Below are 213,670 nucleotides of genomic sequence, written 5' to 3'. Positions count from 1 at the left end.
CTGTAATCTCAACTATTTGGGAGGCTGAGGCAGGAGAATCGCTTGAACCTGGGAGGCGGAGGTTGCAGTGAGCTTAGATCGTGCATTGCACTCCAGCCTGGGCGACAAGAGCAAAACTCCATCTCAAAAAAAAAAAAAAAAAAAAAAAAAATTCTGAGACTGAAGAATCGATGGCCTTAGCAAGAGGAAGCATAAGGACTCTGATGGCAGCAGCAGCATATGTGGAGAAATGATAATGAAAGTTGCTCAGCAGTTTGAGGATTTCATGCTAAATGGTTTTATAGTAGTTTTATACCTTCAAGTATCAGAAAGAGGGGCATTTCAGGGTAGAAACTCTTCCATCTCACCATAGCCTCTGAGGAAGACAGGGAGATGGGAGAAATGGCCTCGCAGTATCTCCTCACAAGCCTCTCACTGTCTCATGTTCTGGGAGCATCATGAGGCAGTTTACCAAGACTTAGATCAACTGAGGTTAAGTCCTTTCTATGCGGTCTGTATGGATACATGCAAAGTCATTAGGACACCTCACAGAGCAGTTTCCCTACTACTGCACTTCCTGACCTTTTTTTAAAACATTAATTTATTTTTTTCTTTGAGGTGGAGTCTTGCTGTGTCACCCAGGCTGGAACGTAGTGACACGATCTCAGCTCACTGCAACCTCCACCTCCCAGGTGCAAGTGATTCTCCTGCCTTAGCCTCCGGAGTAGCTGAGATTACAGGCATGCGCCACCACACCATGCTAATTTTTGTATTTTTAGTGGAGGGGGGGGTTTCACCATGTCGGCCAGGCTGGTTTTGAACTCCTGACCTCAGGCCAACCTCAGCCTCCCTAAGTGCTGGGATTATAGATATGAGCCACCGTGCCCAGCGTGACCTTTTTTTTTTTGAGATGGAATGTCACTCTGTTGCCCAGGCTGGAGTGCAGTGGCATGATCTCGGGTCACTGCAAGCTCTGCCTCCCAGGTTCACGCCATTCTTCTGCCTCAACCTCCCAAGTAGCTGGGACTACAGGCGCCCGCCACCACGCCCAGCTAATTTTTTTGTATTTTTAGTAGAGATGGGGTTTCACCATGTTAGCCAGGATGGTCTCGATTTCCTGACCTTGTGATCCGCCTGCCTCAGCCTGTCAAAGTGCTGGGATTACAGGCGTGAGCCTCCACGCCCGGCTGTGACCTTTTTTTTACAGCCAGTTAAGAACTCTTTTCAAAATACAGTCCACCCCATCAGATGCTTTAATTAAACAATTTTTTTTTTTGGAGACAGGGTCTTGCTCTATTGCCCAGGCTGGAGTGCAGTGGTGCAATCTGGGCCCTCCGCAACCTCTGCCTCCCAAGTTCAAGTGCCAAGATTCTTGTGCCTCAGCCTCCCAAGTGTCTGGGATTACAGGCACACACCACCACTACTGGCTACTTTTTGTATTTTTGGTAGAGACGGGTTTTCACTGTGTTAGCCAGGCTGGTCTTAAACTCCTGCCCTCAAATGATCCACCTGCCCCAGCCTCCCAAAGTGCTGGGATCATAGGCATGAGCCACCCCGCCCAGCCTTATACAATTTTCTTAAATTTGTTCTAGGCAACATAGATCCAACAGTTAAATTTAGAGCAATCGCTAATTGAGAATTCTCAGATGAAGATTCCCTGCTGGTCAAGCTGAAGGTGGCTATAGCAGTCCGTAGACAACAGCTGAGAGATCAATGGTCCCTCCCTGGCTTTTGTCTTCCCCAGCGGCCAAGGTTGCTGCTGTCCTGCCACAGCCATGCTTGGCATGAGCAGTACCCCTGACAATTATGTCATCCTTTACCAGTCCTCCCCATGTCTCGCTCACACCATATGCCCAGATTTGTTCCCAGGTGGCTCAGCAGTTTCTTCCTAACATAACTGGAGCCACCCTAAAATATCTCCCACCGCCTGACATGTGGGCCACACTAGGAACACTTTTTTTTTTTTTTTTTTTTTTTTTTTTTTTTTTTGAGACGGAGTCTGGCTTCCTCTCCCAGGCTGGAGTGCAGTGGCGCAATCTCGGCTCACTGCAAGCTCCGCCTCCCGGGTTCACGCCATTCTCCTGCCTCAGCCTCCCGAGTAGCTGGGACTACAGGCGCCCACCACTGCGCCCGGCTAATTTTTTCTATTTTTAGTAGAGACAGGGTTTCACCATGGTCTCGATCTCCTGACCTTGTGATCCGCCCGCCTCGGCCTCCCAAAGTGCTGGGATTACAGGCGTGAGCCACCGCGCCCGGCCTAGGAACACTTTAGAGCTGTCATCTTATATTCATGATTCTTATCATCATTATCTATAACTTCCCAAAATCCAGAAAACTTAGCTGGACAGCAAAATAAACTATGTTAGAGTCTCCCATTTCCTGGCTCTTCTTTGCTGCTCACAAATTCCAGTGGCCCAGTTTCCCACGGGAGAGCTGGAAGATCAGAGGATCGAGGAGGTTTAATTACATAGCTGATTTGCCAAGACTGGCCAGGTCCGGTGGCCTAACTATGAGTCCCTGCATTCCCTTTGTTACTCAACTATGTAGTTAGCAGTTCAGGCACATGTGGTACGTTCCCTTGGCCTCATGTCCTAGAATTGCTAGAGCTAATTTGTGGGCCCAGTCTTGACTTGTAGATGGATTGCCATGCCCTGTGCAATGGTGTATCCAGGTGGCTATGATCCTTACCTAGGAAGCTCAGGTCAAATCAGCTCATTGATTCCATTGATGTTTATTCTCAAAGGACTTTTTTCCACAGGCATCACATGGGTCATGAATGGAAGACATGGGTCTTGTGTAATTTGTTGCCATAATGTTTGTCTCCACAAAGCTTGAGACTTGATCATCCAGTTTTTCTGCAACCAGCCACCAGACTATAATGTCCACTCATTGGTTAATGTCATCAGTCAATGAAAATAAAACAAGGTACATTTTGGAAGCCTCTTTTAGAGCAAGCACCATAACTCACAACTCTGCCCAGTGAGCAAGAGTTCCTTTTTCTGTGTATAGTTTTTTGGTTTTTTTTTGTTTGTTTGTTTGTTTTTTTATTGAGACGGAGTCTTGCTCTGTCGCCCGGGCTGGAGTGCAGTGGCCGGATCTCAGCTCACTGCAAGCTCCGCCTCCCGGGTTTACGCCATTCTCCTGCCTCAGCCTCCCGAGTAGCGGGGACTACAGGCGCCCGCCACCTCGCCCGGCTAGTTTTTTGTGTTTTTAGTAGAGACGGGGTTTCACTGTGTTAGCCAGGATGGTCTCGATCTCCTGACCTCGTGATCCGCCCGTCTCGGCCTCCCAAAGTGCTGGGATTACAGGCTTGAGCCACCGCGCCCGGCCTTCTGTGTATAGTTTTAAGTAGTTTTCTTTGAAGCTGCACAGCTGTAGTAGCCAAGTGCACCTCTGTATTTAGGACCCCAAGACCGCTCCCAGGTTTGATTATCCACTGAAAGGACTGACAATACTCGGCATACAGGCATACTCACAACTAAGATTTATTACAATGAAACGATACAAAACACAGTCTGCAAAGGGAAAAGGCATGTGGCAAAGTATGGGGAATAACGTCTGCAAGATTCCAAGAGTCTTCTCCAGTGGAGTCGCATAGGACAAGCATAAGTCTCCCATTAACAATTTGCAGCCTTTTACTATGGGCCCTCTCACTCTAGGTTCTCACTGAACTCACCAAGGCAGTTCAGTCCTTGGTTTCAGAGGCACTACCTGGGACAGTCAATCCCAAACAGTTTGATTTACCTATGACATAAGCTTCATGAGTATGGACAGCATCTGTAGGCATTCTGCAGGAAAGGGCGGGTGGCAGGTTACTCACCCCCTCCTAGGCAGTGTGGTCAGGTTGAGCATAGGCTCAATAGTTAGTTTGAATTCAAAGCATTCACAGCAGCTTGAAAAGGCAGCACAATGGAGTTTTCGTTCAGGAAGCGGGAAGGCTTTGTTCTGAAAAACAAAGATCATTAACACCCTTCACCAGCCCATCTCCCCAGGTGCCCGGATTTTGTTTTTTCCCCCATTGTTACAAAATGAGTTGCGTTCCATTCAACGATCAAGACATTTAAAAAATCATCTCCCACTCTTTTCTTTTTTTTCTTTTTTGAGACAGAGTTTCACTCTTGTTGTCCAGGCTGCAGTGCAGTGGCACCATCTCGGCCCACCGCAACCTCCGCCTCCTGGGTTCAAGCGATTCTCCTGCCTCAGCCTTCCCAAGTAGCTGGAATTACAGCCATGTGCCACCAAACCCAGCTAATTCTGTTTTTTTAGTAGAAATGGGGTTGCTCCGTGTTGGTCAGGCTGGTCTCAAACTCCTGACCTCAGGTGATCCGCCCACCTCAGTCTCCCAAAGTGCTGGGATTACAGACATAAGCCACAAGGTGATCCACTCTCCTCGGCCACCCAAAGTGCTGGGATTACAGGCATAAACCACTGCGCCCGGCCATTAAAATCATCTCCTACTCTTATCCAGACTTTTAATCTGAAAGGGTTGTATTCAACAGCCACAAAAGCATTTTCACAGAAAAACATTTTAATATAGTTTAACCAGAAAGACACATCATGTTCAGAATTATTCAGGAAAAAAATTCTTAAATTTTTAAACATTTAAAAAATAGGGGCCAGGCACAGTGGCTCATGCCTGTAATCCCAGCACTTGGGGAGGCTGAGGCAGGCAGATCACCTGAGGTCAGGGGTTCGAGACCAGCCAACATGGAGAAACCCCATCTCTACTAAAAATACAAAATTAGCTGGGCGTGGTGGCACATGCCTGTAATCCCAGCTACTCGGGAGGCTGAGGCAGGAGAATCACTTGAACTCAGGAGGCGGAGGTTGTGGTGAGCCGAGATTGCGCCATTGTACTCCAGCCTAGGCAACAAGTGCAAAACTCTGTCTCAAAAAAAAAAAAAAAATGGGTTTACATAACTTTCCACTTCTTTTTCATCCTGATCACTTATCCAGGTAGCAGCCTTGAAGTGATCAATCTCTTTCTCAGGACAGCTGCATTTAATCACTAAATTAAAGTGCCTTAGTAAGTTGTGTGTGTCAGAGGCATTTGAACCAGACCAACTCCATCTTGAATAGGGGCTGGTAAAATAAGGCTGAGACCTGCTGGGCTGCATTCTCAGAGAGTTAACGCATTCTAAGTCACAGGATAACATAGGAGGTCAGCACAAGATATAGGTCATAAAGACCTTGCTGATAAAACAGGCTGCAGCAAAGACGCCGGCTAAAACCCACCAAAACCAAGATGGCAATGAATGTGACCTCTGGTCGTCCTCACTGCTACACTCTCACCAGCGCCATGACAGTTTACAAATGCCATGGCAACATCAGGAAGTTACCCTATATGGTCTAAAAAGGGGAAGCATAACCCACTCCTTGTTTAGCATATCATGAAGAAACAACCATAAAAATGGCAACCAGCAGCCTTTGGGGCTGTTCTGTCTATGGAGTAGCCATTCTTTTATTCCTTTACTTTCTTAATAAACTTGCTTTCACTTTATGGACTCGCCCTCAATTCTTTCTTGCGTGAGATCCAACAACCCTCTCTTGGGGTCTGGATTGGGACCGCTTTCCTGTAACATGTATACCAGGGGAACGGAAGTAGAGACAAGGTATCAGTTCACTGTTGCAAACTGCATCTAATACCAAAAGCCAAATGCAAGAAGCCTGCAGCAGTAAGATGGCCCTGAGACAGGGTCCAGAGTCTGATCTCTCAGTACTGGGTGGAAGGGTCACACTTGCCGAGATGTGCCCTCCCACAGTGTGCAGCTTTAGCAGGAATCATTACTTAGAAATGCAAACAGTCTCTGTAACAGAAACAGAGCCAATGAGCAGATCAATTTCAGATGGTCCCATCAGAAACAAGCCGTTTTCTGTAGGCAATGATGACCCAGCTGGTCCAGCCAGCATCCATGATGTTTTCCCAACTTTGTCTTTCGAGTCTTAAATCTGCAACTGTCCCAGAGCCTGAGTTTTGTTTTTTAAGCAGAGCAACTTTGTCAAATTTGGTTTGTCTTAGCTAACTAACAGGCAAGCCAGCCCAGAAAACTGGTCAGTTACAAACTGGTCAGTTACAAACTTTCTCTGAAAATAAAACAAAACTGGATGAGGTCTCTATCTTCTTTTATGTCCTTGGGGAGCTTGACCTTGTAACCACGTGGTGGTACTTTCTTCTTTTTTTTTTTTTTTTTTGGAGACAAAGTCTTACTCTGTCACCCAGGCTAGAGTGCAATGGTGGGATCTCAGCTTATTGCGATCTCCTCCTCCCAGTTTCAATCTGTTCTCCTGCCTCAGCCTCCCCAGTAGCTGGGACTACAGGCGTGTGCCACCACGTCCAGCTAATTTTTGTATTTTCAGTAGAGACAGGGTTTCACAATGTTGGCCATACTGGTCTCGAACTCCTGACCTCAAATGATCCGCTCATCTCGGCCTCCCAAAGTGCTGCAATTTCAGGCGTGAGCCATCATGCCCGGCCACCACGTGGTAGTACTTTCTTTTGATCTCTGCCATTTTACAATAGTGGGCCGGGTTCAATCCTGGCTTAGGAAATGAGTACTTTCTGATTGATATCTGTGTGACCTTTACCATTTGTTGATTCTCTTCCCCTGTATGAACAATGTCTGGCTTCCCTTCTTAACCTTCTTAAATTTTACTTTCTGGCTGGGTACGGTGGCTCACGCCTGTAATCCCAGTACTTTGGGAGGCTGGTCTCCAACTCCTGACCTCAGATGATCCACCCACGTTGGCCTCCCAAAGTGCTGGGATTACAGGCATGAGCCACAACTCCCGGCCTCATTCTTTTTTTTTCTTTTTTTGAGACGGAATCTTGCTCTGTCGCCCAGGCTGGAGTGCAAGGGCATGATCTCGGCTTACTGCAAGCTCCACCTCCCAAGTTCACGCCATTCTCCTGCCTCAGCCTCCCGAGTAGCTGGGACTACAGGTGACCGCCACCACGCCTGGCTAATTTTTTGTATTTTTAGTAGAGACAGGGTTTCACCATGTTAACCAGGATGGTCTCAATCTCCTGACCTCATGATCCGCCCACCTTGACCTCCCAAGTGCTGGGATTACAGAAGTGAGCCACCACGCCCGGCCCCGGCCTCATTCTTTCATCTATTTGATTTTAGGTGGTTTGGTTTATGGCGACCCTGGGTGAGGAGCATACTCCAAACTGTTGGTATTATCCTCCTGATAGTAATAATAATAGTCTCCCTGGTGCACTGTATTCTCCCAAAGGTTTTAGATGTTTACATGCAGCCATCTCTAGAATGTCAAATGGTCTCTGTTCAACTAGAATGACAAGAAGTGAAAGAAATGTGCGACCATGAGGACACCGTAACCTATAAATGACATACTGAGACTGGAAACCCAAAACGATGGTAACGGAAAGTGGTTCTAAGGCCCTAAGTTTTGGTCACGCTGTCACCTAAGTGAGAACCTGACCAAAAAGGGGTAATTTTTTTAAACAAAATTATGGCAGGCCATTGTTTTGGACTGAGCTTATGCACTAGGCCCCAACAGACCAAACCAAACAAAAATGGAGTTGCTCGTGTTAAATGTGACATAATCAAATTAAGACTTTAAGGAAACACATAGATCCTAGAACAGACCAGGTTTTGTTTTTCTCCTATAAACAGGATGTTCCAGTGTAAGGAGGTACCCTCTACTGAGTCCTTGTTCCCACCTTGCAAAGCCCACAGTGTTCTGTTTCCCAGTGAGTTTCAATACCAAATAAGTACATTTATGATGGTGATAGTGACATCAATGACTCAAGTTTTGGTCAATCTCTAAAAATTGAGAAAATGACCAAAAGGGGGTAATTGTTAAAGCAAACTAAAGATGGCCTGAGAAGGACTCTGTGCTTCTGTATTTGAGTCCTTGTGGTCAAACTGCAACCTAACTAAACAGGTAGACAAGATTGAAAACTAGCCTTGGCCTATCCCAGCAACCACACTTCAACCACTCATACACTGCGGAGTGTTCAAATTGTGTTCAAATAAGACAAACGCGGAGCTGTAACCAATCCACTTAAGGACCTCACCTCTGATTTCTGTAGTCACTTCTCTTTTTTGTCTGTAAATTTGTTCTGACCATGAGGCATCCATGGAGTCTCTCTGAATATCTGCTGTGATTCTGGGGACTACCCAATTCGTGAATCATTCATTGCTCAATTAAATTATTATTACTTTTTTTTTTTTTTGAGACGGAGTCTTGCTCTGTCGCCCAGGCTGGAGTGCAGGGATGTGATCTCGGCTCACCACACCCGACCTTCCCTTTTATTTATTTATTTATTGATACGAAGTTTTGCTCTTGTTGCCCAGGTTAGAGTGCAATTTCAGCTCACTGCAACCTCCACCTCCCGGGTTCAAGCAATTCTCCTGCCTCAGCCTCCCAAGTAGCTGGGATTACGTGCCTGGCTAATTTTTGTATTTTTAGTAGAGATGGGGTTTCTCCATGGTGGCCAGGCTGGTCTCGAACTCCTGACCTCAGGTGATCCACCCACCTCGGGCCTTCCAAAGTTCTGAGATTATAGGCATGAACCACCATGCTCGGCCCTGTACTACCATCTGATATGTATAAAGGACAGTTGTGAGCCACTGCCCTGGCTGCAAATTGATATACTTCTAAATAATAGTCTAATTTTGAATATATTGAAGTACATTATGCTTTTTACAAATACAAAGAATCGGACCAGGAGCAGTGGCTCACACCTATAATCCCAGCACTTTGGGAGGCCAAGGCAGGAGGACCACCTGAGGTCAGGAGTTTGAGACCAGCCTGGCCAACATGGCGAAATCCCGTCTCTACTAAAAATACAAAATTAGCCAGGTGTGGTGGTGCATGCCTGTAATCCCAGCTACTTAGGAGGCTGAGGCAGGAGAATTGCTTGAACCTGGGAGGCAGAGGTTGCAGTGAGTCCAGATTGAGCCACTGCACTCCAGCCTGGGAGACAGAACAAGACTCCATCTCAAAAAAGAAACCCAAAAACCCATAGATGGATAAAAAGATTAAGGCAATTCTTTTAGTAGTGCAAACATGATTGTCAGTGATGAATGGCACCTTGGGAGGTAACCTCGGAGGAGGAGGAGGTATTGATGGGACCACCTGCCCAAGAGTAGAGGAAAGCAGTGCGGAGGGTGACCATGGTAACCAAAGAGAAGCGGAGGAAGGTGAAGGTGTTTCCAAGACAGGAGAGCACTGTGGTCTTGAAGCATTCCCTGATGAAAGTGGTTGAGGAGATAGCTCCGAGCTGGTGGCAGCCAGATGTGTTATCACTGACTTAGCTGGCCAGAAGGACAGGGAAAGAGAACTTGCTGACAGTGGGATTGATTGAGTGAGCAGTCTCAGGGGGGCACAAAACTATTAGAGATTCTTGATTACATTGAGTCAGCCAAGAAAACCTTCAAAACATTTACACTTCAGACAAATAGAGAATCTCGGAAGTCTCTCTGAACCTATTCTGGTTTGAGGGGCTGACCAGTTTTAAAAACAGAATCTGGGCCAGGCGTGGTGGTTCACACCTGTAGTCCCAGCACTTTGGGAGGCCGAGGTGGGCGAATTGCCTGAGGAGTTCGAGACCAGTCTGGCCAACATGGTGAAACCCCATCTCTACTAAATATACAAAAAAAATAGCTGGGTGTGGTGGCGTGCGCCTGCTACTTGGGAGGCTGAAGCAGGGGAAGTGCTTGAACCAGAGAGGTGGAGGTTGCAGTGAGCCGGGATCGTGCCACTGCACTCCAGCCTGGGCAACAGATTGAGACTCTGTCTCAAGGAAAAAAAAAAAACAAAAACCATCTCTACTAAAAATATTTTTAAAATTAGCCAGATGTGGTGACAGGTGCCTGTAATCCCAGCTACTTGGGAGGTTGAGGCAGGAGAATTGCCTGATCTGGGAAGACAGAGATTGTAGTGAGCCAAGATGATGCCATTGCAGCCTGGGCAAAAAGAACAAAACTCGTCTCAAAAAATAAATATAAAAAAGAGAGAATCTGTGACATATGACAGAGAAGATGGATAATTAGTCAACAAAAGAAACATTATACAAGGCAATTACCACTATCCAGAAAAATATCATAAAGGTTGATAGGCAAATCTCTGATACTAGAGCAGAAACAGAGAAAGTCACACATACACTAGATGCACTCCAGCAAGAGCCCAGTGTATTCACCCTCAGTTGCTACAAGTCAAGGTCGTCCCTTCTGCACCACCTCCAAACACACTGCTCTATCCCTCCAACATGCTACCTGGTGGAACGTAGTCACAACAGCCTTGGCCTCGATCTTCCTGAAGGATAAGTGGATCACATTAGATTTTTTAAAACAAAGAGGCAGAGGGAGATTTGACTCCAAAAGAGGAAGTAGGAGATGTGATGAAGTAAGCAAAAGATTGAAACAATGTGAGGAAGGTGTCATGACCCAAGAAATGAGGAGAGCCTCCAGAAACTGGAAAAGGCAAGGAAATTGATCCTCCCCCACAGCCTCTGGAGGGAGTGCAGTCCTGCCAACACCTTGATTTCAGCCCAGTGAAACTCATTTTGGACTTCTTTCAGAACTGCAAGACAATACATTTATGTCATTTTAAGTCACTAAATTTGTAACAGTGGCAATAAGAAAGTAATACACCCAGTGACCAGACGCTGTGGCTCACGCCTATAATCCCAGCACTTTGGGAGGCCAAGGTGGGCAGATCACGAGGTCAAGAGATCGAGACCATCCTGTTCAACATCGTGAAACCCCATCTCTACTAAGAATACAAAAATTAACTGGGAGTGGTAGCACATGCCTGTAGTCCCAGCTGCTCAGGAGACTGAAGCAAGAGAATCGCTTGAACCTGGGAGGTGGAGGTTGCAGTGAGCCAAGATCACACCATTGCACTCCAGCCTGGGCGACAGAGCAAGACTCCATCTCAAAAAAAAAAGTAATACATCCAGTTTACTTCTTTCTTGGATATACCATTTCCATTAAAAAATGATGCTTGCTGAACATTACCTCCTTTGTTGATGTTTTCATTTTTGATCCATCCAAAAAAGGACATGTCAGAATATAACAATACCTGCTGATGCTTTGTTAGCTTCTAAGTGTCCAAAAGCACTCACTAACAAGCCAACAATTGCTGCTTAAATGGAGTATACCAGGCTGCAGTGTCAGGCAAATGCTGTGCCCAAAACCCCATATGGTACTTACTGCCTATTGCCACAGGCTCCAGTCAGCATAACTGTCAGTTGCAGATGAAAAGGCTCATTAAAACTGTTTCAAATGAGAGGTCAGTCTCAACAGCCTGCTGGATAGTCTCCTTAAGCACTCCTCTTTCTTCTAGCTCCTTCATCAGTATAGTGATATTATCCCCTCTCCTCCCTTCCTTCTGGCATCCTGTACTGTTTTATTAGCATGAAGGTAAGCTCTTCATACTAATATTCATCCCACAATCACTGTTTTGATTATGGCATTTCCCCACTGGGAACATTCCTTACAATCAAAAGAAGTGTTATACATACTTAACACTTCTGTTCTTACAATATATTCAGCAGTATCAGTTACAACCATTTGGGTATGTGAACTGTTCACCAAATAAAACATAATACAGTAAGTTTCAAGGGCCACGATGGTATGGCCTCTTCTACTACAGACAAAAATATTAATTTTGGCAGGAGTTGGAAATCTGGCGGGTCATGGTAGCTTCATCAGAAACATGCAGTCCTTTCCTTTGTAAGAGGTGTCAGTTCTTAGACTGCTGGAGGGCTTCAGTGTAGTAAATCTATCCACCTAGTCCCCATTCTTTTTTTTTTTTTTTGAGACGGAGTCTCGCTCTGTTGCCCAGGCTCTCTTCAGGGAGTGCAAGGCAGTGCAGAAGACATCGGCAGTGGGGTTGACTGGAGCAGAGTGGACATTTCTTTCCTTAACGGAACAGAGGTCAGGGTAAGAGAGAGAAAGAGATCAGGGGGTGTGACAGGAGCAGTTCCATACCAGTAAGCACAGTGTTGGACTTACTTTTAGATTTAAGTTGCCTTCTGCTCAGCATCTACAAACTTTTTTTTTCTTCTTTTTTTTTTTTTTTTTTGAGGAGTTTTGCTCTTGTTGCTCAGGCTGGAGTCCACTGGCGCGATCTTGGCTCACTGCAAGCTCCGCCTCCCGGGTTCACGCCATTCTCCTGCCTCGGCCTCCCGAGTAACTGGGATTACAGGCGCCCACCACCACACCCGGCTAATATTTTGTATTTTTAGTAGAGACGGGGTTTCTCCATGTTGGGCAGGCTGGTCTCGAAATCCTGATCTCAGGTAATCCACCCACCTCGGCCTCCCAAAGTGTACGGCACCCAGCCAAGCATCTACAACCTTTTACAACTAAGACACCATCAGGCAGCTGCTTCAATCCTACCACTGTAAATCCCTTGTTTTTTGAGTTTTGTTGTTTTTGTTTTTGTTTTATTTTTGTTTTTGAGACAGTGTATAACTCTGTCATATATCGCTCTGTTGCCCAGGCTGGAGTGCAGTGGTGCGATCTCAACTCACTGCAACCTCAACCTCCTGGGCTCAAGCGATCCTCCCACCTCAGCCTCCGAAGTAGCTAAGACCACAGGTGTGTGCCACTACACCCAGCTAATTTTTTAAAAAAATTTTTGCAGGCCGGGTGCAGTGGCTCATGCCTGTAATTCCAGCATTTTGGAATGTGGAGGCAGGCAGATCATCTGAGGTCGAGAGTTTGAGACCAGCCTGACCAACATGGAGAAACCCCATCTCTACTAAAAATACAAAATTAGCTGGGCACGGTGGTGCATGTCTGTAATCCCAGCTACTCTGGAGGCTGAGGCAGAAGAATCACTTCAACCTGGGAGACGGAGGTTGCAGTGAGCCGAGATCGCACCATTGCACTCTAGCCTGGGAAACAAGAGCGAAACTCCACCTCAAAAAAAAAAAAAAAAAAAAAATTGTAGAGATAGTGTTTTGCCATGTTGCCCAGGCTTGTGTCAAACTCCCGGGCTCAAGTGATCTGCCCACCTCAGCCTCCCAAAGTGCAAGGAATACAGGCGTGAGCCACCAACCCCAGCCTCTAAATCTCCAAATATTCGCTGACAGGTAGTATGTACTATCAGATCCTGGGAAATCTTTTCATTTCATCTAACCCAGCCCACACAGTCTAGTAACAACTAGGACACTGGGAAGAAACTTAATCCTCCCAATTCACTGCTTAGACAAGAGCATGCACTACAAGATCCCAGGGAGTCTTATCATGGCCCTTAATCTGGCCCGCATCTCTCTTTCTTCCAAAAAGTCTTCGTGACCTTACCAGGCTCAGGCTGGGTGCCAAATTTGTCAAGGCGACCAGAATATCTAGGCTCTTGGGGAACCAGCATGGAGCAGTTCCTCTATAACTACAAAAACAAATTCTAATTTGTAATTGGATTTAAACATTGCTTTTAGGCCAGGCACAGAGGCTCATGCCTATAATTCCAGATCTTTGGGAGGTCAAGACAATAGGATTGCTTGAGCCCAGGAGCTCAAGACCAACCAGGGCAGCATAGTGAGACCCAATGTCTACAAAAATTAAAAAATGGACCGGGCACAGTGGCTCACTCCTGTAATCCCAGCATTTTGGCAGGCCAAGGTGGGCAGATCACCAGGTCAGGAGTTTGAGACCAGCCTGGCCAACATAGTGAAGCTCAGTCTCTACTAAAAATACAAAAACGTAGCCAGGTGTGATGGCAGGCACCTGTAATCCCAACTACTCAGGCGGCTGAGGCAGGAGAATTGCTTGAACCTGGGAGGCGGAGGTTGCAGTGAGCCGAGACCATGCCACTGAGCTACAGCCTGGGCAAAAGAGAGAGACTCTGTCTCAGGAAAGAAAGAAAAAAAAGAGGGCCAGGCATGGTGGCTCATACCTGTAATCGCAGCACTTTGGGGGGCCGAGGTGGGCAGGTAGCTTGAGGCCAGGAGTTCGAGACCAGCCTGCCCAACATGGCAAAACCCTGTCTCTACTAAAAATACAAAAATTAGGTTGGTGGCGCATGCCTGTGGTCCCGGTTACTTGGGAGGCAGAGGCACAAGAATCGCTTGAACCTGAGAGGTGAAGGTTGCAGAGAGCCCAGATTGCGCCACTGCCCTCTGTCCTGGGCGGGAGAGAGAGAGAGAGACTCTGTCTCAAAAAAAAAAAAAAAAAAGAAAGAAAAAAAAATTATTAATTTAAAATTAAGGAAAAAAAAAAAAAAGCCAGGCATGGCAGCATGCACTGGTAATCCCAGCTACTTGGAAGACTGGAGTGGGAGAATCACCTGAGCCTGGGATGTTGAGGGTGCAGTGAGCTGTGATTGCACTGCTGCCCTCCAGCCTGGGCAACAGAGACCTTGATTCTAAAAAAATAAAAATAAAGAAATTAACATTGTTTTTAAGTGTGACAGAACCACCAAGTATGCAGAAAGTGCCCTGGATTATGTTCAGAGCAGCACTCACCTGCAGCTGCTTCTTCAGTCCTCTTCCAGGGCAGCCCATAGTGCTTCATCAAACATCCTTTAGCCTCTTCCACATGAATGCAGAACACTCCAACTATTCAATAACCTTCAGGTCACAGACCATCATGTCAGCTGTCTGTGGAGTGAAGGGATTGTATTTGTCCTTGGTTAAGTTTCTCAGTAGTGCAGGGTTATACTTCTGAGATCGATTTCGGTTCCAAGAAACAATGAATCTTCAAAATGGTGAATTATCTCAGGTACCCACTTTTCACATTTTCAGATGAGGACAGACCACTAGAAGATAAACTATAAGGCCAGGGGCAGTGGCTCACGTCTGTAATCCCAGCACTTTGGGAGGCTGAGGTGGGCAGATCACCTGAGGTTGGCAGTTCGAGACCAGCCTGACCAACATGGAGAAACCTGGTCTCCACTAAAAATAGAAAATAATCTGGGCGTGGTGGAGCATGCCTATAATCCCAGCTACTTGGAAGGCTGAGGCAGGAGAATTGCTTGAACCCAGGAGGCAGAGGTTGCCGTGAGCCAAGGTTGCAGTGAGCCAAGATCCCACCATTGCACTCCAGCCTGGGCAAAAAGAGCAAAACTCCATTTCAAAAAAAAAAAAAAGATAAACTATAAATATTAATACATCTGGCTGGGCATGGTGGCTCATGCCTATAATTCCAACACTTCGGGAGGCCGAGGCAGGCAGATCGCCTGAGGTCAGGAGTTCGAGAACAGCCTGGCCAGCATGGTAAAACCCCATCTCTACTAAAAATGCAAACATTAGCTGGGCGTGGTGGCAGGCAGCTGTAGTCCCAGCTACTAGGGAGGCTGAGGCAGGAGAATGGCGTAAACCCGGGAGGCGGAGCTTGCAGTGAGCTGAGATCAGGCCACTGCACTCCAGCCTGGGCGACAGAGTGAGACTCCGTCTCAAAAAAAAAAAAAAAAAAAAGAGGGGGTCCCTGCCCTGTCTCACAGGGAGGAGCTTCTTTTTCGCCATTTTCTTTCTCTCTCTCTCCTTTTTTTAAAATAGGGTGGATCTCCCTATGTTGCCTAGGCTGGTCTTGGGTTCCTGGCCTTTAGCCACCCTCCCTCATCAGCCTTCCAAAGTGCTGGGATTACAGGCGTCAGACGTCCCTCCTTCCGTCCCCTCCCCACAACTTCCCTCTCCTTTCGTTTCCCTTTCTTTCTCTCTCTCTCTCTTTCTTTTTTTTTTTTTTTCTTTTGTGAGATGGAGTTTCACTCTTGTTGCCAAGGCTGGAGTGCAATGGCGCAGTCTCGGCTCACAGCAACCTCCGTCTCCCGGATTGAAGCGATTCTCCTGCCTCAGCCTCCCTAGTAGCTGTGATTACAGGCATGTGCCACTACGCCCAGCTACCTTTGTATTTTTAGTGGAGACGGGGTTTCTCTCCATGTTGGTCAGTTTGTTCTTGAACTCCCGACCTCAGGTGATCTGCCTGCCTCAGCATCCCAAAGTGCTAGGATTACAGGCATGAACCACTGCACCCAGCCTTATTCGCTATTTTCCATGCATGAGAGGTATGTAGAAACATGATGGAAACTGCACCAGCGCAGCTTTTGCTCCACCTCTACATACGACTTGACCTAATAAAAGCACTGTTTTCACCTTTGTTCAGGGAGGCACTGCTTTAAGAATTACCCCCAGTGTTTTCCTTACTTGTTGCAAGTAGTAAGATCCCCTTGTCAAATCCTTGGTTGTGGTCACTGTACTGTCACCGACCAAGAAGGCAAACTCATCCACTGGGTGAGGAATAGTCCTGCAAGAAAGTCTTGGCAGGAGGGACAAAGGTCAGCCAGAGGCTCACTCCACCATACCTACAGTCTCAACAAGAATAGGGAACACAAGAGGAAACTGCCTTACTAGCCCTTGCTTTCCCTATCTGCCGCGTCCGGAATCTGGTGTGGAAGACTTGTGCAGAAACTGCTGAGACCCTTCCCTATTCCCCCTCGCAGTCCACCTTACCCCAGTGGCAACTTTCTGGCCGGGCAGGTCAAGAGCCTGGCTAAAAAGGTGAGAGGCAATACAGGCAATGAGAGTGTAAACTGCCAGATTACTACTGTCAGTTACGAAAAAAAAGTGGTCCTCTGGAAGCGACGTTCTCTGTGCGTCACATAACACGCTGCAGGAAAGGTACACTAGGGCGTATCACATGACCGTCAACCGCTGGGGCTAGCAGGCGCCTAGAACCCAGCGGTCGTCCATGGCCAGGAAGGTTCCAGTAACCTTCCTCTCCCTAATGCCATCCTTCGCGCCTCACCTAAGCAAGCGCCACTTTCTCGCAGCTTCCTGCCCCCTAAAGCCTGGGAAGTCTTGGCCTTCCCAAGGTGGGGAAACCGAGGAACGGACGTGAAGGGTGTTGTGGGACGTGCGGCCGTGGAGCTGGATTGCACCAAGTCCCAGCACGCATCTGGGCTCCGGGAGTCAGAGACGGCGCCCAGCAGTGGGCGACATCTGAGCTCAGGGCTCCGCGGGTCCGGTGGCCTCTTGTTTCGCCTTCTTGCTCTTGGGCCATCTTCCCTAAGTGGGAAGACCTGGGTTTTGCTAATCGGTTACTCGAGACCTTGGAGCAACCGCCGCGTTTGTTTGCAAAACGCGCCTCATTTTGTGGCACCTGCCCTGCGCAGCCTTTAGATGGGGACACCTGGACGAGGCTCCGATGGGCAATGGGGGCTGGAAGTTTGTCAGGAGCACGGACACAGGTCGCCCTTCGGCCTGAATTTGGCGTAACTAGGACTGTGGGTACCTCCTGGCCCCAGACTGTTTATCAAAGCAAGTTTGCTGCAAGCTGTTGTAGATGAGCTTTAACCTCCTCTGGTCGGAGGTGCTCTGAAGACCTTCGGTTTTTTATTTCATTTCATTTTATTTCATTTCATTTTTTGAAACAGAATTTCGCTGTCGCCCAGGTTGGAGTGCAGTGGCGCCATCTCGGCTCACTGCAACTGCAGCCTCATGGGTTCAAGTGATTCTCATGCCTCAGCCTCCTGAGAAGCTGGGATTACAGGCATGTGCCATCACGCCCACCTAATTTTTGCATTTTTTGGTAGGAACGGGGTTTCCCCATGTCCAGGCTGGTCTCAAACTCCTGGCCTCCTGTGATCCACCCGCCTCCGCCCCCCAAAGTGTTGGGATTACAGGCGTGAGCCACTGTGTGAAGGGGTGTCCTGCCCCTCCACACCTGTGGGCGTTTCTCATTAGGCGGAAGGAGAGACTTGAGAAAAGAAATGAGAGACAGAGACAAAGTATAGAGAAAGAAAATGTGGGCCCAGGAGACCGGTGCTCAGCTTACAGAGGACCCAGGCTGGCACCGGTCTCTGAGTTCCCTTAGTATTTATTGATAATTATCTTTACCATCTTAAAGATAAGGGAGTGGCAGGACAATAGGATCATTTTAGGGAGAAAATTAGCAGTAAGACATATGGACAAAGATCTCTGTGACATGAATAAGTTCAAAGGAAAATGTTGTGCCTTGATACGCATATGCAAACATCTCCATAAACCTCTCAGCAGCATTGCTCCAGCCAGTCCGGCCAGCAAGTCCCACCTTATGCCGTAAGGCAGTTTTCTCCTATCTCAGTAAACAGAGCATACAATCGGGTCTCACACCGAGATATTCCATTGCCCAGGGACGGGCAGGATTTTTAACCAGCAAGCTGCCTTCAGACACTTGTTTAACAAAGACACATCCTGCACAGCCCAAAATCCATTAAACCTTGAGTCACCACAGCACATGTCTCTTGCAAGGACAAGGTTGGGGGTAGGGTCACAGATTAACAGCATCTCAAATACAGAACCAAATGGAGTCTCTTATGTCTGCTTCTTTCTATATAGACACAGTAACAGGCTGATCTCTCTTTCTTTTCCCCACAACCACGCCCAGTCTGGAAACTTTTTTGGTTTTTTTTTTGAGACGGAGTCTCACTCTGTCACCCAGACTGGAGTGCACTGGCGCTCCAGCGGGTGCGATCGTGGCCCATTGCAACCTCCGCCTCCTGGATTCAAGCATTTCCCCTGTCTCAGCCTCCTGAGTAGCTGGGACTACAGGTGACTGCCACCATACCCGGCTAATTTTTGTATTTTTAATAGAGACGGTGCTTCACCTTGTTGGTCAGGCTGGTCTCGAACTCCTGACCTCAGGTGACCCACCCACCTTGGCAAGCGCACCTGGCCTTCAAAACACTTTTTTTTTTTTTTTTGAGGCAGAGTCTTGCTCTGTTGCCCAGGCTGAAGTGCAGTGGCAAGATCTCCACTCACTGCAAGCTCCGCCTCCCGGGTTCACGCCATTCTCCTGCCTCAGTCTCCCGAGTAGCTGGGACTACAGGCGTCCTTCACCACGCCCAGCTAATTTTTTTGTATTTTTAGTAGAGGCGGGGTTTCACCATGTTAGCCAGGATGGTCTTGATCTCCTGACCTCGTGATTTGCCCGCCTCAGCCTCCCAAAGTGCTGGGATTACAGGCGTGAGCCACTGTGCCCGGCCCCTATTTTTTAAATGTTTAAAAATTTAAGATTTTTTCCTGAATAATTCTGAACATGATGTGTCTTTCTGGTTAAACTGCATTAAAATGTTTTTCTATGAAAATGCTTTTGTGCCTGTTGCATATAACCGTTTCAGATGAAAAGTCTGGATAAGAGTAGGAGATGATTTCAACGGCTGGGCGACATGTTTACTTTGTTGGAAGGACACGTGGGAATATAATGAAGCCAAAAATATGGGGATATTGCAAGTTAAAAATATGGTTTGCCCTCTATTCTTTCAATATCCACAAAACTTCTGAAACACTCCCTACATGTGTCCTTGAGTGTATTACTAATAAAGTATACAATATAACACTTCAATTTAAAGTGGTATAGAATTGCCAACATTTATACAGAACTTAGTATTTGTCAAGCACTGTTCTAAGTGCTCCACAGGTTTTAGCACCTATTACCCTCAGTGAAGTTATTACCCAGTGAATAGTCCCATATTACAGATAAACTACCTCACCATAAGACTGAGTAATTTGCTCAAAGTCACACAGAGCCAGGATCAGCTTCTCTATTTTTTTTCTTTGTTGTTGTTTGTTTGTTTTCAAATAGGTGGGGTGACTATTGAAAGAAATCAGGCACATTCCTCAGCCCCGGGCTCAACACAAACAGGCCCAGTACAAACACATCCCACCATATATCTCTCAACTTCCTGAGCCCAGTACAAACACCACCTGGAAAATCCCCGATAAGGACACAGCCGTTTGTAGTTTTACTGAAAGCGCGGGAACCAATAGAAAAACTACTAAATGTATAACTTAAAATGTAAACCAAGTGTAATGCTGTAACCAAAAGAATTCCCTTGTTCCTCTGTAACTTTACGTATCCTATTTACATCGGGTTATAAAAAGCAAGCACTCGCATTGTTCGAGGCCCTCTTGTATGCGGTGGAATGGAGGGACCAAGTTCGAACTTGCAGTAAAAGATCCTTGCCGCTTGGCTTTGACTCTGGACTCTGGTGGTCTTCTTTGGGGACAAACAGTCTGGGCATTACACCTGGGGCTCGTCCGGGGTTCCCCAAGCCCACCAGACCCCTGGTCAACGGATCTACCAGGATCGATCTGCTGATAGGTGAGCCGACTCATCTCTGTTTGTCTGTCTGTGTCTGTTCTGAACCTGTATGTGTGACTCGTGAGGTCTGAAACTGAAGCTGACGCAGTCCTGGCGGATGCGCTATAGGACAGCCAGCGGAGACCGGTGGGAGACGTCCCCTGGCTCTCGTCTGATCTAGATTTTTATCTGAACTGATTCTGACCCGGGCTTCCGGAGCACGCTTGCGGCTAGACATTATTAATACGCCAGATTTCCTTCACAGGAATTCTAACCCATATTCTTTTACAGGAAGAGACTACAAATTATTACAGGATGGGTAATACCCAGAGCACTCCCCTATCTCTCCTTACAAGTAATTTCAAGGATGTTAGAGCAAGGGGCCATGATCTTAGTATGGAAATCAGGAGGGGAAAGCTAATTACCCTGTGCCACTCTGAATGGCCTGCCTTTGATGTGGGGTGGCCACCTGAAGGGACGTTCCGACTTCCTGTCATCACTAGAGTAAAGACCAAGATTTTCCTACCTGGGCGTGCGGGCCACTTGGATCAAATCCCATATATCCTCATATGGCAGGACCTAGTTGAGAACCCGCCTCCTTGGCTGTCCCCTTTCCAATTAGCCTCTGAACCCTGTAAGGCACTGGTTGATCGACCACTAAAATCCAAGCAACCAACTGCCCCCCCCAATCCTGTTCTACCTGACAGCGGGGACCCACTGTTCACAGAAACCCCTCCGTACCCCTCTGGGCCCCAGGCCCCAGCCCCCCGGGCTGAGCCGCGGGAAGGAGCAGGCGGACGGGAGGCGGCTGGCGCACCCGGACCCGCTGAAAGTGAAAGTAACTTTGAAGGGCCGGCGGGGCAGAGGCGAGGGTGCACTTTGCGGGCTAGCCCCCCCCAGCCGCCTGACTCCACAGTGGCTCTACCCCTTCGGGAAATAGGACCCCCAGATGACACAGGAATCCCCAGGCTCCAGTACTGGCCATTCTCCACCAGTGATCTGTATAACTGGAAGACTCAGAGTGCTCGGTTTTCAGACAACCCCAAAGATTTAATGGCTTTACTGGATAGTGTCATGTTCACCCACCAGCCCACTTGGGATGATTGTCAGCAGCTCCTCCAAATCTTGTTCACAACGGAGGAGCGAGAGAGAATACAGGTAGAAGCTAGAAAGCTGGTCCCGGGGGACGACGGTCAACCGACTGCCAACCCCGACCTCATAAATGCGACTTTTCCTCTGACCAGGCTGGCGTGGGACTACAACATGGCAGAAGGTAGGGGACGGCTACGCCTTTATCACCAGACTCTAATGGCGGGTCTCCGGGCAGCTGCTCGCAAGCCCACTAATTTGGCTAAAGTATACTCTGTTCTGCAGGGAAAGACAGAAAGCCCAGCTACCTACTTAGAAAGATTAATGGAAGCTTTTAGACAGTATACCCCCATAGACCCAGAGGTTCCAGAAAGTCAGGTAGCTGTCGTAATGTCTTTTGTAAAAGACATTAAAAGGAAACTCCAGGCTGGGCACGGTGGCTCACTCCTGTAATCCCAGGCCGAGGCGGGTGGATCACGAGGTCAGGAGATTGAGACCATCCTGGCTAACGCGGTGAAACCCCATCTCTACTAAAAATACAAAAAACTAGCCGGGCGAGGTGGCGGGCGCCTGTAGTCCCAGCTACTCGGGAGGCTGAGGCAGGAGAATGGCGTGAACCCGGGAGGTGGAGCTTGCAGTGAGCCGAAATCGCGCCAGTGCACTCCAGCCTGGGCGACAAAGCGAGACTTCCTCTCAAAAAAAAAAAAAAAAAAAAAAAAAGAAACTCCAGAAATTAGAAGACTTAGAGGGAAAACAGATTCAGGACCTCCTTCAGATAGCCCAGCGGGTTTACAATAACAGAGATACTCCAGAGGAAAAGCAATTTAAAGCCACTGAAAAAATTACCAAGGTCCTGGCAGCAGTAGTACAGAAAGAGCATCTACAGCCAGAGAACACCCAACCTAGGCGGTCCCCCAGACATGATAATCTGAGCAAAGACCAATGTGCATACTGTAAGGAAGCTGGCCACTGGGTAAGAGACTGTCCCAAAAAGAAACAACGAGGACAGGGACCCCCTAGGTCTACACCTGTACTAGTCACTCAAGACAAAGACTAGGGAAGATGGGGTTCGGACCCCCTCCCCGAACCTAGGGTAACTTTGCAAGTGGAGGGGTCCCCAGTTCAGTTCTTGGTCGATACGGGAGCACAGCGCTCAGTCCTAGTTAAAACTAATGGAAAATTATCCTCCAAGTCCTCGTGGGTACAAGGGGCCACAGGAATTAAGAAATACCCCTGGACAACACAAAGAACAGTAAACCTCGGAGCCAGGAATGTAACCCATTCTTTCCTGGTCATCCCTGAGAGCCCCTGTCTCCTATTAGGTAGAGACCTGCTAACTAAAATGGGAGCACAGATCCATTTCCTCCCTGAGGGGCCCGTCGTGACCAACTCCCAAAATCAGCCCGTGTCCGTCCTGACTATAACCCTAGAAGATGAGTACCAGCTCCACCAGGAGCAAGCGGCCCCTGACCAGGACATAGCAACCTGGCTCCAGCAATATCCAGGAGCTTGGGCGGAAACGGGGGGCTTAGGACTAGCAAAACACCGCCCTGCCTTGTTTGTTGAACTTAAGCCTGGGACAGACCCCGTGCGGGTACGCCAATACCCGATGCCCCTAGAGGCCAAAGAAGGGATTGCACCGCATATTCGCCGGCTCCTCGACCAAGGGGTCCTTTGCCCATGTCACTTGCCCTGCAATACTCCATTGTTGCCGGTACGAAAACCTAATAGCGGAGAATTCTGACCTGTACAAGACTTGAGAGAAGTCAATAAGAGGGTTATGGACATACATCCAACTGTGCCTAACCCGTATACCCTCCTGAGTACCCTAAACCCTAAACATCAATGGTACACTGTTTTAGATTTAAAAGATGCTTTCTTCAGTTTGCCTTTAGCCCCTCAGAGTCAAAAGCTCTTCGCCTTCGAGTGGACTGATCCTGGAAGGGGCATAAGTGGCCAACTGACATGGACCAGACTGCCGCAGGGATTCAAAAACTCTCCTACCCTGTTCAATGAGGCCCTCCATGAAGACCTGAGTGAGTACCGACGCAAACACCCTGAAATAACCTTACTACAGTACGTTGATGACCTCCTGATTGCTGCTGAGACCCAAGAAGCTTGTATTCAAGGGACCAAGGGTCTCTTACAAGCTCTAGGGAATCTAGGCTACCGAGCCTCGGCAAAGAAAGCTCAAATTTGTAAATCAGAAGTAACATATCTGGGGTACCTGCTAAAAGGAGGGCAGTGCTGGTTAACAGACGCCCGAAAGCAGACTGTTCTGCAGATCCCCAGGCCACAATCCACTCGACAAGTAAGGGAATTCCTGGGGTTGGCAGGATTTTGTAGACTATGGATACCTGGGTTCGCAGAACTGGCTAAACCCTTGTATCAGGCAACACGGGGGCAGCAGCCATTTAATTGGACAGAAGAAGCCAAGTCGGCTTTCCAACAGATTAAAACCGCCCTACTCTCTGCGCCTGCACTGGGACTACCTGATGTCACCAAGCCCTTCCACTTATACGTGGATGAGAGCAAGGGTGTCGTCAAGGCGGTAATAACTCAGAACTTAGGCCCCTGGCGGAGGCCGGTTGCCTACCTGTCAAAGAAATTAGACCCAGTGGCTGCCGGGTGGCCCCCTTGTCTCCGAATGATTGCAGCCACGGCCCTGATGGTACAAGATGCTGACAAACTTGTCATGGGTCAAGAATTACAGGTCGTTACCCCACATGCCATCGAGGGTGTACTCAAACAGCCACCTAATCGATGGATAAGTAACGCCCGGCTCACCCACTACCAAGGACTACTACTAAATCCCCTCAGGATAACTTTCCTGCCCCTAACAACCTTAAACCCTGCCTCGCTGCTGCCCAACCCGGACCTGGACACCCCGCTCCATGATTGCACCGAGATACTAGCTCAGGTGCACGGAGTTCGAGAGGACCTGCAGGACTGCCCACTTCCTGACGCTGACCTAGTCTGGTTCACTGATGGGAGCAGCTTTGTACACCAAGGCCAGAGGTACGCTGGAGCGGCAGTGACTTCAGAGACTGAGGTAATCTGGGCGGAACCCCTGCCCCCGGGGACATCGGCCCAGAAGGCCGAACTGATAGCGCTCACCCAAGCTCTTACCTTAGGGGCAGGGAAGAAACTGACAGTATACACAGACAGCCGATATGCTTTTGCTACGGCGCACATACATGGGGCCATTTACAGGGAGTGAGGGTTATTAACGGCTGAAGGAAAATAAATAAAAAACAAACAAGAGATCCTAGCCCTGTTAACAGCCCTATGGAGACCAGAAAAATTGGCTATTGTACATTGCCCAGGGCATCAGAAACCAACCACTCCAATTGCTCAAGGCAACTTTCTGGCAGACCAAACTGCAAGGAGTATGGCAAAGGCTCCCAGCCAACTCCTTGCACTCCAGCTCCCTGATCTGGGCCCCCGGGACTTGCCATATCTCCCAGATTATTCAGAACAAGATCTCCAGTGGATTGACAAACTTCCCCTGAAACAGATCCAGAATGGGTGGTGGACTGATACTAATGACCAAACCATCCTACCAGAAAAATTAGGACAACAAGTGTTAGAACACATCCACCAAACCACCCACCTGGGTGCCCGGCGGATGATAGACCTGATCAGACGCTCCAAGCTCAAAATCAGACATATAGCCGAGACGGCCAGCAGCATCGTGACAAGTTGCAAAGTCTGCCAGCTTAACAACGCCTACCCCCAATCCCAGGCTGCAACGGGAACAAGGCTCAGGGGAACCAGGCCCGGTATCTACTGGGAAGTAGATTTTACTGAGATAAAGCCAGGAAAATACGGGTATCGGTACTTACTTGTCTTTGTAGATACTTTTTCAGGGTGGACTGAAACATTCCCAACCAAAAGGGAAACTGCTCAGGTTGTAGCAAAGAAAATTCTGGAAGATATCCTCCCCAGGTATGGCTTCCCCGTCCAGATAGGGTCAGATAATGGGCCGGCCTTTGTCACTAAGGTAAGTCAGGATTTGGCTTCCATCCTTGGGGCAAATTGGAAACTACATTGCGCTTACAGGCCCCAGAGTTCAGGACAGGTAGAGAGGTTGAATCGGACCTTAAAGGAGACCTTAACTAAATTGACTATGGAGACTGGCGCTAATTGGGTGGTCCTTCTCCCCTACGCTCTGTTCCAGGCCCGTAATAACCCTTACAGACTGGGCCTTACCCCTTACGAAATCATGTATGGCAGACCCCTACCCCTGGTTCCCAGCCTAAAAGATGATCTGCTCAAGTCTGAAACAGAAAATGCCTCTGAACTCTTATTTTCCCTACAAGCCTTGCAGAAAATTCATCAAGAAATCTGGCCCAAGCTGAAGGAACTATATGAGACCGGTCCCCCGCCGACACCCCATCCATACCAGCCAGGAGACTGGATCCTGGTTAAGCGACACCGACAAGAGACCCTAGAACTCAGGTGGAAGGGACCACTCCAGGTACTCCTAACCACACCCACCGCCCTGAAGGTAGAAGGCATCGCGTCGTGGATCCACTACACCCACGTCAAGCCAGTGGACCCAACCTCCGACCTTCTGGGACCAATCATGGCGGTGGCTGAAGCACCGGCCACGTGGACTGTGGACAGAGCTAAGAACAACCCCTTAAAACTCACCCTGTGCCGGCAGCATAGTTCACTGTAACCATGCAGTTAGGTAGTTTAACCATAACGTTAGCCGCCCTAGTGGCCACTGGGGAAAACACAAAACCAGCTCCTAATCCCTTTGTCTGGAGATTCTGGCTTTATGAAAACCAAACCCACCCTGGGCAACCTCATAAGCCCGGGAAATTATTGGCCAGTGCTGATTGCCCCTCCTCAGGGTGCAATAGCCCAATTTTACTAAATTTTACTGGTTTTCAAATAGCCAAAGCAATGGCACCAATAATATGCTTTGAGTATGATCAGACTAAATACAATTGTAAACACTATTGGTGGCACCAAAATGCCGGCTGCCCTTATAACTATTGTAACGTCCATAAATCCCATTATTGGGGAAAAGAAGAACAGTTAGATCCTAGGTGGCCCTTCCATCGTAGATGGGACGAAGACTTTTCATATACATGGATAGTCAGAGACCCCTGGAACTCCCGCTGGACCACGCCTCAACATGGGGCTGTATATTACTCCTCTTCCTCCACATGGCCTAGTAGTCACCTCTATCTGTAGCGAAGTCTAGTGCAGGTACGGCCCCTGGTCCGTGGGAATATCCAACGACAAGAAAACAGACTAACACAAGATTTACGTCCTTTCTCCTGGTTAAAATTATTACAAGAAGGATTAGAACTTGCTAACCTTACAGGACTTCACAGCTTGTCTGGCTGCTTTCTGTGTGCCACTCTAGGGCGTCCACCGCTAACCGCTGTCCATCTGCCATGGGGATCCTCTACCTCTGCCCAAGCTAACAACCTCCGAAACCTCTCATATGCCCCTATCCCTAACGTGCCACTATACCTAAACCCCAGTCAGGAGAAGTTTCCCTACTGTTTCTCAGGAACTAATGCCAGCAACATCACTGCAATGCCCCCTAGTACCACCCTAAGGGCTCCACCGGGCATATTCTTCTGGTGTAATGGAACATTATCTAAGAACCTGTCTGGTCCCTCTGTTACCAACCTACTGTGTCTTCCTGTCACATTAGTTCCCCGGTTGACTCTACTAACTGCCGGTGAGTTCCTGGGGTACACCGGTAACTGGACTAGCACTGCTATTCACCCAGTCCCTAGACCGAGACCTGCACGAGCCATATTTCTCCCCCTCATTGCGGGAATCTCCCTCACCTCATCCCTCATTGCGGCCGGACTGGCGGGGGGAGCCCTAGGTCACACCCTCATAGAAAGCAACAAGTTGTACCAACAATTTGCCGTTGCTATGGAGGAGTTGGCTGAGTCCCTTGCCTCCCTTCAGCGACAGCTCACGTCCCTAGCTCAGGTAACCTTGCAGAACCGGAGAGCCCTAGACCTACTACTCACTGCTGAAAAAGGTGGTACATGTATGTTTCTAAAGGAAGACTGCTGTTTCTACATAAATGAATCAGGGCTTGTAGAGAACCGGGTCCAACAGTTACGCAAGTTAAGCACAGAAGCAAAAACATGGCAGTTTGCTTCAGCTGCAGACCAATGGTGGAATTCCTCTGTGTTTTCCCTGTTAGCCCCCTTCCTTGGACCCCTGCTAAGTCTACTATTGCTGTTTACCGTAGGACCTTGTGTTGTTAACAGAATTTTACAGTTTGTCAGAGAAAGGTTTGACACCATACAGCTCATGGTCCTCAGAGCCCAATACCAACCTGTAAACGCTGAAACAGAATCAGACTTATAAGACCCAAGATTGGCTCTAGAGGTACCTGAGAAAAGGGGGAAATGAAAGAAATCAGGCACATTCCTCAGCCCTGGGCTCAACACAAACAGGCCCGGTACAAACACATCCCACCATATATCTCTCAACTTCCTGAGCCCAGTACAAACACCACCTGGAAAATCCCCGATAAGGACACAGCCGTTTGTAGTTTTACTGAAAGCGCGGGAACCAATAGAAAAACTACTAAATGTATAACTTAAAATGTAAACCAATTGTAATGCTGTAACCAAAAGAATTCCCTTGTTCCTCTGTAACTTTACGTATCCTATTTACATCGGGTTATAAAAAGCAAGCACTCGCGTTGTTCGAGGCCCTCTTGTATGCGGTGGAATGGAGGGACCAAGTTCGAACTTGCAGTAAAAGATCCTTGCCACTTGGCTTTGACTCTGGACTCTGGTGGTCTTCTTTGGGGAACAAACGGTCTGGGCATTACACTATGTTGCCCAAGCTGGTCTCCAGCTCCTAGGCTCAGATCCTTTGGCCTCAGCCTCCCTGGAGTAGCTGGGGACTAGAGGCACACGCTACCACACTGGGCAAGATCTGCTTTTTTAAGTAGTCTTCTGTATTCTTAGTGCAAAGGAGAACTGGACTGGAAGTCTGGAGGCCTGTACTTCAGACCTAGCTCTACTATTTACCCAGTTGTTTGACTTATTGATTGATTGATTGATTGATTGATTGAGACAGAGTTTTGCTCTTATTGCCCAGGCTGGAGTGCAACGATGCGACCTCGGCTCACTGCAACCTCCACCTCCCAGGTTCAAGTGATTCTTCTGCCTCAGCCTCCTGAGTAGCTGGGATTACAGGCATGCACCACCACACCCTGCTAATTTTTGGTAGTTTTAGTAGAAACGAGGTTTCACCGTGTTGGCCAGGCTGGTCTCGAACTCCTGACTTCAGGTGATCCACCTGCCTCAGCCTCCCAAAGTGCTGGGATTACAGGCGTGAACCACCGAGCTCAGCCTGGATTGACTCTTGAATAACATGGGTTTGAATTGCATGGGTCCACTTATACACTGCATTTTTTCAACCAAATGCAGATTGAACATACAGTATTCACGGGATGTGAAACCGTGTATGGGGAGGGCCCACTTTTCCTATACTCTTATTCCTCAGGGCCTGCTGTGGGACTTGGGTATGCTTGGATTTTGCTATACTTGGGGGTCCTGTAGTGGTTATAAGACCAATAACTAATCCTCTGTGTATACTGAGAGACAACTGTACTGTAGAGCTGTGCCTCAAGTTTCTTCACCTGAAAAATAAGGATTCTACATCAGTGTTGTTGACTTCTCAAGAGTTATGAACATCAATACAATGAGTTTTAAAAGTAGAAGCATTTGGCTGGGTGTGGTGGCTCACGCCAGTAATCCTAGCACTTTGGGAGGCTGAGGTGGGTGGATTACCTGAGGTTGGGAGTTCAAGAGCAGCCTGGCCAACGTGGTAAAACCCTGTCTTTACCAAAAATACAAAAAATTAACCAGGTGCAGTGGCGCACACCTGTAATCCCAGCTACTTGGGAAGCTGAGGAAAGAGAATTGCTTGAACCTGGGAGGTGCAGGTTGTGGTAAGCCTAGATTGTGCCACTGCATTCCAGCCTGGGCTACAGAGTAAGACTTCATCTCAAAAAACAAAAAACAAAACAAAAACAACAAAAAAAAGTAGAAGCATTTTTAAAACAGTAAAACACTGTATGAAACAGATGTTATATTGCAATTGTTTTACAGTCTTGGCTATTGAAGTGGGCCAATTAGGCAATTCACTAAGTTATGACCCAGATGACTATATTTATGTCCCTGAAGTATAATTATCTTTAAATTTGAATTGTAATTAACATTTTTTTTTTTGCCAGATGAAATAATTCATTCGGTTCTGATAATAAACCACATTTGCACAATAGCTGTATCCTTTTAAAGTCAATTATGTAGATGATTACCTTAGAAATCACCTCAGAAACACTAATTACTAGTAAAAAATGAGTTTCTCAATTGTTTATAATACTAATAATATAGCAAATTATAGAGTGAAATTTTGATGTTTATATATAGACATAGAATGACAGTAATCACTGATTATTATTTTTTTTTTGAGATGGAGTCTTGCTCTGTCACCAGGCTGGAGTACAGTGGCACGATCTTGGCTCACTGCAACCTCTGCCTCTCAGGTTCAAGCAATTTTCCTGCCTCAGTCTCCCAAGTAGCTGCGACTATAGGCATGCGCCACCACACCCAGCTAATTTTTGTATTTTTAGTAGAGACGGGGGTTTCACCATGTTGGCCAGGATGGTCTTGATCTCCTGACTTCGTGATTCACCCACTTCAGCCTCCCAAAGTGCTGGGATTGCAGGTGTGAGCCACCACGCCTGGCCTAATCATTGATTTTTAAAAATGATTCTATATTGACAATAATTTCGCATTTTTATGAGCCAATAAATCCTTATTGTTTATGACTGTTTATATTTAGTTATATTACTTGCATCAGACGAGTACTAGTAGTTATACTGAACTATGCTATGGCCACAGCCTTTTCTCCTGCTTAGCTTGGAATTCTAAATACCAACCCCAGCTGACATGGAATAGGGCTCTGTATCTGGTGGATGCTCATTAACAGTTGTTAGCCAACTCTGAAAGGTGTCTTCTTAGCATGCAAATACTTGTAAAAATTTTACAGAAGGGTGACAAATTTTAACAGTCTACCTTCAGTTGATTTCTTTTTTTTTTTTAGATGGAGACTTGCTCTGTTGCCCAGGCTGGAGTGCAGTGGCTCACTGCAACCTCTGCCTCGCAGATTCAAGTGATTCTCCTGCCTCAGCCTCCCAAGTAGCTGGGATTACAGGTGCCTGCCACCATGCCCAGCTAATTTTTTGTGTTTTTAGCAGAGACGGGGTGTCACCCAGTTGGCCAGGTTGGTCTTGAACCCCTGACCTCAAGTGCTCCACCTGCCTCGGCCTCCCAAAGTGCTGGGATTACAGGTGTGAGCCACTGTGCCCAGCCTAGTTGATATATTTTAATCTCCCTTGATTCTCTGGAGAAGAAATGACCTGTATATTTTCTCTTTTGCTTTCGTTTTGGAGGCTGGCTGTTGTGTTTCTGAACATGCTCTGTACTTCTTGTGGTCTCCTAATGAATTTTAAGTGAGTATTACCATGATAGTTTACATTAATTTGGGCTGACTCACTATCTGTGTGTGCCTGTTTGCTTCATATTTTATCATCAGCAAAAAACTGGTGCAGCCGGGCGCGGTGACTCACGCCTGTAATCCCAGCACTTTGGGAGGCCGAGGCGGGCGGATCACAAGGTCAGGAGATCCAGACCACGGTGAAACCCCGTCTCTACTAAAAATACAAAAAATTAGCTGGGCGCGGTGGCGGGCGCCTGTAGTCCCAGCTACTCAGGAGGCTGAGGCAGGAGAATGGCGTGAACCTGGGAGGTGGAGCTTGCAGTGAGCCGAGATCGCGCCACTGCACTCCAGCCTGGGCGACAGAGCGAGACTCCGTCTCAAACAAACAAACAAACAAACAATTGGTGCAAATGCATGGTTGGGGCACACGATATAAAACACCAGTCTCTAACTTGTATTATGGCTTTAATTTTCTCTCTGTTCTTGCTTTATGATCAAAAGCAGAGTGCATTTTCTGCCTGCTTTTTATTGGAATGTTGGGGAGTGATTAAAGAACTAAGACATATTTTGAAAAAATGTGCCTTTGATGTGAAGTGATACTTATCATGAATTAGTCAATATTGTACATTTATACAATTAAACAACCTATGGATTTAACTTATAAATGCCTTCAAGAATCACTGTTGCAATTCAACACATCATTATATATATAACATATAATTATAATTATATAATATATAATATACAATATATAATTATTATGTATTTTATATTATATAATAAATAATATATATCACTACCTATTATTATATATTATATATTATATAATATATATATAGTGTGTGTGTGTGAGACAGGGTCTGGACAGGTCTGCCCAGGCTGGAGTGCAGTGTCACCATCTCGGCTTACTGCAGCTTCAACTTCCCAGGTTCAAGCAGTCTTCCCACTTCAGCTTCCCAAGTATCTGGGACTACAGGCATGCATCACCAGGCCTGGCTAATTTTTGTATTTTTAGTAGAGACAGGGTTTTTGCCATGTTGCCCAGGCTTGTCTCAAACTCCTGAGCTCAAGCGATCCACCTGCCTCGGCCTCCCAATGTGCTAGGATTACAGGTGTGAGCCACGGCGCCTGGCCTGAAATGTGTACACTTTTTAATTTAAGTGTAGCAGGACGAGCGGCAGACAAAACCTCTCAGACACGGAGTTGTAGGAGGAAGGGCTTTATTCAGCTGGGAGCATCGGCAAGCTACTGCCTTAAAATCCGAGCTCCCTGAGTGCACAATTTCTGTCCCTTTTAAGGGCTCACAACACTAAAGATTTCATATGAAAAGGTCGTGATTGATTTGAGCAAGCAGGGGGTATGTGACAGGGGCTGCATGTACTGGTGGTCAGAGAGAAACAGAACAATGTTCTTTTTTTTTTTTTTTTTTTTGAGACGGAGTTTCACTCTTGTTGCCCAGGGTGAAGTGCAATGGCATGATCTCGGCTCACCGAAACCTCTGCCTCCCAGGTTCAAGCGATTCTCTTGCCTCAGCCTCCCTAGTAGCTGGGATTATAGGCATGTGCCACCACGCCTGGCCAATTTTGTATTTTTAGTAAAGACAGGGTTTCTCTATGTTGGTCAGGCTGGTTTTGAACTCCTGACCTCAGGTGATCCGCCCGCCTTGGCCTCCCAAAGTGCTGAGATTACAGGCGTGAGCCACCGCCCCTGGCCCACAATGTTCTTTTATACGACGCGGGGAATCTAAGGATAACATCGGTTTTTAAGTTATGAGTTGATTTTTAACTACTAGGTTTAGGCCAGGCAGGTCCAGGTCCGGTTTGGGGCCTGGCGCCGGGCTGCCTGTCTTTGGTTTCACTTCCTTGTTTTGTTTTGTTTTTTTTTAAAACAGGTACTGAGTATAAAACAATATGAGAGGGTCTCTCTCTTGCCTCATAAGAATGAAAGAAGACTGGCTGCACCGCCCACTCCAGAGCGTTGCGAGGATGGGGATCAAACACTCAGCGGGCCGGGCAGGCTGTCAGTGTCCGCAGGCCGCTCAACACGACGCGGGCATATCGCAGCGAACAGGAGGGGAGATGTCGCGGTCCCAGCAGTCTGTCTCCGCCGCTCTTGGCTGCCTGGTCCCGGCCCCGGTACAGGGGGAGGACGATTACTTGGGGCTTGGATCCGGACTAGGAGGGCAAGGTAGAAGAGCAAAGCGGACCAGTACTGACGGTGCGATTTGCGACTGTTCTACCTAAAGGACAGCAGATGCTCGCGCTCGTGCACGCGCAGAAAGAGTTGGCTGCCACGCTCCCTGCTGCGCCCCAGGACCTCACGTGACACCGAGGGCCTCATGTGACCTCGCAGCAGCCAGCGAAGCGGGGTAGTCAGCATCTCCGCAACTAACGTGGGTCAGCTGGCCGTCGGGACCAGGTTCTTTCCCGGGGCTCAGCGCAGTCGCTGAGCTAACGCCACAGTCGGGAAGTTGCCTGTTTCGTCAGAGCAGGGGGGATACTTGGGCAGGAAAGACGAACTGAGGCCCAAGCATCCGCGGGACTCCTTTACAGCGGGACCTGCCGGTGTCCACGCACCCCACTTAGTAATAGGTTTCCACGCCAGTCTGGGACCTTCCGGAGCGGTGACCTCAGAGGCGCGTCCATGGAGGGGCCCATGAAGGTGTTGCCAGCCTCTGGGCTGTCCTTAAGGATTTTTTTTTTTTTTTTTTTTTTTTTTTTTGAGACGGAGTCTCGCTTTGTTGTCCAGGCTGGAGTGCAGTGGCGCGATCTCGTCTCACTGCAACTCCCTCCTCCTGGGTTCAAGCGATGCTCCTACCTCAGCCTCTCGAGTAGCTGGGACTCCACGAGCGCGCTACCACGCCCAGCTACTTTGAGGGGAACACTTCAACAATGACCATGTCGTAAGCTTCCAGGAGCGCAAGTTCCGTGTGCTGGAGGCACCCGTGTGGAGTGTGTTCTGCTCCCGCAGGTGTGAGCCTTCAGATGGGGAACGTGCGCTGGAAATTTCTGAGAAATGCTTGAACCAGGCCGGCTCTGGGCTGAAATTGAAAAAAATTAGAAGTGCAGGTGCATCCTGGTTCTTCTCAGTGTATCGGAGTCGGGTTGTTGCAACCTTCGTTTTTGCACTTCAACGTTAGCTCTTCAGGGTATTAAATTTAGGGCTTTTGTGCTGTCAGAGGCAGATGACCAAACTTATCAAACATTTCGCAGAGGTGAAATGAATTTTCTTAACTGGCTAAAGTGTCTCAACTGCCAGGCCCTTGCGGGCCTTTGTTCCGTAACGTTCTTAGCTAAGAAAGAATACACGATCAATGAATTTGGGCAGAGTAATTGCTAAGTTTCCTCTTTCAAATTATACTTTGGTGTAAAGACTCAATTTCAATGCTACAAAACTCTAATTTCAGCTTATTTGAAACATTCTACGAGCTCTACACGCAGATGTTTTCTTGGTTTTGAGGGACACGGTGAGGATAAAGGGAATATGATATTCATGGTGGTAATGGCAAAAATGTTTACTCCACACACAAGACGAATTTTTCCTATACTAGAAGACAATTGAGTATATTCCTAATAAGGTGTACAATATCGAGCTTCCAAGTCTACTTAGGAGACAAGGTGATGAGAGATTATGATAAGAACAACAAGTCATAAACATAATGGTGACTGAATTATCTATAATCACCAAAGACTCAATGACTCATCTCCCATGCTATCTCGAAGACATTTCACCCAGTTTTTTCCTCCATTGGTTCAAAATAAGATCACTGTCTTCTCCCTGATATGCTTTTTTTTTTCTTTTTTTTTTAATTTAGATGGGGTCTCACTCTGTCACCCAGGCTGGAGTGCAGTGACCTGATCTTGGCTCACTGCAGCCTCCACCTCCCACCTCATCCTCCTGAGTAGATGGGACTACAGGCACAGGCCATCACGCCTGGGTATAACATGCTTTTTAAATTTGACTTCTAGGACACCCATTCTCTTGGTTTTCCCCTACTTCTATGTCTGTTCCTTCTCAGTGTTTTTTTTTGGTTTGTTTTTGTTTTTTTTTTGCTAATTCTCTCTTCTCATCACCTTTTCATTTGGAGTGTCTCCAAGTGTAATTCATGGTCCTCTTCTGTATCTAACCCTCACTTTCTTGGTGATCTTGCTGATCTTACCATGTCTCATGGGTTTAAATTTTATCTCCTATGCACCTCTGGTTATACATTTATCAAATGCCATACTTTTACATCCAACTACCTTCTTTTTTTTTTTTTGAGACGGAGTCTTGCTCTGTCACCCAATCTGGAGTGGAGTGGCGTGATCTCAGCTCACTGCAAGCTCCACCTCCCGGGTTCACACCATTCTCCTGCCTCAGCCTCCCGAGTAGCTGGGACTACAGGTGCCCGCCACCATGCCCAGCTAGTTTTTTGTATTTGTAGTAGAGACGAGGTTTCACCGTGTTAGCCAGGATGGTCTCGATATCCTGACCTTGTGATCCGTTCACCTCCACCTCCCAAAGTGCTGGGATTACAGGTGTGAGCCACCATGCCTAGCCCCAACTGCCTTCTTGACATCTCCTCACAGATGTCCAATAAATATCTGAAAATTGATGTGTCAATACTGAACTCATGATCTTCCTCTCTATACGTGCTCCACTATGGCCTTTCCCATTGTAAATGACAGCAATTCCATCCTTTTAGTTGTTTATGCCAAAGCCTGCTTTCTTCCACTCCACCAGTCATCAGGACGTCATGTTGGCTCTACCTTCAAAACATGTCCCAAATCTGACCTTTTCTCAACTGCCTCCACAGTGAACACCTTAGTTAGCTGTATTATCATTGCAGGAGCCCCCTAACAGGTGTCTCTGCCTCTACCCTACTACCCTCCCCGCCCTAGCCCCCTAGTCTCAACACAGCAGCCAGAGTGTTTTAAAAGCTAAGTCAGATCACATCACTCTTCTGCAGAAAACACTCTCATGGCTTCTGGTTTCATTCAGAGTAAAATCCAAAATCCTTAGAATAGCCTTCAAGGCCTGAAATGACCTGAATTCTGTTAGTCATGGTTCTAGCAGGAAACAGCTGGCATGTTCAAATTAGGATAGTTTAAGGAGAATTTTAAAAAGGGGTTATTATAAAAGGTGTGAGCAGAGGAAAGGGAATGATTGTGCAGCAACCTTGGGTCTAGTAACAGCAGGGCTTTTACAGCATCCCTACGCTGGAAGGGGCAAGGAACGGAGTGGTACCAGATCCCCCAAACAGAGAGGACTAAAGCGATAGCCACCTGTCAGGAGTTGAACCCTTCAGTTGCGGGATAGGGATGCAGCCAGCCAGTGGGCACCTTGCTTAGAGGGAGCAAGAGCAATGAATACCCAGATGCCACTCTCCTCACTCGCTCTCTTTTGTGGGTGCCCTGTTAGGAGATCCAACAGAAAGCCAGATGGCAAGGGTGTAGTCCCTAGAGGGCACCTCCCTGGACTCACAGCAGGATGGAAGAAGGTGAAGGGTGGTCTGGATACCGAGCACCCTCTCTAAGCTCAGCCTGGCCCTCCCATTCACTCCCTCAAACCACACTGGCCTTGTTATCCTGTAAGATTCCCATGCTTCTCTCTTAGGGCCTGTTTTAGGTACCCCCTCTGCCTGGAATATTCTTTCTCACATATTTTTTGGGCCAATGTCCTCATCTCCCTTGGCCTTTGCTCAACTCTCATTATCCTCTCAAATAGGACATCTTGGCTGGGCATGGTGGTTCATGCCTGTAATCCTAGCACTTTGGGAGGCCGAGGCAGGTGGATCACCTGAGATCAAGAGTTTGAGACCAGCCTAGCCAACATGGTGAAACCCCGTCTCTACTAAAAATACAAAAATTAGCCAGGCGTGGTGGCGTGTGCCTGTAATCCCAGCTACTCAGGAGGCTACTCCTAGCTACTCAGGAGACTGAGGCAGGAGAATCCCTGGAACCCAGGAGGTGGAGGCTGCATTGAGACGAGATTGTACCACCACACTCCAGTCTGGGTGACAGAGCGAGACTCCATCTCAAAAAAAAAAAAAAACAAAAAGGACACCTTGATCACCCATTCAGCACTGCCACCCACCACCCAGCACTCCTGACCCTGCTACACTGATGTACTTTTTCTTTCATCCGTAGCACTTAACTTCCTGCATACTCTAACCTTCACTTATTTATTGTGCACTGTTTATTTCCTCCATCCCTCCACTAAGATTGAGCTCTGCAAGTGAAAGGATCTTTGTCAGCTTAGTTGATTGATGTATTCTAAGTGCCTAGATCACATAATGTTTGTTGAATGAATTAACAGTCCTTTAGTACTTACCGGGCGTGGTGGCGGACGCCTGTAGTCCCAGCTACTCAGGAGGCTGAGGCAGGAGAATGGCATGAACCTGGGAGGCGGAGCTTGCAGTGAGCCGAGATCCTGCCACTGCACTCCAGCCTGGGCGACAGAGCGAGGCTCCATCTCAAAAAAAAAAAAAAAAAAAGAGGTTCACCATGGCAATGCAAAAAAAATTTTTTTTTTCTTCTTGAGACGGAGTCTCGCTCTGTGTCGCCCGGGGTGGAGTGCAGTGGCAGGATCTCGGCTCACTACAAGCTCCATCTCCCCGGTTCATGCCATTCTCCTGCCTCAGCCTCCCGAGTACCTGGGATTACAGGTGCCCACCACCACACCTGGCTAATTTTTTTTTTTTTTTTTTTTTTTTTTTTTGGTATTTTTAGTAGAGACCGGGTTTCACCGCCTTGGCCAGGTTGGTCTCAAACTCCCAGCCTCAGGCGATCCACCTGCCTCAGCCTCCCAAAGTGCTGGGATTACAGGCGTGTGCCACTGTGCCCAGCCAACAATGCAAATTGATAGCTTATCTTTACAGGTGCAGTCACCCCAGCCCACCAGACACAAATGTATACCTGATTGTTCCCCTACCCCATTTTGTCCGTATTGTCTTATGTAAAATGCAGATTCCTCACATTTTTTCCCAGCCTCTTTTGTTTATGTAAAAACTGTGTGCTTCTCAATATCCTGCCCTTTCCCCTTTAAATTTGGAACCCTCAAAATCATCTTCGGAGAAAGCACAGACCAGTCTCCTGGGCGCTTTCTTCACTTTGGCAAATAAATCTCCTAAAATGATTGAGACTTGTCTCATCATTTTCCTCCATTGATATCTGGTAATCAGGAAGGGATCCTAGATGGAAGTGGCCCAGCCTGCAGTAGTTCGCCTCTCGGTGCTTGGTGTTGGCTTGGGCACCTTATAGCCCAAAGTGACAAGACAATTTGCCAAAGTCCAGGACCTCTTTCCTCCAGGAATCTCTGATCTTCCAGCATTTTTCAGCTGGGGGTCTGAGGTTTGTTTGCTGTTTAAAAAAAAAAAAAGACCTCCCTTTTTGTGGGAGTTTTTCCACTCGCTTCCACCAAGGAAGGCAAGTTCATCTGCTTCTGCATCAGTGGAGAGCGGTCTCCAGCTTGGGCTCCATCACTAGGTAAGAAACTGGTTTGGGATTCTGTCTTCCTGCAAATTCTCTTAAATGACTAAAATTAGCATGAACAACCAGCTGGTGTTAGCTTCTGCTTACACTTAGAGCGCTCAGAAATAGTATAATTTGTGTCATCATTGTTAGTTGTGCTTAACTGTTTTGTTGTTTGTTTCTGTCTTGGTCAAATCAGAAGGGGAATCCTAAATTACTGGGAACAAGGCCTCTGAAGTGGGAGGAAAACAGCCAACAAGAGGGAAAAAAGTAAGAGAAAAGGAAAGATTTTTAATTTTAACTATTAAAGGGGCTTTATTTACATAACAAGGCCACCTTTTTGCCAGCCGAGACCAAACTGAAAGAGCAATGGCTATGTTTCTGAAATAACAACGTTTTGTCCTAGCTGAAATATGGTAACAAGATTTTAAAAAGACCGGGCGCGATGACTCACACTTGTAATCCCAGCACTTTGGGAGGCCGAGGCAAGTGGATCATGAGGTCAGGAGTTCAAGACCAGCCTGACTAACATGGTGAGACCCTGTCACTACTAAAAATACAAAAATTAGCCAGCCGTGGTGGTGCACACCTGTAGTCCCAGCTACTTGGGAGGCTGAAGCAGGAGAATTGCTTGAACCCAGGAGGCAGAGGTTGCAGTGAGCCGAGATTGCACCACTGCACTCCAGCCTGGGTGACAAAGAAAGACTCCGTTTCAGAAATAAATAAATGAAATAAAAATAGCTAGGCATGGTGGCATGCCTGTAGTCCCAGCCACTCAGGAGGCTGAGGAAGGATTCTCTGAGCCCAGGAGTTCAAGGCCGCAGTGAAGTATGATTGTGCCACTGCACTCCAGTCTGGGAGACAGAGTGAAATCCTGTCTCTAAGAAAAAAAAGAAAGGCCTGAAAACTTTTTTTTTTTTTTTTTTTTGAGACAGAGTTTCATTCTGTCACCCAGACTGGAATGCAGTGGTGCGATTTCGGCTTACTGAAACTTCCAGCTCCCGGGTTCAAGTGATTCTCATGCCTTACCCTCCCAAGTAGCTGGAATTACAGATGTGTGTCACTATGCCCAGCTAATTTTTGTATTTTTAGTAGAGACGCAGTTTCACCATGTTGCCCAGGCTGGTCTTGAACTCCTGACCTCAAGTGATTCACCCGCTTTGGCCTCCCAAAGTGCTAGGATTACAGGAATGAGCCACTGTGCTCAGTCAATAATTAAAAAATTTAAAAAGAACACACACACAGACACATACACACACACTAAAAAGAGCCTGGAATGCTACAAATGTATTATAGTTTATTGAAGTAAAATTATATTTATGACATCATGAACAATTGTCTTATGACTCAGTGACAAGGCTTGAAATTTAAAAAAGCAAAAAAGGGAACAATTGACTGTTTGCCAGTCCATTAAAATACATACTGCTGGCCGGGCATGGTGGCTCATGCCTGTAATCCGAGCACTGTTAAACCAATTATCTCTTTTTTTGATACATTAATAAATCAAATTTATTCATTCCAGCTACTTGGGAGGCTGAGGCATGAGAATTATTAATGAATGGGATTTATTAATGAATAAATGTGATTTATTAATGAATCACATTCTCTAAAATATTCCAAATCAGAAAATGTTGTGTTAAATACTTGTCAGGTTTCACAAGGTGATTAAACATACAATTGTGGGGTCCCACTCAGAATACCGGAGTTAGTATAAAGATTATTTTAAGCTGAAGACATTTGAGATGGAACAGATGCAGAAAGAAGCTTCCTTGGGACTTCCCTTATTTGATTAAAAGTAGAAACTTCTGAGAAATGAGGACTGACGTAAATTTCCTGTTTGGGGTGGCTTCTACTCCCAGGGGAGAGACCAAGAGTAAACCTACCATAAATCCCCTCTCTGGCCGAGTTTTATGACCCTGAAAAAGACCACTCACAGCTATATAAGAAAGTTTGTGATAATGTTTGCATGTCTTCCATTTGTTCTTCTAAAAATACATTTGTCTTTTTTAGAGAAACCTATTTGTCCTTCCTATAGAAGTCCTTTTTTTGCCTAGGCGCATCGGCTCACGCATGTAATCTCAGCACTTTGGAAGGCTGAGGCAGGCAGATCACCTGAGGTCAGGCGTTCAAGACCAGCCTGGCCAACATGGTGAAACCCCGTCTCTACTAAAAATACAAAAATTAACTAGGCATGGTGGCGGGCACCTGTAGTCCCAGCTATTTGGGAGGCTGAGGCAGGAGAATTGCTTGAACTTGGGAGGCAGAGGTTGCAGTGAGCTGAGATTGCGCCACTGTACTCCAGCCTGGGCAACATAGTGAGACCCTGTCTCAAAAAAAAAGAAGTCCAGGCCGGGCACGGTGGCTCATGCCTGTAATCCCAGCACTTTGGGAAGCTGAGGCGAGAGGATCACAAGGTCAAGAGATTGAGACCATCCTGGCCAACATGCTGAAACCCATCTCTACTAAAAATATAAAAATTTGCTGAGCGTGGTGGTGTGCACCTGTAATCCCAGCTACTTAGGGGGCTGAGGCAGGAAAACTGCTTGAACCTGGGAGGCAGAGGTTGCAGGGAGACGAGATGGTACCACTGCACTCCATCCTGGTGACAGAGTGAGACTCCGTATCATAAAAAAAAAATTAGCAGGCCGTGGTGGTGCATGCCTGTAGTCCCAGCTACTTGGGGGGCTGAGGTGAGAGGATCACTTGAGCCCTGGCAGTCGAGGCTGCAGTGAGCCGAGATCACACTACTGCACTCCAGCCTAGATGCCAGAACAAGAGCCTGTTTAAAAAAAAAAAAGATTAAAAATAATTTAAAAAGAGAGAGAGAGGGTTCCCACTCTCTTGCCCAGGCTGGTCTCAAGTGGTCCTCCTGCCCCAGCCTCCCAAAGTGCTAGGATTACAGGCGTGAGCCACCATGCTGGGCTGTGAGACTCCTGTTTTTACAGAAAATTAAAAATTACCCAGCATGGTGGCATGTACCTATAGTCCCAGCTATTTGGGAGGCTGAGGTGGGAGGATTGGCCAGGCCCAGGAGGTCAAGGTTGCGGGGAGCTGAGATTGCACAAGTGCACTCCACCCTGGGCAACAAAGCAAGACCCTTCCCAAAAAATAAAATAAAAATAAAAATGAAAAATCAATTGGAGTCAGACAAGGTGGCACATGCTTGAAATCCCAACACTTTAGGTGGCTGAGGCAGGAGGATCCTTTGAGCCTGGGAATTTGAGACCAGCCTGGGCAGCATAGTGAGACCCTGTCTCTATAAAAATAAATTTAAAAAGTTAGCTGGCCACGATGGTGCAGGCCTATGGCCTCAGCTACTCGGTAGGCTGAGGTGAGATGATTGCTTGAGCCCAGGAGATCTAGGCCGTGGTGAGCCATGACTGTACCACTGCAAAATCAGACCTGGGTGACAAAGTGAGATTCTATCTCAAATAAAATAATTGCTGGCTGGGTGCAGTAGCTCACGCCTGTAATCCCAGCACTTTGGGAGGCTGAGGCAGGTGAATCACCTGAAGTCAGGAGTTCGAGAACAGCCTGGCCAACATGGTGAAACCCCATCTCTACTAAAAATACAAACTTAGCCAGGCCTGGTGGCGTGTGCCTATACTCCCAGCTACTTGGGAGGCTGAGGCAGGAGAATAGCTTGAACCCGGGAGGCGGAGGTTGCAGTGAGCTGAGATTGTGCCACTGCACTACAACCTGGGCAACAGAGTGAGGCTCTGTCTCAAAAACAAATAAATAAATAAAATGAAATAAAATAAAATAATAGTAACTGCTATCATGTCTGTTGATCCAAAGTTCTATTTTGGCAGTATTATATGTCTTGTGATTAAAACAAAGTGAAAACCATAATTATTTTCTAAGTTGTGCTTCTTTGGGTAGTCAAAAGTTCTTGAAATCTGGTGCGTTACAATAAGATAAATAAAAACAGTTCTTGGGATAGAAAACCTCAGGATTAGTGTGTCAGGACATATTTTCAGAAACGAACACTAGATGTCAGCTTTCAGGCAAGCTTTTCTGAGTCACTGACCCATTTTTCCCTCCTGACAAAACCCAAGCCAAGTCTTTTCTGAACGTAGAAACTTTCCTCCCCAGGGAACCCCACTTCCCCAGGGCTCTCCCACTGATACCCCTGTTAGGAGAACAGTTGAGCTATTAAAGTTAGCAGGAACTAAACTAGAAAGTGAAGCACCATGGAGGTTTCCGGGGAGACATTAACTAAAAAACAGAGAAACAAACAAGAAATCTAACCTGCAATTCCCTCCCTCTCCCTCTACTTTACTATCCTTTAAAAGAATAAACACAGGGTGGGTGCATCGGCTCATGCCTGTAATCCCAGCAATTTGGGAGGCTGAGGCTGGAGGATCACTTGAAGCCAGGAGTTCAAGACCAGCCTGGGCAACATGGAGAGACCCCATCTCTACAAAACATAGAAAAATTAGGCAGGTGTGGTGTTGTGTGCCTGTAATCCCAGCTACTCGGGAGGCTAAAGCACGAGAATTGCTTGATCCCAGGAGGCAGAGGTTGCAGTGAGCCAAGATCATGCCACTGCACTCCAGCCTGGGTGACAGAGCAAGACCCTGTCTCAAAAATAATAATAATAATAATTTTAAAAATACACGCCTGTAATCTCAGCACTTTGGAATGCCAAGGCGGGCAGATCATGAGGTCAAGAGGCTGAGACCATCCTGGCCAACATGGTGAAACCCTGTCTCTACTAAAAAAAAAAAATTACCTGGGCGTGGTGGTGGGCGCCTGTAATCCCAGCTACTCCGAAGGCTGAGGCAGGAGAATCGCTTGTACCTGGGAGGTGGAGGTTGCAGTGAGACGAGATAGCGCCGCTGCACTCCAGCCTGGCAACAGAGCAAGACTCTATCTCAATAATCATCATCATCATCATCATCATCATCATCATCATCATCATCATCATGATAGGCCATAGCTGGGCATGGTGGCTCAAGCCTGTAATCCCAGCACTTTGGGAAGCCAAGGCGGGTGGATCGCCTGAGGTCAGGAGTTCGAGACCAGCCTGACCAATATGGTGAAATATGGTGAAACTTTACTAAAAATACAAAAAATTAGCTGGGTGTGGTGGCAGGTGCCTGTAGTCCCAGCTATTCAGGAGGCTGAGACAGAAGAATTGCTTGAACCTGGGAGGAGGAGGTTGCAGTGAGTGAAGATCACATGACATTACACTCCAGGCTGGGCAACAGAGCGAGGGTCTGTCTCAAAAAACAAAAAAAAAAGCCTAGGTACAGTGGCTCACGCGTATAACCCCAACACTTTGGGAAGGCAAAGGTGGGTGGATCACCTGCGGTCAGCAGTTCGAGACCAGCCTGACCAACATGGCAAAACCCCATCTCTACTAAAAATATAAAATTAGCCAGGCATGGTGGTGCATGCCTGTAATACCAGCTACTTGGAAGGCTAGGCAGAAGAATTGCTTGAACCCAGGAGATGGAGGTTGCAGTGAACCAAGATCATGTCATTGCACTCCAGACTGGGCAACAAGAGCAAAACTCCATCTCAATCAATAAATAAATATTCGAAACAAAAATAATTTCATCTTTGTAATGAAGAGGGTGGAGCATGGGAAGAAGGAAATCTTCCTGAACCAATTCCAAAGACCTCATGTCGTGTGTGCATGGTAACAGCAAGTTTTTTCAGCATTTGCTCTTTTTTGTTAAAAAAACAAAACAAGGCCGGGTGCGGTGGCTCAAGCCTGTAATCCCAGCACTTTGGGAGGCCGAGACGGGCAGATCACAAGGTCAGGAGATCAAGACCATCCTGCCTAACACGGTGAAACCCCGTCTCTACTAAAAAGTACAAAAAAAATTAGCCAGGCGAGGTGGCGGGCACCTGTAGTCCCAGCTACTCGGGAGGCTGAGGCAGGAGAATGGCGTAAACCCGGGAGGCGGAGCTTGCAGTAAGCCGAGATCCGACCACTGCACTCCAGCCTGGGTGACAGAGCGAGACTCCCTCTCAAAAAAAACAAAAACAAAAACAAAAACAAAACAAAACAAAACAAAAACTCTACTCTCTGCCGATTTATGCCTTCAATAACTATTTATGAAGTATTTACAGGGTACAACTTAGTACATGTGTCAGTCTGTGGCAGATGGTGGAAGGCTAGAAAACACATTTGGACAAGGTCAATCCTCTACACTTCAGACCACTGCAGTCTCATGGAGGAAATAAGACAGTTACATAAAATGTCATAGTGTAAAGTACAGTTTCTGGCATGCACATTTTTTTGGTGGCACAGCACAAATTAAGTATTTATTTTATTTTTTATCTTTTTTTAGTTTTTTGAGACGGATTTTTGCTGTGTCACCCAGCCTGGAGTGCAGTGGCGCAATCTCAGTTCACTGCAACCTCCACCTCCTGGATTCAACTGATTCTCATGCCTCAGCCACCCGAGTAGCTGGGATTACAGGCACCACCACCACACCTGGCTAATGTTTTTTGTATTTTTATTAGAGATGGCGTTTCACCATGTTGGTCAGGCTGGTCTCGAACTCCTGACCTCAGGTAATCCACCCGCCTCAGCCTCTCAAAGTGTTGGGGTTACAGGCGTGAACCACTGTGCCCAGACAGAAATTAAGTCTTACTAAGAGGCCGGGCGCAGTGGCTCACACCTGCAATCCCAGCACTTTGGGAGGTCAAGATGGGTGGATTGCGTGAAGTCAGGAGTTTGAGACCAGCCTGGCCAACATGGTGAAACCCCCTCTCTAATAAAAATGCAAAAAAATTAGCCAGGCATGGTGGCAGGCGCCTGTAATTCCAGCTACTCTGGAGGCAAAAGCAGGAGAATTGCTTGAACCTGGAAGGTGGAGGTTGCAGTGAGCCTAGATCACACCACTGCACTCCAGCCTGGGCGACAGAGCAAGACTCTACCTCAGGAAAAAAAGAGAAAAAAAAAAGAGGCATTTTACTATTTTATGTTGGGTAAGCATGGAAAAGGAGGCAAACTAATTTATTTGAGTGTATAGAGAAGAAAAAGCAAGTTTTCCTTACCCATCATAAGGCTCATGGCTGAGACTCCTATAACAAAATACAGATTAACAAGAGAAAAGCATATACATTTATGTAATATAAATTTTACATGATGGGGAGTTTTCCTAAGGAAATAAAGACCCAAAGAAAAGTCTGTGTACTTTTATGCATAGGGTTGAGAAAGTGGATAGTTGTGCAGAAGTATGATTGAACAAACTGGGTATGATCTCACGGTAATAAATTGGGGACATGAGATTAGCAAGACCTGTTTGTTCAGATTCTTCTTGGTAGCCCTGTATGACATTCTTTCCACCCTGATACAGGGCAGGACACCTGTCACATGAGGGTTTTCAAGGGAGATAAGAGGATGACCTTCCTAGGCTTTATGGCCTGCTTCAGAGAAGGATGAGGGAGATGTGACAGTGGCCTTCCAGTGTATGCTGTTTTCTCAACTTCCAAGGTGCTATGCTTGGGGGTTGAGTTTCCTATGCCATATCAGTGCTTACAGTACGACAAGCAGCATGATGAGTGCTTTACAAAGCCTGCACTACGTATCAGGTAGTTTTTACTCATTTGTAAGATGAGCAATCTTCATATCTTCATTTTAGAAAGACTGACCAAAGGCCCATAGTCATACAGACAGATGGTAGAATCTGGAATTAAAACTAGTTTCCTATGCTACCATGGAGTGAAGCAAAAAAAGGAACTAAAACTAGGTCTAGGCTCGTAGGCTGGGTGTAGTGGCCCACGCCTGTAATCACAGCACTTTGAGAGGCCTAGGCGGGCAGATCACCTGAGGTCAGGAGTTCAAGACCAGCCTGGCCAAGATGGTGAAACCCCACTTCTACTAAAAATACAAAAATTAGCCAGGTATGGTTGTGTGCACCTGTAACCTCAGCTACTCGGGTGGCTGCGGCGCGAGAATCACTTAAACCTGGGAGATAGAGGTTTCAGTGAGCTGAGATCGGGTCACTGTATTCCAGCCTGGGCAGCAGAGTAAGACTCTGTCTCGCAGCCAGGTGCGGTGGCTCAAGCCTGTAATCCCAGCACTTTGGGAGGCCGAGACGGGCGGATCACGAGGTCAGGAGATCAAGACCATCCTGGCTAACGCGGTGAAACCCCGTCTCTACTAAAAAATACAAAAATCTAGCCGGGCGAGGTGGCGGGCGCCTGTAGTCCCAGTTACTCGGGAGTCTTGAGGCAGGAGAATGGCGTGAACCCGGGAGGCGGAGCTTGCAGTGAGCTGAGATCCGGCCACTGCACTCCAGCCTGGGCGACAGAGCGAGACTCCGCCTCAAAAAAAAAAAAAAAAAAAAAAAGACTCTGTCTCAAAAGCAAAGAACAGAAAAGAAAAAAAGAAGAGAAAAGAAACTAGGTCTAATGCTTCCTAAGACATATTAATGTTCTTTGTTTTTATTTTTTGAAGAGTTTATTTTTTTTCTTTTTTTATATATATATTTTTTGAGACGGAGTTTTGCTCTTGTTGCCAAGGCTGGAGTGCAATGGCACGATCTCAGCTGAGCCTCTCAAGTAGCTGGGATTACAGGTGCCCGCCATCATGTCCGTCTAATTTTTGTATTTTTAGTAGAGACAGGGTTTCATCATGTTGGCCAGGCTGGTCTTGCACTCCTGATCTCAGGCAGTCCACCTGCCTTGGCCTTCCAAAATGCCGGTATTACAGACGTGAGCCACTGCTCCCGGACATGACCCTTATGAAAAAATAAACTCTTGTCCGGGCACAGTAGCTCATGCCTGTAATCCCAGCACTTTGAGGAAAAAAAAAAAAAAAAAGTCTTAAGTGTTTGTTTTAGGACACAGGTCACAGGTATTTGTGTGTGTGTGTGTGTGTGTGTGTGTGTGTGTGTGTTTTGAGAGAAGGAGTCTCGGCCCAGTGCAGTGGCTAATGCCTGTAATCCCAGCACTTTGGGAGGCTGAGGCGGGCGGATCACGAGGTTAGGAGTTTGAGACCATCCTGGTCAACATGGTGAAATCCTGTCTCTACTAAAAATACAAAAATTAGCCGGGCATGGTGGCACGTGCCTGTAATCCCAGCTACTTAGGAGGCTGAGGCAGGAGAATCGCTTGCACCAGGCAGTCGGAGGTTGCAGTGAGCTGAGATCGTGCCACTGCACTCCAGCCTGGCAACAGAGTGAGACTCCGTCACAAAAAACAAAACAAAACAAAAAAAACAGAGAGAGAGGAGTCTTGCTGTGTTGCTCAGGCTGGAATTCAGTGGCTCGATCTCAGCTCACTGCAACCTCTGCTTCCCGGGTTCAAGAGATTCTCCCACCTCAACTTCCTGAGTAGCCGTGACTACAGGTGTGCACCACCATGCCTGGTTCATTTTTATATTTTTAGTACAGACAGGGTTTTGGCACGTTGGTCAGGCTGGTCTCAAACTCCTGACCTTGTGATCCACCTGCCTTGGCTTCCCAAAGTGCTAGGATTACAGGCATGAGCCACCGCACCCTGCAGTGACACAGACTTTATTCAATACTATCTTGATAGATCTAGGGATGACTGCAATGGGATTTTGCAATGGAGAGACAGAGACCGGCTCCCCCTTGTAATCCCAGCACTTTGGGAGGCAGAGGTGGGTGGATCACCTGAGATTGGGAGTTCAGGCCAGCCTGGCCAACATGGTAAACCCCGTCTCTACTAAAAATACAAAAATTAGCCAGGCACAGAGGCTCACGCCTGTAATCCCAGCACTTTGGGAGGCCGAGGCAGGTGGATCACCTGAGGTCAGGAGTTCAAGACCAGCGTGACCAACATGGTATAACCCTCTCTCTACCAAAAAATACAAAAATTGGCAAGGCATGGTGGCGGGTGTTTGTAATCCCAGCTACTTGGGAGGCTGAGGTAGGAGAATCACTTGAACCTGGGAGGCAGAAGTTTCACTGAGCCAAGATCACGCCATTGCACTCTAGCCTGGGTGAAAGAGCAAGACTCTCTCTGAAAAGAAAAAAAAAATAGCCGGGTGTGGTGGCAGGCCACTGTAATCACATTTACTTGGGAGGCTGAGGCAGGAGAATCACTTAAACCTGGTAGGTGGAGGTTGCAGTGAGCTGAGACCATGACATTGCACTCAACATTGCACTCTAGCCTGGGCAATAAGAGCGAAACTCCATCTCAAAAAAAAAAGAAAGAAGTCTTGGCTGGGCATGGTGGCTCATGCCTGTAATCCCAGTATTTTGGGAGGCTGAGTTTGGGGGATCACCTGAGGTCAGGAGTTTGCCTGAAATAATTAAGTTCCGCTTCAAATTCCCTTGTTCCTTGTAACTGCTAGTGTCCTTTCACTGCTAAAAACAATAAGTTCTTTTTCTGTAAACAACCCTTCATGCCTTTGCCAAGCCCAAACATGCCTTCCCAGCTAATTGGTAACAGACAGTCTCTCCCTCCCCTCCTCTCTTCACAAATTATGCTTTTACCCTATTTGGAAAAATTTAAGTCTTAGCTAATCGGGTTAACTTGGATTGTGGGTTCCAACTCCAGCCAATGGGGAGAGGACACAGAAACTGGAGCTGCGTTAGGGATAAAAATCCTTCTCTCCTTTGTTTGGTGTGCTCTTGCAATCATGACAGACGCAGGCAGCAGCCTTCTGCAGAAGTAAGTTTGCCTTGCTGAGAAACTTTCTAAGTGCTGATTTTCTTTGTGGCATCAAGCACTTGTTCCTAACAAGTTAGAGACCAGCCTGGCCAACATGGTGAAACCCCGTCTCTACTAAAAATACAAAAATTAGCTGGGCGTGGTGGCGGGGGCCTGTATTCCCAACTTCTTGGGAGGCTGAAGCAGGAGAATAACTTGAACCTGGGAGGCAGATGTTGCAGTGAGCCGAGATGGTGCCATTGCACTCCAGGCTGGGTGACAACAGCAAAACTCTGCCTCAAAAAAAAGAAGTAAGTCTTGGTGGGGCACAGTGGCTTGCGTCTGTAATCCTAGCGCTTTGGGAGGCCAAGGTGGGAGGATCAATTGAAGTCAGGAGTTTGAGACCAGCCTGGCCAACATGGCGAAACCCAGCTCTACAAAAAACACAAAAATTAGCCAGGCATGGTGGCGTGTATCTTTAATCCCAGCTACTTGGGAGGCTGAGGCACGAGAATCGCTTGAACCCGGGAAGTGGAGGTTGCAGAGAGCTGCACACCAGCCAGGATGATAGAGACGCCATCTCAAAAAGAAGAAGAAGAAGAAGAAAAACCTATGGCATTTATTTATCTAACGTGAAATATAACACACACACCAAAACTCCATAGAACAATATGAACCATAATAATTATAAAATATCACCCTCATAAACACTATTTATGTATATACCAGTTTTGTGAGCAGCCCCAAAATGCGCCCCCTCCTCCCAGGATCACACTCCATTTCTCTCCTCTAGAGGGAGGTAAACGCCACCCTGACTTTCTCACAAATTACTTTCTTGCTTCACTACACCCATTTTTTTCGGCATCTTCACTTTAATGTGCATACCTAAACAATGTGGTTTTGGTTTGACTGTTTTTTTGTTTGTTTGTTTTTTGTTTTTAATAACAAAAGACAGGGGTTTGCCATGTTGACCAGGCTGGTCCCACTCAGCCTCCCAAAGTCCTGTGATTACAGACATGAGCCAGTGAGCCTGGCCTGTTTTGTCTGTTTTTGAAGTTTACATATTTAGAGTTATACTCTATGTATTTTCTTTATGTATTGCTCTTTCCCTGAACATCGTGATATTTATGCACGCTGTATTCAGCTGTAATTTGTTACTTTCTATTGATATTCTATTACATGAATGCAGCACACTTTATCTCTTATGTTCATGGATAATGGGTTTCTGTTTGGGGCTATCAAGAATGTTCTTGTCCACCTATCCTGGGGCACAGGTGCTTCTCAAATATTAGTGTGTATATGTATCACATAGGGATCTTGTTGAGATACAGATTCTAATTCAGATGGTCTGCTGCTGGGCCCATGGAATTCTTTCCTTTGCCCAATTCTCTCTGTTGCCCAGGAATGCCTGCCTTCCTTCCCTCTCTGTTGCCCAGGCTGCAGTGCAGTGGCTCACTGCCAACTTCCACCTCCCAGGTGCGTGCCTGCCTGCCTGCCTGCCCGCCTGCCTGCCTACCTGCCTTCCCTCCCTCTCTGTTGCCCAGGCTGCAGTGCAGTGGCTCACTGCCAACCTCCACCTCCCAGGTGCAAGCAGTTCTCCTTACTCAGTCTCCAGAGTAGCTAGGATTATAGAAGCCCACCACCTCACCCGGCCAGATTTTTTGTTTGTTTGTTTGTTCTTAGATGGAGTTTTGCTCTTGTTGCCCAGGCTGGAGTGCAGTGGCACAATCTCAGCTCACTGCAACCTCTGCCTCCCGGATTCAAGTGATTCTCCTGTCTCAGCCTCCCGAGTAACTGGGACTACAGGCGCCCGCCACCATGTTTGGCTAATTTTCATATTTTTAGTAGAGATGGGGTTTCGTCATGTTGGCCAGGCTGGTCTCGAACTCCTGACCTCACGTGATCCACTTGCCTCAGTCTCCCAAAGTTCTGGGATTACAGGCATGAGCCACTGTGCCTGGTCAAGATTCTTAATATTTGTTATCCACAGGGGTAATCTTAATTTGTATTTTTTGGGGTATTTATGAGATTGCAAGGCTTTTTATATATTAGCCATTTGGAGTCTCCCTCCCCCCACCCCTTTTTTTGAGTCTTGCTCTGTCACCTAGGCTGGAGTACAGTGGTGCTGATCATGGCTCACTGCAGTCTTGGCCTCCCAGGCTCAAGCGATCCTCCCACTTTAGCCTGTAGGCAGAACTACAGGCGTGTGCCACACTGCGCCTAATTTTTATTTATTTATTTAGAGTCAGAGTCTTGCTCTTGTCACCCAGGCTGGAGTGTAATGGCACGACCTTGGCTCACTGAAACCTCTGTCTCTCAGGTTCAGGTGATTCTCTTGTCTCAGCTTCCCAAGTAACTGGGATTACAGGTGCCTGCTACCATACCCGGCTAATTTTCTACTAAAATAGAGATGGGGTTTTCCCATGTTGGCCAGGCTGGTCTCGAACTCCTGACCTCAGGTGATCCACATGCCTTGGCCTCCCAAAGTGCTGGGATTACAGGCATGAGCCACCATACCTGGCCTTGAATTTCCTCTTTTTGGAAAATGTTTGAGGTCTTCCTCCTTCCCACCTCAGTTTTCTTTGAAAAACTGTTGTGCCTTTTACCATTGTGGCAGAGGAAAAACCTTTCCTTTACTGTCTTAGGTTAGGGCCTGTGAATTAAACTGACAAAAGACAGATTCATAGAAGATTAAAAGTCTATTCATATGCATAGAAGATATAATAAGACAAATCGCTAGCTTACCAAATGTTGAAAGCTGGAGTGTAAATGCCTAATTCAGAAGGTGAGAGAGAGGAGAGAAAATTTACTGAGATGAACAAATAGGTTTCTCTAGGCAGTACAAATTGTAGCAGGACGAGCTGCAGACAAAACCCCTCAGACACTTGAGTTAAAGAAGGAAGGGCTTTATTCGGCCCGAAGCTCGGCAAGACTCACATCTCAAAAACCAAGCTCCCCAAGTAAGCAATTCCTGTCCCTTTTAAGAGCTTACAACTCTAACGGGGTCCGTGTGAGAGGATCCTGATTGATCGAGCAAGCAGGGGGTATGTGACTGGGGGCTGCATGCACCAGTAATTAGAACGGAACAGAACAGGACAGGGATTTTCACAGTGCTTTTCCATACAATGACTGTAATCTATAGATAACATAACCAATTACATCAGAAGTCCATCTTTAACTACCAGGCCCAGGGTGTGGCGCCGGGCAGTCTGCCTGTGCATTTCATTTCTGCCTTTTAGTTTTTACTTCTTTCTTTGGAGGCAGAAATTGGGCATAAGACAATATAAGGGGTGGTCTCCTCCCTTAAAATGAGTTTTCTGGAGAACCAATGGTTAATAAGAAAGTTTGTGATGTATGGTGGCACAATTTGAGCTCACTGCAACCTCTGATGCTCTGGCTAAAGTGATCCTCTCACCTAAGCTTCCCCAGTAGCCGGGACTACAGGCATGTGCCACCATGCCCAGCTAATTTTTTGTATTTTTTTGTACTGATGGTGTAACCACCCAAGGGGTTCACCTTGCCCACTGCCTAGACAGAGCCGATTTCTCAAGACGGGAATTGGAATAGAAAAGGAGTAATACACACAGTGAGAGCCAGCTGTGCTGGAGACCGGAGTTTTATTATTACTCAAATCAGTTTCCTTGAGCATTAGGGGAGCAGAGTTTTTAAGGATAACTTGGTGGGTGAAGGGAAGCCAGTGAGACAGGAGTGTCACTGGTCGACGGTGAAATCATAGGGAGTTGAAGCTGTCTCCTTGTGCTGAGTCAGTTCCTGGGTGGGAGTCCCAAGATCAGATGAGCCAGTTAATAGATCTGGGGGTGCCAGCTGATCCATCAAGTGCAGGGTCTGCAAAATATCTCAAGCACTGATCTTAGAAGCAGATTAGGGAGGGTCAGAATCTTGTAGCCTCCAGGTGCAAGACTCCTAAACAGTAATTTCTAATCTTGTGACTAACGTTAGTCCCACAGAGGCAATCTAGTCCTCAGGCAAGAAGAAATCTGCTTTGGGAAAGGGCTATCATCATCTTTGTTTTAAACTAAAAACTAAGTTTCCCCCAAAGTTAGTTCAGCCTAAACCCAGGAATGAATAAGGACACCTTGGAGGTTGGAAGCGAGATTAAGTTAGAGTCGGTTAAGTTAGATCTCTTTCACTGTCTCAGTCATAATTTTGCAAATGGGGTTTTGCCATGTTGCCTAGGGTGGGCAAGTGGTCCTTTTATCTTCCTCATGGCCATGAAACTCCCCTGGAGATGGGATTTACGGTAGGTTTGGTCTGTCTTTTGGGAACAAACCCACCTCAATTTTCAGAAGTTTCTGCTTTTAGTCAGATAAGGGAAGCTACGAGAAGACCTCTTTCTGCATCAGTTTATTGTCAAATGTCTTCAGTTTAAAGTAATCTTCATGGCTGGGCACGGTGGCTCACATCTGTAATCCTAGCACTTTGGAAGGCTGAGGCAGGTGGATCACCTGCAGTCAGGAGTTCGAGAACAGCCTGGCCAACATGGCAAAACCCCATCTCTACTGAAAATACAAAAATTAGCCAGGTGTGGTGGCAGGTGCCTGTAATCCCAGCTACTCAGGAGACTGAGACAGGAGAATCGCTTGAACCTGGGAGACTGAGATTGCAGTGGGCCAAGATCGCGCCACTGCACTCCAGCCTGGGTGATGGAGCAAGACTCTGCCTCAAAGAAAAAACAAAAAAAAAACCTTCACAGCAACTTTGGGTTCTGAGTAGGTCCCTATACCATCATGAAAATTTCCCAGGTGAAATTAAGAGAATGGTGATGACTTTTAACCAGCAAGCTGCCTTCAGGCACTTGTTTAACAAAGACACATCCTGCACAGCCGAAAATCCATTAAACCTTGAGTCACCGCAGCACATGTCTCTTGCAAGGACAAGGTTGGGGGTAGGGTCACAGATTAACAGCATCTCAAATACAGAACAAAATGGAGTCCCTTATGTCTACTTCTTTCTATATAGACACAGTAACAGGCTGATCTTTCTTTCTTTTCCCCACAATGCCTGGCTAATTTTTTTGTATTTTTAGTAGAGATGGGGTTTCACCATGTTGGCCAGGCTGGTTTCAAACTCCTGAGCTCAAGCGATCCACCTGCTTTGGCCTCTCTAAGTGCTGGGATTACAGGCGTAAGCCACCTTGCCCGGCCTGCAAATCCTTTTAATAGGAGGCAGAATTAATATTTAAAACTAATCGATAGGCTGGGCACAGTGGCTCATGCCTGTAATACCAGTACTTTGGGAGGCCAAGGCAGGTGGATCGCCTGAAATCAGGAGTTCGAGACCAGCCTGGCTAACATGGTGAAACCCCCCACTCTACTAAAAATACCAAAAAATTAGCCAGGCATAGTAGTGGGCACCTGTAATCCCAGCTACTCTGGAGGCTAAAGCAGGAGAATTGCTTGAACGTGGGAGGTGGAGGTTGCAGTGAGCCTAGATCACGCCATTGCACTCCAACCTGGGCGACAGAGCAAGACCCCATCTCAAAAAATCAAAACAAGCACAAAAACCTAATGTATAAAACAAATGCATAGGTGGGCACCCTTGTAGCCTCAGCTACTCTGGAGACGGAAGCAAGACTTGGCCAGGCTCGTCTTGAACTCCAAACCTCAGACAATCCGCACACCTCGGCCTCTCAGAGTGCTGGGATTACAGGCGTGAGCCACCCAGCCCGGCATCAAAGTCTTATCTGTATTGTTAACATAGGAATTTCGCTGTTGCACATCTGAAACGGAGACAACTTTGCTTTGAAATAGTTGTGCAGCTAATAAAAACATTCTTGCGGCTGGGTGTGGTAGCTCATGCTTGTAATACCAGCACTTTGGGAGGCGGGCAGACCACCTGAGGTCAGAAGTTCAAGACCAGCCTGGCCAACATGGAGAAACCCCGGCTCTACTAAAAACACAAAAAATGAACCTGGAAAGCAGAGGCTGCGGTGAGCCGAGATCACATTCCTGCACTGCAGCCTGGGTGACAGAGCAAGACTCTGTCTCAAAAGAAAAGAAAAATTATTGCTCTTGTTAGGGATACGTTTGGATTGTTGAAAATGACAGGGTAGCGAAGGGAAAAGTATGTGCTAATAAAATGGCAAGCCTAATTACCAGGGTAAATATTTTAAAGATTTTGAAGCATGTGTTTGAACAGCGCAGCTGGAGAAAATTATGTCAAATGTCTTGAGGACATGGAATGCCAAACACAAGGATCTAAAAATGGTAGTAGTGCTTTAATCCCACTGCCTTGGGACAGTGACAGAAATCAGGGACAAGAAGAAACACATTTCGGCCGGGCGCGGTGGCTCAAGCCTGTAATCCCAGCACTTTGGGAGGCCGAGATGGGCGGATCACGAGGTCAGGAGATCGAGACCATCCTGGCTAACACGGTGAAACCCCGTCTCTACTAAAAACACGAAGTGGCGGGCGCCTGTAGTCCCCGCTACTCGGGAGGCTGAGGCAGGAGAATGGCGTAAACCCGGGAGGCGGAGCTTGCAGTGAGCTGAGATCCGGCCACTGCACTCCAGCCCGGGCGACAGAGCAAGACTCCGTCTCAAAAAAAAAAAAAAAAAAAAAAAAAAAGATGGCCGGGCGCGGTGGCTCAAGCCTGTAATCCCAGCACTTTGGGCGGCCGAGACGGGCGGATCACGAGGTCAGGAGATCGAGACCATCCTGGCGAACACGGTGAAACCCCGTCTCTACTAAAAATACAAAAAACTAGCCGGGCGAGGTGGCGGGCGCCTGTAGTCCCAGCTACTCCGGAGGCTGAGGCAGGAGAATGGCGTAAACCCGGGAGGCGGAGCTTGCAGTGAGCTGAGATCCGGCCACTGCACTCCAGCCTGGGCGACAGAGACAGACTCTGTCTCAAAAAAACAAAAACAAAACGAAACAAAAAAAAACACATTTCTTGAATTGGGCAGCTGAAAACCTAAACAAATCACTATCAAGTCCGTTTATTTGTGTGTGTACATTTATTTATTTGTATTATTATTTGAGACGGAGTTTCGCTCTTCTTGCCCAGGCTGGAGTGCAATGGCTCAGTCTCGACTCACTGTAACCTCCGTCTCCCGGGTTCAAGCGATTCTCTTGCCTCAGCCTCCAGAATAGCTGAGATTACAGGCATGAACCACCACGCCCAACTAATCTTGTATTTTTAGTAGAGGTGGGGTTTCTCCATGTTGGTCAGGCTGGTCTCGAACTCCCGACCTCAGGTGATCCGCCCACCTTGGCCTCAGGAAGTGTTCGGATTACAGGTGTGAGCCACTACGCCCGGTATTATTATTTTTTAACGAGACGGGGGTCTCACTATGTTGCCCAGGTTGGTCACGAACTCCTGGGCTCAAGCAATCCTCCTGCCTCGGCCTCCCAAAGTGCCATTTGTATTTTATATACTCTTAAAGACCATGGGGCAGATACAGCACAGATGGAAAGTCAGCTTTGAGTTAAGCCTGTTGGAGATGTAGCAATACCACGCAGAAACACAGAAAGATGGGGGGTAGGGCTGGGTGCAGGGGCTCACTCCTGTAATCCCAGCATTTTGGAAGGCCAAGGCGGGCGGATCACTTGAGACCAGTAGTTGAGTTGAGACCAGCCTGGGCAACAAGGCGAAACCCCGTCTCTACCAAAAATATAAAATTAGCCAGGCACGCACCTGTAGTCCCAGCTACTCAGGAGGCTGAAGTGAGACCATCGCTTGAGCCCGGGAGGTGGAGGTTACGGTGGGCCGAGATCGCGCCACTGCACTCCAGCCTGGGTGACAGAGTGAGCCCCTGTCTCACGAAGGGAAGGGGAAGGGAAAGGGAAAGGAAGAAAGAAATGGAAGCGGTGTAGGACCGAAGGAATCTGGGACGGAAGCTCACCCCCTGGAAGGCCTAGGGAGACAAGCGCCGGCGACGTGTCTCCACCACGCGTCACCTGCATGCGCGGTCCACACTCCAGCGCCGGCTCTCGCGAGAGCCGCGAGCAAGAAAGGCCACCCTTTGCCTGCGGCACCCTTCCTCCCGCTGTCAGGGTGATGGTCGCGATAGTTGCACCAGCAGAGGAGCGCGAAAACCTCTTGTGCTGCCTCCCAGTGACCGCCAGTTCCCGGACCACGTTCTCCCTAGGAGCCCAAGAAGGGCGAACAACCAGGCGCGCTTGGCCGGTCTCGGGAGGAACAAGTGGCGGAAGTGGGATTTGGGAGACAATCCTGGAGTCGGTGTGCTACGCATGCGCCAATGGAAGCGGCCTGGCGGGTGGAGGCAGTGACCGCGCGCAGGCACCAGCGTCCCAGAGGCCTATCGTCTCGCGCGCAGAGCCGCGCGGTACGCGGCGTCACAGCACATCCCAGCTAGGGTCCAGTCACGTGACCCGCTCGTGGCGGTCCACGTGGGGCGTTGTAGTAGCATTTAGTGAGTCAAGCGAACCTAGCGGGCTGCCGCCCTAGATCAGTTTCTCCGTCAGATTCCATTTCCTCCCGCGGCACCTGAACCGGCGCGGCCATCTGCGTCTTCTCGCTCCCTGGGGATGGGGCCCGTAGCCCCCTTCTTCACAGAAGGGAAAGATACTTGAGCAGGTGGAAGAAACAGGTGCCTGGGACGCTGTCCCGACCCCCACACGATGCACTGAGACCTGAGCTTACCCTCGCGTGTCCCATCGTGCCGTGATTCTGTCGCGGCCCTATGGGGACTCTGCGTGTTTTGCGGTTTTCCTTAGTCCTGTGGCCCGAGACCTTTGCAGTCTCCCTGCCGCAATGGAGACGTCCTAGGAGGGTCTTCTGTTTCCCTGTTTAGGGAAATGGAAAACCTACATAGTTTAGTAACGAATTGTAAGAGTAGTCCAAAGTCTTCCCACAAAGACGACTCCAAGCCACCATGGCTACCATAGCAAATTGAACGATATATAAGAGGAAAACATAATTCCAGTCTTAAATAGTTCTAGAATAAAAGAGGGAAGGAAGACGAAAGCGGGAAACACTTTTTAACTTTTTAATGGCCTAGCACAACCCTGATAGGAAAACCTGACAAGAACAGCGAACGGAAGGAAAAGTGTATGCAAATTTTGCTCATGAGTGTAGACGGAAAAATCTGTAAGCAAAATATTAGCAAAATCTAGTATTATGTGAAAGGAATAATACCATACCCAAGTTAAGTGGTGTTTTGTTTTTTGTTTTTTTGAGATGGAGTCTTGCTCTCTCTTGAGGCTGGAGTGCAATGGCGCGATCTCGGCTCACTGAAACCCCCACCTCCTGGGTTCAAGTGATTCTCCTGCCTCAGCCTCCCGAGTAGCTGGGATTACAGGTGTGCATCACCACGCCCGGCTAATGTTTTTGTATTTTTAGTAGAGATGGTGGAGGGGTTTCACCATATTGGTCAGGCTGGTCTGGAACTCCTGACCTCAAGTGATCCAACCCCCTGGGCGTCCCAAAGTGGTGGGATTACAGGCGTGAGCCACCTCGTCCGACCAAATTAGGTTGTTTTAACATTAGAAGACAAATTACTGTAATTCAGGATATTAATTAATGGAGAAAATATCATCTTAGTAAATGTAGAATAAATTATTAAATTTAACACTTATTCATGATAAACACTCACGGAAAACCAGGACTTGAAGAGAAATTAATCTTATAGAGGGTATCTGCAAAACACCATACACCAAACATCCTACTTAATGGTAAAGGATTGAAAGGTTTATCTTTAAGAACTTGGGGCCGGGCGCGGTGGCTCAAGCCTGTAATCCCAGCACTTTGGGAGGCCGAGGCGGGTGGATCACGAGGTCAGGAGATGGAGACCATCCCTAGCTAACATGGTGAAACCCTGTCTCTACTAAAAATGCAAAAAACTAGCCGGGCGTGGTGGTGGGCGCCTGTAGTCCCAGCTACTCGGAGGCTGAGGCAGGAGAATGGCGTGAACCCAGGAGGCGGAGCTTGCAGTGAGCCGAGATCGCGCCACTGCACCCCAGCCTGGGCGACACAGTGAGACTCCGCCTCAAAAACAAAGAATAAAAAAAAAAAGAACTTGGGGCCTTTAACTCTACAGTTTCCCCCAGTTGTGACTTTGCTGATTCCATATACATAGACCATTTCAACATGTTTCTCTGTCCTGTTTCCTGCTAATTGGTATGGTTGGATTATTTTATTCCTTGGAACATAGTAATCATAATTATTTTGTAATCTGTATTATGATAATTCCAGTGTCTGAATTTTTTTCAAGTTTCTTTTTTTTTTTTTTTTTTTTTTTTTTGAGACAGAATCTCACTCTGTCACTCAGGCTAGAGTGCAGTGGTGTAATCTTGGCTCACTGCAACTTCCCTCTCCAAGGTTCAAGCAATTTTTGTGCCTCAGCCTCCTGAGTAGCTGGGACTACAGGTGTGCACCATCACAGCTGGCTAATTTTTTTTTTTTTTCTTGAGACGGAGTTTTGCTCTGCTGCCCAGGCTGGAGTGCCGGAGTGCAATGGCACGAACTCGGCTGACTGCAACTTCTGCCTCCTGGGTTCAAGTGATTCTCCTACTTCTGTCTCTCAAGTAGCTGGGATTACTGGCACCTGCCACCACACCTGGTTAATTTTTGTATTTTTAGTAGCGATGAGGTTTCACCATGTTGGCCAGGCTGGTCGCGAACTCCTGACATCAGGTGATCCACCCACTTCAGCCTCCCAAAATGCTGGGATTACAGGCGTGCTGGGATTACATGCCCGGCCTTTTTCAAGTTTTTTTTTTTCTGCTGCCTGATGTTTATGTTGTGTATCATCCACGGTGTCTTTCATTTTGCCCAAGCTGGACTCAATCTCCCAGGACTCAAGAGATCCTCTTTAGCTTCTCAAGTAGCTGGGACTACAGGTGCATGCCAGAACACCCATAGTGTCTTGTTTCTTTGTGTGTTTACTTTTTGTTCTTGAAAAAGTATTTATGAGAAAAAGTACTTGTGGCTTCTTTTGGAGAAGATCTTTGTTTGTTTCTGCTAGGTGCCTTGAAGCCCTTTCAGTCTGAGACTAGCTTTCATGGGTTCGTTGGGTCAAAGCAAATGCAGGTTACAAACATGGGTGAAAGCTGCCCAGTGACCACATCTACTCAAAGATGGGATTTTATTTATTTATTTATTTGTTGAGACAAAGTCTCACTGTTTTGCCCAATCTGGAGTGCAGTGGTGCAATCTCGGCTCACTGCAACCTCCCAGGTTCAAGTAATTCTGCTGCCTCTGCCTCCTGAATAGCTGGGACTACAGGCATGCACTACCATGCCCGGCTAATTTTTGTATTTTTAGTAGAGACGGGGTTTCATTAGTTGGCCAGGCTTGTCTTGAACTCCTGACCTCATGATCCGCCTGCCTCGGCCTCCTAAAGTGCTGGGATTACAGGCGTGAGCCACCACACCCAACCAAAGATGGAATTTTAAAAATGTTCTTTGCCTCCTCCCCACTCCCATTATAGTCAATGCAAAAGCAACCTTTCCCAATGTTCTGAGATGCTGGTACACCTTCACTCTCAGGGCATAGCCTATGGAGTCCCAACTTAATATAGAAAGGGTCATCTAGTAGCATTTTTACCATGGAAAGCCCTAGACATTGGATGCTGTTTCCATGGATGCTGTTTCCATGCCCTGTGAGGCTACCAAAAACAACTAGATGTTGCCTGACTGGCAGATATCCTCAGGGCAAGAGTAGCTTTTGTGCTCTTCTGTTCCATTTGCTTCTCTGGGTTCTCACATTTTCTTAGCTTTTATCCTAATAATTTCTTACTATCAACAACTTGATGTTTTGGGAAATGTGCCTTATATTTTATTCAGTATCTTTATTTTATTTTATTTTACTTCTTTGTTTTGTTTTGAGATGGAGTCTCACTCTCTCACACAGTCTGGAGGGCAGTGGCGCAATCTCCGCTCACTGCAACCTCCGCCTCCTGGGTTCAACCGATTATGCTGCCTCAGCGTCCTGAATAGCTGGGATTATAGGTGCCCACCACCACGCCTGGCTAATTTTTGTACTGTTAGTTGACACGAGGTTTCACCGTGTTGGCCAGGCTGGTGCCGAATTCCTGACCTCAGGTGATCTGCCCGCCTCGGCCTGCCAAAGTGCTTGGATTACAGGCGCGAGCCACTGTGCGCAGCCTGTTCAGCACCTTTAGTCATTATCATTGGGCACATTGGTTGAATAAACCAGCCTATCATAACTGGAAATAGATGTTTGACATTTCATTCATTTTCTTCAGTCTGTTTATTTTATATCTGAAGATACATTACTGAAGGCTAAGTTCCTATATCTTTTTTTGGTTTTTGTTTTGTTTTTTGAGATGGAGTCTTGCTCTGTAACCCAGGCTGGGGTGCAGTGGCACGATCTCAGCTCACTGCAACCTCCGCCTCCCTGGTTCAAGCAATTTTCCTGCCTCAGCCTCCTAAGTAGCTGGAATTACAGGCACGTGCCACCACACCTGGCTGATTTTTGTATTTTTAATAGAATTGGGGTTTCACCATGTTGGTCATTGAATTTTGATAGAGAGATAGCCAAAGTCAGACTGAATTTCCTTATCTTTTTTAGTTGACACGTTCTTTTTATATGGATAGGCCATTTTTTTCAGGGTCAGACATGGAGAAGATTTACTGTAATTAGTCTCTTAGCTATTGGGTCCCTCTCCCACTAGCTAAGTAGGAAAAGAACAACCCCCAACTTCCAGGGAGAATGCAGGAAATCAGCTAATTTTTTTGTGTTCTAGTTTTCTATGTTTTAGTGTTCACATGTGCATATACACATAGACATGATTGACAATGCAATATGGGTGATTATGGACATTCATTATTTACCGTGTCCCCACTATGTGCCTTAAACTCTGCTGTGTGCTTGATTTATACCTTTGGATATAAGTTCTTGGACTTATGAAGCATATAGTCAATTAAAGAGCTAGATTTTCGAGAATAGTGAAGCAACCTATTTTTTTCTTTGTGAGAGAGGGTCTGGTTCTGTCACTTAGTCTGGAGTGCAGTGGTGCCAATCATGGCTCACTGCACCCTCGACCTCCTGGGCTCAAGTGACCCACCCGGGCCTCCCATAGTGATAGGCATGAGCCACCACACATGGCCAAGCAACTGTTATTTAATTAGAATTGTCACAAGTGCAGCCGTGACAAAGTACAGAGTGTTATAAAAGTATAAAACAGAAAGACATAACCTAATTTGGGAGATTTGGGTAGGTTTCAATGAATAAGTTACAAATTAATGAGAGAACTGAAGGAGGAACTGGCTAGGTGAAAAATTGTGAAGTGAGCCTTGTGGGCAGAGGGAATGTAATGTGCAAAGGTCCTGAGATTGAACAGAGCTCGAAAACTTACAGAAATTGAAAAAAAGGTTAGTGCTGTTGCAGCATTCTGAGCAAAGAGGAGAGTTGAATCTGGCCACATCATATAGGACTTTGTGGGCAATGTTAAAGAACTGTGACATTGGCTGGGCACGGTGGCTGATGCCTGTAATCCCAGCACTTTGGGAGGCCCGGGCGGGCGGTTCACATGAGGTCAGGAGTTCGAGACTAGCCTGACCAATATGGTGAAACCCTCTCTCTACTAAAAATACAAAAAAATTAGCGGGACGTGGTGGCTCACACCTGTAGTCCCAGCTACTCAGGAGGCTGAGACAGGAGAGTTGCTTGAACCCAGCAGGCAGAGGTGGTAGTGAGCTGAGATTGCGCCACTGCACTCCAGCCTGGGTGACAGAGCAGGACTCCCTCTCAGAAAAAAAAAAAAAAAAAGGAATTGTGACATCATCCTGATAATATAATTATTATAATTTTTTTTTAAGTAGTAAGTTTTTTAATCCACTGAAAAATACAAGAGCACAGGCCAGGTGTGGTGGCTCATGCCTATAATCCCAACACTTTGGGTGGCCGAGGCAGGTGGATCACGAGGTCAGGAGTTTGAAACCAGCCTGACCAGCATGGTGAAACCCCGTCTCTCCAAAAATACAAAAAAATTAGCCGGGCGTGGTGGCACGTGCCTGTAATTCCAGCTACTCAGGAGATTGAGGCAGGAGAATTGCTTGAACCCGGGAGGCGGAGGTTGCAGTGAGCCAAGATCGTGCCACTGCACTCTAGCCTGGGCGACAGAGCTAGACGCCCTCTCAAAAAAAAACAAAACAACAAAAAAACAAGAACACAAATCTACGTTTATTTATTGACTTTTCATTAGTTTAAAACCTTGAAGGGTCCAGCATCACTCAGATTCTGTGTCCAATAGCCTTAGCAGGAAGATTGCTTCGGAATTTGCCACGAATCAGGTCACTGTTTCCGTGGGCCCAAGTTACCTTCTCCCAGATTACTCTGGTTTTGTTTGGTTTGCCGCCAGGAGTCAATGTATTGTTCTTTGCTTTGTATACATAAGTGCATCTCTTGCCCAAACAGAATTCTGTTTCATCACGGGCATAAACATCTTCAATTTTAAGAAGAACTGTCTGCTCCCTTTGGTTCTGGAGACGCCGCTTATAGCTGGCAAAAATGACCTTGGACCACAGCTTTCCAGACATAGTTCCTTTTAGAAGTCCTGTTCCCAGCAGACCTCCACAGGAACCAAGATTTTTAAGCCAGGGGGAGATGTGCTCAAATTATGTTTTTTTCGGTGTTGTTTTTTTGAGATGGAGTTTTGCTCCTGTTGTCCAGTCCGGAGTGCAATGGTGCAGTCTCGGCTCATTGCAACCTCCTCCTCACGGGTTCAAGTGATTCTCCCGCTTCAGCCTCCCAAGTAGCTGGGATTACAGTCATGCGCCACCATGCCAAGCTAATTTTGTATTTTTAGTAGAAGTGGGGTTTCTCCATGTTGATCAGGCTGGTCTCGAACTCCTGACCTCAAGTGATCCACCCACCTCAGCCTCCCAAAGTGCTAGGATTAAAGGCATGAACCACAGTGCCCAGCCAAATTTTGGTTTTTATAATGCAGTATTACTTAGCTGAAAATGGAGGATGGACATGGGCACAAGTGGAAATGCAGACCCCAGTGAGATGACTGAGAGTCTAGCAAAAGATGAAGGCATTTGATAGTGAAGTCTAAAGAAGTGTATAGATTCACAAAGCATTTAAAACGTAGCATCAGGCCGGGCGTGGTGGCTCATGACTATAATCCTAACACTTGGGGAGGCTGAGGTAGGAAGATTACCTGAGTCCATGAGTTTGAGAATAGCCTGGGCAACATAGGGAGACCCCCGTCTCTACAAAAAAATAAAAATATTAGCCAGGTGTGGTGGTGTGTGCCTGTACTCCCAGCTACCCAGGAGGCTGAGGTGAGAGGATCACTTGAGCATGGGAGGTTGAGGCTTCAGTGAGCCATGATTGTGCCACTGCACTCCAGCCTGGGTGATGCAGTGAGACCCTATTTCAAAATAAAATAAAATAAATTAAAAGGTAGGATCCTGGGAGTATGGGGATAAATTTGATATGATGAGATGATCAAGAGAGCTGCCGTACTTTTCTGAAGGAATCTAGGTTCCTCTCACTCCTCCCAGGAAAACAAAAGATTTATATTTTCTTTCTTGAATAAGGCTTTATACTATTCGGGAAGCAGAAAGTAAACATTGAAAGTTTGGTCAACATGACACATAATCTAGGCAAACATAGTTGGAGGAAAGAGGGAAATGCCTATAAAAGGAGCTAAGTAAAAGCTGTACAGCTCTGGGGGGCTTTTTGGGGGAATCAAAGGAATTAGAGGAGTTTCTGTTGAAGATCTACTTTTTGGACTCAACCCATGGCTGTGCTCCCCTGTGTCCTCTCACCCTTCCTGGGCCTCATGGGTCACCCTGGTTTCTGAGACCTAGCCTCCCATGGTCTGACCCTCACCACTGTCACCTACATCCCCTTTGTGAACCTTGGGATTGAGGTCTATCTAGTTTCAGTCTCTGAGGCCAAACCACAGTGCCTCTTCTACCCTAATTAGATATAACTGTGTTTCCTGGTTAATAGCTATCAGTTATTGAACACCACACTGCATACCATCCGCTTTACTCTGCATGGAAGCTATCCCATATCACGTTTAATCCTTCTAACAACTTTGAGGAAGATTCATTATCATTCTGCATTTTAAGATGAGGAAATGTGGAAAAATGAAGGTCAAGGAGTTTAAATGTCTGGCCCAAGTTAATAATTCCTGTAATTGGCAGATCTGAGATTCCAATGCTGATCCACCCCACTCCACAGCCCTGACTTTACAGGGTACTGTGTCTGGTTTATCCTCTCTGCTTCACCTCAATCTTAACTCTGCCTAAGATTTGTGAGCCTGTCTGGAAACATCACTTGAATTTCTGATCATTTCATTTGCCTGGCAGTGTTGAGAAGTGGGGCCTGTAAGAAGTGATTATGTCATGAGGGCTGTACTCATGAATGGATTAATGCCATTATCTCTGGAGTGGGTTAGTTATCAAGGGGGTGGGCTTCTGATATAAAAAATTGAGTTGGGGCCAGGCGCGGTGGCTCACACCTATAATCTCAGTACTTTGGGAGGCCGAGGCAGGTGGATCACCTGAGGTCAGGAGGATGGTCAGGCTGGTCTCAGGTGATCCACCTGAGACCAGCCTGACCAATATGGTGAAACTCCCGTCTCTACTAAAAATACAAAAGTTAGCCAGGCATGGTGGCGTGTGCCTGTAGTCCCAGCTACTAGGGAGGCTGAGACAGGAGAATTGCTTGAACTCGGGAAGAAGAGGTTGCAGTGAGCCGAGATTGTGCCACTGCACTCCAGCCTAGGTGACAGAGAGATATTCTGCCTCAAAAAAAAAAACAGTTGACACCACTTCCTCTCCCTATCTCTTGCCCATCCAACAAGGCCCTCACTGGCACCTTGATATTGAACTTCCCAGCCTCCGGAACTGTGAGAAATAAATTTCTTTTTAAAATAAATTACCAGTTGGTGGCATTCTGTTATAACAATACAAAGCAGACTAAGAGAACTTGCCATTCTTGTACTGCGTCCTAATTCCTTCTAACTTTGCCATGATGGCACACAGGAAGAGCCAGAGTCCAGTCTCTGAGAAAACAATTTCTGTCAATGTAACTTTGATTGGGACATTTAGGGCAAGAGGATTAATTATTGGGCAGCTTTACTGCTTAGTTTACTTTTCTTTTTAAGACAGAGTCTCGCTCTGTCACTCAGGCTGCAGTGCAGTGGCTTGATACTGGCTCACTGCAACCTCCACCTCCCGCCACCTAATCCCGGTCCTGCTTAGTCTGCTTGATTATTCATTATTTTTCTCTTAAGTCTTTTCCTGTATGCTTGGTTTTCTTCAAGACCGTTTTGATTAAAGCCACTTTTTGTTTCACTGCTGTTTTTCTCTGAATGTGAACGCAGAAATATGTGTTAGGTTTATATATGCAGCTCTTTATTCCTGCATTATCTTGTATTGGTAAAAATCTGAAATAAACTACATGTCCATATTGAGTCTGGTTAAATAAAAGATGATAACATATAGCCCAGAGTGGTGGCTCACGCCTGTAATCCTACCACTTTGGGAGGCTGAGGTGGGCTGATCACTTGAGCTCAGGAGTTCAAGACCAACCTGGCCAACATGGTGAAATCCCATCTCTACTAAAAATACAAATATTAGCCGGGCATAATGGTGCATGCCTGTAATCCCAGCTACTCTGGAGGTTGAGGTAGAAGAATCGCTTGAACTCGGGAGGTGGAGGTGAGCCGAGATTGCGCCACTGTACTCCAGCCTGGGCGACAGAGTGGGACTCCATCTCAAAAACAAACAAACAAAAAAAATTAGCCCGGTGTGGTGGTGTGTGCCTGTAGTCTTAGCTACTCCAGAGGCTGAGGTAGGAGGATTGCTTGAGCCCTGGAGGCAGAGGTTGTGGTGAGCCAGGATTGTATCGCTGTACTCTAGCCTGGGCAACAAAGCAAGGCCCTGTTTCCAAAAAAAAAAAAAAAAAGAGAGAGAGAGAGGTTATTGGACTTTAGATTGATTGGAGCTTTGAGATTTTTGTTATTTTTTTTAGTTTTCTTTACCACTTAAAAAAAATATTACCATTGAGAGCAAGCTTATTTTAAAATTAGATTTGTTTGTTTGTTTTTGTTTTTGTCTTGAGACGGAGTTTTGCTCTCGTCACCCAGGCTGAAGTGCAATGGTGCAATCTCAGCTCACTTCAACCTCTGCATCCTGGGTTTAAGTGATGCTCCTGCCTTAGCCTCACGAGTAGCTGAGATTACAGGCATGCATCACCACGGCCGGCTAATTTTGTATTTTTAGTAGAGAGGGAGTTTCTCCATGTGGGTCAGGCTGGTCTCGAGCTCCTGACCTCAGATGATCCGCCCATCTTGGCCTCCCAAAGTGCTGAGATTACAGGCGTGAGCCACTGCACCCACCTGCCACTACTTTCATTGCCGAAAACCACAATTAATTTTGCCCTGACTACACCTAGCAGCTACTGTTTCTAACTTACATATCTAAAAGTATTGGTTCAGGTCTCAATGGTACAATTTATTCAATGACATCAATATGCAAAGGGTTTTGTGTTTCTGTAGTGCAGTGGGTTCTCAAAGGACATTGTCAAAATCTCTAAGGAGATTAACCCAAGTTTGTGGGCTGTTTCTGGGATTTCCAAAATTTAACAGGCACTGGGGTACAGAAGAAAAAGCATAAAGGTTGAAGCTGATAGACATGGGTACAAACCCTAATTCATCTCTCAGCTAGTTTCAAAACAGCAGCAAAGTTAAACTGTCTAGGCTTTATTTTCTCATCTTTAAAATGGGGAAAGAAATATTAACTCAGAGGGTTGTGGGGAGACCTGAATTAGAGTATGCCCATGGAGCAACTGGTGAATGGAAGGTGCTCAAGTCCACAGGTGTGTCCTCACTCCCTCTAGTAACAAAACAGTGCAGTAGGCCTGCCACACTTGCAGTTTACATCCTAGATCCGACCAACTGCAGATCAAAAATGTTCAGAAAAAATAAAAATAAAAAGCAAGAATACAACAATAAAAATTATACAAATAAAAAAACAGTATAACAACCATTTAAATAGCACTTACATTGTATTAAGGTATTATAAATAACCTAGAGATTTAGAGTATTTGGGACATACAAATTTGACACCATAGTATACGCACCAGAGTATATTAGGGACTTGAACATGCGCAGATTTTGGTATCCGTAGGGAAAGAGGCGGGTGTCCTGAAACCCTGGAGGCTTGTGTTAAAATGCTGTTTGCGGCTCGCCATATTGTGCGGCAGCACCGGCCGCCCGTGGCGGCTGATAGTCGATTCTCGCTCTGGCTTCCGCCAGCGGAGCCCCAGGCTGAGGCAGGAGCCTCAATGTCTCAGGCTGTGCAGACAAACGGAACTCAACCATTAAGCAAAACATGGGAACTCAGTTTATATGAGTTACAATGAACACCCCAGTGACTCTCTTACAGGGGACAGTAACAGATGGCTTAGAAATTGTGGTTTCAGCTGGGCGCGGTGGCTCACGCCTTTAGTAATCCCAGCACTTTGTGGGGCCGAGGCGAGCGGATCACGAGGTCAGGAGATCAGGACCATCCTGGCTAACACGGTGAAACCACGTCTCTACTAAATATACAAAAAATAAGCCGGGCATAGTGGCGGGCGCCTATAGTCTCAGCTACTTGGAACGCTGAGCCAGGAGAATGGCGTGAACCCATGGGGCGGAGCTTGCAGTGAGCAGAGATCACGCCACTGCACTCCCACCTGGGCAACAGAGTGAGACTCTGTCTCAAAAAAAGAAAAGAAAAGAAAAGAAAAACAGAAATTGTGGTTTCACCTCAAAGTCTACACAGTGAATTAATGTGCCCAATTTGTTTGGAAATGTTGAAGAACACCATGACTACAAAGGAGTGTTTACATCCTTTCTGTGCAGACTGCATCATCATAGCCCTTAGAAGTGGCAACAGAGAATGTCCTACCTGTCGGAAAAAACTAGTTTCCAAAAGATCACTAAGGCCAGACCCAGACTTTGATGCCCTCATCAGCAAAATTTATCCAAGTCATGATGAGTATGAAACTCATCAAGATAGAGTATTAGCCAGGATCAGCAAGCACAATAATCAGCAAGCACTCAGTCACAGCATTGAGGAAGGACTGAAGATACAGGCTATGAACAGACTGCAGCGACGCAAGAAACAACAGACTGAAAATGGTAGTGAAGCAGAAGATAATGGTGACACTTCACACTGTAGTAATGCCTCCACACATAGCAATCAGGAAGTAGGCCCTAGTAACAAATGGACCAAAACAACTGATGATTCTGGGCTTGAGCTTGATAATAACAATGCAGCAATGGAAATTGATCCAGTAATGGATGGCACTAGTGAAACTGAATTAGTATTTAGGCGTCATCCCACACTTACGGAAAAATATGACAGTGCACAGACAAGACACATAAAGACTTCTGGTAACGCCATTGTAGATCACTTATCCAAGTATCTGGCTGTGAGGTTAGCTTTTAAAGAACTTCGAAGCAGGGCTGGGCATGGTGGCTCACGCCTGTAATCCCAGCACTTTGGGAGGCTGAGGCAGGTGGATCACCTGCGGTCGGGAGTTCAAGACCAGCTTGACCAACATGGAGAAACCCTGTCTCTACTGAAAATACAAAAGTAGCTTGACGTAGTGGTGCACGCCTGTAATCCCAGCTACTTGGGAGGCTGAGGCAGGAGAATCGCTTGAACCCAGGAGACGGAGGTTGCAGTGAGCCGAGATCGCATTATTGCACTCCAGCCTGGGCAACAAGAGTGAAACTCCGTCTCAAAAAAACAAAAAAACTTCGAAGCAAAGGTGATTCAAACCAGATGAACCTTGATACAGCCAGTGAGAAGCAGTATAACATTTATATAGCAAGAGCTAGTGGCCAGTTCCCTCTATTAAATGGCTCTTTTTCTTTGGAATTGGTCAGTGAGAAATACTGGAAAGTGAACAAACCCATGAAACTTTTTACTACGCACATACAAAGGAGCACAAATGAGCTTTTGAAAACCAATTGTGAGACTGAACTTTTTTATAGCCCATTTATTTAATATTAAAGATGTACTAGCATTACTTTTATGGACAGATCTTGGATATGTTGTTCAGTTTTCTTTCTCAGCCAGACTTGTTTACGCTATTCAAATATTTTCCCCTTAAGATTTCCTTTTTGGAAGTGACTACAATTATTCAGTACTTTTTTCTTTTCCTTAAAAAAAAATATCTAAAGTTTCTTGTGGTTTTTTTCCCCACAAAGTGTGGTTCCATTTTGAGCACCCTTTGATCCAGGAATTTTTCATAGTTTCTGTATTCTTAAAGATTCAGTTGGCTGTCCTTTCTCGCTCCCCTCAAAAGATTTTTAGTCATACAGAATGTTAAATATTATGTATTCTGACTCCCCCCCCCCCCCCGCTGGAGTCTTGTATATTTATAGTTTTCTATATAAACTGTAGTATCTTCATGAAGACCCAAGGTTCAAATTTACTGTCCTGAAAAACAATTCTCATAGGATTATTCTTTTCATGGCATTTTCTTCCATAATATCTAATTTTAAAAAGAAGTTCTTTATTAACTTAGTGTCCATTGTCATGCAATGTTGTTTTTTTTTTTTCCATTCTTTTTCCCTGTAATTTTGGAATTTCTGGTCCTGGAAAGAATCAAACAAAATCTTAAGTTCCATGAGAACTTGGTTCAGTGGCAGATTTTGCTGAAGAAAGAAAAATTAAATTGGTAGTAAAATATAGTCTTCAAGTACAAAAAAAATGCTCTTTGCTGAGGGAAAACCCTGGCTTAGTTTGTTAGGGTGCAGCTAATTTTTTAATGTGACCATTAGATGGCAGCATTCAGGCGGGATTTCCTGTATCAGACCAAACAGGCTTCTCCCCTCTCCCCACTTCTACCAAAAACACAAAAACAAGCTACCCTTCTGAATGCCTCAGTTGGAACAGCAATTGAGGGATACTGTTTAGGAATGCAATTGCTAGGGGCAAAACTAAAAGAATTCTACTAGGTAGAGGAGGGGAATAATAATAAGAGTTGATATTATTTACATATACTAGGCATTCACTGTTTTAAGCCCTTTTACATATGGTAAAATAAAGAGTAGGTAAACACATTAACAAACCTCCAGTTCACAACCCCCCTCTGATATAGAGGGGAACTATAAATTTTTTGTTGTTGTACAGACAGGTCTCACTCTCACCTGGGCTGCAGTGCAGTGACATGTGATCGTAGCTCATTGCAGCCTCCAACTTTTGGGCTCAAGCAATCCTCTTGCCTCAGCCTGCTGAGTAGCTGGGACTATACCGTGCTGGCTATTTTTTATTTTATAATAAAATAATAAAGTACATAAATATATTTCATATTATTAAATATAATATTTATATTATATAAACATAACATTTATATATACATATAATGTAATATTAACATTTAACATAATTAAAATATAATATTTACATAATTATAATATAATAAGGCTGGGCATAGTGGCTTATTCCTGTAATCCCACCACTTTGGGAGGCCAAGGCGGGTGGATCACTTAAGGTCAGGAGTTCGAGACCAGCCAGGCCAACATGGTGAAACCCTGTCTCTACTAAAAATACAAAAAATAGCTGGGTGTGGTGGCAGGCACCTGTAATCCCAGCTACTCTGGAGGCTTAGGTAGGAGAATCACTTGAACCCAGGAGGTGGAGGTTGCAGTGAGCCGAGATCACGCCACAGCACTCCAACCTGGGTGACAGAGCAAGACTCCATTTCAATAATAATAATAATAATAGCCATCATGGCCGGGTGCGGTGGCTCACGCCTGTAATCCCAGCACTTTGGGAGGCCGAGGCAGGTGGATTACGAGGTCAGGAGTTCAAGACCAGCCTGGCCAACATGGTGAAATGCCATGTCTACTAAAAATACAAAAATTAGCTGGGCATGGTGGTGCGCATCTGTAATCCCAGCTACTGGGACAGCTGAGCCAGGAGAATGGCTTGAACCCAGGAGGCAGAGGTTGCAGTGACCTGCGATTGTGCCACTGCACTCCAGTCTGGGTGACAGAGCAAGCCTCCATCTCATAAATAAATAAATAAATAAATAAGTAAAATAGCTCTATCATGGTGCCAGGCACCTGTAGTCCCAGCTACTCAGGAGGCTGGGCAACCACCTTTGGGAAAAAGCTATCTAGTCACAACTGCTCTTTTTTTTTTTTTTTTTTTTTTTTTTTTAATAGAGTTTTGCCATGTTGCCCAGACTGGTCTTAAACTCCTGGGCTCAACCCATCTGCTCGCTATGGCGTCCCCAAAGTGCTGGAATTATAGGCTTGAGCCACTGTGCCCGGCCTACAAATATTATTATTTTTTTTTTTTGAGGCAGAGTTTTGCTCTTGTTGCCCAGGCTGGAGTGCAATGGCATGATCTAGGCTCACTGCAACTTCCACCTCCCAGGTTCAAGCGATTCTCCTGCCTCAGCCTCCCGAGTAGCTGGGACTACAGGTGCGTGCCACGACGCCCAGCTAATTTTTGTATTTTTAGTATAGACGGGGTTTCACCATGTTGGCCAGGCTGGTCTTGACCTCCTGACTTTAGGCGATCTTCCCGCCTCAGCCTCCCAAAGTGCTGGGATTGCAGGCATGAGTCACCGCACCCAGCATGAAAGAGTGACCTTCGGAAACTGACTGAGTCTGTGCCTCTTCTTGGGAGCTATTTCTTTCTTTTTTTTTTTTTTTTTTTTGAGATGGAGTCTTGCTATGTCGCCCAGGCTGGAATGAAATGGCGCACTGCAACCTCTGCCTCCCAGGTTCGAGCAATTCTCCCGTCTCAGCCTCCTGAGTAGCTGATATTAAGGACACCCGCCATCATGCCCAGCTAATTTTTTGTATTTTTGTAGAGATGAGGGTTTCACCATGTTGGCCAGGTTGGTCTTGAACTCATGACCTTAGGTGATCCAACCACCTCAGCCTCCCAAAGTGCTGGGATTACAGGTGTCAGCCACGGCGCCTGGCCATTGCAGTGTCTTTATATCCAATGCACTCACTTTCTAAAATCCATGGAGGATGTTCTATGTGCTATTCCAGAGGTCATTTTTGCAGAGATAATGGCATTTGAGATAAAACACCCGTGGTTTATTTGCTCTTTTCACAAGCTGGCCACTGAGTGAACTTTGGAATTGACTCTGATACCTGTTGGTGTAAAGCTCTGTCCAGGCAGTGCTGGATTACAGCAACACCAGGAAACTCCATGTGGAAGGGAAAGGCCTCTAGTGAGGTGACCCTCTTAAGTGTATTGCCCAATGCCACAAGGGGGGTCAAAGTCTGACCGTTCTGAAAACTTGTTCCTGTTCCCTTGAGCCACGGTGGGATTTCTTCCCATCTTTAATCACTGGCCATCATAAGCAGTGATTGGAATCGGGTGCATCCCTTCCTTGTCATTCGCTCTGTAGCCTTGCACGAATGGGCTGAGCTGTGGGTAGTTGCTATCTCAGAGGTCACAGGGATCTCCTGGACACACATTCCATGGAGTCTTTTCCTGTTTCCCTTCCCAGTGACCTCACCGGGTTGTCTGGTCACAGTGTTCCCACCCCATTTATGACATTTTCTCCTCTTTGGTCTCCAGGACTCTATGCTGTCCTGCCTCCTCTCTCTCAAGACTTCTTTGCTTCCTTAAGGAGCTTTGCTCTCTCTCCTCAAATATAGGTGACCCTCAAGGTTTGGTTGGATCTGTGTGGTTGAATCTTTTCCCAAATAGCCTACTTGAACACTGTATACTAACTCACTTCCCCTCACCCCACCCCTGGGGATAGCTCTGGAGCTCAGATCCCTCAACCTGACCTCTGACCTCCACCACACAGTAGCACTGGCCTGCTCTGTCCTTCCCCTTCTGTGCTCCCACCAACCCCCAAGCTCACCTTTCTAGAGCTAGTCAGCTTCCTACACCCTGGACCCACTCTCTTCATGGACAGCCCTGTTTCCATTATGGTGGCCAAAACCCTCCCATTTGTTAGACTCAAATCTCAGGAATGACCTTTGATCATTCACCTGTACGTAGTAGTAAGGGTCTTCATTGCATTTTACTAATATCAAGTAACTGTTTTTTGTTTTGCTTTTTGTTTTGTTTTGTTTTGTTTTAGACAGAGTCTCACTCTGTTGCCCAGGCTGGAGTGCAGCGGCGTGATCTCGGCTCACTGCAACCTCCACCTCCCAGGATCAAGCAATTCTCTTGTCTCAGTCTCCTGAGTAGCTGGGACTACAGACACTCGTCACTACACCGGGCTAATTTTCGTATTTTTAGTAGAGCGAGGTTTCACCATCTTGGCCAAGCTGGTCTTGAACTCCTGACCTCAGGTGATCTGCCTGCCTTGGCCTCCCAAAATGCTGGGATTACAGGCGTGAGCCACCGTGCCTGGGCAAGTAACTGGTTTTTGTTTGTTTGTTTGTTTACAAGTAGGACTTTTTGTCACTATTAAAAGTCTGAATTTTAAACAGATACTTGAATTGGTGGTTCATATCTATCAGCTCATTCAACTTTAGCACCTGTCTTGTCCTCAGGAGCTTTTCCAGAACTACTACCTTGACCATGAAGCTCCATGAATTTTCCCAATTCAAACTTAGGTTTCTTCTGCATTTTCATTTTTTTCTTTCTTTCTTTTTTTTTGGAGACGGAGTCTTGCCCTGTCACCCAGGCTGGAGTGCACTGGTGCAATCTCGGCTCACTGCAACCTCTGCCTCCCAGGTTCAGGAGATTCTCTTGCCTCAGCCTCCTGAGTAGCTGGGATTATAGGCGCGCCACCACACCCAGCTAATTTTTGTATTTTTAGTAGAGACGGGGTTTCACCATGTTGGTCAGGATGGTCTCGATCTCCTGACCTCGTGATCCGCCCGTCTCGGCCTCCCAAAGTGCTGGGATTACAGGCTTGAGCCACCACGCCCAGCTATAATATTTTCATTGTTAAATTTTTATTTGTATTTTTTAAGCTTTGCTTAACTAAGCAAGATCTTAAGAAATTTGGCTACCAACTCACAACTGTTCCTTTCAACATTTTTGTTTAAAAAATTTTTTCAGGAGTGTATTCCTCCACCATGATTCCCTCCCCCAACTAATATTAGGCTTAATTATATACATTTTAAAACTTAATTTTGGCTGGGCGTGGTGGCTCACGCCTGTAATCCCAGCATGTTAGGAGGCCGAGGTGGGCGGATCACCTGAGGTCATGAGTTCGAGACCAGCCTGGCCAACATGTTGAAAACCCCGTCTCTACTAAAAGTACGAAAAATAGCTGGGCATGGTGGCACGCGCCTGTAATCCCAGCTACAAGGGATGCTGACACAGGAGAATTGCTTGAACCCGGGAGGCAGAGGTTGCAGTGAGCCAAGATCACACCACTGCATTCCAGTCTGGGCGACAGAGCCAGACTCCATCTCAAAAAAGAAAACCCAACTTAATTTTATCTATTTTTTTTTTTTTCTGTTTTTTTGAGATGGATTCTCATCTCTGTCACCCAGGCTGGAGTGCAGTGGTGCGATCTTGGCTCACTACAACCTCCGCCTCCTGGGTTCAAGCAATTATCCTGTCTCAGCCTCCCTAGTAGCTGGGATTATAGGTGTATGCCACCACACCCGGCTATTTTTTGTATTTTTAGTAGAGACAAGGTTTCGAACTCCTGACCTCAGGTAAACTGCCTGTCTCAGCCTCCCAAAGTGCTACGATTACAGGCATGAGCCACTGTGCCTGGCTTTTTTTTTTTTTTTTTTTTTAAGAGACAGAGTCTCACTCTGTTGCTCAGGCGAGAGTGCAGAGGTACAATCATAGCTCACTGCACCCTTGAACCCCTGGGCTCAAGTGATCCCCCACCTCAGCCTCTCAAGTAGCTGAGACTACAGGTGCATGTCACCATGTCTTGCTAATTTTTTCTTTTTCTTTTCTTTTCTTTTTTTTTTTTTTTTTTGAGACGGAGTTTCACTGTTGATGCCCAGGCTGGAGTGCAAGGGCATGATCTCGGCTCACTGCAATCTCTGCCTCCCAAGTTCGAGCAATTCTCCTGCCTCAGCCTCCCGAGTAGCTGGGATTACAGGCACCCACCACCACGCCCGACTATTTTTTGTATTTTTTAGTAGAGACAGGGTTTAGCCATGTTGGTCAGGCTGGCCTTGACTTCCTGACCTCAGGCAGTCCACCCACCTTGGCCTCCCAAAGTGAGATTACAGGCATGAGCCACCGCACCAAGCCAATTTTTCCTTTTTTGTAGAGATGGGGGTCTTTCTATATTGCCCAGGCTGGTCTTCAACTCCTGGCATCCAGCAGCTGTCCTGCCTCAGAGTCTCAAAGTGCTGGGTACAGGCATGGGCCACCATGCCTGATCAATCTCTCCTTTTTAAAATGATTGAATTATTAACATTTAAATATATAACCATATTAACTTATTTTGACCTAAGAGAGTCCCAACTTTCTTTTCCTTGACCTATCTGTAAATACAAAGGCTAGAAAAGTACAACCCGAGGTCAGGTGTGGTGGCTCATGCTTGTAATCTGAGCACTTTGGGAGGCTGAGGTGGGCAGATCACCTGAGGTCGGGAGTTCAAGACCAGCCTGACTAACATGGAGAAACCCTGTCTCTACTAAAAATATAAAATTAGCTGGCGTGGTGGCGCATGCCTGTAATCCCAGCTACTCTAGAGGCTAAGGCAGGAGAATCGCTTGAACCCGGGAGGCGGAGGTTGCAGTGAGCTGAGATTGCACCACTGCACTCCAGCCTGGGCAACAAGAGCAAAACTCCGCTCCAAAAAAAAAAAAAAAAAATAGAAAAGCAGAACCTCCCCGGCATGTAGGTGTGTAAGTAGGTCTTTTTGAAAACCTGTGTAAAAGGATGCCTAAGTGCTGGCTTGTTTCTTCCTCATGGTCCAACCTCTAGGATTCGTGCTCAGGCTAGGGTTTGAGTGGCTCCTCCTGACCTAGATCTTGCAGGAGGAGTTTGCGGAGATTACACAACTTGCTCAATACCTAGGTGACTGGCATTAAATCAGCTTAGGGCTGCCCGTCAATGATGTTTAATATAAAGATATGTATCAGAGATTCGGGGGTGGCTAAAGTACCCCCTAATTCTCTTATTCTGTACCAGACATTACTCTGGATTTATAATACTCAGATCTTTTGAATGATATAATTTTTGCCATTTGATATCTTGTGAGCATTTATTACAAGATTTCAGCCCAGTAAATGACCAAAGAGGTCTGGATCTTATTGCATCATGTTGATTTACCCAAGTTAGGACACTGTGATAAAAGCAAATAAAAATAGCAGTCTCTTTAAATATTTGGGTTTGCAAAGACTAACACTCTGGTATTGTAAGAAGAAGAAGGGAAGGAAATGATGACTTATTCAAAACTCACAATGACTGTATTTTACAAATGAGAAACAGAGGCAGAATAAAGTTAAGTAATCTGTTACAACACACATTTTCAGTAAGTGGCAGAGCCCGGACTCATCCACAGGGATCTTGGTCAGGACCAAGATCCAGCTCCCATTCCCACAGCAAATCGCCATTTACTTGGGGTAGCCCCCTGGCTTGGCCAGGGCATGAATGTCTTCTGTGTGATTCTTTTTTTTTTCCCATTAAAAAACACATTGGGCCAGGTGCAGTGGCTCACACCTGTCATCCCAGCACTTTGGGAAGTCAAGGTGGGCTGACTGCTTGAGGCCAGGAGTTTGAGACCAGCCTGGGGAACATGGTGAAACTCCATCTCTACAAAAAATACAAAAATTATCTGGGCATGGTGGTGAGCACCTGTAGTCCCAGCTTCCCGGTGGGGAGGGCAGGTGCTGCTGAGGTCAGAGGATTGCTTGAGTCCGGGAAGGCAAGGTTGTGGTGAGCCAAGATCGTACCACTGCACTCCAGCTTGGGCAATGGAGCAAGACCCTGTCTCAAAACAAAACTAAAAAACCCATTACATTAAAAAAAGTTTTATTAAAACAACAACAACAACAAACTTCAAAGCTGGGAGTGGTGGCATGTGCCTGTATTCCCAGCTACTTGTAAGGCTGAAATGGGAATATCTTTTGAGCCTAGGAGTCAGAGGCTACAATAAGCTATGATCATGTCACTGTACTCCAGCCTGAGTGACGGAGGGAGACCCTATCTTTAAAACCACACAAAAAAAATTGGTTGGGCGTGGTGGCTCACACCTGTAATCCCAGCACTTTTGGAGGCCGAGGCGAGCGGATCACCTGAGGTCAGGAGTTTGAGATCAGCCTGGCCAACACAGTGACACTCTGTCTCTACTAAAATACAAAAATTAGCCAGGTGTGGTGGCTTGGGCCTGTAGTCCCAGCTACTCAGGAGGCTCAGGCAGGAAAATCTTTTGAAACTGGGAGGCAGAGGTTGCAGTGAGCTGAGATCACGCCACTGCACTCCAGCCTGGGCACCAGTATTTTTTTTTTTTTTTTTTTTTGAAACACAGTCTCGCTCTATCACCCAGGCTGGAGTGCAATGGTGCGATCTCAACTCACTGGAACCTTCGCCTCCCAGGTTCAAGTGATTCTTCTGCCTCAGCCTCCTGAGTAGTTGGGATTACAGGCGCCCACCACCATGCCTGGCTAGTTTTTGTATTTTTAGTAGAGATGGGATTTCACCATGTTGGTCAGGCTGGTCTCGAACTCTAGGCCTCAGGGGATCCACCCTCCTTGGCCTCCCAAAGTGCTGGGATCACAGGCATGAGCCACCAAGCCTGGTGCTAAAAAATTTAAATGTAAATAAAGTTTCAAGGAAAAGAGCTAGAACCAAAAAATAAAATAAAATAAAATAAAAAGTCTATTTTCTATGGGATGTATAGAAAGAGCAGTACCTATTACTTATGCAGTGAAACTTATAATTTGAATGAGACGGTTCAGAGCCAGGGGGTTGTGTTGAGCCACTGGCCAGCTGTGCATTAGAATCCTGATACACAGACACACACAAACACACAAAATAATAGCCAGGTGTGGAAGCAAATGCTCTATGCACATTGCCTGTGTGTCCTTAACAGTACATTAGTGGCCTCTGGGCTTTGAATCAGTCTTTGACTTTCTGTCCTTTCACAATCCTGTGCTGGTCAATGAGATACTTGAAGGCGGGTCCTCCTCTAGTGCATTTTCTCTACCACCTATGACCACAGTCATCTTTTCGAATCTGCCTTCCCTCTTTAATTGTAATAAATGAAGACGTATCTACTTTGTAAATTTGCTCTTCGGTAAATCCAAGGACTCTAGCTGGACCCTCACAGGGCCAGTTAAGAGCTGAGTGGATTGTCTGTTTAAAGGAAGTCATACTGAGTTGTTAATGAGGCTTGACAAGGCAGTAATTGCTTTCAAAGGAGAAACTAGTTAACACAAATGTATCTTTAATTAGCTTACAGTGGGAAGTGATATTTTTGGACCGCGCCCCTGGTATCCCTACATTCCCTTCTTCCCCACTTCACACTTAGCCAGCCAGGGAAGAAAATTAAGGTACCGGCCTTGCATCTAAATCTTTTGTAATTCTGCTTCTCTTGGGAAAGAAAGTATCACCTGGGAGCCAGTCCTGCTTGACTGTTTTATTAAGAATCTAGAATCTGTATATGTCATATCTCATCTTTAGTAAAAGAATCTGAGAGGTCACAGCATGGCATTAAACCTAGTGCTATAACATTGACATTCATGTAGAAACTTCACTTCTGGCTGGGTGCGGTGGCTCACGCCTGTAATCCCAGCACTGTAGGAGGCTGAAGCAGGCAGATCACTTGAGGTCAGGAGTTCGAGACCAGCCTGGCCAACATGGTGAAACCCCGTCTCTACTAAAAATATAAAAATAAGGCCAGGTGCGGTGGCTCACACCTGTAATCCCAGCACTTAAAGGAGGCCGAGGCTGGCGGATCACCTGAAGTTGGGAGTTCGAGACTAGCTTGACTAACATGTAGAAACCCCGTCTCTACTAAAAATACAAAATTAGCTGGGCGTGGTGGCAGATGCCTGTAATCCCAGCCACTCGGGAGGCTGAGGCAGGTTAATCACTTAAACCCCGGAGGCAGAGGTTGCAGTGAGCTGAGATTGCACCACTGCACTCCAGCCTGGGAGACAGAGCGAGACTCCACCTCAAAACATGAAAAAAAAGACGCTTCTTCACTTCTGCCTGGTATCTCACACTCATTTAGGAGCACTCTTGGAAAAATAAAAAAGGGTAATGTGACAGAAATTATAGGGCTTGGGATCTACATGCTAAATCCTGGCTTCCACCCCTCCTTCCTGGCTTTATGGTCTCAGAATCTTAGGCAAGTCACTTCACTGATCTGGAATTTATTAATGTGTTTGAAAGTACTGGGCACATAGTAGGCCCTTTGTAAATATTAGTTTTTTTCTGCCTATAACTGGGATCTGCCAGGAAATACATGCTAAACTCAGGAAGGGAGATTGGATTAAGAGTCCTTATTGAGTGCTGTAGGGGAGGAAAAGTAATTTTCTCTCAGCATTTCACTGTTCTTAGTTGGAATGAACTCCTGTAAACAAAAACCAGATGAATGAGAGAAAAACAGTAGTTCATTAACCTGAATATTTTCTGTATATAGGGGAGACATGCAGGGAAAAATGGGTAAATCTCCCAGAGTAAAAAACAATCTCAAAGAGGTGGCTTTGAATTCAGGCTTCAATACTTGAGACAAAGAAAGAAAGGTGTGGGTACAGTCCTGGGGGAGGTGACCAGGAAAATCAGCTAAAGGGTAAGGTTTGTTACACAGATTTAAGTTGATACATTCTCCATCGATTAGTTTCTAGAGGGCGCTGTGGTCCATGCCAGTATTCCCAGCTACTCTGGAGGCTGAGGTGGGAGGATCTCTTGAGGCCAGGAGTTCGAGACTGGGCTGGGCAAGATGGTGACATTTACCCCCACTACTACACAAAAGACAACATGGATCAACAGATGTTTTCTTCTAGCCATAAGACAATGACAACCTCTAATGAGGTAAAATAGTGGTACATGAAAAGTATATGTAATTTTATAAGAAACTCATGTCAGCTAACTGTATGGTAAAGTTAGGCTACCTTCTTTCTTCTAGATTCTCAGATACGTAAGAGCTCAACCTAAAGACTCTCAGGTTATTAGAATTTAAACAGTTCCAGCCAGCTGTGCAGAGGGGATTTTTGAAACTTGTGGAGAAACTATCAACTACTAGGAATTACTCCCCAAATCATGGCTGTAATGAGCTTTAGATGTGTTCATTTGACATAAGAGAGGAAATCTGTCAGAGTTCAAGCTGGAAAACAGAAATCACTCTGGGTATTTCCAGCAGAGGGTTTGAACTGGGGAATCAGGTGTTTATAACAAGGTTGAAGAACAGGAAGTCAAGGGAAGCTTCTAGGTTTACAGTGTTGCTGTGGTGCTGGACGTCAGTTAGTTGTGGCCGTCACACAAGAAAAAAACCCCCCAAAACATAAAACAACTAAACTGATATTTCAACCACAGCCCACAAGAGTGGGCCAGGACATGTATCCTGAGCCTAAACAGTTTGTTGGGAAAAACACTCTTCCCTGTACACTTTTTTTTTTTTTTTTTTCAGACGGGGTTTTGCTCTGTCGCCCAGGCTGGAATGTAGTGGCACGATCTTGGCTCACTGCGACCTCTGCCTCCTGGGTTCAAGTGATTCTTCTGCCTCAGCCTCCCAAGTAGCTGGGATTACAGGCACCTGCCACCATGCCTGTCTAATTTTTGTATTTTTAGTAGAGACAGGGTTTCACCATGTTGGCAGGCTGGTCTCAAACTCCTTACCTCAGGTGATCCACCTACCTCGGTCTCCCAAAGTGTTGGGGTTACAGGCGTGAGCCACCGCGCCCGGCCTCTTTCCTGTATTCTTTCACACAATACTTGTGATATCAGATGTGTGGGGGTTTTTACCACCACACCAGGCAATTCTATGGCAAACACCAACTGGGTGGCCACTTCAATTCTGATACTATCTAACTGGAGATAGTGTCAGATCTCACAAGTTAAGGGCTCAGTCCTACAAGCTGCCTCCACTTCAGACACCAATTACAAGTCCCACTTTCGACCTACTGGCTATAAATTGGGGGTCCCACGATCCCCTTCTAAGGTTCAATAATTTGCTAGCATAACCCATATAACTCAGGAAAACATTTTATTATATTGACTGGTTTATTGCATAGGGTATTATAAAAGATATGGATGAATAACTGGATGAAGAGGTACCTAAAGCAAGGTCCAGAAGGGTCCCAAGCACAGGATCGTCTGTCCTTGTGTACTTGGGGTGCACCACCCTCTCATCACCTCCACCTGTTCAACAGCGTGGAAGCTCATAAAATCTTGTCTTTCAGGGTGTTTGTAGAGTTTAATCTCTAGCTCCCTTCCCCTCCACTCTTTCCTGGAGGTTGGTGGGTGGGCTGAAAGTTTCGACCCTCTAATCACTTGGTCCTTCTGGTGACCAGCCCCATCTTGAGGCTATCTAAGGGCACCCATCTTAAGCCACCTTATTAGCATAAACTCAATTGTGATCAAAAGTGGCTCCTTATAAATAACAAAAGACAATCCTAGCACTCAGGAAATTCCAAGGGTTTTAGAAACTTTGTACCAGGAACCAGGTACAATATTTCTTATTATACCAGAATTCCCTTCTAAACTAGATATTTAAATAAGAACCAGAGTGTCACAGTACTCAGAATCATATCAAGGGCCAGGTACCATGGCTCATGCCTGTAATCCCAGTACTTTAGGAGGCCCAAGTAGGAAGGTCACTTGAGGCCAGGAGTTCAAGACCAGCCTGGGCAACAAAGCAAGACCCCTGTCTCTACAAAAATATAAAACAAAATAAAATAAAAACAAAACCCAAAGAAACAAAAAACAAAATTGTATGAAAAATCAACTCAAATGAGAAAGAAGAACAGATGGAAATTTTAGAACTGAAAAATATAGTCATATAAATAATTAAAAATCCAAATCTATGACTGGGTTTAACAGTAGAATGTAAAGGACAGAGGAAAGAATCGGTGAATGCATATGTAAAGCAATAGCAATTACCCAATCTGAACAAGAGAGAGAAAACAGAAAAAAATGAAGAGCTCTTCAGGGACATGTGGGACTACAACAAAAGATCTAACATTCATGCTACTGAAGTCTCAGAACAGAGGACAAAGAGGGCAAGGCTGAAAAAGTAATCAAGAAATAATGATTGAGACTGGGCGCTATAGCTCATGCCTGTAATTCCAGCACTTTGGGAGGCCCAGGTGGGCAGATTGCTTGAGCCCAGGAGTTCAAGACCAGCCTCTGTCTCTAAGAAAAAAAAAAAAAAAAGCAAAACCAAAGATGAAAACAAGTCAGGTGTGGTGGCATGTGCCTGTAGTCCTTGAAACTGGAGAGGCTGAGGTGGGAGGATTGCTTGAGCCCAGGAGTTTGAGGCTGCAGTGAGCCACAATCACACTACTGCACTTTAGCCTAGTGACGGAGCAAGACCCTGTCTCCTAATGTAAGAAAACAACAACAACAACAACAAAAGGCCAGGCACAGTGACTCACACCTATAATCTCAGCGCTTTGGGAGGCCAAGGTGGGCAGATCACCTGAGGTCAGGAGTTTGAGACTAGCCTGGCCAACATGGTGAAATTCCGTCTCTACTAAAAATACAAAAATTAGTCGGGCATGGTGGTGCATGCCTGTAATCCCAACTACTCTGGAGGCTGAGGCAGGAGACTCACTTGAACACAGGAGGCGGAGGTTGCAGTGAGCCAAGTTCATGCCACTGCACTCCAGCCTGGGAGGCAGAGTGAGACTTTGTCTCCAAAAAAGAGAGAGAGAGAAGAAATAATGGTTGAAAATGTCCGAAATTTGGCAAAAAATAAATAAATGTACAGATTTAAAAGCTCTAAATGAACATCAGACAACATAAGCCTAATGAAATCCATGCTAAGTCACATCACACTCAAACTTGGCATGAACTTCAAACTCTTGAATACCAAAGACAGGAAGAAAATCCTGAAAGAAGTGAAAGAGAACTGATATCTATAGAGGTTAAACTATTTGAGTGACAACACATTTCTCATTGAAACAATGGAGGCCAAAAGGAGGTGGCATGGCATTTTTGAAATGCTGAAAGAAAATAACTGTCAACTCAGAATTCTATATCCCACAAAAATATCCTTCAATAATGAAGGGAAATTGAATCATTCTCAGTTGGTCGCCAACTTTAAAAAAAATGTCTAAAAGAATTTCTCTAGCTGGACGAGGTGGCTCACGCTGGTAATCCCAACACTTGGGGAGGCTGAGGCGGGTGGATCACCTGAGGTTGGGAGTTTGAGACCAGCCTGACCAACATGGAGAAACCCGGTCTCTACCAAAAATAGAAAATTAGCCAGGCATGGTGGCGCATGCCTGTAATCCCAGCTACACAGGAGGCTGAGGCAGGAGAATTGCTTGAACCCGGGAGGCAGAGGTTGCAGTGAGCCAAGATCGTGCCATTACACTTCCGCCTGGGCAACAAGCGTGAAACTCTGTCTCAAAAAAAAAGAAAGAAAAGAAGTTTGTCTAGACAAAAAGCAAATGACAAAAGAAGGACTCTTGGAACATCAGAAAAGACTAAAAAACAATAGTGAAAAAAAGTATAAATACAATCAACTTTCCTTCTCTTGCATTTTCTAAATGCATCCTTAAGGGATGCATTCCAAGATCCCTAGTCAATGCCTGAAACCTTGAATAGTACTAAACTCCATATATACTATTTTTGTTTTTCTTTTTGTTACTTCTTTTTATTATACTTTAAGTTCTGGGATACATGTGCTGACCGTGCAGGTTTGTTACATAGGTATACATGTGCCATGGTGGTTTGCTGCATCCATCAACCTGTCATCTAGGGTTTTTTTTTTTTTTTGGGATGGAGTCTTGCTCTTGTTGCCCAGGCTGGAGTGCAATGGCGCAATCTCGGCTCACTGGCTCACTGCAAGCTCCGCCTCCTGGGTTCATGCCATTCTCCTGCCTCAGCCTCCCGAGTAGCCGGGACTACAGACGCCCGCCACCACGCCCAGCTTATTTTTTGTATTTTTAGTAGAGACGGGATTTCACCGTGTTAGTCAGGATGGTCTTGACCTCCTGACCTCATGATCTGCCTGCCTCGGCCTCCCAAAGGGCTGGGATTACAGACATGCCCATCATCTAGGTTTTAAGCCCTGCATGCATTAGATATTTGTCCTCATGCTATCCCTCCCCTTGCCCCCACTCCCTAACAGACCCCAGTGTGTGATATTCCCCTCCCTGTGTCCATGTGTTCTCATTGCTCAACTCCCACTCACTTATGATTGAGAACATGCAGTGTTTGGTTTTCTGTTCCTGTGTTAGTTTGCTGAGAAAGATGGTTTCCAGTTTCATCCATGTCCTTGCAAAGGACATGAACTCATTCTTTTTTATGGCTGCATAGTATTCCATGGTGTACATATTATTAAGTCAAGGACTTTCACCTTTTCATTTAAAGGAAGTGCTTTACAGCTTCTCTGTGGCATATCCAAATTGCTAGCATCACTATTCTGAAATTTTGGGCCATTATTAAGTAAAACACAACACTGCAATATCCTGATGGTCAATCTGAGAATGGGACAACTGAGAAGGCTACAAAGCGACTGAGGGTGCACAGCATAAGGAGCATGGATACACTGGACGAAGGGATGAATCACATCCCAGGCACGATGGGGCAGGACAGTGCGAGATTTTGTCATGCTCCTTGGAACAGCGCGTAGCTTAAAACTTATGAACTGTTGGCCGTGCACGGTGGCTCATGCCTGTAATCCCAGCACTTTGGGAGGCTGAGGTGGGTGGATCACCTGAGGTCAGGAGTTCAAGACCAGCCTGACCAACATGGAGAAGCCCCGTCTCTACTACAAACACAAAATTAGCTGGGCATGGTGGCACATGCCTGTAATCCCAGCTACTCAGGAGGCTGAGGCAGGAGAATTGCTTGAATCCGGGAGGTGGAGGTTGCGGTGAGCTGAGCTCACGCCACTATACTCCAGCCTGGGCAACAAAAGCAAAACTCAGTCTCAAAAAAAAAAAAAAGAAAAGAAAAGAAAAAAAACGACTTATGAACTGTTTATTTCTGGAATTTTCCATTTATGGTTTCAGAAGGTGGTTGACTGCGGGTAACTGAAACCATGAAAAGCGAACCCACAAATAAGGGGGTCTACTGCACTCTTCCTCAGGGGCAGTCTGTGTATTGCAGCACCTTCAGTTGTTACTCTGAAAGCCCTGCTGGTGCTGTAGCACGTTTTGGAAATAGGGTGTGTTCTATAATGTTCCAATTAAATATTGGTATTTTCACAGCCCTCTGTCTTGGGCTATGAACTTCACAAGCGTTTTTCCAGTGATACAGTTCCTTTCTCTTCTGCCCTGTACTCTCTCTCTGGCTGCAGAGTCGACGGTTGATTTCCTCTAAGCCCTGACCCCTGTTTATTCTGCTTTGTTTTGGTTTATTTTTCCTTCATTATGTAAAACAAGAAGGCTGGAGGAGGCTAGAGTAGGAGGCATTCCATTCCTCAGCTGGGATAAAGCTCTGGCAAAGTCCTTCCATTCGGAGAGTAGGCTTTTGCTATGAAGAAAGCTCTGGATATGCTCCTCAAACCTGTCCACACTCAGCCTTCCTTAATTTATCAAAAATATTACCATTTACGTGTTCCTACCTAATGTGTCAAAAAATTTTATTGAATATCAATCTGTTCATTTTTTTTTTTTTTTTGAGATGGACTCTTGTTCTGTCGCCCAGGTTGGAGTGCTGTGGTGCCATCTCAGTTCACTGAAGCCTCCATCTAGTAGCTTCAAGTGTTTCTCATGCCTCAGCCTCCTGAGTAGCTGGGACTACAGGCACAAACCACCATGCCCAACTAAGTTTTGTATTTTTAGTAGAGATGGGGTTTCACCATATTGGCCAGGTTGGTCTCGAACTCCTGACCTCAAGTGATCCACCCACATCGGCCTCCCAAAGTGTTGGGATTACATGCGTGAGCCTAACCTTTATTATTATGTATTTATTCTTAAGACAGGGTCTTGCTCTGTCACCCAAGTTGGAGTGCAGTGTCAAAATCACAGCTTGCCAAAGCCTCAAAATCCTGTGCTGAAGTGCTCCTCCTGCCTCAGCCTCCTGTGTCCAGCCCAGAGTGGTTTTAGATATGTAGGGTTTACCATTATCTTAGAGTCAGGTTCTAGTAATCCACCGAATGCCTGGGCATTTTTGTTTCCTTAGTAAATGGCCACAGGTATCTTTGGGGAGTTCAGGAGGAAGATTTATAGTATATACTCACAGCAGGGTAAGATCTTTTTTCAAGAGTCCTTCTTCAACATCCCCTTCATCTGGGTCTATGAACTGTTTGAAGTCAGGGAATTGGTTGAGAAGCTGAGTCTCTCAATTTTGGTGACTTATATCAAGTTTTTGTTCACCAGATCAAATTGTGTCTTTAGTAGTCTACCCATCAATTTGTGAACACCAAAGATCCCCGTGGATCATCTGACAGGTTACCCTTCTGATCCACTGCCCATTATGACAACGTTGCTCATCTTTCTCTATTGACTAGTGCTGCCACTTGGCTTCTACCACCCCAGGATTCCACCATTAACATTAGAATCAAGGAGCCCATCTCAACAGTTCCATTGTGTAACACCATCTTATACCTGTAGAGGACAGCAGCCACAGAATTTTTCAAAAACACTGGTGCTCCTCTTACCAAAGGACTTCTCAATACTCTGGTGAAGGGATTGTCCTCTGGTTTCTTCTGAGGGATACACTGAAAGGGTGGAAGAGTGTGTTATTCATGACAAATCTACTCCAACATTCCTTTCTCACCAAGACTTAGATCCTTCTCTATTATTCCAAGAAACTTCCAGTATCTTTTTTTTTTTTTTTTTTTTTTTGGAGACAAGGTCTTGCTCTGTCACTCAGGCTGGAGTGCAGTGGCACAATCATGACTCATTACAGCCTCAACCTCCCAGACTCAAGCAGTCCTCCTTCCTCAGCCTCCAGAGTAGCTAGGACCACAGGGGCGTGCCACCACATCCAGCGAAGTTACATTGTTTTTTGTAGAGACAGAGGTCTCATCATGTTGCTCAGGCTGGTCTGGAATTCCTGGGTTCAAGAGATCCACCCTCCCCAGCCTCCCAAAGTGCTGGGATTACAGGTGCAAGCCACTATGTGCCCAGACAGAAGTCGTAGTATCTTAACCTAATTTAATGAAGGCTACTGTTAAGTATGGTTTCATCAACCAACTCAGCAAACTAAAAAGCCACTCCCGGCTGATTGAGCTAACACACTGAAACCAGAATCTCTTGTACTACAAATAAATCAATAATTTCAAATTTACATTCCTTTTTGTCTGGTTTAGAATCCACTCCCACATAGAAATCCTCTGGTGATAATATATATTAGCAACATTTTGCAATTCTTTTCTTGTATAAGCTTCTCCTCTGGTGTCAAATGTTCTACTCATCTTCTAGGGGTATGCTAAGATCTGATTCTGGTTGTGGATCTGAAAGCAAAGAAGCATTGACATTCCATCGCAAGGTTAGTGCCTTTAGCCAAGTCATCACAGGATCTTCATGCAAGGCATGGCCAGTTTATGAAAGAGGGCAGGAGGAATGGGTTTACCTGTCAAAGGAGACTCAGTGGGATTTGGGGTTTCAAGACAATAGAATTCATTCCAAGTTATAAGAATGTTCCCATTCCAAGTTCAAGGATTTCTTTTCTTTCTCTTTCTTTCTCTTTCCCTCCCTCCCTCCCTCCCTCCCGCCCCCCTCTCTCTCTTTCTTTGAAACGGAGTCTTTATCTGTTGCCCAGGTTGGAGTGCAGAGTCTCAATCTGGGCTGACTGCAACCTCCACCTCCTGGGTTCAAGCAATTCTCCTGCCTCAGCCGCCTGAGTAGCTGGGATTACAGGCACCTGCCACCAAGCCCAGCTAATGTTTGTATTTTTAGTAGAGATGGGGTTTCACCACGTTGCCCAGGCTGGTCTCGAACTCCTGACCTCAAGAAATCCACTCACCTCAGCCTCCCCAAGTGTTGGGATTATATACATGAGCCACTGCACCTGGCCATTTCTTTCTCATTTAAGAGATGGAGTCTTACTGTTGCCAAAGATGGAATGCAGTGGTGTGATTATAGCTAGGACCACAGATATGTGTCACAACACCTGGCTTTTTTTTTTTTTTTTTGAGATGGATTCCCATTCTGCCACCCAGACTGGAGTGCAGTGGCGCGATCTGGGCTCACCACAACCTCCACTTCCCAGGTTCAAGTGATTCTCCTGCCTCAGCCTCCCGAGTAGCTGGGATTACAGGCACCTGCCAGCATGCCTGGCTAATTTTTGTATTTTTAGTAGAGATGAGGTTTCACCATGTTGGTCAGGCTGGTCTCAAACTCCTGACCTCAGGTGATCCACCTACCTTGGCCTCCCAAAGTGCTGGGATTACAGGCATGAACCACCATGCCCAGTCCTGGCTAATTTTTTAATTTTTTGTAGAGACAGCCAGGCTATGCTGCCCAGGCTAGTCTCAAACTCCTGGTCTCAAGCAATGCTTCTTCCTCAGCCTCCTGAAGTGCCAAGATTATAGGACTACAGGCATGTGCCATCATGCTCAGCCCCATAAACAACTTCTGTATGTATAGCTGTGTGTAAAAAGGCGATCATCAACTGCACATATATAAGTTCATTTATTCATTTCATTTTTTTTTATTCGAGACAGAGTCTCACTCTGTTGCCCAAGCCATTTTTTTTTTTTTTTTTTTTTTTTTTTTTTGACTTTTAAATAGCTGGGACTCCTGGAGCAGTACTCCCAAGACCTCATGGATACCGAGGGTTTCCAATTAATTCCAAAATTTCACATATGGTCCAATTTCATCACAGTGCCCAAGAAGTTCATCTGAATTTATGCCATGTTACCCATAGCCAGAATTCAGAGCAATTCTGGAATCAGGCAATTTGACACCTGTAAACTGTTCAAGTCTAGGGTCTGCATCAACTCTCCCCAACTTTTTTGAGATGGGGTTTTGCTGGGATCCCCAGCCTGGTCTAGAGAACTCCTGGGTTCAAGCAATCCTCCCACCTCAGCCTCCCGAGTGGCTAGGACTACAGGCATGTGCCATCACACTCAGCCCCATAAACAACTTCTATATGTATAGCTCTGTGTAAAAAGACCATTGTCAACTGCACATATATAAGTTCATTTATTCATTTCTTTTTTTTTTTTTTTTTTTTAATTTGAGACAGAGTCTCACTCTGTCGCCCAGGCTGGAGTGCAGTGGTGATCTCGGCATACTGCAACCTCCACCTCCCAGGTCTAAACGATTCTCTGTCTCAGCCTCCCAAGTAGCTGGGACTACAGATGTGTGCCACCACGCCTGGATAATTTTTGTATTTTTTGGTAGAGATGGAGTTTCACCACATTGGCCAGGCTGGTCTCAAACTCTTGACCTCAGGTGATCCACCCACCTTGGCCTCCCAAATTGCTAGGATTACAGGCGTGAGCCTCCGCGCCTGCCCGTTTATTCATTTCAAGGGCTGTGGTTCCCGAAATGTCACCAAGTTTGTTATGTTATTGTCCACCAGATTCTAACAACCTCAAATTGGGTTTCTTTATCCTCTGCTCTTTTTCTTTTCTTCTCTTTGCTTTTTTTCTTCTGATTTTTAAGTCTTCATTCTTTTAGACTTCACATAAGAATATTCTGATGAATGCCAGTTGTGGTGGCTCATGCCTGTAATCCCAGCACTTTGGGAGGCCGAGGCCGGCGGATCACGAGGTTAGGAGTTTGAGACCAGCCTGGCCAACGTGGTGAAACCCCATCTCTACTAAAAATACAAACAGTAGCTGGGCATGGTGGTGGGCGCCTGTAATCCCAGCTACTCGGGAGGCTGAGGCAAGAGAATCGTTTGAACCCGGGAGGCGGAGGTTGCAGTGAACTGAGACCACGCCATTGCACTCCAGCCTGGGCAACACAGCATGACTCTGTCTCAAAAAAAAAAAAAAAAAGTATTCTGATGAGACTTCTGAATAAGAGGTGGAAGCTGGCTCAGGACAAAATATTTGTACTAGAGCAGAACAGGCAGGGGAGGAACAAAAGTGGAGGCAGGCCAGGTGCAGTAGCTCACGCCTGTAATCCCAGCACTTTGGGAGGCTGAGGCGGTGGATCACCTGAAGGTGGGAGTTTGAGACCAGCCTGACCAACATGGAGAAACCCCGTCTCTACTAAAAATCCAAAAAAATTAGCCGGGCGTGGTGGTGCATGCCTGTAATCCCAGCTACTCGGGAGGGTGAGGCAGGAGAATTGCTTGAACCTGGGAGGCGGAGGTTGGAGTCAGCTGAGATCAGGCCATTGCACTCCAGCCTGGGCAACAAAAGCAAAACTCAAAAAAAAAAAAAAAAAAAAAAAAAAAAAATGGAAGCAAAGGAAAAAACTCCCTGAAAACTCATACAATGGCAGGGAGTGAATGTGCCTCTCAGGAATCTCTTGCCTTTTTCACCCAAACATTAAGCCCTCCTGAACCTGCTTTTGGCTTCCATTATAGCCTCTGTTTGGGTTTATTCGGAAAACGAATTGTTTTGAAAAAGCACTATATAACTGTGCTTCCTCTGGTCTCACACCATACTACAACAATCAACACAAAAGACTTCCATGATCAGGCTGGGCGTGGTGGCTCATGCCTGTAATCCCAACGCTTTTGGAGGCCAAGGCAGGTGGATCACTTGAGGTCAGGAGTTTGAGACCAGCCTGGCCAACCCCATCTCTACTAAAAAAAAAATGCAAAAATTAGTTGCGCGTGGTGGTATGTGCCTGTAGTCCCTGCTACTCCGGAGGCTGAAGCAGGAGAATCACTTGAAACTGTGAGGTGGAGGTCACAGTGAGCTGAGATCATACCACTGCACTCTAGCCTGGGCAACAGACCAAGACTGTCTCAATGGAATAAAAAAAGAAGATGATGACTTCCGTGATCCCAAAATATATGGGGATTTCTCCCCAGGAACAAGCAAGCAGTTGGTTCTGAGGCAGACACCAGCTGGGTGCCCTCCACTTCAATTCTGACACTCTATCTAGAGATAGTGGCAGATCCCAAGGGTTGAGGGCTGAGTCCCCAAGACACCAGTTGCAATTCTAGACCTCCAGAACTTCTAACAGATCAGCTTCAAGCTGGGGTTTCCATGATGCCTTCTTTGAGTTTGATTAATTTGATAGAACAGCTCACAGAACTCAGGGAAACACTTATGTCTACTGATTTTTTTATAAAGGATATTACAAATAACACAGATGAAGAGATAAGCAGGGCGAGGTAGGTATGGGAGAAGGGGCGAGGACCTTCCATGGCCTCTCTGCATGTGCCACTCTGTGTATATTCAGCTATACAGAAGCTCTCTGAAACCTGTCCTCTTGGGTTTTTGTGTGTGTGTTGTTTTTGTTTTTTTGAGACAGAGTCTCGCTCTGTCGTCTAGGCTGGAGTGCAGTGGCACGATCTTGGCTCATTGCAACCTCCACCTCCCGGGTTCAAGTGATTCTCCTGACCAGCCTCTTGAGTAGCTGGGACTACAGGCGCCCATCACCACGCCTGGCTAATTTTTGTATTTTTAGTAGAGACAGGATTTCACCATGTTGGCCAGGCTGGTTTCAAACTACCGACATCAAGTGATCCGCTCGCCTTGGCCTCCCAAAGTGCTGGGATTACAGGTGTGAGCCGGCCTTTGGTTTTTACAGAGGCTTCATTAGGAGCCATCTGTCACATTAGCATACAAAAAGGCAGGAGTCTGGAGATTCCCAGGACTTTAGGAGTTGTAGGCCAGGAAATGGGATGAATACCAGATATGTATTTCACAACATCACACACACGAATAAAAAACTCTCGGCCGGGCGCGGTGGCTCACGCCTGTAATCCCAGCACTTTGGGAGGCCGAGGCGGGCCGATCACAAGGTCAGGAGATCGAGACCATCCTGGCTAACACGGTGAAACCCCGTCTCTACTAAAAAATACAAAAAACTAGCCGGGCGTGGTGGCGGGCGCCTGTAATCCCAGCTACTTGGGAGGCTGAGGCAGGAGAATGGCGTGAACCCGGGAGGCGGAGCTTGCAGTGAGCTGAGATCCGGCCACTGCACTCCAGCCTGGGTGACAGAGCGAGACTCCGTCTCCAAAAAAAAAAAAAAAAAAACTCTCAATGCATTTCAAGCAGAGGAGAATTAAATGTCAGGAAGAGGTGCATACAAAACCACTCGAAAAACTGGAAGAGCAAAAACCGGGGAATACCAACACTATCTTCAAGTCAACCACTGAAGCTCTAGTCTAGTACACAGAAATTCCTGCTGGGGAACTGCAGGACTTTCCCATTGATGGACACAGCTTCCCAGCTACATCAAGGTGGGGTGCTGGTAAGGAAGCACATCATGTCTGCAGTGGTCTATGCATCTGTCTGCTGCAGTCAGAAAATAAGAAAACAGTTTTTTGTTTTTTGTTTTTTTTTTTTGAGACGGAGTCTCGCTCTGTCGCCCAGGTTGGAGTGAGTGGCACCATCTTGGCTCACTGCAAGCTCCGCCTCCCGGGTTCCCGCCATTCTCCTGCCTCAGCCTCCCAAGTAGCTGGGACCACAGGCGCCCGCCACCTCGCCCAGCTAGTTTTTTGTATTTTTTAGTAGAGACGGGGTTTCACCGTGTTAGCCAGGATGGTCTCGATCTCCTGACCTCGTGATCCGCCCGTCTCGGCCTCCCAAAGTGCTGGGATTACAGGCGTGAGCCACCGCGCCCGGCAAGAAAACAGTTTTTATCTTTGTTCCATTTCCCAATTCTCTCTCTCGCTCTCTTTTTTTTTTTTTCTTTTGAGGCAGAGTCTTGCTCTATCACCCAGGCTGGAGTGCAGTGGTGCGCTCTCGGCTCACTGAAACCTCTGCCTCCCAGGTTCAAGCGATTATTGTGCCTTAGCCTCCTGAGTAGCTAGGACTACAAGCACACTCACCAAACCTGGGTACATTTTTTTCATATATGTAGTAGAGATGGGGTTTCACCATCTTGGCCAAGCTGGTCTTGAAGTCCTGTCCTCAAGTGACCCACCCGCCTCAGCCTCCCAAAGTGCTGGGATTACAGGAGTGAGCCACCGCATCCAGCCCCAATTCTCATTCATATATATATATATATATATATATATTTTTTTTTTTTTTTTTTTTTGGCAGGAGGCAAATAACATCGATCACCGCGGAGCCAAAGGGATCTGGGAATTATTGTTCCCTGGCTTCCAGTCCCTCTGATACATAGAAAGAACATAGACAGGAATAAGAATAAATGCAGATTACCTCCTCCCTCCAATCCTTCCCCACAACCCCCACCATCTGGCACTGAGGAGATCTCCCAACTTTTATGAAGTCTGTAATTTCAATTCCAAATGGCTGAAAATCTTTTCAGAGACATTCAGCCCAGCCCTCCTAGCTCACCACTCGCCTCCACCTGCCACACAGACATTTTACCTACTGTTCTTTGTGGTGTATTTTCCTGCCCTCTTTTCCATCTCTACTTTCCTGCCTCTCTGAATAGTCTGTGCCTCCTGGGTACAGAGCCCAGAATCTGTTACCGGTGATTGGAGGAGGAAACTTAGCAGATAAGCAAGAACGAGAACAAGTTCTATTTTCCCCTAGTCTAAGTACAAGTAATGTTCTGATTACTCTGTCCTCTCTTCCCCATATTAGAACAACTGGAATGTTAAAAGTTCATTCTCTTGCTAGAACTGTCATGAGACAGCTGGAGATGGTACATTTACAAAAAATCCAGTTCTAGATGGCTAACTTTCAAAGTAAGATGACAGTAAAAATGTATATCTTAATATCCTTTGTACTTTTGCCAGGCACAGTGGCTCACGCCTGTAATGATGGATAACGAAGTCAGGAGATGAAGACCATCCTGCCTAACACGGTGAAATCCCGGCTCTACTAAAAATACAAAAAAAAAAAAAAAAAAAAAAAAAAATTTGGCCGGGCGTGGTGGCACGTGCCTGTAGTCCCAGCTACTCAGGAGCCTGAGGCAGGAGGATCGCTTGAACCCGGGAGGTGGAGGTTGCAGTGAGCCAAGATCACGCCACTGCACTCCAGCCTGGGCGACAGAGCGAGATTCCGTCTCAAAAACAACAACAACAAAATATCCTTTGTACTTTTACACACACACATATATGTATATACAGTATATATCAGTACACACACACACACACACACACACACACACACACACTTCTTTTTTTTTTCCTGAGTCTCGTTCTGTGGCCCAGGCTGGAGTGCAGTGGTGCGATCAGATCTCACTGCAGCCTGAAACTCCCGGACTCAAGCAATCCTCCCACCTCAGCCTCCAGAGTGGCTGGAACTTCAGGCGCACGCAACAACGCCCGACCAATTTTTGTATTTTTTATAGAGACATGGTTTCACAATGTTGCCCAAGCTGATCTCGAACTCCTGGGCTCAAGCTATCCTACCGCGTGGGTTTCCGAAATTGTCGCGATGACAGGCGTGAGCCATAGCGTTACATATGGGGGCGGGGGAAGAGAGAGAGAGAAGAAAAAGAGAAGAGAAGAGAAAACATATATAGAGAGAGGGTGTTCAAATCTACTTTCAAGTGCTTTCCATGTACATATAATCTCTTTTTGAAATCCCATCCAGCTCCGTTGAGTTGAGAAAACTGAAGCTCTGAGAGGTTGAGTAACTTGATCACGCTCCCGCAAAGATAAAAGAACCGCCATCTGCCCATATTAATTTCCCTGAGATAAAACATGACAGGGAAAGATACCTCAAAATTAAGGAAATGGAGAGCTTCGAGAATCGTCTTCCATCTCCGCGGAGTCCCCCAGGAACTTGGCCTGGAGTCTTTGGGCTGTCCCATCTGATCCTGCACCAATGCGGCTCCACACCCTGGCAGGGGGCGTACGGAGCGTCCCGGCCCCAGGCACCAGCCAGCGTCGGAGTGGGCAGGACTGGAGATGGCAGCCTCCGGTCCAGGGAAAGCGGGACTCTACGGAAGGGCTGGGAAGAGGGTAGGGAGAGGGGGCGGGGGCGGGAACTGTTCCGCCCCGTCCCCTCTGTCTACTTTCATTGGCCAAGGTTTCCTGGCCCCAACCCACCTCCCGCCTCCAGGGCGCCGCTTAAAGTGTGCGGAGCAGGTGCCTTGGGTGGAGCCACAACTTTGCGCGAGTGTCTTGGTTGAGCGCAGCGCCCATTCATTGCCCGCGAGCGTCCATCCATCTGTCCGGCCGGCGGTCCAGCGAAAGGGGCTCCAGGCCGGACGCAGCAGCCAACCGGGGGACCCAGGCCAGGAAAGGGGCCGAGAGCGCGGCTGAACCTTGCGGGCCGGGGCAGGGGACTGTGGCCGCGGCCATGCAGTCCTGTGCCAGGGCGTGGGGGCTGCGCCTGGGCCGCGGGGTCGGGGGCGGCCGCCGCCTGGCTGGGGGATCGGGGCCCTGCTGGGCGCCGCGGGGCCGGGACAGCAGCAGTGGTGGCGGGGACAGCGCCGCGGCTGGGGCCTCGCGCCTCCTGGAGCGCCTTCTGCCCAGACACGACGACTTCGCCCGGAGACACATCGGCCCTGGGGACAAAGACCAGAGAGAGATGCTGCAGACCTTGGGGCTGGCGGTAAGGACCTCCACCCGGCCCTCCGCGGCCTCCCCTCCACCCTGCCCGGGTTCTGCCTGCGCGGCCTCCCGGCTCCTGCCCTGAGCTCTGCTGCGCTCCGCGTGGTCCCCGCACCCTGGGTCCCGGGCCGTGGCATGGAAGCGAATTCGTGCCTTTGGTCCTCGTGCCTTCTCACGTCTTAACTGCTTACCTTCTCCTGCACCCAGTCTTCGTGCCTCAAAAGTGTACGTTTTTAAACCACCCCCAGGCCATGTAGCCCTGTGGATGAACCTTAACTTTGCAAGAGGAGGAAGACCCCCTGGTTAAGAGTGGGCTTACCGGTTAGCTCCGGTTGCAACTGAAATCCAACCCCCAGTGGCGGAATCTCCACCCTGCTTCATGATTTTCTTTCCTCCAAGTCATTCTGGCTTGCTCAAAGTTTTCCTTTTCTCTTTAAAAAGAACCCTAATTAGGCGATTTAAATGAGGTTCCCACAAGCCTTTGTAGTTGCAAAACACAGAGGTGACTCTTTTAACTCAGAGGCGCTTTCCTCTGCCTTGCGTTTTAATTTTAGAGCATTGATGAATTGATCGAGAAGACGGTTCCTGCCAACATCCGTTTGAAAAGACCCTTGAAAATGGAAGACCCTGTTTGTAAGTGGCCGGGAGGGCTCCCTTGGACTCGGCTTGTTCTGGCCTGTTTGCCTTTTGTGGTTTCCTGAAGATCCAGCTCTGGGGTTAGGATTGCTCAGGACTGGGAATGTATGGATTAAAATGAAACAGTGGCGGGTACCTCCGTAACCGTCAGAGGGTGGGATATTTGGTTCTTGGAGCAGACAGTTTTGTGTTAGGAGGGAGTCGATGCTGTGCGGTTCTTGATCTTTATCCTAGGGCCCCCGCAGGTTCCCCTGCGTTTTGTAGCAGATTCCCCACTTCCCAGGCACCCTGTCACCGGTCAGGGTGCTCTCATACTTTGGGTTGAGAGGTGTCATCACCTGCACAGATCTGGATAGACTCAAAGGATCTAGGAATTGCCTAAGGTTGTGCAACTGGGGAAGTGACCAGACATCTGGCCTCTCTCCCCCATGCTTCTTTAGATCGCAGTAGTTTCCAGTTGTTTTCTTATCTCACGTCCAAATTTTATTATTTACCAACTGAAAGGCAGCAGTACTTTCCGAGTCCAAATGGTTTTACTTTTCTTTCCTTTCTCTCTCTCTCTTTTTTTTTAAGGCAGAGTCTCTGTCGCCCAGGCTGGAGTGCTGTGGCTTGATCTCGGCTCACTGTAACCTCCACCTCCCAGGTTCAAGCAATTCTCCTGCCTCAGCCTCTTGACTAGCTGGGATTACCGGGGCGCACCAGCACACCAGGCTCATTTTTATATTTTTAGTAGAGACAGGGTTTCTTCATGTTGGCCAGGCTGGTCTTGAACTCCTGACCTCAGGCAATCCGTCCGCCTTGGCCACCCAAAGTGCTAGGATTATAGGCGCGAGTCACTGTGCCCAACCCCAAATGGTTTTTCTAGAAAAACACACAAGTAAGATTTACATTTGGTTAAGAAAGGTTAGTTTAGTCATAGAGTTTCTTAGAATTTTATTTTAGGTTTAAAATATTTTTAATGGTCCAAGATTGCTTTTCACAGGTATTTTTATGTGGGTATTTGACTTGCATGGGGTGGGGAGACAATCCATAAGTCAAGGACACAGGCAGAGCTCTTAAAAAAAAAATCTCATCTGGTTATCTCACTTTCAATCATGGAGATACTTATCTCTTTTTCTTCTAGAGTAAAATGAAGAGACAGCAGCTGTTTTATTTTGTTGCTGTGATAGAAAGGATATAGCCTGCAGATGGCAAGCTTTATTTGCTTTATTTTGTGTGAAGGTGGACATTTGAGGTATGGAGTCTATCTGCTTCAGGTTGGCTGCTCAGGCTATGCTGAGGGCTGCTGCCTTTGTTGGTTTCCAATCTGATAGTCATTGAAGAAAAGCTGCATGTTTTGTTGCATTGAACTAATTGGGATGTACGGATAGCTGGAAGGAAGCCTTATCTATTTCCATTTTAGAAAATCAGAATCCTGGCTGGGCATGGTGGCTCACGCCTATAATCTCAGCATTTTGGGAGGTCTAGGCAGGTGGATTGCTTGAGGCCAGCAGTTTGAGACCACCTTGGGCAACGTGGGGAGACCCCATCTCTACAAAAAATACAAAAATTAGCCAGGCGTGGTGGTGTGCACCTGTAATCCCAGCTGCTCTGGAGGCCAATGTGGGAGGAACACTTGAGCTGGGCAGTGGAGGTTGCAGTGAGCCAAAATGGCTTCACTGCACTTCAGCCTGAGTAATAGAGTGAGACCCTGTCTCAAAAAAAAAAAAAAAAAAAAAAAAAAAAAGAAAAGAAAAGAAAAAGAAAAAGAAAGAAAAGAAGAGAAAATCAGAATCCTAATTCATTTGATGTGTGAAGAGTGAAAAGTTGTGTATCTTTAAAGCAGGGTATTTTAGGTGAATATTTGAACAAGTGAATCCCTTCCTGAGATTTTCAAAGTCAGGGAACGTTTAGGTTAGCTATTTTTATAATATATATACTCTAAAATAAAATGTTCTTTTCAGAGCATTAGAGCCTGGGAAACATGGCGAAGTTGTGTATCCTTTTTTAGTTTAGTTCTTGGTTCCAGCTGAATAATTTGAACATCAAGGGATTCTGATTCTTCACTGTGGAAGCGGGCTCCTGAAAAGTAATTTGGAACTTGAGTATAAACTTTATTTTTTTATTTTTTATTTTTTGAAATGGATTCTTGTTCTGTTGCCCAGGCTGGAGTGCAGTGGCATGATCTCAACTCACTACAACCTCTGCCTCCCTGGTTCAAGCTATTCTCCTGCCTCAGCCTCCTGAGTAGCTGGGATTACAGACATGCACCACCACTCCTGGCTAATTTTTTGTATTTTTAATAGAGATGGGGTTTCTCCATATTGACCAGGCTGGCCTTGAACTCCTGACCTCAGGTGATCCACCCGCCTTGGCCTCCCAAAGTGCTGGGATTACAGGCGTGAGCCACCACGCCCATGCCATATAAACTTTAAACCTAGTAGCTTCTGTGACATTTTGGGCTCGTTCTATCTAGTTTGGGATGATTCACACAGAAAATATTGCACAATCAGAAGTCCCCCCATTCCCTGAAATGGACCAGTCCTCCAATAAAACTTGCTTCTTGGAATAGTGAGCTGGGGTGTTGGGAGAATGGAGGAGGATGCACCTGCAAAGGAGGAATTTTGACTCTGAGGTGTGAGCGTGTCATGGTGAATGAATATTCTCCAGGTAGGGAGAGCAAATCGGTGCATGTAAGTTCTGGTAGTAGCATTTCCATTTAATAGTGGAGCACCATTACTCAAACTTGGTTTCATGTGAATGCCTGTGTTCTAGTGTAGTCAGAGAGGAATTCTGGATTAAATATTTGTTTGCCGTGTACAGAGAAAGCTGTAGTGAGAGCTAGTTATAGGAGTGTTAAATGTCCTCATTGCAGAGTAAAGATTGTGAGGGTTGTAATCAGTTAGGAAATACTTGGGTTACTTATTACACATAACTCAGTAATCTCAGACATTTACGTAATGCTTACCATGTACTGGACACTCTTTAACATGCTCTCGTGTATTAATGTATATTACAATCCTATGAGGAAAATACCATTAATACTTCTGTTTTAAAAATGAAGAAACCGGCCGGGCGCGGTGGCTCAAGCCTGTAATCCCAGCACTTTGGGAGGCCGAGACGGGCAGATCACGAGGTCAGAAGATCGAGACCAGCCTGGCTAACATGGTGAAACCCCGTCTCTACTAAAAAATACAAAAAAACTAGCCAGGCGAGGTGGCGGGCGCCTGTAGTCCCAGCTACTCAGGAGGCTGAGGCAGGAGAATGGCGTAAGCCCGGGAGGCGGAGCTTGCAGTGAGCTGAGATCTGGCCACTGCACTCCAGCCTGGGCCACAGAGCCAGACTCCCTCTCAAAAAAAAAAAAAAAAAAAAAAAAAAATGAAGAAACCATATTCAGGCGATGCATGACTTGCCCAAGGTCATAACTGGTAAGTGGTAGAGGCCGAATTCAAACCCAGGCAGCCCAGCTCCACTGTCACACTCCATCCACTACTTTGCTCTCTCTTCATTTTGTCCTTTGTAAGGTCGTGGGTGTACAAAGTGGAAAACTTCTGTCCTGACTCACCTGGAATGTCCAGTTTACAGATGTGCACAAACCCAGTTGCACTAGAAGCACGCTGCCATATGCCAACTGCCTCAGCAGAATTGTAGCAGCTTCCTGGCAGCACAGATGTGGGAACACTCAGGCCTGCTGCCAGGGCGAGGGAAGGGGTCACGGAAGTGCAATACTGAAGAATGAGCAGTATTGCACTTCTAGATAAATCTGGGGGAGGCTGCTGGAGGTAGTGGGATTAACATGTATAGGACAGAATGGCCGGACAGAACCAGGGAAGGACGGGTGATTCATCAGTCATAAAGGATGCTCCCCCTCTTCTTGGACAATTCAGGAAGTGCCTTGAAAAAATACTTTGATCATGAACTGGCTGGTAAGTAAGTCATTATTCAGAGAAACAAGCAAAGCTATTCAGTTCAAAATCCTATCCTGTTCAAGTGAATCCCCCATTCCCCAACCACACACACTCAACAACAACAAAAGACTAGAAGGATATGTGTCACTGGGAACACTGGTTTCTCTGAATGGTGCCCTTATTAGTGGTTTTAGCTTTCCCTTAATTACTTTGCAGTTTTGGGATTTTCTGCAGTGTAGGTATTCATTTTATAATTAATTCAAAGTTAAAAATTACTTTATGACCAAAGCCAGTTACTTTTAGCTATGGTGTGCCTGGCTGTGTAGTCTTTTCAGTGAATTCATCTCAAGGTAACTAGACTGAACTAGACTGAACTAATCTTAGATAAACTGCAGGGATTAAAGTTTACACAAAATTGCACATTGCTTGTAGAAGAGAGAGGAGAAACTAAACCCTCCAATGTTCACATTATTCTACTAGAGCTGAGGAGATGAGTTGTCAGAATGGTGGACTTGTGCCAGCCGAATGTTCCAGAGTGATTTCTACTAAATAGTTAATGGAGGGCAGTGAGCGGAGGGAGGGAGCATTGTGTAATGCAGCTGCAGGTGTTGGCTTTGTCACCCTCATTGGGTTGTGCACTCTCCTGAGCTGACCCCAGGGGCAACTAGGCCGGGGCAACTGTTCCCCAGTCCGAGGCCACGACTTGTATTTAGCCAGATGATGCCCATTGCCAGGTCCATGCCCATTGCACAGACTCCTGCCCGCAGTCTGTGACAAGGCTTTCCTTTGGCCATTCCTGGCTCATCAGTTCCCAACTTATATGAATTATGATTTCTTTTTTAGGATGATTCCAATAAATTTCCATTAAACGACTGTGGCAGTAAAGACTAGCTAAATGACAGAAACAAAGGCTATAATGAACTTGCTGTAGCAAGGGAGTCAGACTTCCATTTTGACAGAGGAGAGGAAAGCTTTATTGTGGAAAAAAGGAAAGGCTTTAGATATGTTCTGATTGGAGATTGTTTACAAGGGAAGCTGTCTGAGGGTTAACTAGAAGTCGGGCATCTGATATGATTGGTTATGGGTACATATTTGGCTTCACCTGGTTGGTCCTATGTTGGAAGTGGGACAAAAATTAGGGAAGCTATCAGTTATTAATCAAGTTCTGGCCATTTGGGGCCAATTATTATGGAAGTTATTGTTTGGTTTCCTGGATTGTCACTAGAGATAGCAATCTGGCTTTCTCTGTAAGTCTAATTTGTAGCAGGCTGGCTTCCTGGATTGTTTATTCTAAGTAAGTGGGTTAGTTTCCTGGACAGGTGTGGGTGAAAGTTCTATTTTTAAATATGGTCTGGTATATGTAGTCCCTCACAGCAGAATCTGCTTTGCCCTTATATTTCTGTCATTATTTTTCAATAGGCAGATACTTGACTGATAACCTTGGACAGTCACCCTGTTGCCTAAATTGTTAAACGTTTACCGATTACTATTGGAAGACACTCTGAGGATATACTTTTTTTTTTTTTTGAGACAGAGTCTCGCTCTGTTGCCCAGTCTGGAGTGCAGTGGCACAGTCTTGGCTCACCACAACCTCTGTCTCCCGGGTTCAAGCGATTCTCCTGCCTCAGCCTCCCGAGTAGCTGAGACTACAGGCGCGCACCACCATGCTCAGCTAATTTTTATATTTTTAGTAGAGACAGGGTTTCACTATGTTGGTCAGGCTGGTCTAAAACTCCTGACTTCGTGATCTGCCTGCCTCGGCCTCCCAAAGTGCTGGGATTATAGGCATGAGCCACCGCGCCCAGTAAGGATATACATTTGAATAAACATAGTCACTGTCTCCAAGGAGCTTACATCTCACCTTCTTAATATAAATAGGTCAGACAGTTAAAAAGTTCCAGGTGCCATGAGAGCTGTGGGTAAAATGTCATGAGTGTTCAGACATGAAGTGAAATGGGACGGAAAGACAGAGTTAGGAGTTGGAATATATCTTCTCAATGTAAAGAAGCAAAGATGAAGCTGGGCCCAGTGGCTCACACCTGTAATCCCAGCACTTTGGGAGGGTGAGGCGGGTGGATCACCTGAGGTCAGGAGTTCAAAACCAGCCTGACCAACATGGTGAAGCCCTGTCTCTACTAAAAATACAAAAATTAGCTGGGCATAGTGGCGCATGCCTGTAATCCCAGCTACTTGGAACGCTGAGGCCGAGGCAGAAGAATCGCTTGAACCCAGGAGGTGGAGGTTGCAGTGAGCTAAGTTGCGCCATTGCACTCCAACCTGGGCGACACATGGTTATTTGAGGGATGGCAACCTGGGATTACGTAGACAGATTGTTTATGTTAGGACAGAGACAAAACAGATTCTGCTGTGAGGGACTACATATACAAATGGGCAATTACCAGACCATATTTAAAAATAGAACTTTCACCCACACCTGTCCAGGAAACTAACCTACTTACTTAGAATAAACTCTGTCTCCAAAAAAAAAAAAAAAAAACCTCAAGGAAAGGCAGTACCTTCACTGAGAAAAAGGAAGTGGAAAAATGCAATGTGCAAGACATAATTCGGCAAGCACTTGAGTATTGTTGCAGGATCGTCCTTGATGGAATCTTAAATAATTATGCTATCAATTATTTGGGGGATATTCAGATAAATGTTGAAGTATATCATGGTAAAAGTAGAGGGGTGAAAATATTTGTTTTAAAAGTGATGAGGCTAGGTGTGGTGGTTCACACCTGTAATCTCAGTACTTTGGGAGGCTAAGGTGGGTGCATTGCTTGAGCCGAGTAGTTCAAAACCAGCCTGGGCAACATCTGCTGTCGCCCAGGCAGTGGCGCAATCTCGGCTCACTGCAAGCTCCGCCTCCCGGGTTCACGTCATTCTCCTGCCTCAGCCTCCTGAGTAGCTGGGACTACAGGCGCCTGCCACCGCGCCCGGCTAATTTTTTGTATTTTTAGTAGAGACGGGGTTTCACCGTGGTCTCGATCTCCTGACCTTGTGATCCGCCCACCTCGGCCTCCCAAAGTGCTGGGATTACAGGCGTGAGCCACCGCGCCCTGCCTAAAAAAAAAAAATTTTTTTAATGTGTTGAGTCCTAAAATAAATTATGATCAGTTTTTCCTTTCTTATTAAAACTAGTATCCCAAACTAGAAATCTCAGTCTTGGCTGGGCGCAGTGGCTCATGCCTGTAATCTTAGCACTTTGGGAGGCTGAGGCGGGTGGATCACTTGAGGCCAGGAGTTCAACATCAGCCTGGGCAACATGGCAAAACCCTGTCTCTACTAAAAATACAAAAATTAACTGGCTGTGTTGGTGCATGCCTGTTGTCCCAGCTGCTCAGGAGGCTGAGGCAGGAGAATCGCTTGAACCTGGGAGGTGGAGATTGCAGGGAAGAGAAGGTTGCAGTGAGCCATGATTGCGCCCCTGCACTCCAGCCTGGGCGACAGAATAAGGCTTCATCTCAAAAAACAAAAAACAAAACAAAATTAAACCCTCAATCTTGATAAAGTAATAAAGCATCTTTTTTGTTTGTTTGTTTGTTTGAGAGAAGTCTCGCTCTTATCCCCCAGGTTTGAGTGCAATGGCTCCATCTCGGCTCACTGCAACCTCCGCCTCCTGGATTCAAGTAATTCTCCTGCCTTAGCCTCCTGAATAGCTGGGATTACAGGCACCCACCACCACGCCCAACTAATTTTTGTATTTTTAGTTGAGATGGGGTTTCAACATGTTGGTCAGGCTGGCCTTGAACTCCTGATCTCAAGTGATCTGTCCACCTCAGCCTAAAAGTGCTAGGATTACAATCATGAGCCACTGTGCCCGGCCAATTTTGGGTTTTTTAATTTTATTTTTGAGACGATGTCTCACTCTGTTGCCCAGGCTGAAGTGCAGTGGTGCGATCACAGCTCACTGCAGCCTCAACCTCCTGGGTTCAAGTGATCTCGCACCTCAGCCTCCCAAGCAGCTGGGACTACAGGTGCATGCCACCATGCCCAGCTAATTTTTGTATTTTTTCTAGAGACAGCCTTACTGTATTGCCCATGCTGGTCTCAAACTCCCAGGCTCAAAAAATGCTTCCGATTCTACCTCCCAAAATACTAGGATCATAGGCGTGAGCCACCTTGCCCGACCAACTTTATTTTTTAGAGCAGTTTTAGGTTCATAGCAAAACTGAGTGAACGTACAAAGATTTCCCATTAAACCCACTGCCCCCACACAAGCGTGGAGTCTCCCATTATCAGCATTGCCTACCAGAGCATTTGCTACAATTGAACCTATGTTAATGCACCATTATCACCCAAAGTTTTTATTTATTTATTTATTTATTTATTTATTTATTTATTTATTTTTTGAGATGGAGTCTCACTCTGTCACCCAGGCTGGAGTGCAGTGGTGCAGGCGTGATCTTGGATCACTGCAACCTCCACCTCCTGGGTTCATGTGATTCTTCTGCCTCAGCCTCCCGAGTAGCGGAGACTACAGGCAAGAACCACCAGGCCTGGCTAATTTTTGTATTTTTAGTAGAGATGGGAGTTTCACCATGTTGGCCAGGCTGGTCTTGAACTCCTGACCTCAGGTGATCCACCCACCTTGGCCTCCCAAAGTGCTGGGATTACAGGTGAGCCACTGTGCCCGGCCTCACCCAAAGTGAAGATTGTTTATGTTAGGATTCAGTCTTGGTGTTGTACATTCTAGGGGTTTAGACAACTGTAGTGTAACATCTATTCATTATTATCTTTTTTATTTTAAAACATTTTATTTTTATTTAATTTTATTTATTTTCTTTGAAACAGTATCTTACTATGTCACCCAGGCTTGACTACAGTGGCATGATCACAGCTCTGTGCAACCTCGACCTCCCTGGCTCAGGCAATCCTCTTACCTCAGCCTTCCAAGTAGCTTAGACCACAAGGAGGACCACCACACCCGGCTAATTTTTTAAATTTTTTGTAAAGATGGGGGTCTCAAGCCCAGGCTAGTCTCAAGCTCCTGGGCTTAAGTGATTCTCTCATTTTGGTCTCCCAACATGCTGGGATTATAAGTGTGAGCCACCATGCCCAGATCCTATTATTATTATATTATTATTATTATTTAGAGACAGGGTCTTGCACTGTCACCCAGACTAGAGTGCTGTGGTGTGACTATAACTCACTCTAACCTCAAAACGTATTCAGTGCTATCAAACTGAAATCAGTTATACTGTATTATAAATATAGTGCTATTCTTGAGGACTCTTATGGTACATAGGACCATTTGCCCATACATAAAGTGCCCTAGACTACTCAGCTTTTGGTTTTTGGATTGGTGTTTGCTATCACCTTTGTTATCAGTGGGTTATTAAGCTGCTATTGCCAAATCTCCTTCTACAGCTTCCTCCATCTGCTTCCATTCTGCACTTATTGAGAGTCAGTTGTAGAAGATAAGATACTGCTTTAGGCACTTGGTGTACAAAAGTCAGGAGGTAAAAGACGATAAAGATATCCCCAGCTATAGGTTATAACTTATAAGGAAATAGATGTTGAATAATTTGATGGGTCTGTGAATAGGATGGAGACTTAGTCTGAAGTTACGGCACGAGCAGAGGCATGAAAGTGTGGAAATACATGGTTGTTTGAGGGATGGTGAATAGACCATGTGGTTAGAATGTTAGATTGCAGAGGCACATGGAAAACAAAGTGTGGGACCACAATATGGAGGGCTCAGAGCCAAAAGCGGTTTTCCCCCTCTAAGTAATGGGTAGACAGGAAAAGTTACTATAGAGAGAAGTGGAAGGATTGATCCTGTGTTTTGCAGAGTGCCTCTGAGATCAGAGGCAGTGAAACCAACTGGGAGACTATTGGAGACTTTACATGTGAGATGTAAATGTGCATTAGTTCAGGTCCACCAGGAAGCAGACACCAAAATGATGTTAGATACACAAGACATTTTTATTGGGGGTAGAAGCAGGAGAGGGCAGGGGAGCCTCCAAACTAATGCAGGTCTAACTTTGGTGGAAAGGGAGAGAAGTAGAATGAAGACCGGGCAGAAAGAGTCTTACAGTACAGAACAGGTCTAAGAGAGTTTCCATCAGGCCCACATGGAGTCCTGGAGCTACAGCTGCCTGTGGGAGGAGTCTCATATCTCTAGAGAATGAATGAGTCTGCATTAGTTTTCCTGCAGAGCTTAGTCACTGGTTTGGGGCAGCCCAGGAGAAGCATGGCGGTTTTTTTGTTTTTGTTTCTGTTTTTTTGAGACAGGGTCTGGCCATGTCACCTAGGCTCAAGTGCAGTGGTACGATCTTGGTTCACTGCAACCTCTGCCTCCTAGGCTCAAGCGATCCTCCCTCCTCAGCCTCCCTAGTAACTGGAACTGTTGGCGTGAGCCACCACGCCTGGCTAAATTTTGTATTTTTTGTAGAGACAGAGTTTCACCATGTTGCCCAGGCTGGTCTTGAACTTCTGAGCTCAAGCAACCTGCCTGCCTCGGCCTCTCAAAGTGCTAGAATTAGAGGCGTGAGGAGCATGGTTTTGGGTTTGTTTTTTTCTTTTTGAGACAGAGTCTTACTCTGTTGCCCAGGCTGGAGTACAGTGGCACAATCCCAGCTCACTGCAGCCTCCACCTCCCAGGTTCAAGCAATTCTCCCGCCTCAGCCTCCCAAGGATTACACACCTAGCTCATTTTTGTATTTTTAGTAGAGATGGAATTTTGCTGTGTTGGCCAGGCTGGTCTCCAACTCCTGACCTCAGGTGATCCACCCTCCTCAGCCTCCCATGTGCTGGGATTATAGGTGTGAGCCACCGTGCCTGGCCAGGAGCATGGTTTTTGTAGAGACATGGTGGTTGATCCAGAGAGGCAGGAGGTGAGGTGTCAGTCAGTTTCTAGATAGGGTAGTGATGTTGATGTCATTCATTAACAGAGGAGGAAAGGAAGGAGAGATTTGGGTCTTGAGCAGAATTGGGTTTGAGATATTCGTGGAATATGCATTTGGAAAAGTTGAAGCAAGAGTTGGAAAGTAGAGTCTAGAGATCCAGAAAGAGAAGAGATGGAGTTGCAGATTTAGTGAGTTTTCTGAATAAATTCGTGAGAATTAGTGAAATTTCCCAGGGATGGAGTGTGGGGAAGAAAGCAGAAACCAGGATATAGGGAAATAAAACGTGCAGAAGAAGAGAGGTAGGGCAGTCTGAGATGAAGTCATCAGAGGCAGGAGGATATATTTTCAGGCAGCGAGTTGTGGACCCCTGTGTCGTATTCTGGACCTTTCTTAGGCAGAAGAGGTAAGAAAGTCTGCATAAAGACATAAGGATCCCCTGAGGTGGGAGGAGTTGAGGGGCTGCGGGTCTGACGATCTCTCTGCATGAGAGACAGGAAGCTGAGACTGAGCACTAGGGAAAAGTGAATTTCACAAGAGCTATTGTGTGCATCTGGGTGGCGAGGACCCTCGATCGGCCTGCAGGCAGGGTCTGCTGAGAGCATCTGGGTGGTGAGGACCCTCGATTGGCCTGCAGGCAGGGTCTGCTGAGATTGAATGGTGGGAATTTGTAAGGCCTGTTTGAGTGTCCTCCACCCCACCATCGGTCAGTGATCTGGAAGTAGGAACAGAGAAATGTGGTGACTGAGTTCAGCCAAGGGGAGGACTTCAAGGTCCGTTAGTCAGCTCAGTGAGGTTGAGAGAGAGGTGGGGCAGTCCCACCCACATTCTGCCTGGAAGCTCAGTGACCCGCCTCAGGAGGCTGGGAGTGAGGGCCCAGGCTGCACGAGGGCGGGTGCTAGAGAACAGGGACGTGAGCTGCTGTGGGCGAATCTGTGTTGTGACTTCCATTCTTTATGTCCTCTTCCCACCCCACTAAACAGCACTGTGCCTTGTTTTAACAAGTGTCAGTTATATGATGTACGAATAACTTTGATATCATTTTGACTCAAATTTGCTTTACTTTTTATAAGTCCAGAGTATTTATACAAAAATGCAAACTGAGAATTTTAGTAAGAATTCTCAATGCCTGTATCATCAACATGCTAACTGACTGAACAAGGAAGAAATAAAATTTTGGAAAATCTGAAATTATTGTAGACACTGCATTATTTTGTACAACTTTCTTAATAGCTGCAGGTTTCCACTGATAAATGTTTCTCTGGGGCTCATGCACTTTGAGATGTAGTTGAACCAAATGTGGGAACAATTTGTGCATTATTTATCATCATGATTCTGTAAGGGGTGAGTTCCTGGGAATATTGAGCTAGCTGTATGTGGAAGTTTAGGTGAATTTTCATTGCAACATGTTGATTCACCTGTATTTTCCGAGCATTTACTATAAAAGATTATAATTCACTTGGTGTGATTCTGGGTTGGACCGCAAATTTCTCCATATGCCTTTTTTTTGAGACGGAGTCTCGCTCTGTCACCAGGCTGGAGTGCAGTGGCACAATCTTGGCTCACTGCAGCCTCCAACTCCCTGGTTCAAGCTATTCTCCTGCCTCAGCCTCCTGAGTAGCTGGGATTACAGGCACGCGCCACCACGCCCAGCTAATTTTTGTATTTTTAGCAGAGATGGGGTTTCACCATATTGGCCAGGATGGTCTTGATCTCCTGACCTTGTGATCCACCCGCCTCAGCCTCCCAAAGTGCTGGGATTACAGGCATGAGCCACTGCGCCCGGCCCCATATGCCTTTTTTTTTTTTTTTTTTTTTTTGAGGCAGGGTCTCACTTTGTCACTCAGGTTGGAGTGCAGTGGCATGATCATGGCTCACTGCAGCCTCAACCTCCTGGGCCCAAGAGATCCTCCCACTTTAGCCTCCCAAGTAACTGGACTACAGGCATGTGCCACCACATGGACTAATTTATTTTATTTTGTAGAGATGGGGGTCTTGCTGTGTTGCCTAGACTGGTCTCAAACTCCTGGGTTCAAACCATCCTCCCCGCTTAGCCTCCCAAAGTGCTGGGATTATAGGCATGAACCACCATGCCCGGCCCATATGCCTTTGATCTATAAAAAATTATCTTTTTCTCAAGCATGATACATTGTTTGAGTTGGATTCTTAGGACATAGCCTTCCCTTCTTGTTCTTGCTCTGCAGGCCATGACAATGTACCTTTGGGGCAGCAAAGAGAGAAAACAAATCCTCTGGGACTTCCACTGATTCTCATTTCAAACTCAGCATTTGGCCTGATTACATAGGTCAGTTGGTATTCCAGATAAATTCTATGAATTGCAATGTTTCCCTGTACATTTCTTTAAAAAACATTTATAGATTAAATGAAAAGGGGCCTCCCACAGAAAGGAGTATGATCCAAGTTCAAGGAGTAAAATAACAGACATAGCATCACTTGTCCCACTCCCCGCTGTGAATGTTGTTTTGGTTTTGCTACAGCTGGTAGGGTCTTGAAGTTGTGCATCTCTCGGGTGATCAGGAATAGCTGCAGAGACTGCTCACTCCTACAGAGACAAGGAACCAAGGAGTCATCAGAAATACAGGTGGGACACGCCTCAGCTCCTTTTGCGTGGAGATGTCCTGAGGAGGGCGGTAACCCCTGAGGGTCATGAAGGACTGAAGGAGGTGTGGTATTAATTGACTGAGCAGGAAGACAGGGAAGAGCCTGGCAGGATTAGAGCAAGGAGACTCAGAGCCCCAGGTTGGGCCGGCGTGCTGCTGCCCTGACTACACCCTCACACATGGCACAGCTCTGCCGGTCTGCAAGGATTTTAGGTTCAGTTTCCTCTGTACACTGTGCAGATTGGCTTGGCTTCCTGGAATGATTCAACACATTCTGTGATTCAGCTGACTTAGGTAGTGAAACCCTCCTCTGCCCAGGGAGGAAACCTGACAAGTAATAGGGAATTGGGTCTATGGACTGGGTAAGTGGGCTTGATCCAGGTAGCTACAGGGGAGAGAAAGGAGTGCTATAAATGACTGGATGATGTTGGGGAGAGGCTCAGCATGCAGATGGAATTTGCATCCAAATTCTGAATTCCCTTCAGAAAGAAGAGAAAGTCCTGCTGTGCTGTCATTCATGGTTTGTTTATCTTGATTGACACCTAGCCCCATGCCATGGTTCCTGCTCAGATTTACAGCCAAGGATTAAGATGTTGGCAAGAACAATCTGCCCAGGCAGTCTCTGTCCTCACATTCTGGCCCCAGCTTTCCCCTTACCCTCTAGCAGAGAAAGGCCTTTCTCAAATTGGTGACATTGGGCAAATTCAAATATGAGTGTGTTGGTTTTCAGTCCTGATGACTTCCTTGGAGACCTTTTCCTAGTGTCTTGCCAAGCACATGGAGGGCGAAGAGTGAGGGAGGCTCTCACGCAGTTAGTGGCTGCTGTGTGTGAGGTGCTGCTGGCTGGGTCCCCCAGAACCATGCTTTGTGGATGGCCTGCCGAAGCCCAGGACTGATGGCGTATACACCCACATACCCATGTATTTTACAAGGAGGATTTCATTCTACATGCAACATTTTAATGTTAATTTCAAATAAACAATATAGACACATTGTTCAAAACTCAAAAGCACAAAAATATCTACAGGGAGACCAGGCGGCGTGGCTCATGCCTGTAATCCCAGCACTTTGGGAGGCTGAGACTGGAAGATTGCTTGAGGCCAGGATTTGAAACCAGCCTGGGAAACATCGCGGGACCTTGTCTCTCTTAAAAAAAAGAAAAAAAAAAAACGATATACAGTGAAAAGCAAGCCTCCCTCCCACATCTATTATCTTCTATTTATTACCAATTTCTTGTGAATCATCGCAAAGATGTTCTGCTAATATATAAACATATGCATATATAATTATTTTAAAAATATAAATGATAACATAATATTGTATGTGTATATGTATATATATAGTGTAAAACTTTAGGTATAGCAATTTTAGATTGTCAAAGAATCAAAAACCAAAACCTGAATACATTTTCCCTTACAATTGAGGCCAAAAGAAATTGTAGGGTTGTGTTTGGGGTAATGGGTTAAGGATGGGAAACAATGTGTGTATGTGTGTGTGTGTTTAGTTGTAGCAGGTATCTTGACTCATACAGATTGACTGTCCATGTTAATGACACGTTTCCAGTTCTTGTGGAAATTTACATAAATAGGATATTAAAACCTAGTCCTAGTAATGTATTGAAAATTTAACAGCTGTTGGGGGCCGAGGCGGGCAGATCACCTGAGGTCAGGAGTTCAAGACCAGCCTGTCCAATATGCTGAAACCCCATGTCCACTAAAAATACAAAAATTAGCTGGGCGTGATGGCGGGCGCCTCTAATCCCAGCTACTCAGGAGGCTGAGGCAGGAAAATCGCTTGAACTCAGGAGGCGGAGGTTGCAGTGAGCTGAGATCGTGCCATTGCATTCCAGCCTGGGCGACAGAGTAAGACTTCATCTCAAAAAGAAAAAAGAAAATTTAACAGCAAAATCATCTTATTGTTATTGGAAGGCATTTATTTGGTGCATTGGTTAGTGCAAAACTGTTGCTATTTTAGGCGCAATGACAAGGGAGTTGCTATAGCAAGGCTCTTATGTGGAATGATGTGAAGACGAAATTCTGAGAAGCAGCAGCAGTGCAAGTTCTTACCTGCAGTTCTTAGAAAGTGATACCTAGAGGCCACTGAACTCTGTTCTTGGTACATTAGGACCAGGAGATTATGCAATGCTCTGCGGCAGAAGAATAAACAAGGTCAGAAGCAGGCATTTATTCTGCAAGAAAAGAACTTACTGTGTAGGTTCCTGAAGGATTGCCTGAATTCCTTCATGGCCGAGAGCGCAAAATAATGCACAGTTGCTGGCTGCCCTGCATAGCTGTAGGCAAGCATCTGGAAGATGACGTCTTGTCTCCAAGTGTTTCTTTTTCTTTAGGCAGGGTCTCACTCTGTCACCCAAGTGGGAGTGCATTGGCGCAATCACAGCTCACTGCAGCCTTGACCGCCTGGGCTCAACCAATCCCCCTGCCTCATTCTTTGTTTTTTTTTTTGTAGAGACAAGGTCTCACTATGTTGGTCAGGCTCACACTCCTGGGCTCAAACAATCCTTCTGCCTCAGCCTCCCAATCACGCTGGGATTACAGGCGTGAGCCACTGTCCCCGGCCTTCAATCATTTCTTAATGGACACCCCCCTTTCTCATTTGGTCTCTTTCCCTGCTGGTTAGTTTCGTTTTAGTTCATGTTCAGGAATTAGGCTTGTGCACAGGAGCAAGCTGGTTTTGTCCAGTTGAAAGGAAAAGTGTGAGGAATGTGCTCTGCTGTGAGCTTTGCTCTGGTGGGAAAATCTAGTTTTCTTTTTCCCTTTTCCCATCTGCTGCCCAAGGTTTGGGTGGCACAATCATTTCTCAGAATGCTGCTTTTACTACACAGGAGGAAAAGGCTGCCACTTTGGGATTTAAGGACCCCATACAGTTTCCTCTAGAAAGGGAGCTCTTTTCCACAGCAGAAGAGGTGTGAATTGTGTGCTTAGTTAGGATTTGGGGTTTTATTTAGACATCATCATGTCCCTTAATTTGGACTTAGAGACTGGATTCTATGAAGTTCAATTTCAGGTTGGTTCAGCAGGTAGATCTCTGAACATGGACTTTTCTGTCTTCTCTCCTTTTCTCTGCATCTATTGCTGTCTTGACATCAAAGTAACTCAAACTCTGGGCTTCTAGGTACACTGGGCTGGTTCTCCTGCAGATCTGGCATTTCATGAGTGGGTCTGAGAAATGGCAACCAGTGAACAAACATTTGAAACAATTCAGACACTAACTAGGCTGTATGTTTGGGGAATTATTTTTATTATATGTGGCTGTGGAAGCCTGAGGTCTTAGATTTTATCACAGTAAGCTTACCCCTCTGTTCATCAAGTCACAGACAGTCTTGGCTTCTAGCTGGGAATTTTTCCTTGGGAAATTTTGTAGCGTTGGGCGATGGATGAGTGAATGGAAAGAAGCATGACTAGGGACCTGCCCTTAATGGCTCAAAAGTGTCCATTAACTTGTATAGGGGACAGCTCATTCTATTAACTCACTTTGTTCTCAACAGAAGGTAAAATTGGGCATAACTACCAGGCTATCATGAGAACCAATCCAGGAAAACTCATTAGTCCCAAGCTGGATAGGGACAGAGTTCACAGGTACTTGAGAAGTTTGGCTAGTCTTATAGAGACTAGAGTATATATTTATCGCCTTAGAAACTTCTTTGTCTCATGTTTGACATCTTTTATGCTTCTGGGTCTTATAGATATTTTTGTTCTTTATTTAAGCTAGTTTGCCTTTTTTTTTTTTTCCCTAGATGGAGTCTTGCTCTGTCGCCCAGGTTGGAGTGCAGTGGCACGATCTCGGCTCACTGTAACCTCCCTCTCCCGGGTTCATGCCGTTCTCCTGCCTCAGCCTCCTGAGTAGCTGGGACTACAGGCACCTGCCACCATGCCTGGCTAATTTTTAAAATATTTTTAGTAGAGGTGGGGTTTCACTGTGTTAGCCAGGATGGTCTTGATCTCCTGACCTTGTGATCCACCCGCCTCAGCCTCCCAAAGTGCTGGGATTGCAGGCATGAGCTACTGCACCTGGCCCACTAGTTTGCCTTTTAAATTTTTCAGGTGTTTGATTCAAGTGTGTAAGACATCAGTGGCTGCTCTGCAGGATGCTGATTTGTATCTGGAGACCCAGAACTCATATGGATCGGGCCAGTGGGTTCCTGGCTAGTCTAATGTGACATCTTCTCTTCCTTAACTGTTTGAGGACATGGGGCAGGGCAGGAACACTGCCTGAGTGGCAGGTGGAGACTGAAGGGAGGGAGATGGGAACTGGGCTGTACTCAGGGCTCTCTCACAAGGGGCTTGACCTTTACCTATTACCTCCTGGACAGCTCTGCAGAGAGGTATGAGGGAACGGGTTTTCTTGTGAAAGGAAAATTCAAATCTCTCTTCTACTTGAGAGTCTAGGGACTCCAGACATCACCATCCCCCGTAGTAGCTCTGATGATTTTCATATTTGAATGAAACACTTGAAATTTTTAAAAGGCCAATTAGTATAAATGAAGAACAAAACAATTAATTATAAAGACCCAGCAGCATAAAATCTTGAATCACAAGATTCAAGGTCAATCTTGAAACACAGTGGCAGGCACCATCTTAGTTCTTGTGTTCCTTCTTCTGTCAAGTGAAAAAATAAACTACCATTTTCACCTTCCACAACACTCCTATTCAATTGAGCTGCTTCTTTTTATTTTTTATCTTTTATTTCAATCCTGCTTCTTCTGTAGTCAATTGAGCTTCTTGACTGGTCTCCCGGAGCTAATTGTCAGGACTAGAGCGGTGCCCCACCCGCTTCGTGGGATGCTAGCCTCCCCCTTCCTTTGGGTGAGATCCTATCTACTTCTTCCCAGGAGGTGGCCTCTGCTGACCCGTAAAACTTTAACCCCACCTTTCCTATCAGTGGGAATGAACGTAACAGCTGGGGCTACTATCACAGGAGTGGAAAATAAAACCATAGTAAAAAGACCTCCAAAAGTCTACAAGCAAAATCTAAACACATTTGAGCACCTCTATATGGGGCGACAGTGCAGATTTTTGCTGAAGGCAGGCAGAGGGGTGGCATTTTGTGTTCTCAGAGGGAAGCGATCTGGAGTTTGGTTTAGTTCAGGATTCTTCTCAGCTTCTAGCCCCGAGCTCCAGGCCTTCTGTCACCTCCATGACTTTCCTGAATCTGAGTCCTTGAAGTGCATTTTTCAGAAAAAGTGGATCCTAACTCTTCCCCTTCCTTTGGGTGAGAGCCTATCTACTCCTTCCCAGGAGGCGGCCTCTGCTGCAGACCCATACAACTTTAACCCCACCTTTCCTATCAGTGGGAATTCACCTAACAGCTAGGGCTACTATCACAGGAGTGGAAAATAAAACCACGGTAAAAAGACCTTCCAAAAGTCTACAAGCAAAATCAAAACAACACATTTGAGCACCTCCATATGGGGCGAGAGCTAGATTTTTGCTACAGTCCCTCACTAGGGATTGTGGCTCTTGGCACAATAGCCAAATTCCTATCTCTCTAATCCTATTTTGTCTCCTGGGGCTGGGTATGAGGAAGGAGAGTCCTGCACTGGAAGAATTACGTTAGCAGTTTCACTCACTATGGGGACTGTTGGTTTAAATAACCCTTTTGGCTCCCACCAATGTCCATTTAGCTATTTCTAATTATTTCAACTACTATTATATTAGTTTTCTCCAGGTATGCAGCCAATTAAAAGTCAGCCATTGAGTTGGTTCTCTCAGCCATGCTGCTTGTGGAACAACCTGACTGCAAGGCTATACTGCTTTTCTTTCCCATGCCAGGCCATGTGAGTGAGAGAGCAATCAGTGCAAATCTTTGGGCTAGATAACTGGTGGTGCTGGTTTGGCCTGCTGGTTTGACCTCTGGCCACGTCACTCTGAGGGACTGTAGGGGAGGTTGCTGCACCCCTCTGCACAGACTTCCAACACATTCCAGTACCGTAGCAACAGCTCTCTTACGCCAGTGGATGATGTTGGTTAGTAAAGAGAATGGTACTATGGGGGTCGATTACTTCCACTAGTAGAATCTTAATGATGTGTGGGAAACCGTGTCTGGCAAAGTGCTGGAGTTCACCTGAGCCTTTTTTTTTTTTTTTTGGAGACAGTGTCTCGCTCTGTCGCCCAGGCTGGAGTGCGTTGGCGTGATCTCGGCTCACTGCAAGCTCCGGCTCCCAAGCTCAAGCAATTCTCCTGCTCCAGCCTCTGAAGTAGCTGGGATTACAGGCGCACGCCACCAGGCCCAGCTGATTTTTGTGTTTTTAGTAGAGACGGGGTTTCACCATGTTGGCCAGGCTGGTCTTGAACTCCTTGACCTCAAGTGATCCTCCTGCCTCAGCCTCCCAAAGTGCTGGGATTACAGGTGTGAACCACTGTGCCGGCCAACCCGAGCCTTTTTTAACTGGTCAGCTGGGCCCAAGAGTATTACCATGTCTCCTAAAAATGACTGATATAGTTTCTTTATTAGTTTTCTGTGGCTGCCATGTACTATAGTACCACAAACTAGGTGGCTTAAAACAACAGGAGCCTGTTCACTCCCAGTTCCGTAGTCAGAAATCAAGATGTTGGCAGGGTTGGCTCCTTTCTGGAAGCTCTGAAGGAGGATCAGTTCCCTGCCTCTCTCCCAGCTTCTGGGGGTTGCTAGCAGTCCGTGGCACTCCTCGGCCTGTGGATGCATTGCTCCAACCTCTGCTGCCATCAAATATGGCATTTTCTTGCGTGTGTGTCTGCATGTCCCAATTTTGCTCTTCTTATAAGGACACCAGTCATTGGATTAGGGCTGACCCTAATCCAGCATGATCTCATTTTAACTTGATTACATCAGTGGAGACCCTATTTTCAAGTAAGGTTGTAGTCAGAGGTACCATGGGGTTAGGATTTGAAAGTATCATTTTTGGGAGCACAGTTCAACTCGTAACACTCCTCTTACCCATCTCTCTCCTGAACTATAGTGCTGGCCTCTTACCGTATCTCCCTGGGCCAGGGTCTCCCCTCAGTGACCTTTCCACACCATCAGTAGAATTATCTTCTTCTATTGTAAAAAGAATCATATTCTCCAGCTTGATTTCCAAAGCCGAAACTCAGTTTGACAGACAGAGCCCTTCACAGGCTGTTGTCATTGGAGAGCTGGACCGGTGTGGAACAGGGACCTGTCCCCCCTGCACAGGATCATAATTGAAGCCGGACTCGCCTACAAGGCACCGCTAATTAATCTTTCCTCCTGCTGGGCGTCTGAATCATTCTGCCCCTAAGAAGATTATTTGGGAGGTGACTGGACTTCTTGCATGATTGTTCCTAGGGATGCTGTCCTTGCCTATCTTCTCAGATGTGGGTTTATTGCATTTTTACTTATTTCCTAAACTTTCAGTGGAAGAAGGCAAGATCATCTTCCATAAGGTAGTTAGATTATATTACTCATGAAACTAATACCTTCAAGACTATCCACTCTTTTCTTTCTTACTCTACTCTGGCAAAGTACCATATCTCCTGTGAATTTATTTCCTGGGAAAGCATGTGGAGTGGGGAGTGTGTGTATGGGTGTGTGTGTGTCTGTGTGTGTGTGTGTGTGTGTGTGTGTGTGTGTGTGGTAGAGGGTGAAAGTATTTTACTTGAGGATAAAGATTGATGCAAATAATATTCAGATAGAGTTCAGTAGGGTTAAAACATGTTAAGTGTCTTCTTGCCAGTTTGCTGTCTTGGATTTTGCTGTGTCTACATTTTTCTCTGATAGAGGAACAATAAAATAAATCATTTCCCAGGGTAAGTGACTGAGTCCCTAAGAAGATCTTAAAGGAGACAGACATTTGCCTAAGTAGTTAAATCCCAGTTAAATTTTAGTAACACAATCTATCTCTATGCAGAGAGGCAAATAAAGAACCATATGATGTCATTTGTATCTAAAAAGTACCCTTCAGTGGCCGGGCGCGGTGGCTCACGCCTGTAATCCCAGTACTTTGGTAGGCCGAGGTGAGTGGATCACAAGGTCAAGAGTTTGAGATCAGCCTGGCCAATATGGTGAAACCCTGTCTCTACTAAAAATACAAAAATTAGTCGAGTGTGGTGGTGTGCACCTGTAGTCCCAGCTACTCAGGAGGCTGAGGCAGAAGAATCACTTGAACCTGGGAGGCAGAGGTTGCAGTGAGCCAAGATCAAGCCACTGCACTCCAGCCTGGGTGACAGAGCAAGACTCCCTCTCAAAAAAAAAAAAAAAAAAAAAAAAAAGGGTACCCTTCGGTGTAAGAGCTGTCCATGTAGCAACTCTCAATTTAGTTCAATGGGTTAAAGTGTGAGACTGGATTAGTAATCCTTTAATTTAAAGTCGTGTGACCCCCGGCCAAGTGACTGTCTTCAATCCTCAGTGTCCCAGGCCGCATGAAAAGCATATGGTACAATTCCTGGCAGAATAATGTTCAATAAATATCAAATGCTTTTATTATTTTGTTATTATACGAATGACCTGAGAAAGGGTCCCACCTGCATCCAAGTACGTTTATACATCTTAATTACCAAAGTGCCTTCATGAGAATGCTGGTAGAAACTGCATGAGGCTGTTTTGTTTTTGTTTTTGTTTTTGTTTTTGAGATGGGGGTCTCACTCTGTCACCCAGGTTTGAGTGCAGTGGCGCCATCTTAGCTCACTACAACCTCCACCTCCCAGGCTCATGTGATCCTCCCACCTCAGCCTCCCAAGAATCCCGGACCACAGGTGCAAACCACCACGCCTGGCTAATTTTTTGCATTTTTGGTAGAGACGGGGTTTCACCGTGTTGCCCAGGCTGGACTTGAACTCCTGAGCACAAGCGATCCGCCCACCTCAGCCTCTCAAAGTTCTGGGATTACAGGTGTGAGCCACTGTCCCCAGCTTTGCATGAGGGTCTTTGATTACAACTGATATTTTCTATTTTTGGGTGATGGCCTTTTTATAAGTTGCTGTTTCAGTGACACAAAGGAGGAATGTGTAACTGAGTAGAACAGTTTTAGAGAAAATGTAGGTTATGTGTTAATTAGACTGAAGCCGTGTCTACTTCCAGAGAGTATAAGGCAGTTTAGAAGGTAAAACACAGTATTTTACTGGGAGTAAGACAGAATTTTTTTTTAGCGTATATACAGCAGAAACAGAAAGGGAACAGAAAAAGCCGGAATGAGGCAAGTGTAAAAATGGGCAATTCTAGCAAACAGAACTGAATAAGGAAGAGTCAAAACAATGACGAGGGGCCAACCTTGAGGAGAAATTGAGTGTTGTTTGGGAATTTTTTTTTTTTTGAGATATCGCATACAGTACTTAGTGTTGGTTGGATGGAAGACTCTTAACATTTTCCATATAGTTATTCTCTCATAAATATTCAAACAAAGTGAGGGTTTTAAACTGTAATTAGAGCTCCTTTCTGAGACATCTTCTCTCTGTAACGTTTCTCTTTTTCCCACAATCAGGTGAAAATGAAATCCTTGCAACTCTGCATGCCATTTCGAGCAAAAACCAGATCTGGAGATCATATATTGGCATGGGCTATTATAACTGCTCAGTGCCACAGACGATTTTGCGGAACTTACTGGAGAACTCAGGATGGTAATGTATTTCTCGGTTCAGGAACAGGACTACTATGATTTGCATAATTCTCTCCATCCTCCATCTGTCCCCTGGCAGTCTCAGAGACTCCACACTGACACCCATCCCCCAGTGCTGTCTCCAACCTCCGGGAACCTACCAGGTTTCTCCGGATTGGGAAATGTTCTTGCTCAAATGTTGAGGAAATAGAAGTTTCTTCCCACTTCTAGTCCCATAAAATCTGCTAGGATGCTAAATTGTGGATCTGGTCATCTCTTCCTCTTCTCCAACTTAATTTCTGTGCTGTATTTGAGTAAGATGTGAAACCTGCAGGTGGGTAGATTCAGGGCTTTACTCCTCCTTGGAGACCCTGGGACTTAGGCTACTTCTGAGCTGTCTCAGTGAGTCAGTGGTGGAGTCTGGGAGAGAATCTTGGTCCACTGTCTTCTGTCAGGATTCCACCTGACCACCCTGCCCAGATGGAGTCTTGCTGTGTATCCCAGTCTGGAGTACAGTGGCATGATCTTGGCTCATTGCAACCTCTGCCTCCCAGGTTCAAGCAATTCTCCTGCCTCAGCCTCCCAAGTAGCTGGGATTACAGGTGCGCGCCATATGCTGGACTAATTTTGTATTTTTAGTAGAGACGGGGTTTTACCATGTTGGTCTTGAACTCCTGACCTCAGGTGATCTGCCCACCTCGGCCTCCCAAAGTGTTGGGATTACAGGCATGAGCCACCACACCCGGCTCTTCTGTCAGGATTTTTAAGGGGGACAGATAATCGTGTTCCCTTCCCCTTCCACCCCCAAAATTTTTGATTCACAACTGACTGACAAAAAGACATAGTGTTGGAGATCATAATATCAGCTTTATTGCTAGCACTTTCTAAAGAAAGAGAACATGTGCATTTTGTAGACAGGCTCTTCTAGAAAGATAAGAGAGAGGCCTGAGCTATGCATGCTCAGTTACTTATTCCAGTCTCACCTCAACAGTTAGATAAGTCACTCTTTTTTTTTTTCTCCCTGAGACAGAGTCTCACTCTGTCACCCAGGCTGGAGTGCAGTAGCACAATCTCAGCTCACTGCAACCTCTGCCCTCCGAGTTCAAGCGATTCTCCTGCCTCAGCCTCCAGAGTAACTGGGAATATAGGCGCCAGCCACAGCGCCTGGCTAATTTTTCGCATTTTTAGTAGAGACAGGGTTTCACCATCTTGGCCAGGCTGGTCTTGAACTCCTGACCTCGTAATCCACCCGCCTCGGCCTCCAAAGTGCTGGAATTACAGGCATGAGCCACCGCACCCGGCCATCACTCCTACTTCTAGGGGTGTGTGTGTGTGTGTGTGTGTGTGTGTGTGTGTGTCCATCTGTGTCTGTCTCCTGTCCACTCTGGTCCTCACTGATGGTGGAGTGTGTGTGTGTGTGTGTGTGTGTGTGTCTGTCTATCCATGTTTGTGTCTCCTGCCCACTCCAGCCCTCACTGATAGAACAACACTGAAAGCATTTCTCCTGCATTTGAGAAAATACTTCTAGTCCACTTCCATGCTATTTCATTGTTTTCCATTGCTGTTTGCTGTATGATGTAAATAATCAAATAGGCCAGGCACGGGGGCTCATGCCTGTAATCCCAGGACTTTGGGAGCCTGAGGCAGGTGGATCACCTGAGGTCAGGAGTTTGAGACCAGCCTGACCAACATGGAGAAACCCCGTCTCTACTAAAAATACAAAATTAGTCGGGCATGGTGGCACATGCCTATAATCCCAGCTACTTGGGAGGCTGAGGCAGAAGAATCGCTTGAACCTGGGAGGCGGAGGTTGTGGTGAGCCGAGATTGCAGCATTGCACTCCAGCCTGGGGAGTTCAGGACATCTGCCTCTTCTGTTCATTGGGAAATAATGTCTAACTGTGGAGGAGGAAAGGTGGGGACTCCTAAGCCCTTCTTTCCCATCTTTTTGGATTGGTGCCATTTTAGACACCAGAAACATTGAGCTAAAATTTTATTTCAAATGAAATTTTAAGACTTAACATTTTTAGTCTTAAAAGGAAGACATCTTGTTTGAAAATATAGGTGTACACTTTTCATTTCCAGCATGGAAACAAATCAAATATAGATGAAGTGTGATGATAATTCCCAGGTGATTTTTTAAAAGTTAGTTTGTGGAAGAGATAACTTTAATTTCTAGCAGGATCATCATGATATGAGGACAGAGTAAGTTGTTGCCTCTGCAATTCAAAGGTATTCCTAGCAAGGGGCACATACTGGCTTTCAGATTAACATATGTAAAAACCAACTTTCCTAAAGGTAATTCAGGTTTCACTAATGGGAAATCATAAGTTGCATCAACAGGAGCTTTTGAAATACCCAAGTACATGCTCCCAATCAATGAGTGTTAACAATTTGATCAACACTTTGCATCTTTGTCTGCTTTTCCATCATTCCAAACATAATCCTGGTGCGTGCATGCGCTTTGTCGTAGATGCAATTATTTTTATCATTATAGGAGCCAGATGTCTCAGCACAATCATTCCTGTATTGCTGTCTCTGTACATAACTCTTAGTTTCAGTATGTTCCACTTTATTAATAAGGGGACAGGAAAATCAAAGAACTAATTTCTCTGTAGTGTATGTGAATGCGTTTGCATTCATGAAGGCTTCTTTTTCATTGTGGTATTGGTAAAAATTTGAATGGTAAACTCCAAGGTTAATTTCAAAAGAAAATGGCCTGTTTCTCTTCCCCCTTAAGAAAAGCCTCAAAAGTACACGAACGGGCTGCAGCATTCCAGCTGTCTGAATACTGGCCAGCAGCCTTTGCTCTTGGTGACTATACAGAATATTCACCATATTGCTTTCTGGCTGTGGGCGGATGTTAATTTACTGTAGGAGCAGCCAGTGTTTTGAGAAGGAGATGATGTTGTCCTATACTTTTCATTTGCTTTTCGGGTGCATTCTAAATACTGTTTCTTTCTATTCTCTGAAAGCTGATCTGAACCAGAGAGTGATACTGCGCCCCACCAGTGCTGATAGGGAGGGCTGTGCATATGTGGGTGGTAGACTTCACATTATCATCCTTCTGAATGGTTTCCATAGAGATGGAACCAACAAATTCCGGTGACGTGAGGGGAAAACAAATGGATGACGTAGCCTCGAAAGAAAACAAACATTTGGGCTCTTGAAAGACAATTTACATCAGGTCTAGAATTTATTTTACGGGGTTCACTATTCCAAATTTTCAACTACTGATAACATCAGAACATTTACATCTTCCTTGTAGCTATTTCTGTTTGGTATAATTTTGGCAGCAGGGTTAAAATGAGAGAATCTCAGGAGTGTTTGTCCTGCAACCCCCCATGACCCCCTTTCCCAATTAATTCCAAAAGAAAGTCAAAATGATAGAGAACACTGAATATTTCGGGTGAAATGTTAATGCCATGTTGAATATATCAAGCCTCCTGTTTGAGCTGAGCTAAATGCCTTCTTGGATGTGCAGATACCTTTTTATATGTTAAAATATATTTAGGAACAAACCAGTTGAGTTAGTCAGTTGGAACATAGACATTATAGATCACAGACACATTTTCTTAATCACTATGTTTTACCTAATTGATTCAAACTCTTGTAAACATGATGGCAGGCCTTTTGATAGCATTTTTCTCCTGAAATGAGGGTTATTTATCATCCCTCAGATCCGAGGCTCACTGTCCTTTAATAGATCATTGTTAAGAGCATTAATACCTGTTTTATTTCAGTAGTGCCAAAAACCTGTAGACTAATACAAGAAGTTTACAGTGAAAGGAGTGAGATTACATATTTGGCATCTTTGCAAAACAACAATTTTAAAGGTCTCTACCTTTAGCAGTGCTAAATAACATTAATCTCACCTTGGACTTATAAAAGGGTTGAGAGAGAAATATTACATAAGGGATGAAAAAGATGTAACTAATTAGAATAAATAGTTTTTAAGTGGAAATATGTAATAATATCTAAATAGAATTCTGGGGAAGTCCTTTTGGGAAAGGTCTATCAGCATATGCTTTAAACATTTTTTTGAAGATGAAAATGAAAAAAAACTCCAACTTTTCAAGAGCCAGTGGGTCACTGAAAATACTGATCTTAAGCCAGGCATGGTGGCTTGTGCCTGTGGTTCCAGCTCCTTGGGAGGCCGAGGCAGGAAGATCACATGAGTCCAGAAGTTTGAGGCTGTAGTGCCCAATCATTGCACCTGTGAACAGCCACTGCTCTCCAGCCTGGGTAGCATAGCACAAGCCTGTATACAAACAACAGAAAAGAAAATACTGATTAGGCCAAGTGCGGTGGCTCACACCTGTATCCCAGCACTTTGGGAGGCCGAGGTGGGCAGATCAGTTGAGGTCAGGTGTTTGAGACCAGCCTGGCCAACATGGCGAAACCCTCTCTCTACAAAAAATACAAAAAAATGTAGCCAGGCATAGTGGTGGGCACCTGTAATCTCAGATACTCGGGAGGCTGAAGGAGGAGAATCACTTGAACCCAGGAGGAGGAGGCTACAGTGAGTGGAGATTGCACCACTGCACTCTAGCCTGGGTGACAGTGAGACTCCGTTTCAAAAAAAAAAAAAAAGAAAAGAAAAAGGAAAAGAAAATACTGGTTAAATACTAAGTTGTTTTTTTTTAGACAGGGTCTCTGTCTGTCACCTGGACTAGCACACAGTGGTGCTCTAATAGCTCACTGTAAACTGGAACTCCTTGGCTCACATAATCCTCCCACCTCAGCCTCCTGAGTAGGTGGGACTTACAGGTTTCTCGGCAGGCTAGGTTTTTTTTTTTTTTTAAAATTTTTAATAGAGACAAGGTTTCTCTATGTTGCCCAGGTTGATCTTGAACTACTTGCCCCAAGAGATTTTCCTCCCAAAGTGCTGACAGGTGTGAGCCACCACACCTAGCCTGTATACTGAGTCTTAAAACACATAGACACATATAGACAGAAAACTAGGGATTTTAAAAGTTTTTGAGTGTTCTTACAAATTCAAAATAATTTGCAGATGCTAATTTATGGTTGCTATTATTCACTTGAATAATCTTTGGACAGTACATTAGTCTGATTTGAGCGTTAAGAAAAATCTCTCATATAGACGATGTTATTTCCACTGAGAGCCAAGAGATACTGGCTAGAGCGAGGTTTAGTTATTTGTCCCCATTCACAAGTACACTCATGCCCTGTGTAGTGATATTTTGGTCACTGACAGATTGTGTATATGACAATGGTCCCATAAAATTGTATTTCTGTATTTTTACTGTAACTTTTCTGTATTTAGAAACACAAATACTTAACCATTGTTTTACAATTGCCTATAGTATTCAGTACGGTTACGTGCTGTACATGTTGGTAGCCTGGGAGTGATAGGCTATGCCATGTAGCCTAGGTGTGTAGTAGGCTATACCTTCTAAGTACGTGTAAGTACACTCTTTGAGGTTCACACAACAATGACTAAATCACCTAATGATGGATTTCTCAGAACACGTTTCTGTTAAGCCATGCATGACTGTAGAAAATTAGTAAGATTAAGCCTTGGCACAGTGGCTCACTCCTGTTATCCCAGAAATTTGTGAAGCTGAGATGGAAGGATCACTTGAGCCCAGGAATTTGAGACTAGCCTGGACAACATAGTAATACCCTGTCTCTATTAAAAAAAAAAAAAATAGATTAAAACCCAGGGCTTTAGCTGGGTATGGTGGCTCACACCTATAATCCCAACATTTTGGGAGGTCGAGGTGGGCGTGGTCGTTGAGCCCAGGAGTTTGAGACCAGCCTGGCCAACATGGTGAAACTCCATCTCTACAAAAAAATATAAAAATTAGCTGGGCGTGGTGGTGCATACCTGTAGTCCCAGCCACTCAGGAGGCTGAGGTGCGAGGATTGCTTAAGCCCAGGAGGTGGAGGTTGCAGCGAGCCAGGATCAGGCCACTGCACTCTAGCCTGTGTGACAGAGCAAGACTCTGTCTCAAAAAACAAAACAAAAACAAAAACTCAGTGCTTCGTAATACTTAGTAGTTTTCAAGATGCAGGGATACTGTAAATCACTGTACTGTTTAAGAGAATGCAGACAGATATGCTCTTTCTGAAGAGGAACATAGCACTATGCGCTGGGAGCCTCAGAACTATTTATCAGACTGGGCGTGATAATTACGCGTGACTCACACCTGTAATCCTAGCACTTTGGGAGGCCAAGGTGGGCGGATCATCTGAGTCGGGAGTTGGAGACCAGCCTGGCCAACATGGTGAAACTCTATCTCAACTAAAAATACAAAATTTAGCTGGGTGTGGTGTCGCAAACCTGTAATCCCAGCTACTCAGGAGGCTGAGGCAAGAGAATGGCTTGAACCCAAGAGGTGGAGGTTGCACTGAACCGAGATCGCACCACTGCACTCCAGCCTGGATGACAGAGCAAGACCCCATCTAAAAAACAAAAGCCCCAAAAAACTAATTATCACATACAATTTGGAATTCCACTTCTAAGAATGTATCCTTAGGAAATAAGACAGAGATAAGGATCTTCACTATTATGCCATTTCTAATATTTGAAATCAAAAGTAGTATTCAACTGGAAGGAATGCATTAAATACATTAAGATTTACATGAAGAAATTATAACTTAAATAATTTATTTCATAAATTATTTAATACCATAGAGCAGTTAAAATTATGTTTTTGAATTGTATTTAAAGATGTTAGACATTGTTCATGGAATAATGTTAACTGAAAAAAGTTAAGATACAAAAACTTCTTTTATTTTTAGTAGAGACAGAGTCTTGCTATGTTGCCCAGGCTGGTCTTGAACTCCTGGTGCAAGTGATCCTCCCACCCTGGCTTCCCAAAATGTTATTACAGGTGTAAGCCTCCATGCCTGGCCAATACTACTTTTAGTATAAATAGTTTATGATGTAGAAAAGAGATTGGAAAAAATGCACCTGAATGTTAACTGTAGTTATGTTAAAGTTTGGAAATTGAGTGATTTTATTTCTCAATAGTTATCTGGGTTCTTTTGTTACAAAGAACATGTATAATATAATCATAAAAAAGGTAGTAAATGTGTTCCTGACACATAAGAGATGGTTAATGAATGGTAGCTGGTTTCTTTAACATTTGAAACACACAATAAAAAAAAAAATCATGTTAATCATCTCACCACCCAGAGAAAACCAGCTTACATTTTGGTTCATCTACTTGTTCTTACAAACTTATAAAAACAAGATCATTTTGTATTTTACGAATTTATTTTTTGAGACAGGGTCTCACTCCCGTCACCCAGGTGGGAGTGCAGTGGTGTGATCGCAGCTCGTGTGATGGCGGCTCATTGTAACCTCAACCTATCCTCCAGCCTCATGTGGTTTTTTTTTGTTTGTTTGTGTTTTGAGACGGACTCTTGCTCTGTCACCCAGGCTGGAGTGCAGTGGCTTGATTTTGGCTCCCTGCAACCTCCGCCTCCTGGTTTCAAGCGATTTTTCTGCCTCAGCCTCACAAGTAGCTGGGACCAGAAGCACGCACCACCATGCCCAGCTAATTTTTGTATTTTTAGTAGAGACAGGGTTTCACCATATTGGCCAGGCTGGTCTTGAACTCCTGACCTCGTGATCCGCCCGCCTCTGCCTTCCAACGTGCTGGGATTACAGGCACGAGCCACCGTACCCAGCCTTATTTTTTTGTAGGGGTGAGGTTTCATATATTGCCCCGGCTGGTCTTGAACTCCTGGGCTTGAGTGATTGCCCACCTCAGTCTCCCTAAGTGCAAGGATTACAGGTGTGAGCCATCGCACCCAGCCTCCATCTAGTTTTCTTTCTTTCTTTTTTGAAAACTTTGAAACCAACATCTTCTTATCTTTGACAGGCAGTGTGGTGGGGAGGTTGCCTTTCCAAGCAGTACAATATCAGGACTTTGAAATAATTTCCTGAGACTTGTATTGGGGTGTTGGTGTGTGGGTGTGTGTATGTGTGTGTGAGAGAGAGAAAGAGAGTATGTGTGTGACAGAGAGTGTGTGTGTGTGTGTACAACAGAATGGATTTTTGCTTGAACAGACTGGCCCAGCAACTGTAAATTAGTTTGCCAAATTCTAAGTGGGTGGTGAACTGGAATGAATGAGGCACACAATACATGGTGCAGGCAAATAGAAAGGGAAATCTGAACAGAAATGGGGTCATATAAAAGGCATAGACAAAAGGCAGGCAGTTGTGATCTCGAATCAGACAAGAGCTACACACATGGCTTGACACCGTGAAGACAGATGTGGCACTACTCCAGCCAAGTGCTTAGATTGCTTGACTAATAAAAAACTTTCATTTTACTCGGAATCATTATTTGCTGTGTAGAAATACGTACACACGCGGGTATACACACATACAAGTTAGTCTATCTGATAAACGGGAAAGACTTAGTGTATCCATAAAGACAGGCACAGGATGTACAATAGGAAGAGAGAGAACAATATTCCAAAGAATTCATCACAGCACAGAAGAGAACAGGAAAAACAAGCAGTGTCTGCTAAAAGGAAATGATAATTAGACAATATGAATATAATACTATGCACTCATTGAAAATGATGCTGTAAAAAATATTTGCTGATGCGGGAGATGTTCATGATATACTAATTTTTTTTTTTTTTGAGATGGAGAGTCTTGCTCTGTCGCCTAGGCTGGAGTGCAGTGGCGTGATCTCAGCTCACCGCAACCTCTGCGCCCCCAGGTTCAAGTGATTCTTCTGCCTCAGCCTCCCGAGTAGCTGGGACTACAGGCGTGTGCCACCATGCCCGGCTAATTTTATGTGTTTTTAGTAGAGACGGGGTTTCACCGTGTTAGCCAGGATGGTCTCAATCTCCTGACTTCGTGATCTGCCCGCCTCAGCCTTCCAAGTAAAATAGGTCAGGCGTGGTGGCTCTCACCTGTAAGGATGAAGGAACTCAATTGGCTAACTCACATATCCAAAGCCACATTCTTGGCTAATAATTGAAGGAGATAAAGTTAGAATCCATGTTTATGTTGCCTTTTAAACATTTCCATCCTGGAATTTCAATAGCCATAGAGTTAACTGCCATGGACTCTTAGTAACTGGATAATGAGTATTCTTAAGTAGACCTCTATTATATGTAGAACTTCTCCTGGTTAACATAAAACAAATATCCTAATAAATATATAAATAAAATATTTGAGTATTACATGTTAGATTCTTGGATGCTTTCCTATTGTAAACTGTGAATGAGGTCTTTTATCTAGGGGAAAGATAATAGCAAATAAAATTTGTGTTTATAATATTATAGGTAGCCTCAAGTGCAGTGGCTCATGCCTGTAATCCCAGCACATTGGCAGGCCGAGGCAGGTGGATTGCTTGAGCTCAGGAGTTTAAGACCAGCTTGGGCAACATGGTAAAACCCTGGCTCTACAAAGAATACAAAAATTAGCCGAGCTTGATGGCATGTGCTTGTTGTCCCAGCCACTTTGGAGACTTAGGCCAGAGGATCTCTTGAGCCTTGTACATTGAGGCTCAGGGAGTCGTGATCATGCTATTGCACTCCAGCCTGGGTGACAGAGTGAGACCCTGTCTCAAAGAAAGAAAACCAGAGACACAAAAATAAGTACTGCTTATCCCCAAACAAAGGGTAATATTGTTACTGTGATTTAATTCTAAGCTTCTTTACAAAGGCCAAAAAGAAGCTTACTGATGTGTTATGTAATTCTCTTTAAGATAGGCTAATTATTTTCAGGTACTGAATCCTAAAACGAAGGTATTTTGTGTGCTTCTCTAAGCAGCAGAGTCAGAGTTTGGACAAGACCTTTTGTTTCCCTTGCAGGATCACCCAGTATACTCCATACCAGCCTGAGGTGTCTCAGGGGAGGCTGGAGAGTTTACTCAACTACCAGACCATGGTGTGTGACATCACAGGCCTGGACATGGCCAATGCATCCCTGCTGGATGAGGGGACTGCAGCCGCAGAGGCGCTGCAGCTGTGTCACAGGTGAGAGGCCTCCCAAAGTGCTGGGATTCCAGGTGTGGGCCACCTCATTCGGCCTTGTTTTCTTTTTATAGTATATTGTGAATATTACTTTAGTCAGCTTTCTAGAGTATGACTTTCTAAAGAAACTGAAAAACTCAAGAGGTTCAAAAACCTAGAAGTTGGATATTTCCTCCCAGGGTCCTTCTTGGTGTCTCCACCTGGATTTTGGTTGGGGTTGGGGAAGATTAGACGGGAGGGCTGAGGTTGGCAGGTGAGGGGTGAAGATATCTGCACGTTTGGTGAGGGTACCATTTTTGGGAGGAAGGACAAGGAGCCGGTGCCAGGTCCCCCACTGGGAAGTGCTGGCATGGGGAGGCAGCCAAGCGCATGCCTGGGGGCTGCAAGGGTGGCTCCAGGGGCCAGCGGGGTTGTTTGGGGGACAGGGTGAGGTCTCTTAAGGCAAGGCAGTGAGGTTAGGGTGGCAACGTGACCTTAAACAGCTGACTTGGCACCTTGCTTTGGGAGGGCAGAGGGCGGGAGCAGGGGAGGGGGAAGCTCAATTAGAAGTGGACTTTGGATAGATGTGGCTGGGGGTAGGGGTGAGGGTGCTGCTTTGAGGGCGAGTGTGGGTTAGTCGTGAGGATCCCCCCATAACACACACACATGACGGAGCACTTGGGAGCCTCTCCGTTGTTCCAAACCTTGACAGCATAGCTGAGTGGAAAGGTGTGAGGGTCTCCGTTTGGTGGGGTTGTAAGAGGGTAGCGACAAAGGTCCTAGCACTGTGGTCGAGGGTGGATTCTCAGGCCCAGAGTAGGACTTCTATTATCTCCATGGCACTTGCATGGAAGTGCCGTAATTTATTTAATCTCTTGTCTATTACACATTTAGTTTATTTCCATCTTTTACTGTTATTAATAGTGCTTCATGTGCATCCTTATAATAAATCTTTGTCAAAACTTCTGATTATTTCCTGAAGAGCCGTTTCTAGAAGTGGAGTTACTGAATCAGGATGGACAATTCACAGTGGTTCTCCAGCTCATCCCCTTCCCTCATTTGCCTTGCCAGGACTTAGGAGCCTACCTTCCTGGTGGAATTCTCATGTAGATGGTCATCTGGTTGGGAAAGGTGCACACATTCACACTGTGTCTTAGGTCTTGTGCCCCTAGCTCTGAATGCCCATGTAAGCCTCTTTTTTGGCTTCTGCAGACTTGGAGTGGGGAATGAGCTCCATATTGTTCAGCAGGTTTAGGGGCCTCTGGTGCATTCCAACCATCGGCCTTTCTGATTCCTGAGCAGCCCTTGGGGGTGGGTTCAGGTTCTCCCTTCTGTCAGGGACACACAGCAACAAAGGGGTGCCGTCCATTTGCCTCTCTGGTTATTATTCTTAGCTTTTCACTAATTTTCATCTTCCCTCTTTTTTTTTTTTTAAAATTGCTTTTTATTTCATTTATTTATTTATTTTAATTTATTATTATTTTTTTTTTCCTGAGACGGAGTCTTGCTCTGTTGCCCAGGCTGGAGTGCAGTGGTGCGATCTCAGTTCACTGCAAGCTCTACCTTCCGGGTTCACGCCATTCTCCTGCCTCAGCCTCCCAAGTAGCTGGGATTACAGGCGCCCGCCACCACGCCCGGCTAGTTTTTTGTATTTTTTAGTAGAGACGGGGTTTCACCGTGTTAGCCAGGATGGTCTCGATCTCCTGACCTCGTGATCCGCCCACCTCTGCCTCCCAAAGTGCTGGGATTACAGGCGTGAGCCACTGCACCCAGCCTTCATTTATTTTTTTGAGGCAAGATTTGACTTTGTCACCCAGGCTGGGGTGCACAATCTCAGCTCACTGCAGCCTTAACTTCGCCAGTTCAAGTGATCCTCTTGCCTCATCCCCCCAAGTAGCTGGGACTGTAGGCCTGTGCCACCATGCCCAGCTAATTTTTGTATTTTTTGTGGAGATGGGGTTTTGCCATGTTGCCCAGGCTGGTCTTGAACTCCTGAGCTCGAGCGATCCACTTGCCTCAGCCTCCCAAAGTACAAGGATTACAGGCATGAGCCACCATGACTGGCCAATTTTATTTTTTTAATACAAAAATTGGCTGGGCATGGTGGCACATGCCTGTAGTCCCAACTATGTGGGGGCCAGTGTGCTGAGGTGGAAGGATCACTTGAGCCTGGGAGGTCGAGGTTGCAATGGGCTGTGATTGCACCACTACACTCCAGCCTGGGTGACAAAGTGAGACCCTGTTCCCCCAACGAAAAAATAAAATAAGGCCAGGCACGGTGGCTCACGCCTGTAATCCCAGCACTTTGGGAAGCCGAGACGGGCGGATCACAAGATCAGGAGATCGAGACCTTCCTGACTAACACGGTGAAACCCCATCTCTACTAAAAATACAAAAAAATTAGCCGGGTGTGGTGGTGGGCGCCTGTAGTCCCAGCTACTTGGGAAGCTGAAGCAGGAGAATGGTGTGAACCCGGGAGGCGGAGCTGCACTCCAGCCTGGGGGACAGAGCGAGACTCCACCTCAAAAAAAAAAAAATAAATAAAATGAAATAAAATAAAAATAAATAAACTATTTTATTTATTAATTTATGTATGTATGTTTTTATTTATTTAAGATGGGGTCTCACTCTGTGGCCTAGGCTGGCGTGCAGTGATGCGATCTCAGCTCACTGCAACCTCTGCCTCCCGGGTTCAAGCAATTCTCCTGCCTCAGCCCCCCGAGTAGCTGGGATTACAGGCACGCACCACCATGCCTGGCTAAGTTTTGTAGTTTTAGTAGAGCTGGGGTTTCGCTATGTTGGCCAGGCTGATCTTGAACTCCTGACCTCAGGTGATCTACCTTCCGTGGCCTCCTATAGTACTGGGATTACAGGTGTAAGCCACCACACCTGTCCATTTTACAGTTGTATCTAATCACTGTCCTTTGCTTTATTTTCTTTTTCCTCGTGGTATATTTTTAAAGTTTTGAACCATTATTAAATAATTGTTATTGAATAAACATAGAAATTGAACCATCTTAAGACTGACTTTCTAAATGGGGTTAGAATGGGAATTGGATCTATGAGCAATGCTAATCAGTAAATGCCATTAGTTATTGATGGCTCAGTGTTTTTTGTTGTTGCTGCTGTTGTTTTGAGATAGAGTTTCGCTCTTCTTGCGCAGGATGGAGTGCAGCAGTGGTGCGATCTTGGCTCACTGCAACCTCCACCTCCCTGGTTCAAGCAATTCTCCGGCCTCAGCCTCCCAAGTAGCTGGGATTACAGGCATGCACCATCACACCCGGCTAATTTTGTATTTTTAGTAGAGATGGGGTTTTATCATGTTGGCCAGGCTGGTCTCGAACTCCTGACTTCAGGTAATCTGCCCACCTCAGGCTCCCAAAGTGCTGGGACTACAGGTGTGAGCCACCGTACCTGGCCTACTCAGTATTTTTTATACTGTGCTTAGACTTACCCTCGGTACCATGTTTGCTTTGCATTCTTAGAAGATAGTCTGATTTATTTAATGTTCATATTGGAATGTGCTTTTTCTTTTCAACAGACACAACAAGAGGAGGAAGTTCTTTGTTGACCCCCGTTGCCACCCACAGACAATAGCTGTTGTCCAGACTCGAGCCAAGTAATTAATTTTATTCGTGTTTTAAACTCAGGATAATGTCATGTTCATCTCTGCTGTTTCTTTCTCTTTCTTACTTCCAAACTGATTGGAGGTGAATCTGAAACAGGCTTTTTTGCGGTTTAAATTGGGGTTCTGAGTTTTGCCTTCCCTCTTACTTTCTTCTGGGGATCTCTCTGGTAAGTAAGCTGTGTCAGAATTGAGTGGGGAAATACACAGTTGCCATTGCTTTACAGTAAGTTGTTGTGTTGTGCTTTCTTTTTGTGAAAAGAAAATAAAAATATTGTTTTGATTAGGTTTTGAAAAGTTTGAAAAAAAAATGGGACTCACATACAACTGTTAGGATTTTGTGTGCATTCCTTGCAAACGTAGTTTACAGAGGATGCACAGAGTCTCTAGGTGAGATGCGATATAGTTTAAAGTGTGGTGTCTTTCGTTCATGCTGTAATCAGGTAAAACAAACCTCGCAACGACCGCTATTTGTAGGTATTTGCCTTCTCCTTTGTAAAAGTTGAGCATTCTTTCCTCTACCCATACCACCATCCCTTCAGAGGAGGGTTTCCGACATATAATTGGCATTAGTTTCAGCAATCTAAGGAAGTTCTTCCTCCTTGTCTTTTTTTTTTTTTTTTGAGACTCTGTCGCCCAGGCTGGAGTGCAGTGGTGCGACTTCTGCTCACTGCAATCTCCACCTCCCCGGTTCATGCCATTCTCCTGCCTCAGCTTCCTGAGTAGCTGGGACTACAGGCACCTGCCACCACGCCTGGCTAATTTTTTTGTATTTTTAGTAGAGACGGGGTTTCACTGTGTTAGCTGGGATGGTCTTGATCTCCTGACCTCATGATCCACTCGCCTCAGCCTCCCAAAGTGCTGGGATTACAGGTGTGAGCCACTGCACCCGCTCCGCTCCCTTCTTGTCTTACTGATGGTTTTCTATTCACTTGAGAGTGATCCCAGGTGAAAGAGGCGATGGCTCTGTTGTTACAAATATTGGCTCATTAGCCCTAGGAAGCAATGCTCCTGGGTCTCTCTCAGGAAGAGATTGTGACAGGAAAAGGCAAAGGGGAGTCATAGGATGGAAGAGAGGAACAGAAGCAGAGCTGTCGGATGCTCTTGAGTTGCTGTGACACGGTTACCACTGAAGGGCCTGGTGTGGGATGGGATGGGGCAGGGGTGGGAGGCCACTGTGGGAGGGCACAGAAAATGAATGCTGTCTTACTGAAAAAGAAGCGTTAGTTGATTAATTTTCCCTTGTAAACCAAAAGCACAATTGTTCTTTGTTGTCTGTCTTTCCAGATACACTGGAGTCCTCACTGAGCTGAAGTTACCCTGTGAAATGGACTTCAGTGGAAAAGATGTCAGCGGAGTGTTGTTCCAGTACCCAGACACGGAGGGGAAGGTGGAAGACTTTACGGAACTCGTGGAGAGAGCTCATCAGAGTGGGGTAGGCATACCTTTCTTGTGGGGGTCCATGGAGGTGTATCCCAACTTGTATCTGTCTGTCTACCTGTCTCTCTCTCTGTCTTTTCATGTGCCTTAATTTCTTTACCATTATCACATGCGATGGTAAAACTCTCCTTCCTGCCTCCTTGCTGCAACTTTGTTCTGTTCACTGATTCCTGGCACATCATGGGCACTCAGTACATATTTAATGAATGAATGAATGAATGAATGAGCAAATGGAGTTCACAGGATGTGAACATACTCTGCCAGTCTTCCTGTAGTTAAGATAATTTGCTACTCTCCCACTACTCTCAGGGAAAGGTAGCAATCTTAATGCCTTTTCTCTTTTCTCTCATTTCCTTTCTAGAGCCTGGCCTGCTGTGCTACTGACCTTTTAGCTCTGTGCATCTTGAGGCCACCTGGAGAATTTGGGGTAGACATCGCCCTGGGCAGCTCACAGAGATTTGGAGTGCCACTGGGCTATGGGGGACCCCACGCAGCCTTTTTTGCTGTCCGAGAAAGCTTGGTGAGAATGATGCCTGGAAGGATGGTGGGGGTGACAAGGTAAAGGGGCTCATGTTTCTCTCCTTTTTTTGTGATTATGATTTCCCTGATTCCTTCTGACCACAGATGTTGATTTCTATCTGAATTCAACTGGGCCATGTTGAGTCAGTTAAGGAAATATACAACATAGATTCAGAAGAACAATTCTGTTTGGGGTATGAGCGAGTACTTCTCAAATACCGTAAATTTGTAAAGTTTTGAAAAATTTTGTGTATAATTTATAATGTATCGAAGTCATATAACGCATTTGCTTAGGTTGCATGGAAGCCTTAAAAGACTAAATATTTTAGGCATGTTTTGTGTTTAGACAGTTTTGTTCTCAAAAGCATTATGCCACACGGCTCTGTAAAGACAAATGCACTGAAAGACTACAAAGCACACACTGAGTTTGCTCTGCGTTCCTTCCTAGAGGCTTCCGCCACATGGCCATTTGAGTAATTTCCAGATTTCCAAATGTACTTTCCTGATTGCTTCTCATTGGTGAAACTTCTCAGATTAAAAACGTAGATGTTCAGAAGTAGTCTTTGTTCCTTAAAAAAAAAAAAAAGAAAAAAACGGGCCGGGTGCAGTGGCTCACACCTGTAATCCCAGCATTCTGGGAGGCCGAGTTGGGCAGATCACAAGGTCAGGAGTTTGAGACCAGCCTGGCCAATATGGTGAAACCCTGTCTCTACTAAGAACATAAAAATTAGCTGGCTGTGGTGGCAGGTGCCACTACTGGGAGTAGTGCTAGCTACTCGGGAGACTGAGCCAGGAGAATCACTTGAACCCTGGAGGTGGAGGTTGCAGTGACCCAAGATGGCGCCGCTGCACTTCAGCTTGGGCGACAGAGTGAAACTCCATCTCAAAAAAAAAAAAAGGAAGGAAAAAAAAGGAGCGGGGGACCTAGATGCATCCCAGGATTATTACTGGGGAAATTTAGAGAAAAGATTATCTTTTTGACCTTTTATAAAAGCTGGAGTTTAACGTGAGTAGCCCGAATTAGTGAATGATGTGATGATAATGTGAAGTGTGTGTTTTTTAAAATTTTATGTATTTACTTATTTATTTTGAGACCAAATCTCACTCTGTCACCCAGGCTGGAGTGCAGTGATATAAACATGGCCACTGTGTCCAACTAATTTTTAAAATTTTTTGTAAAAACAGGGTTTTACCATATTGCTCAGGGTGGTCTTAGGGCCCAAGTGATCTGCCCACCCCAGCCTCCCAAAATGCTGGGATTTACAGGTGTGAGCCACCATGCCTGGCCCCTGTATACTTTAAATCATCTTATAACACTAATGTTATGCTCTAGTTGTTACACTGTATTGTTTTTAAAAATTTGTGTGATTTTTTTTTTTTTTTTTGAGATGAAATCTCACTGTTACCCAGGTTGGAGTGCAGTGATATGATCTTGGCTCACTGCAACCTCCGCCTCCCAGGTTCAAGTGATTCCTGAGCCTTAGCCTCCTGAGTAACTGGGATTACAGGTGCCTGTCACCATGTCTGGCTAATTTTTGTATTTTTAGTAGAAATGGGGTTTCACCATGTTGGTCAGGCTGGTCTCGAACTCTGGACCTCAGGTAATCCGCCTGCCTTGGCCCCGCAAAGTACTGAGATTATAGGCGTGAGCCACCATGCCCGGCTCGTAAAATTTGTGTGAGTTTTAATTGTTGTATTATTTTTTAGTTTTTCAAATGTTTTCAGTCTGTGATTGGTTGAATCTGTGGTGCAGAATCCACAGAGAGCCAACTCTTTTCAGTTTCGTCAGCTATTTCCACTTTTCCTGTGTCTCCTGAGAAGTTCAGAGTGAAACTTAATCCTCCCAGTCACCATTATTATATTCATCTGGGAAATTCCTGCAAAATTTTCTTTCAAAATTCCTAGACTTATTGTATATATCTTGGTGTCTCGGAGTACAATCTAGAAATCAGTAATCCTGCTGGGCACAGTGGCTCATGCCTGTAATCTCAGCACTTTGGGAGGCTGAGGCGGGTAGATCACCTGAGGTCAGGAGTTTGAGACCAGCCTGGCCAACATGGTGAAACCCTGTCTCTACTAAAAATACAAAAATTAGCCGGGCGTGGTGTCGGGAGGCTGAGGTAGGAGAATTGCTTGAAACCAGAAGACGGAGGTTGCAGTGAGCCAAGATCACGCCATTGCACTCCAGCCTGGGCAAAAGAGTGAAACTGTCTCAAAAAAAAAAAAAAAAAAAAAAATCAGTAATCCTGTTTAGATGAGGAACGTTTAGAAATTGTTTCTTTATGAACTTGCACCCAAGTGCATTTGCTGAATTAACTTCAAGCTGGGAAGGAAAGAAGTAATTCTATTTATAGCAGCCCCTAGTGCTGTGATTATCTGTGCTAACTGGATGCCTCATTCTTGGTGTAGAGACACCACTGGGAAAGAAGTGTATCGTCTTGCTCTTCAAACCAGGGAGCAACACATCCGGAGAGACAAAGCTACCAGCAACATCTGTACAGCTCAGGTAAATCACATGTCTGACCTGACTACTGAATGCCTTATGATATACAGAAATGAGCTACTCATTCGTTCATTCATTCATTCATTCATTCACCACCTCCTGAGCAGTGAGCACACCAGAAACGGCAAGATCTTATTGGTGTAGAAGGCTCGTTGTCTTATGAGAACCAAAATACAGTATTGGTTGGGTATGGTGGCTCATGCTTGTAATCCCAGCGCTTTGTGAGGCCAAGGCAGGCAGTTTGCTGGAGCCCAGGAGTTGGAAACCTGCCTGGGTGACATGGCAAAACCCCATCTCTATGAAAAATAAAATAAAATAAATTAGCTGGCAGTGGTGGTATTCTCTTATAGTTCCAGGTGCTAGGGAGGCTCATGTAGGAGGATCACCAGAACCTGGGAGGTTGAGGCTGCAGTGAGCCATGATCATGCCACTGCACTCCAGCCTGAGTGACAGAGGGAGACTATGTCCCCAACTCCTGCCCCCCACAAAAAAAGTTGAAAAAAATACACTGTGTTTTACTGGTGTTCTTTCTATGCACACCCTTTGCCTATGCATTCTCTTCACCATAAATGTTTTAATATTAAAAAAATAAAGGGTATTATTGGTTTCATTTTACCCATAATCATATCTTCATATCCTGAGTAGGCTAAGCTTAAGAAAGGACAAAAGAGGCTACTCTTCACTTTTACATACACACTTAAAATATGTGTAAATAGAAAGATGGATATCAGGGTCTCTAGTGTTCTTAGCATCTGGCCAGGTTTGTTGTGAGTGACAGTTGAGACACCCTGTCTTAGGGCTGAGAAGGAGCCTCTCTAGGAATGGGTTGAGGAAGGCAAAGTGAGGGCATTTGAGATGACTGCTTGAGGGGATGGTGGTAGTCATGAGGCACTCTTACTTGGAGATTATGACTGGCATTCTTTTTTTTGAGACAGAGTCTCACTCGGTCGCCCAGGCTGGAGTGCAGTGGTATAATCTCAGCTCACTACAACCTCTGCTACCCGTGTTCAAGCAATTCTCCTGCCTCAGCCTCCTGAGTAACTGGGATTACAGGTGCCTGCCACCACGCCATGCTAGTTTTTGTATTTTTAGTACAGATAGGGTTTCACTGTCTTGGCCAGGTTGGTCTTGAACCCCTGACCTCGTGATCCACCCACCTCAGCCTTCCAAAGTACTGGGATTACAGATGTGAGCCACTGCACCCGGCCACGTCTGGCATTCTTTAAAAGGATGGGACAAAGCAGGAAGAGCTTCCTGGGTCTGACCAGGGTTCTGGGTTCTGTTCCTTGAAGTTGCTCCAGGGCTTAGGTCGACGTGTTTGTGAAATCCAGCCAACCCCTAGGATCAGTTGGAGGCCCACTCCTGAGCATAGGATCCATTCTAAGTACATCTCTCTCTCTCTCTTTTTTTTTTTTTTTTTTTGCTTTAAGACAGAGTCTTGTTCCTCCGTCACCCAGGCTGGAGTGGGGTGGCACAATCTTGGTTCACTGCAACCTCTGCCTCCCGGGTTCAAGTGAGTCTTGTGCCTCAGCCTCCTAAATAGCTGGAATTACAGGCACACGCCATCACACTCTGATAATTTTTGTATTTTTAGTAGAGGCGGGTTTCATCATGTTGGCCAGGCTGGTCTCAAACTCCTGACTTCAAGTGATGGTCCTGCCTGGGCCTCCCAAAGTGCTGGGATTATAGGTGTGAGCCATGGCACCTGGCCTCTTTTTTTTTTTTCTTGAAACAGATTCTTGCTCTGTTGCCCATTCTGAAGTGCAGTGGCATGGTCATAGCTCACTGCAGCCTCAACCCTCAACCTCCAGGGCTCAAATTATTCTCCGGCCTCAGCCTCCTAAGTAGTTGGGACTGTGGGTACATTCCACCATACCCAGCTGATTTTCAAAAAAATGTTTTGTAGAGACGAGGTCTCGCTTTGTTGCTCAGGTTGGTCTCAAACTCCTGAGCTCAAGTGATCCTATCTTGGCCTCCCATAGTGATAGGATTATAGGCCTGAGCCACCGTGCCTGGCCATTGTAATTGCATCTCTTCTATGAAGTGTCAGAGAGAGATATCACAGATACTTCAATGGGAGGTATAGTGCTCTTTCCTCTCAGGGCTTTGGCATCTAGAACCACCTCTGAAAAGCTTCTCCAGGAAAGCAGTGGTCAATAAGATCTTCTTATAGTTGGTTCTGCAGCCACGGGTCTTTGGAGCCATTTCCTCAGTTGGTTCTTTTGTATTATGTTTTGCCTCAGGAAAGTGCCACTTCTTTTCAAATAAGAGCTCTTCCAGTATCGTAGGAAGGAAAGCTGGTTGGCACAAGCTTTTCCTCTGTTAAACAGCAAGCTGATCTTTATTTATTTATTTGTTTTTGTTTTTTGGTTTGTTTGTTTGTTTTTTGAGATAGACTTTTGCTCTGTCACCCAGGCTGGGGTGCAGTGGTGCAATCTCAGCTCACTGAAACCTCCGCCTCCCGGGTTCAAGCGATTCTTCTGCCTCAGTCTCCTGAGTAGCTGGGATTACAGGCACCCACCACCATGCCTGACTAATATTTTTTGTATTTTTAGTAGAGATGGGGTTTCACCATGCTGGCCAGGCTGGTCTCGAACTCCTGGCCTCAGGTCATCCACCCACCTCAGCCTCCCAAAGTGCTGGGATTACAGGGATGAGCCAGTGTGCCCAACCTTATGTTCCTGTAGCTTAATTTCTTCCAGTTCATGTATAGCTGATAATTTATTATTTAACTTGGGTTGAAAGGTCTGTATCTTTTCCAGCAATTGTTAAAATGTTTGCCCTGGAGATGGCCATACTCCAGCTTATGTGATTTTCATCCTCTTCTAACTCTTCGTTGTCTAATTCACTGCATATGTGTCTTTTCATAATTGATTGCGTAAAAGAATTACTCATAACTGCAGTTTCACTCTTTGTAAGCATGCAAGTCTCCCTGTTTTGTCAAGAGATGACTGATGTCTTTTGAGTTGCTCCTTTTGTGCTGTAGGTCTTTGACCCACACCTTCTGTTGTTGCAGCTGTTCCATATTCTTCTCACTCTTGTTCTTCTGTCTTGGCACTGGGGGATCCACTCTTAGTTTTGCATCATTGATGGGATATAACTCTTTTTTACTCTGAAAGTGTGTTAATGAATTCTTTTTTAAATAAAATTTTCTCTAGGGAGTTTCTCTGAGCCTATTCTGCCTCAACAGGCCCCATTCTAAAACAAAACCAAAAAAACAGGGTGTGGCGGCTCATGCCTGTAATCTCAACACTTTGGGAGGCCAAGGCAGGAGGACTGCTTGAGTCCAGGAGTTCATATCTATCCCAGGCAACATAGTGAGACTGCTGTCTTTACAAAAAAGTACAAAAATTAGCCAGGCATTGTGGTGCACACCTGTATCCCAGATACTCAGGAGGCTGAGGTGGGAGGATTGTTTGACCCTGGAAGGTCCAGGCTGCAGTGAGCTGTGATCATGACACTGCACTCCAGCCTGGGTGACAGAACCAGACCCCACCTCTACAAAACAAAAAGGAAAAGAAACAATTTTTCTGTAAATTTGTGGCATTACTACAGATGTCTGAATTTTCATTATGTTCTGTTCTTTATATTCTCTTATTTCTTAGCTTCTACCACAATGAGCAGCTCTTTGATTAGCTGTTCTTATTTTTAGAGCTGCTCTTATTTTTAACATAAAAATCTTTCTAAAATAGAGATGGGAGTCTTACTTTGTTGCCCAGGCTAGTCTTGATCTCCAGGCCTCAAGTGATCCTCCTGCCTCAGCCTCCCAAAGTGTTGGGATCACTGGTGTGAGCCACTGCGTCCAGTCTTGTTGGCTTTTCTAAAGTCAGGTGTAGTAAGGAATAATTTACACTTTATTAGTTTTTTTATTGAGATGTAACTCACCATAAGTTTCACCCATTGCAAGTATACAGCTCAATGGCTTTTACTATATATACAAGGTTGTGCAACTATCACCAGTATTTAATTTCAGAATATTTTTATTACCCCAAAAATAAATTCTAGTCCTATGAAGTAATCACTCCTCATCCCTCTCCCCTTCCTATAGCCCCTGGCAGCTGCTATTCTACTTTCTGTCTCCCTAGATTTGCCTATTCTGAATATTCACATAAATGGGATCGTACAATGTGTGGCCTTTTGTACCTGACTTCTTTGGTATAAGGTTTTCGAGGTTCATCCATATTGTAGCATGAATGTGTACTTAATTCTTTTCTATGGCTGGGTAACATCCCATTGTTTGGACATGCCACATTTTGTTTATCCATTCATCAATTGGTAAACATTTGGAGTGTTTTAAATAAGCCTGCTGTGAACATTTCTGTGTAAATTTTTGTGTGGATGTAATGTTTTCAGTTCTCTTGGGTATATTCCTAGCAGTGAAATTGCTGGGTCATATAACTCTACATTTAACATTTTGAGGAACTTCCAGACATTTTCCAAAGTGGCTGCATTATTTTACTTTCCTACCAGCAGCATATGAGTATTCTAATTTGTCCGTATTTTCACCAATGCTTATTACTGCCTATCCTTTGGTTATAACCATCCTATTGGATGTGAAGTGATAATCTCATTGTGGTTTTGTTTTGTATTTCCCTAATAACTAATAATTTTGAACATTCATTAGCTTTTGATGCTTTTAAGTACCTTAATTGTATTATTGTTATTTTATTTATTTATTTTAGAGATGGGGTCTTGCTATGTTCTTCTTTCTCATCTTGAACTCCTGGGCTAAAGCAATCCTCCTACCTTAGCCTCCAAAAGTCTTGGAATTACAGGCGTGAGCCACCGATTCAAGCCCATTGTATTTTTAAGTTTGTCCAATTTGTGGAAGAAATTATCATTTTCTTGGTCTCTATGTTAATTTCTTGGTTCTTCTTTTGATATTCTAATGCCCTTTGAAGTTTTTAAAAAGTGGTTTTACACTTCTCATCAATGTGTTGTTCAGCCGTGTGATATAGCCTTCTGATTATGGAAGGAATCGTCTCTAGATTAAAAAGAGACATGAACCAACCTCTACAATATTGTGGTGGAGGCTTCCAGGGCATTCTGTGAATGTCAGTCCTGGGTTTCTGTTCCCCAGCAACACAGCCATGAGCATTTGGGCACAGTGTGTCACAGAATCTTTTTTTTTTTTTTTTTTGAGACGGAGTCTTGCTCTGTCACCCAGGCTGGAGTGCAGTGGCCAGATCTCAGCTCACTGCAAGCTCCGCCTCCCAGGTTTACGCCATTCTCCTGTCTCAGCCTCCTGAGTAGCTGGGACTACAGGCACCTGCCACTATGCCCGGCTAGTTTTTTGTATTTTTAGTAGAGACGGGGTTTCACCGTGTTAGCCAGGATGGTCTCGATCTCCTGACCTCGTGATCCGCCCGTCTCGGCCTCCCAAAGTGCTGGGATTACAGGCTTGAGCCATCGCGCCCGGCCGTGTCACAGAATCTTTACCTCAGCCTTTCTTTCTCCACAGTTGTAAAGTGCTGTGTATTTTCTGTATTTATTTCTGATTTGTTTGTTTGTTTGTTTTAGACGAGTCTCGCTCTGTCCCCCAGGCTGGATTGCAGTGGCGCGATCTCGGTTCACTGCAAGCTCTGCTTCCCAGGTTCAAGCAATTCTCTACCTCAGCCTCCTGAGTGGCTGGGACTACAGGCACCCGCCACCACGCCCAGCTAATTTTTTTGTATTTTTAGTAGAGATGGGGTTTCAGCATCTTGGCCAGGCTGGTCTTGAACTCCTGACCTCGTGATCCACCCGCCTCGGCCTCCCAAAGTGCTGGGAATACAGGCGTGAGCCACCGCACCCAGCCTATTTCTGATTGTTGTAAGCAGTTCATAAGAGTGTTTACACTTTGTCTAAGACTTTTAGTACAAGAAGTACAAGAACATCTATTTCCGTGTTTTCTGATGTTTCTATCTCCTCATTTACTTCATTGTCTGCCGACTTCACCTTTTGAAACTGTTTCTTATTTTGCATTGGCTCCATAGAAATTTCCTCTAGCAGTCTAGCAGAAAAAAAGATGTACCTAACAAAATGGACTCAGTATTGAACATCAACTGTATTGTGCAGAGACATGGTTTCGCGTTGTCAACAAGGCTGGAGTCCAGTGTCGCAATCATAGGTCACTGTAACCTCAAAATCCTGGGTTCAAGTGATCCATCTCGGCTTCTGGAGTCACTGGGACTACAATTGCACACCACCCTGCTCCCAGCTGAAGTGCACATTTCCATTTTTGCCAGTCCTTTGCCACAAATTCTCCATTCAACTCTTGGTTGGCAGAAGTTCAACCTCTAGTGTTTTATTTAAGGTCTTAGGAGAATTTTATTCCCAAAGTTCTTGAATGTTTGAAATTTGCTTGTTCCTTTTTATTCTTGAAGAATTGCCTGATTGAGTGTAAAATTCTCAGATCTCACTTTTTCTCCCTGAGATCTTTATTGCTTCACTGTCTTCCAACATTAAATATTGCTTCTCAATATCTGATGGTAGTGTGATCTTTGCCCTTAAGGGTGACATGATTTCTTTGCATGGAAGAAGCCCTTTGTAATGGTCAAATGTGAAGGTTTAGTACAGTAATAACTCCAGGGTGTCTTGGATGCTGGTTCCCTCCAGGTAGTCAGGCAGGTTATACATTAATTGTCCACAACTATCAAAGAATGTAGGCAATCTCATCATTTTGTTTTGTCCCTGTCTTCAGTTTTGGCATCCCAAGTCAGGTAATTACTCCCTCCCACTAATTGTCTTCCATCACGTGATTCTTTAAATGATTCTTTAAATGTTCTTATCTTTTAGGCCCTCTTGGCGAATATGGCTGCCATGTTTGCAATCTACCATGGTTCCCATGGGCTGGAGCATATTGCTAGGAGGGTACATAATGCCACTTTGATTTTGTCGGAAGGTGAGTTGGTAATCTGTCTAAAACGTTTGGGCATAATAAAATTGATAAAGTTGAGTAAGTAAAATTGAAAATATTGTATATCCAATACTGTATGCAAAATTAAGTCAAATGAGAATCCAGGAAAAATACTTTCAACACCTATGATTGAGTATTTTGTTGTTGTTTCCTTCCTTCCTTCCTTCCTTCCTTCCTTCCTTCCTTCCTTCCTTCCTTCCTTCCTTTCTTTCTTTTTTACTTGCTTGCTTGCTTTCTTGTTTTCTTGCTTGCTTGCTTGCTTGCTTGCTTCATGGAGTCTTGCTCTGTCTGTCTCCCAGGCTGGAGTGCAGTGGCACGATCTCGGCTCGCTGTAACCTCCGCCTTCTGGATTCAAGTGATTGTCCTGCCTCAGCCTCTCGGGTAACTGGGATTACCCGAGGTACATGCCACCACGTCTGGCTAATTTTTGTATTTTTGGTAGAGACAGGGCTTTGTCATGTTTTCCAGGCTGGTCTCGAACTCCTGACCTCAAGTGATCCACCCACCTTAGCCTCTCAAAGTGCTAGGATTACAGTCGTGAGCCACCATGCCTGGCCTAGACTAAGTGTTAACATTTTTTTCTCTTTTACTCCTGGCAAGCTGTGATATTTTTAATATATAGGACTCTTACTCTCCCACCAGCCCCAAACATAGAAGGATGAACACCTTAATAGAAAAATAGGCAAAAGACATTAAATGTAATTTTAAAAGAAATAAGTATACAAATAAATGGTCAATAGACATAGAATTTTAGCCTCACTATTAATGAAAGAGATATAAAATAAAGCAATAAACTAGTATTTATCCCATTACATTGACAATCAGAAGAATGCTGCTGTGTAGTGAGTTGGACATGGTTACTCGTGTCTGTAATTTCAGCTAGTCTGGAGGCTGAGCCAGGAGGATTGCTTGAGGCCAGGAGTTCAAGACCAGCGTGGGCAAGAGTGAGACCGCATCTCTATAAAAAACAAAAATAGTCCAGGCACAGTGGCTTACATCTGTAATCCTAGCACTCTGGGAGGCTGAGGCAGGTGGATCACTTGAGGTCAGGAGTTCAAGAGCAGCCTGGCCAACATAGTGAAACCCTGTCTCTACTGAAATACAAAAATCAGCTCGGTGTGGTGGCAAACACCTGTAGTCCCAGCTACTCGGAAGGCTGAGGCAGGAGAATCGCTTGAACCTGGGAGGCGGAGGTTGCAGTGAGCTGAGATCACTCCACTGTACTCCATCCTGGGGGACCCAGTGAGACTCCATCTCTCACAAAAAAAAAAAAAAAGTGATTCAATCATGGTGCATCCGTATGTTTGACTATTATACAGCCATTAAAAATGATTTAAGATAGTAATCTATAGGAAAGCATAGATGAGACCAGGTGTGGTTGTTCACACCTATAATCCCATCATTTCCGGAGGCTGAGGTGGGAGACTTGCTTGAGTCCCAGAGTTCAAGGCCAGGCTGGGCAACATGGCAAGATCACTATCTTCAAAAATTTAAAAAAATTATTAGCCAGGTGTGGTGGCATGAGCCCTTGATCCCAGTTACTTGAGAGGCTGAGGCAAGGGGATTGCATGAGCTTGAGCCCAGGAGTTTGAGGATGCAATCAGCTATGATTGTACCACTGCATTTCACCCTGGACAACTGAGTGAGACCCTATCTCTAAAAAAAAAAAAAAAAAAAAAAAGGCCGGGCGCGGTGGCTCACGCCTGTAATCCTGGCACTTTGGGAGGCCGAGGCAGGCAGATCATGAGGTCAGGAGATCAAGACCATCCTGGCCAACACGGAGAAACGCCATCTCTACTAAAAAAATTAGCTGAGCGTAGTGGCAGGCGCCTGTAGTCCCGGGGGCGGCTGAGGCAGGAGAATGGCGTGAACCCGGGAGGCGGAGCTTGCAGTGAGCTGAGATCATGCTGTTATGCCCAGACCGTTTATTCCCTGAAGAAGACCACCAGAGTCCAGAGTCAAAGCTAAGCAGCAAGGATCTTTATTACAGGTTCGAACCTGGAACTCTCCCTCGCTCGCGAAACGAGACGGGCAGGAGAGCTCCCCCACTGAGCTCCGAGCAGTGTTATATAGTCTAAGAAAAGTGGGCATAGAATTATTATACAAATCAGATATATGATTGGCTAGTGTTTGAACAAGGCGATTTGGCTAACTATGATTGGTTCCCGCCATTTCTGATATTTCGGTTCAACCTTTGAGGCGGGAGAGCAGGTTTATGGCAGCAAGAGTTTATCTTACTTAAACACATCTTGTGACCTTGCCTCAGAACTTACAAAATTTCTGGTACGTGCAGAAAAACAGGTACTCACAGAACTTACGAAATCTCTGGTATGTGCAAAACAAAATCTCTGGTATGTGCAAAACAAAATCTCTGGTACGTGCAGAAAAACAGGTACTCACAGAACTTACGAAATCTCTGGTATGTGCAAAGATTAGAGAGCAGAACAAAGGGTGTAGCGGGGGGGCGGGTACACATCTATCTTTGTGTCCTTTCAATGCCACTGTACTCCAGCCTGGGCAACAGAGTGAGACTCCATCTCCATCTCAAGAAAAAAAAAAAAAGGTATATATATCTGGTATTACCTGCTCCCCCATTTCTTGAGAAATAATATACCAAAATGTAAGCAATAATGCAATGGTATGGTGATTTTCCTTACTCTTTGATATGTATTTCATAATTTTCTACAGCGTAATAATAAACATGTTTAGTTTTTTAAAAAGCAGTCACCAAAGCACTCCCCAGGACCAGCAAGAGTCTAGTAGAATTTATCTCTATTATTCTGTGACATGTCAATGGCTGAGGAGCAGGTTTCTATATCAGAGATTGGGGTTCTCCTATCTTGTGTAGGTCTCAAGCGAGCAGGGCATCAACTCCAGCATGACCTGTTCTTTGATACCTTGAAGATTCAGTGTGGCTGCTCAGTGAAGGAGGTCTTGGGCAGGGCTGCTCAGCGGCAGATCAATTTTCGGCTCTTTGAGGATGGCACGGTAAGTCAAATTTTCAGTATTTTTACCAGTTTTTCAAATTTTCACATCCCTTCTCATTAAAAGCTTTTCTCTTTGTTTTTAAAAAATCAAAAGTAAAACTTTAGGCACAGTCTATTTTTTCATGAACAAGTGTTATTTACAATATGCAATACTGTGATCTTTTCAGTAAAGGATCATTCACCCTTTGCTTTCTCTTAGACTTTGTTTTCATATGTGGGACTGAAATGCTTATATTTTGCTTATAATTGAAGGGGTGGCCTGCCCCTCCACACCTGTGGGCATTTCTCATTAGGTGGAACGAGAGACTTGAGAAAAGAAATGAGACACAGAGACAAATAAAGAGAAAGAAAAAGTGGGCCCAGGGGACCAGCGCTCAGCTTACAGAGGACCCACGCCGGCACCGGTCTCTGACTTCCCTCAGTATTTATTGATCATTATCTTTACCATCTTAGAAGAAGGGAAGTGGCAGGATAATAGGATCATCTTAGGGAGAAGGTCAGCAGTAAGACATATGAATAAAGATCTCTGTGACATGAATGAGTTTAAGGAAAAGTGCTATGCCTTGATATGCATATGCAAACATCTCCGTAAACCTTTTTAGTGCATAAAGAGCAGCATTGCACTAGCAAGTCCCACCTTTCGCCCTAAGGTGGTTTTCTCCCATCTTAGTAAATAGAACATACAATCGATTTTACACCGAGATGTTCCATTGCCCAGGGACGGGCAGGAGACAGATGCTTTTCTCTATCTCAACTGCCAAGAGGCCTTCTTTCCACTTATAGTAGTCCTCCTTAGCACAGACCCTTCACAGGTGTCAGGCTGGGGGATGATCAGGTCTTTCCCTTCCCACGAGGCCGTATTTCAGACTATCACATGGGGAGAAACCTTGGACAATACCTAGCTTTCCTAGGCAGAGGTCCCTGTGACCTTTGGCCATGTACATGTCCCTGGGTACTTGAGATTAAGAGAATAGTGATGACTTTTCACAAGCATACTGCCTTCAGGCACTTGTTTAACAAAACACACCCTGCACAGCCCCAAATCCTTTAAACCTTGAGTCACCACAGCACATGTCTCTTGCAAGGACAAGGTTGGGGGTAGGGTCACAGATTAACAGCATCTCAAATACAGAACAAAATGGAGTCTCTTATGTCTACTTCTTTCTATATAGACACAGTAACAGTCTGATCTCTCTTTCTTTTCCCCACAATAATACTCCTCTCTTCACAGTGTGACTGACTTTAAGATAAAGACTCTGATAACTGATACGGTAAAGTAGATTAAGGGAAGAAAAAGATAAGCATGTCTAGCTTCAAAAGGAGTGTCCTGAAGCCATGGAATATTAGAGTTCAGAGGTGGCTGGCAAAACTCGAAGCCTTGGGAAGCCTGGGACTGGTCTAGCCACCTTCCTCTAAGCCTTAGCTTGGATATAATTGTACCCTGATATTTTGGAATGACGGGATTTCTCCTCTTTGACCTCTCTTGGGATTCCTCCAGTGATCTTGGAGTTTAGAGTTGATGTTTTCCATTTTGTTTTTGTTTCTGTAGCTTGGTATTTCTCTTGATGAAACAGTCAATGAAAAAGATCTGGACGATTTGTTGTGGATCTTTGGTTGTGAGTCATCGGCAGTAAGTAAAATAAAAGCACGCATTCCCCGTCATGACTATTAGAGGTGGTAGTGAAGGTAGCTTATCCCCTGAGTGTGAGGGAGAAGGGGCCCAAGTGTGACACTGGTAGCTTGTTGTTAAAATTATTCCACTGACTGTCACTTGCTGGTCACTGCTGACAGCTGGAGGCCACTGCTATAGGGCTTCAGCCAGTATTATGCAGCCAGGCTAGTTGGAAAGATGGTTAATGGTGTTTCACTGAACGTGCCTCTAGGCTGGGCACCTCGGCTCACGCCTGTAATCCCAGCACTTTGGGAGATCAAGGGGGGATGGATCACCTGAGGTCAGGAGTTCGAGACCAGCCTGACCAACATGGAGAAACCCCGTCTCTGCTGAAAATACAAAATTATCCAGGCGTAGTGGTGCATACCTGTAATCCCAGCTACTCAGGAGGCTGAGGCGGGAGAATCACTTGAACCCGGGAGGTGGAGGTTGCAGTGAGCTGAGATTGCACCATTGCACTCTAGCCTGGGCAACAAGAGCAAAACTCCATCTCAGAAAAAAAAAGAAAAAAGAAAGAAACTGCCTCTAATATAAAGATGCAAGACTTTGGTATCTTGGTTATGTCATTCATTGGAAAACTATGATATTCATTTAATACCTATTTACTGAGGACCCAATATGTGTCAGGTGCTATGCTAGGCCCTGAGGACACAGTGGTGAATTAGACATGCTTCTTGTCCTCATGGAGCTTACAGTTTATTAGGGATTCAGATAAGCTTAAGATTAGAATCCAGGTGGGTGATGTGTGAAGATGTTCTGGGAGCTCACAGGATGAGCTCCTTACCAACAAGATGAGCAGGAGTTATCTAGACCAAGATGGCACAATAGAGGGAAAGGAAGATGGGGTCCCAGTGTTCTAGACACTGGAGAAAGCAGTCACAAAGGCTGGGAGAGGGAGCGCATGAAAGTTATAAGCAGTTCAGTGTAATGAGTTGCTTTCTAAAATATGAAGCAGCAGGGACAAGCAAGAGAAGAGTTACTATTCCATGGGATGAGAGTGAAAGAGAGCAGACAGTAGCTACCTAGACCTCTGGCAAGGTGTTAATCACAACAACCTACACTGCCTGGTGTGTATTAATCACTAAGTAAATATTTGTTAAATGGATAGATGAAAGGAAGTAGAAATACCTTCCGGAGTGCTGAGTGGTGCTGTCTTGCTTATCTGTGCCCTCTTTGAGAGAGGACTTCAAAGGGTTATAACAGATAACATTCATAAATCATCAAAGAAGCATCACGGTGTTCTCTTTTAAAGCTCAATTAATAAACAGGACTAGGTTAGCTCCTTCTCTGTAGAACTCTGCACTAAATTTAATCAGTGGTTAAATTTGGTTCATGCATTTCAGAAATGTTTCTGGAGCATCACTAAGGAGTCAACAGGGCCATTGTTTTAGTTCATTTGCATTGGAGTACCTGAGGCTAAGTAATTTATAAATAAAAGAAGTTTATTTGGCTCATGGTTCTGCAGGGTGTGCTGTGCAAGAAGCGTCTGTTTCTGGTGAGGGTTTCAGGAAGCTTCCTCTCGTGGAAGAAGGGGAAGGGGAGCAGGCATCACATGGTGAAAGAAAAAGGAAAAGAGAGAGGAGGGAGGTGCCAGGCTCTTTTTAGCAATCATTTCTCATCAGTTCTCATGGGAACTAGTAGAGTGAGAACTCACTCATTACTGTGAAGACAAGACCGAGCCCATCTTCAACACTGGGGATCACATTTCACCTTGAGATCTGGAGGGGACAAGCATTCAATCTATATTAGCCATGTTATTAGCCTGGTGAGGAATGAGGATCAAGCCATGTATTAATTATATATTCTGGATATTCAACCCTTATCAGATATATGACTTACATATATTTTCTTCCATTCTGTGGGTAGTCTCTTAACTTTCTTGATAATGTTCTTTGACGCACACACATTTCAAATTTTATAGAAATTCAATTTATCTAATTTTTTTGTATGTTTATTGTTTATTCCTTTGGTGTCAATTTAAGAAACCATTGCCAGATCCAAGGTCATGCAGATTAGTGCCTGTATTTTCTTTTTTTTGAGTTGGAGTCTTGCTCTATTGCCCAGGCTGGAGTGCAGCGTTGTGATCTCAGCTCATTGCAAGCTCCGCCTCTCGGGTTCACGCCATTCTCCTGCCTCAGCCTCCCAAGTAGCTGGGACCCCAGGTGCCTGCCAACAAGCCCGGCTAATTTTTTTGTATTTTTAGTAAAGACAGGGTTTCACCGTGTTAGCCAGGATGGCCTTGATCTCCTGACCTCATGATCTGCCTGCCTCGGCCTCCCAAAGTGCTGGGATTACAGGCGTGAGCCACCGCACCGGCCTATTTTCTTCCAAGCTTTAGTAGTTTTAGCTTTTAAATTTACATCTTTGGCCAGGCACAGTGGCCCAGTACTTTGTAATCCCAGTACTTTGGGAAGCCAAGGCAGGCAGATTGCTTGAGCCAGGAGTTCGTGACCAGCCTGGACAGCATGGTGAAACCTTGTCTCTAGAAAAATACAAAAATCAGCCAGGTGTGGTGGTATGCACCTGTAGCCCCAGCTGCTCAGGAGACTGAGGTAGGACGATCAAGCCCAGTAAGGCCGAGGCTACAGTGAGTTGAGATTGTGACACTGCACTCCAGCCTGGGTGCTAGAGCAAGACCCTGTCTTAAAAAAAAAATAATAAGTAAATAAATGAGTACAATTATATATTTGATCCATTTTGAATGCTTTGTGGCCTAGCCACCCAGAAGCCTGGATGTCCACATGTGGCTCCAGGCACAGCTCTGGCCCTGTCATCTCTGTGTTTCTCCTTCAGGAACTGGTTGCTGAAAGCATGGGAGAGGAGTGCAGAGGTATTCCAGGGTCTGTGTTCAAGAGGACCAGCCCGTTCCTCACCCATCAAGTGTTCAACAGGTTTGTGTGTCTTGTATGACTTCTGCGTTTTGAGCTTTGGCAATCAGCTAGGGAGCTCGGCAGAGTGCTGCTGCTGACTTCGCCTGCTGTGGCCTGGTTATTGTGGCTCAGACGTGGCTCACAAGCGTCTCATCCTCGTAAGCATCCCGTTCCTGACTTGGGAAAAGCACACTTTGTTTCCTGGTGGCTCTGCTCCTTTGGCACAGTCAAGAAGCAGGGATGTGGGATGAATAATTGCCAGGCTGAAGTTCATTCCCAAGAGCCCTATATCCTCTTCTTCCCAACCTTCGACTCATACCCACAGTCAGCTTATTGTCCCAGGCATCCTCTGAGGTTTGTGGGGGTCTGTGCCCTTCTCTCTGAGTGTAGTTGACATATTGTCCATGGCCAAAATTGATTTGCATTTTGAAGGTAGATTTTGGTGTGTCTTATATTTCAGGAGGATGTGCATGGCCTCATATCTACTTTTGGGGCCCCTAATTCTATGTTTTGTGTTCACAGTTACCACTCTGAAACAAATATTGTCCGGTATATGAAGAAACTGGAAAATAAAGACATTTCCCTTGTTCACAGCATGATTCCACTGGTAATTATTTGTGGCCTTTTTTCTCATTGCCAAGCTACCCCAATCCCACCTCTCTTGGTCCTACCTAATATGCTACAAGAGCAACAAAGGGGTGGCCATGCTGGGAGAATGGAGGGTTGATTGATGGACTATAGAAAATCACTAATGTGATACATTTTGGATGTGCTTCTTAAAGGGATCCTGCACCATGAAACTGAACAGTTCGTCTGAACTCGCAGTAAGTGGCTCACTTCTATAAGTGGATACTCAGCAAGGCGCAGTGTTCTGGCTTCCAGCTAAGCCCAGAACTAGTGAAATCTACTGGGACTGTGATTCTGTGATTGAAGAACTATTTTAATAATTCTTCACCTTGCTATTCACCAATCTTGGGAGAATCCCTGTATTTCTCACTTCATCATTTAAATGTATGAGTAAACTTATTTTTTCAATAAGATTAATTAAATATATATGGTATTTATGCCTTTCTATCCTATCCCTCACCCACCCCCACCCGCTTTAAACCTGTCATATTAAAAGCTTTTTGAAAAATATTGTTTATAGTTCTAAATCTCAGGTAGAATTAAGAACCTTAAGCCTTCTTTCTAGAAATCCATTCCTGTATCAGAAAGATAGGGGTTCAAGTCAACAGAAGATCTGTGCAACTCGCTGTTGTGGTTGGCAAGTATCTCTACTAGGCCAGGATCCATTTTAGCAAAGCTTTTTTCTTTTTTCCTTTCATTTCTTATGTTTATTCTGATGTGACAAATCATATCAGACAAAAGAAATCATTTTATATCGTGATAAGATTTCCCTCTCCATTCATTTTTTAAAAAAAAAATAGAATCAGGGTCATGCTATGTTGGCCAGTCTGATCTCAGACTCCTGGCCTCAAGCAGTCCTCCCACCTCGTTCTCCCAAAGTTCTGGAATTATAGGTGTGAACCACTGCACCTGGCCTACCCATTTACTTTTGTGTTTGTTTCTTGTTCCACTTAGTGAAGAAAGAGAACAATATATTGCTATATAAGAGTTTATGCCAAGCATACCTGAAGCAACTCATTGTGTTTCATGGAAAGAAATCTATTTGGGGGGCTTTTTTTTCCCTGAAAAGCTAGCAAAACATTGCATTTTTGTATAAGTTCCCTCTCTGGGCAACTATGTCCCACTTTTAAATGAAGACAGTAATGGTACTTACCTTATAAGGTTGTGGTGGAACTTAAATAAATTAACATATGTTTAGCACTTAGAACAGTGCCTGGCACATAGCTTTTCTCATCATCATCATTATTATTAAAGTTATGATTGCTATTGCTATTATCATATGTATATGTGGGTTTTTGTTCTCTTTCTTTTCAGCCTATCACATGGAAAGAATTTGCAAACATCCACCCCTTTGTGCCTCTGGACCAAGCTCAAGGATATCAGCAGCTTTTCCGAGAGCTTGAGAAGGATTTGTGTGAACTCACAGGTTATGACCAGATCTGTTTCCAGCCAAACAGGTAAGGGCATTTCTTTTCTTGTTTTTTTCAGCAACCTATTGTTTCATAGCATACACCCCAAAACCTAAAGGCTTAGAACAACAACTTGTTATTTATGTTATTCTATGACTTGCTAGACAGTTCCACTACACTGGGGAGGGCATGGCTAGAAGGTGCACCGTGTTCTCCCTCACATAGCTGGTGAGGAGCTGTGGGCTAGGAGTGCATTTGAGGATGTTCACTAGGGCCTTGGTTTTTCTCCATATGGGGCTCTCCTTGTAGGTCCTTGAGCTTTCTTGTTCCTTACAGCACAATGTCAGGGTTCAAAATGCGTGTTCCCAGATGAAGCATGCAGAAGCTGGGAATCTCTAATGGCCCAACCTCCTAAGTTACACTGCATTCCTTCCAGATTAGTCTATCTATTAAAGCAAGTCACAGGGCGAGCCCAGATTGAATCAGGGAGGGGGCAACACCTGGGTGTGAATGTTGGGAGCTGTGGTTCATTGTGGGCCGTCTTTGGAAGCTAGCTTACTGCATCTGTCAGTGACACAGCGTAAGAAGAAGAATCAAACACACATGCTGAATTCCAACAAGTGTCTCAGTTTAGCAGGGCCAGGAGAACCTGGATCCTGCTTTGGTAATGTCACTAACTTTGAAAGGTCCTGTCTCCTCTTCCAGCCTCAATTTCTTTGTAAAGGAAAAACTTTGAAGAAGAACAGTGATTTTCAAAAGCAACAGCCTCCAGCAAAATCTCCTGGGCACTTGTTAAAAATACAAATTCCAGGCCTCACTCCAGACGTACTGATCATAACCTCCAGGGGTTGAGACTAAGAATCTTTATTTTTATTTTTAAATTTATTTTTATTTTTATTCATTTATTTATTTTTTGAGATGGGGTTTTGCTCTTGTTGCCCAGGTTGGAGTACAATGGCATGATCTTGGCTTACCGCAACCTCCGCCTCCCACATTCAAGCAATTCTCCTGCCTCAGCCTCCCAAGTAGCTGGGATTACAGGCATGCACCTCCACACCCAGCTAATTTTGCATTTTTGGTAGAAATGGGGTTTCTCCATGTTGGTCAGGCTGGTCTCTAACTCCTAACCTCAGGTGATGTGCCTGGCTTGGCCTCCCAAAGTGCTGGGATTAGAGGCATGAACCACCACGCCTGGCCTAGAATCTTTATTTTTAAGACAAAACCAAGTGATTCTAATACCAGGTCAATTTGGAATCCCCGGATTTGCGGTCTCTCTGCCTTCATGATGATAGATGACAGATAGACAGATGATAGATTGATAGATACATAGATAGATGAATGATAGATGGGCAGGAAACATATTATCAGTTTGTGAGTTTCCTTCCATGTTAGAACATCTTCAGAAAATGAGTTATGGTATCTGCCCCTAGGTTTTGCACCTCCTGCTGTTCAAAGTGTAGTTCTCTACCAGCAGCCTCAGAGTTGATCCCTCTGGGAGCTGGTTAGTAACACAAAATTTCTGTTTCAAGATGCCCTTCCTCCTGTTTTGTAACATAGACTACACAGCAATGCCATGTACTTTGTAAAAACAATACACCCTATAAAATACAAACCCTTTGGGAAGAGGGTATGTGGCAATGAAAGGATACAGTGCTGTCAATTGTGTCTTAAAGTCTCACTTCATAAATAGGTAGGAGCTGATAGCATGAAAGTCAGGCTTTAGTATACCTTCGTTAGAACTTCATTATTTTGTTTTGTAAATGTTTTTTGTTTTGTTTTGTAAAAAGTTTTCTTCTTTAAATGAAAATATGTTGGCTAATTTGTCATGATGTACTGCTGGCTAGAGTCCAGTGAAATCTAGGGGACCTATAGGCACTTCACGTTTTTTGTAAGAAGAAACACAGGCTTCTTGACTACTCTGCACAGAGAAAGAAAATCGAATACACTGTCAGCCACTGACATTATACTCAAAATAGCAGGCACAGTCACAGGTATCATCAAGGAACCATTTCCTGATAATTTCATTTCCTGATAATTTCATTATTTTGTTTTGTAAAAAGTTTTTTGTAAAGTAAAAACTTCATTGTTTTGTTTTGTTTAAAGAGAGGAACCTCAGTGAATTCTTAGCCTTGAGGCAATGATAGTTATTAAATGTTGAAAATTAAGAAATTTCGCCCTCTAGTGATGGAATATAATCACATCTTCACTGTCATATTGGAGAGTGTTTTTTCAAGACTATTTTAATTCTGGTTATTAGCTCTTGCAGTAAATTGTGATACCAGCCAGGGTCCCAGAAGACTGACCTAAGAATCAGGAAATTTGTCTTTTTAAAGCAGTGGTTTACAACCTTGACTAGGAATTAGATCCCATGGTGACTTTATAACATTCCTGATGCCCGTATCACAATCCCAGATTGAATCATAATCTCAATGGAGAATGACTGGGGTGATGGAAGGGACCCAGGCATGAGTATTTCTTTACAATTCCCTACATGATTGCAACTTGCAGCCAAGGTTGAGAACTAGTGTCTTAGACATTTCTCCATTGCTTTTCCTTACATACTTGGTGTTCTTTCTTTGTCCTAATTTTTCTCATTTGTATGATGGACAGTGAGACTCCACACCCTATCCCAGTCTTGCAGAAGGCAAGAGATCTTTATCACAATGTCATTCCTGGTAATGATGTCTTCTCTGGTTCCTGAGATTCCCAGCTATAACATCCATTCCCAAGAGCTGATTTGAGCATGGCAGGGGTTTTGCATAAGGTTTAGGCTTAGATGAAGGAATGAAGGATGTTTCTGGTCATCAGCAGAAGCTGCTGTGACAGATGGGAAAATGCCTTATTCTTTGTTGAGAAAGTACAAGGGCCATGCTTCTGGTGAGTAAAAGCAATTTGGTGTCTTAATTTGCAGAAAAAAAGAAGGGATACACCACCTATTCCATATATAAGTGATTTCTTTTTGACCTTGTTTCAACTCCTATTTTGGCTTATTTGTGCTAATCGCTGCACAAGTGGATGACAAGTTCCTTGTCTTATAATTATTCTGTGTCTACAACAGGGCTTATATGTTGGCTAATTTGTCATGATGTACTGCTGGCTAGAGTCCAGTGAAATCTAGGGGACCTATAGGCACTTCACGTTTTTTGTAAGAAGAAACACAGGCTTCTTGACTACTCTGCACAGAGAAAGAAAATCGAATACACTGTCAGCCACTGACATTATACTCAAAATAGCAGGCACAGTCACAGGTATCATCAAGGAACCATTTCCTGATAATTTCATTTATACCTGACTAATTAGAGTCAGTCAGTGTGTCTGTAGAGTTCTGTAGTCACAAAAAGTTTTGAATTTGAATGTTTCCTTTCCTTTTCATTATTGTATGATATTTCAGATATAAGCATGATGTATTTTTAGGAGGTAGCCTTAGTAGTATTTCGCAACTCTAAAGTATTTTTTATTGTGGTAAAATATACATAACACAAAATTTACTGTTTTAAGTATTTTTAAGTGTACAGTTCAGAGGCATTAAGTATATTCACATTGTTGTACAACCATAACCATTATCCATCTGAGATCTTTTTAATTTTCTCAAATTCAAGCTCAGGACCTGTTAAACAGTGACTCTTCATTTCCTCTTTCCCCTTTTCCCTGGCCCCTGGCGGCCACCATTCTACTTTCTGGCTCCATGAATTTGATTACTTTAGGAATCTCATATAACTGGATCATACAATATTTGTCCTTTTGTGTCTGGCTTATTTTACTTAGCATAATGTCTTCAAGGTTCATCAATGTTGTGGCGTGTGTCAGAATTTACTTCCTTTTTTCTTTTTTTCGGATAGGGTCTCATTCTTTTGCCCAGGCTGGAGTGCAGTAGCAGGATCTTGGCTCACTGCAACTGTGGCCTCCCAGGCTCAAGCGATCTTCCTGCCTCACTTAGCTTCCTCCCACTTAGCTCGGACTACTGGCACGCACCATTATGACTGGCTATTTTTAAACATTTTTGTAGAGACAGGGGTCTCGCTGTGTTGCCCAGGCTGGTCTGGAACTCCTGACCTGAAGTAGTCCTTCTGCGTTGGCCTCCCAAAGTCCTGGGATTACAAGCATGATCTCCTGCGCCTGGCCTACTTCCTTTTAAGGAGGAATATTTCATTGCATATATAGAGCACATTTTGTTTATCCATTTATCCATCGAGGGACAGTAGGGTTGTTCCATCCTTTCGGCTATAGTGAATAATGCCACTTTACATTGATGTGCAAGTATCTAGTTGAGGCCCTGCTTTCTGTTTTTGTTTTGGTATATATCCAGAAGTGGAGTTGTTGGATATAGGGCAATTTTATGTTTAATTTTTTGAGGAATAGCCATTCCCCCCAGCAGTGCACAAAGGTTCTGATTTCTCCATATCCCCAACCAACATTTGTTATTTTCTGTTTCTTCAAGTAATAGCAATTGTGAGAGGTGTGAAGTGGTATCTCATTGTGGTTTTGATGGCCATTTCCCCAATGATCGGCGATGTTGAGCATCTTTTCATATGCTTACCATGTATTTGTACATCTTCTGTGGAGAAATGTGTATTTAAGTCCTTTGCCCTTTTTAAAATTGGGTTTCTTAGGAGATTTGTTGTTGAGTTATAGCAGTTCTTTATATCTTTTTTTCTTTTTCTTTTTCTTTTTTGCGATGGAGTCCCACTCTGTTGCCCAGGCTGGAGCGCAGTGACACCATCTCGGCTCACTAGAACCTCCACCTCCCAGGTTCAAGCAATTCTCGTGCCTCAGCCTCCCGAGTAGCTGGGATGACAGGTGCCACCACCATGCCCGGCTAATTTTTGTATTTTTAGTAGAGACAGGGTTTTGCCATGTTGGCCATGCTGGTCTCAAACTCCTGATCTCAGGTGGTCCGCCTACCTCATCCTCCCAAAGTGCTGGGATTACAGGTGTGAGACACCATGCCTGGCTTTTTTTTTTTTTTTTTTTTTTTTTGAGACGAAGTCTTGCTCTGTCGCCCAGGCTGGAGTGCAGTGGAGTGATCTTGGCTCACTGCAACCTCCGCCTCCGAGGTTCAAACGATTCTCCTGCCTCAGCCTCCCAAGTAGCTGGGATTACAGGTGCGCCACCACACCTGACTAGTTTTTGTATTTTTAGTAGAGATGGGGTTTCACTATGTTGGCCAGGTTGGTCTCCAACTCCTGATCTCAGGCGATCCTCCCGCCTCGGCCTCCCAAAGTGCTGGGATTACAGGCGTGAGCACCGTGTCCAGCCTATGTATTCTTAATTCCTATCAGATATATGATTTACAAACATCACCTCTCATTCCATGAGTTTCCTTTTCACTGTTTTTTGATGCACAAAGGCAACTCTAAATCTACAATAAACATAAAGGATTTGCACCTTATCCAGCACAATGTCTGTGGCCTTCTCTGGTAAATATTATCTTTTGGTCAACCCGGATATCTAACATTTACCCACTCTTAGTCCTTTTTATTTACATTAACTTTTTCATTCCTACTATCCATGATCTACCATGGTGCAATTTAGATTTATATTCTGTATTATCTGCATTGACCTGACCCATGCAGGAGACATAGACCCCGACTGGAGAGAAGGGCCCTGCACTGGAAATGCTATGTTATTGACCCAGATGCCAGTTGGCCCTGAATGCTGGCAACTGTCTGTCAGAGATGCCACTATGCCTCTGGTATGTTGTGTCTTATTTGGTGTTTCCCAAAGTCAGACCCTGAAACAGGGACTTCAGTACAAGAAGTTTATCTGGTTGCTGATCCCAGAAAGCACATTGGGGAAGTACAGAGGTGAGACAGGGAAGTGAGGAAATCTGGAAAAGGTTGTATTAGTAACAGGTTATCACTATCACTGTGTGGGGTTCTAGAGCTAGGTCCCATTGGGGACATTGTGGGAGACTGGATGGAACATGCCTTTGGTTTGTCCCAGTGAAGAGCTGAGGAAGCCAGAATATTTATCAACTGCTCCTTTGTTGCCCAGGAACTGAGAGGCTGGAGTCAGCAATACTTGTTCTTCATTTGTTGATGGCCTCTCCCCAGGGGCCTTAACCCCTCAATACTTGAGGCTTAGTAGTTATGGCCTGTCTTTTAACCAAGAACATGCCTGGCAGAGAATGTCCTCAGGTGGAGAGACACAGATGCTTGAGTTCAGATATGGTCATTTCATATTGGAACTGTCCACAGAAGCTGGAAGTGAGCTTCAGGATGAAACAAAGACCTCTGAGCAGGACAATGATCCTGTCTGCTACAGGTTGCCTATAGTAGGCATGGCTTTTGGCAAATGAATAATAAGTATTATATAACTAGATTAAGGAAGGAGAAGAGATGCCAGTGCCTTTCAGGGGAAGATGGCAGCCTGAATGGGTCCTGAATGGAGAAGTGGACTGACAGGAAGGTAGGATCAGGAAGTGTTATTGAGCAAATGGGCTTGCTGCCTGATGTGCACAGAAGCCAATAACTATGGCACCAGCTTTTGAGAAAAGAAGGTCTTTATTTATTGCAAAACCAGCCCGCAAGAAGACAGGAGTCAGCTGAAATTTCTCTCCCCAATTTGGGGTCTGGGGCAAGTTTTAAGGGATCAGAAGGCAGGGGAAGGGATTTGGGAATGCTGGCTTGGCAAGGTCTAATTAGAGTGCTTCAGATTTGACAGCTTACGGTAAGGTATTCTTCCAGGTCTGTAGACCCCTCACTTCTGAAGAAGTTCTGGCATGCAGGGTCTGGTTCTGTTCCAGTCTTGTTGGTTCCAAGGGGCGGAATCCCTGGTTCTGGGTGTTGTTAGAAGTCAAAGCTTTTTCTATTGCACATGCCCAGGCTACATGACTTGCAGCTGTGGACCCTGTTATAAGGTAACTCAACATTTTGTTATCAACAGAATAGGCCCAGTGTGGGCTGGTCCTGCGATTATAGAAGCAGAGAGCCTGCAGGAGTCAGGGACCCCTAAGGTGAGGGCATGAGTTCTTTGGGGCCTGAAGAGAACTTGGCTTATGGAGATCCACAAACCCTGAGAGGAAAGGCAGTTGTCTGAAGGAATGTTCCTGGGTTGAAGGTCTCTCTGGCCCTCAGAGTACTTCAGGGGGAAGGAAGAGTGGGGCCAGGTCTTCCGTAGTTCTGAGACTGTGGATTCTAGCCTTTGTAGGTGAGGAGGTTTTCCCGGTGATGCTGCCATAGCCCCCAACAGAGGACTGACAGCTTGCAGACTGGTTCTGCTGCTTAAGATATTGCAACAACCTGAACTCAGCCCTAAGGGTGAATGGAGCCATAGCTAGCAAAGGGAAAATAGCTGCGCACCTCAGTGGACCCAGCAACAGAGAGGAATCACAGGGAGAGTGCTCAGAACAGGTTGCCCGGGCAGCCGGCACTATAGGCACTGGCATGAGACAAGGTCAACTAGTTATAGCAGTACAATTTTGATCTCAGAGCTGGCTGACATTCAGTATTAAGTAAAAAGCACATTCTGGAACTAAAATCATGAGTTTTAATTTTAAACAATCAGGACTGGGCACAGTGGCTCACAATCCCAGCACTTTGGGAGGCTGAGATAGGAGGATCACATAAGGCCAGGAGTTTGAGACCAGCCTGGGTGACATAGGAAGACCCCATCTACAAAAAAAAAAAATAAAAGTATCCAATAAATAATCAGGATGGGATACTCTTGAAAACAAAATTAGTGACTTGGAAAATTACTTAGAGGAAATATTACAAAACAAAAACCCAAAATACAGATTAAAGCTATGAGGGAAATGTTAAGGAACTCAGAAGACAGATTCAGAAGACCCAGCATTTGGGGATGAGAACATGGAAGAGTTAATTAATACTCAACTGAAGAAGTGAGAAAAAAATCATATAACCAAAATGATGGTAAAAAATGAAATGATTAAAGATAAAAGCTAGAATGAATGACCTAGAAGATAAAATAGTCACAAGGATTAATAAATACAAAAACTGATTATTTGAAAAATCCAGTGAAATCAGTTAACTTTTTTCTTGCCTAAGGAAAAAATATGTATATACAAATAAGAAATGAGAGAGAACATACTCAGATATAGATAAGATCAAAAGAATTATAAAAGAAGAGCATATGCTACCCAACATTTTTAAAAACAAATTTAAAAACATAGAGAAATAAATGATTTCTTAACAAACATTTAGGAACATAAGGGCATGTTGAAAACAGATTAACAGAGGCTGATCACATGGAGTGAAACTAGAAATAACAGAAAGATGAGCAAAATTCACAAATATGTGGAAATTAAATAACACCCGCATAAATAACCAGTGGAACAAAGAGGAATCACAAGGAAAACTAGAAAGTACTTTGAAGCCAGGTGCAGTAGCTCATGCTTTTAATTGCAGCACTTTGGGAGGCTGAGGCAGGAGGATCACTTGAGCCCAGGAGTTCAAGACTAGCCTGGGCAACATAGCAAGACCTCATCTCTCCAAAAAAATAGCCTAGCGTGGTGGCAAGCACCTGTGGTCCCAGCTGCTCTGGGGGCTGAGATGGGAGGATCACTTGAGTCCAGGAGGTTGAGGCTGCAGTGAGTCATGATCACACCACTGTACTCTGGCCTGGACAACAGAGTGAGACCCTGTTTCTAAGAGAAGAAAAAAAGAGAGGAAGTACTTTCCAATGAATCAAAATGAAGATACGACATATCAAACATCATGGGCTATAGCTAAAACAGTGCTAACAGGAAAGTTTATAGCTGTAAATTACTACATTAAAAAAGAAGAAAGAGCTGGGTGCCATGGTTCATGCCTGTAATCCCAACACTTTGGGAGTCTGAGGTGAGAGGATCACTTGAGCCCAGGAGTTCAAGACCAGCCTCGGCAACATAGTGGGACCCTGTTTCTACAAATTAAAAAAGTAGCCAGGCATGGTGGCATGCCTCTGTGGTCCCAGCTATTTGGGAGGCTGAAGTGGGAGGATCACTTACACCCAGAGGTCTAGCTGCAGTGAGCCATGATCACACCATTGCACCCCAGCCTGTGACAGAGCAAGATCCTGTCTTGAAAAAAAAAGAAGAAGTCTGGACCAGATAGTGAGACTTAGTCTCTACAAAAAATTTAAAAGGTAGCCGGGCACGGTGGCGAGTTTCTGCAGTCCCAGCTACCCAAGAGGCCGAGGCCAGAGGATTGCCTGAGCCCAGGAGGTTGAGGCTGCAGTGAACTGTGATGGTGCCACTGCACTCCAGCCTGGGTGACCCTGTTTTAAAAAAAGAAAGAAGAAAGATATTAAACCAACCTAATCTTCCACCCTACAACAACAGAGAAAGAAGTAAATTAAGCTCAAAGCAAGCAGAAAGAAGGAAAGAATCAGGATTCAAGCAAAAAAGTCAATAACATAGAGACGGGGAGCAGGAGAGGAGGGGGATTATAAGAAAATAAAATATAGTGAAATAAAATTTAGAACAACAGATCTTAGCTGTGTAAAACTGCGTGTGTGTGTGCACAGGGGCATAGGTGGAAAGATATATGAAAAGATGGGACTCAAACAGTTGTCTCTAGGTGGTAGAATATCAGATGATTTTACTTTTTGTCCTTATGTTTTTAGATTATTTAAATTTTTTAGAGCCTTGATCATATGTTATTTAGTCAATTCAAAAAAGAGATATTTTTATGGTGGGGAACATGCATATTGTGAAACAACTAAATGCGCAGTAAGTTGGTTATAGGCTCATTTGCACCTGGTTCTCCTGAGCTCAGAGGGTTTCTCCATCAGCTGATGGATGTGTGATAAAGTTAGCTTTGAAGCTTGCCCTGGGGCTGAAGGCAAAACGTACCACCTCCATCTACCTTACCAGCCCTCCATCCTAATAAATACAGTGAGGAAGTCTCCCAAGGCTCCCAGCTCAAACTCTGCAGAATAGGATAACATTTAACATCAAGTGGACTCCAAATACAACTCCCTGGTTCTCAAATGACCAAGTAGCAGAATGAAATATAACTCTCAGGCCTGCATCTGGATTTCTCTGCATGTGGTCCTGCTGGCTCAGCCTCATCCTTGCTGCTGCGTCTTTCCGCGCTGTCTTCTCATCCAGGGCGTTTCCGTGTTATGCGCACAGAAGGCTTTTGTTCTTTCTGCAGTCATTCCCTGCCCACATATATACTGCAGCAGGGACCTTTCTCATCAGTGAATTTTCTTTCTAAGAGAGAATTCATCAGCTCAAGGGAAAGGTTAAGATCTAGAAAACATGAGGTTTTTGAAGAGTCTGTTATGTGGCTTCCTACCGAGTCATGTTGTAGGTTTCTCTCCCAGCAACAGAAAAGTGAATGAGATTTAATTCAGGAATAGACAGTCAATATGGATCATAAAAAGGTTTTATAAGTGCTATAGGTTGAATCTTTGCATTCCTTCAAAATTCGCCTATTGAAATCCTAACTCCAGGCCAGGCGTGGTGGCTTAAGCCTGTAATCCCAGCACTTTGGGAGACTGAAGCAGGCAGATCACCTGAGGTCAGGAGTTTGAGACCAGCCTGGCCAACGTAGTGAAACCCCATCTCTGCTGCAAATACAAAAATTAGCCAGGTGCGGTGGCAGGTGCCTGTAATCCCAACTACTCGGGAGGCTGAGGCAGGACAATTGCTTGGATCCGGGAGGCAGAGGTTTCAGTGAGCCAAGATCACACCACTGCACCCCAGCCTGGGCGACGAGAGCGAAACCCCATCTCTAAAAAAGAAAGAAGAAGAAAAATTCTAACTCCAAGGTGATGGCATTAGGAGGTGAGAGCTTTGGCGGGTAATTAGGTCATGAGGGTTGTATACTCCTGAATGGTATTACTGCCCTTATATAGAAAGACCCCAGAGAGCTCCTTACCCCTTCTACCACGTGAGGACACAGCAAGACCACAGCCGTCTATGAACCAGGAAGGGTGTCCTCACTAGACACTAAGTCTGCTGGCTTCTAGGATCTTGGACATCTCAGCCTCTAGAACAATGGGAAATAGCTTTCTGTTGTTTATAAGCCACCCAGTTTTTGGCGTTTTGGTATAGCACCTGGATGGATTAAGACAATAACCATAAATTTTGTCAAGAAAACTTTGCTTGATATAGCCAAGTCTTCACAGGTCTTCCTAGTTTCCTTAGGACATTTTGATCCCAAGGGTGTTTGAAGGGCCTGAAAGAAAAAATGTCAAGAAGCTTATCCCTATTTTCTCCTGTTTATTTGTTCAACCCATAAACCCCAGGGAGGATTTCCAGCTTGGTGTAGAAAACAGCCAAATAATATTTAATTACCTTTTCATTTCCCACTGAGCCCAGCAGGGCTTGCTTCAGCTTTTTCTCCATAACACTTTGCCACTCTTTAAATCATTCAGCATCTCACAAGTACATTCTAGGAATTGCTGGTTTAGAATTATGATGTGATGTTTAAGGCAGACAGAAAGAGTAATTAACACCTCCCATGGATATGTAAAGTGAAAGACAAGTTGGAATTATTATTAGCTCACTTGGCTTAAAAAATTGAGGTAGTTGTTTTTGTCCTTAAAAACTGCAAACTGTGATTGTGAATGTAGACGGAGCTGGCCATTGCTTTTCTCAGAATCTCCTTCATGGGAGGATTCTTAAATTGAGGTGTGAACAGGGCTCTCAATGGCTGTCAGAATTAATTGTGCATGAGAATCACCTGGAGGGCTTCTGCAATTACTAAGCCTCACCCTGCAGAGTTTCTGATTCAGGAAGTCTGGAGTAGGGCCCCAGAATTTGCATTTTTAACAAATTCCCAGGTGATGCTGAGGCTGCTGGTTTGGCCACCAGCCTGTGAAAACCACTGGGTTTACAGAGGTTCTTGGACCTGGCTGCATGTTAGAGTTACCTGGGGAGACTTTGAAGAACCCAGATGCTCTACCTACTGCACAAACCAATTACCTCAGAATCTTCGCTGGGGGTGGAGCTCGTGTGGGAGAGTTTTGGGATTTTTCTTTTTGCTTTTTTTCAGACGGAGTCTCACTCTGTCACCCAGACTGGAGTGCAGTGGCACGATCTCATCTCACTGCAACCTCTGACTCCTGGATTCAAGCGATTTTCCTGCCTTAGCCTCCCAAGTAGTTAACTGGCACTACAGGTGCCCGCCACCACACCTGGCTAAGAAGTGGGAGAGTTTTCAAGCAAAAAAAACTGTCTAATTCTAATGTGCATCACTGGGTTGGAGAGCAAGGTGACCTGGAGGAACACCAAAGAGAGTTTTAGCAAGATGGAGGTGGCTGTCATGTGCATATCACAAATAATTTAGAGCAGGGAGGGTCAAAAGCCTGCTATTTGCCGTCTCCCTCCCCTCCCTTCCTGAGCTCATGGTTGATGTCTTTGATCATTTCTGATAAGTTTTCCACCAAGCCTAGTGCAACTTCAGAAACAGAGTGCTCTGGGGCCAAATACGAGAGAGCTGTGAGTCTTCCCTGATTTCCCAAAGAAATACTCAGAATGCCAGGAAGGAGAGAAAGCAGGGTGAGGGATGAGGAGAGCCATCTTTGGGGAAATGTAAAGCAGTCAGAAGGAGCTCCTTTCCCCCAGTTTCCTTAACTCTCAAGAGTATATTTTGATTTTTGAAGTTTGTTAGACTTTAGGGCAGTGGTTCTAACATTGGACTGCACCCCAGAATTTCTTTTTCTTTTTCTTTTTTTTGACAAAGCCTCACTCTGTCGCCCAGTCTGGACTGCAGTGGTGCGATCTCAGCTCACTGCAAGCTCCGCCTCCCGGGTTCATGCCATTCTCCTGCCTCAGCGTCCTGAGTAGCTGGGACTACAGGCGCCTGCCACCACGCCCGGCTAATTTTTTGTATTTTCAGTACAGATGGGGTTTCACTGTGTTAGCCAGGATGGTCTCGATCCACCTGCCTCAGTCTCCCAAAGTGCTGGGATTACAGGCGTGAGCCACCACGCCCGGCCATACAGAGTTTCACCATGTTGGCCAGGCTGGTCTCGAACTCCTGGCCTCAGGTGATCTACCCACCTCGGCCTTGCAAAGTGCTGGGATTACAGGCGTGAGCCACCGCTCTCGGCCTCAGAATTTCTGATTCAGTATTCCTGGAGTGGAGCCTACGAATTTGCATTTGTTTTCTTTTCTTTTTTCTTGAGACAGAGTCTTGCTGTGTCACCCAGGCTGGAGTGTAGTGGCAAAATCTCGGCTCACTGCAACCTCCACCTCCCGGGTTCAAGCCATCCTCTTGCCTCAGCCTCCCAAGTACTGGAATTACAGGCAGCCGCCACCACGCCCAGCTAATTTTTGAATTTTAGTAAAGATGGGGTTTCACTATGTTGGCCAGGCTGATCTTGAACTCCTGACCTCAGGTGATCTGCCTCCCAAAGTGCTGACCCGAATTTGCATTTCTAACAAGTTCCCAGGTGATGCTGATGCTCTCTATTGTCTGGGGACTAGACTGAGCGTGAGAACCACTGCTCTGAGGTGCTCTTCTGATACCAGCTGATTTATCTATGTTTTTTGACTAGATAGCAAAGGTTAATGAGGGAACTAAACTTATGGCAAATTGATACAGGTTGGTAAGAACATTACAGAATGACGTGTTGCGGGGTTTTGATTTTAAACCTGTAGAGATAGAGACCTGGGTAACATTAGGGTACTTGAGACATACAATACATGGAGTTTCACTGGTTAAAATCGTACTGTTTCCAAGGTATTTGTACTGTTAAATTGTTAGTCACCTGTTTTTTTCCACCTGGAAGATAGGAATCTGCACCCATTTTTACCTTATTTTCTTGAGAGTGGTCCTCTGAAGTTGCCGTGAACTGAAGTGGGTCATTTCAACAGTGGTTGTTAGGATCATTTTACTGCCGTCATTTTTACCGTATCAGTTTTCTTTTTTTTTTTTTTTTTTTTTTAGACGGAGTCTGTGTCGCCCAGGCTGGAGTGCAGTGGCGCGATCTCGGCTCACTGCAAGCTCCGCCTCCCGGGTTCACGCCATTCTCCCGCCTCAGCCTCCGAGTAGCTGGGACTACAGGCGCCCGCCACCACGCCCGGCTAGTTTTTTTTGTATTTTTAGTAGAGACGGGGTTTCACCATGTTAGCCAGGATGGTCTCGATCTCCTGACCTCGTGATCCACCCGCCTCGGCCTCCCAAAGTGCTGGGATTACAGGCTTGAGCCACCGCGCCCGGCCCCGTATCAGTTTTCTTAGCTGATGTTTCACTTGCATCACTTTTGTTTCTCAAAGTAAAGGAGAGTTTGGATGAGGGGAATTTGACATCAAAGATGTCCAATACCAAAACCCTTACGTATCACAAGAAATTGTGAGGTATTTCCTTCTGGGGGGTGACACTGGGCAGGATGGATGGGGGTTGCTTTTTTGCTTTATAACCCTTCTGCACTGATGATGGATTTTTTTTTTAGTCACGTAAATGTATTCTTTTATTTATTTATTTTTAAGATAGAGTCTTGCTGTGTTACCCAGGCTGGAGTACAGTGGCATGATCTCAGCTCACTGCAATGTCCGCCTGCTGGACTCAAGCAATTCTTGAGTCTCAGCTTCTGAGTAGCTGGGATTACAGGTGTGCACCACCACACCTGGCTAATTTTTGTATTTTTATTAGAGATGGAGTTTCTCCATGTTGGCCAGGCTGATCTTGAACTCCTGACCTCAGGTAATCCACCTGCCTCCACCTGCCTCAGCCTCCCAAAGTGCTGGGATTACAGCGATTCTTGTGTCTCAGCCTCCCGAGTAGCTGGGATTACAGGCGTGAGCCACCATGCCCAGCCCCCATAAATGTATTCTATCATAAAAATTTTAAGTTCGCCTGTGAAATAGGTAGCATTATGTGCTTGTGACAGATGAGATCCAGAGGAATAATTTGCTTGGAGCCAAACAACTTTGAAAAGGGGCAGCAAATAAAAAACAACTTTGATATTAGAGGCAAGAGAAACTCCAGGGTGGCTGCAGGAACTATCTGTTTGTGAGATCTGCCTGGGAATGAGTGACTTTAACATGATCTTGTTGTAGGAAACATTTAACAATAAATGCCACCTAAGGGCTCCTGTTTGCAAACAACAGAAAATGGCTTGTGATAACTTCAGCAGAAGAATAATTTACAGGGAAGTTATTGGGCAGTTAACAGAGTTGGAAAAGCTGGAGAATAGGACTTCAGCAGTGAGCAAGACCCAAGAGAGGCTGGCAGCAGAGAACAAAATGGAGTCTCACCATGGGAAGAGTCACCATCCTCACTGTGGAAAATCTTTAACTGTCCCATTCCTTTGGTCTGCCCATCCAGATTCATAATGTCCCGGGTGGAGTATTTTGCAGGCTGTTTCACACCTCCATGTCTTATTAGTGTTTAGTGACTGGGAACGTCTAATCCTTTTTGCTTTCTTAGGGGAGTGTAGGACCCTGTCTCTCCCATAGGCTCACACAAAGAAGGAATTCCCCCAGATAATAAAGCCACTGAAAGGCTCTGCATTCCCACACACACCTCTAAACTCAGCACCAATGAAAACCCAGTGGATTTTCAACATCCTATTGTAACCCTCCTTTGTACTTCTAAGCACATTGACAACATGTCCACATGTCATCTTCCCAGCATCTTTTTTTGAATTGCATTCGTCCTTACTGTTTGTTGGCTATGGTAGTTTGCAGATACTTTCTCCCATTCTGTAGCTTGTCCTTGTATCCCTAATGGGAGCAAAAATTTTTAATTATGATGGAGTTTAATTTATCAATCAATTTTTTTCTTTTATGAATTGTGCTTTTGGTTTCAAATCTACCCTAGATCCCAGTAATTTTTATTGTTTTTTGTTTTTCCCAGAAGTTTCATAGTTTTATGTTTTACATTTAAGTCCATGATCCATTTACAGGTGATTTTTATATAAGCTGTGAGACTTAGATTGTGCCTATGGATGTCCAAGTGTTTCAGTTTCATTTATTGAAAAGGCGATCTTTCCTCCATTGAATTGCTTTTGCAATTTTGTCAAAAATAGTTGGGTATATTTGTGTGGCTCTATTTCTGGATTCTATATTCTGTTCCATTGATGTGTGTGTGATCTATGTGTACCTAGGCTTGATTATTGTAGCTATATATGATAGTCCCCACTTATTTGCACTTTCAGTTACCCATGGTCAACTGGCTCAAAAATATTAAATGGAAAATTCCAGAAATAAGCAATTCATCCTAAGTTTTAAATTGTGCACCATTCTGAGTAGTGTGATGAAACCTTGCAGCATCTTTTTCCATCCCACATGGGATGTGAATCAGCCCTTTGTCCAGCATATCCACTGTGTGTATGCTACCTACCCGTCAGTCACTTAGTAGCTGCCTTGGTTATCAGATCAACTGCTATGCTGTCACAGTGCTTGTTTTCAAGTAACCCTTATTTTATTTAGTGGTGGACCCAAAGCACAAGAGTAGTGATAATGGTATAGTGTTATAATTGTTCTATTTATTCTCTATTGTTGTTAATCTCTAACTGTGCCTAATGTATAAGTTAGATTTTATCATACGTATGTACGTGTAGGAAAATTCATAGTATACGTGGGGTTGGTTGCCATCCATGGTTTCAGGCACCCACTGGGTGTCCTGGAAGATATTTCCTGCAGATAAGAGGGGGCTACTGTTAGTAAGCCTTGACATCAGATAAACTGATTTGTGCCAGTTTCTTTCTTTTTTTTTTTTTAAGTAGCTATTCCAGTTACTTTGCCTTTACATATGCATTTTAGAATAATCTTGCTTATGTCTACAAGAAAATCATTCTTTTGGGGGAGGATGATGTATATTTTAGCTTCTAAATGTTACATTTTGTACAAAGGGCTGTGTGCTAGATGCTATAGATATTATAGGTAGTTGAAGGGAACAAATTCACCTCATATTTAAACTTATAATTTATCACTCATAAAATAAATATTTTTCATGAAAAAATATCTTTTTAAATGTAATAAAGTGTTTTTGAAAAAATATACCAGTAATAAAATATTTTTTTAAAAAACATACCCTGAGAAACTTCTTTTTTTTTCTGAGACAGAGTTTTGCTCTTGTTGCCCAGGCTAGAGTGCAATGGTGCGATCTCAGCTCACTGGAACTTCCACCTGCTGGGTTCAAGCGATTATCTTGGCTCACCCTCCTGAGTAGCTGGGATTACAGGCACCCGCCACCATGCCCAGCTAATTTTTGTGTTTTTAGTAGAGAAGAGGTTTTGCCATTTGGGCCAGATTGGCCTTGAACTCCTGACCTCAGGTGATCCGCCCACCTCGGCCTCCCAAATTGTTGGGATTACAGGCGTGAGCCACCACGCCTAGTCAAGAAACTTCTTAAGAAGTTCAAATATAAGAAGTAAAATAGGTCCACTGCTTATAAATAACTTCAATGGGACCTTCGCTGAAATCACACACTAAAGGTGGCCATCCATGCACAAACTATAATGGTGTGTTAAAAACTATAAAATGATTTTCAGAATATACAGGGAAAATCAAAACAAAAATAGATATGGTCAATCTAGATATTTGGTAATTCAAAAATATATAAATCTTAATTTCTTGGTACTATAATTTTTAAAACTTTAGAATCCAATCATGGTCTTTATGGCACATTTTTGACATCTTTTGACTTGTATAAAAACACAACATTCTATTTGAGAACACAAATACTGTTTTCTCCATATAATTACAATGTGATTCAGTGGGAGTTTTGGTGACTGCTGGTGTTCACCATAAATTATTACTTTGGTGCATTCTGCAGTCTTGCAAAATGGGTTTCATGTTTTTTGCATATATAAAAAGCATGCAGCTATAGTGACCCATCTCCAAATATTCCAAAGCAGTCACTATCTGAGAAATGGCTTATGGTGTCTATAAAGTTAGCCACAATGTTCTTTTTTTTTCCCCCCATAAGACTAAGTCTCACTCTGTTGCCCAGGCTGGAGTGCAGTGGCGCAATATTGGATCACTGCAGCCTCAACCTCCTTGGTTTAAGCTATTCTCCTGCCTCAGCCTCCCAAGTAGCTGGGATTACAGATGCGCACCACCACACCTGGCTAATTTTTGTATTTTTAGTAGAGACAGGGTTTTGCCATGTTGGCCAGGCTGGTGTCGATCTTCTGACCTCAGGTAATCCGCTCGGCTCGGCCTCCCAAAGTGCTGTGATTACAGGCGTGCAGGCATGAGCCACTGCGCCTGGTCTGCAATGTCCATTTCTTTTTTGTTTGTTTGTTTGTTTTTGAGATGGAGGCTTACTCTGTCCAGGCTAGAGTGCGGTGGTACGATCTCGGCTCACTGCAACCTCTGCCTTCCGGGTTCAAGCGATTCTCCCACCTCAGCTTCCCGAGTTGCTGGGATTACAGGTGCCCGCCACCACACCCAGCTAATTTTTTTACTTTTAGTAGAGATGGGGTTTCACCATATTGTCCAGTCTGGTCTCAAACTCCTAACCTTGTGATCTGCCCACCTCGGCCTCCCAAAGTGCTGGGATTACAGGCATGAGCCACTGCACCCAGCCACAACATCCATTTCTAATTCTCAATATGTTTGGCTAGGGTTCTTAGTAAAAGGAAAGAGAAATTAATTTTTAAAATCCTTAAAATTTGTTTTTTCTTTGAACTCCTGTTCTAACCTTGCAAAATAACTTTTAGCTCTTCTGAACTATCACCCTCACCCTATCTCTGCCGTGTCATCTACAAATTCTTTTTTTTTTCTAAGTTTACATTGAGTGTTTCTCCTGAACTTGCACACCTATGATGATACACTGATACTGAAAGGGCCTAGGTTATAGTCATCACAATAGTGTTGAATTCCATCAACTCCAACTGTTTTCACCTTGTGAATTCTTAATACCTGTTATTCAGTTGTTCTACTTTTTCTAGTCTATTGAATTTCTTGTGGATTCTTTGTAGAATGAATCTGAGTTTTGGAAGAAGTTGTCTGCTCAAGTTTCCTGTTCTGCATTAAACAGCAGCTCCTTCATCAACCTGAGTGAATGCCATGCACTGGAGAGTCTTGTTGTTTTTCTTTTCTTCTTTTTTTTCTTGAGGTGAAGTCTCACCCTGTGGCCCAGGCTGGAGTGCAGTGGCGTGATGCCGGCTCGCTGCAACCTCTGCCTCCCAGGTTCAAGCGATTCTCCCACCTCAGCCTCCCAAGTAGCTGGGATTACAGGCATGCACCACCACGCCCAGCTAATTTTTTGTATTTTTAGTAGAAACGGGGTTTTACCATGTTGGCCAGGCTGGTCTCAAGCTCCTGACCTCAGGTGATCCACCCGCCTTGGCCTCCCAAAGTGTTGGGATTACAGGTTTGAGCCACCATGCGCCAGCCCGGAGGGCCTTGTTTTTCTAAGACAGTTCAAGCTGTGCTCACATAAACTTGGTGTTTCTGAGGCTCCCCGTCCACTGGCCAGCCCTGCAGCTCTAGACCATTCACTACTTCATTTTAAACAGATGTCAGAAAAGCACTGACCTAGCCTCTCCTCCGTATGTAATAGTTTGCTGATGGTTGCTTAGTCTGGGTTATGTAGAAAAGCAATTATTTTTTCATAATACTTTTCTACCAACAGGTGGCACTAACAATTTGTTTTAATAATACCCCAGTAGTAATCCTTGTGTCACATTTGAATATATCACCTGCACTTTTTGAGTTGAAACATAGCTGATTTTATAGATGTTTAAGGCCAGAGAGAGAGAAAAATCCAGCATTTCTGATCAAGTCTTTAGCAAGTTGCCTTTCTCCTACACTACTGGCTCAGCCAGTAATCTGCCTCTTCCTTCATTCCTAGTCTACACCTTGATTGGCCTTTCAAGAAAGTCAGATGAATAGAATTCATAAGAAAAACATAAGGATAAATATAAAATGTTTTTCTTGAGGTTCCTTACCGTAGGGGAAAGGATGACATTCATATTGATTGCCTGTGCTGGAGGAATTCAATTTTTAAAATATTTACTAAATACTTATTGCTGAACTACTACATGCAGAGTACCGTTCTATATATTCCCTGTTGGAGAATATACAGAACTCTGAGAATTAGACCCTACTTTCAGACCTTATGCTCTAATTGAAATAAGACAGGCACACAAAGTAAATGTGAAATTGGTAATAATTTTCTATGTCCACTACATGTATATGATGGTAATGTCAGATAAGATTGTAGAGTAAAATGCTATGAGAATTTGGACGAGGTAGAGGATTATTTCTTTAATAAATCTATCAAATATTCTTTATGTCAGTGTTCTTGGAATAGAGAATACAGTTGTGAACAAGGTTGACAAGATTCTTGCCTTCAGGGAAGGCCTCTCTGAGGAAGTGACAAAGAGCTGGATTGGTGGCTTTGGGGAAGGCTTGGCAGAGAGTTGTAGCCAGTTGAAGAATGGGCAGGATTTGGCTGAGAAGCATTTGACATCAATGATCTCACTACTCATCACCTCTACCCTGTGTGATGGGTACCATTACTATCCCCCATTTTACACATCTCTCAGGCACATAGGCACAGGGAGATGAAGTTACCAGTGATGTGAGTGGTTTCCTGAAGCACGGAATATTCATTTTCTTGTTCTCAAAATAAAGAAACCTCAAATAGGCTAGGACTTGTTTTTCAGAAGCCAGGAAAACAGAAAAGCAGTCTTTGCCTTTCTTCTTGGAAGAGAGCAGAGAGAGCTACAGCTGACTCAGTGCGGGTGACGAGGAACAGGGTGACTCAAGTCTTGTAAGATGGGCTTTCTTTCTTTTCTTTCTTTCTTTCTTTCTTTCTTTCTTTCTTTCTTTCTTTCTTTCTTTCTTTCTTTCTTTCTTTCTTTCTTTCTTTCTTTCTTTCTCTTTCTTCTTTTCTTTCTTTCTTTCTTTTTTGCTTTTAGCTAAACCCTCCAGTTCTATCAATCAGACAAGAATTCTGCTGTGAAAGAAAATCAGCATTTGCTCCCACAACTCTCTGTCCTTGGCGAGCACAGTGTGCTCAGAAGAGCAGCACTGCTAGCAAAGGGAGCCCGTAGCTCTGGGAGGCAGGCTGACTCCACACCCAAGTCTTCATCTGTCACTGTTGACCATTTGGCATGTAGCACTCTGACCTCAGTTTCTTTGTGTGCAAAATGGGGGTGATGGCATGGAGAACATACACATTTTAAAAAATTCTCACCTATTTCCTGTGGGTAAACATTTTAAAAAGTTATTTTATTTTTAAATTTTCATTTGTTTAAAGTTTAAATTTTTGTTTCTTTTTTTAGTATTTAATTTTTTCCTTCAGCTTCTGCAGACATACACATTTTGAATGGGACTGATACATCTATTACTCATTTCCCTTCCCTTTCTGCACGGGGTACTGGGAACATTAAATAACAGTCTACGATTGAGTCAGCATTGCTTACCGGAATGTTAGTCATTGCATATGCCCTGAAAGTGGCGCCTTCCAGGACCGTTGAGATGAGGATGACCAGCCCCTAACAACCATCTGCATCCGGGGCCTGGGAGATCCGACCCTGAGACTGCCAGGAATGGTGTCACATTAAAAGTGCCTCATTCTTTTGTGGCTAATCAGGCACTTGACTCAATATTTGGTGATACTAAGAAATTATAAAGAGTGATGATTGGTTTTCATGCTCATGTATGAAGTGTGCCTTCCTCGAACCTTGTTAAGATGTTGACACATTACCCATTTAAAGGGGGAAAGAAAAGGGAAAAAAAAGGAAAAAATTGAAGTTCATTGTTTTAGGTGTGACCATTGTGTTTGTAGTTATTTATTTATTTTTTTGAGATGGGATCTCACTCTGTTACCCAGGTTGGAGTGCAGTGACGCCATCTTGGCTTACTGCAATCTCCACCTCACAGACTCAAGTGATCCTTCCATGTCAGCCTCCCCAGTAGCTGGTACCACAGATGCATGCTACCACACCAGGCTAATTTTTTGTTCTTTTAGTGGAGACACTGTTCTGCCATGTTGCCCAGGCTGGTCTTGAACTCCTGAGCTCAAATGATCTGCGCACATCGGCTTCCCAAAGTGCTAGGATTACAGACATGAGCCACTGCACCCAGCCTGTAGTTATATTTTTAAAAACAATACTTATCTTTGAAGGCTGCATATTGACATTTGACTGATGATAGGATGTTTGAAGTTTGCTTCAAAATATAGTTCAGCATGAAAGTGGTTAGTGAGGAATATAATTGGAAACAAGATTGACCATAAACCAAATTGTTACAGCTGGCTGACACACACATGGTGGTTCCTTTTGTTCTTCTCTGTATTTTGGTATAGTTTTGAAATTTTTCATAATAACAAAAGGCTATTTTCAATGCGTGATCCTGAGCAAGGGTATAGAAAGTGCCATCTTTGGGTAGGAGTGGTTGAGCTGTAGTGCACAAACTGGATGCTGTTGCTTTGATTGTTTTGATTGTTCAAGACCTTTTGACTCCGGCAGAGCTCCTTGATGAGCTTCTCTCAGTGTCTGGACAGTGACCACGTGTCACATGCTGGTGAAGCCCTGGCCAGGGCCCAGTAAATACTGAATGAGTAAATGAAAGCCAGAAGATCTAACTGTGATCTTTTTCTTTTTATCTTTGCAAGCGGAGCCCAGGGAGAATATGCTGGACTGGCCACTATCCGAGCCTACTTAGACCAGAAAGGAGAGGGGCACAGAACGGTGAGTATGGCAGAAGGTGGCGCTTGCTCACCATGGGGCACAGAAGTCCTAGCTCTCAGGGTTCCTTTGTGGGACACTCCCTCCAAGCCTTCTTGGAAGCAGATGAGGGAGCATATAGTCAAGAAACAAATTTCTGTGAACTAGCCATTATGATCCTTGCTTCCAAGACATCCCACTTGACCATTTTGAGGGAAAACATTCAGAGATAAAAGACTTGCTCAAACCCAGAATGCAAACGTCAGCCAGTTGGCTGTGGAACTGCTCTCTAGGGAGCAGAGGGAGGAAGAGGGCAGGAATGTAGCCATTGCAAGCATCCTCTCCTTGGCTCGGCCCCGGCCCTGGGCCTGGATGAAGGGCAGAGACCACGCTTTTATTTCTTCAGTAACCCCTGTTGTGCTGAAGCCCAGTTCTGGTCATACGTATGCTCAAAAAATATTTGTTGAATAAATAAATTTTCCATTAGATGATTCTCAACTTCAAGCACCTAAAAAGGCATAAAGCAGAGTTCACAGTCCTGCTTCATTGTTTGCTTTGGATATGAGAACCTGGTCTCCAGGATCCCAGCCACCTCTTGGGGATCACTCTGGGGACCAGCAGGTACTAATGGGCAACACCCACCCCCCTGGGGCAGTGCCTATAGCAGTGACCTAACTTAGGCCTCAGCTTGTGCCAGAGGAGGCCTGTGTTCCTTCCTTCATTTTGATGGCCAGTACTATGTTAGAGTTTCTGCTGAGCTGTCGAGTGGGAGTCCTTAGTAGGAGCATCGCCTAGGAGCTGAGAGCAGGGCAAAAGCATCTACTGGTACCAGCGAGTTAGAGACCAAGTGTAGTGCTGGTTGCCTAAGTAAGTAGGATGGAGTGGTAGTGGCCCGGTCTTAGTCCATTTCTGGTTTTATTACCACTGGAAGGTTACTTATGGCTAGTTGTCTGGAACTGGCAATAAAGAATGCTGAAAGTGTTTCACTTCCCTTTCATAACAGGGGAAAAGAAGCAACATTTTTTTCTCTCCTTCCCTTGCCTAGGTCATCCTGATTCCACAGGTGTGTCTTTTCAGGCCTTCATCTTGATTGGGGAATAGAATTTTTTTTAGACAGAGTCTCGCCCTGTCCCCCAGGCTGGAGTGCAATGGCCCAATCTTGGCTCACTGCAATCTCTGCCTCCCGGGTTCAAGCGATTCTCCTGCCTCAGCCTCCTGAGTAACTGGGATTACAGGCACATGCCAACACGCCCGGCTAATTTTTGTATTTTTAGTAGAAACAGGGTTTCACCATGTTGGTCAGGCTAGTCTCGAACTGCTGACCTCGGGTGTTCCACCTGCCTCGACCTCCCAAAGTGCTGGGATTATAGGTGTGAGCCACTGTGCCTGGCCCTTTTTTTTCGAGCTCCCTGCAGCCTTGAACTCATGGGCTCAAGGAAGCCTCCCAAAGTGCTAGGGAGACCAGGATTACAGGCATGACCCTCTGCACCTGGCCCTAGAATTCATGTCTAAAGATCTTTGAAAAACAGACCATTTAAGAATTGAATAAATGATTAAACCCTGGTCATGGTCAAGGACTGCTTGCCAGTCCAGAGAGAAGTGAAGTGGCCAACCAGACAGACACAGACCCTGAAATTCCCCCACAGTTTATTCATTTGTGGTTCTGAATTCTCAGCTTTCTAAGGAATGATTTGTTTAGAACTATAATTGCTCTTGGGACCTGAGAGTCTTCGGCACTGTCACTGAATCAGAAAGGAAACTTTGGAGCTCCGGGTGTCCAGCCAGTAAAACAATGCAAGATTCTCTCTTGTCTGTTTTTCCCTCATGGCTTCCATGTGCCAAGGTCGTCCCTGGAGTTCCTCTTCATTAGCATCTTTCACCACGAGGTGCCCAGGAACCTGGGGATGCTGGAAAGGGGCAGCCTGTCCTGTGTGACATCTCCACCCCACTCCTGCACTGCTTAGCAGACAGGCCGCAGAAAGCGGTGTTTGGAGAAGGCAGGTGACTAGCTAATGGCAAAGGGCCAGCTAAAATCCAGATTCTTTCCACGCAGTGATGCTTCCCACCCCTCGCCATTTCCCAAATTCCCCAGTCTGATACCAGGAAGTAGCTGTGAATGTCCAGCAGCTGGGGACCAAACTGGAAAGGCCAAGGAGAAAGAATGAAGGGCCTTTGGGTTTGGCCTGGACGGGGTTCTTCTGTGACTCGTGGATTCTTTCTGGTTCCTGTTCCCTCTCTTCGTGTTTTCCTGTCCTCCTTCCCTTCTCCACCCACTGTGTGTGATGTTTCTCCTGGCCCCATTGCCCATCCTGCCATCGCCGAAGTATCAAGAGAGGCCATTTCATTCTGCAGTGGGGAGAGGGGCTGGGTGCTGTGTTTCAGGGAGAGGGGGAAAGGGAGAGGCAGGGAAGCCCCCCAGCCACTAATCTGGTAGAAATACAAAGCTCATAACCCTGGAAATGTTGGCATCCTTCTGGATCAGAAATTTTAATTAGCTCGGGCATGGTAGCTCATGCCTGTAATCCCAGCACATTGAGAGGCTGAGACGGGCAGATCACGTAAGGTCAGGAGTTCAAGACCAGCCTGGCCAACATAGCGAAACCCTGTCTCTACTAAAAACACAAAAATTAGCCAGGCATGGTGGTGCATGCCTGTAATCCTAGCTACTGGGGAGGCTGAGGCAGGAGAATCACTTGAATCCAGGAGGCAGAGGTTGCTGTGAGCTGAGATCGCGCCACGGCACTCTAGCCTGGGCAACAGAGTGAGACTCCCTCTCAAAAAAATTTTTTTTTAATTTAAAGCCAACTTTCTTAGCTAGAGAAGAAAATGATTTAGTATTCACTAATCAGGGAAGATGTTTTTCACATCACTGATGTCTGAGGCAGCTGCTCCCACACAATAGATTCTAATGGAATCCAGCAAAATATATCCTTCTTTTTCGAAAGGGAGTGTGGGGAAATCATGTGCTGCAGAAGTGCCTGGGCTCCTGATGGGTCTTTTCCTTTCAAACTGCTTTTTGAAGTTATTTTCACATTTTCTCTTAGGTTAAATTTCAGAGGTTCCCAAAATGGAATGCCTAACTTCTTGATTTATGAGTTTACTTTGGGAGAACACAAATTTATTTAGCAAACACTTATATGGCAATTACCATGTGCCAGGCATGGCCTTTAACACTTTATAATTAATATTTCAATTTGTTAGTCAAATACTAACTTATTCAGCAGACCTCCTTATGAAAAAATAAAAACTCTAAAGAAAAACAATTAAGTTTGCTGTTCAGAGTCTGAGTTTCCTATACAAAGGGAAAACATTGTTCAAAGGAAACAAATTATGTGTATATGTACATCACCAAAGAAAGCTCAAAACCTGTATAGGAATATTTTTTTCTTCCCAGCTGCCTGAGACAAAGTAGTGGCCTTTGGTTGTTAGGTTTTACCAGTAGTAAGACATCAGTTTCCCTTGCACAGGAGAACTCCTTAATCCTTCACTCATTCAACAAGTCTAAGGATGACCTATGCCTGTTCTATGCCACGCACCCTGGGAAGTCTAGAAAACATAGCACCCCCCTAAATGGGCATCAATGCACCAAAAGCTGAATTTGCTTTGGATAAACCAAAGCTTCAAATCTGGGTCCTCTTACTTCCATATCCCTCACAACAATACAATTTTTTTTCCCCCAAGACAGAGGCTCGCTCCGTCGCCCAGGCTGGAGCGCAGTGGCATGATCTTGGCTTACTGCAACCTCCGCCTCCTGGGTTCAAGTGATTCTCATGCCTCAGCCTCCCGAGTAGGTGGGACTATAGGCATGCATCACCATGCCTAGCTAATTTTTGTATTTTTAGTAGAGAAGGAGTTTTACCATGTTGGCTAGGCTGGTCTTGAACTCCTGGCCTCAAGTGAACCTCCTGCCTCAGCCTCCCGAAGTGCTGGGATTACAGGCTTGAGCCACTTCGCCCAGCCAACACTACAATTTTAAACTGAGGAAAAAATTAACATTATAAAGAATAATTAAAGTCCTCTAAATCCTCATAGAAAACCAGAAATGTCTGACAGGAACATATAAATGAGTCCTTGACAAAGCCACTGAGACTTCTCTTTCCATCACTTCTTGTACCAGGATGTGTGTTAGTTTCTTATGGCTGCTATGATACATTTCTACATACTTAGTGGCCTAAAACAATGCACATTAATTTTCTTATAGTTGCAGAGGCCAGGTGTCAGAAGGTTTCACTGGGCTAAAGTCAAAGTGTTGGTAGGGCTGATTCCTTCTGGGGGAGACGGGGAAGAATCTGTTTCCTTGCCTTTCCTGGCGTCTGCAGGCCCCCTGCGTTCCTTGGCTCGAGCTTCCTGCCTCAGTCAGCACATCTCCTGCTCCCTCTGTGGTCCCATCTCCCTCTGCTTCCCTCTGATGAGGACACTTAAGAATATATTTAGGGCCCAGCCCAAAATCCAGAATAATTTTTCCATCTCAAGATCTTTCCTTACCCTAATCGCATCTTCAAGTCCCCCTTGCCATATAAAGAAACACCCACAGGTTCTGAGGGTTAGGACAGGGATGTCTTTGGGAGCCTGTTATTTAGTATACCAGAGGGTGGTTGACCTTTTTTACATGTTTATGTTTCAACAGAACTCACCTGGTATGAATTCTTCATTTTGGTTTTCTATGAATATTTTATTTTTATTTTTAATATTCACCTTTCCCTTTCTTATCAATATTCTGCCCTGAAGGGATCCTTTCATCCAACGATCCTTTTGTAGACTAACAATACCTGTGAGAGAGGACAGTGCCTCCAGCTTGGGTCCCGAGAAATTAAAGAAAAACATTAACTACAAAAGGGAAGCATCCAAACAAGAAAACGATTTCAGGACAATGTGACACAACCAGTATGAGACCAACAGCCATTCTAAAGGGGCACAAACCTGCCAGTAGAAGAGTATAAAGTAGTCCATGTTTGCCTTTGGCTAACGTTTTCTTTTTGTACACGTGTATTTTTCTTAAGTAGACTCCTTTGCTGTTTTTGAGGAAAGAGCTGGAAGCTAAGATTTAACTTCATAGCCTATTTTTAATAATGCCCAACCCATTTATCTTCAAAGGGGTTGCAATATTGGCTGTGGGATACAATGTAAGAGGATGATTTTCAGGGTAATCATGGCTTCTCCTTGATGCTTTTTGTTGGGGAAAACCTTGTGACTTACTTTCCCACTGGGATACATCATCATCAGTTCTGCAAGAGCCTGCCTCCACATGGTGGTTTGGAGGAAATGAAGGATGATTTGAGTCTGAGAATTCTAGCATTGCACCTACTGTCCAGCTTCCATAAAAATTCAGTGCAGCTGTCAGTTCTAACTTAGGCTCAGCTCTTGAGGCACTTTCCCTTGATTTCCTTAACCTGAAGGCACATCCTCTTCTCCATGTTTCTGCTGCATCTCTGGACTCTAGACAGTCATTCACAGGCCACCATTGTTAGTGAGTCAGTTGTGTGAACCCAGGGCAGGGGCTGATCATTTTTATATTTATTTATTTATTTATTTATTTATTTATTTATTTATTTCTGAGACGCAGTGTCGCTCTGTTGCCCAGGCTGGAGTGCAATGGCATGATCTTGGCTCACTGCAACCTCCACCTACCAGGTTCAAGCAATTCTCCTGTCTCAGCCTCCTGAGTAGCTGGGACTACAGGCGTGCGTCACCATGCCTGGCTAATTTTTGTATTTTTAATAGAGCGTTTCACCATGTTGGCCAGGCTGGTCTTGAATTCCTGACTTCAGCCTCCCAAAGCGTTGGGATTACAGGTGTGAGCCACCATGCCCGGCCAGGTTGATCTTTTTAAAAAAAAAAAAAAAAAATTCGGAGTTTCACTCTTGCCCAGGCTGGAGTGCAATGGCGTGATCTCGGCTCACTGCAACCTACACCTCCTGGTTTCAACCAATTCTCCTGCCTCAGTCTCTCGAGTAACTGGGATTACAGATGCCTACCACCACACTCAGCTATTTTTTGTATTTTTACTAGAGATAGGATTTCACCATGTTGGCTAGGCTGGTCTCGAACTCCTTACCTCAGGTGATCCACCCACATCGGCCTCCCAAAGTGCTAGGATTACATGCATGAGCCACCGCACCTGGCTCAGTTGATCATTTTTAATGTTTACGTTATGGTTCTTATAGAAACTAATAATTTATTACAGAGTAAGCATCCAATAAATATTGATATAATTGGTGTATTGATACGGGGAGGCCTTGGAATTACATCTGTCATTATCATCTGTCCTGGATAAGCCAAGTAGAGCACTGAAGCTGTAATGTGGGCACTGAGTCCTTGAGTTTAACTTCCAATCTCATGTTCTTCTAAGGTGCTTTCTGTGTATCCTAACTGAGACAAGGTTAGAATAAGCCCAGGCCTATTTTTAGTGTATTGGGATAAGGGAAGAGTTTACTGATTTCCTGAGCATCTTTAGGCAACAATATTTAGGGATTCAAATGGAAACTTTTTTTTTGGACATTGTTTTGCAATGACAAATAATTAAATTGTAGCAGATTTTAAAGCACTAGTGTTCAGCTTAAATAAAAACAGGTGGTTTCTAATTTGTGCTACAGGCATGTTGTAGTACTTTTCTCTCATTATTCACAGTCTGATGATGATTTTTCTCTTTCTTTGCTTCCTTTCTATTCTGCAGGTTTGCCTCATTCCGAAATCAGCACATGGGACCAACCCAGCAAGTGCCCACATGGCAGGCATGAAGATTCAGCCTGTGGAGGTGGATAAATATGGGAATATTGATGCAGTTCACCTCAAGGCCATGGTACTTGTCTTCTCCTTAGTAGATGGGAGAGGCCAGGTGGGGAGCGGTGGTGGGGATCAGGGACTTGATGGATTATGTAAACGTCTTCTCTTGCATTCTAATGAAAAGTCTGCAGTTCTTCCTTTGACCAGAGTCTACTCTGCCCCTCCCACCACCAACGGGGAGAAATCCCTGTTCTCTAATTCCAGCTTGTGTAAAAAACTGAATGAATTATTCATGGTGGTAGTAAGAGTACTCCTTGCGGGACCTGCCTGCCTCTTTCTGCCCAATCTTCCATCTCCTTCTCCCCTTCCCCACTTAATAATCAAAATGGCAGTCACACACTTAATCTTTGTGTCAGGAATTGTAACACAAATGTCAACTTTGCAAATATCCACGACTGTGCCGGCCCCAGCGTGCTGAATTCCAGGCAGCATGCAGCTTGGTTTCCACCAACCCCCACTCTCAACCTCCAACCTCCAGGAAGAAGTTGCTTAGCAACCATATCTGCTTCCCACCAGCCGACTGGCGGCTGCATCTTAAGAGGGAAGGAAATCAGTCGAATAGCAATGTGATTTTGATGGTGGTGTTATTAGGCATGGAGACTGGGAACTCTGTGCAGTTGCCTTCTGAAGGAAGCTGAAAATCCACAACGCTGCACCTCTCTTCGATCCACCCCCACCCTTCCATTGCCCCATAAAGTTTTTTTCCAACAAGTGTTCCGGGCCAGTAGTTGAAAGTATTAAGTCCCTCCATTATGGTAATATAGGACATGACTTCCCTGGCCACCCCTATGTTTTCAAACATGCTTGCTCTGATATGCTGGCCAGGAAAATAAACAGAGACATGACTTTTATATATGCTTGCCTTCTGTAAAAGGAAAGAATGAAGGAGACTTTTATTTAAGCAGAAACACTCCTTGTGGGAATTCTTTTTTTTTTTTTTTTTTCAATTCCTTTTCTTTATCTTTTTGTTTGTTTTGAGATGGAGTCTCACCCTGTTGCCCAGGCTGTAGTACAGTGGCGTGATCTTGGCTCACTGCAACCTCAGCCTCCTGGGTTCAAGTGATTCTCCTGCCTCAGCCTCCTGAGTAGCTGGGACTACAGGCTCCCGCCACCACGCCCAGCTAATTTTTTGTATTTTTAGTAGAGACCAGAGTTTCACTGTTTTGGCCAGGATGGTCTCAATCTCCTGACCTCGTGATCCGTCCGCCTCGGCCTCCCAAAGTGCTGAGATTACAGGCATGAGCTACTGTGCCTGGCCTCTGTTCTTTATCTTTTTAAATGACAATAGTTGTACATAGTCATGGGATACATAGTGATGTTTCTGCATAAAATGTGTAGAGATCAGATCAGGGTAATCAGCATATCCATTATCTCAAACATGTATCATTTCTTCGGGTTGAGGGAACGTTCAATATCCTCCTTCTAACTATTTGAAATTATATATTGTCAAAGATAGTCATCCTGCAGTGGTATAGAACTCTACAACTTACTCCTCTTATCGAGCTGTAATTTGGCAATTCTAACTTCAACAGAAGGCAAGGGAAAGGAATGGATATGAGAAGATGAGCAGAGAGATTAACTATGAGAATGGATACGCCTAGAACCACGAACGTCTGAAATCATTATTGAGATGACTTGAGCCAAGCAAAAACCACCTTAGAGAATTGGGCCCAAAATATCCAAAAATCTTGTGAATAGGCCTTTTCTTCTGGACCATAGAGACCTAGACTGAAAAGATCTTATTATTTCTTTTTTTTTTTTTGACCTGGAGTCTCGCTCTGTTGCCCAAGCTGGAGTTCAGTGGTGTGATCTTGGCTCACTGCAACCTCCACCTCCCCAGTTCAAGCAATTGTCCCTGCCTCAGCCTCCTGAGTAGCTGGGATTACAGGCACCCGCCACCATGCCCGGCTAATTTTTGTATTTTTAGTAGAGATGGAGTTTCACCATGTTGGCCAGGCTGGTCTCGAACTCTTGACCTCAGGTGATCTGCCCACCTCGGCCTCCCAAAGTGCTGGGATTACAGGCTTGAGCCACCACACCCAGCCAGAATCTTATTATTTCTTTGGAATGATTTATGAAGGGAGTAATGGCTGTGGTTTTTTTATTGCTGTCATTGTACTTTGAGACAGTTCCAGGAATGTAAAGACCAAGACTTCATCTTTCTTCATCCTTTAAAATAAAAGGCGAGGATTTGGCCAAGAAAGAAACATATCCTCCCTCCATGTCCTTCTCTACCCCTTTTCTTTCACAGGTGGATAAGCACAAGGAGAACCTAGCAGCCATCATGATTACATACCCATCCACCAATGGGGTGTTTGAAGAGAACATCAGTGACGTGTGTGACCTCATCCATCAACATGGAGGACAGGTCTACCTAGACGGGGCAAATATGAATGCTCAGGTGGGAACTGGAGAGGCCTGCCCTTAGTTCCCACTGAGAAAAAGGATAAGTGAAAAAAAAAAAAAATTCTGACTTCTTGAGAGGCTTCCTGCCTGAGGGAACTCAGACCCGTGACCTGACCACTGGTGGTTGTTGATCTCTCATGGCCTTGGAAAGTCATTTATCCTGGCATCAGCTTTATCACTGTGAAACGGGGGCTCAGAGGGCCCAATCCTGATTACTTGGGGGACAGAGGGTCTATGTATTGTGAACCTCTGAAGAAATGCTGTTGGGAGCCCCTGCAGGAGAGGAGTGATATAATCTTTTTGTGACTCTTATTGGTGTTTGCTTTTTTCCTCTTTCTTTCTCTCTTTCTCTCTCTCTGTCTCTTTCTTTCTTTCTTTTGACAGAGTCTCACTCTGTCACCAAGGCTAGAGTGCAGTGGCACAATCTCTGCTCACTGCCACCTCCACCTCCTGGGTTCAAGCAATTCTCCTGCCTCAGCCTCCTGAGTAGCTAGGACTACAGGTGCACACCGCCACACTGGCTAATTTTTTTTTTTTTTTTTTTTTAAATTTTAGTAGAGATGGTGTTTCACTGTGTTGCCCAGGCTGGTCTTGAACTCCTGAGCTCAGGCAATCCACCTGCCTTGCCCTCCCAAAGTGCTAGGATTACAGGCGTGATCCACCACGCCTGGCCTCTTTTTTTTTTTTCCCCTACCATTTTAGACTCTTTCTTTGGTTCTGATTCATTTCACAAGTGTAATCCAGGGATTGTCTGTTGGTTCTGTAGCATAAATGAATTCTGTATCTTTGGCCACCATCAAAACTAGTTCTAACACCCAAGTGGTGGGAAGGCTAGTGGGATATTGTGTCTGGTATCTGGATCATCTCAGGAAAACTGCCAGTCTTGCTTTCTCTCTCTCAGTTCAGCCTCCTCTCTGGTGCCCCTGCAGCCCCTGCCATCATTGTGCCCAATGGGGCCATTCGGTAACATACATCATACCAAAGCCGACCATGCAGGGGAAGGTAGCACTGCTCAGGGAAGAGTTGCCTATTTCAACAACATGGAGGTTCTGCTCCTTCTTGTGTTAGAGACACTTCTCTTCCATTGTGGTGTGGATAATTAGGAAGAGATGGTGTATTTAAATCCATATTTTAAAATCTAAATTGGGCTAAATGGTCAGTTGCTGTTTCCATAGCAACTGCAAGCACTCTGCCTATAGGATGCCAGGTTGTGACTACAGAACTGGGCCAGATAGAGGACATTTCTGTGAACACCATGGATGTGGCTCTGCCTGCTTTTCCCCTGAGGGGAGAAGGCAGCACCAGCCAGTCATGGCCTTCACGCTGGAGGGTGCTTCCAAGCTCTTGACTTTTGCTTTTGGCCCTTGCCTTTGTGGTAGGTGGGAATCTGTCGCCCTGGAGACTTTGGGTCTGATGTCTCGCACCTAAATCTTCACAAGACCTTCTGCATTCCCCACGGAGGAGGTGGTCCTGGCATGGGGCCCATCGGAGTGTGAGTTCTGGGCTGCTGGTTTCAGGATGGCTTTGGAGACAGAATGAAGGAGTGGCCCCCAATAGACTACTCGTCCCATCAAAGTCCTCATGTATTGAGGATACCCTCATTGGTGTAGTACACTTGTAGGGTCTGGGGGAGGAGCAGCGAAATGGGTGCTTTTAGGGGATGTCCAAAGAAAAGTGTAATTAGATTTTATTAACCATTACATCTGGCCTCACTGAGCTTCCAGTTGCACATAGACAGCAGGTTTATTAACAGAATAATGAATAGGGAACTTTTCCTGAGCATATGTATTGTAACTGGAATATTGGCACTAGAAAGTGCCTTTTGGACTTCTGGATTTCCAAGCATTTTGTTTTCTTTTTTAAAGTCAGCTAATGGTTCCATTGAAAGTGAATTAGATGTAAGGTGTTAAGATAAGTAACACATAAGTAAGGAAGAAACAAACCTTGTTACTAGAAATAATTGGATGAAGCCAGAGTAGGACTGAAGGAATGTTTCTTAGCTGTTGATAACTTTTCACACTGAAATCAAATCATCTTGGGAAAATGATGATGAGAGCAGCTGTTTCCTGAGCTGCTTCAGTCTCCCCAAAATATGCTAAAGAAGCCAGTTTTCAGAGTTGCTGGAAGCTTGGCCTTCTTACTTTTTTCTTCTTTTCTTTCTTTCTTGTTTTTTTTTGTTTTGTTGTTTTGTTTTGTTTGACTGCTGTTAAAGTGACATTCATTTTGATGATGATGATTTCTAGTAAGGGTGTGAGCTCCAGTGCTTCAGCCGTCAGGGAGGTGGGGACAATGATGTTCGTGTCAGCCCATGGGGCATCTTCTCATCAGCCCCTCCTCTGTCCACCTTGGGAAAGTGTATAGGGGTGAGGGAATGGGGCTGGGAGGGCGAGGGAGGGGCATGGAACTCCACTGTTTCATGACTGCCTGCCTCTATCAAGTCCTCCACCACAGTTCTTGGGTGAGGCCTGGGACACTGATGGCTGGTGGACCTCCAGCAGAGGAGGAAGGTAGGAAGGATCGCTTCTTGAACATCTGCCTCCCAGCAGGTGGAGGGTCCCTATCACTGTCAGAGCTCCTCTGCTAAGAACAGGGCTTCCTGGGAGGGCCCAGAACCTTCCCATTAAATCAAACTGAATCGTTTACATTTTCTGAATTTGCACTTAAAAAAAAAATACAGGAAGAAACATCTTGCCCCGTTTTTGCCCAATCATCCCATCATTTCACTGAAGCGGAATGAGAATGCCTGCCCTGTGGGAACCGTCAGCGCGGCCCCATGGGGCTCCAGTTCCATCTTGCCCATTTCCTGGGCTTATATCAAGGTGAGGCCTGGGAGTATGTACAGGTGGGCAGGGGCGTCAGCTATGGGTGGGGACCAGAGACTGCAGACTTCCTTCTTGGCTTAAAAACAAATAAATTCATGATCTGAGATGTGGTTCAAAGAATATTGCTGATCACCTGGGTGGAAGAAACCTTCCTAAAGAGATGAGCTAAAAATCATTTCATCTCTTCTTCATTACACTACTTCCTTTGGGTTCTCAGACTGGGTTTAACATCAGAGAAACTAAAGCGCCAGATATATTTTTCCAGACACAGCTAAGTTCCATGAGTCATATGGATGTTCTGGCCGCGTCCTTTGGTTTCCTGCAGGATTTATATAGCCCCTTCTGAGTGAAAAGCAGTGCATGTACTAATTATTCCATTTTGCTGAGATCCTGCTATATATCTCACTTTGCTATATATTTCTTGAGGGGGCCGGAGGAGAAGATGAAAAGTAGCGGTAATTTGCTTCTCTAGTGGTTTCCCAGAGCTTTCGGCCTTTAGGGCTTGTGGTGCTGTGCTCTCTGCATAATTAGTCAGAGAACAGGCTTCCTTCCTTTGTCTTATCCCAAAAAACACCAGAGCCAGAGTTGATTTTCTACAGTTCTTGTTCAGACTGGCCTACCCACCTCCTGAACCAGCAAGACTCTGAATAGGAACACTTGTTCGGCTGCTAATTAGAGCAGTCTCCCCAAAGCAGTGCCCCTCTTTAAAGGAAGGGGGGCTCCCACTGAAACAGCACCCCCAAAACGCATCTATGCAAATCATGCCAGAGGACTCTGTGGAACTGGCTGTTTATTTCTGGAACAGTATGGCATTTATGATTCTTCACAAAAAGTTTCTTGGAAGCCAGAACAATTCTGTACCTCAGAGACTAACACTTGCTTTTAAAAATGATACTCTAGTTGTTTTGCAAACAACACAAGCAATCAGAATAAAGGTCTGCTTCTTTGTAAGCAGAATCAAATTCCCACTTCCCTTTTGATCTCTGGGTTCTGTAAATCTGGGTTATTTGTATGAGCATATTTGGGTTGGAGATGACTTCCCACATATAGAAAATAAATGCCCCAAGGTTGGTTTGGCTATATGCCTGGAACACCAGCCGGTGCCTCAGTTTAAAAACTAACTAAATAAAGTAGGGTTTAAGCTGCCCCCTCTGGCCTTGGGCCTTCTCTTATTTCAGGCTGTTGTTACTAATCCCCTGGACTCTAGCTTTAGCTGCTTCTCTCCCTGCTGCAATTCCACAGGTGCACCTACAGGACTGCCAGACTCACCCTAGGCACCCACATACCTCTCCTGGCTTCCTATTGCTTTACCTGGTTCTCACTAGCCTGCACGAAATCCTTAAGGGATTCTTTCAGAATGCACATGCCTAGGCCCCATTCCAGGGAGAACCAAACTGAGCATATGTAGGGTTGGACTTGAGCTGTCTGCATTTTTAAAAAATCCCCCCATGAGACATAGGTTGAGAGCCAGTGGTTGGCTGGACAAAGTCAAAGTCCTTCCTAGAGAAGGTTTGGGCTTAAAAATGGAGTCACAATTCACCTTGCCCTACATCCACTCCCAGATGACAGTCATGTGCCCTCCCCTTCTATGCCTTGATTTCTGCCATTTTTCTCACCTGGTATGCCTTCCCCTTTCTCTTCCCTATCCAAATTCTACTTATTTCTAAGTTTCTAGCCAAGTTCTGGCTCTTAATCTAGGAACCCTTCTTTGATCAGCCTGGAGCAATGTGGCCACTTTTAACTTTGGACCCTCTTAATGATACCAAAGTACTACTGTTGTTTTATTTGGTGTTCTCTCATTCTCTTTACATTAGTTATGTATTTAATATATATGCCAACTCCATCACATGTGAGGCACTCTGGGAAGAAAGCAGGCCATCAGAATTGGTGCACTCTTGATTTGAAGCTCTTTGCAGTGATGACATGTATCCCTTATGATCACAGGGACTATTAACTACCAGGACAATACTGAGCAGTTTTTAAATATAAGCAGCCTCTACTAGGGACAATGGGAAAATAAACCATACAAAATTGCTTCAGTGGAGGTATTATTGGCCCAGATCCCATGGGATTCCTGGCAATTATCAAGATCTCTCAAATTCATAGTAAACAAAAAACTCCAAAACACATGTAATATGAGAACAATTCTTTTCTCTCTTTAGATAACACAGTAGTCAGTAGTCAACTTGCTCTGTTGTAGGTTTTGCTACTACAATAAAAAACATAAAACTACTATTAAAAAAGGAAAACAAAAATGTATTACAGGCTTAGAGGGATCTGACAGATGTCCTTGTTGGAATTTTCCACTAATCTTTACTCCGGAGTCATTGTGGGCTGCCTTCCTTTGTGGGTGGAATTTATCTGGGGGTATCTTTTGGTTGGTGTCTTGACCTTTGTGTTTGCCCGTTCAATGGCTAATGGCTCTTTTTCCCTCTGTTGCAGATGATGGGAGGCAAGGGCCTTAAACAGGCCACGGAAACTGCGATATTAAATGCCAACTACATGGCCAAGCGATTAGAAAAACACTACAGAATTCTTTTCAGGGGTGCAAGAGGCAAGTATCAACTTTAATCTATCATTACTTTGGTTTTTTCTTGGCCAAACTAAGTGTGATCTAGATGTGCTTTTCTGACCTGGATAAGAGACTTCTGTTTCTTAGCACATATCAGACAATAGTAGAGAGTTCTTGGAAATAACTCCGGTTTATTTTATTTTATTTTATTATTTTTTTTATTTTTTAAAATATTTATTTATTTTTTTTGAAACGGAGTCTCGCTCTGTCACCCAGGCTGGAGTGCAGTGGCCGGATCTCAGCTCACTGCAAGCTCCGCCTCCCAGGTTTACGCCATTCTCCTGCCTCAGTCTCCCGAGTAACTGGGACTACAGGTGCCCGCCACCTCACCCGGCTAGTTTTTTGTATTTTTTTTTTAGTAGAGACGGGGTTTCACCGTGTTAGCCAGGATGGTCTCGATCTCCTGATCTTGTGATCCGCCCATCTCGGCCTCCCAAACTGCTGGGATTACAGGCTTGAGCCACCGTGCCCGGCCTATTTTTTTATTTTTGAGATGGAGTCTTGCTCTGTCACCCAGGCTGGAGTCCAGTGGCAGGATCTTGGCTCATTGCAACTTCTGCCTTCCAGATTCAAGTGATTCTCCTGCCTCAGCCTCCCGAGTAGCTGGGACTACATGTGTGCACCACCACGCCCGGCTAATTTTTATATTTTCAGTAGACACAGGGTTTCACCATGTTGGCCAGGCGGGTCTCGAACTCCTGACCTCAGGTGATCCACCTGTATTGGCCTCCCAAAGTGCTGGGATTATAGGCGTGAGCCACCACGCCCAGCCATAAGTCCACTGTAGTTAACAGTTTAGGGACATTACTATATGCAAGTTTCTCCTAGGCTCCTAGTCCACACAGCAGCCCGGGTCAATAAAGAGTCCACAACACTGAAATGTGTACGTAAATAGTATGAGCTAATTATTTACAAAGTGCTATGGATATGCTTCGAAAGAGTAGAGTAACTCAGACTGGGTAGAGGCAGGATGGAATGGTTGAGAGTGCTTTCTCGCTGGAGCCATTTGAGATGGGCCCGGAAACCAGTGTAGCCAATGAGACCCTGAGTAAGCAGAGACACAGGAGCAAACCAGAGAAAAGGAAGCTGTCTGGTCTGGAATGAAGGACGGATGATGGAGAGGGAGCAAATGACGATGAGGCTGCAAAGGTAGTGTGGGGCCTTGAAGGTCTTGGAAGGCTCTGGACTTCACCCTTGAGCCGGACAATAACCATTAATGATTTTTGAGCAGGAGAGTGTAGGGATTCATGAAGAGACTGTTACAATCATTAAGACAGCACAAGGGGGAAACATGCCTTAGAGGCAGCAAGGGGGCTGGGGTGGTGGCTCACACCCGCAATCCTGTAATCACACCTGTGATTTAATCTTAGCCTCTAGGGCTTACAACAGAGGGAATAATAGGCAGGGGAACAAAGTCACCCTGGAAGTGATGGGAGGGAACTAAAAACCAGGCAGCCTTTTACACACTGGGCTGTGGGCTCAGAACCTCATAGCTGAGTCTTGGAAGCGGTGAGGCCCCAGGAAAGAATATTGAAGGTGAGAAGCCAGAACAAAACACCTCAAATAGATGGGTACATTAAGAGGGAGGCAGAAGTCGGGTGCCTGGTGAGGAGCACTCCACACCTGAGGCGGCTTTAGAACCCTGGCAGCGCTTGGCACAGTGCGTCTCCCTCCCCACCCCTGCCTGGCCCTCCTGCTGCCGTGTGGCTCCACCTCCTCCCTGCAGCCTCCACTCCTTCCTCTTGCCCACCCCCGACCCCACCCCGGAGCAGCTGCTCTCCCACTCGGTATTGTCTGGCTCTGTCCATCTGACTCCAGGGTCCAGGAGAGGATGGAGGCTGCGCCTGCTTTGTTTCTCTGGCAGTCAACAGACAAATGCACGTGATGACGCATAGTAAGGAGAGACACTGTAAAGGGCAGGTGGCTGATTTAATCTTACCTAAGTGTATTTATTTAGATTTTTTCCACTTTTACTGAGGTATGATTGACATCTGATTTTAAATTATGAGTCTTAAAAGGAACCTTTGTCTATAACAATTAGGAAGCCTTTGGTAACCTTTGAAAGTAGTTTGGGCACAATGGTGAGGTAGACGCTGGATGGAAATAGGCCGAGATGTGGATGGAGGTTGGGAAGGAGAGGGGAGAAGGATTCCATGTTTGCGGGGAGTTTGGTAGTGAAGGAGGAGGGGGCTGCTTCAGTAGGTTGTAGTTGTATTTTCTTTTTAGCTATGAAAACAACATGATTTTAAGCTGTGAGAAGGGAGAGTGAAGATACCTTTGAGAGAAAAACAGATGGGGGAACAAAGTCTCCCTGGAAGGGAAATGCTGGAACTGAGAACCAGGTACAAGTCCTTGCTATGGGCCCAGAGTGAGAGCAGGACAGACACCGGGACCTGGAGCTTGGATCAGAGAGACAGAGGTCAGGAACCAGCACACCCGCCCGCACCTGGGCAACAGCGTGCTTATGGGATCTTGGTTTCTCTGGTCCAGGTGGAATATACCTCTATAGCTGTGATCTTTAATTTAACGGCTGGTCTTACCTCATAAATCTGTATCCAAAGGGGTGGTTCCACAGTTGGAAAAAGAATAGGACCAAATAACCAGAAGCGCTGGTTGAGAATGCTTCCCAGAGAGCAGAAAACACAGTTGTGGGCAACACGTCTCTAAGCAACACAATAAAATGCTTCTGTGAAGTGGGTACTAAAGAAGTGACAAGAGTTACTAATTAATTCAAACCTAGCTTAGCTCCTGCTCCATGAAATGTATCCTGCTTGTGTATTGGCTTTAAGGAATAGCTTCAATATTTATTCTGTCTGATTATATAAATAATGTATATATGCTCAGCATGGAAATTTTGGAAAATAATAAAGCATGACGAAGAAAATGTAAATGGTCCATGGTTCCATCAATCAGTTATAGCCATTACTAGTATTTTCTGTATTTCTTCTCCTCTTTTGTTTGTACAATTGATCATACTACAGATAGTTTTATTAGTTTGTTGTCCGGGCTGAAGTGCAGTGGTAGCCCCCCATGGTAGCTCACTGCAGTCTTGAGCTCCTGGGTTCAAGTGATCCTCCTAACTCATCCTCCCAAGTAGCTGGGACCACAGGCACACACCCCCACACCTGGCTAATTTATTTATATATATATTTTTTGTAGAGATGGGGTCTTGCTCTGTTGCCCAGGTTGGTCTTGAACTCCTCTGCTCAAGTGATCCTCCCACCTTGGCCTCCCAAAGTGCTGGAGTTATAGGCGTGAGCCACTGCACCCACCCTAAAAATACAATTTTTAGCCTGTTTTTTAACTGTATATTATGAGCATTTTCCCCGTCACTAAATAATCTTTGAAAGCGCACTGTCGCTGGGCGCGGTGGCTCGAGCCTGTAATCCCAGCACTTTGGGAGGCCGAGATGGGCGGATCACGAGGTCAGGAGATCGAGATCATCCTGGTGAACACAATGAAACCCTGTCTCTACTAAAAAAATACAAAAAACTAGCCGGGTGAGGTGGCGGGCGCCTGTAGTCCCAGCTACTCGGGAGGCTGAGGCAGGAGAATGGCGTAAACCCGGGAGGCGGAGCTTGCAGTGAGCTGAGATCCGGCCACTGCACTCCAGCCTGGGTGACAGAGCGAGACTCCGTCTCAAAAAAAAAAAAAAAAAAAAAAAAAGAAAGTGGCACTGTCAATTCCGTTGTATAGATGTGCCATGATTTAACCAATTGTGTAGTTTTTGTTCCCTTTGTTTGCATTTATTACAATGTGGCAATGAGTATCCTTTGCTTGAAATTTTAAAGAATCTTGCCTGATAATTTCCTTAGGAGAGAGTCATAGAAAAAAAATTATTATCTCAGAGGATATGAATGCACTGAAGCTCTTGACACGTATGGCTTCAATTTTTTCCCCAGAGACTTTGTGCCAATTTATCTCTCAGTGATAACATATGAGAGTGGCCATCACACGGGGGCCTAGTGAGGACTGAGAACTAGACAGAAGAACAAGAAAACAATATATCGTTGCCAATTTGATAGGTGAAAATGACCTTATTGTTTTAGTATATGTAGCCAATGCTCTCAATGTTTCCCCAGTTCTTAGTGCCAACCTTGCCCATCCAGGGGAACTGTGTTCCCCCATCTGTTGTCTAATTCACTGTCCTTCACAGCCGGCTCTCTGATTTCGCAGCTTAAAATCATGTTGTTTCCATATTTTTAAAAGATATATAACTGCATCCTATTGGTTTTTTCCCTAATTGCTTATTTGTTCATATTTTAAACTTCCTTATGTTTAATTTTATTTAGTAGTGGCCAGGTGAGGTGGTTCACACCTGTAATCCAAGCACTTTGGGAGGCTGAGATGGGTTGTCTAAAAGTATGACACTTACATTTACATATAGCACCTAATACTTAATAATGATAAAGACTATGCTGCTGGTTTATGTACTTACTACATAATGCTTATTATTATTATTTTTATTATTATTTTTTGAGACAGAGTCTCGCCTGGTCACCCAGGCTGGAGTGCAGTGGCGTGATCTTGGCTCACTGCAACCCCACCTCCCAGGTTCAAGCGATTCTCCTGCCTCAGCTTCCTCAGTAGCTGGGACTACAGGTGTTCATCACCACGCTCGGCTGATTTTTGTATTTTTAGTAGAGATGGGGTTTCACCATGTTGCCCGGGCTGGCCTCAAACTCCTGACCTCAGGTGATCCTCCCACCTTGGACTCCCAGAATGCTGGGATTACAGGTGTGAGCCACTGCGCCTGGCCCCCATCATTATTTTAGAGTATGTTCCTTCTACTGTAAAAAAAATGTTAACTGTAAAACAGCCTCAGGGCAGTCACTTCAGGAGGTATTCCAGAAGAAGGCATGGTCATCACAGGAGATAGCAACTCCGTGTGTGTTAGTGTCCCTGAACACCTTCCAGAGGGACAAGATGTCGGAGGTGGGGCCAAGTGCTGTGGCTCATGCCTGCAATCCCAGCAGTTTGGGAGGCCAAGGCAGGAGGGTTGTTTGAGCCCAGGAGTTTGAGACCAGCCTGGGAAACATCATGAGACCCATCTCTTCAAAAAAAAAAAAAAAAAATTAACCGCCATCGTGACACACGCCTGTAGGCCCAGCTAGTTGGAAGGTTGAGGCACGAGGATTGCTTGAGCCGGGGAAGTTGAGGCTGCAGTGAGTTGTAATGGTGCCACTGCACTCCAGCCTGGGGGACAGAGTGAGACCCTGTCTCAAAAAAAAAATATGTGGAGGTGGAAGACAGTGATATTGAGCATCCTGAATCTGTAGGCCTAGACAAAGGTGTATGTTTGTGTCTTAGTTTTTAACAAAAAAGTTTAAAAAGTAAAAAGAAATTAAATGTAGAAGAAAGCATATAGGATAAGGATATCGAGAAAGAAAATATTTTTGTACAGCTATACAATTGTTTTAAGTGTTATTACAAAAGCATCAGAAAGTTTTTAAAAATTTAAAAGTTTATAAAGTAAAAAAGTTATAGTAGGCCAGGCGCGGTGGCTCACGCCTGTAATTCCAGCACTTTGGGAGGCCGAGGCGGGCAGATCACTTGAACTCAGGAGTTCGAGACCAGCCTGGCCAAATGGTGAAACCCTGTCTCTACTAAAAATACAAAAATGAGCCAGGCATGGTGGTGTGCGCCTGTAATCCCAGCTACTCGGGTGGCTGAGGCATGATAATCGCTTGAACCCAGGAAGCGGAGGCTGCAGTGAGCCAAGATTGCGCCACTGCACTCCAGCCTGGGCCACAGATTGAGACTCTGCCTCAAAAAAGTTACAGTAAGCTAAGGTTAATTTATTATTGAAGAAAAAAATTTTTTTAAAAAGTTAATATAGCCTAAGTGTACAGTGTTTACAAAGTCTATGGTAGTACACAGGAATGTCCTAGACCTTCCCATTCACTCACCTCTCACTCACTGACTCATCCAGAGCAACTTCCAGTCCTGCAGGCTCCGTTCATGGTAAGTGCCCTACACAGGTGTACCGTTTTTTATCTTTTATGCTGTATTTTTGCTCTATCTTTTCTTCGTTGAGATATGTTTAGATACACAGATTCGGACCACTGTGCTACAATTGCCTACAGTATTCAGTACAGTAGGAGCAAGAGGCTGTACCATGTAGCCTAGGTATATATAGTAGACTTTACCAACTAGTTTATGTGAGCACACAATGCTGTTTGCACGATGACCAAGTCATCTCACAATGCACTTTTCAGAATATATTCCCTTCATTAAGTGATGCATGACTGTATTCTGCTAGAATGAGGAAAGAAAGGAATTACCCAGGTAAGATGATACTTTTTTTTTTTTTTTTTTTGAGACAGTTTCGCTCTTGTTGCCCAGACCGGATTGTAATGGTGCCTTCTCGGCTCACCTCAACCTCTGCCTCCCGGGTTCAAGTGATTCTCCTACCTCAGCCTCCTGAATAGCTGGGATTACAGGCATGTGCTACCATGCCTGGCTAATTTTGTATTTTTAGTAGAGATGGGGTTTCTCTATGTTGGTCAGGCTGGTCTCGAACTCCTGATCTCAGGTTATCTGCCCACCTTGGCCTCCCAAAGTACTGGGATTACAGGTGTGAGCCACTGCACCAGGCAAGAGGATACATTTTAAAGGAAGAATTGCAAAAATCCATAGCTGTCTACTTTGGGAGGCAAAGGTCACTGTTTGATCTGAATAGAGTTCCCATTAGTAGGAGGAGATGACTTTGTTAGTATCCCAATGTTTTCTTTATGTTTTAATTTCTTATAAGCCTATCTTTTTTTTTTGAGACAGAGTCTTGTTCTGTCACCCAAGCTAGAGTCCAGTGGTGCAATCTCAGCTCACTGCAACCTCTGCCTCCTGGGCTCAAGCGATTCTCCTGCCTCAGCCTCCCACTGTGTATACAGGCTCCCGCCACTGCACCTGGCTAATATTTGTATTTTTAGTAGAGACAAGGTTTCGCCATGTTGGCCAGGCTTATTTTGATCTCTTGACCTCAGGTCATCAGCCTTTTTTTTTTTTTTTAAATCAGACAAACCCAACTCTGCCTGCAAATACTTGTCCCTGCAGAGGTTTCCAGGTGACCCTTGCTGTATGGGTGGGCAGGGGCCTCAGGGGCTGGGCCCTCACGTCCTTGGCTCACAAGTGACCCTGCTCAGTCCCACTTACCTGAACTCATTCTCAGGGAAACCTCATTCTAGCTTGAACTACAAGGAAACAGCCAGGAGGTTTGATTCTGTTAGTCATGGTCTGTGGATTGCAGCTAAAAGGCTTGACCAAGCATTGATTGCCCAGCAGAGCTTTCCAGAGTAGTTACCGAGTGAGTTCATTTATTCCTCGGCAGCCACCTTGAGGATGGGGGATAAGTAAGGTCTGGTCCCTTCTCTCAAGGAGAGTTTTGAGAAGCCCTGTTTTTCCACAGCACATTCCCATATTGTTCTTACCCTCAGAAGACAATCAATATATGGGGGCGGTGGTTCCCACTTAGCCGCCCAATGTTTACCTTGCTTTTCCTTCATCCCACCCCGTCCTGTCCTCCTTGCCCCTTTCACATGGTACCTTCTCAGCTATAGTCACGGTTAGGTCCAGCAGAAACACCTACTCTGTGAACACTGAAACTTGGCTCTGAGTGGTTTATTCAATTTCCACTTGATATTGCCCCGTCATTGCCCTATAGCAGGTTTGTGTGTCCTAAAAGCTGCAAAGAACATCTTAGGATCTGGCTTCTGACAGCCACCAAGTTGAAATTTCATCCTGGCCGGGCGCAGTGGCTCAAGCCTGTAATCCCAGCACTCTGGGAGGCCGAGATGGGCGGATCACGAGGTCAGGAGATCGAGACCATCCTGGCTAATACGGTGAAACCCCGTCTCTACTAAAAATACAAAAAATTAGCTGGGTGTGGTGGCGGGCGCCTGTAGTCCCAGCTACTCAGGAGGCTGAGGCAGGAGAATGGCGCAAACCCGAGAGGCGGAGCTTGCAGTGAGCTGAGATCCGGCCACTGTACTCCAGCCTGGGCGACAGAGCGAAACTCCGTTTCAAAAAAAAAAAAAAAAAAAGAAAAGAAATTTCATCCCTTTCAGGGCTCACGTAGAGATGGAGAGAGATGCTGGAATTCCACTGCAGTTTCTATTTGAACGCAATAGAATATGGATTTAGAAACTAACATCTGAACTTCATTTAGAAAATGGAGCCCTTCCTAAACCTCTTGGCTGTGGTGGGGCCCTCTTCAGATGGCACTGTGGTATTAGCAGTGCTGTGTTGGGCTTGGCTTGATGGTGCCTTTCAGCTATTACTGAACCTCTGCTTGGAAGACTGTCCTCTTGTGCTGCCAGCAAGAGTGACTCCTTCCCCACTGTGTCCCTCCCTTCCTCCCCTCCCTGCTGTCTGGTGTCATTCTGAGCAGCGAGCTTCCATTAGCTTTCGTCCTCCAATCATTGTCACAATCAGGGCATTTTGTTTTATTTTGTTTAAGACACAGTCTTGCTCTGTTACCCAGGCTGGAGTGCAGTCACATTATCATAGCTCACTGCAGCCTTAGCCTCCTGGGATCAAGCGATTCTCCCACCTCAGCCTTACACGTAGCTGGTACTACAGGCAGGCACACCTGCACCTAATTTTTTGTTTTTTTGTAGAAACAAGTTCTCACTATGCTGCCCAGGCTGGTTTCAAACTCCTGAGCTCAAGCGATCTTCCTGCCTCGGTCTCCTGAAATGCTGGGATTACAAGTGTGAGCTACCGTGCCTGGCTGAATTTTCTGCTTTTGAATCACACTCCTTACAATTTATTCTCCATCACTGTTAGAAAGCATATTTTGGCTGGGCGCAGTGGCTCATGCCTGTAATCCCAGCACTTTGGGAGGCTGAGATGGGGGGATCACTTGAGCCCAGGAGTTTGAGACCAACCTAGCCATAGTGAGACCCCATCTCTACAAAAAATACAAAAATTAGCTGGGCATGGTGGTACACACCTGTAGTCCCAGCTACTATCAGGAGGCTGAACTAGGAGGATTGGTTGGGCTCAGGAGGTCAAGGCTGCAGTGAGCTGTGATGGCACTACTGCACTCCAGCCTGAGTGACAGAGCACTCAACCCTGTCTCAATTTCTTTTTTCTTTGAGACAGAGTCTCGCTCTGTTGCCAGGCTGGAGTGCAGTGGCGTGATCTTGGCTTACTACAACCTCTGACTCCCGGGTTCAAGCGATTCTCCTGTCTAAGCCTCCCAAGTAGCTGGGACTGCAGGCGTGTGCTACTGCGCCCAGCTAATTTTTGTATTTTTAGTAGAGACGGGGTTTCACTACGTTGGCCAGGATGGTCTTGATCTCTTGACCTCATGATCCACCTCGCAAAGTGCTGGGATTACAGGCTTGAGCCACCGCGCCTGGCCCCTGTCTCAATTTTTTTAAAGTTTTTTTTTTTTTTTTCCTTAAAGCGTGGTTTAAAAGTATGCAGTTTCAATATATTCAGAGTCTTAGGCTCTTTATAGTTTTATTTTCAAACAAAACCACTTCTTTTATTTATTTATTTATTTTCGGGAGGATGAAGTCTCGCTTTGTCTCCCAGGCTTGAGTGCAGTGGTGCCATCTCGGCTCACTGCAACCACCACCTCCCAGGTTCAAATGATTCTCTCACTCAGTCTCCCGAGTAGCTGGAACTACAGGCACCTGCCCCTACACCTGGCTAATTTTTGTAATTTTTTTTTTTTTTTCCCCGTAGAGACAGGGTTTCACCATGTTGGCCAGGCTGGTTTCTAACTCCTGACCTCAAGTGATCTGCCTGCCTCAGTCTCCCAAAGTGCTAGGATTATAGGTGTGATCTCTTTCATATTTATTCATTCTATGAGAAGCAGAGCAGTTCATAGACCGTTTTCAGGGGCTATTAATTACTGGATCTATTCTTCACAGGCTTGAGAAGTTATGCTTGCTCTCAGTCTCTGTAAATGGATTCATTTTTGCTGAGAGTGAGGAAAGTGGGTTAAGAAGGAGTACATCATTATCTCATGAGTAGATACTTTCCTGGAAGGAAATTCATGAGTTGATAGACCGTGGAATTTGGGAAGCCCCGGAGGAATATTGGTCTATTTATTAAAACGCTGACTTAATGGTTTATTCCTAATGATGGTTATGTGGTCAGTAGCTCATTCTGGGGAGCTACTGGCAGCCTGGACCTAAAGAATAAGCCTGTTTATGAATTACAGGTTGCATATCCCTAATCTGGAAATCTAAAAGTTTTTCTAAAAATCTGTATTTATTTTTTTGAGACAGGGTCTCGCTCCTATTGCCCAGGCTGGAGTGCAGTCGTGTGATCGCGGCTCACGGCAGCCTCGACTTCCCAGGCTCAGGTGATTCTATTTTTAGTAGGGATAGGGTTTTGCCATGTTGCCCTGGCTGGTCTGAAACTCCTGATCTAAAATGATCTGCCCACCTCAGCCTCCCAAAGTGCTGGGATTACCGGCATGAGTCACTGTGCCTGGCCTGAAAATCCAAAACTTTTGGGTGCCAACATGAGACTAAAATAAAGATCTACAATTTCAAATAAGGGATATGTCATTGGTAGAACAAAGTGAACTGGGTTGCACAGACTTTGGCCTCATTAACTCCTTGTTACTTACAGTATATTGTTTGACATCACATATTTCTAATTCTTTGTTTGCAGCCTGAAACCAAAACATCAAAAGGTCCTTCAAAGAAACATAAAACACTGTATGTGTCTTATGGATATTATCTTTGATATATCCATATCTATACAGACGCAAAAGTAATTATTTGATATTGAGGGTAAAGTTGCTGAAAAGTGTCAATGGCTCTAGAAATATTTTGTATAAAAGGATCAAGACTATGTGACGCATTTAACTGTTGCCAGTAGATTTTATGTCCGCAGAATAGAAATAATCTCATCCCTAGACACCTCCAGTCAAATGTTCCAGTAATGCCTCCCACCTGCCATTAGCCATAATCAGGTTCACAGGTGTGTAGTAAGCTGAAGATCAGACACATCGGCCCAATGTGCTAAACATTTTTATTTGTAATAAGACTAAATGAAATCGTTATTGCCAACAATAAACTTACCCAGTGCTTCTTTTCTTGGTCCTCACTAATACACGTAAAAAGCTGACACATTTATTCATTAAATTACTTATTCATTTGTTTGGGTAAAACAATAAGCTGATGCTAATCTTGGGCTGAAACAACTTTCCTGAACAGGTTATGTGGGTCATGAATTTATTTTGGACACGAGACCCTTCAAAAAGTCTGCAAATATTGAGGCTGTGGATGTGGCCAAGAGACTCCAGGATTATGGTAAGTGGCTTTTGGCATTCATGCCGCCGCCCATGCTGGCTGTGGACAACTTCCTAATGCACAAATGGAAAGTGCAGGCACCACAGTAAACTGATCTAGGGGATAAATGGGGAGCTCAGGATTCTTGGCAACCTCCAAAATAATAGAGAAAAAAGTTTCCTTATGACTGCATTGGTCCTGCCCTTCAGAAGATATTAAAATATGCATCTTGAATCCATTAACAGCCAAGAAAAGAAGTGTTTATGATTAAAATTAAAACCCCAGTGAGTTGCAGTGAGTGTAGTGGTGAAGGAAGCAGAGCAAGTAACCCATCGAAGTGGTAGAGACAAATGGCATTGGAGTTTTATAGCCACCTCCGTCATGGCGTAGCTGTTTCAGCTGCTTCTGGAGATGAAGAAATAAGTGTAGCAGTTTTCACAAAGAAAATGCAACTTTCTTTGAAGCATTTTGAAAGACATGGACCCTTCCCCTGTGCATTAGTGGGTATTCATTCAACTCAGCTCACTACATTTTCCTAGTGAACAATGTTATTAATATTATAATATTAAGATCATATTGCTTTTTAGGGGGTTGGGAAGACAGAGTCTCACTCTGTTGCCCAGGTTGGAGTGCAGTGGTGCGATCTCGGCTCACTGCAACCTCCACCTCCCAGGTTCAAGTGATTTTTGTGCCTCAGCCTCCCAAGTAGCTGAACTACAGGTGCACACCACCATACCCAGCTTTTTTTTTTGTATTTTTAGTAGAGACGGGGTTTCACCATGTTGGCCAGGCTGGTCTCGGACTCCTGAGCTCAGGCAGTCCACCTGCCTCGGTCTCCAAAAGTGCTGGGATTGCAGGTGTGAGCCAGCACACCCAGCCAATATTACTATTATAATAATATGAAAATGATATTAATAGTATCAAAGATCTTTCAATTCTCAGAAAGGCTAAGTTGGGGAGAACTTTGCCATTCGATGGATATGGAGTCCTTTCTGAGTTTTAATGACTTGTTTTGGGAAGAAAAAAGAAAAATCTTTTAAATTTAATAGTTTCACTAATGCATCGTAATGGGAATCCCACGTGTGTGACTCACTCTCAAATGAATGATCTTATTATGCAGTTACACTGATAATAGATGGGAAAGCCACAGAAAGGCTTCATTAATGAAATTACCAATCCCATCCTCAAGATCTCCGCTTGACACCTCTTGTAACCTGACAGTAGAACTCCTTTCTCCTGACAGCCTCCTGGGTAGCGATTGGGTAATGGCCGATTCAGGATAAGACACTCACTTTGTGGATGCCTTGCCTACTTCACATATCTAACTGCAACAGCATTTGCAAGGAGAGGAGGGGCTCACAGGGAAATGGTAACTGAAGTTACCACCCAGTGTTTCCAAATCATGTTGTCTCCCGACCTCAGTGTTATTTTGATGATTGATAGAACTGTTTCCACACTTGTCCAAAAGCCCAGAATTGTCCAGGTGCCTGGCACACAGTAGGCACTCAACACATAGTGTTAATAAATGGGAGACCAAATGAATAGCTAAGTCAAAAAGCAAGGAACATGACAACACAGTTTCCAGGTCTTAAGCATAACTGCTGAATGTGAATTTTTAAGGAAGAGAGCGAATAATCTGTATATTTAACACACAGCTTCTGTATGAGTCTTTCAGGCAAGTTTGGGGCATACTGCCTTAGACAGCAGTTCCAGGCTAATTATCAGACCTATTATCAGAATGACCTGGCATGTTTTATGACTCATAGATTTTTGGGCCCTACCTTGGACTTCCTGAATCAGGGTCCAGATGCAGGAATATTTTTTGCAAGAACTCAGGTGGTTCAAAATATGGGAACTACTACAGCAGAATACGTCGGACTGAATTTGCTCACACAGGGAATTAAGGGCAGACGTGATAGGTAATCAGCTTGCTCTCTTAAAAAACAATCTCAGTCTGGTTTGAGTGACAGAGGTATATGTATTTACCAAAACTCATTAAGTGGTACAGTTAGGATTTGTGCATTTCACTGTAAGTTTTATCACAAAAATATGTGAACAGATATTGAATTCTAGTCATGATATGTATGCTGAAGGGTTTAAGAGTGAAGTGTACTAATGACTGCAGTGTACTTTGAAATGCATCAGAAAGTAAGGCAGATAGCTGGATGAGTAGATATGTGATAAAGCAAACAACGGCATTGTAGAATCTAGGTGGTGGGTATATAGGTGCTCACTACAGTCCTTTCAACTCACCTGAATGTTAGTGGTTTTTTTTGTTTGTTTGTTTTTTTAAATAGAGACAGGGTCTCACTCTGTCACCCAGGCTGGAGTGCAGTGTTGTGATCTTGACTCACTGCAGGCTCAACTCCTGGGTTCAAGTGATCCTCCCAACTCAGTTTTCTAAGTAGCTGGGACTACAGGCACATACCACTACACCTGGCTAATTTTTGTATTTTTTGTAGAGACGGGGTTTTGCCATATTGCCCAGGCAGGTCTCAAACTGCTGGGCTTAAGCAATCCACTGGCTTAGGCCTCCCAAAGTGCTGGGATTATAGGTGTGTGAGCCACAGCGCCTGGCCTGAACATTTTTAAATAAAATGTTGGTAGAGAATTTTTTAAATCATGCAGATGTGACTCGAAAGCACCCCATGTAATTATGATGCTCATCAGAATTTGAGAACCACTGCACATTGGGGCAAGATTAGTTCAGAGGTGTCTCAACTTGGGAGTTGTTCTTCAGCTTTTAACAGTTTCATAGGGCCGGTGCGGTGGCTCATGCCTGTTATCCCTGCATGTTGGGAGGCAGAGACTGGCAGATCAGTTGACCTCGGTAGCTGGAGACCAGCCTGGACAACATGGCAAAACCCTGTCTCTGCAACAACAAAAAAATTAGCCGGCTATGGTGGTGTGCACCTGTAGTCTCAGTTACTTGGAAGGCTTAGGTGGGAGGATCATTTGAGCCCAGAAGGTTGAGGCTGCAGTGAGCCGTGAGTGTGCCAGTGTATTCTAGCCTGAGCAATAGAGCAAGACTCTGTCTCAAAAAAAAAACTTCATAGAAAAAATACAAGAAATGGAAAATGTTGTTTTTGATTTTTGTCCTGGAAATCTCTCTCTTGACTATGTGTCTTGTTGCATCATCTTACGTGTAAACCTTTGGAAACAGAAACACACTGAGCCTGTGTTCAATGTAAAGGCAAAGGCTTTCCACGTAGTGGCCAAACTTCAGTTTCCTTATCGTACAAAATGGGGACAATAAGATTTGCTCCAGAGTCCTTAGCCCTTGTTATCTCATTATTTAACTTTTGATAAGCTATAATATTTTTATTTCTCTTAATTACAAGTAATACATGATAATTACTGAAAGATTCTAAAGTATAATCGAAGTGAAATAAAAATCCCAGTCTCATTTTCTGGCCATATTTACAGTTAACATTTTATATTTTTTTCAAGGCATCTTCCCTCATAAAATGTGCATATATTATATAAATACTTTGTTCTTTTATTTATATATAGACATGGAATATCATTATGTGGCTTGCTTTTTTTACTTAATATTTTTGAATGTTTAGCCAGTTTAACAAATTGACATACTTTTGAATGGTTGTCTATTTACTGTGTGGGCGCTCTGTAAAATTTGCTTATTTGATCCTCCATTGTTGGATATTAGGTTTTTTCCTAAATTTTTCTTCTATAAACAGTGCTGAGATGAATCCCCATATACATACATTTGCAAATGTATCTGATGATTTTCTTATGATAAAGTATAAGAAGGGATAGGAACTTTTCTTCCAAACTGGGTGGGCCACTAACGTTCAGTGAGGCAATTTCTCCTGTCTCCCTTTGCAGGATTTCATGCCCCTACCATGTCCTGGCCTGTGGCAGGGACCCTCATGGTTGAGCCCACTGAGTCGGAGGACAAGGCAGAGCTGGACAGATTCTGTGATGCCATGATCAGCATTCGGCAGGAAATTGCTGACATTGAGGAGGGCCGCATCGACCCCAGGGTCAATCCGCTGAAGGTGCGTAGGCCCTGGAACTTTGCTTGAAATGTTCCTTAAACTAGAAAATGATGTCTGGACAGTGTACCAGCACCTCCTGAACTCTCAACTGAGGATGATACTCTTCCCTAGAATAAGGTAATTCTTCTGAAAAGATGCAGTTGTTACTCTGAAGTTTGCATCGTCTTGAACAGCATAGCAGTTACTCAAGGATGATGTGGTTGTGGAAACTGTCCACAACTGTCTAGTTGGAGAATTTGTAATATTCTGTGTCTCTGTTTGATGTACTGTAGTGAGATTATGGCATAAATAAAATTTACATATTCACATCACAAACTCTGCACAAGCACACATTCTTATATTAGAGCAGTTATCTCTGAGAAAACTATTGGCTTTTGGACTGGATGTTACAATGTTTATGCTCCATGTTGGGGAAAAGTTGGTTGGGCATTACTCTACCTCTTCTAAAACATGTTAATTGTATATGTGGTCAGAGTCCTAAGTTTCTTGTTAGTCCAGATATTAAGCTGGAAGATCAGGAGTGGAGAATACCATGAAGGCTGTGGTTGTGTCTTCATGGCTATAACCCAGAGAACAAGTCTGATATGCTGCAGCAGCTGGGGCAGGTTCCCAAACTGCCTGCCTGCAGGAGAGGGCAGGGACCAGTGACTTGCAGAAGGCAGGCACCTCTCTAGAGGTGAGTTCACAGAGTCATGGAGGCATACAGGATGATTATGCTTACCACCATTTATTTCTCTTTTCTCTCTGAAGATTCCTGCTTCTTTCAGGGTTTAGGCTATTCTTTCAAATGGCAATAAACATTTCAAAGAGCATAATAGTTATAATACAAGTGGGTAATACTGCTCATAGGATGATATCAGATTTTAAAATGAGCCAAATTATGTTATATGCTGTTTATCAACATATGCAGTAATAGTATAAAAGCATGATGAGAATGGTAAACACCAAATTCAGAAGAGTGGTTAGCACTGGGAAGGGGATATACAGGCAGCTCCAAAAGTGTAGGTAATTTTTTCTAAAAGGTGAAGCAAATATGACAGAATGTTCATTAGACTCTGCTGGGTGGTAGATGTGATGATTATTACCATAACATTCTGATATTTAAAACATTTCACAATTACAAATCACATTCTACCCCCTAAATTGAAAGAAAACCACAGCTTTCTCTGCTTGGGCTCCTGTCAGAAGCTTGAGGGTTGAGGTGCAGGGTGGGAGGAGAACAGAGTGTATTGCTCTGACCCCTCCCCTGTCCATATCTCTGTCTCAGATGTCTCCACACTCCCTGACCTGCGTTACCTCCTCCCACTGGGACCGGCCTTATTCCAGAGAGGTGGCAGCATTCCCACTCGTAAGTTCTCTGAACCTGAATGTGCCAGCTGGGAAGGCACGGGCCAGCTCCTATCCTGAGGGGTGTACACTCTTAGCCTCCTCATGATAGAAACTGTATGTGGCGCACCTTGTGAAATAAGGGCCTTGACGAGGAACGAGGAGCAAAGAAATTGGCTTTCAGAGGCGAGGTCATACGGTATCAACTACAGGTCTGGGAACTCATAGGGAACACAGTGGGGGAAAACTGAATACGAGTCCTGCCCAGTGGACCGATGTGCTTCCCTCCACCGTGGGACAGGGAGATGGCGCCCAATGCAACCTTCCTTTCTGATTCTTATATGGAGGAGAAGGTTCTGTGTAGTCTGTTTGAGTGAGATAGGGAGAAGGTTCAAAATGTGCCAAATTATGCTATGTGCGGTTTACGGATCTGTGCAGTAATAGTATAAAAACATAATGAGAATGGTAAATCCTGTATTCAGGATAATGGTTGTCATTGGAGAGGAGGGCAAACAAAATGATGCTTTTTTTTTTTTTTTTTTTTTTGAGACAGACAGAGTCTTGCTCTGTCACCCAGGCTGGAGTGCAGTGGCATGATCTCGGCTCACTGCAAGCTGCACCTCCCGGGTTGACGCCATTCTCCTGCCTCAGCCTCCCAAGTAGCTGGGACCACAGGCGCCCGCCACCATACCTACCTAATTTTTTGTATTTCTAGTAGAGACAGAGTTTCACCGTGTTAGCCAAGATGGTCTTGATCTCCTGACCTCGTGATCCACCCACCTCAGCCTCCCAAAGTGCTGGGATTGCAGGCGTGAGCCACCGCGCCCAGCTGATGCTTTTTTTTTTAATTGTTCAAACTTTTATGCACAGTATGAGAAATTAACTTTTTTTTTTTTTGAGACATAGTTTCTCTCTTGTTGCCCAGGCTGGAGTGCAATGGCACAATCTCGGCTCACCGCAACCTCTACCTCCCGGGTTAAAGCAATTCTCCTACCTCAGCCTCCCGAGTAGCTGGAATTACAGGCATGCGCCACCATGCCCAGCTAATTTTGCCCTATTTTTAGTAGAGATGGGGTTTCTCCATGGTCAGGCTGGTCTCGAACTCCTGACCTTAGATGATTCGCCCACCTCGGCCTCCCAAAGTGCTGAGATTAAAGGCGTGAGCCACCGTGCCTGGCAGAGAAACTAACTTTTAAATAAACTGAATTTATGGAAAATGATATGGCAAATAAATTAGACATATGTTAAAAGAGAAGGTCAGCTAAATATTCCAAACTTAAGGATATAATGGGCATAGATAAACGTAGATTCCAAAGTCGTCTTTAAGAGGTTGAAGTCCTTCAAACACAACTTTGCTATAAACGATCCAGAGATCAACAGCACATGGGGATGCTTAGCAGGGGTGGTGATCAGGGATGTTTCCTGGGAGATGCCTCGTTTTTTCACTGGTAATGTAGGGTTGGATTTTAGGTTCTCAGAATATTTGTTGGGCTGATGGTGTCTTAGGCTGTGGGAATAGCATTGCCCACTCCTTTTCCCTAAGAGAAACCTCTCAGAACATCTCACAGCATTTCCATCTTTTGTCCTTTACAGCCCTTCGTGAAACCAGAGAACAAATTCTGGCCAACAATTGCCCGGATTGATGACATATATGGAGATCAGCACCTGGTTTGTACCTGCCCACCCATGGAAGTTTATGAGTCTCCATTTTCTGAACAAAAGAGGGCCTCTTCTTAGTCCTAAGTTTAAGGGACTGATTTGATGCCTCTCCCCAGATCATTTGATAAGCAAGAAAGATTTCATCTCCCACCCCAGCCTCAAGTAGGAGTTTTATATACTGTGTATATCTCTGTAATCTCTGTCAAGGTAAATGTAAATACAGTAGCTGGAGGGAGTCGAAGCTGATGGTTGGAAGATGGATTTGCTTTGGTATTCTGCTTCCACATGTGCCAGCTGCCTGGATTGGGAGCCATTTTGTTTTTTGCATAGAAAGTTTTAGGAATTTTAACTTTTAATGTGGCAAGTTTGCAGACATCATAGAGGCTAGCCTGGAGACTTAATAGACATATATTTGTTCCAAAAAAGTCCGCATGGACTGTGCCATCTGTGGGAAATCCCAGGGCAAATGTTTACATTTTGTATACCCTGAAGAACTCTTTTTCTTCTAATATGTCTAATCTGTAATCACATTTCTGAGTGTTTTCCTCTTTTTCTGTGTGAGTTTTTTTTTTATCTGCATTTATTAGTATTCTAATAAAAGCATTTTGATGGGAAGAATGCCTTTTTCTTGGTCTGCTTTATAGTGTTACCACCATTATACCCTAGGTTCAGTGGGAGCTGAAGGGCAATGAGACCAACCAACCCAATAGCCATTGTTACATCATCAGTTTTGCCTTTGATGGCTGAAGAAACAGTTGTTGTCTTGGTCAACAGTGAAGGCCACTTTGGCCCTTTTTGTTAGAATTGAGTTAGACTGCATGTAACTGTACTCCAGCTATGGAAGTTCAATCAAATAGCAATTTATCTTTTCTCATTTAAGTCCAGAGGTAATAAGCCAAGCACTGGTTCTCCTTCAGTTTTCCTGCTCTGCCTTCCTTTGCATATAGTTTTCATCTGCATGATCTCAAGATGGGTATTGCAGTTTCAGGCATCACATAGCCATTCTAGTTAGGATTAAAAGAGAAGAGCAAAGACCATGCACAATGGCTTATGCCTGTAATCCCAGCATTTTGGGAGGCTGAGGCGGGAGGATCACCTGAGGTCAGGAGTTAGAGACCAGCCTGGCCAACATAGTGAAACCCCATCTCTACTAAAAATACAAAAAATTAGCTGGGCATGGTGGTGCACACCTGTAGTCCCAGCTATTTGGGAGGCTGAGGTGGGAGAATTTCTTGAACCCAGGAGGCAGAGGTTGCAGTGAGCTGAGATTGCACCACTGCACTCCAGCCTGGGCAACAGAGTGAGATCTTGCCTCAAAAAAAAAAAAAAAAAGAGCAAAAGGCAGATTCCATCCAAGTCTGCTTCTTTTGAAATGTTTTCCAATAGGTTCCACTCAGTAACTGCTGCAGCTGGCCAAAACTGGTTCAAATCTCATTCCCAGCTACAAGGAAGTGTGGGGAAGTATTTTACCTGGGCATGTTACTGCCTCAAACAAAATCAGGAGTATGTTAATTTTTAAAAAGCGGGGGGAGAATGGGTTTTAGGTCGGCAACTAGCATGCCTGTCACAAATGACTTTCCCCTAGAAGTAGCAAATGCTGTAATCTTGACTACTTGGTTCCTTGCATGGCAGCTTCCTCCAGCATTACTCAGTATCCCTAGGCTTTAATGCTAGTGGTCTGGACATGAGGTCTGGGTGCTCTATTGAATTATCTGCAAGTATTCCACTTATTTTCATATTTAAAAAGTGTATACAACAATTTAGCCTAACAATGCAGTACAGAAGTGATAGGCCTTTTTAACATAATAATTAAATGATATCTATTAAATAGTGCATCTCAGGTATCAGACAATTTTTTTTTTTTTTTTCTCAGACAGAGTTTCACTCTTGTCACCCAGGCTGGAGTGCATTGGTGCGATCTCGGCTCACTGCAACCTGTGCCTCCCAGGTTCAAGTGATTCTCCTGCCTCAGTCTCCCAAGTAGCTGGGATTACAGGTGCCCAAAACCATGCCCGGCTAATTTTTGTATTTTTATAGAGATGGGGTTTTGCCATGTTTGCCAGGCTGGTCTCGAACTCCTGACCTCAGGCCTCCAAATGCTGACCTCAGCCTCTCAAGTGCTGGGATTACAGGCGTGAGTCACTGCACCTGGCTTGATATTCTTTTAAGTGTTTGAAATGTACTACCTCATTTGACCCTCACAATATTCCACTCTTACGCATGTGGGGAAGGGTATGAAGAGATGCCTAAAGTCCCACTACCAGCCAGTAAGAGGGAGGGGCAGAATTTGGACCCAGCCTGACTGCCTCCAGTACCTATCGGCCAAAACAGGATACCCTGCTGCCATGGGAACTGCAGACCTGGGGACTCTTACCTTCCTGAGTTGGAAACCATGCTTAGTGCAAGCTAGCCATCAGGGCCTGGGGCGGCCCCTTCTTAGGAAGGACAAGTGTATGACAGTAAATAATGGAAGCAAACAGCAATTCTTTTCTACTTACTTTACACAGTGTTTATCGTTGAGTGCCAAGGTTGTTTCCATGGCTATTATCCATTACTTACCCCTAGAACATAGCAGAGCCAAACGCAGGCGATTAAGAGTCAAGTGAATCACTTGTTCTTCACTATTAATTGCTCATGTATTACCTAATGCTTGTGCCAGTCTTTCTCTGCCCCGGGTCTCATCCTGAAAGTCACTGCCCCTTGGAACCCTGTCCCCAGCCACCTTGCTTTGCTAGTCGTTCTCTGTATTTCATCCTAGCCATTCTCTGTATTTCATTTCAAAAATGCGTTCTTCACATCCCCATGAAATAGGCTTTCTCTGATATCTTCTATCTTGGCCCTTGGTTTGCTTCCTCCTGTACCCTGGGCACAATCATAATTAATTTTTTAATGTTCACTCAGTTTTTGTCTCTGTGTTTTGGTCTCTCTAGCATATCTTACCCATTGTTGGATTCTCAGTGCTGAGCCAGGGCCTTCCAAGTAGTATGTGTTCAACAAATAAAGAGAAATATGGGCCGGTCGTGATGATTCATGCCTGTAATCCAGCACTTTGGGAGGCCAAGGCCGGTAGATTGCCTGAGCTCAGGAGTTCGAGACCAGCCTGGCCAACATGGTGAAACCTCGTCTCTACTAAAAATACAAAAAACTAGCAGGACATAGTGGTCCCAGCTACTGAGGAGGCTGAAGCACAAGAATCACTTGAACCTCGGAGGCAGAGTTTGCAGTGAGCAGAGATCACTGCAGTCCACTCTGGGTGACAGAGCAAGACTCTGTCTCAAAAAAAAAGGAAAAGAAATATGGTGGGCTGGGCACAGTGGCTCACCCCTATAATCTCAGCGCTTTGACAGGCTGAGGTGGGTGGATCACTTGAAGTCAGGAGTTCAAGACCAGCCTGGTCAACATGGAGAAACCCTGTCTCTACTAAACATATAAAAATTAGCTGGGTGTGGCAGCATGTGCCTGTAATCCCAGCTACTAGGGAGGCTGAGGCAGGAGAATCACTCGAACCTGGGAGGCAGAGGTTGCAGTGAGCCAATATCGCACCACTGCACTCCAGCCTGGGTGACAGAGCGAGACTCCGTCTCAAAAAAAAAAATTATAAGGTTTTTGCTTTTTTTTTTCTTTTAAGCTCATCAGCTGTCATTAGTGTATGTTATGTGCGCCCAAGACAATTCTTCCAATGTGGCCCAGTGAAGCCAAAAAATTGGATACTCCTGCATACTATTGTTCCTATGGGAAGTATCCATACAAATTCATACAAACAAATGATTATTTTCAACCTACATCAAGAAAAAGATCATGGCTTTCATTCTTTCACAAATTAACTTCTGGAACAAAGCTAGGGATTGCATGCAATTTCTTCTGAATTCAGCAGAATCTATGGAGGATTGAAAAAAAAACCTACAAATTCCTTTTTGAGTGGAACTGCATGAAAGGAAACAACTCTGGTTGCTGTAAGAGGTCTAGGGTTTTCAGAACTGACCCAAGTGAAATTTTAGTGTGCTTTTCTTTTGTTTGTTGCATTGTTGCATTTAGTTTAACCTCACTAGTAAAGTATTTGTACAGTTCTGGGTGTAACATTTTAAATTTCCTACAAAAGAGTTGTG

General features: G+C 45.1%; 1 protein-coding gene, 2 long non-coding RNA genes, 1 other non-coding gene and 2 pseudogenes across 10 annotated transcripts; 3 read left to right on the top strand and 3 right to left on the bottom strand.

Annotated features, from left to right (window-relative positions):
- Positions 1-3,448: 3,448 nt before the first annotated feature.
- LOC119624358 (uncharacterized) lies at positions 3,449-57,368 on the bottom strand. 6 transcript variants are annotated; one of them, XR_012094784.1, is made up of 5 exons: positions 56,514-57,368; positions 42,801-42,918; positions 14,423-14,557; positions 11,163-11,873; positions 3,449-3,924 (listed from the first exon to the last, which is right to left on the bottom strand). It is a non-coding gene; the product is annotated as an uncharacterized lncRNA (long non-coding RNA). The 6 variants fall into 6 exon arrangements; XR_012094783.1 differs by lacking the exon at positions 11,163-11,873 and adding an exon at positions 36,927-37,067 and having other exon boundaries at positions 56,514-57,010; XR_012094782.1 differs by lacking the exon at positions 11,163-11,873 and adding an exon at positions 16,100-16,211 and having other exon boundaries at positions 56,514-56,988.
- Positions 57,369-62,826: 5,458 nt separating this feature from the next.
- Positions 62,827-63,135, bottom strand: LOC103219467 (large ribosomal subunit protein eL33 pseudogene; annotated as a pseudogene).
- Positions 63,136-67,860: 4,725 nt separating this feature from the next.
- On the top strand, positions 67,861-69,569 carry LOC103219468 (E3 ubiquitin-protein ligase RING2-like; annotated as a pseudogene).
- On the bottom strand, positions 69,400-95,523 carry LOC140712931 (uncharacterized). The gene is made up of 4 exons (XR_012094779.1): positions 95,322-95,523; positions 87,207-87,319; positions 70,770-70,881; positions 69,400-70,214 (listed from the first exon to the last, which is right to left on the bottom strand). It is a non-coding gene; the product is annotated as an uncharacterized lncRNA (long non-coding RNA).
- Positions 95,524-95,665: 142 nt separating this feature from the next.
- Positions 95,666-209,837, top strand: GLDC (glycine decarboxylase). Of its 2 annotated transcripts, XM_007969301.3 has the most exons (25): positions 95,666-96,160; positions 96,714-96,792; positions 119,582-119,717; positions 129,505-129,669; positions 133,187-133,264; positions 134,558-134,705; positions 135,072-135,268; positions 137,639-137,735; positions 144,510-144,615; positions 147,479-147,618; positions 149,167-149,247; positions 152,083-152,180; positions 152,682-152,766; positions 152,942-152,983; positions 154,101-154,243; positions 176,671-176,746; positions 183,396-183,521; positions 185,757-185,906; positions 187,291-187,403; positions 188,589-188,730; positions 191,176-191,287; positions 202,486-202,581; positions 206,407-206,579; positions 207,847-207,927; positions 209,499-209,837. In XM_007969301.3, exons 1-25 carry the CDS (start codon positions 95,906-95,908, stop codon positions 209,640-209,642), a joined length of 3,063 nt encoding a protein of 1,020 aa, XP_007967492.2. In that variant the 5' UTR covers positions 95,666-95,905; the 3' UTR covers positions 209,643-209,837. The 2 variants fall into 2 exon arrangements, with proteins under 2 accessions (XP_007967492.2, XP_007967493.2); XM_007969302.3 differs by lacking the exon at positions 207,847-207,927.
- LOC119624660 (small nucleolar RNA U13) lies at positions 175,670-175,771 on the top strand. Its single transcript, XR_005240812.1, has one exon. It is a non-coding gene; the product is annotated as a small nucleolar RNA U13 (small nucleolar RNA).
- Positions 209,838-213,670: the final 3,833 nt, after the last annotated feature.

Source organism: Chlorocebus sabaeus, chromosome 12 (assembly GCF_047675955.1).
Source record: "Chlorocebus sabaeus isolate Y175 chromosome 12, mChlSab1.0.hap1, whole genome shotgun sequence".
In the NCBI taxonomy this organism is placed as follows: Eukaryota; Metazoa; Chordata; class Mammalia; order Primates; family Cercopithecidae; genus Chlorocebus; species Chlorocebus sabaeus.
Note: the sequence above shows the minus strand (reverse complement) of the source record. Positions and strands in the feature narration are given on the sequence as shown.

Coding starts and splice junctions, on each gene's coding strand:
- GLDC (XM_007969301.3), top strand. CDS start 95,906: ATGCAGTCCTGTGCCAGGGCGTGGGGGCTGCGCCTGGGCCGCGGGGTC. Junction 96,161..96,713: donor TGCAGACCTTGGGGCTGGCG/GTAAGGACCTCC, acceptor TTTTAATTTTAG/AGCATTGATGAATTGATCGA. Junction 135,269..137,638: donor AGGATGGTGGGGGTGACAAG/GTAAAGGGGCTC, acceptor TTCTTGGTGTAG/AGACACCACTGGGAAAGAAG.